This window comes from Prionailurus viverrinus, chromosome F2, assembly GCF_022837055.1.
Source record: "Prionailurus viverrinus isolate Anna chromosome F2, UM_Priviv_1.0, whole genome shotgun sequence".
NCBI lineage: Eukaryota > Metazoa > Chordata > Mammalia > Carnivora > Felidae > Prionailurus > Prionailurus viverrinus.
In genome coordinates, this window is record NC_062578.1 from 64,158,827 (window position 1) to 64,412,933 (window position 254,107).

Below are 254,107 nucleotides of genomic sequence, written 5' to 3' on the forward strand. Positions count from 1 at the left end.
TATACACACGTGTTTCTGTTTGTTTTCCCCCTCTCTGGGAAAAATCCCTTGAGTGTAGGTTTCTATCTTCTGGAGAGCTATTTAGTATCTAGGAATGAAAGGCTTTCCCCCAAATGAGGATGTCAGTACAAAGGGAGGAGATGAGGGTGATTTGCCTTCACTAAAGTCTTAGCAAAAGTATGAGGGTAGTTTGAGGAGTTGAAATGACTTAGATGATTTCTTCCCTGAAAGCAGAAAATGGAGGAGATAATCCCACAAATCCTTCCAGCGGATGATTCTTTTTTTCTGTATGAGTGTTCCCCGGCTGGAATGATTTCTCACCCCCCCCCACCCCACACTACCTCATTTAACTAACTCCAGATGAAGACTCTTACAGCTTTCAACTCTTTAAGAGTCTATACTTTTAATGGGTCTTTCTAGAATTGATTAGAAAGTCTATAGACAGAAACTTATTATGGAAATCAGTAGATCATGAACTCCAAGGACACTGTAACAGACTTTTTTCTGGGCAAATACACAAGAAAATGCCACTCCAACGAGATCAACTGTGCATAAAAGCAGCTGCTGTAATACAGTGAAAAAATTTGGGAAAAACAAAAAGAATACACTTGAGACTCCAGGAAAATTCCACTTGCATGCATCACACAATTAGATTAAAAAAAAAAAAAAAAAGGAAGACTGTGTGAGGCCATCCAAGTCAATTCTTGTGTTTCAGTTTAGGCCCACAGACTTGGTGATGACTGACAGTCATTTGAATTGTGAAGTTCAAACATAAAAACTATATTCACAAGTTTTAAAGGGAACTGCTTTTTGAGACATGCTTCACGTTTACCAGAATTTCACACCTTCACCAACAGAATTTTTGCTTCTTCTAGACGTGGCTGGGTTTCAGTATCAAATAAAATTCCTGAAGCTCTTACAATGTTATAAATGAATATAAATGGTATCCCAGGAGCAAACCAACCATGCTGCATCTAGTTATTTCAAAGGTTCGATGGATATGTTCATTCTGATCATTGATTTGAAACCTCTTAGATGAGAATGCATTTTTGTCCTATGTAGTTAAGAACATATTTTGAAATCTTGATCAGTGCTATCATCACAGGCAGTCAAAAATTACTCCATTATCACAAGTGCTGACAGATCAGACTTGGCAAGTTCCCTTCGCAAGAGGTTCAGAATGAACTGAAGGTTTGTGAGCATTTCTTCCCCAGTTTAAGGTTGGGTCTCTGTGCCAGACCCCTCCTCTAGGCAAGGAATATATGTAACCCTTTATGGTCTTGAAGCCTCCTTTGGGTCTCTAAACAGAAGCGTTTTTGTGGTGTTTGAGAATTTGAATGAATTATGCAGTGAGTTGAACCCCATCCTAAAGTGGTAGTTCTTCCTGGAAATCTGCCATGGCCTACAAGAAACATTTTTCTGGGGCATCTGGGTGGCTCAGTTAGTTAAGTGTCTGACTTCGGTTCAGGTCATGATCTCATGATCTCATGGTTTGTGAGTTCGAACCCCACATTGGGCTTTGTGCTGCTGATAGCTCAGAGCCTGGAGCCTGCTTTAGATTCTGTGTGTGTGTGTGTGTGTGTGTGTGTGTGTGTGTATCTGCCCCTCCCTGGCTTGTGCTCTGTCTCTCTCTCAAAAATAAATAGATGATACTATGTGCTCTTTCTATAACAAAAGCTTTGTGGTGAGGATCATACATAATTGTTTATTTCAAGAAATTTTGAAAGCAAAATGGCTATCCTATAAAATTCTTCTTGTCATCATTCTCAAAAACAAGATTTTCAGGGGTGCCAGGTGGCTCAGTTGATTAAGTGTCAGACTCTTGATTTTGGCTCAGGTCATGATCTCATGGTTCGTGAGTTTGAGCCCCACATCTGGCTCTGTACTGAGACAGCAGAACCTGGTTGGGATTCTCTCTCTCCCTCTCTCTTTGTCCTTCTCTTGCTCTCTCTCTTTCTCTCTCTCTCAGAATAAATAAACAAACTTTAAAAAATGGATACCTTATTTTAAAAAAAGCAAGATTTTCAGATAAGGGAAGCAAATGAGAAAGACACATCTGGATGCTGAATGGTCTTGGTAGTTAAATCCAACCATATCACTCATATGTTTAAGACTCCCCTTCTCACGCAGAGTAAAAACCCAAAGCCTTTGCCTGTGGGCTTTATGCTATGTGGACCCAGCAGCCTCTCTGATCTCATCCCTCAACCATGTCTATCTTTCTTACTCCTCTTCTCTCTCAGAGGCATCCTGCCAGTCCCTCCAACCTCACAGGCTTTGCACTTTTGCTTTTCTCTGCCCTCCAGCTAGTTCCACAGTGGGCTCCCTGCCTCCATTCAGTCTCTGCTCAAATGCTCTGTGCTGGGGCTCATCCCTGAGCCTCCATCTAAAAGGGCAGCTTTTGTCCATTTCCATCCCCATCTTTTTAATTAAAAAAAATATATATATATATCAATTTGTTTGAGAGAGAGGAGGGGCAGAGAGAGAGTGAGAGAGAGAATCCCAAGCAGGTTCCATGCTATCAGCACACAGCCAGATGCCGGGCTTGATCTCATGAACTGTGAGACCATGACCTGAGCCAAAATCAAGAGCTGGATGCTTAACTGACTGGGCCACCCAGACACCTCTCCATCCCTGTCCTATTCTTCTTCCTAGCACTTACCAATGACAATATGTTATATATTTATTGGTTTATGTGTTTTCTGTCTCTCCCCATCAAGGGTAAGTTCTAAGAAGCAGGCACTTCTTTTCTTTACTCTGTATCCCCAATACCTTGAATATTGCCTGGAAGGTCACAGGTGATGAATAAGTATTTACTGATTAAATGAATATATAAATAAGTGGATGGCTCCTGAAGTTTCTGTCACCTACCCTCTTAGTCAGACAGTCACCATGTGCTATGCATATGGATTTAGGTGGATGACTTAAAACTGATGATAGCCATATGGGAAGAAGTGAGGAGGCATAATTGATTAATTTCATTCAATGCAATGTAGCAACCCTTATAAAGCCCCTATTAAGACTAAGGCCCTATGTTGTTGTTGATATTAGCACATCTGCTTCTCCACAGAGGCCTTGTAATTGATAGTTTTTACACAGGAAGAATCAAAGCAAAAAGACTTCCTCAACCAGTTGGAACCCTGCTTCTGATTCCTGTTGAAATAACTTACACTGACAAGTCTTTGTTGAATCCCTACTATAAGCAAAGCGAGAGGCTATGGGTTATCCCACTGATGCACTTCACAGTGGTGTCAGTCTTTAAGGTTTAAACCATAGCAAACCTAGTACTCAGGAAAAAGAATTTGGTCCAGCAATACAGCACATGATTCTAGACTTTTGCAGGGCTGCATTACCCTGAATGCTCCTAGCAGTGCAAATATTAAAGCAATTACAATTCTATTAGGGTCTTGCTCTCACACTGCTCACTGAAGTGAATTTTTGACCAAGACAAAAGTACGTATTACAAATTGCAAAAAGTATATATTACAAATTAGTAAAAAATATATATTTTTTCTAATTATTGTCTGAACATTTAGGACTAATTTTTTGTGAAAATAGGTATAGAGTTTATTTCTGGCATATTTTATCTATATAATTTTCTAATAGTAAATTTTAAATGCACACATATATATTAAGACCTCATTGTACAAAAAGATGGAATAAAAAGAGTGGATGATACAAAGAGGTATCTGGTGCAGTTAATATCAGCTAGCAGTGAGGAACTTAATAGGTGCCTGACACACTTCTTAGGTTTTTCATGGATTAATTAAGTTGGATAGATTAATTCATTTAATAGTTACAATATATCCATGAGGTACTTACCCTTACTGTTCCTGTTTTAGAAATTAGGAAATGGGAACAAAGAGTTTCAGTAACTTATCCAAGGTTACTAGTGGTGCCAGAACTCTGCTAGAATCCATGCTTTTTTATATTGCCCTATTTTATTGTCTCCCAGAAAGCAGACATTCTACCTGGGCAGGTAAGAAAGAAATATATTAAATATCAACCAGAGTTGACAGCAATAGAAGAGCTCTCTTAAAGTAAGTTTTTTTTTTTGCAAAAATATACAATAATTACAATAATAGTTTAAAGGAGGGAAAGGTTAGTTCTGCTTGGAATGGAGTTGATTAAAAGTCAGAAATGGCTTCTTCATTACACCAGCAATGCTAGAAGCAAGAAATAAGGGAGAAACGTCTTCAAAATTTTGAAGGGAAATTACTTCTAAGCTAAAATTCTATGCATAGCCAAACTAGTAATGAAATTTAAAAGTAAATACAAACAAAATCTCAAAAGTCTCTCTTCCCTCCTCATGTACCCATGTTATTATACCACTAGAGGATGTCCTTCTTCAAAACGACAGAGTAAAATTAGCTCTAGGAAGATGTGCAACATGGAAAACAGTATATTCAGCATAGGAGAGAAATAAAGAGAACGCCCAGGATAATACTTGGGCTTCATGTGCATAGGGCAGCCATTCAGATCGAAATAGCATGATTCAAGAGACAAGCTATCATCACCATGCCTGCTGCTGCTGAACCATCTTTTCACCTGAAGAAAACTCCTGGAGGATGTAATCAACCAAAACAAGAAAATATACTTGAAGAAGACATGATTTCCAGAAAATCAGGAAGCCAATCTTGGAGAAAGACCAAGGGAATTCCAAGTAGTTAAGCAAAGGCCAGGATAAAGAGAAATCTGCCTGGAGAAGGAGGGATGTTTAAATTTTTTTCTTACCTAATATATGTGGCTTTATGAAACTGTACTAAGATGTTATTGGAAATAGTTGGAAAGATCAGCAAAAAAGCAAAAAGAAAATGTAGCAGATGAAAATCAAGGCAATAATTAACTCCTGGAAAAACTAAAAGTAAAAAGGGAAAATAATCATAATCCATTATGATGATTTTATATGAATAATATTTGCAAAGCATATGAATGGAAACACTGAATACGGATTTAATAAAAAAATGTAATCTACTCATATTGGAAAGATAGAGGAAAAGAGAGGATGGAAGCCTAGAAGACTACACCCTCTTCTACCATAATAGGAAACATAAGAATGATGCTTAAAATTGATTAATAAACATATAGCAGTACATGTGTTTTATCTAGAAATATGGAGATTTGAAAATGTCAGAAAAAAACTGCTAAGAGTTAAAAGTGACTACTTCTGGAAAGCAAGACAATATTTTAAAATAAGCTATTAGTATTATTTGAGTTTTTAAATTACATGTATGAATTACTTTACCAAAATAATAATTTAAATAATTAAAATTGTCCCTTTGAGTCTTCTCAAATATTTGGTATCCAAAAGACTCTCAGTAAAGTCTTTTCTTATTATTATGGTGTTACTATTATTGGAAAGAGTCGTGGCTTATTGTCAGATGATACTAAATCTAGTAATATCTGCCACTGACTCTTTCTGGGGATTTGGACAGTGGATTTGATTCACTGGACCTCAGTTTCTTCATTCGTAAAGGGGAGGGGTTAGCACACATATATAATCCCTTAGGCTTGCTCCAACCATATTATGCCATGAATAGAACCTTTTATGCAGCGCGCATACATTGACAGGGTGCTGTCACCCATGAAAAACTTGGCTGCTTTTAAAGTCCTGACTTTGATCTTGGCCATGGAGATGAGAAGAGGAGGAATGTCTTAATCACTGGTTCAGGAATATGAAAGGTGATTGTGTGGAGCTGGGGGGACTCCAGCCCCACAAAGGACAGAATAAGACAGTATGATTTTAACCTTTGGAATGATTCTTGCCTTGCAGATCTGATGTATTAAAATAGGATGAGATACTTGAATGTACTTTATAAAGCAAAAAGCCTATATATGCATAGGAGGTATCACCAGTATTTCTTGGAAAAGGGTCAGTGCACTCTGGTGGGGAAAAGCTCTGGTCTAGGAGTTAAGACATTTAGGAATTCTAGTGTTGACTTTGCTATTAGTCCTCTAGGGAAGGTTGGATGTGCTCTCTTCTTTGTCTCAGCTTCAGGGTTGGTAAAATGAAGATTGACTCCATTGGAGTTCTTTAGTTAGCAGAAAAAAAAGAGCAGATTTAGAAAAAATGGGGTAGCTCACAGAACTGAACAAGAACTTCAGGAAGTACCGAAACCAAAGATATTCTGGAGTTCTGTGCTTATATTTAAAAAATTGAACAACAATATGGTGCAGGCGCAGCCCAGTCTGAAGGGGTGCCAGTGGCCACACTTGAGCAGAGACCCAGGGGCCCTTACCTGATGTAGGGTGTTTTATCCCTTCCTTTTGGGCTGCTATAACAATATGCCATGGACTGCACAGCCAATAAACAATGGAAATTTATTTCTTACAGTTCTGGACACCGGAAGTCTGAGCTCAGGGTGCCCCTACGGTGGGATGAGGGTCCCCTTCTGGGTTGCAGACTTCTCCTTATAACCTCACATGGTGGAAAAGGCTAGGGATTCCCCTAGAGCATTTTTTAGAAGAGTGCAAATCCCATTCATGAGGGTTCCAGACTCATGATTTAAGCAACTTTCAAAGGCTCCATCTCTTAATACCACTACATTTGGGGGTTAGGATTTCAACATGTGAATTTTGAGGAGACACAAGCATTCAGACAATAGTATAAGGGTTAATTCTACTGTTGTTGGATCAAAGGGAGACCTGGGATAATGGTCCCGGGAAAGGGATGGTGAAGAAGACATTCAGGGGTGAGGGAAGGCAGTTATCTACTAATTGCTATGGAAGTATTTCAATATTTTGGCAACAGGTACAGCTGTATCGGTGAGTTTCTACTGGATGTTAGAACTGTGTCTAGGTGTATTTATTAGTACCTCAGGCCTCACTGCTAGGATTATTTGAGATAAAAATTTAGTAAACACTTTTTTTCTGCCCTGTGTCCCACCACTTTCTACTCACATTTTAGGGACAGAGCATCTGGTTGGCCTAGTTTAGAGTTTATGCCCACACTTGGCTAGGGGAGACTAGAGAACTCTGCATGACAGCCCATCACAACTACATCCAATGGAGTAGAAGCAATTTCCTGAAAAGAACTTAGAGCTCTGTTACTCTAGGGTGAGATGCAATATTGATGGCAGGGACATCCAACAATTAGAAGGTACATCACCCCTTGACTATGGGGCAGGGTCGGGAAGGTTCCCTGCTGTGCAGGAGGTTAATTCTCTCTTACTAGCTGTGCTGATGCAAGATCATGACAAACACTGGGAGTCTCAAGAGCAGGGATGGGATAGTCAGCATGGAAAGGGGGAATATGGGAGCAGGGGCGTGGGCCATGGGTATGGCTTGAAGGCATGGTGTATTGTCAGCTGGTGCCTGCCTACTGGCTGAGGGTGAACCCTCTGTTAACAAAAGAAGGGTAAATGGATGCTAGGCTGAGGAAAAAAAATCATAGCTGCCTGTTACCGGGGGGTTGGAGAAGAATTGCAAATAACTCATGAAGCTGGAAACTGTGGTTTGCTACAGAGTGTATGAGAAAATGCATGGTGGTATTTTGGGTTTTCATAGTGACTAGGTGAAGAGGAGAGTGCTACTGGAAATTGGTGATGGAGTCAGAAATAATTAATATCCTGCCATGATGGGGGAAGTCATGCTGTCCTACCAAAATGCCAATAGCACTTCTGTTGAGAAACATCGCAAGGAGAATTTTCTGGAAGGGGCTGCTGAAGAGGGTATAGCCATATGCAATGGGCAGAAGAGGGACAGTCCTGGTTTGGGTGATACAGCTACCATTTATCATTATCATGGATAGGTCCATAAACCCATGTGTCCTTTAATCCACATGGCCATGCCCTGAGATGCAATTCATGACTCCCTTCTTATACACAAGGAGTTAGGCTCAGAGAGGCAAAATAACTTCACCAAAGTGACACAAGCAAGAGACAGAGGCCCTTCAATTCAAGTTTGGATGCACAGTCTTCTTGTAAGTTTTCAGGTGATTGGCGGGAGAAGAGAAACAGTGTGTGTGGGGTCCTTAGTGAGAAACAACGTCACAGTCATGTCAAGCTCAGGATGAGAGTCTAAGAAGAGTTGCTGAGTCCTGAAATCAATTACTGTGGGAAGCTGACGTTTTTTGGATATCATTGGGAAGGCCCAGATGTTCACATGTTCATTCAGATATAGTTTTTTCTAGATTGAGGGAGGAGACCATCTAGTCTTGTTTCTATGATTCTGTTCTCAGTACTCTACCAGGTTCTGAGGGCTGACCTTAAGATAAATGTTGAATAAACACCCGCTTTGAAGGGGCTGGAAATTTACACACAACTGCAACCTAATGGACAGCTGATTAAAACCAGTCATTCTGATTCAACATTAACTGAAATTTGTTTACATTCAAAGCGAAATGCCACAAGTCAAAAGTTAAAGAGATGAAGGTAGGATGAGTTAAACTTTTAAAAAATAACCTTTTGTACCATTACAAAATCAATATTCATTATTGTATAGGATTTTTACCAAATAGTATGCTCCTCTATTTGCTGCATATGGATTCTTGTGCACATATTTCACATTTAAAAACCATTTCTACTTTTCATAGTTTTATCCTAAATACTTTTTCTCCCTCTGCCTAAAACTTTGTGCTAATATGCCACTACCTCTCCCAGTGGAATTGCAGAAGCTGATTTTACACTAGTCGTCTACATCTTGGTAAAAATGAAAGACATGAGTAGATTTTTTAATGTTCATTTATTTTTGAGAGAGAGAGAGAGAGAGAGTGTGTGTGTGTGTGTGTGTGTGTTTGTGTATGTGTGTGTGCGTGAATGGGGGAGGGGCAGAGAGAGGTAGGGGACAAAGGATGCTAAGTAGGCTCTGCACTGACAGCAGCGAGCCCAATGTGGGGCTCCAACTCAGGAGTAGTGAGATCATGACCTGAGCCGAAGTTGGACGCTCAACCAACTGAGCCCCCCAGGCACCCCAACATGAATATATTTTATTTAAAAACAGAAATATCATACAATCATGATCCCAAGGTTCTTGAGTTTGAACCAAGCGTCAGGCTTTGTGCTGACAGCTCAGAGCCTGGAGCCTGCTTCAGATTCTGGATGTCCCTCTCTCTCTGCACCTCCCCTGCTCACGCTCCGTCTCTGTCTCTCTCAAAAATAAACAAACATAAAAAAAATATACAATCCAGTAATTCCACCATTGGGTATTTACCCAAAGAAAATAAAAACACGAATTCAAAAAGATATGTGTACCCCTACGTTTACTGCAGCATTACTTACAAAAGCCAAGTTATAGAAGCAAATTAAGTGTCCGCTGATAGAAGAATGGATGAAGAAAGTGTCACACACACACACACACACACACACACACACACACACACACTGGAATATTACTCAGCCGTAAACAAGAATGAGATCTTACCATTGTGACAATATGGATGGACTGAGAGGGTATTATGCTAAGTGAAATAAGTCGGAGAAAGACAAATGCCATATGATTTCACTTATGTGTGGAATTTGAAAAACAAAATGAAGCAGAAACAGGCCCATAAACGCAGAGAACAAATTGTTGGTTGCCAGAGTGGAGGGGGTAGAGGGATGGGCAAAATGGGCGAAGGGGAGTGGGAAATAGCGGTTTCCAGGTATGGAATGAATAAGTCCCAGGGATGAAAGGCACGGCATAGGGAATATAGTCAATGATACTGTAATCGCATTGCATGGTGACAGATGGTAGCGACACCTGGGGTGAGCTTAGCATAAGCTAAATCACTGTGTTGTACACCTGAAACTAATGTAATATTGTGAGTCGGCTATACTTAAATTTTACAAAAGAGATTTTATTAGTGAAAAGAGGGGACCGGCACTTGCAGGGGGAGGTGGGGCAGAGGAGCAACCAAAGTGGTAGCTGTCTCCAGGAGTAAATTTTGCATTTCCCGCCCTCTCCCAAACCCCCAGGCGGAACCAGCAGGTGGCGCTCGCACCCTTGCAGTCTATCTGGAGCGCTCGGACGCGGTCGGCCTCCTTCAAAGTTGCACCCGCTGCCTGACCCCCGAGAAGTGAAGCCCAGTTTGCAAAACCGCGCCTAGCTTGGGCCCCGCCCTGTGGCAGAGCCAAGGCCAATTTGAAAAGGGACCAATGGAGGCAGAGCGTCGGTGCGCAGGACCAGCGAGGAAGTTCAGAGCACTGACAAGGAGATAAAACAGCACGCAAAATCGGGGAAAGGGGAGTTGGTGGCTGACAGCGGTTGGGCCGGTTAGAATGTCCAAGGGACCTCCCTCTAAAGGTTTCAAACGCCCCTCTTTCTGTATTCTCAGCTGAGCTTGTGGGAAGCAGGTTAAGAAGACCGCTTGCCCTTTCTCTTCTATCATGAGCCGTTAGCTGTTTTCCAACGTGAGAGAGCGTTTTCCTGCACAAATGAGTTCTTGCTAAATTGTTTCTGTAACTCCCTCCCCAACGTTTGTGTGCACACAAGCTGTAATGTAAAGAACGCCGAAGGGGACTTGTGCACGGTTCAAAAATGGGTAACGATGATGACTTTTTTAGGGGGCCCAGAGGGTGACTGCGCAGCCCCAGTCCCTTGACACTGGACACGGGGTCTTCATATCTCAGGGTAGAGACCCTCACAGGGTGGCCTGCATGCATCAGAACCACCAGGGCGTTTGAGAAATGCAGAGTCCCGGCCTCAGCCCAGACCTGTTGAAACAGGATCTTTGCGAGTGGGAATCTGCAGTTCGGGGAGTTGCAGCTGTGGACACTGCCGACATTCGTCCTCATAAGCCTACAAAAACATCCATTTCAACCCCCTCAGATGATTCTGCACGTCACAATTTGAACGTCGCTGCGTTGGCAGCCCCCGGTTCGGACAAGGAAGCGAGAAGAGGGGAGGAAGGGTACCTTCCGCGCTCAGTGGGTGCGCGCTCCCAAGCTCAAAGTCCTTGACGCGGGAAGACAAGCCGGGTTTGGGGGACGGGTAGTGGGCGCACAGTAGCTGAGTCCTGGAGGGGGTGCCACACCTCGCAAAGCGGCCGCAGGGCCTGGCTCGGCAGCCCCACACTAGCCACGGTCCGAGGGGGCTCACGACACCCGGCTGCGGCGCGCACCTGGGGCCGCAGCCAGGTCAGGGGCGGCGCAGGGGAGGCGCGCGGGCGGGCTCCTCTAGTGGGGAGGGGGTGGGGAGAGGAGGAGGAGATAAGGTAGGGGGCGTTTGAGACTTAGGCCTGCCTCCCACCCCCCCAACCTCCGCCCCCGCGGCCACCTTCCGCTCTATAATTGGCCGCCCGTTGGCCTTCCTTTCCTCTTATCTGATCCTGGGCGCCTGGCAGGAGGGAAGCGCCGGAGAGGAGGTAGCTCCGGGTTGCCGAGTGGGAGCTGGAGTGGGAGAGGGAGAGGGGGAGAGGGAATAGGGAAGAGGGAAAGGGAGAGCGAGAGGCTAATTAAAAGGGGCACAAGGCGGGAAGCGAGTGAGAGCAGTGCGCCGCCAAGAACCAACTCTCGGCGGAACTTGGATCCTACCTAGGCATCGAGAGGTCCCCAACCTGGGCTAGAACATTCCCCTGCACAGGTCAGTTCTAATGTTTCTCTGCCCTACTTCGGGCCGGCCTTGAAAAATCTATTTGTGAGGAAGGAAAAGTGGAGAGAGAGGGTGAGCCACCTGCAGACGCAGCGCAATTCCATGGACCTTATCAGAGCGGGCTCCCCGGATGGCCGGGGACCTCTGGGGTGGGATGGGCTGGTGCACCCAGATGCCTCCTAGCGGGGTTCGCTGGGCAGGGAGTTTGGAGGTGCTACGTGCTGCGAATGCAAAGCCAGTGTGATGCCTTGTGTTGCTCCCGGGAACTTTGCCCTGTACGTGGGTGCCTTGAGCGCGCGGCGGCAAGAAGAGGTTTTGGCTTGGAGACACGGGCAATTCCAGCATTTCCAAGTGGAAGCGGCTTTGTCAAGGCGACAGTCTGGTGAGAAAGGGGTTTAGGAATTTGTCTTGGAGGGCTGTATATAAATAGACAGCACGCTCTTTTTATTTAGATTGTATTTGGGGGCTCTTGGAAGAGCAGTTGATAGAGGTCATGGGAGACCAAATTTACCCAGCCACAGATCAGCGCTGGGGCCAGGCGCTAGACGCAAAGAGGAGCAAAAAGAGCGCATAGATGGAGGACGTTGGCGGTAGCTGCTCTTCTGTGTCTGCGCCAGGAAACCCGGATGCTGCGGGCTTTTTTCTCGCCGGAGGTTGCGGCTTTGACGCGCACCGCCAGGCAGTGGTGTCGGAGGGTCTTCTCTGCCCTGGCTTTTCCGCACCTCATCTCCTCTGCAGGTTTATCCCTCTGCACCCCTTCCCTGCTTGAAGCCTCCGGGTACGCACGCTGCCCCCGGGCAGGGATGCATCCAGGAGAGCTGGGCTTTGGCGTGCAGCGCGCACCGGCAGGGCAGGGTTAGGGAAGGGCCAGGAGGAACCGGCGTGGGGCCACAGGAGTGCCTTCTGTCCTAGGCGAGTCTGGACGCCGCCCGCAAGTCCAGGACTAGAGGCACTCGGACTGTAGTAGTGGGTTCTTGGGTCCTCTGTGTGAAGCACGCCCTGTGGCACACGAGCTCAGGGTTGACTGGGGGTCTCCCTTCCTACGTAGGCCCAGGCTTTGGACTTGTCTTTAGGGAAGATGCCCAAATGGAGCCCGTGTGCAGCTCTCACCGGGGGCCAGGATTTCCCCCCTGAAAATTGCTTCTGGAGCTGCTACTGAAAGCCTCATTCCCTCTGGAAGTTTTGGACTCCCTTTTGGAAGTTTTAGAGAGTCTGCTGGGCAGAGGCTGAAGGGGGAGGAACAGGGAGAGGGAGGAGCAGAGAAAGATAATGGGATAAGACTTGGTGGCAAAAATGCGAACAGATGTTCCTGAAACTCCCCTTTAAAGACTTTGGGGCCCCTCACCTAGGAAGGGCTTAGGAGGGCGCTTCCTAGTTTCAGCCTGTGACAAAGGGGTTGTATTCAAATCCAGCAAGCAGACTCGTGCTGGGTGCCATTAGGAAAATTGGTGTTCTGTTTCTGATAAGGTGGTCCAGTTGTGCACACAGAGAACTCACTGGTAAATTTAGAATGAGTGAATGAAGGAGTGACTGAATGAAGGGATAACGTTTGGACTTTTGCTTATTCCAAAACAGCAGCTTGGATGGATTTGCTCTGAATCTGGCCCTAATGGCTTGCTTACTGTCATAGGCTTCAGGATGTTTTTTTTCAACAGCTTTATTGAGATATTAATTCTTATACTATACAAGTATACAATTCCATGGTTTTTATATTCAGAGAGTATATTCACAGAGTGGTGCAGCCATCCCCACAATCAATTTTAGAACATTTTTATCATACTTATCATATTCCATACTTCTTGGCAGGAACTTCCCATTTCTTCTCAATCTGACCATCCCCCACCCCTCAGCCCCTGGCAACCACTGACCTATACTTTCTGTTGACATTTCATGTAAATGGAGGCATACGATATGCACGTGGTCCTTGTGACTGGCTTCTTTCACCTGGCAAAATGTTTTCAAGGTTTATCCATGTACAGTATACACACTCACTAAACACTGGGCATCTCTGCTTCTGCCTGGAGAGCCCTGTGCCAGGATGGACCTGAGCCTCCACTGCAGCCCTGGCCTCCTGGGGGTCCCTTTGGAAGGACTGGAGCCACACTGGTGAGGCCTCTCAGTAAATCCCCGAGAAGGCTTTCTTGGAACCCATCAGAATTCCTGGAACAATTTTGGGCAGGTCCCAGGCTTCAGGATTGATGGGAGGAGCCCTTTGGCCCTTTTCCTGCTGCTAACGGTCCAGCTGAGGATTTCGGAGAACTCTTGGGGCCTTCCACGTGCGCGTCTTGGTTTTCCGGATCAGCCAGGGCTGCCTGAAGAATGGGCTGAGCAAAGTGGTATGACTTAAGGGGCACTAGGTCAAGCCCCAGCCCACACACCAAAAAAAAAAAAAAAGAAAAATTCCTTGGGGTGTGTGCCCTTTGGCTCCTAAATACTTCCTAATGTCACCTAGTAAAGCACAAAAATCTTTTGCCTGTTTTAAGCTGGCAGACAATTTTAGCAGTTATGTGACTCCAGAGCCACATTTGCCGTCATTTTTATCCAAACTCAGCCAAATGACTGCTGTTTTCCTGGCCTGTTGTGTGTAACCCAAGATTCCTTTAAAGGACAAAGGCCTTCCTGAATTGCCGCAGGCTGAGGTGGTATTATTTGAGTACCGCTGAGCTAACAAATTATCTGAGATGAGGACAGTTTATATAGAACAAGGTTGTTGTTAAATGAGACACTAGATGGTGCCCCCAAGGTACAGAGGCGACAGCTGGAGTCCGGGGTGGGGAGTGGAGAGCTTAAAGGAAAATGACAAAAACAAACTTCCTCCTTGGCAGTTTTGCCCTTGATAGTGCTGGGTGTCGGGAAAACAATCTCTTCTTGCTTCTTCTATAACTAAATACAAAGTGGCAGGGATCCAGTTACTCTTCTGTATACAATAAGCCTTGAGTGAAGACCAACCTGTTCCAGCGGAGGTGGTGAGTGTGTGTGTGTGTGTGTGTGTGTGTGTGTGTGTGTGTGTGTGAAAGAGAGAGAGAGAGAGAGTACTGGCATTTTTTTTTGAATACCTATTGAATACCTGCCTTTTTGTCTTTCAGAAACACATTTAAGTCTCTCAAATACTTGCAGAAGTAAATATTCTTCTTCTTTTAGAGTTCACATCACTGAGCTCCCAGGATAGAACTACCTTGCCTGGGGTCACAAAACAGACACACGGTTAAGGAAAGTCTGTATAAGATTTGAATGGGAATGCCTGGGTGGCTCAGCTGGTTGAGTGTCAGGCTCTTGATTTTGGCTAGGGTCATATTCCTCAGGTTGTGGGATTGAGCCCTGCATGGGGCTTCATGCTGGGCATGGGTCCTGTTTGAGATATTCTCTCTCTCTCTCTCTCTCTCTCTCTCTCTCTCTCCCTTTCCCTCTCCCCTGTCCCTGGCTTGCTCTCTGTCTCTGTCTCTCTCTCAATCTCTAAAAATTAAAAAAAAAAAAAAAAGATTTGAACCCAGATCTCACTGGATATATTCTCCATCAGCTTCTTTGATGGGGTTGGGGAGGGGTGTGTGAATGACATGGACGATGTCAACTGAGGCCATACAGTCTAGTAGCTGAAACAGGGGATGGAACTTGCTCCTCTGTGCCCCTGTCCATGTTTCTTAACCTCTCTGAGCTTTATTTTCGTCATCTAGAAAACAGGGATAACAATAGCCACACTGGAGGGTCAAGATCTATGATCCAGTACAGAGCCTGAAAAACAAAAATGACTGCTCTCATCCCTTATTCTCCCTCCCCCCTCTCTTTCTCTTCTCCATTTTTGAGAGGGTGGTGACTAGAAAGGCCATGGGAATTTCTGAGAGTTGAGGGTCTAAGTCAGGACTTGGAGACTAGACTCCCCATTTCTTCAAGGTGATTTTTTTAATCTATGCTCTTGGCAAACTTAGCCGTCAGTGGGCCTTTGTTGGATCTATCCAGGCAGGTGTCTCTAACTTTCAATTTTTGGGAGCAGCGCTTGGTCTCTTTCTTCCCAGAAATTACCTGGATTGTTTAAGAAAATTGATCTAGAGGGAGGCTGGGCTTTGCTGAGTCCATCGATTGTCTTAGGATGTGTCTATAACTAGGGTCACTAAGGGGACACTATTAGACAACTGTCTGTTCCTTCCTGGGTGGCTCTCTGTTTTTATAGACAGATTGATAATCTACATTGAAATGAATTGATACCTAAAAAGAGTTTACTGCAGGTTTTTGGCTTCCATTCTTCCTCGACTTCCCTGAGCTGCCTCCTGCCATGTACCAAAATTGTGCCAACCATTCAAAATACAATACGCGTTGGTAGGTAGAAATACAAATAGCCAATTACAGTACAGTGTTAGGTGCTTCAGAGTGCAATATAAAGATTACTACCATAGGCACCATGGTGGAGCATGTAACCCACACCTGGGAGATCAGGGAAGCCTTCCTAAAGGATGAGATACCTACACTGAGATGTGCAGCTACCCTTTATACTGCTTATAGTATAGAGTTTAGTTAAAGACAACCCTCCAGGGGTGCCTGGGTGGCACAGTCGGTTAAGCGTCTGACTTCAGCCAGGTCACGATCTTGCAGTCCGTGAGTTCGAGCCCCGCGTCAGGCTGGGCTGATGGCTCAGAGCCTGGAGCCTGTTTCCGATTCTGTGTCTCCCTCTCTCTCTGCCCTTCCCCCGTTCATGCTCTGTCTCTCTCTGTCCCAACAATAAATAAACGTGGAAAAAAAAAATTTAAAGACAACCCTCCATTTCTTTGACCAAGGAGTTATGTCAGTCCTTAAAAAAAGAAGGAGGTAAAAAGAAAGAGCCAGCTCATGGATCATTCCTGAATCAAGGAGTTGTCACTCTAATTTGTCATGCTTTGGGGATGGCTGTGCCTTCTATCCTGTAGAACTTACAGTACCTAGTTTAAGATTGAGCGGTCTTCTGAGGTCAATTTGCAGTCAAGTCCCTTGCATTTGAGTCATTCACAGGACTGCTGTTAATCTACATAGGGTCTTTCTATGAATTAGAAAAAGGTGGTCTCTCTGGGCAAACCCATGCCATTGGAAGAAGAAAATAGTACCCTTTCCTCTGAATAACACAGCTTTGCATTCAACTCGGAAAGCAGAGTGCCAGTTTCAAGCATCGCTCACTCTCGGCCAAGTGCAAATTGTACAGTGCATCAACTGTAACCTATACACATCAGCCCTGATCATTCAGTCATCTATTATTCAATCAATCAACACTTATTCATGACCTATTATGCACTTTGAACCTTTCTTATTATGGGCTAAGCTGCCATCTAGATGTCTTATAGTATCCAAAACCCAGAAGGTAAAAATAGTTACCAAGGCTCTGTGGTTTGCTGGAGAGTTACGGTGGACAGAGGGGTAGATGCAATCCGTTGGGAGGTCTGCAGTGAGGGATCTAAGCCAGTGCTAGGCAAATTATAGTCTGCTGATTGCTGTCTATCCACAAACTGTTACTTCTGCCTGCTGAGATAAAACTGTACCAGGATGTAAATCAAATATGTCAGTAAGCAAACTGTTAGTTCAGCAGAGATATTTTTTTTTTTCATAGCAAAGCTTTCTTGAAGAAGAAAGCAAACCAATGCATTGATTTACATTTTGGCATAATTTCCTTATCTCATCGTTCATAGACTGAACTATTTTGAGGACTACCAATCTAGGCAACACTGGCCCATATTTGGCCAGGAAGGTGATCTTGGATCCTTTCTGTCTCTCTCTCTTTTTTTTAATGTTTATTTACTTTTGAGAGAGAGAGGGAGAGAGAGCGAGCAGGGGAGGGGCAGAAAGAGAGGGAGACACAGAATCTGATATAAGTCTGTATAAGATTTGAACATGGGGCAGTATGTACTGTCTTCCTCTTTCCCTTGTTTTTTTCTGTATTTTTACTACTTTCTCATCTTGTCTTTATAATTTTTCCTCTCCTCCCTGTTTCCTAGCTTACTGCTTCTTTTCTTTCTACTTTGATGTTGTGAATTTGATAGTTTTAAAATTTTTTTTTTGTAATTTAAGAAGCAAAGTGAGAGGAGCCCAAATGTTTAAGTAATGAAAATAGAAAACAATCACAAAATTACAGGAATTTATAAGAATTGAATACTAATTACAATTATTGTATGTCGATAAATTAGAAAACAAGGATGAAATGGATTACTTTTAAGCAAAGTACAAATTAGTAAAACATCCTAAGTTTATAGAAATTATAAATAAGACAACAGGCATAAAAAATTTGAAAAAGTTGTTAAAAAGTAGCCTCCCCCTTGGGGCACCCAGGTGGCTCAGTCTGTTGAGCATCTGACTTCGGCCCAGGTCATGATCTCACAGTTCGTGAGTTCGAGCCCCGCGTCGGGCTCTGTGCTGACAGCTCAGAGCCTGGAGCCTGCTTCAGATTCTGTGTCTCCCTCTCTCTCTGCCCCATCCCCACTCATGCTCTGTCTCTCTCTCTCTGTCTTAAAAGTATAAAACATTAAAAACAATTAAAAGAAAAAAGTAGCCTCCCCCAAATCCCAAACTTCCATGATTTTGTAATTAAATGGTTAACAAAAATGTACAAGAAATCAATAATACCAATACTGTTATAACTGTTCCAAAGGACCATTTACAGAAAGAAAGGAAAAATCAAAATTAAATTTATGAAATCAGAAAAATAATGCTGATATACACACTTGACACAGCATAAAAAGAAAGCTACAAACTAATCTCACTTATTAATATTAGTGCATTTATTCATATGAAAATTTTATTAGCAAGTTTTATCAAAGAATAATCTGCCTCTCTATTGTCATTGCAGTTGCTTTTATACTAAGGCTTGTTATCAGGAATTATGAGTCATCTGACTTTGTTCTCCTTTTCAAAGATTGTTTTGATTGTTCTAAGTTCTTTGCATTTCCCTGCAAATTTTTTGAACCAATTAGTTAATTTCTATAAAAAATGACCTGAAATTTTGATTAAACTTGCTTTGAACATATAGATTAATTTGAAGACATTTTAACAATTGGGTTTTCAATCCATGAACATAGTATACTGGGTTTTTCAATCCATGAACATAGTATACTACTCGATGTATTTAAGCCTTTTTAAATTTCTCTCAGGAATTCAGTTTTGTATTTTTATAGTTTTTACATCAAAGAGTGTAGAGCATACCATGTCTTAATTGATTTTTAAGTATTTTGTGTTTTTTGATGTTATCATATATGGAATTTTAAAAACTATTTTCTTTTCCATTTGTTTGTTGCTATAAGAATATGAATAATTTTCACCTATTGATCTGTGTTCTGCAGACTTCCTAAATTTACTTATTAGTTCAAGTAGGTCTTTTTTTTCTTTGATATGTTCTTTTTTTTTTTTTTTATGAAATTTATTGACAAATTGGTTTGCGTACAACACCCAGTGCTCATCCCAAAAGGTGCCCTCCTCAATACCCATCACCCACCCTCTCCTCCCTCCCACCCCCATTTGATATGTTCTTTAGGGTTTTCTGTGCAAAAAATCATGTTGGTTTTATTTATTTATTTATTTTTTAATTTTTTTTTCAACGTTTATTTATTTATTTTTGGGGGGGGACAGAGAGAGACAGAGCATGAACGGGGGAAGGGCAGAGAGAGAGGGAGACACAGAATCGGAAACAGGCTCCAGGCTCTGAGCCATCAGCCCAGAGCCTGACGCGGGGCTCGAACTCACGGACCGCGAGATCGTGACCTGGCTAAAGTCGGACGCTTAACCAGCTGCGCCACCCAGGAGCCCCCATGTTGGTTTTAAATAAAGATACTTTTACTTTTGCCTTCCCATTATTTCTGCCTTTTCTTTTCTTTTCTTTCTTTTTTTTTTTTCCATCTTATTGCCCTGGTTAAGACCTCTAGTACAATGTTGAATGAAATGGTAAACATGTTACAATGCTGACATCCATTTCCTTTTTTTTTTGTTTCATTCAGAAAGAAATTTTTTTAATTTCTTTTTTCAATTAATTTCTTTTTTATTTTACATCCAAGTTAGTATATAATGCAACAATGATTTCAGGAGTAGATTCCTTAATGCCCCTTACCCATTTAGCCCATCCCCCCTCCCACAACCCCTCAAGCAACCCTGTTTGTTCTCTATATTTAAGAGTCTCTTATGTTGTCCCCCTCCCTGTTTTTATATTATTTTTGCTTGCCTTCCCTTATGTTCATCTGTTTTGTATCTTAAAGTCCTCATATGAGTGAAGTCATATGATATTTGTCTTTCTCTGACTAATTTCGATTAGCATAATACCCTCTAGTTCCATCCACGTAGCTGCAAATGGCAAGATTTCATTCTTTTTGATTGCTGAGTAATACTCCAATATATATATATATACCACATCTTCTCTTTCCATTCATCCATCGATGGATTTTTGGGCTCTTTCCATACTTTGGCTATTGTTGATAGTGCTGCTATAAACATTGGGGTGCATGTGACCCTTCGAAACAACACACCTGTATACCTTGGATAAATACCTAGTAGTGCAATTGCTGGGTCATAGGGTAGTTCTAGTTTTACTTTTTTGAGGAAACTCCCTACTGTTTTCCAGAGTGGCTTCACCAGTTTGCATTCCCATCCATTTCCTATTCTTGATCTTAGGAGAAAAGCATTCAATATTTCTCCATTATATATGATTTTTTTTCATAGATGCCCTTTGTCAGATTAATAAAGTTCCCCTCTATTATTCGTTTGCTAGGTTTCTTTTAAATCATGAATGGGTAGTGAATTTTCTCAAGTGTTTTCTCTGTTTCTATTGAGAGGATATGTATATTTATTTATATATTGTCTAACATGCTGAGTGATATTGATTTTAAAATATTAAACTAGTCATAACATTTCTAGAATATACCCCATTTGGTAATGATTTTTATATATATTGGTGAATGGATTTTTTATCTATGTTCATGAAGGACATCCTGTAATTTAAATTTTTTGTAATGACATTGGTTTTTGATAAAAAGATGCTAGTTCACCTCTGTTTTCTGAAAAGGTTTGTGTGGAATTGATATTATATCTCCCTTAAATATTTGATAGAATTCACTAGTGAAACCATCTCTAACTTTGCTTAACATATGTATACATATATATACATATATATTCATAAAAAGAAAAAATATATATATATTTGAGTATAATTGGCACACAAATGTTACATTAGTCTCAGATTTACAACAGGTGTGATTCAACAAGTTTATACATTATACATTATATTATGTTATGTTATGTTCACCACAAGTGTAGCCACCATCTGTCCTGATACATTACCATTATAATGTCACTGACATATTCTTTATGCTGTGTCTTTTATTCTCATGACCTATTCATTCCATAACCACAAGCCTGTATATCTCACTCCCCTTCACCCATTTTGCCCAATTCCCATTCCCCTCCCCTCTGGCAACCATTAGGTTGTGAATATTTTTAATAACAAATTTAATCTCTATAATACATATAGGGCTGTTTGGATTTTCTGTTTCTTCATATGTCTGTTTTAGCAAGTTCAGTGTTTCAAAGATTTTTTCCAATTAAACTAAATTCTTGGACTTACTGGCATAAAGTTATTAATGTTTTTCCTTTTTATCATTTGTTGGTTTGTGAAATATGTAGTGATATAATTTCTTTTATTCCTGGTATTGTTAGTTGTGTTCCCTATCTTTGTTTCTTGATCACTCTTTCTTAAGATCTTTCAAGTTTATTACTATTTCAGAGAAGCAAATTTTGGCTTTGTTAATTTTCACTAATATGAGTTTATGTAGTTCCTTGGTTTGTACTCTTTATTAATCCCTTTCTTCAATTTAATTTGGATTTAATTTGCTCTTCTTTTCCTGGCTTTTTTAGGTAGAACATTAGATCAGTGATTTTAAATGTTTTTTCTTTTTTATGTAAATATTTTAACTTAGAGATTTCTCTCTAATCCCTCAACTGCATTCCACAGATGTTCATGTGTTGTCTTTTTATTTTTATTGACTTCCAAATATTTTTAATTTCCATTGTGATTTCTTCTTTGACCTATGGATTAATTAGAAACATGTTCAATCTCTAGATACTTTGAATTTTTAAAGATATTGTAATATTTTTGATTAAACAAATTTTTTAAAAATGTTTATTTACTTTTGAGAGAAAGAGGCAGAGACAGAATGTGAGCGGGGGTGGGCAGAGAGCCAGGGAGACACAGAATCCGAAGCAGGCTCCAGGCTCTGAGCTGTCAGCACAAAGCCCTATGCAGGGCTCGAACTTGTGAACCATGAAATCATGACCTGAGCTGAAGTTAGACACTTAACCAGCTGAGCCACCCAGGTGCCCCTGATATTGTTGGCTTGTAATTTAATTCTGTTACTGTCAGAAACCATACTCTGTAAACTTTCAAGCTTTTGAAATTTTTTGAATCCCATTTTATTGTCCAGTATATGGCCCGTTTTATAAAACTTTCTGTGTACACTTAAAAAAAAAGAAGTACATTCTGCAGTTGTTGGATGTAATGATCATTACAGATTCATTTGGTGGTAGAGTTATTCACATCTGCTGTGTTGTTATTGATATTTTGTCTAGTTTTTCAGTCAGTTTCTGAGAGAAGTGTTAACATCTGTAATTTTGCTTATTATTCCTTTCTTTAGTTTATCATATTTTGCTTCATGTATTTTGAAGCTCTACTATTAAATGCACACACATTTATGATGGCTAAGTTTTCTTGATTATTTGACTCTTTATCATTCTGAAGTATCCAGGATTTGAGGAGAGTTTTTATGCTGATTTTATTTCTCCTCATTGTGGCACACTCGTCTCTGACATGTCCCTTCTCAATTTGCAGTTTCTAGAGTTCCTGAACTCTTTTTGCCCTTTGATACTTTATGCTAATAAGACTATGGCTTTCCACTTAATTTCTGGTCACAATGCCATGCGCAATGGGGAGTTCACTGGGGGCAGGGGTGAGGGGTGGGAAAGGCTAATCACCAAACTAATAGCATCAAAGCTAGGTCTTCTTTATTCCTAACGTAGAGTTGTTTTCTACTATGTCATGGTGCTCACAGATAAGAGTAATAATCACTAACTTCCTCTGGGGCTTAAGTCAACCTCATTAGCCAATCCTGGAAACTTCTTTGGTTATTCTGGATGTGAGGAGGGTGGTATTTTCACTGCAGAGAAGAAATAAAGAATGCTAAACGATGTTAACACACTGGACCAAAGCAATAGATCTAAAAACTATAGACCTGTTTTTAGTCTTTGCTTTTTTATCTGCAAATCTGTATGACCTAGATAATCAGTTGACTATAAAATTCTCCTTTTATAAAGTGAACATTAAAGTATAAACAGTAGAGGGTTGGAGAAAGCATCTTAGAGGTCATTTTGTCCAGTTCCCTTTCCCTTCTATAGTATCTCTTATAGGCTACTGCCTCAGAACTTCTAGTAAAAGAGAAGACCCAGTTCTAAGTTAGAGAGTTTTTACATCTAAATCCACATCTCTTTGGGTTGGTTCTTTGATTCAACTTCGATTTGCAGAAGTTGCACAAAATAGCTTGTTTTATTTTCTATGTGAAATCTCTTCAAGTATTTGAAGACATTCATCATATGCCTCTGATTCTTATTTTTCCTAGGCTTAAAACATGCTTCAACATTCCCATTTTTTTCACATCCTCATTTCTTTTAAATCTTTGCATGAACTTGTCAACTAGAACTGCTAAGTCTTTTTTTTTAAAGTCTATGAGTTGCTCTTAAGTCAAATTTTTCACATGCTCGTATGGTTGATGATTTTCAATCTATATAGAGCTGTCATGTAGGAAATGATAAAACATGGATAGGAGCATATTTTGAAAAGTTTAAAGCAGTTCACTCATGCGAATAATTGTGTCTCTGTCATTATCTGGGTCTTCGGTTTTTACCTAAGCCTTTTGCCAAGTTAGTCCTACAACCGTAACATGATGGGATAGATAAAGACATCCTGCATTTCCTTCCTCCTTTAGTGTCTACTCCAGTAGCAAAATTTATTGATTCTATCATTCCCTTGTCCTTCATGTTCTTAGAATGTGTTGCTAACTTGGAACTAGTTAGAACTTTCTGAGAGCTACCTTTGTTCTAAATACATTATCTGCATTATCTCAATCACTGTATCAGATAGATGCTAATTTGCACATTTTGTATGAAGAAACCAAGTCAGAGTGGTTACACCAGTTAGCCAAGGACCCCTAACAAATTATTGGCAGAATTGTCTTCCTAACTCCCAGTTTTCTATTTATATTACCACTTTGTGCTAAGTCTTTCTTCTATTTCATACTTACTTTTATTAAGCTTTGCAATGTATTTGCTCGTGATCTTTCTTTTCAATAAAATTGTGAGATCGCTGAGGGCAGGGATTGTATAGTATAAAGTTTTGTATTTTCCTTAGTAGCAAGTAGAGAGCTTTGGTTATATAGTGGGACTCTCAACAAGAGATTGTTGGAATGGAAATCTCAATACGACAAATAACAAACTCTCTCAAGACCAAATGCCAGATAGCTAGCAAAGATTTTGTTGAAGTTCATGGTTTGTTTGGTTGGGTTTTTTTCGTAAGTCAGCACTGATTGAAGAGAACATTATGCAAGATTGGAATGTACATGTGTGTGTAAGTCTGTACAAGTGTTTGTGTGTATGTACGTTTGTGTGTGTATCAGTGGTTTACAAAAACTTTAGAATAAATATTTTAAGGAATTTTGATAAAACTGGCTATACTCAGGGCCTTTGCTCCTTATTAATCTCAACTATACAAATGAGATTAAATAAAACAGAACACATGAAGTAGAAAGGCAAATTAGCCCTAATTGGGATAGTTTTAAATTATGGACCACAAAATTGTGACAGTGTTTTGAGAAAACTTATACTAAACATTATCAACTTTCCCAGAATTGGGTGTATACCTTCTGAACTTAGAACTAAGTACCCATTTTTAATAGGATGTTTTTAAACCAACAAAACAAAATGAACGAACAAACAAACAAAAAAAAAAAACCAAGGCAGAGTTATTTGTGTTGGGCAGGATTTTGGGCAAAGTTTCAACAAATTAGGCTTTGACATTTTGGTAAATGTTAAAGTGTCTCATGGCACTTTAATAGGAATTGGGATTCTTCTTGCCCCTATTTTACTGTCCAAAAATTTGGAGACTTGGCAGAAAACCTTGGGAAAACTAAAATTCCACTTCTCTCAATATGGTATTACTCATCCTAATTTAAAGTAAACAACAAAAAGGAAGATTTAAAGATAAGCTATGGCACAATTTTTTCCATCTAAATAATACTGTTTGTTTTCAAATTACCAAGAGTAGGGTAGAATAGTTGATTAGTTAATTAATTAGTTAAAATTAAATTTTGTGAAATGCAAATTAGCTTCCATTGTGTTGCGTTAATTATTGCTTCAAAACACCTGGACACAGGACTTGTGTTTTGAAGAGAACAGAGAAAGTCTTTTGGCTTATGGTTTGTAAAAGGATCGTTTTCTCCTATGTTAAAATCCTATCGTGTGGTATCTAACCAAAAGTCCCCTGATCTTAAAATGTATGCCAGAAACACAAATGTGGCCTATTTCCTTACCTTTCTTCCCCTTGCCTGGTTCTGGTTGAAACCTACAGTTATAATGTTGGGGTACAAAATCTTAGAATATTTTGTTTGAGTTGAGAGGGTGATTCTGCTGGTATGGTTTTTTGGGGGCTGTACAGGACAGCTGTCTGGGTGACTGGCAGATTTATTGATTTCTTGGTTGTGTTAGGGCTGAAGCCCACTCCCATATCTTTTGAAATCCTCTGTATTCATGCCTTCTGTCTACATAAGTGCCACTCATATCTCTTTGGATAATCCATCTAATCTTATTCTTGCCTTTGTAGAGTGAGGGTTCTATATATACCCCAAGGTCTTTGCTCCTTTAATTTATCAAAATTTGCTCACTGTTTATTCAATTTCCTTTGTGTTCTGACAAATGGTTGGTTTACTAATCTGTGATGAATCAACCCATGCTAAAATGCTAAATATATATATAGTAAATACATATATTAGTCACTTAATGTGTTGCTTATTCTTTTAGAATAGGCACTTAATGTATTGCCTTTCCATTTGGAATTTTAAGGAGCTTCCAGTATGTGAATATTTCAGTCCAAGGAAATATTCAACGTTTATTTATTTTTGGGACAGAGAGACAGAGCATGAACGGGGGAGGGACAGAGAGAGAGGGAGACACAGAATCGGAAACAGGCTCCAGGCTCTGAGCCATCAGCCCAGAGCCCGACGCGGGGCTCTAACTCCCGGACCGCGAGATCGTGACCTGGCTGAAGTCGGACGCTTAACCGACTGCGCCACCCAGGCGCCCCTGAAAAAATTTTTTTTAATGTTTATTTTTGAGAGAGAGAGAGAGAGAGAGTGTGTGTGAGCAGGGTGGAGCAGAGAGAGAGGGAGACACAGAATCCGAAGCAGGCTCCAGGCTCTGAGCTGTCAGCACAGAGCTCAATGCAGGGCTCGAACCCACGAACCGCGAGATCTTGACCTGAACCGAAGTCAGATGCTTAACCGACTGAGCCACCCAGGTGCCCCAAAGAAATATTCTTTTGTAATTAGTATTTTGGAACTATGGTAGGATGATAGGAGAAGATATTTTTTGGGTTTCTAGGCACAATTGAGTACATTTTTAAATTTTTATTATAGGATCTTAGCTTGTTTATTTACATGAATATCAAAGCTTACAGATTTCCCTTTTATTGGCAACACAAAAGAGTTGTACACAAGACTATTGGGTATTATACAAAAAGTACTTGTCCCCCAATTTGTTTTTGAATGATTGCCTGAGGGAAATACAATTTATTCCTCTGGATATACACTGTATTACTCTGGAATTACACCAGAATCTCAGAGGTTTAAATGCATTAGTCCTATTGCTTTCTCTGTTCATAGACTTTTAGGCTTTGCTGCATTCACTGAAATAACTCTTCAGTTAAAAAGGAAGTTGAAGCTTATATGATGTGGCCAAAGCATATTCAGAGGAAAATTAATGGCCTCAAAAAAAGAATAATATCACATTAAGATTTGGCAAAAAACAAAATCACAAAGAAAAACAAAAAGCAAATAAAACAATAAGAAGAGAAAAGCAAAAAGAAGCAATTCCTGATGATACGCGCAGAAATAAATCAGAAAACAAAACATAGCATTGATGAGTAAAAAAAAAAAAAACGCAAAAAAAAACTTGTTCTCAAAAAAACCCTCGCAAAGTGGATAAATATATAGATTCTCTATTCTGGAGGGAGAAGAGAAGTCAGAAACACACCCCTTGAATACTGATAAGGGAGCAAGAACCAAGAAAGATAAGGTTTAAGCTGAGAGATCACACAATTTTGCTAATAAATTGTGTAATTAAATATGTTCTAAATATCACAGTGGACATACTAAAAACATTATTTGCTATTTATCTGAAATTTGCCTCAGATCTTTTGTGAAACAATATTGGAGAATGAATGAAAGAATACATGAATGAAAAAATGCCCTCGGTAGAAGAAAACTTTTCAGATGTCTTTTTATCCTTTGAGGAAATTTCTTGGAATTTCTCCTTTGTAGTGGCTTATAAAATAATTATGGTCAACAATTTGTAGACTGCGCTCGTAAATTGACCAGTCACTCTTGCTTCTTCTCTCTTCACACTTCCTCTTTCCCTCCCTCCCTCTTTTCTTCCTTACCTACCTTCTTTTGCCCCTTTTCATTTCTCTTTTCCTTGTAGTTTTTCTTTCGTTGATTTCCTCGTGAAAAAGAAAACCTCGGAAGAGTTTTTAGATTTACACGCAGGACAAAAAAATTTATAAGAAAAGGTGAAACGCTTATAGATTTTTCAGCCCAGTGAAATAGAGGCAGAACAGTGATTTAGTATTAGCACAAAGTGGTTTTTCAAATTCTCTTTAATTACCAGAAGAAAGGTCCTATATATCTTCACTTTGTAGGCAGATAGAAGGACTTTTGACTTTATGTGAAAAATCCTGGAGGAACACATTCCTGTCAAGTAAATTGTGATTGTCTCATTTATAATGCTCATTTCACAGAAACTTTTGGAATGTAACCATTTGGAAAATTCACTGTGCAATTTATGCCTTACAAGGAGTCACAAAGTACTTTCTGAACTTCTTTCCCAAATCTTTCAGATCATTCTCTCCATTTGCAGCATCTTCTCAAAAGGTTTTCTTTTATCAGTTCATATTTCAGAGTGAAGTATACGGTGCCTGGGAGAATGAATTACTTCCTGACGTTACTAATCCATGTTGGGTGGTTGGCCTGTCTTAGAGGACGCATATACATTATTTTCAGGCTTCTCAAAACATTCCTGTGCTCTCTATTTCCAGGATTGCTGCATCTCATGTGAAAAGCAGAGGATAAAATGAAGATTTTTCAGTGCGACATGCAATACTGGTTGTTTCCAGCTTTTCTGGCAATTGCTTATTTTTGCACCATTGTCCAGGGTCAAGGTAACGCAAAACTTTAAGATAATCATTAGGGCTGGGACTCTAGCTGCACTGGTTCCGATTATTATTTTTTATTTTACCTGCCCTAATAGTGTTTCACTGGTTCTACTGTGTTTCTAGGCAGGGTCATATGTTGGCTTTTACTCAGTTTTACCAACTGTTTGCCTTGTAGAAATGTGCCACGCAACTTTGATGACGGTTGAGACCTCACCAGTGACTGAGCATAGTCATTTTGTGGTGGTTTGTTAAACAGCTCATTCTTCACGTGCTTCTGAAAAGGCTGTGCAGATTTAATCGGCAGAAGCCAAATTTGCATGCTACCAAATCAGTTCCATTAATGAGGAGCTATAATGTGTGTATGTAGGTACCTGAGTCATGCCTTGTCTCTTAAATAGAAGGTCTACAAAATATTTCTACCACTTGATACCTGGTCCTTATTTTGTTCCTTTCTTTAAAAATTGAGCACACAATGTAGAGTTTCCTAAGAGTCTGACAGAAACTGCTGATACACCATTTTAAGCATTTCCGGCTATCTCTAGCTTCGTTTTCATTGAACTTCATTTTTGAAATCTACTGTTTGTATTACTGGGATCTGCACCTTTATTTTTGGTTTTGACTCATTTTTCTAAAGTATGTTAAGAGTGGGTAAACTACCACTCGTGGGCCAAATAACAGAAGACTGCTTGCTTTTGTCATTAACGTTTTATTGGAATGCAGCTATCTGTTTACATATGTCTGTGGCTGCTTCACATTGAGAATTTGAGTAGTTGTGACAGAAACTGTATAGCCCCCAAGGCCTAAAATATTTATTATCTGGCCTTTTGCAGAAGAAGTGTGCTAACCTCCGGAGTAAGTGCACAACGCGTATAAATGAGCAAAACTACCTTACTGGGTAAACACGATAATCTTGCAGAAACAGAAATGTTGGTACAGAGATCGTCATTCATCAGCTTAGCAAGGAAATGTAAATGAGATAAAGAAAGTTGTTTTAGGAGTGTTTATGTCTAATGCTTGGAATTTACAGTCGTAGAAAAGTCAAATGCTAAGAACCACCACACCCTGCTTCCTTAAAGTGAGGCGTGCTTGTTTGCAAAGGCATGGAACGTGACTCTTGGCAGGCTCGAACAGTGTTCAAACACTGAGCAAAAGACCATATTTCTGACTACTTCATGCAACACACAGGGAACAGTTAGACAAATTCCACTTACCCTGTTTACATTAATGTAAGAACACTTTCCGCAGTGGTACTAGAAATCTCAGCTAACTCACCATCGAAACTGTGGGATACAAGCACGGGTCCTTAGGAACAAAGAGCAGGCAAATCACAAAGCCCTTCAGAGCCACTATCTTAGTCTCACTTAATTCAGAAATGGTCATTGGTGGAGTAACTGATCGCACAGAGACCCTTCTGGGGTGCTTTCAGGGATGCCGTCAGTTAGGCAGATAACTCACAGTATAAGCTCTGTGTGTGGGGTGGGGTTGTAGCAAAAGACAAAGCTGGAAAGGTAGATTGGAGCCAAATTGTGGAGGATTTTAAACAGCTCTGTTTTTAGAGACACTGATAGCAATATCGCTGCTACTCATATTTGTGACCCATAGTGGCTTGGGGAATAAGAATTAAGTAGGAGAGACCATTGGAAGATTATACTAACATGTCTGGGAAGTAGAGGTTGAGGGTCTGAGCCAGGTGGGGGAACAGAGAGAAGAGAGTGAATCCAAGAACCATTTCAGAGGTAGAAGAGAGAAGACTTCCTTCCTGATTAGATATGGAGGGAGGTGTAAAAGGGAAATATCAAAGAGGACTGTAAGGCTTTTTGCTCGGTAGACGGGACCTTTAATTTCAACTCACGTGTTATTATTGCTTCTGTACCTTTGCGTCATAATTGCTTGTTTACCTATACTTCAGTACTTCTCTTATTGGTGTCTGTATCTCTGATGCAGACCAATGCCTCAGTCATAGTAGACATTTGTTGAAGAGATTAATAAAAGAATAGGGGTGACTGGGTAGCTCATTCGGTTAAGCGTCCCACTCTTGATTTCAGCTCAGGTCATGATCTCACGGTTCATGGATTGGCCCCGCGTCAGGTTCTGTGCTGACAGGGCAGAACCTGCTTGGGATTCTCTCTTTCCCTCTCTCTCTACCTCTCTCTGTCTCTCTCTCTCTCAATATTAAAAGAAAAAAAAACTTGAAAAAGAATAAATGATGAAGCAAGTTTAATCTGCAGATGATGTCAGTCTCAGACACATATGTGGAGCTTCCACTGTTTGTGGAACATCCAGGACAAGATGTCTGGTGGGTAGTGGGTGGTCTGGAGCTTAGGTGAAAGGGATGAGACAGGGGATATATCTGAACTGTTTTGTGCTTGGAGGTTATCTGATGGGGACCTTTGAGGTCTCAGAGGTGAATTGAAAAGGCATGGTCCAGTGGAGAAACTTTCTAGAAGGAAGATGGTGGGCACCTGCTGGAGGAAATCCCAGTAAGAAAAGACTTCAGATGTCATTGGCTTCTTTGGCTTTTAGGAAAGTACGTGAGATGTTTGAGAAACTGAATCTTATTTCTATCTACCATGACACCATTTATTTATGTGATTGATTTTGAGCAGAGAATAGATCATTGGAGTTGCTTAAAAAATTTACTTTAAGTTTTATCTATTTGAAAGGGAGAGAGAGTGTAATTATCACTGGAAGTTAAGTGTACGTATAGAAGGACCTCCTTGGGGCTGCAGAAAGAAAAAGCACGGGTCTGGCATTAAAGATCCACAACTTTTTGTTCCATGAGACATTTATTTGTGCACTGGATTTAAAATGTTTCTGTCGGTCTTGCTACCCTTGCTCTGGCACAAGTCCCAGTGTCTTCCATACAGAGAAAAAGGAGCTAATTTTGAAGTTTGATACTATGACCTCATGCCTTCTTCTTTCTTAATTAGCATTTTTTCTGTTCACTGTTTTTCCCCGATAGGCAAAAACCTAAAGGAAATGTGAACTCTGTGTCTACCCAAGATTTTCTTTTAATGATTGAGAGAGTATTTTTGCGTATATAGGCAATAGGTGTGGTCTGTTGATGAAAGAAAATGGTGGTATTGCTTTTTGCTAGCAGTTGTAATGGGACTGTAGTCATCCGCGTCCTTTATAAATTGTTTAAAAAGTTGAACGTGGATGGATATTGTTGTTACAGTTGTTTCACATTGTATTTCTTTGAGCAGTTCAAAGGAAGCCAGTGCCCTCTGGGTCTGGAGCACCCTCTGTATTTTCTGGGCATGGAATCAGAGCATGACCATTGTTATCCCAATCACTTTCTCCTGGAGGTTCAGAAGGCTGTGGCTGTTGACTAAAAAAATGTGTCAGGCTATAAACTCAGACCACATTTGAAGAACAGTAGCCTGGCCAGAGAATGCTGTAAAGATTTCTAATCTTTAACCTAGGAATCCTGGGTTGACTTATTTGCCCTCCTTGAGAAGTCCGCACACCTGGGGTACCAACAGAATGGGTTGATCCTCTTGCAACTGCCTAGACCTGAGGCCCTCATCCTATTTACTGTACTTTTCCACTTGACGATTCCCAGGCGTGTCAGCTGTCTTTCACCAGGGCATTCAGGCAGAAGTCTTTCATGAGCTTGGCCCGTGATGTCTAGCAGCCCACTGGCAAGATTTGGTGGAGACACTTGATATATTGTTTAAAATGGTTTAATTCTTACTTTAAATTCTCTTCCATAAGTAATAAGAGCCTACCTATGAATACATTATTCTCCCCAAGTTCCAGACTGAGCAAAATAGTAATAGTTTTTCTGTTCATCCAAATGTTAGGTTCAGCTATCTTCCTCTTGAATTGCAGTGTAGTTGTTCTTATGATAAATCCATATTATCCCATAAACCAGAAATGTAAACTCTTCCATTCATGTCAAATTGAGAATGGTAAGCTAATGTTTTTGTTTTGTATGGCTAGCATTCTCTGCTAAGAGGCAGTAAAGGACAACAGGAAGAGAATAATTATTCTTTTTAAAAAAATTTTAATGGTTTTATTTATTTTCAAGAGAGAGACAGAGCATGAACAGGGGAGGGGAGGGAGAGAGAGGGAGACACAGAATCTGAAACAGGCTCCAGGCTCTGAGCTGTCAGCACAGAGCCCGATGTGGGGCTTGAACTTGTGAACCGTGAGATCATGATCTGAGCTGAAGTTGGACACTTAACCAACTGAGCCACCCAGGCACCCAGAGAATAACTATTCTTGATTATGTCCTTCACTGCTCATTGATTTTGAATGAGTGGATAGTTTGTAGAGAAGTAAATCACTCATTCACCTAGCTCATAAAGGGTGCCTTCTTAATATGGCTCTTCTGCCAAAGAAACAGAGCATTTTGCTTGGGGTCAGAGCTTGTCATTCACCAGTATGTAAACTTGGACACATCTCTAGCTTCTCTTTGGTTCCTTTATATGTAAAGTTGGGATAGCTGTGTATTTTTTGTGAGAATCCAGTGAGCTTTTGAGATCACCCATTAGTTGAAGTGAGGGCAAGAGGAGCAAACATTTACTGACCACCTGTTATAATACATTGTATCCATTATCCTATTGTCTATTGCCATCTATGTTGTGCAGAAAGTATTGCTGTCACCTTTTCTAAAAATAAGGCTTTGGAAGAAACAATCACTTGCTCAAGGTTCTTTATCTAATAAGTGACAGAACTAGAATCGAATTTGTGTCCAAACTCCATGTCATGCTACATCCCTGTGAAAGAGAATGTTTATTTCCTCCCCCTCCCTGTGTTTTCTCAAGCGAGAAAGAAAAGCAGGGCATAAAAATGGGTAGTAAGTGCTAACTTTTCTGTTACACATTAACTTTTCTTTTTTGACAAACTAATTTCGATATTATATCATTAAAATCTTCTTCTTAAAGGATTTCTTTTGAAATTCTGGGACACGGATAGTAGGGTTCCAAAAACATGTTTTGAAGTTTGAATGACATATGTAAAAAGTAATATAGACGTACCCATTGTGTGAACTATCAGAAAAGATTAAATATACTGGGATGATTCATGACCATGTGCTATGGATCTTGCCAAAAGATACAAATCAGCCAAATTTCAAGAATGGATCAAAGTTTATAAAACATAATTATCTTTTATTGGTCTTTTTTATTTTGGTCCCTTTTAATCTCTTTCTCAGATGTTTTTAAATGAAGATCTTATTACTCTAATATGTCCATGATAGCCTTCTTAAATGACCTTATCATAAAATATATTGGATTACTAAAGTAAAAAACCTGAAGGCATAAAACAGGCCCCAGGAGAGTAGATTATAAAAGCTCACATGTTCCAAGTAGGGACACACACACACACACACACACACACACACAATGTTTGTAACATAATGAACACATTTTGCAAGATTGCCTTCAGTTTAAAGTCGACCAGATTATTAAATTTTAACCCTAAGTCACAGTTTTTTGTCATAAGGTCAATACTATTTGACAAATGCTTATCTCTTAAGAAACAGATACTCTTGGGTTTGTATCATTGTGCAAACTGATCAATTCATTAATGGGGTTATAGAAAGAGCATATTTTGAGGTTGGTGAAGTCATATATTTTGATTTCATTACTTTGACTCTTCAGTTTAACTAATGGAAACTTAAATGTTTCAATACTTAAGCAATTTTTTGTTTTTCTTTTTCAGTGGCTCCACCCACAAGGTTACGATATAATGTATTATCTCAGGACAGTATACAGATTTCATGGAAGGCTCCAAGGGGAAAATTTGGTGGATACAAACTTCTTGTGACTCCAGCTTCAGGTAAAATAGAGCTGTTTGTATTTTGTGGAGTATTAGCAACTTTTTACACATAGATAACTAAAAATGTGAAATACTGAGTGTTGCTTTAAAGTCATTTGTAAGAGGATTTTTTGAAAGTTTTCTTTTTAATTTAATATTTGAACTTGAAATCTCACCCTCTAACCAAGGAAATAATGTTCCTAATAATGTTCCTAAAGTCTAAAGAGTCACTATTGAGCTCACCATAATTCTCCGCAGGAGAAGTTTCCAGATTAAAATCTTCACTTCTGTTTTGACATAGGATGAATATTTTTGGTGTGTTGACACTTAAAAAAAAATCCAATACATCTGGAAGGCCGATGGTTGTGACCAGCTGAGTAAATTATGATTAATTAACTTGATAGTATATTATTCAGCAATTACACATTAAAATTATAAAAACTAAGTATACATTATAAAAATAAGTGATAAGTTAAAACAGGAAAGACAAAAGTTAAATTTATTGATCATGAAGATAAAGTAGTTATGTACATTTTTATACATTAAATTTTGGTTGACTTTTTTCTTCTATTTTATGTTTTTACTGTACACATCTGATCAACTAAAATAATACAGAGTATGTGGAGGAATCTCCACTGCCGCATGGTGGTCATGGAGACAAAGAAGGGATCAAGAAAACAGACTGCTTGCTTTTAGAACTTGGTTCTGTGGGGCGTAAGATGTCATGTGGGCAAGTTATTCAGTCTCTCAGTTCCTCAGTTTCTTCTTACACAAGATGCACAAACAGCACTAGTACCCACCTCGTGGAGTTGTTGTAAGGCTTGGAACTCAAAATGTGCTCTGGGAATCAGCAGCAGAAGCATCAGTTGAGAGCAAATGCAGACTATTGGTCCCCACCCCCCACTTACTGAACTGGCATCTAATTTTTACCAAGACTCACAGAAGATTCCTATGCGTATTAAATTTGGGAAACACTTGTTGTAAGGACTAAATTAATTTATAAATGCCAAGCACTTAAGAGAGTCACTGCCAAATAGTAGGAGCTCAGTCATATTCACCCATGATTGATTTAAAGATGATCTTGAGTACATCTCTCAGGCCTCAGTTCCTTTCCTAGGATACATTTTCACATAGTACATAACAAATATTTCACATCTGTATAATATATATTTATATAAGTATAATTTTTTCCTCTTTACTGGTGATAAAGAGATTTATAAGAACCTGGACTCCTTGCTGTTAGACACCTTTCTGCAACTCATTTAATGAGGTCAACAGATGCTCTGTTGTTCATAGTTGTGGACATTTTACCCAATGGTGGATTTAAATTTTTTTTTTCCAACGTTTATTTATTTTTGGGACAGAGAGAGACAGAGCATGAATGGGGGAGGGGCAGAGAGAGAGGGAGACACAGAATCGGAAACAGCCAACAGCCATCAGCCCAGAGCCTGATGCGGGGCTCGAACTCACGGACCACGAGATCGTGACCTGGCTGAAGTCGGACACTTAACCGACTGCGCCACCCAGGCGCCCACCCAGTGGTGGATTTAAAACAAGCAGATGAAACACCTGGTTTCTTGCTCGGCCACTACTAAAAAGGAACCTTCTTCTATTAACAAATTTTACCCATAGGCTCCTTAGAATGATTCTTGGTTCAGTGTTACCGATGCCAACTTTTCCCATGGTGGCCCACAGAAGTGACTCACTTGCAGAAAACGGTATTTCATTCTCAAGCCTGGTTCAGAATTTTCATTTTGAAGCATGGCCCACTTTTGAAATAACTTTGACTTCTGAAAATGCAGTTTACATTCTAAAATAAGTCATCATGGGAAATTCAAGTTAAAGAGATTCTTAAACATCATGACTTTAAAGGTCAAAATACAAGTTTTCAATTTGCAGTACCTCTGAGAATTCCCCATATTGGATCTTGAAAGGTTATTCTTTTTTTTTGTTCCTTCAGGTTATCAGTGTTTTAACTACCTGATTAATTGATGATAATACTAAACTATTGAGTACCTCATGTAGGTGTCATAAAGGAATCAGGGAGTCTTGGAAGTGACTCGTGTAGCTTTGGAACCAAAGCTCAGCCAGATCTTTCAATCCCCTCCACCACAACATACCCACAAAGCAGACCTCCAGCTCTTGCTTAAACACCTCCAGAGACAAACTAAAAATTGAGAATGAAAGCAAATGATTTCTTAATGAATACTCGTTACATTTTTTCCAGTGACCCCATGTCCTTGCTGCCGTGACCCAAGCCAATAACACAGTATCGACACTCTGGTATCTCCTTGATAAAACATAAACAGCGTAAATAAAGAGAGTAATAAACGCGTCTAGACACAAAATGTAGACATTTGAACACTGCAAGAGATGTTCCAAGTATTGTTTATATCAGTCTTTCCCAAAGCATGGTCCATGGTAATCTGAAAGATGCTACAGCTCTTTTTTTTTTAATTTTTTTTTTTCAACGTTTATTTATTTTTGGGACAGAGAGAGACAGAGCATGAACGGGGGAGGGGCAGAGAGAGAGGGAGACACAGAATCGGAAACAGGCTCCAGGCTCTGAGCCATCAGCCCAGAGCCTGACGTGGGGCTCGAACTCACGGGCCGCGAGATCGTGACCTGTCTGAAGTCGGACGCTTAACCGACTGCGCCACCCAGGCGCCCCAACGCTACAGCTCTTAATACAACCTAATGGTTTAATGGTCAAATAAAGTTAAGAACTCCTGTCTTAAAGAGTTTAAAGCTTTTTTATTGCAAGATTCTCAAGGCTTTTAGTAAAATAATACACCCTATGCCTCTCAGAGTGGGGCTCTAATACAAAGTATCCTAAGACACTTTTTTTTTTTTTAGTGATGCACACATTAAGAAAGATTTATTTGTAAGTATTTGTAGGAGGTGAGTTTTAAGCAATAGAACTTTGTGAAACCAGGTTTAACATCTCGGACATAAATGCATTTAAAGAAATGGGTTTTGGCAAGAGAAAGGTTTCAGATTTCAGACATAACATCATTAGTTTTATTAGAATATGATTAAAATTTATTATAAAGTGTGTTATGTTTAATTCATTCAGCAAATTTCAGATGCTTTTTGCTATTAGTGTTAGTGAGGCAGAGGTTTTAAATTTCTCCTTTCTCAGACTTAGTAAGTGCTATTAGAAATCAGAAAAGAAATCTATCTTTGGAATTTTGCATAAAAGTTGAATATTAATCAACAGTATTTCCAAGAAAGCCTTAGATGTTAGTCTAATTTGATGGAGAGATCATGGAGGTTTGAAATCTTTTCATGAACCAAGCTAACTTTTAAGTAGCCAGGCAATGATTTGTTCCATCAACATCCTGAGCCAGTTATGCTCAGATTTGAGATAATTAAATTGCTAGTGCTTCAGGGATGCTCTGGCTCAGTTTAGAGAGACTATAGCAAAAATTCCACTGTAGACAATGACATTCAGTCTGCCCATACCTTTCCCTGCACTTTTAAGTGGAATTCTTTCCTTGAAGAATATATCTGATGGGAAGGGCTTACTGTCTTCTGATCCTGTACTATGACTTTCCCTAGCATATAAAAGCAATAATGCATTGTGATGAATGATTTTTCTGAATGTGTTTTGTCCTATTTAGACAACTGTTTAAGTTATACAAAGAGTAGAGCTAAGAATGAGAAGGAACAATATATTAAAGTTAAGTGCAACGTACATATGCACCATTGTATATATTTTTAAATGTCTTGATTGCTTGACTAATAAATTTTAATGTATACAGTTAACCTGTTTCTTAGTACTGATTTATCTTTCTGTTTTATTATAGGTGGAAAAACCAATCAATTGAATCTCCAGAACACTGCAACTAAAGCAATTATTCAAGGTCTTATGCCAGACCAGAATTATACAGTTCAAATTATTGCATACAATAAAGACAAAGAAAGCAAGCCAGCCCAAGGCCAATTCAGAAGTACGTTTTACAGTTCTGAAAGTGTCAGCATGGGACTCTGTTCCAGCTCTGAGTTTGCCTATAGTAAACATTGTAACAGGTTAAAATTGGATTGTTTCGATTTGAGGAGATCTTGAAAAGCATTTTAGTACAATCTTCCATGAGTTCCTGTCACTGATGCACCTCTGCTTCTCCCTTTACCCATTTCACTGCACGCCTACTTAAATCCGTTAATTTTTACTTTTTTTAAAGTTACATCACACTTTTTTTTTAATGTTTGTTTATTTTTGAGAGAGAGAGAGAGAGAGAGAGAGAGAGAGAGAGAGAGAGAGAGCACGAGCAGGAGAGGGGCAGAGAGAGAGGGAGACACAGAATCCAAAGCAGGCTCCAGGCTCTGAGCTGTCAGCACAGAGCCCGAGGTGGGGCTCGAACCCACGAACCACGAGATCATGACCTGAGCCAAAGTCAGACGCTTAAGCAACTGAGCCACCCAGGTGCCCCTAATTTTTACTTTTCGAATGCTTTTCCTAATACTGTTCCCTGAACCTTACCCAGACAACTCATCTACCTAGCACATAGCAGGTGCTCAATAAATACTTAGTGACTCAATAGATGATGCCTGTACCTTCTTTATAGTATCCCTAGCAAATGCCAGTCCAGCCTCTATGTAAACAGTCTATACAATAAGAAATTTAACTTTTTCTCATAATTAATCAGCTGATTTTTATCATTGGCCTGTTATGTGCCAAGTCCTATGACAAACAGATTTGTGAATATGGTAAGTATTGGCTAGAGACATACATTCAGGGCTCTGTGAAGGGAGGTGATCTCTCTGCCCCAATAATGGGCTAGGATGAGAATGGACGGGGGATGGCTTCGTATTTGAGACAGTTCTCAAATAGTAAGTTGGGCAGACAGGGAAAGGCAGGGCCTGCAGAGATATTCTAAGCAGGAGAGAAAACTCCGAGGTAGCCCAATCCGTGTCTGCATTAGAAAGCCTTTCCTTATACCGAGTTTAAAAGTTGTTCATACAGACAGTGATTCTTCTTTCAGGAAGATACTCATTCATTCATTCATTCATTCACTGTTTTTTTTTTTTTATTTACCAAATATATACTGCATGACTACTAAGTGTCAGGCTGTATTTTAGGCACTGGGAACATGGCAGATCCCTTCCCCTGTGACCTTATATTCTCATGATCAGAGACCACAGCAACTCCCTCTTCCTGGGAGGGGCCATTTAAATGTGGACGGGAAAGTTTTGTGTATCGTGAATGCAAACAGAAGAGGCCTGTCCTAGTTAACTTTCTGTGTTACTTCATTGTTAATATAGACTCTTTAAAAAATCCAACTTATTAAAGGATAATTTTAAACATTTTAAAAATCAGGATAGTATAATAAATCCCTAAGTATCCATCCATCAGTCACTTCAGCAGTGAGCCATTCATGGCCAGTCTTGTTTCATGTATTATCCCCCTACCCCACACTCTGCCCTAATTTTGAAGCAAATCTAGACATTTCAAATAACAATAGCTTTTAAAATCATGCCATTAGATTAATCCACAAATCTGGGAGGCTGTGGTTTCTAGAACTCTGTGTGTAGCAGTGTTCTATCTGGATTTTCTGCCCCTCTTTCCTTTTTTTTTTCTTCCTCTTCTAAGTAATGTTTTAGGACATGTATTTTGTGATTTTTTTTTAATTAAAAAAAAACCTTTTTAAACCAGCTACCTCTTAAAACTTCTGAATAAAGACATTTGGTAAATCCACCTGTCAATAGGACAGGGAGATGTTTCAACATGCCATTCTTTTGAGATTCACATTGTCTGGAGCCTCTGGAAAAGGTTTTTATGTTATTTTCCATATAAATCAGCCTCTGTCTCCCTTTATGGCACCGTATTTCAGTTTCTGGCCTTGGACATTCCGAGTAAGCAAAATAACACTTCTTAAAATTTGTGAGAAGCAGTAAAAAGACAAGGAGACATTTAGCTTAGGCTGAAGTTATTACAATTGATTATTTCAGGTAGTTCACTGATTGAGCAGCGTAAGAAACAGGTGACCTTAAAAAGCTTTCCCAATAGCTATTTACTCAAAACACAAAAGGAAATGCAGTTAGGGGTCCCTGGATGACTCAGTCAGTTGAGTGTCTGACTCCTGATTTTGGCTCAGATCATGATCTCAAGATTCTGGGATCGAGCCCCACATCAGGCTCAGCACTGACAGCACAGAACCTGCTTGAGATTCTCTCTCTCCCTCTCTTTCTGCTCCTTGCCTGCTCATGCACTCAATCTCTCTCTCTCTCTCTCTCTCTCTCAAAATAAATAAACATTTTAAAAGAAGGAAATGTAGTTTTCAGCTTGCTTAAACTGAAATAATCTTAGTGAGACAGTCTAACTAAGACTAGTGGGATAACTTATATGTAAGCATATATATTTCTTAGCTGCATTGTTTTTATTGTCAAGCTGGAGGGATTAGTTCTTCCCAAATAAAAGTGTGTAACAAGGAAATTAAAATAACTTTGGTTGGTTTTCTTTTTTGTTTTGCTCCTTGTGAAATGGAGCTATCAGTCTGGTCTCCCCTCCCTGGAAGACTTTCATGGTTGGGTCCATAAAAATGATGATCCAGACAAATGCTGTGCATATGGGTTCATAATTAGTGTAGAGACTTGAGTTCCTCATGAGTCCATCTTCTGAACACAGGGAAGCACGAGAAACAATATTTGGAGTTTGAAGATAGAAAAGCATGTTGATTTGGTGTGTATATTTGGCCAAGCAAATCAAGCATGGCCTCAGTTTTCAGCAAATAGGAGTAATGATATATGCCTATTACTGTGTGGATTAACTTACTTCAGCACATACTAGGGGCAAGGTTGCTGTTGTTACGATTAATGCCACTTTGCTTATGACAGTCTGTTTTCCAATTTAGTCTGCCTCCTGCATGAGGAAGACAGCAGCTTGGTATGACATATGTATTACATCTTTTATGTAACCTAAGGGCAAAATTGAAAGATGACTGCTGTAGATAGAAGATAGATAGATAGATAGATAGATAGATAGATATAGATGATATAGATATAGATATAGATATAGATATAGATATAGATATAGATATAGATATAGATCAGAATGGTTTATGGCTCTATTTGGCAAACTTTCTTTTTGGCTACCATTTTCCTGTCATTTTGGAATGACATTTTGTTAATCTCTGCCTACAAAATTGTGTTCATCTTTTCATCTTTCCAAGTCTGGCTTAAATGTCACCTTCTCTGTGAAGTTTCCATGAGTCTCCACCTCTGGAATTATTCTTTGCCAGATCTATTTCTGCTTCTATCACTACTCGGCACAATTGTTCTCACATTAAAGTTGCAGCCTTCTTTTACAGAATGTAAGCAATTTGAGGCCATGGCCTATGGGTGGGTGGGGTTGAAGATGTAGATTTGGAAAATTTCCACAGGAGGGTGAGCATTACACTTGTGGGATGATAAGAGTGTAGGCGGGCTGTACGGAGATGCAAGGCAACTTTAGTATATGATCATGTTTCAGGAATGGAAAACAGAAAAAGGAGCCAAAAAATGAGAATGTAAAGGAGGGGTCTGAGGCGTACAAGAAAATCCAGGATAGTGCCTTGGTAAAAACTCACAAGGAGAAGAATTTACAGAAGGTGGCGTTCCAAAGTGGCCAAGACTCATAAAAAAGCCAGAGAGTGAGGTCTAAAAAAAAAAAAAAAAAGGATTTAGAAAATTAAAGGTTCAGTGGGAATAGCAGGATCAAGGCATCTTGTACTGTTATTTTTATTTTTATTTTTATTTTTATTTTTATTTTTAATCTTGGAATTTAACCTCTAGGGTACCAGAAAGCCAAGGAAGGTTTCTAAGGAAACAAATAACAGAACTAGAGCAACATGACTTTGGTAGTTGGCAAGTCTCAAACTCTTTCAGCAAAGGGATCGAAGCCAGTAGAAAGAAGAGGAGGAGAGGAGGGAATGATAGAGATAGCATTAATGGAATAACACCTTAGAGAAAGCAGGAATAATGGTTCGGAGAAAATCATTCCTTCCCCTCCATAGTCCACGGTGCAATAAATTTGCTGATTTCTTTGAAGTGAATGCAACAATTAAATGAAGTATCTCATCATAAGATAGCTTCTGCCTTTTCGTGGGGGTTTTGTTTGTGCAGAAACCATCGCCATTGGTGGTGGTCTTGACTGACTCAAGCAAGCGAACGTGCCAAGCAATAGCAGGAAATGGCTGTGGAGTTTCAAGCAGTGGAAAGTGAAGCTATGAGGGAGTAGATTGGTACAGATGTATTAATTAATTCAGTATTAATTTTATACCGAAATTGACAAAGAAATACTACTATTTATTAGTAGGGACGCTTTTTTTTTAAGTTTGAAAGGAAATTATTTTGGATTCTCCACCTTCTATCGCAGATAGCCCAACTCCAAATGAAGATATTTCTGGACATGATCTTCCTAGAACAAAGGCCAACTCACTGACCTTGTTCAGAGACCAGAAGACTTGGCTTGAATCCTGAGCCAACACTTTCTGGTTTTATGAAATATGTTTTAATTACTTAGTCCTTTGTTCCCTCATGTACAAAATGGGAATAATCATGCTGATTTCATAGCAGTTGATGAAAGGTTGAATTTATTAGATACAGCTGCCCATAATGAGTCCTTGACCAAAGTAATTCCTTAGGTGTTTTCTACACCTTCCCATGACAAGGTTAAAATAGCAGTTCTAATCTTTGGGAGTGGAATTCTACCATGGAGCTAATTTCTACTTAATACTCTCAATACTTGCAAAGATTTTAGTAAAACTCACTGAATATTTTCTTTCAGACATTAACATAACATGTTGCTGTGTTTCTACTTTCCTTCCAGTTAAAGATTTGGAAAAAAGAAAGGATCCAAAACCCAGAGTCAAGATTGTGGATAAAGGAAATGGGAACAAACCATCTCCACCAGAAGAAGGTCAGATTATTTTTTTTATTTGCTTATTTTGGCAGTTGAGTTTTAATAACACAAGCAATACACACATACCTGGCCGTCGCCCCATCAGAAGAGTGCAGATCTGATATGGAACTCTCCTTCATCCCCATGTCACTCCTGCCTTCCTCACTTGTAGAAACTGTCAGCACTTTTCTCTCACTTCCTCTCCATCTTTTAGTACATCACCAGGTTCTTGTGAATTTTTTTTTTTATTGAAATACTGACAGAATCTGTTCATTTCTTTCCATGTCAATTGCCATTTCTTTTCTGGTGTACAGGATTATTTAGCAAAATCTCTATTTGTTTTCTACTCAGAAGTTTGAGCAATCTTTTCAAAAACAAATCTGAACTTATGCTCTCCCCACACACATCTTAAAACCCACTCAGTGGCTTCCAACTGCTCTTAGGATACAGGCCAGAATTTTTAACTAGACCTCCAAGCCCTGCCTACCCTTGGAACCTACCTGTATCTTCCTCTCCTTCCTCATCTAACAGCTCACTGCTTTCTAGCCCTGCTGGCTCTCTTTCAGATCCTTTAAAGATCTGGTCTCTCTCTGCTGCACTGTCTGCATGAGATACTCTCCCCATCACTATGCTGCTTAAATACGTCCTCTTCTTCCTGCAAAGCTCAGTTCGATCTCCTCCTTCACATGCCCTCATGCAACAACTAGCTTTCCTTCATAGCATTTTATATTTACTTATAATTTGTTTTTTTTAATATTTACTTATAATTTGAATGTCTTTTCCACTAGACTGTAAGATCTGAGAGAACAACGATTTGTCTATTTTTGCTCCTCACTCACTCCTCAGTATCTAGAACTGAGTAGTAATTTCTGATACATAACAGGCATCTAAGTAAAGATTCACTGAATGCAAAGATACGTAAATGGTCTCCTAAAAATGTAGAATACTAATGGATAAAAAATATTGTCACCCAGCAATAAACACTCAGTGTTTATTTTCATGCTTTGGCATATGACTTTTCAGTCACTTTTCTGTGAATATACAGACACATATGCAGAGCCTGCCATATTGTATTTCTTATTCTGTGCATTGACAAAACTTTCCATGTGACTGCGTATAGGAGGTATGACAGCCTAGTGGCAAATTGCATCAACATGCCATTTACCTGCCTGAATTCAAAGCCTGCCTTTGCCTTAAGTTTGAGTGATTCATACTGGTTATACTAAATTCTTTCCTTTTTTTTTTTTAATGTTTATTGATTTTTGAGAGAGAGAGAGAGAGCAAGCAGGAGAGGGGCAGAGAGAGAGGGAGACACAGAATCTGAAGCAGGCTCCAGGCTCTGAGCCGTCAGCACAGAGCTCAACATGGGGCTCGAACTCACAAACTGTGAGATTATGACCAGAACCGAAATCAAGAGTCGGACACTCAGTTGACAGAGCCACCTGAGTGCCCCCAATTTTTTTCTTGTTTTTTTTTTAAATACATTTTTCCCCTCTGCTGGACTTAAAGTCCTTTTGTATTTTTTGTATGGTTATAATTAAATTTTAACATACATATAAAATCAAAAGCTACAACTAATCCATATCTTTACTCTTTCCTAACCAATACAAAATTCTGTAATACTTTAACTTCAACTATCCATCTCCTGTATTTTACACCACTCAAGGCAGATACATTAAATTTAGCTTCTTTTTTTGCCTCATGAAGTGTGCAGTTTAAAATAATTATTTTAACAGTCAGGGTTTGTCCAGATATCAAGATTTCCCATGTTTATGAATTTATTTGCTCATCATTCCATCTTGTATCTCTGATACAGAGAGAGGATCTCTGTTGGTAAACTCAATTTTATTCATACAAAAATATGTTCATCTCCCACTTGGTGTTGAAAGATTAGCTGTCGTCTCCGGTTATTTAGAAGATGTGTCACTATCTTCTGGCTCCTGTTTTTGACAAGCCTGTTGTTAGTCTAAATATTATTCCTTTTCAGGTAGTTTCTCTTTTCTCTCCAGATGCCTTTCAGACATTCTGCCCTTTTTCTTTGGTGTTCTCTTGTTTCACTATAATAACCTAGTTACAGATTTCTTTGTGCTCCCAGAACTAAGAGCTCTATCTTTCACCAGCTTTGAAAACTACTTAACGTTTAGCGCTTCAAATATTTTTTTCTCAGTTATCTATTCCTTTTTCTCTCCTCTCTTTCTCTGTATTTAAATTAGATTTATCATAGATAGTCTCCTCCAATGATCTATATCTCTTCATTTTCATATTTTCTACCTCTGTGACTTTATCAGTGACATTTTGGATAACTTCCTTTGCCTTTCTATTAGTGCACTAATTATCTCTTTTCCTTTTTCAGATCTGCTTTTTAATGTGTACTTTCCAATGAATAAATCTTTCATTTCTAGAAATTGTATTTAGTTCTTTAATAAATTTGCTAATAATTTTTATGGTAGTTTGTTCTATTTTAGTGCTTTAAAAATTATTACAATATTTCTTTAAAAAAATTTTTGTAAGTTTATTTTGAAACAGAGAGAGAGCATGAGCAGGGGAGGGGCAGAGACAGAGGGAAAGAGAGAATCCCAAGCAGGCTCTGCACCACCAGCCCAGAGCCCAGTGCAGGGCTTGAACCCATGAATCATGAGATCATGACCTGAGCTGAAACCAACTGTCAGGCTCTTAACTGACTGAACCACCCAGGCACCCCAAATTATTACAATATTTCAAAAATATTTCTTTTATATTCTGAGCCCAATAATTATATTATCTAAAGTATTTTGGAGCTAAATTCTTCTTTTCTTTTTTTATGCTGGTTTTCATTCATGGTGCTTGTTTTCTTGTTTGATGTGTCACATTGGTTTGTGAGCTCATTTGTGGGAATTCTTCACAGTATGGTTTAGGGGTGTGCCTTTCCAGAGAGGTACCCTTAGGTAGTAACTATTTATGTTAATTTCTTGTCTTAGAACACTCAGAATTTGTCCATGGTTACAAATTCATAGGAGAGACACTTTTCTTCCACATAGAGCTTAGGCCAATACAAACTCTTTGTTATTGCCCTTGCTGGAAAGTAGATATTTTTCTAGTCCATCATTTCACTAAGGGTATAGCCTTTTGAGGGTGCTTCCTTTACTTGGGAAGTATCAATTTCAACCGCCCACATAGAATGCATGCAAGGTCTTGTTCTTATATGAGTATTAAAGCTGAACTTCTTGACTTGCAAATTCCTGGTTGATATGAAATCTATCAGATATATATTTCTCATTACAATAAATAATTTGTGAGAAGAGATTTTTGGGACTATGCATATGTTGCTTTTCTCATTAAATTTTTACCCACTTGTTTTAACATTCATTGATGATTCTTGCCTCAATCAGTGGCTACTAGAGTGTTTATAAAAATGGTAATTTTCTTCACTCCATTGTTTACATGTATTAACTGGCTTTCTACTGTAAGGGCTATCTTTCCCTTTGCCCACATATATTTGTCTATTTGTATCAAAATGGACTCATGGATTCTTATTTTATGGGATGGATTAAAATCCATTACTATCATTATTTATTTTGATGCTCAAATTCTTCCAGATTTGTTCAGTGGGAGCTATTTCAAGCCGTGCTCTATGCCTATCATTCTTTAAGCTTTTCTTACTTTATGGCACCAACCTTACATTGCAGAGTCTTTTTGTATTTTTTCTGTCCTGCTCTGAAATCAATCAGTAATTCAAGAAATTCTGGTTTCTTTTCATAGAATGGTATTTAGATACCAAGATGTGGGCACTAGATGTGCTCATTGCTTCTAGGCTGTTATTGTTTCTAGGTCCTCTTAGCTGAGAGTACACATGCACTGCACACACACAGTCCTCTGTTTATCTATCATCTGTCTTAAAGCTACAACTTGTATCTACTTTAGACTGATATCACGGGGTTCATTTTAGCCCCTCCCCTTTCCATATTTATAATCCCTTTGCAAGGGATTTGGGAAACGTGGCTCCCAAAATCTTAAATATATCTGCTTATATGCTCAGTCATAAAAGTCATTTTAGGATTTCTAATCTATACACACTGTAAAAAATATCTGTTAATTAGAGTTCAATATTTGCCTTTAGTGTGGGTCTACAATAAAACAAACATCTGTGTTCAAAAGGATCTTGGGTTAGCTCTTTTCTTCCCTATTCACTGTGGTTTTGTTATTCATTTTTAATACAGCTAGGTTAATTTATGAGTATGTAAAACACTAATGTAGTTCCAAGAGCAAAAAAAAAAAATTATACAAAAGGTAACACTCAAAAGAAGTATCAGTCCCCTTTTCATCTACCTAGCTTTACTCACCCATTCTAAGTAACCAAACTCATTAGTTTTGGATTTGTCTTTCCTATTCATTTTTGAAAAGAGAGATTTGTAAATATTTTTATGGAGGATTCTACATGTAAGCTCTTAGCTGAGTTTTAGCTTAGCATTCTTCACCATGCAGTGTTTAAAGAATGGCACTCAAGGTGAGATCTATCTTCCATCCATGGATTAGAGTTGGTCCCAGAATTTAGGTATAACTAGATATTACTAAATATCCTAAGTTCTTCATTTTTCCCCCTGATTCCCCTTCCTCCTGCCCTTCTAAAATCAAGGATTAAATGAAGTGAATTAAATACAGGAAAATGGACAATGAAACAGTAAGAGTAATGTGGACACATGTTTTGATAACTGTAAATGAACATCTGGAGGACTGGTCCTTCAGCAAAGCATTTGCTTTACTCACTAAACATGATTATGGAAGGACCTTCCCTTAACCCACTGTCAGGCAGAAGCTGTTTCAAGGTCTTTATTGCAGTGATCAGGACGTGGGCTAAGGCAAACACTCTCAGCAGTTTTGTGGAAACAAAGATGGCTTCCACTTTTAGGCAGGGGCTCCTGTGAGGTGTGTGCAGAGACAGTGTGGTTCTGAGGGCACTGGCTGTGGAGAATTGTCTTAAGACATAAATTGTAAACAGTGGTGACAGTCCAGGCCAGAGTTAGGGCTCCCAGGAGATTGAGGAGGAGCGTTCATGGGGCCCACTGGCAACCAGAAGGCCTTCCCCACCCAAGTGTTAATGTACCACTTGCCATAGCCCCTCTTCTGAATGTGCTAGCCCCAGAATTCACGTTGAACCGTGTTGCTGTTTGTTCTATTTATGGTCTACAATTTTTGGTACAAGAGTTGACATTGATAGTGGCTGAGATACAATCAGACATATTTCACATAATTTAGAATTTTAGTTTCAAAGGTTAAGAGCCTTAACAGAAGTTGCTGTGCAGTGAAATAGTTACGTGTTTTCAATCTACTGTACGTTTCTTCAATAATCCAAAGCAAACTCCCAAACAAAAGTGGTATTTGCCTTTAAGCATAATATTGGCATTTTTGCCTCAACAGCTATTTCTCCATTGTCCAAACAGCTTTCTTCAGTTATTTTTGGTGTTTTGAACAAGAATGCAGAGCCCAACTGAAAAAGATTATGAAACAGATAGGAAAAGTCACATAAAGTTTTTCCCCCCCTCTTAATGGTTTTTAAAGGATCTGACCCTCTTTGTTTTCTTTTAATAAAAAAAAATTATTTTAAGTTTTTTACAATGAGAAGATAAAGTCTTTTTTTTCTTAGGAAAAAATATGAGCTGAGCACAAGTTACTCTTCCAACGATTGGCAAACTGTGGCTCGCAGTCCAAGTGCATCCTCTGTTTTCTTACACCGTATAAGGGTTTATTGGCATACAGCTATGCTCAGTCTTTTACATACGGTCTATAGCTGCTTTCCCGCAAAACCAGAGTTGAGCAGATAGAACAAGTATCATAGGACCTGCAAAGACTAAAAGATTTTCTACCCTGCCCTTTTCATAAAAATGATCGCTGTTCCTTGCTTTTGAATGTGCTGGAACAGAATCACTTGATGAACTGAGTAATTTATCGCTTTTCTGAGGAGTGCTGGTCTGTGTTGGTATTTTCAATAAGAATTGCATAGGATGGGGTACCTGGGTGGCTCAGCTGGTTAAGCGTCTGACTCTTGATCTTGGCTCAGGTCATGTTTGTGAGATAGAGCCACACATCGAGCTCTGTACTGACAGGGCAGATCTGCTTGGGATTCTCTCTCTCCCTTTCTCTCTGCCCTTTTCCCACTCTTTCTCTCATGCATGCTCTCTTTCTCTCTCTCAAAATAAATAAATAAACTTAAAAAAAAAGAATTGCATAGGATGTGCTCTTATATATAAACCTTCAATGGATCCTACTTCTCCTACAATCACATTTGACCTCTTAAAATCTGAAACATGACAACTCCCAAAATTTAGTTGTGAGGACTAAATTTGTTAGCATGTGTGAAGTGCCTAGAACATAGTAAGTGCTACATAAGTATTTGCTACTGATATTGCAATGTATAATTTGCATGAATCAATATAATCACAGACCAAACTTTTATGTTATTGATTTAACAATAAATGCATAGAGGAGGTTTGGTGATTACCCCTTAGTGCTGAGTGCTGAGTTAGGCACTGAGACTTAACTAGTGATCACAGTTGAAAGGATTCTACCCTCAGTCCACTCATGTAGTCTGGCAGGGACTCAGCACTCTTGGAGAAGAGTCAGTTTTGCCTTGGGTATCATCATTATGGTTGAACAATAACCAGGGCTCACGAGCCAGGGCTGAAGGTATGTTATTACTAGGACCACCTATTTCCCATTAATAGTTTCATGATTTCTGGGCTCACTGTTAAGAGATAAATTTGAAATGTTAACACCTTTTCCACCAGTTATTCTGGGTCTTAGATATGCCAAACCCAGGATTCTGAGTTCAGTTCAACAGGAGTGGGGATGTGAATTTTGGTAAGGCAGGAGTGAGAAGATCAGCCACAGTATGGGAGAATGGGTGGGGTGTGTAGGTTAATGCTGGCTACATCTTTACTCTTAGAGATTAGAGGGAATGGATTGGGTCCATTCATAAACTGGACACTGGAGTTAGGTTGTGGGCTGGAATTCATGTGTTAAAGTACTTAGGAGGGTGCCTGACCCCCAGAGCATGCTCTGTAGATCTTCCTCTTCCTCCTCCTTTTCCTTCTTGTGCTTCACTATCCTCTGACTCCTTTTCATTTTTCTCATTATTGTTATAATTACTATTATCTAGACAGTGGATATAGTGTATCAGCAACAGCACTAGGGTGGACTAGAATATCTCTGCTCATAAGCATAGAGAGAATTTGAGGAAGCACCTCTGTCTATTTGTGCCTGTGCCGAGTGGGGGGAAATGTCTTGAGAATTCATAACGATGGGCCCATACCGTGTTCAAATTAAGCATTCAAATTTACCTTCCTCACATGCTCTGGGAACCTTCCATTCAAGAGATTAATGTGAAAAATTGCTCAGCGTTAGTAAAAGTAGGGTACCTGGCAGCAGTAGACACAAAATCACATTTGAGGCACATATGTATGACTCAAATTCCAAAGATTGCCACAGATACAGCAATGCCAAGAAAGAGCTCAGAATCCAAACTTGTGAAGCATAGAAGTAAACCATGTGCTATGAATAACAATCAGAAGACACAGAAAGGGTGGTCTCAGAATCCCGGGGGTTTCAATTGTGGAATGATTACATACAGACTATAAAATAAACAACATTATTAAAGTCATAGAAATATTAAAAATGAGAGAAGAAGAGATTGAGAGACTATGAAAAAGAGAATATCTGGATTTGAGAAGTGATCAAATAGAAGATAAAGAACTGTGAAGAGCATAAATGGATAGCCACACCCTGAATCGTGTTGGGGAATCTTTGACCAGAGTCAAAGATAAGACTTTGAGAGACAAAATCGGAATGAGGAGGGGTGAAGGGACTGGTTGAAGCCATTTCTTAAAAAAAATTTTTTTTTCAACGTTTATTTATTTTTGGGACAGAGAGAGACAGAGCATGAACGGGGGAGGGGCAGAGAGAGAGGGAGACACAGAATCGGAAACAGGCTCCAGGCTCCGAGCCATCAGCCCAGAGCCTGACGCAGGGCTCGAACTCACGGACCACGAGATCGTGACCTGGCTGAAGTCGGACGCTTAACCGACTGCGCCACCCAGGCGCCCCATGGTTGAAGCCATTTCTAAATGACAGAGAACTAGCTGCGTGCTGTGGTATGTTCTTCAGGGGTTTTTGTATATTAGATACACCACTCTTTTTAAAAAATGATGTTAAGTAATTGTATTTATTAATTCATTCAGAAAAAGGTTGAGAAGTTTAGCAAGTTCAGCTTGCTCAATAAACTGGTGACCTGTGTTTGAGGAAGAAAAGAATTATTGTGTTAATTTTAAAATAAATCCTGATCTGTTACAACTGTGTAATAGAAAAGCTGTGATATAATTATGGCCCTGTTTATCCTCACTTCGCTCTAAGCATTTCGTAGCATTTCATGGAAGCACAGAACAAGCAAAGATAGTCTATGAAGCACGAGGCATTAGACACATCATAGGTTTCTGGAGTCTGTGTAACATGCTCAGAGGAGACGTCAGAAGGTGATATGAATTGCTTCCCAGCCTGAGGTTTAAGAGAAGAAATAAAAAACATTTTCATCAGAATACTTTTTTCTTCCCATACTGAACCTTCCTTTTTCCATCTTGTTTTCCCTTTTACTTACTGAGATCACTATGACTTAGAATACAGCACACAAGCTTTGTGGTCAAACATCTCTTGATGTAAAATCTTCCCTGGCTTGTTACCTAGGTCTGCAACCTTAGGCACACAGCAGTGCGCCCTTATCTGCAGGAGACGCGTTACAATACCCCCAGTGGGTGCCTGAAAGCACAGACAGTACCGAACTCTCTACATCTGATGCTTTTTCCTATATATGCACACCTATGATAAAGTTTAATTTGTAAATTAGGCACAGTAAGAGATCAACAACTACTAATCAATAACTACTAATAAAAGAGAACAATTATAACAACATATGGTCATAAAAGTGCTGTGAATGTGGTCTCTCTTTCTCTCTCCAAATTACCCTGGTGTCCTGTTCTCATTTTCTTCCTGGGACAATGTGTGATGATAGCATGGCCACCCACGTGGTGAGATGAAGGGAAGGGGATGACGTGTAATGAAGTGATAGGCCGTTGTTGACCTTCTGATGATACCTCAGAGAGATGATTGTCTTCTCCTAGACCGAGTTGACCTCAGGGATAAAGGAGGACCATGGATAAGGGAGGACTACTCCATTAACCTCCCTAAGCCCTAGTTTCTTCACTGGAAAAAGCAGCATAGTAGTCAAAATAAGCATATGCCTAGTTGTGAGAATGAAATGCTAGCACATATATGACATGCCTGGGCACTTAAGGAATGTCAGGTTCTACCCCATTTTCCATTTCCTTTTTTAAAAAGTGTATTTATTTATTTGGAGAGGAGAGAGAGAGAGAGAGAGAGAGAGAGAGAGAGAGAGAGAGAGAATGAGAAGGGGTAGGGAAGAGAGAGAGGGAGAGAGAGAGAGAATCCTTAACAGGCTCCACTCTGTCAGCACAGAGCCCGACTCAGGACTCAATCCCACAAACCATGAGATCATGGCCTGAGCCAAAATCAAGAGTCGGACGCTTAGCCAACTGAGCCACCCAGGTACCCTTCCATTTATTATTATTATTATTATTATTATTATTATTATTATTATTATTATTTTAATGGCTTGATTTCAAGGAGAAAATAGCATACAGAATGCAACAGAGTATCTTACATGATCAACAACTATTTGTTGAATATTTGGATGTGGCTTCTTTGAGACTCAAGGAGAGAGTGACAATTCTGTGGAGAAGATTAAGAAAAACTGCGTTAATGAAAAGAATGTTTTTATCACAAAAAAGGCAGAAAGTTGATTTCTGTTTTTCTCCTTGATGTGAAGCATTACAATTCATGTTTTCAGGAATTCAGAGAGACATGAGGCAGAATCAGTCACTCAGAAAATAATCATTGAACACCTGCAAAGTACGTTATACCTGTACGTGAAATGGCAGGATTTCCTGAGGGCAAGGGGATGAGCTTCACCTCTCAATATACTTCAAGTTTTCTTAGTCTTCCCCTCCCCAGTACTTAATAAGCCATTTTAGAAGGATTTTGACACCTTGTCTGTGGGCTGTTGGCCTCCAGCAACTTTTACCATTCTTAGCCTGTGAATTCTCCAGTGGTAAGAAATCATAGTTTTTCCTTAAATAAGTTTTCAAATGTCCTCATTTTTAAGAGCTAGTAATGTGTGTGTGTGTATGTGTGTGTATACACACACATACACACACATATATAAATATATATACACACAATTTACACACACACACACACACACACACACACAATTTTTCCATCGGGCACCACTATGGGCACTGCTATAGATTTTGGCAGTCTGTCCCCCTTAGGAATGCTTGGACTCATGTGATCGATACCTTCCTTCTTGTCTAAGGATTTTGTGTTAAACATCTTATTTCTATACCTGCAGTCCTGTTGAGCAGGTGTTTTGACCTTAGAAATTGCAAGATGTCAGGATCTGTTCTTTATGGATGAATCGGAATTACAGGGATGATTGAGTCATTGCAATTTTTCAGAAAAGCAACAACCAAAGTAAACACATACCCAAATCATGTCGTACTATCTACAGAGGTGAAAATAAAAGAGAAGGTAATACACTGGCTTCTGAGGTTGAGCAAGTTTTATTTTTAAACCAAGATAGTAAGGTGAAATAGCTTCTCTTGGGTCAGTATTATCTTGGAAAAATCAGGAAATAACCAGGTAATTGTACAAATAAGTTTTAGAATAAACTCTATATAAAAGTATTTTAAAAGGACCATATATTTTCACTGGAAGTAAAACCTATTTTAAGTATTTTGCATTGGGGTAAGTAAAGCTTGGAGAAGGTAGTGGGAAGAAATGGTGGGGGGCAAGTGGAGAGATAAAAATTGAGGCAAAAGTCTCAGAGATGGAACTGTTTTGCGGGGAAAGAAGGGTAATTTTATTGGGATGAAGAGTGAGATAAATATGGATAGGTCAAGTGGATTTGAATTAGGGAAGGTTTTGAAGAGTACAATGAATAGTTTAGGTTTAATTTGGTAGGTGAGGGAGGGAAGAAATAATCTTAAAATTTAGAATTGGGAGGTACTTTGAGAGCCATTTAGGTCAATCAGTTGAGAGGTTGGTTGAGACTCCTCGGTCATGCCTTTGAAGGTTGACCTGCACCTGCTTTTATTGACAGAGATCTGTGGAGGATCTCTGTCTTTCCCAAGGCAGTATCTATGGAAATCTTGACCGTTAGAAAGTGTTTTCTTTCTTTTTTTTTAAGTTTATTTATTTATTTATTTATTTATTTATTTATTTATTTTTAAACTTTTTTTTTTTTTCAACGTTTATTTATTTTTGGGACAGAGAGAGACAGAGCATGAACGGGCGAAGGGCAGAGAGAGAGGGAGACACAGATTCGGAAACAGGCTCCAGGCTCTGAGCCATCTGCCCAGAGCCCGACGCGGGGCTCGAGCTCACGAACCGTGAGATCGTGACCTGGCTGAAGTCGGACGCTTAACCGACTGCGCCACCCAGGCGCCCCCATTTATTTATTTTTGAGGTGTGTGCGTGGGGGGTGGGGGGAGGATGAACAGTCGGAGGAGGGACAGAGAGAGAGAGGGAGACACAGAATCCGAAGCAGGTTCCAGGCTCTGAGCTGTCAGCACAGAGCCTGATGCGGGGCTTGAACTCACGAACCGCGAGATCATGACCTGAGCCGAAGTTGGACGCTCAACCGACTGAGCCACCCAGGCGCCCCTATTTAAAATTTTTTTTAACGTTTATTTATTTATTTATTTATTTATTTTTATTTTTTTTTTTTTTTTAAATTTTTTTCAACGTTTATTTATTTTTGGGACAGAGAGAGACAGAGCATGAACGGGGGAGGGGCAGAGAGAGAGGGAGACACAGAATCGGAAACAGGCTCCAGGCTCTGAGCCATCAGCCCAGAGCCCGACGCGGGGCTCGAACTCACAGACCGCGAGATCGTGACCTGGCTGAAGTCGGACGCTTAACCGACTGCGCCACCCAGGCGCCCCACGTTTATTTATTTTTGAATGACAGAGACAGAGCACGAATGCAAGAGAGGCAGAGAGAGAGGGAGATACAGAATCCGAAGCAGGCTCCAGGCCCTCAGCCGTCAGCACAGAGCCTGACACAGGGCTCAAACCCATGGACCGTGAGATCATGATCTGGGCTGAAGCCAGACCCTTAACCGACTGAGCCACCCAGGCACCCCAAAAGTTCTTTCTTGAATTGAGTTGAATCTGTCTCCTGTGGGCATACAGAGCACTCCTAATCCCCCTTTTGTATGTCAGTCATTTAAATAGTTGAAGACAGCTGTAGTGTCTTCTGGTATCTTACAGCTTTTGAGCAGAGAAGAAATGTAATGAATGTGATGTTTATGGGATTGTCAGTAACTGTTAAGATGCAGGGCTCTGAATGACAGCTGAAATGCTCTTTTGGCTCTGGTTCAGGGATTGGGCTTTCCATACCTGCAAATTGTCATGGTATCATTCATCCCAGGTTGGATATAGGACAAGTCAGTATGACTTTGATGTCATGTTCTTTTTAGTGGCAAGGCTTGACATTCTTTCCTGCCCTCCCTCCCTCCCTTCCTTCCTTTGTCCTCCCTTCCTTTCCCCCTTCCTTCCTTGCAAATACTTCTCTTCTGTGAAAGGAGTTGCATAGCACAATGGCTAAGTGGTTCAGCCCTTGGAGTTGGTCCTGGATTTTAATTTCAGCTTTCCCAGCTGCTCAATGTGTGATGATGGGCAAATTGTTTAACTTTTCTAAGTTTCTAACCTTTCTTTCTCAATGGAGTGAGAACACCTACCTTGTAGTATGAATATCAGGCTTAAATGGAAAAGACACAAAGAAAGCATCTGATGAAAGTGGTCACTAAATGGCAAGTCTTTTTATTATTGTAAAAAAAGGAAACCATGACAACTGTTTGCCTCAGTCAATAAATAAATAACTATATATATTTAAGTTTAATAACTAAATAACTATATATCTATATCAATGCCTATTGAGATCTATATCTCTCTCTCCCTATCTCTATAGATAGATAGATAGATAGATATAAAGATATATTTATATCTATATATCTCCTTATATTTATTATAAGGAGTTGGTTCACATGATCAGGGAGGCTAAGAAGTCCCTAGGTCTGCAGTCAGCAAGCTGGAGACACAGGAGAGCTGATAATGTAGGTTTTAGTAGGGAAACTGTTAGGTTCCAGGTCCCAAAAGAGCCAGTGTTGCAGTTTGAGTCCACCCCGTTGTTCCCTTTCACTTAGTCTTCTGTTCTGTTCAGGTCTTCAGTGCATTGGATGAGGACCACCCACATTGGGGAGGGCAAGGTACTTACGCAGGCTGTAGATTCAAATGGTAATCTCATCCTGAAACACGCTTACAGACATACTCGGAATGACATTCGGTTCCATTCAACCAAATGTCTGGGCACCCTGCGGACCCATCAGGCTGACCCATAAAATTAACCATTCCACTAAATAACAAACTTCTAGGAAGTAAGAAGTTCCGCAAACAAATAATAAAAACAGAATAAAGGAAGAGAATGATGGAGGGGTGCTGTCGTAGATAGGGCAGACATCTGTCAGGGATGCTCTGAAAGGTAAGCCTCTGCCAAGACTGGATTAAATGAGTGCTAAACTCATTCTGATTAATGTGAGCAAACACAGCTGACGGGAGGATTCTGTTGCTCACCTGCTAGAGGGACAACTTGTAACATTAATGTGACAGGTAACCAGTGGCCATCCATGTTGCCTTAGGTGAGCACATTTTCTATGGCAGTGGTAGCATGGACCAAACCTTTGGAAGACCTGGAAGCCAGCCCTGGCTGTGCAGAAACCACTGATTCATTCGCTTGTCTCTCTGAACCTCAATTTCTCTTCTGAAAAATGAGGATGACAATGGCACCCCCAAGAGTATTGCCAGAATCAGAATGTGCCTATGTACTGAAAAGCCCTTTTTAGAACCATTGGTAAAATAATGTTAACTCTTAAAAAAAAAAATCTTCAGTGATGCAGCTGAAGCCAGTCTTGGAAATGAGCTCTTGGTTTGGAAATCTGAACTTAACCTCATGAGAGACTTAAGTGAAAAATTGTTCTGTGACCACAGTTTTCCTTCAGATGTCTTGGTTAATGAATGGCCTCGCTACGTATTTTGCTAGTGGCAGAGAGAAAATAATTTGAAGCCACTAAATGAATCTGAATCTGACCAGTTGTAGCGAAAATCATCATGAGAGCTTTTTGAGTGCATACTCAAATAATATGAGTAAAAATAGTACACGCTCTCCTTTCATTCGGCCTCCAGCATTGGAAAAATAGCAAGTCAGACAAACCTGATACAATATCCCTGATCCCTAAGTAACTTTCCCAGCGTGATAGAGCATCAGGGTGGGAGGAGAGACCACGTTTGGGCTGTCGTCGTTCATTTTTTTCTAGTGCTTTGCCAGAGGTATAAATTATGTGAGAAGAGGTATTCCTTTTTAACAACACAATTCAATGTAGTTCCCATTCACTGATGTACTTCATGCCAAAAGCGGAGCCAGACAAAGGAGATGGAAAGATAAGATGCAAATTTCTCATCTCTCAATGAGTTCAGTCACATCGGAGAGGCAGAAATGGAAACAAATCGTATTAGTCCAGCACTGTGAATACAGCAAAGCATGTGCAAATGCAGAGACAGTGAAGAGGGGCAGATAATGAGTCCTATCTGAGGACTGTTGGAAAAGCTGCATGAAGTGGTGAAGTGTGACCTGGGTTTTGAAGGATGAATAGGAGTTTATCTGGCAGAAAAAGGCAGTTTCTGTCAATTCTCTCTTTTTTATTTTCATTAACTATGTTGGTGAATACTTTTATCCGTAAATACATTGTACCTATTTCTATATAAGCCATACTTAGGTCACTAATTTGAATGCTATTAGAACAAAAAGAATAATATGATATAAAAGGAAGAGTTTTAACTTGTAATTTCCTGTCATTTTAACCAGAGTAGTACCTCCCCCCCCCACATACACAACTCTCTTTATATCATTCTGTTTATTTTGTTGTAGTTTTATTTTGTTTTTATAAGTAGGTGCCACACCCAGTGCAGAGCCTGGTGTGGGACTTGAACTCATAACCCTGAAATCAAGACCTGAGCTGAGATCAAGAGTCAGATGCTTAACTGACTGAGCCACTCAGGTGCCCCCTGATTCTGTTTATTTTTATAAAGCACTTTTAAAAAAATCTGAATTCGGGGTGCCTGGGTGGCTCAGTTGGTTAGGTGTCTGACTTTGGCTCATGTTGTGATCTCATGGTCCATGAGTTCAAGCCCCGCATCGGGCTCTATGCTGACAGCTGAGAACCTGGGGCCTGCTTTGGATTCTGTGTCTCCCTCTCTCTCTGCCCCTCCCCTGCTCATGCTCTGTTTGTCTCTCTCTCTCTCTCAAAAATAAAGATTTTAAAAAATCTGAATTTATGTTATCTTGTTAGATTTTTTTTCCCCTCACTGAGAAATTAAGCAGCTGGAAGGCAAGAACGTTGTATGTTCCTAGTTGCCCAGAACAGCGCCTGATATGTAGTAAATGTTAAATACATTTTTTAATAAGTAAATACATTTTATCCAGAGAATTAGTCTCATAATACCAAATTAATAAACAAGTTTAGACTAGACTGATTTATACTAATTCAGGGTTGTTGGGTTTTTTTTTTTTGTGATCCACTGAAAAGCTTTTATTAAGCACTCTGGGGCAGTGGTGGAGGGGGAAGGTTCAGTTCTGCACCTTGTCTGGAGCAGCTGGCCTGGAGCACAGCCCCTGCGGACAGGTAGGGGTGCTTGAATTAACTTTGATTTTCAACACAGAGTTCTACCATGATGTCAGTAGCACAGTAAAATTGGGATAAAATTATTGTTAAAGAGACACTTTTCAAAAGGGGTGTTTAGGTCCTAAGTGCATTTACAGTTGGAAGGGAAAAAGTTTTAGAGGGACAATTGGAAATGTTTGCAAATGGCACATACTAGCTGTGGATGTCACAGCAGGGGGAAGTTCTGTGGGGACACTGCTCCATTTTGGAGACTTTTTCCCCTATTTTCTAAATTTATATAATGTTGAGTACCTCACAGACGTCTGTATAGCCCTGTGGCTAAAGCTTAGATTTTATAATTTTTTTAATGTTTGTTCATTTATTTTCAGAGAGACAGAATGCGAGTGGGGGGAGGAGCAGAGAGAGAGAGAGAGGGAGAGAGAGAATCCTAAGCAGGCTCCACACTGTCAGCGGAGAGCCTGATGTGGGGTTTGGACCCACGAACTGTGAGATCATGACCTGAGCTGAAATCGAGAGTTGGATGCTTAACTGACTGAGCCACCTGGGTGCCCCTAAGAGCTTAGATTTTAAAGACATGTTACTAGGCTTTGCCACTCCTTCACTGTGTGGCCTCCCCTGAGAAAATCACTCAGCCGCATGTATCGTACTTTTTGTCCTGGAGTGGGACTGAGAATAATTGTATGCGTCTCATAGAGCTGTTATGACGTACATCACTAGACGAGAATAGAGGGCTTAACGTTTAGTATCGTGATGTACCTAACTGTCAGATAGGGAGTTGTCATTTTCTCCTGGGGCCCCTTGTCATGCACATCCAGAAGCTGTAGGACCTAAAGGGAATTGCTCCTTTGGATGCTGTGACCTCAGTGTTATGTTTGTGACCTAGCCCATATATTGGGTGCTTTCCTTTTTTTTTTTTTTCTATGTTTATTTATTTACCGAGAGGGAGAGAGAGAGGGAGAGAGAGAGAGGGAGGGAAGAAGTAGGGGAGGGGCAGAAAGAGGGAGAGAGAGAATCCCGAGCAGGCTTTGGGCTCTCAGCACAAAGCTTGATGCAGGGCTCCAACTTTGAAATGTGAGACCATGACCTGAGCAGAAACCAAGAGTTGGTGGCTTAACCCACTGAGCCACCCAGGCACCCCTGGGTGCTTTCCTTTGATTGCAGTTAGCTGCTTGTTTGTTTGTTTTTCTTTTTTCTTTTTACACTCCCTGCATTTTCAGAATTGCATTTAGACAAAGACCATGTTAAGCCAAGAGCGGAATTAAAATACATTCAAGAAACCATTTTCCCTGCCCCTTTTCTTTAACTTTAAATACAGTGTGAAGAGCAAAAAAAGATTTATTTTATTAAAATAATTAATTACAGAATAATGTTTTAACAATAAAATGATATGTACTTACCTCTTTTAAATGCTGTTTTAAATTACATTTGACTGCAGAGTTTTACACAATATTTACCTGGGCTCCCAGGTGTGTCTGGTTTCCACCACTTGATTCCTTAACACATTTTAAGATGCTTAATTTTTGTGTTTTTTTTCTGATTGGTCTCTCTCCATTTGAGAATGCTGACATCGGTCACATATTTTCCAGTGGAAGGAGATATCATTTGTCATCAGTGCTGAATCTGGGCTGTTATTTTTTATTTTTTATTAAAAAAAATTTTTTTTAACGTTTATTTATTTTTGAGATAGAGAGAGACAGAGCTGAACGGGAGAGGGTCAGAGAGAGAGGGAGACACAGAATCTGAAGCAGGCTCCAGGCTCCGAGCCGTCAGCACAGAGCCCGACGCGGGGCTCGAACTCACGGACTGCGAGATCATGACCTGAGCCAAAGTCGGCTGCTTAACCAACTGAGCCACCCAGGAGCCCCTGGGCTGTTATTTTTAATAAGATTTGAACATATTCAAAATTTAATAAAATTTGAATATAGTTTTTAAAAGATTCACTGCAGCAGCTGGAGTTATGTTTGAGATGTGTGACTATTTTTAAAAACATTTTTTCAGTTATTAATTTATTTATTTATTGTGAGAGAGACAGAGACAGTGTGAGTGGGGAAGAGGCAGAGAGAGGGAGACAGAGAATCCCAAGCAGCCTCTGCACTGTTAGCACAGAGCCGGATGTGGGGCTAGAACCCATGAAACCACGAGATTGTGACCCGAGTGAAAAATCAAGAGTCGGATGCTTAACTGACTGAGCCACCCAGGCACCCCAAGATGTGTGATTGTTGAATTTGAGCATGGCAGTTTTAAAACTACCTCCTGTCCCAAGTATTTGATCATTTATCTGCTTCTGGCAGAGACACGCTTATTGGCAAGGTTAAGCATGGCACACACTATATAGCTAGTTCTACCTACGCTAAATTTTTTTTTTTTTTGAGAGAGAGAGACAGAGAGTGAGTATGCACACCCCCATATGTGATTGGGGGAGGGCAGAGAGTGAGGAAGAGAGAATCTTAAGCAGGCTCCGCCCAGTTCGGAGCCCCACCTGGGGCTGTGAGATCATGATCTGAGCCAAAATCAAGAGTCGATCGCTTAACAAACTCAACCACCCAGGCGCCCCCCTGGCATCCATATATACTTCTAAAAAGAGAGTATTTTTTATTTTAGTTATTTTTACCTTTGTAAAAAAGATGTCATACTAATAGCAATCTTTTGGGACTTATTTTTCCCCCACCAAATGTTGCTACCTACCAAAATAGAAGTATGTTGCTAAGATTCATCCAGATTGTTGCATTTCAATATAGCTCATTTATGTTTGCTTTTATATAATATTTCATTATGCCACAGTTATTGGTACACTCTTCTGTTGATGGGCATTTGCATTGTTTTTAGGATTTTGCTATTGCTAACAGTGCTGTTGCCAAACATCTTGCTTCCTGTCGTACACGTGCAAGCATTTCCTTCAGGTATAGACTTAAGAAGAGAACTACTGGGTGGAAACATAGGCGAATATTCAGCTTTAGAAGGAAACGCCCAGGCGAGTTCAGGTGGCTCAGTTGATTAAGTGTCTGACTCTTGATTTTTGTCTCAGGTCAAGATCTCACAGTCCCGAGATGAAGTCCTGTGTCGAGGTCTGTGCTGAGTATGGAGCCTGCTTAAGATTTTCTCTCTCTGCCCTCCCCACCCAGCCCCACCCCCCCGCCCCAACATGTGCACACACACACACTCTCTCTCTCAAAGAAAAAAAAATGTCAAAAAATGTGTTCTGAGGAGCTTCCAACAATTTACATTTCTACCAGCAAAGTACATATCTTTTCTTATACATATTATTATTATACATTATTTTTGTCATGTATGCCTTTCTTAAAACTTTTTTTTAGTGTTTAATATTTTTGAGAGAGAGAGAAGGAGAGGGGCAGAGAGAGAGAGAGAGAGAGAGAGAGAGAGAATCCTAAGCAGGCTCTGCACTGTCAGCACAGGGCCCGATGTGGGGCTAGAACTCACAACCTATGAGATCATGACCTGAGCTGAAACCAAGAGTCGGATGCTTACCCAACTAAGCTTCCCAGGCACCCCTGTTATGTATGCTTTTTAAGTTGATTTTTTATTAAGATAATTGTAGATTCACAAGAATAATAAGGAATAGTAAAAATCTGTGTACCCTTTACTTAATTTCCCTTAGTAGTAACATTTTGCAAAATTACAATACAGTATCACAACCAGCATATTGACATTGATACAATATAGCTGCTCAGATCTCCCCAATTTTACTTATTCATGTGTGTGTGTGTGTGTGTGTGTGTGTGTGTGTGTTTAGTTCTATGCAGTTTCATCACCTGTATGTTTGTGTATCCATAACTATAGTCAAGATGCTAAACAATTGTATCATCATAAAGATTCCCATGTTGTCGTTTTAGAACCACATCTACCTCCTTCTCACTCCCACCCTTGACCTTTAACAACCACAAATCAGTCCTCAATTTCTAATTTTTTTTAAATTTAAAAAGTGTTATATAAGTGGAATTGTGAAATAACTAGCCTTTTGGAAGGGGGCTTTTTTCATTCAGGATAATTCCTTGAAGATTAACTTAAGTTGTGTATCAATAGTTCTTTCCTTTTTTTAACTTTTAAAACAATATTTATTTTTGAGAGAGAGAGAGAGAGAGAGAGAGAGAGAGAGAGAGAGCGCGCGCTAATGGGAGAGGGGCAAAGAGAACAGGGGATAGAGAATCTGAAGTGGGCTCTGTGCTGAGAGAACCCAATGCGTGTCCTGAACCAAGAACTGTGAGATCATGACCTAAACGGAAGTTGGATGCTTAACTGACTGAGCCACCCAGGTGCCCAAGTTCTTTCCTTTTTATTACTGAGTAGTATTACATAGTATGGACCTACCACAGTTTAACCATTAACCTATTGATGGACATCTGGACTAATTTCAGTTTTGGACTATTATTGAATAAAACTGCTATGAACATTTTAATTTAGTTTTTTCTTGTGTGGGTGTCATTTTTGAGTTCTCTGGAATAAATGTCCAAGAGTGCAATTGCTGGGTTGCAGAGTAATTTTATATATATGCGTAAAAGAAACTGCCAAACTGTGGGGCGCCTGGATGGCTCAGTCGGTTGAGCTTCCAACTCTTGATTTCAGCTCAGGTCATGATCTCACAGTTCGTGAGTTTGAGCCCCACATTGAGCTCTGTGCTAAGAACACAGAGCTTGCTTCAGATTCTCTCTCTCCCTCTCTTCATCCCTTCCCTGTTTGCATGTTCTCTGTCTCTCAAAATAAGCAAACTGAAAAAAAAACTAAGAAAAAATAAAAGAAACTGCCAACCTGTTTTCAGAATCGTTATAACATTTTATATTCCCATGACACAATGTATGTGATCAGTTTCTACACATCCTTGTAAGCATTTATTATTATCACTGTGTTATATTTTAGCCATTTGATAGGTATGCATAGTGAAATCTCCTTGTGGTTTTAATTTGCATTGCCCTGATGGCTGATGATGTTGAATATCTTTTCATGTCCTTACTTGCCATCAGTATATTCTCTTTGGTGAAATATCTGTTCAAGTATTTTACCAATATTTTAATTGGATTGCTTGGTTGTATTTACTAGTGAGTTTTGAGAGTTCTTTATGTATTCTAGAAACTAATCCTTTGTCAGGTGTGGTTTGCAAATATTTTCTCTGTCCGTAGTTTCTCTTTTACTCTTATTTCCATGGGCTTTCACAGAGTACAAATATTTTATTTTGATGAAGTCAAATTTATTGACTTTTCTTTTTATGGATTTGCACTTTTGGTATCAACTCTAAACATTCTTTTTTTTGTTTGTTTTTAATGTATTTATTGTCAAGTTGGCTTCCATACAACACCCAGTGCTCATCCCAACAAGTGCCCTCCTCAATGCCCATCACCCACTTTCCCTCTCCCCCGCCCCCCATCAACCCTCAGTTTGTTCTTTGTATTTAAGAGTCTCTTAACTCTAAGAATTCTTTATCTTGCTCTACATTCTATTTTGTTCCCAAGTTCTGTAATTTTTACTTTTTACATTTAAGTTGATAATCTACTTTGAATTTTGATGTAAGTTATGAAGTTTAGGTTAAGTTTTATCTCTCTCTCTATCTATCTATCTATCTATCTATCTGTCTATCTACCTACCTATCCATCCATCCATCCATCTATCATTTATCTATCATTTGTCTATCATCATCATCTATCTGTTGCATGGATGTCCAATCGCTTGAGCACCATCTGTTGAAGTAGTTTTGCACATTTGTATAAAATCATATTTAGATTTAAAATCATAGAGTTGAGCATATGTGTATGAGTCTATTTGTGGCTTTTCTGTCCATTTCATTGACATATGTCTATCCCTCTCAAATATCACATGTACTGATTACTATAGCTGTATAGACAATAGGCTCAATATCTGGTAAAATGGTTTCTTCCACTCTCTTCTTTTCTTCATGATTGTTTCAGCTATTCTAGGGTCTATGACTTCCCATATAAATTTTAGAATAAGCTTGTCTATTTCTAAAACAAACAAACAAACCTTTTCTGGGATTTTGGTAGGAATCATATTAAGCCTGTAGATCAATTTGAGGATAATTGACATCTCTACTATGTTCAGTTTTTCAGTCCATGAACATGGTAAACCTCTTCATTTATTTATATCTTCTTTTATTTCTCCTATCAATAGTATAATTTTCAGCACACATATTTTGCAAATGCTTTATGTGCAAATATTTCATTATCTTTGGGGAAATTCTAAATGGTATTTATTTTATTATTTTTTCCCACTGAATGAGCACAAATTATATCCCATTGTGATCTTGATTTTTTAATTACTGTGATCACTAATGTAGTTAAATATTTTCTTCATTCATTTATTGTTCATATATATTTCTTATTCTCTATTCTTATTGTCTATTCATGATTTATTTGTTCTCAGTACTGATTCTTTTCCAGTTTCCTATACTGTACTTGTCTACTCCCAGTTGTAACTTGTCTTTTTATTTTCTTTAAGGTGTTTTTGATGAACCACTTTAAAAATTTTAATATCATTAAATTTATCAATCTTCTAACGTATAGTCAATTAATTTTTTTGCTTGCTTTGGATCCATATAGAATTTATATCTCCAGGTCAAAATGACTTGAATGAGCTAAATAAATAGAAAATTTTTATTGGAAATAATTGTAAAATAGAAAATGATGAAAATTTCATCATCCTCTTCTAAATGAGCAGGGGGAAATTGTTCCTTTTTAAGAAAGACCCTATATACAATGTACACAAACAATTAATTAAAAGTAAAACAGTATCCACCAATAGTTTTGGAAATTAAAGAAAAAGACTCTCCATTTGAAGTTCCCCCATAAAAACTGAGAGAAAGAGATTCTTAAAGCTTCAAAAGATTTTAATTTTCCTTGATTATTTCCAAAAACTAAATTAATTTTTATTCCATGACTTCTGGCAATACTACTATAATATTTCAGTGTAGTAGCGTTGTATTTGGTTATTAAGGAAGGGAGATTTGGTGCCCCAAAATGTAATATATAAACTTTGGATTGAGCTGTTCTGTTGAGCTTTCATAATGAGTATCTGATTATTTCATTGGCAAATACATTTTTTTTCCCCTTCAGGTAAAAGGATCTAGGTATTCCATGCATATTTATGTCTGGGGGGAAAAGAAAAACAAGATTTTTTTTTTTTATAGCATAATGTAGCCTGATAGGCCTAGGGACATATACTGAATTGCCTACTCCAACCATATAGGTTGATTATGTTTCCTCTGGGGGAAAATATATTCAATTTATTCATAATCACTTCTGTGTTTTGGTTTTCATTATATGAATGTATTTCAAATATTGTTTTATTGTCATTTTAATGTTAGATTACAAACAAAATAGGGATTTACTGGACAATTTCAAGAAGTTGACATGGTCACAAAGAAACATGCACCCACTATTCGTGATTGCCAGTCTTAATATGAACATTGAGCAAAGTTATGCAGCCCACTTGAAAGCACAAACTAGGGTATGAATCAATGCCGCTGAAGGTACTACCAATACTGAAGAACTCTAAGGGTTCTGAAATACACTAAAGATATGTTAGTATCTTGGCTCTGTGTGACGGTTAAGTGGTGGTTTTCACCTAGTCAAGCACAGACCACCCTCCATCAGACAGCTCTTGCTTTGTCGCAAAGATCACTGCCAGCTGAGAGTTTCCCTGGGTGTAAAGCTCAGAGTGTAGCACTGTGGCCGCAGGGCATCCTTTCCTGGCTCCTTATTCTAAAGCCTGATTGAGCCATTTAAAAAGATAAATTACGAAGTGATTTTTAGGGACAAAATCTTACCATTACATAGAGACAATATACGAAAGAATTTGAATTTGGGTAAACTCCTGGGCCCTTTCCCAATTTTCTTCTTCCACAAACCTTCCCTGTGTACCTTTCTTAGATTAAATGCATGGCTGCGACTTTTCCGTGGACTCAGGAAGCCCGTGTTTCTCTTCTATCACTTCCGCCAGCACACTTATCAGCCCAGGAGAGTCGCCTCTCTGCTTTCTGGCCGTCTTCCCATCTGTGCTGACTCTCCCACACTGGTTGCTAAGACCTTTCCTGGAAAGAATCTAGAGGCTAAAACCCAAATCTGGATGATTTTTCACAGACAGTACTTTCTAAAATACACAGAAGTCTTGAGTTGCCAGGACGGTGTGAACCTGCCAGTGTTTTGCTAACTATTTCCAGAACATTGGCCCTGCTGCCAGCTGTAACCACAAGTTTTCCTAGTAAGAATGCATTTAAGGGAAGAGTTGTAAAAACATGGTTGCTTTCATAGGAACTTTATTGTGTTCTTAGCACTAAGTTATCTGAAAGGTGTAAAATAGAATCACTCTTTTCAAAGTTCCAGCAGTGATATACTTCTCTGGTTTGTGCTGTGCAGAAGTGAAGTTTTTCTGTGAAACGCCAGCTATCGCTGACATCGTAATCCTGGTTGATGGTTCCTGGAGCATTGGAAGATTCAACTTCAGACTGGTTCGGCTTTTCTTGGAGAACCTGGTTACAGCATTCAATGTGGGCTCAGAGAAGACACGGATTGGTATATGTTCCATTATTAGCAGAATAATGTGTAAATCTGCTAGGAAGCATCATAAGAGATTTCAAAAATTTTTTACAGAGCAGCTTCCAGAATTCCAGGATCAACTATCATGATATTCCCAAGAGCGCAAGTTTGGATCAATAAATATTTATTCCCACTAATTTATGCTGAATGACATTCAGTTAATCATTAAGCACATTTTAATTTCCTAAAAAGTCAAAATCTTCTCTGCCTAATAATAATAACTTTTAAAGTTGCAGCTGGTTTAAGAATTTATCAGGTATAAGCTTTCTTTTTATTTAAAAGAATCAGCTGAATCCAGTGGAATTTTGAACTAAGAAAATTGGAAATTGGAAATAGTCTTATAGTACAAACTAATCTTTGCCAAGTTAATTCCAGCCAAGATAAAAAAAAAACCCACAAAAAATGTTACGAATCTTTGAGCAATATGTCTACTTTATCATATACAGTCTTATAGTTCCACTTTTAAATAGCCATTAAGGAAAGCCATTCCTTTGAGAATAAAAATGAACCAATAAATCTAGACCGTTTATCTACAAATACTATCAGATTTGTTTCTTAAATACCAAGTGCCTAATTAGGTGCTCACTTCTAAATGGCTAAAAAATATGTACATTCCTCCTGCCCCAAGATATGTCCAAACTAATACCTTAAATTGATGCCAAGAATTCTCTTTGAAAATACATAGTGAGGCAGAGCAAAAAATTGTTACAAAGATCAGGCCCTTTATTATGCTAGTTTCACGAACAGTCCACTAGATCTTTGAATAACTCATCATTTCTGGGTGGGCTTTCTCGTCTTTTTTACCAGGTCTTGCACAGTATAGTGGTGACCCCAGAATAGAATGGCACCTGAATGCCTTTAACACAAAAGATGAGGTCATCGAAGCTGTCCGGAATCTACCATACAAGGGAGGAAATACATTAACAGGTATGTTCTGTTCAGTTCATGTTTTAGCAACATACCTTGCCAAAGATTAGTTTCATTATTTCTTTCTGCCACTTTGTAAGGTTTGGCATAGTGCTTCTAAATCAAACTAAAATCTAAACTTCTTAAATGGCTCGTTTCTCAAACTTAGCATTAAGAATTAAAACCCAGACACCCCATTTTTTATGCTGTATGAATGTAATATCCCCAGAATGGTTTGGCTGGGCCAGAAGGAGACAGAATGATCCTGAAGGCTGACAGTCTTTGCCAGCTGTTCTAGCTTTTGCCATTCATTCGCTTCTTTTCACCTGTTTTCTCCTCCAGCCACCCCTTCATTTAAACAAAAACAAATTTCTACCTTATTTTCAAGGAAGGTATTTTCTTTGGCCTTGTTTTGCCATAAGTAGTTATCATAAAAATATTTGTGAATCTTTGGCTCACTGGTATTTTTGATAAAAAAGGAGTGTAAGAATATTGAGATTATAATTATTCCAGCCACAGAGGTTGTCACAGGTTTTAACCTTGGTACACGCTATTTTCTTCTATAGACACACAACGTACATGATTGTTTTAAACAGTATTGATGCTGTCAGTGGCTTTTAAGTAAACTGTTGAAATCTTGATAATTTCTTTGCCAATCTGAGGCATAATCTTTTTGTTAATACAACAAAAAACTTTATTAAACATAAATCTTATAACAATATTGCAGTATTTCTTTTTTTTTTTTTCTGGATGAAAAGTGTCCCACTCAAAAGTCAGGAATTCAATGATCATTTTGGATGTGTCCCCACTATCCCTAAAAAAAGAGAGAAAGAATATTTGGTTCTTCAGCCCAACGTGTATTGGCCATGAATTTAATATTCTTTTAAATTTTTTTTTCAACGTTTATTTATTTTTGGGACAGAGAGAGACAGAGCATGAACGGGGGAGGGGCAGAGAGAGAGGGAGACACAGAATCGGAAACAGGCTCCAGGCTCTGAGCCATCAGCCCAGAGCCTGACGCGGGGCTCGAACTCACGGACCACGAGATCGTGACCTGGCTGAAGTCGGACGCTTAACCGACTGCACCACCCAGGCGACCCTTTAATATTCTTTATAAATGCTAGTTACTGAAATGATGGAGTATTCAGTTATTTGTCTTACCTCTATTCTGGTGTTATATTTTTCATCAGATCTGTTGAGTAAAGAGTCATTGTAAACAGGAAGATGAAAGTTCGTATCTAGTAAAATATTCTTGTAGCTCAATAAGTTATTCATCTTATTGTTATATTTTGCAGAATTGGAAGGCTTTTTATTAGAGATGGTTGGTGTGTGTTTATTTTTTCCCCCAGGTCTTGCTTTGAACTACATTTTTGAGAACAGCTTTAAACCAGAAGCAGGAGCAAGGACTGGAGTGTCCAAAATTGGCATTTTAATCACAGATGGCAAATCCCAAGATGACATTATCCCACCATCCAGAAACCTTCGTGAATCCGGTGTAGAACTGTTTGCCATAGGTATGTGCTATTCATGGTCCTGTTTCCACCATGGCCACAGACACACAACCACTTAAAACAATATATAATGCAAAGTGCACTTCACTGAAAGCCAGAAGACCTGGCTAGTTTCTACTCCTGGCTCTAGGGGGAGCCAGTCTTGTGATCTGAGCCCAGTTTGATTCCATGTAAGATGGAAGTGGTGGGAACTTCCATGCACCCTACAGTGCAAGGCTCTCTGGGTGAGATACCATCGATACAGTGTTGTGAAAAGCAGCAAGTGGAATGCAAAAGTTAGGCACATGTTTGTTAGCTTTTAGTTAGTGACGGCTTTATCTTTAATACCGCTTGATGCAGGTCTTTTCTCTGGTAGTATAGGGAGAAAACAGTTCACTGTTTTCGAGGAATTAAAGTCCCACAGCTCTTTAGAAAGCAGGAAGTTCTAGCTATGCAGTATTATTTCTTTATAAGGTATCATTCTCATGGAAAAGGAGACGTATGGCACACATTCAGAATAACCGCAAAACATTTAGATGATGTCACTGCTCTTGATTAAAATGTTTACGTTCTCTTTGGCAGCAGCAAGGTCTTTTACTAAGTAGAGACCAAGCAAAACAAAGCAAAATAAAATACAGTAAAACGAGGCAAAACAAAATCCCCAAACAAGCAACAATTCCTCTGACCCATTCCTAGATTTTCTACTGGAAATGTGGTTTAAAGAGTGTTCCATTCAAGAAGTTTGTGTATCAGCCATTGTGGTGGGTGCTGGGGCGCAGAGATGAGCCGCGCAAAATCCTTACAAGACAAATTCCTTCCAAGTCATCATGACCTTTTCTTCTCTTTTCCAAGCTGTTTGCAACAAACTATTTAGTTTGGAAAGGTGAGAGAGAGAAGAGATTTGGGGCTATCTTCCCCAGAATATACATGTTGTTGTTGTCAGGGTTTTCTTTTTTCCTAGAATATTCTTTTTCTTTCCTTTTTTTTTTTTTCTTTTGAGAGAGAGGGAGAGAGAGAATGTGCACACATGCATGAGCGAGCAAGGACCAGAGACAGGGAGAGAGAGAATCCGAAGCAGACTCCATGCTGTCAGCACAGAGCCCTACATGGGGTTCAAGCTCATGAAGGAACTGTGAGATTGTGACCTGAGCCTGACACCAAGAGTCAGATACTTAACCACTGAGCCACCCAGGCGCCCCTCCCTAAAATATTCTTATATAAATACAAACTTGTTGGTTTTACCTAAATGCCATCAAAAGCATTATTGACATGAAGCTCATTGTCTCTTCATGCACTCAGTGTTATTTTGTTCCTGTGGACACAGATCCAACTGTACATTTTTTAAACATTTTTGTTAATTTTTTTTAATACTTATTTTTGAGAGAGAGGGGCGGGGAGGGGCAGAGAGAGGGGGAAAGAGAGAATCCCAAGCAGGCCCCACACTGTCAGTGCAGAGCCTGACATGGGGCTCGAACCCACAAACCATGAGATCATGACCTGAGCTGAAACCAAGAATCAGACGCTTAATACGCTGAGCCACCCAGGTACCCCAGCTATACATTTTAGAAGCTTTTGTTGAAGTCCTTCAGGCAAGAAACATCAGAGAAATTTACTTAATTTTTATTTTCTATTTTATCCTTTTGTCCAACAGAGGAAATCCTTTTGGATGACCAACTAATGGGGTTAATTTATGTGTTTAGTCTCCATCCTGTTGTCTTATTGGTAATGAATGCATGAGTTTTTATTTATTTATTTATTTATTATTTTTTTTAAATTTTTTTTTTTTTTTTGGGACAGAGAGAGACAGAGCATGAACGGGGGAGGGGCAGAGAGAGAGGGAGACACAGAATCGGAAACAGGCTCCAGGCTCCGAGCCATCAGCCCAGAGCCTGATGCGGGGCTCGAACTCACGGACTGCGAGATCGTGACCTGGCTGAAGTCGGACGCTTAACCGACTGCGCCACCCAGGCGCCCCAAGAATGCATGAGTTTTTAAACAAAACTTTCAGTGACCTCCTACAGATGTGATTTGGGCTTTTTCTCTGGAAATTACCTGGAAATCATTAGTATTTATTATCTTATAACCCCCTGAAGCAAATAGCTTGGAGACAGCCAGCACTTTGTCACTTAATATGCCGAGGTTGGAGAATAAATTACATGGTACAGCCAGGCATCTAAGAAGTAATTCATGCTGCCCTAGGTAATCTCTCTTCCTTGCTTCCACAGTACGTTTTTTTTTAAAGAAAGTATACTTAGATGATTACAGTGACAGGGATTTATAAAGAAAGGCTCCTTGTTTGCTGAAGACTGGGGAAGAGAAACCTTCCTCCGCACCCATAAAACCCAACCCTATGCCCACCTTTTCTATTTATGCTTCCACTTACTCATTTTAATGTGTCGTCTTCTGAGAAGCAGCATGAGAAAGTGGTTACGGGCACATGACTTTGGATCTAGACTACCTGGGAATCCCAACTGTCCACTGACTGGTGTGTTTCCTTAAGCAAGCTAATTAACCCCTCTGGGTGTCAGTTTACTGATTCATACAATGGGAGAAACAATAGTGCCAGACTCCTAGGGTTGGTTGTGGGGATTAAATATGTTCATGTAAATGAAACACTGCAGTTCCCAGGATAGAGCAGGTACACTCGAAGTGTTAGCATCCGCTGCTAAGAAAGACTGGAAAAGTTGCATGGGGGCTGAGGATTTTCTGTCCCCCTCTGTTCCCTGCTGCATTCTAAACACCCAGCACTGGGCTTGACTTGTAGCAATGGAATTTCACAAACACTGTGGGAGAACCAGAGCTTCCCTATTTGCATTAGCAAAATTGCAGTGGTTTCTACTCAGCCAGTTGTACTTAAATATGTTAAAAAATTGTTTTGCCCCCAAGCTTTCCCTTAATGCTATATAATAATACTATAAATAATCAGAACGGTTCCTTTATGTATATAATTTTTATTCCAATAGTAGCTCTCAATTTAAGTAAACTTATTTTATAGAAATTTAAACCTAAGGTTTTGATAGTTCAGAAAGCTGGCTTAATTACTGTTGCTTTGGCAATATTCATGCAAGACAAATGTTAATTTCACTAATACATCTTCTTGCTAAGATATACCGAACAAAATTAGGATATAATCATTTAAAAGAGATTCTGAAAGTGACTTTTACAAAACACTCTAACATAAGATGCACCTCTTTAAAGTAGCAGATGCTTTGATTGCAGGTGGGGGGCACTGATGGCTGGTGTTTCAAATGGGGCATGAATGTCACGACCCTCCCTGTTGTCCTCCACACAAGGGGTGAAAAACGCAGATGAGAATGAACTGCGGGAGATTGCCTCTGAACCAGACAGCACTCATGTGTACAATGTCGCTGAATTTGACCTGATGCACACAGTTGTGGAGAGCCTGACGAGGACAGTCTGCTCCCGGGTAGAAGAACAGGACAGGGAGATCAAAGGTAAACAAGGAACAGAGGGCGGTCATTCTATGCATGTGGATATTACCCTGTGCAAAAGTCTATCATGGATTATGAAAATTCTTACCATTTTTTTATGTTGACTTTCTAAAAGAGTCCTTTATTCCCCTAAGACGTGAATCATCAGAGTAGAAAAGGGAATATACTGACATCCCACTGAGAGAGGAATAGTTTAACCACTAGATAATTTTCTCCATGGTGTTGCATTTAGACCATCATGTTTGTTTGCTTTTTTAAACTAAGCTTTGGGTTTTGAGATAATTGTACATTTATATAAAGTTTTAAGAAAGAATGTAGAGAGAGATCACGTATACTTTACCATTTCCCCTTATGGTAACGTAACAAAAGTACAATACAATATCCCAGTCAGGATACTAGCATTGATAGCCACAACACAGAACATTTCCATCACCATGGAGATCATTCCTGTTGTCCTTTTATGGCCACATTCAGTTATTCCTCCCCACAACCTCTCCCTCACCCCTGACGACCACTAATGGGTTCTCCATCTCTAAATGTTTTCCATTTTGAAATTACATAAATGGAGTTATGCGGTATATAATCTTTGGGGACTGGCTTTTTTCCTTCAGGATAATTCCTGGCCATTCATCTTGCTTGTTGCATGTATCAGTAGCTCTTTCCTTTTTACTGTTGTGTCATATTCCAGGGTACAGATGGACCACAGTCTGTTTAACCATGAACACATTGAAAGACATCTGAGTGGTCTCTATTTTTGGCTGTTAGAAACAGAGCTGCTATGAACATTCATGTATAGGTTCTTGTATGAACATAAGTTTTCTTTTCTGTGGGATAGTGCCCAGGACTGCATTTGCTGCACCATATTGTAGAACCATGTTTAGTTTAGCTTAGTTTTAGTTAAGAAACTGCCAAACTATTTTCCAGAGTGGCCGTAGCATTCTACATTCCCACCAGCAATATATGAGTGATTATGTTTCTGTGCATTGTCACCAATATTTGCTGTTGTTACTATATTTTATTTTGGGCATTCTGATAGGTGTGTAGTGATATTTCACTGTGGTTTTCACTTGCATTCCCCCGATGACTAATGAAGTTGGACATCTTTCCACATGCTTATTTTGCATCTGTATTTGCTCTTTGCTTGTTCATGTCTTTTGCCCATTTTCTAGTTAGACGTGTGAGTGTGTGTGCATGTGTATGTCTAGTTTTTAACTGTTGAGTTTTGAGAATTCATTTATATTTTAGGTACTTATCCTTTGTTAGATATGTGGTTTGTTAACTATTTTCTCCCAATCTGTAGCTTGTCCTTTCATCCTTTTAACAAGGTCTTTTGCAGAGCAAAAGTTTTAAATTTTAATGACGTCCAGTTTATCAATATTTCATTTTATGGTTATTGCTTTTGGTATCAAACCTAAGGATTCTTGGCCATAAATTGTAAAAATCCCCCTTTGTATTTTTATTCTAAAAGTTTAATGTTTTACATTTAAGTCCATGATCTGAGTTAAATTTTGTAAAAGATTTGAAGTTTAGTTCAAGGCTTTTTTTTTTTTTTTTGCCTGTCAACGTGCAATTACTCCAGCACTACTTACTGAAAATGCTCCATTTCTGCTGCTGAATTGCTTTATACCTTTGTCAAGTATCAGTTAGGCAGATCTGTGTGGGTTATATCTGGGTTCTCTAATCTGCTCGTTTGAATCTATGAGTCTAAACCTTTTCTAATATCATACAATCTTGATGTACTGGAGCTCCAGAAGTCTTGAGATTGAACAGACTGTGTTCTCCCTCTTGATTCTTCTGTTTCAAAATTGTTTTCACTGTTTTACTTTCTTTACCTTTCTATATAAGTGTGAGAAGAATCTTTTTTTTAATTAAAAACATTTTTTTCCTGCTTATTTATTTTTGAGAGACAGAGACACGGGGTGAGCGGGGGAGGGGTAGAGAGAGAGAGAGAGGGAAACACAGAATCTGCAGCATGCTTCAGGCCCTGAGCTGTCAGCACAGAGCCCGAGGCAGGGCTTGAACCCACCAATGGCGAGATCATGACCTGAGCCAAAGTCAGAGATTTAACCAACTGAGCCACCCAGGTGCCCCAAATGTGAGAAAAACCTTTATCCTACAAAAAATCTTGTTGGGATTTTGTTTGGAATTGCATTAAATCAATTCTCAATTATCAAATATTAATATGAGAAGAATTGACATCCTTCCTGTGTTGATTCTTCCAGTCCTCAAAATTGGTAAGTCCTTCCATTTGTTTAGATGTTCTCTGATTTCTTCATCAGCATTTTGTAATTCTCAGAATACAGGTTCTATACAGATTTTGGTCTATGTACATCTAAGTGTTTCAGTTTATTTTGAGTGATTTTTATTGTATTTTATTTTTTAATTTGGTATCCACATGTTTATTGCCAGTATATACAGATCCAATTATATTTTTGTATGTTTATTTTGTATCCTATGACCTTGTTATTTGAACGTGCTAATTAATCCTAGGTTTTTTTTTCCTCTAGATTTTCAGGAATTGTCTATTTAGGAAATAAATCATACCCTTCACAAATAGGGATAGTTTTATTTCTGTGGTTTTTATCTCTGTGCTTTTTATTTTCTTGCCTTATTTCACTGGCTAAAATTTCCAGCACCATGATGACTAGGAGTGATGAGATGAACATCCTTGCCTTATTCCTCATCCTGGGAGGAGAATTTCTGCTTTTCAAGGAATTAGTTTATTCCATAGAATTTGTAGAATATAGGTGTGGAGAGTTATTCATAGTATTCCCTTATTATTTATGTCTGCAGGGTCTATAGTTTTTCCCCCGATATAGGTAGTTTTTGTGTTCTCTCTCTCACTCATTTTTTCCTTTTTCAGGCTTGCTAGAGGTTTGTTCTTAAATAAAAAAACAAAAACTTTTCAGAGAACTGGCTCTTGGTTTCATTGATTTTCTCTGTTTTTCTTCTGTTTTTAATTTCATTGATCTCTTCTCTTATTTTTCTTATTTTCTTTCTTTTACTGGTTTTGAGTTCATCTTGCTCATACTCTTCTAGATCGTTGAGGTGAGAACTTAAATTACTGATTTGAGATGTTTCCTCTTTTCTAATGTAATTACTTACATGTGATAATTTTCCTTCTCAGCACTGCTTTAGAAGAGCTCTACAAATTTCAATATTTTGTATTTTCATTTTTTTTTAAATTTTTTTTTTTTCAACGTTTTTATTTATTTTTTGGGACAGAGAGAGACAGAGCATGAACGGGAGAGGGGCAGAGAGAGAGGGAGTCACAGAATCGGAAACAGGCTCCAGGCTCTGAGCCATCAGCCCAGAGCCCGACGCGGGGCTCGAACTCACGGACCGCGAGATCGTGACCTGGCTGAAGTCGGACGCCTAACCGACTGCGCCACCCAGGCGCCCCTGTATTTTCATTTTCATTCATTTCAAAATATTTTTTGATCTTCTTTGACATGTCCTCTCTGACTCATTGATTATTTAGAAGTGGTTGTTTATAGTTTCACAGTGCTTGCATGTTTTTCTATTACCTGTCTGTGATTAGTTTCTAGTTTGATTTCATTGTCATTAGAGAACATTCTCTGTGTGATTTTTACTGTTTTAAATTTTCCGATGTGTGTTTTATGGCCTAGAATGTGGTTTATCTTGGTACATGCTCTGTGGGTGCGTGAAAAGGGTGTGTATTCTGCTGTTGTCATGTACAGTGTTCTGTGAGTTTTGACTGGATCCCGTTGGTTGATGGTCTTTTTGAGTTCTATATCCTTGTTAATTTTTCTGTCTAGTCATCTTATCAATGGTTGAGGGAGAGATGTTGAAGTCTCCATCTATAATTATGGATTTGTCTATTTCTTCTTTCAGTTCCATGGGTTTTACTTTATATATATTGCAGCTTGTTGTTTGGTGCACACATATTTAGGATGCTATGTTTTCCTGGTGGATTAGCCATTTATCATTATGTAATGTCCCTCTTGCCTTTACTAATTTTCTTTGTTATGAGGTCTGATATTAATATATTTGTCTGATATTAATATAGCCATGCCTATTTCCTTTTGATTAATGTTTACATGATACAACTTTTAAAATCCATTTATGTTCAACCTACCTATATCATATTTGAAGTGAATTTCATGTAGACATATGGTCATATGTTTTAATCCACTCTGATAACCTCTTCCTTTTAATTGGTATGTTTAGGCAGTTTCCATTAATGTAGTTACTGATATATTTGGGTTTAGGCCTGATATTTATTTGTTGGTTTTTTTTTTCTTATTTTTTCTCTCTGGTTTTCATTTCTCTGTGCTCCTTATCTTTTTTTCCCTGTGGGTTTCTTATAGTTCTTAGAACTCTGTTTTTGTGTATTCATAGTGTTTTTTTTTTTTCTGGAATTTCTTCGTATGGCTTTTTTAGTGGTTGTTCTAGGTATGATGTTATATATACATATAAATTATTCCAGTCTGCCTGTGTTGACATTTGGCATTTTGAGTGAGGTGTAGTTATTTATTACCTCTTTTCAAGTTCCTTTATCACAACTGTGTATAATATAATTGGCTTAAATGTTTCCTCTCTATATCTTCAGAACCATATCAGAAAATATTGTAATTCTTTAACTATAAAACATAACTTAGGAAACTCAAAAAGAGAAGTAAAGTATATTTATCCATATTTTTATGCCCTCATTCTTTCTTCTTTTCTGTGGCCGCAGGATTCTTTCTTTTCATTATTGGGTTTTTTTTTTTTTCTATTTAAAGAACTTCCTTTAACTCATTCTTTTAGGATAGGTCTGTTGGTGGAAAACCCTCTGATTATTAATTTTATTTCATCTGAGAATGCGTTGATTTTCTCTTCATCCTTGAAAGCCATGTGTGCTAGATATAAAGTTTGGGATGGACAGCTCTTTTGTTTTAATACTTGAACAATATGCCACTTCCTTCTGGCCTGCATGGTTTCTGATGAGGAATCTGCTGTGACTAGAATTTCCCACCACCATAGATAAGGTGTCATTTTGCCCCTGTGGCTCCTAAGATTTTTCTTTTGAGTTTAGTTTTCAGAAGTTTTGTTGTGGTATGCCTTGGTGTCAGTTTCAATGGTCCTTTTTTGGGGTACCCTTATTTCCTTGAATCTGTAGTTTGTTTATTTGTTTATTTATTTATTTATTTATTTTGCCAAATTTGGGAAATTTTCAGGCATTATTTCTTCAAGTACTGATTCACTGCTAGATGTCCTCTGACACCATCCCAGAGGGGACAGGGAGTGGTGTTTCAATACTAGTAGGTGGGGTTGGAAGTCCAGGCTCTTCATATGGTCTCCACTGATACCACAGATGGGGGTGTGGTGGAAAGATTTGTTACCACCTGTCAGGGGTGATTATCTCTCTTCCCTACTTGACCTTTTCTCACACGGCTCTGGATGTGGGCTGGGAGGGGGAGAATGTTGGAGCATGCCATTACAGCCAAGAAAGTTGGAAGTGTTAGCTACCCACTTAGTAGCCTTTGCTGACATGAATAGGGGTGGGGCCACAGGTTTTTTGTGTTGTATTTGTCGAGAATAGAACAGTTATTGCCTGAAATTTTTCTGTCTTGGCAGGCTGACCCTTTTCTTGTCCTTTGGCTGGAGAGAGCAGGCTTTGTTGGGGCTTTTTTTTTTGTATGTATCTGTTGGTGTTTCTAGGTTGCTGGATTCTTTAGTTCCATGTGTAGGACATATGAGGTGAAAGGAAAACTCAGGAACTCATCACTGTAGTATTCCTTGGGTCCTGCCATCCCTTATTTGCCATCCCACATACAAGGTTGTGATCTGAGAAGAGGGTGATATCCATATCCTCCTTTGAGAATTTGGTTTTATATCCTGCTTTCATTGTATCCAGGGTGTGGAATGATTCTATTTGTCTACATGTCTTCCATCATTCCTCTTTCCCTGGACCAGATCTCTTGGGACTAGGTTGGACAGCCAAGCGGTAGTTTCTTGAACACATTTTTCTGAGTATCTTAATGAGACTACTTTAGAGACCGACTTTTCCCACAAAAAAAACTCTGCATGTGGTTCTTGATAGAGCATATAATATAGTTCCCAACCACAGTTAAGTGTTCAATAACTATGGTTTCCTCCCCCCATCATTATTCTGGTTACTAAAGTCCCTAGATGGTAAGAAATCCTAAAGGTCAAGGACTTTTAAATTTACATGTCCCAATCTTTTATAGAATCATTTGTTTTAACATGTATATAATACACACAGAATGCTAATATAGTGTCTAGCTATATTAGCTAGACTGAGCTATTCAGTATATGTTAGTTGCCTTTTCTTCTCTTTTTACTTTCAGATACTGATCATTTGTTGAATTGAAGTCTTCAGAAAAGACTGTACCCCTTGATGCTTAAAAATATAGACACTTAGGTCAAAAACTCAAGTACCAATCTCAGCTCTGATATTTACTAATTGTGAGAGTTGGTCATTATTTAACTTCATTGTACCTTGGTTTTCTCTCGTACCAAATGGAAACAGTAATAGTAACTATTAGAGTTAAATAAAATAATACTTCTAAAGAACTCAAGAGAGTACCTTTAGATACACACATGCTCAATCAATGTTGTGTTTTTTTTTTTAATTGTTATATAGCAATGTCTTTAAGAAAGTATTTTGGAGTCAAGGCCTGGCTTATTTAAGTCCATATTCTCAGAACCTAGCATAGTGATTAGTACATATCAGGCACTTAAATGTTTCAGTGTTTCATACGTCAGAATGAATAATTGAATCAACTTGGCTAGAAATGAAATATTAGAGGTAGCATGAAACCAATAGGCATTTCTAACTAATGGGGTTTCCTGGGTACATAAGAAGTAAGTTTGGGAAAAAGGTTCACTTTATGTGTTTTTCTACTCTAGCGTCAGCCCTTGCCACCATTGGGCCGCCTACACAGCTGATTACTTCTGAAGTCACTGCCAGGAGCTTTATGGTTAACTGGACTCACGCCCCAGGAAAAGTGGAAAAATACAGAGTCGTGTATTATCCTGCCAGGGGCGGAAAACCAGACGAGGTAATAAGGAGACGATATTTTCAAACCATTATTTTCATTCCCTCTAGTCTTCCACTGTAGTGAGCACAAGACAGAAATGCATATATGAGGAGATGATTCTGTAACAAACATTTAAAATTCTTTGGACTGAAGTACATTTGCATGTGTCCACTTTGTTCTCCCATCTCTCTGGTTGTGGCATTTATACCTTCTCCTCCCACCTCTGTCCAATAACCCTCGGGGCTGGTCATGTGTTCATTTCTAACATGACTTATTTTGACTTTTCTTCTTTGTAAAATCAATATGTTCTAAAGCAGAAGGAATCAGTAGTTAATTACGTGGCCAGAGCCCCTTTTTGCTATTCATGTATTCTTTCTACTTTGGGAGTGGTCTGAACTTTCTGCCTTAATGAAGTATGTACGTTCCAAATTATGTGGTCATATCGTCCTCCAGGGTTTGGGATTTCCTAGACATTTGTGGAGAGATTAGTGCCATAGAGAAGCCACAGTAAAGTATCTGTAGCCAGATTTTTTCATGGTTTGGCCATCACAGGAGAGAATACCTATTGCCAGATGATTGGGTCTTTCCCATTTCCTACCTTTGACACAGTAGTCACAGGGAATATGTTAAAATGTGATGAAATTTCCCTTTCTTGCTTTCTTTTTGAAGTGCTGACCTTAACCTTTTGTTGTTCCAACCTCTGATTGACCTCAACGTGTCTCACAATTTTTTATGTATTATGGCAGGATTTTTAATTTTTTTCTTGAATGTTAGAGAAGTAGATCTGGGAGATTTAAATCATCTGGACCCCCCCCCCCAAAAAAAAAAGTGCTTCCAGTGATTCTTTTTCATGACTACTAAGTCACTTAAATGCTTCCCAAAACTCCATGGAAAATATCACACGTCAACTGTTTTAAATAGAGGTGGTTAGGATAACAGTTAGCCAGGGAAAGATATTCTCCGTCGGGTATGGATTACTAAGGGACTTTTGGATATATTCCATGAAAGGTGCCTCGCTTCACATAGGAATTCAAGGAGAATTAACTGCCACAGTGGAAAAGAGGATGTGGCACAAGTAAGAAAATATTTAATGAGGGGCGCCTGGGTGGCTTAGTCAGTTAAGGGTCCAACTTTGGCTCAGGCCACGATATCACAATTTGTGAGTTCGAGCCCCGCGTCAGGCTCTGTGCTGACAGCTCAGAATTTGGAGCCTGCCTCGGATTCTGTGTCTCCCTCTCTCTCTGCCCCTCGCCTGCTTGCACTCTGTCTCTCTCTGTCTCCAAAATAAATAAACCTTTAAAAAAATTAAAAAAAAAATTAATGAAACATTCTTGCTAGAGATATTTTGCTGTTTGGTTTCAATTCTGCATGTCAATTCAATTCAATTTCATATTCTCGTTCCTTGAACTGTTCTTTGATCAGGTGGTGGTGGATGGAAGCGTATCTTCTACGGTGTTGAAAAATTTAATGTCTTTAACTGAATATCAGATAGCAGTCTTCGCAATATATGCTCACACGGCTAGTGAAGGCCTGCGGGGAACTGAAACCACACGTATGTATTGAACGTCTGACTTTGTATGGCGTTGCTTCAGTGGTCTTTCCTAAACTGGAATTCCTCTCAGGTTGTCCTGATGGCCATCCTGAATCAAAGTCATAGAAAATAATAGCGGTGCCATACGTGGTATTGGCCCATCCTGTAATTGCACTTGGCAGATGCTGCCTATTGAGAGGGATATCATAAAACTTGGGTATGTTTAGGTGGTTAAGGGTGCAATACATGTATTAACTCAACAAATGTTTGGTGAATGTGTATTATGAACTAATTTAACTGCTGACTCATTCACGTCTCTTCACTGTCTGATTGAATGTGTTGTTGACGGGTATCTATTCACTCATATATTTGTTCATTCAACCACCCATTCTGTCATTTACTAAGTGACATGACTGTTTTTAATTGCTGCTTCATGTCAGACTCTATGCTTGGTGATGGGTATAAAATAATGGTCAGAAGAGTCTCCTTGCTCTTGACTGGCTCCCAGAGAAATGTGCCCATCACTGTAGTGGGTTATAAGAAACTAGAAGATGTTGTTTCTGCTTTTAAACATTCACTGTGTTTTCCCTCTCAGAAGGGGTTTGCATGGCTGTACGAACATATTTAAGGATGAGTATCATCTGAAAAATAAGCAAGCACGCTGATAAATGGCAGAGGATTAAAAAAAATTATCTTGCAGTTGCTTTACCCATGGCTTCTGACCTTGAACTGTACGATGTGACTGAGAATAGTCTGAGGGTAAAATGGAATGCAGTGCCCGGAGCCTCAGGATACCTGATCCTCTATGCTCCTCTCACAGAAGGTCTGGCTGGGGATGAAAAAGAGGTAAACACCTGCTGTCTACTAGAGTCCCAGAATCTTTGACTTCCTGAAAATGAATTTTTTAATTATAAAAATTTAATGTATAATACTTAGAAAATTCACATTAGTAAAAAGGGGAAAAAATCACCTGTAATCCTGCCACCTAGAAATCGCTATTGTTAACATTTACTTAAGTCCTTTTCAATGCATTTTTAAACACAGCAAATGGGAATGGTTTTGTAGTCTTCTGTTTTCATTTTGTTTATTGTGAATACATTTTCTTACCATTAGAGAATATTTTATATGTTCCTTTTAAACAGTTGGTTCGTTGGTTTGTACCAGGTCATGTTTAATTAATTGCATGTTATTGGACATTTAGATAATGTGTTGTATAAATATGCTTTTGTGATCATTCTTAACACGTAACTTCGCAAGGTTGTCAGATTGTTTCCTTAGGATACATTTGTAGAAACGGAGTTTCTTTTTTCAAATGGCATGCAAATTATTAAGGCTTATGCTAAGCATTAGCAAATGATTCTAGAGAAATTTGTTATAATTTATATTGCTATATGCAATTCACAAATGGCTATTTCCCTCTATGTTCACTGACTTAGAAACTTTTTCTTACAAATTTGAGAAGTAGAAAATGTATTGCATTGGTATGGATTATTTTTTTTTGCATGTATTCCATTTTAAATGTTGAATCTTTGACTTTCAAATGATTTAGTCTTTGTTTTTAATTTATAGGGAATGATGAGTATAATAGAGATATTCAAGGAATAAAGAGGAAATGTCTGTAACACTTGGGAGTGTGAGACCAGGCAGATAGAGTGATTAATAGGGGGGGTTCAGAACTCAAGTCTTTGATATTGTCTAACCATTGTCTTTAACATTGCCTCTGGCGACAGAAATGTTTAGGACAAAAAATGTGGTGAATCTGAGTATCAGGAACAGAGCATTGGTGACATGTGGGTTTTTTTCTTATTTCCAGGGCTTAGACAGCTTTACTTCATTTGGATTTAATGTTGATCTGAATTATTTTGGCAGAAGGGAGACTTCAAAAATGATGCTAGAAAGATGATCAGCTTCACCAAGAAGGAAAAAATAAGAAAGAAAGGAAATACCAGTTCACACCCAGTAGATTAGCAAACAGTTTTTAAAGTCTAATAATAACTGCATATTAGTGAGTGTACAGGAAACAAAATCATTCATGTAAATTGGTATGCAAATTGGTACAGCTGCTTGGAGAATAATTTGAAATAATATCATCAAGTTGAAGATGTGTACCATTTTTTTTAGGAATATATCTTAAGGAAACCTCCTGCAAGGCTTTTTTTGGATGCAAGCACTTGGTCAGAACAGAATGTTGCAAACGACCAACATGTTCATCAATAGAGGAATGGAAAATAGCAACATATTTATACAAACAAATACCATAAAAAATATAAATATAATCTCTGTCCCCTTATATCAATGTGGATAAACATAGCATTGACAGAGAAAAAAATTGCAAAAAATTATGTTCACATGGTTCCATTTATGTACATAGTTAAACATACAGAACTATATATTATTTACAGATATAAACACAGTAGAAGTAAAAAACTGGATCAGTAAGATGCATCTCATCCCTAGGGTGGAGGTAGTGAACAGAAAGAATGAGACAGAACTTTGGTTTTATCTGAATATATTAGCTCTTTTTAAAATAAGATCGGAAGTCAATATGACAAAATGTTCCTATCTGTTAAATTTGAGTGGTGGGTGGAGGGTGAATTATATTCTTTTCTCCACATTTATTTTCTATATGTTGAAATACTTCGACATTAAAATTTCTAATTTGACAATAACATTGGCAGTTGTGTGGCTGGAGACTGACTATGGAGATATTTTTCTTTCTTCCAAAACAAAAATAAAACCATGCTGTGATGCACTTGTCACACTGCTGAGAATGTTGGCTAGTTTCTTTGACTTCAAGGGTCAGAAAAATCATTCTGGAATCAAAAAGCAAATTGCAACATTGGAGGTCAAGGTGGGTTGATTGGATCTCTTCTGAATCCTGGGAGAAAACTGCGATCCCAAGTGCACGGGCCCCTTTGTTGAATGGAGCGACAAAACTGGTCCAGTTCAATCAGGCTTGAGGCAAACACTGGGCACCCAGCCTAGGGAGTGGTTAGAATTAGCCAGTGGTGAGAGGTGCCCACTTGGCTGTGTCCCCAGTTTGCTTAGAGCTTATACTCTTTCTAGACAACATTTGTGACTCAGTTCCACCCACACTCCTTTGAGGACTAAATTTTTGACACTGTTATCCTCTCTGAGATTACTACTTGTCCAGATGTAAAGAGTTATCCTAAAACAGCATGCGTGGTACATTCATTTTTGTATGGTCCCGTGGCATCTGTTCCTAATATAAAGTGACACAAGACAGTGAAAAATTATGACTGAAGCCTGTCTGAATAAGGGGTTGCAAGGAGACGAAATTCTCACCTGAACTCAGTTGCACTCTGATCACCAGGAGTGGTGCACACTGGCAAATGATCTGATAACGTGTGTTCTTTTCAGATGAAAATTGGAGAGACCCACACAGATATTGAATTGAGTGGGTTGTTGCCCAATACGGAATACACAGTTACAGTTTATGCTATGTTTGGAGAAGAGGCCAGCGATCCTGTTACGGGCCAAGAAACGACATGTGAGCAATTCAATTGTTCAGAAGAAATGCTGTAATAAAAACCCAAATAAATGTTGGGATTCTAAATTGGAAATACTGGTTTAAGTTGAAACTTCTTAAGAGCTAATTGTAACTTTAGAAAATGTAAATTTTATTTAGGGGAAGGAAATGTACTAATTGATTAAAAGAAAGGAGGGGGCAGTCCTAAAAAGTGATGTCCCTGGGTACCTGTTCCTAGGACGGGCATTGTTTTTTTGGTTGTTATCAAAAAAAATTTTTTTAACATTTATTTATTTTTGAAAGACAGAGAGACAGAGTATGAGTAGGGGAGGGCCAGAAAGAGAGGGAAACAAAGAATCTGAAGCAGGCTCCAGGCTCTGAGCTGTCAGCACAGAGCCTGTTGCAGGTCTCAAACTCACAAACCGTGAGATCATGACCTGAGCAGAAGTTGGATGTTCAACCAACTGAGCCACCCAAGGCACCCTGAGGACTGGCATTTTTTTTTTAATTTTTTTTTCAACATTTATTTATTTTTGGGACAGAGAGAGACAGAGCATGAACAGGGGAGGGGCAGAGAGAGAGGGAGACACAGAATCGGAAACAGGCTCCAGGCTCCGAGCCATCAGCCCAAAGCCTGACGCGGGGCTCGAACTCCCGGACCGCGAGATCGTGACCTGGCTGAAGTCGGAGGCTTAACCGACTGCGCCACCTAGGCGCCCCGAGGACTGGCATTTTTAATGCAGTAAGGAAACTAGACATTGTTCCACCATGCTGCTATATTTAACTGGACTCCAGAAAATTTTAGAGCAAAGTGTGCACAATTCTTGAAATCATTCTATTGCTTTTCTCTCTCCTATACTTTCTTTCCAGCCCTTTAAGTATTAAGAGAGTCACTAAGTTCTATAGGCTCTTTAATGACAAATAATCAATGTGTATTGAATTAATGAAAATAATCAGCCTTTGGGGTGAGGAAGCATTATACTTTGTGGCTATGGCTGACAACCATGGTTATTTGTCTTCTAGGTTTTTTTTTTCTGCTGGCCCTTTCAGCAGTATGTCACAGGCTCTCACATCAATGATCGATTGCCTGGGTTAAACTCTAATGCTCTTCTGCTCCAACTGCGACTTTGGCCAAGTTACCTCAATCTTATGACCTATATAATGGGGATGTTGTAATCTCTTTGCAGTCTATTGTCAGGGTTTAATGAGATACATGAGTTATTATAATGATCAGCTCCAGATCTTCTCCGATTCATACAGAGCACGTGATAGACCTTCACAATGGTTTTTACTGTAAACCTGTAAAAGCTCACGAAACTGTCAAAGATTATTGATAAATTTTAATCTGTTGAATTGGAAGGGGGGCCTTGAAGAAGTACAAAAAGCTGTGGAATTGATGGTCAAGAATCTGCAGAAATACCATTACCTCTTTTTTTTTTATAACTTTTTTTTTTTTAAGTATTTAACGTTTATTTATTTTTGAGACAGAGAGAGACACAGCATGAACGGGGGAGGGGCAGAGAGAGAGGGAGACACAGAATCGGAAGCAGGCTCCAGTCTCTGAGCCATCAGCCCAGAGCCCGACGTGGGGCTCGAACTCACAGACCGCGAGATCGTGACCTGAGCTGAAGTTGGCCGCTTAACTGACTGAGCCACCCAGGCGCCCCTACCATTACCTCTTTAAATAGTTTTAAAACAACAGCAAAGTGTTTGTTTTTATTTAGTTTCACAAAGCCACTGGGATTTATCCAGGGCAGGACTCCTACTCATTGAGTCAACAAATAATATATATATTGAGAACCTGCTATATTGGGGATAAAGCCAAGAACAAAATTAATCCCTAATCCTCTAAAATTACAGTATATTGAGTGAGAGATATAGTAGACCAATAAAAGTACAATATAAAAAATAAACCAGGGGTAAAAGGTAGCATTGGAGTGGAAGGATTACTTTACATACAGTGATCATGGAATACTTCAGTGAGAAGGTGACGTGTTCAGAAAACTGAATCTTCGATGACTCAAAGGTTTCTGGCCTAAGCAGTGGGAAGAATGGAATTTCTATTTGCTCAGAGGGAGAGATTGAGAGAAGATTGGAAGAGATGGCTGAGTCAGTGGTTCAGTTTTGGACAAGTTAAGTTGGAAGTGCCTAATGGATACCTAGATGGAAAGGACAGAGGCCATCAACCTCATTTTCCACATGGGAAATTGCAGAGAGGAGGAGTAGAGTGGCTTGGCCAGAATCATACGACAGTTGAATGAAATAGCTAAGACTTAATTTCAGGTGCTCTGGTTTTTGATCCATTAGGTTTCTTATTTACAGCAGGTCTTAATAATAGCCTTGATTGGAGAAGAAGGGCACAAAGAATTTATCTAAATCTTACTTATTTCTTAGCATGTATAATTTATCAATACTATTCATTCTTTTCAAGGAAATTTTTTTTTGTTAATTTGTTAATTTTCTTTGTTATAAGTTATTATCTGGGTGAAATTTTTCATATGTAAGTAGTTGAGAAGTCAAAGATACTGGGGGTTTTGTGGCTTTTTAACATATGTGTTATTTAACATTTTAATTATGTTCTATTCCTCTTACTCCAAAGTGCCTTTAAGTCCACCAAGAAACCTGAGAATCTCCAATGTTGGCTCTAACAGTGCTCGGTTAGCCTGGGACCCAGCTTCAAGAAAGGTCACTGGTTATCGAATTGTGTATAACAACGCAGATGGGACTGAAATTAATGAGGTAAACTGTGGATCACAATGTCTTTTTTTTAAATTTTTTGAAATGTTTATTTATTTTTGAGAGAGAGAGAGAAAGAGAGAGTGGCAGAGTGCAAGCGGGGGAGGGGCAGAGAGCGAGGGAGACACAGAATCTAAAGCAGCGTCCAGGCTCCGAGCTGTCAGCACAGAGCCCAACATGGGGCCCGAACCCATGAACTATGAGATCATGACCTGAACCAAAGTTGGAGGCTTAACCGACTGAGCTGTCCAGGCACCCCACAATGTCTTTTCTTTTGGTGGTTGTATATTAGTTTTTAATGGCTGCAGAACCGAATCATCCCAAACTATAATGGCTTAAAACAATACTAATTGTTTATATTATCTCATGGTTTCTGTGTGTCAGGAATTAATGTGTCAACTACTTGGACATGTAGTTCTGGCTTGGGGTCACTCATGAGATGGTAGCCAGAGAGTGGCTGGAGCTGGTGTCATCATAATGGCTCCTTCATTCATATGTCTGGTGCCTGGTCTGGGAAGACTGAATCAGCCGGGAGCCAGCGCAGCTCTCTGTATCTCTAAGTAGCCTCTTCACGTGATCCCTCCAGCATGGCAGCTGTAGGGGAATTAGACTTTTTGCATGTTTGCTCAGGAGTCCCTAGACATGTGTCCAGAGAGACAGGGAGAGAGACAGAGAGAGAGAGAGAGAGAGAGAGAGAGTGCAAACATGTGCTAGGTGGAAGCTGTGTCACCTTCTGCCACACTCCACTGGTAGGAGATATCACAAGTCTCTACATGGATTCAACATGGGGAGGAACACAGGTCCCTCCTATGGTGGGAGGCAGGAGGGATGGGAGACATATGTTGATGTGGCCATCTTTGAAGTATATAGTCTGCCCCTGTGGAAGGAGGTGGAGAAGTAGGTGTCTTCCTAGATGTTGTAAACGAGAAATAATGACTGTTATCCAGGGTATCCTTCTGCTGTTGAGTAAACTAACATCTGAAAGATGCAAGTCAGATGAGTTAAATACAAAACTGAAGAATTCAAGTTTTGTGTAGGAAGATGCTTTGAAATAACAGAACTTATTAAAACTCATGATGATGCAGTATCTTATACTCAGTGACTAATACTTTTAATTAATTCTTTCCTTGGGAATATATTTTAACAGGATTGATAGCAGAGTTATTATTATTTTTCCTCAGCTTGGTCCAAGAAATTAAGACCAAGAGGGAAGTATGTTGGATTACATCACTTCTAGTTTCTGACCAAGTAAAGAAACTATTTTCATTTGCAGAGACAAACTGTTTCCTACAATTAAATCCAAACAGTAGTTTGCAGAATGGCCCCTCATACAGGACATTGGGTAATGAATGGACAATACTGCACATTTGCTGTTATTTGATATTTGTATATATTGTAAAATGATCAGCACAAGAAATCTACTTAACATCCACTTAAAAAATATATAGCTGTTGTGGCCTCTTATGATATTTTATTTATTTGCCTTAATGAAGAATGACCCCAGGCTATTTATTTGTTGAGAGCTACATATGCTTTTTTTGTAGGGTTTTCAATCTTGGAGATGCCTTTGGCACTTACTATTTCTACTTTGTGTTGTGCTGGAAAACTAGAAAACTGTATTTAGTAAAACTGAATTTAAAGCATGAGAAAATGGACTACAAATGAAAATCTGAGAAAACATTGTTTGAGTAAAATACATAAACAATGTGTGGTTTTGTAACATTTCCATCTTAACTGGTGTGTGTGTGTGTGTGTGTGTGTGTGTGTGTGTGTGTGTGTGGGTGTGTGTGTTCTTATTTCTTAATTCTTAACCATGCAATTGAGATTAGATGTGGCTAGACAAATATCTTTTGTTTACATGTAATATTACTTTGCCTAATTTGTAATATTACTGATTTGCCTAATATATGATTTTAAGGGTGAGTATTCCTACCATATTTTAATAACTTTAACTTTAACTTCTATTAATTAAGCTTTTACTTATAGGTAATACTACAATTGGGCTTTTAGGAAATTTCCAATACATTCTGAAAGGAACTTTAAAATGTCCCAAATAAAATCTACTTCTATGTAACATGCAATTGATTGTAAGCTTTTGTTTACATGTTATATATCTGTGCTTTACCTCCTGTTCCTCCCAACTTCCTTCCTTCACTTCCTCTTCCTTGTATCCTTTCTGCATTACCTGTCTCCCCAACTGCTTGGAGACCAAGGAAGAAAAATAAAACAGAGCACCCAAATGTCAGTGATGATGATGATGATGATGATGATGATGATGGTGGTGGTGGCTCACACGTGTTGAGCACTTACCTTGAGCCAGCCACTGTTTCGAGAGCCCCCTCATGCAATCCTTAGAGAAACATGCTGAAAACATGTTGTCAAATGGAAGACAGAGCCGTCTTAGATAGCATGTGCTAGGAGGGGATTTGGGGAAACGTACAAGCATGATGGAAAACTAAAGTGCTGCCATTTGAGTTTTATACACGAAAGGCCAGTTTTCAGACTCCAAGGCAAGTCCAGTTCCCGACAGCTATGACTCAACAACAGAGCCCAAAGTGGAGCCCAGTCCCTCTTTCCTCATCAAGGGCTCTATCTTCATCCCTCCCAGAATTAGGCTGAAATTAAGCTTTTAGGCCAGACTGTTTGAAAATTTTTCAAAAATGGTTGCATAACCGTGAGATCATGGTCATTTGTTACCATTTTCCCAAATTCTTCTACATCTTGAAAGTCCTACCAACAGAATCAGTTCCAGAACTTAGTCTAAAACATAATATAACTAACAAAAATACATGACACCTTAAAGGTTTCATTTGGTCAAATAAAATAATCAATAGTTAATGCATAAAATATGGTCTGTTCAGAGTCAAATAAAATGCTTTAATAAATAAAATAGATCTTTTCAACAGATACAAGGATATATGTAGAAACATATATTGAAAAGGTATACACTTACACATATATGCTTTTATATATATAAATACGTATATAAAGGGGCAAAACTGTGTGTGTATATACACACTATTCCCCTTTTCATCTCTTGGTGTACCTGAGAAACTTTAATTTTTAACTGCTTTTGTGGATGTTTGATATCCTCACTAAATTGCTATTGGTCACAGATTTGAGACTTAGAAGTCAAGGCATAAGTATCCATTCCAGTTAGTAGTTTTGTATCTGGAAAGCTAGTTAAAGATCTTTGGGCCTCCTATTCCTTCTTTGTGAAATAGCTATTATAAATACCCAGGGTTTGGTGGGGGGAGGAGGAGGCTTAATAAGACAATGAATGTAAAGTTCTTGACACATCGTGAGTGCTCAGTAGATAGACTCAGCTATTATTTTTTTAAGTTTTTTTTTTAATATTTATTTTTCAGAGAGAGAGAGAGAGTGAGAGCAGGGGAGGGGCAAAGAAAGAGGGAGACACAGAATCTGAAACAGGCTCCAGGCTCTGAGCTGTCAGCACAGAGCCCCACGCGGGGCTGGAACCCACGAACCACGAGATCATGACCTAAGCCGAAGTCGGACGCTTAACCGACTGAGCCACTCAGGTGCCCCTAAACTCAGCTATTATAATCCAAAACAACAGAAGCAATATGCAAATATAACTTAGAAGAACATGTCTTGAACTCATATTTTAAATAAGCATTTGTCTTTTTCTGTGAGTTGAAGTAATGAAGCCATACTGTAAATTGTGTTTACAAGCGTAGGATTTAGAATCTGAAACATTTGTGTGGAGGTACTAGGTACTAGCTGGTTTTCCACTGGGCAAGTTCCTTAACTTTTCAGAGTCTCAAGTTTACCGTCTTCAAATTAAGCATAAAGATTAGCTAGACTACAAGACTGTGGGCTAACGATTAAGTGAACTAATACACGTGAACCATACAGACAATACCCGAACCAAAGTAAACATTAAATGCTAAGGATGACCTATAATATTATCAGGCCCATACTCAGAAGAAGATAACCCCATATTTTCAGTTAACTCCTGCTGTGTAACTAACACCCCAGCTGAAAATGACAATCCATGATTATGTAACCTGGGCAGAGCTCAGCAAGGACAGCTTGGCTCTGCTGCTCCTTGTAGTGTCAGCCGAGGTGACTCTTGCATTCGTGTGGGAGCTTGACTGGGCCAGACCTTCCAAGATGACTTCACTTCTGTGTCTGGTGTCTCAGCTGGGGTAGCTGAGAAGGCTGGGGACGGTTGGCCCTCTCTGGCGGAGTGGCTCAGGGCTCCGATTGTGTGAAAATGGAAGCTCCTCCTCTAGGGCTGACCCTCTCCTTTTTGACCTGTGGTTGATTTCTTAGTGATGCATATGGTTTCTGGATTCGTTCTTAGTTCAGATGAGTCCTTTATTATCTCTCTTATAAAGGAGATTTGGTGTCTCCTCTATGTACTCAAAAGCAAATATAATTCAACACGCAGTACTGAAGGAGCAAAGCAAGGTCCTGCCCTGAGGGGGCTTACACTCAATGCATAGGATATAAAATAATTTCAGGCTGTGTTTAGTACTGGGGAGGGAACAAAAAAGGACGATGTTAGGGGGTAACACTATGAGATAGGTGGAAAGAGAAACCCCCTGTGAGGAGGTAAAAGTTAAGCACAGTCCTGAGAGATGACATAAGTCTAGTTTTGAAAAGAGCTAGGGAGAGAGGGTCCCAGACAGAATGAATTGTGCATGCAAAGGCCCTGAGGTGGGAAAGACATGGACCTGACAGGTCAGTGTGACTGGGGCTCAGCAGGTGATTAGAACTTCGGCAAGAAGGGTGCCTGGGTGGCTCAGTTGGTTAAGCGTCCAACTCTTGATTTCCGCTCAGGTCATGATCTCATGGTTTATGTGATTGATCCCTACATCGGGCTTTGTGCTGACAGCAGAAGAGCCTGCTTGGGATTCTCTCTGTCTCTCTCTCTGTCTCTCTCTCTCTCTCTCTGCCCCTCCCCCTACTCACGTGTGCTCTCTCTCTCTCTCTCTCTCTCAAAAATAAAGAAATGATTTTTTTTTTAAAAAAAGAACTATGGCAAGAAAAAGGATCACTGCTCCAGATAATGCAAAGCCAAGGCTGCGGGATGCTCTGTTTTGGTTTGGAAGGCAATTGATAGCCAAGGAAGGTTTTAAGTAGGAAAATGGCTCATTTTAGATTTTGATAAAGGTCACATTGACTGCTATGAGCAAATCCCTACAGGAAGCTTAGTCACTTTCCCCTTAACTTCAGGTACTCTCAAGGTTAGTCATCATTAGTATCATAAATAACAGATCTCACTGACATTGCTCTGAATGTCTCTTGAAAATATTTTAAGTGGGATCTTTTTTTTTGGGGGGGGGTGTCAGAGTCTGCTTTCAGGTAAATAGATTCATTTCTTCAATTCCCCAGAGTCTCTTTATAGCTAGAGTGAGTGTCTTATTGTTAGTACTTCTCTTATAGGGGTTTTGTGAGGGTTAAATGAGAGAATGTATAGAAAGTGCTTAAGCGGGACACCACTTACTCGGTCTATAATATGCCCTCATTGCAACATACGTCAGAGGCCCAAGATCCAACCTTTCAGTGATAAAGCTGCATCTATTTTTTCTCTTAGTTGAGGATGGTTTTGCTCAGGGTTCTGTATTCTAGATCCTGCTTCCATTTCTTCTTACTTTATGGTTTCTTTCTTCATTTTTTGCTGTTCCTATTTCTAATTCTTCCCTTTCCTATACCCTAGGTCCTTATCGTTGGGCTTCATCCCTTATGCCCTCTAAAGAAATCGGTACATATCTTTCCCAAATATGTCTTTCTGTGACATAAAGATAAAGGAATATTTCACATATTTACTATTATCTTTGTATGGATATCCCCTGCATGGCTGCTCATCTGTGCAGCTTGTATAGAAGTTATTGTGTGTTACTTAATCACAAGTTAGTGGAGACCAGGCCGTGAAGCCAAAAACTGGCCACCCCTAGCTGAGCAGGCTGGACACATTAGATTTATTTCTAGTAGCACTGTAAATTGTGTGCACCTTCCTTTCTATGTCTTTAACGGGTTGGGAATAATATTGGTTGCAAAGACATCCTGAGAATTAACTGATAGATAACCTATTTAAAGTTGAAGATTAGAAATGTGTAATATAGAAGTTGTTTGTATAATTCAGTAATTTTTGAAGTATTTAGAGCTCAGCTGCCAGGCCAAATAAACTACAGACAATAATAAAATGCCTATATTTCTTGTGTCTAGAGAGTATCCTGTATAGCTATTATGACTTCTCTCTTTTGCAGGTTGAAGTCGACCCTGTTACCACCTTCCCTCTGAAGGGCCTAACGCCACTCACCGAGTACACGGTCGCCATTTTCTCTATCTATGATGAAGGGCAGTCAGAGCCCCTGACTGGAATTTTTACCACAGGTAAGTCTTATTACGGTTTGAAATTTTATAAGAGAAACTATATAGAAACCAGAAGCTGGAGCATCTTCTTCAATTGTGATTTTGAAGAGACTGCATTTTAATCTTTGTTTACATTGTATTATTGTTAACAAATGAACAATTGGGCGACTAGAATGTGTACTGGCTAATTATTTTCTGTCAAAGCAAGGGAAAAAGAGGAAAGATTATCTGAATTCCAAAGGTCCCAGTTAAGTAAATGCATGTTCTTTTGTTTCATGGATCTAAAAATTTCACAGCTTGTATTTTCATGTGTGTGTATTAAGTTGAACTTCTAAAATTGCTGATACCCAATAATGTTTTGACCTGCAGAAATGTTAGTTTCATACTATTTAATGTTTTATTTATTTTTAAGACAGAGAGAGACAGAGCATGAGTGGGGATGGGGCAGAGAAAGAGGGAGACACAGAATCCAAAGCAGGCTCCAGGCTCTGAGCTGTCAGCACAGAGCCCGACGTGGGGCTTGAACTCATGAACTGTGAGATCATGACCTGAGCCGAAGTCAGACGCTTAACCAACTGAGCCACCCCAGCGCCTTTTTTTTTTAATTAAATTTTTAAAAAATATTTATTTATTTTTGAGACACAGAGAGACAGAGCATGAATGGAGGAGGGTCAGAGAGAGAGGGAGACACAGAATCCGAAGCAGGGTCCAGGCTCTGAGCTGTCAGCACAGAGCCCGAAGCGGGGCTCGAACCCACGGACCGTGATATCATGACCTGGGACGAAGTCGGACACTTCACTGACTGAGCCACCCAGGCGCCCCAGTTTCATACTATTTAACCAGAAACATCAATCTATAGCCAATAATGTATTTTCATGCAGACTGAAATACTAATGCAACAATATGGGGTCTTTTAAATACTAAAATAAAAAAAATAAGGCATGACTGCATGAGTTTCCTTTTTGATATATACCCTGGAGTCAATAAATATAAAGCTTTTTTGCCTCTTGGTGGCAACAATTCTGTTGTTTGCTTTCTGAGCTTAACATTGATTGCACTTGGAAAACAGGTGAGTGCTATACTGAGGAGATGAGAAGCTATTTTGGGGACATAAGAAATATGCCCCACTGAGAAATAATGTTCACAGAAAAAAGTTCAGTAAGTTCACAAAATCTCCTGAGGGCTAATTCCAGTTGGGATTTTCCTGGTATCCTGTGAAAGAGTTTTAAAATCTCTGATTTCAGAGGTGCCTGGGTGGCTCGGTTGAGCATCTGACTCTTGATTTCAGCTCCAGTCACAGTCACCCAGTTTTATGAGTTCAAGCCCTGCATCGGGGAGAGCCTGCTTGGGCTTCTGTCTCCCCACCCCTCTCTCTCTCTGCCCCTCCCCCGCTTGTTCTCTGTTTCTCTCTAATAAATAAACTTAAAAAATTTTTTTAAATAAATAAAATCTCTGATTTCATGTCATAAAAATCAACATGACTGACAATGACTGATAATGGTTGGATGCTGTGCTCTAGCCGTACATCCCAGAAGTGTGAAACTGTGGAAGGTCTGATAAATCCTTTTTCACTTCCGATGACACCCATATATACAAGATTAAAAGGATGAAGGTTCTTCTTTAATTTATCACTAGTGCATGAGTTAGGCACAAAAGCAAATAAAACTAAAAGGGGCATATCTCAGGCCTCAGGGGCACCCATTTGTTAACTTCGTCAACATATTAAGAAAATAATGCTTTTGTAAAATAATGAATACAGCACTCTTACTGTTTTTTTTACAGTTAGTGAAAAGAACCAATAGAGAATCTAAGAGTTCTGGAAATTAGTGGAAGACTTAAAAAATGTGCTGTGTCCATGGTCTTCCTAATTATACTGTGGGTAAATGCTGGCAAAAGAAACTTAAGGCCACACCGGACTGATGGGCGATGCTTTCTCGGCTCCCATGTGCTTTCCTAATGCTAGAGTTCTTCAGAGACTCTTTTCTTCTTGCGGTCCCGGGAGCTGCTTGAGTTTGGCTTTCCTGCCTTCTCTATTCCCTGACAAAGTGTCCTTCCTTGGCTCACAGAGGAAGTTCCAGCCCAGCAATACTTGGAAATTGATGAGGTGACGACAGATAGTTTCAGAGTGACCTGGCATCCCCTCTCAGCTGATGAAGGGCAACACAAGTTGATGTGGATTCCAGTCTATGGAGGGAACACCGAAGAAGTGAGTTGTCTGAAACAGACTGAAAAGTAATCCGGAGCATTTTCTCTGGAAGTGAATACCACTGCTGCATTTGAGGTGGTCTCCACTTTAAAAGACATTGTGAATCCCAGAAGTAATTAACATTTTGCCTGGCATCGAGTTTTAGAAATGTCAAATTATATGATTTTTGTAAGATTAAAATGGCATTTCTAAGATTAAAATGGCTTAAGTCTGTATTTTATATATTTTTCACATTCTTTGACTTTCATAAATGTGAATAAAACTTCAAAATGGCACTTTTACCATACTAATACCTTATTTGTTGAGGGAATTGAAAGGAATGAAGTCTCTGGTTTGACTTTAAAATTGAATTCAATGACCCTGGAGTTCTTTATGCTCAGTTGAATCTTGCTTATGTTTAGGATGCCATTTTTCCTTTTTATTATTTTTTCTTAAATTTCACCTCTGTTTTTCAAGTAAATCCAGTTACTGAGCACCAAATGCTTTCTAGGTCATCCTAAAAGAAGACCAAGACTCACATGTTATTGAAGGCCTGGAGCCCGGCACTGAATATGAAGTCTCGTTGTTGGCTGTACTGGATGATGGAAGCGAGAGTGAGGTGGTGACTGCTGTAGGGACCACGCGTAAGTCTCGGTCTGGCTGAGATGGACTTCATCAATTCTCATACCCTCCCTCCTCTGAGGTTCCCTTCCCATCCACCTCATCCGGGGCTACAGAGGCTTCCATTTCTCTGTGTCCCCCAGAATTCTTCCTGTGTCTCCACTTTTCGTGAAACTGATACGTGAAGCATAGTAGAATCTTGGCTATTATCACCATAAAAGCAGAGGTCATATCTGTCTTGTTCACCATTATGTCCCCAGTACTGAGCACAGTACTTGTGATATTTTGACTGTGTAATAAACACTTATTGAATGGATGGAGGGATGGATAAAATAATTTATAAGTGAATAAATGAGTGAACGAATAAACCTAGGGCAAGCATGTCCAAGAGCTTTTGGAATTTCCTGCGTCAATCTTGGTTCCAAGAATCTTGTATGAAATGCACTTACTGATTCATTCATCCCTTCATTTTTTAAATATGAGGTATTAACCACATATTAAATTTTCTTTGTTGGGTTCCCTGGAATCAGATTCTGAAACAGCAAATTGCATCCAGAAGGTTAATTGGAGAGTGTAATTGGGAGGTACATCTGTAAGGAAGTAAGGATGGCAGGATGAGGCACAGGGAGAAGCTAAAACTGAGCGTTTGGCTAATTCTATTAGGACTTCTGGACCTGGGATGACCCTCCCGAGTTGTCCAAACTGAGTCAAAGGCAGTAAGCCTTTGTGCCCCTGCATCCCCAGTCACTGGAGATAGGCCATCCCCTGACAGAGCCTGTGACCTCAGACGAGGCAGTTCCCAGAGCTCTGAGCCATTGGCAGCCAGTATTTCAGAAGCTGGTGATGAGTGTGTTGACCCCAAAGAGGGACTCTGGGCGGAGAACCACACAACTGCTCCATTCCACTGGTTGTCCAGGGTGAATACAAGGAATAGAAAACGTGCTTATTTTCCTCCTTGGTGGTCTTGTTTGAAAGCCCTTCCCCAAGGTGATCTTCAGCACTATTTATCTCCCCTTAATTACCATGGTTATGCCCCATTTCACAGTAACTGGGAGGTTTCACAGTTTTATATGTGTAATTCAGATGTTTATATGAAGGCTGGTGTCTGTGATTAGAAATGTTATTTCTTTGGGTTTTAGTTTCCTTAGCAGAATAGGTATCATGTCTGCCTTATTTACAGCTCATGTCTTCATGTTTGCAACCATCGTCAAGGTGGAGGGAAGAAGCAAGTGAGATAATATAGGTGAAATTTTCCTCAAAAATTATAAAATGCTATAAAAAATATGTAGTTGCTATTATTACAGAATTGTAAAGTAATGAGTATTTTTTTAGTTGACAGTATTTGGACAGAACCAGCTACGACCATCGTCCCCACCAGACCCGTGACAACAGGTAAGGAGAAATAGAAGTCCATTTCCCCATGAGAAAAGTTTGATTAGAAGTCATGTTATCCCAGTTTTATTGATATGATATGATATAATATGTTTATATTATTATCATTTTTTTGGTATTCCAGTTCAAATTTTACCCCCTCAGAACCTCTCAACATCTTCTTAGCTCTAAATGCCAATGAGTCTTCTCACCTCATTGTTACATCTCTCTACATTTTCCATCTTTGTTTTGGGTTCCTATTTAGTCTTTCAGAGGATGTTAGCACAACAAGCCCCAAGAGTTTCTCCCTTCTCTTGATCTCAGTGACTTGTATTGCTGTCTGTTGAGAATCACTCACATCATGGCCTCCTTGCATTTCTGTGGGTAACAGAGACTTGGCTGGTCTAATGGGCTTCCTACCTCTGCTGTTTTCTCCCTCAGCTTAACTTTCCCCCTGCCTTTATAATACACCTTTCAACTAGCTGTCAAAGTCAACTAAGTAAAACACAAGTTCAGTTATACCATTTATTTCCCTACCTAAAACCCTTCAGTGGCTCTCCATTGCCCATTCATTCATTCACGGGTTCATTCATGTTCCAGTTAATCTTTATTGAGCCCTTCTTTATCACAGTGCCCTACAATCTCTTTCCATGACATCCAAGATCCTTCTGCTTTTCTTCTTGGACTCTACCATATTTTTCAAGCTCTCCCATTTCCTGCTGCCATCCAGAACTTCTAGCCCTCTGAAGGTGAGACCTTGTCTCCCATTCCCACTGCCTGAAACCTCCCCCAATTCTTCCTGCTACATGTCCTGCCTCTTCTGTGACATTTTTAATATTTTTATCAAGTGTTAATCACTGTGTATCCTAAGGCCTAACATGATCTGACATACAAGAAAAGCTCAATGAATGTTTACGGGAACAGCTCAATGAATGTTTGCTGGATGAATAAATGAATGAATGAAGAGAAGAAAGAGTCGCTGGAGCTGGATAGAATGACAGGAAGTCAGATGGGATAAATGAGGGAGCTGGCATCTTGGGAGATGAGGAAGAATGTGTCAGAGAGCACAGGTGAAGGAGTTTGGTCAGATATCAGAGAATGGATAATGTCCACGTGGGCTGAGTGGATAGAGGCAGCCATGGTGAGAGATGCGTGGTTTGAGTGATGAGCGTTGAAATAGAAATGGGGGAACAGGGGAATAGGATGTATGTTGGATGGCGAATCGTACACTGAGGCTGACCACATCTGCCCCCCCCATTTCTGCTTCTCCAGTGGAATGGTGAGAGGGCATGCTGCCCTGTAGGCTTCCCTAGTCTAAGGGTTTCTCCCCTGTTCCCTTTACTGGCTATATACAGAGCTGATAGTTTTGAGGGGTCCATAGTCTCACCTTGTAAGCATCATTCAAACTAATTTCTTTTTAACATTTATTTATTTTTGAGAGAGAGAGAGAGACAGAGCATGAGCAGGGGAGGGGCAGAGAGAGAAAGAGAGATAGAATCTGAGGCAGGGTCCAGGCTCTGAGCTATCAGCCCAGAGCCCAACATGGGGCTCAAACTCATGAACTGCGATCATGACCTGAGCCAAAGTCAGATACTTAACTGAGCCACCCGGGTGCTCCCAAACTCATCTCTATTTGCTAACAGGAAGTATGATGGCCCCCCCATTAACCACTAAAGCTGAGTTGTTCTTCATATGGCTCTACATTCGAGAAATACGTTCAGTGATATTTGTTGCCATGCCCACCAATGGTGTCTGGAGCTCATTTTTGAATATGATGAGTTAAAAGTTCTTTAATCCTTGGTTGTGCTTATTCCAGTTTTCCGGACAGGAATCAGAAACCTGGTTGTAGATGATGAAACCACTTCTAGCCTGCGGGTAAAATGGGACATTTCAGACAGCAGTGTGCAGCAGTTCAGGGTGACCTACCTGACTGCTCAAGGGGACCACGCGGAAGAAGTGGTAGGAACGGTCTGTATTCAAACAGCTGGCTGGAAACCACACAATTTCCCGATTAACAGACCTAACAAGGCTATCTCCAGAGATCAGTGCAAGCTTTTCTGCTCATTTATTTCTTGGTGACTCTACCGTCTCCAGAAACTAATGTTTTCTGTTAATCCAAACTTTACTGGTTTCTTGATGACCTTTCCATCTCTGAAACGTGATCCACATGCAACTTACTTCAAACAGATAAAGCTTCTGAACCTCGTTTCCTGTGCTGCTTCTGTGGCCTTGATGGCTCGTTAGAGCACCGAAGCTGAGTCCATTGCACACTTGTCTCTATGTATAAATATGGTTCACCCTTGAACAACACGGGCTTGAACTGCACAGACCCACTTACATGTGGATTTTTTTGGTAAATACAGTACTGTGTATGTATTTTCTCTTCTTTCTGATTTTCTTAAAAAAAATTTTTTTTCAGTGTATTTATTTTCAGAGAGAGTGCGTGCGTGCATGTGCAGGTGTGCACGAGTGAGCTGGCGGGGGGTGGGGGGGGTGGTGGTGCAGAGACAGGGGGAGAGAGAATCCCAAGCAGGCTCTAAAGTGTCAGTGCTAGCCGATGCGGGGATTGAATTCCTTGTCATTTTCTTAATAACATTTTATTTTCTCTAGCGTACTTTATAGCAAGAATACAGTATGTATGCATATGTAATATATATATATAACATACGTATATATATATATGTATATATATAACATACGTACATATATAACATATGTATGTGTTAATTGACTGTTTATGTTATTGATAAGGCTTCTGGTTAAAAGAAGGCTATTGGTAGTTATGTTTTGGGGGAATCAAAGGTTATACATGGATTTTGGACTGTGCAGAAGGGTCTCCAGCTATAACGCCCATGTTGTTCAAGATCAACCATATATAATAAATAAATAAATAAATAAATAAGCCTTATATATACATTAAATATATATATTTAATTAAATATATATGTATATTTTTAAACTCCTGCTCTTGGGAATATGATTACAAGTTTCTAAGCAAAACATGCATGAAAGGTCATCTTTATGTAGTTGAAATGTTCCTAATAAAATAGCTTCCATTAACACATATTTACATTTTTCACTGACATCAACTCATTTTGAGCAGCTTTATAGTAATTTCTAACTTATTCTTAAATATGAATATGTCCCTTAGGGGATTTGGATTTTTATATGCTGAGTTTTCTTTGTTTTATCTAATTTGTTTTTCTGCATTAGAAATCTGGGTACACTTTTAGTCATGGCCTTCCTGTATTTTCTTTATTTATATATATTTTATTTATTTTTGAGAGAGAGAGAGAGAGAGAGAGAGAGCAAGCGAGCATGAGTGGGGGAGGGGCAGAGAGAGAGGGAACAGAATTCAAAGCAGGCTCCAGACTCTGACCTGTCAGCACAGAGCCCTACCTGGCGCTTGAACTCATGAACCATGAGATCGTGACCTGAGCTGAAGTCAGAGTCTTAACCGAATTAGCCACCCATGCGACCCCTGTATTTTCTTAATTTATACCATATCATTCCTTTTACTCAAGAACCTGAAAATTGTTTCCTAGACATGCTTCCTATCAGACCAGATAACTCCAGTTTTCATTGAAATGAATTTTTTCTTTTTCATCATGGAATATGCTTTAGTTAGCTTCATTACTTGCATTTCTTGCCCTCTGGTGCATTATTTGAGACACTCTAGGAAAGGTGTCTCCAAATTCATTATTGCTCAAGAATAACATTATTGTCCTTTCTTCCTCCTCCTTACTTATAAAGCCTTTGATGGAAAATTATTTATGTGCTTACATAAACAATTATTTGAGCCCAAATTCTCTCAGCAAAGTACTTAATTTCAGGCTGATAGAGGAATTACTGCAGAACACAGTGATAACCCTGAGAATAGACACATCCAGTGTGAATAGCCAGAAGGTCCATGAAATTGGTCTGGGAGGACTTTTAGAAAGTTAATGGACACTTAAAATAAATTGTGTTATAAATTCACTCAGATCATACATTTCAAATGACCCATGATTGAAAAATTCAAAATAAAATTGTACCTAACAATGGGAACTAGGGACATAATTTAGATGTTTTATTTTCCCTGTCACTGTCCCATATTTCAATTTAGTTCCTAAAAATGAGATCCTTAAAAACTTCCCAGAATAAAAGTTTTATTTTTTATTTTTTGTTTCTACTCTTTCCAAGAAACACATTAAACATCTTGCTAAATTATTCTTGCTAATTTGGAAAGAGTAACAATTTAATCTCATGCATGCACTTGTAAGCTATGCAAGGTAAAATAATAATAATATTTAGTTTGGGTTGTCTCTAGATAATTTTCCCTTTGCTAGTTTCTTTCATTTCACACTGTTTATTTTGAAACACTTGGACACCTACATGCAGGGAAAAAAAAGATCAAAAGTCTGAAACACCCATGTGCCCCAGTTAAGCAAACCCTTCATAAAAATGAAAAATATTGATAAATTTGGTGGTGATTATTTACTGCATAGAAATGTTTTTGCTAAACAGAAGAAAGTACTGTAGAATTCTTTAAATATCATGCCCCCTTCCAGTCAAATTGGATTTGTGCACACTTAATTTACAGGCATATTTTCAGGGACCCAATTGAGGGTTAATTGGGAATTTATATCTCAGTGTTTTAGGAACTGTTACTTCTACATAAGTGTATTATTATTGGAGACAGAAAGTGGGTGCATCTAGATTTAGTTTATAAAACAAAAGTAAGGCAGACAGCTACAGATCTCTATCAAAATCCAAGGGCCTTGAACTCTACCAAATGAATATCTTGAAATAATAATGCATGTCAGGGAAAAGAAGGTAGCCAAAGCCCATTATAAAAGTGAGAAAGGAGATATGTCCAGATGAGAGAAATGCCTCTTATCATCTTTCCAAATTTTCCTTAACTATAAAAGCTAATTAGATTTGTTTCAGGAAATGATGGATCAAATGAGAGAATGGTTGGTGTATATAACATTTGTAAACCAAAGTAAAGCTTCAGTACATGTAAAACAAGAAGAATTCAACTTATTTTTCCAGTTGAGTAAGTGAAGTATTAATATATTTTCTCCGCACAATCCAATCTACCAAGTCTTTCCAATGAAAAGATTTTGAACTATTAGAAAGTAAAGCTACCCGTCCAGTATTTCGTAAGGATTGACTTCTAACTCTGCTCTGAAATACAGAGGAGTGGCAATGACTTTGCCCTGAGTTTGTTGTCAGGGTCTGGAAGTCTCACATTTCTTTATTTGTGAAAGGCTGATCAGGATTTCAGACTTTTCTAGAGCCCACATGTCAGCGTCCATAACCATGACCTGAGTTCTGAGTTGCAAGAAATGTTCCAGAACACGTATGCTCAGAGTGTGGCTCTGTCTCCTATAAGACAAGTTTAGTTCTTAAAATTAAGCTTTTAGAAACATTTACAGCAACTTGGCATTGTGCAGCATCCAATAACATAATCATTTTTTTCTAGCAATTTTGTTTTATTGTATTTTATAAAAATATTAGTCTTCAATACTTTGGAATTAAAACAGCAACACCAACACTACCTAGTTCTCTACTGCAGATAGAATGAGAATCACTATTTAGACACAGAACTTTATAACATGGGACCACAATGAGATGCAGGGAACCCTATTTCTACTGATGGGATCCAGGCTGCTCTGACAGCTTTGGGCAATATGGAGCCAGACATGAAGTTCCATTTCTAAAATAAAAAACTTAAAACGTGAAAGTTCACGGGTTAGATTTGCATCTCATTTAACCATAAGCATCTTTTACAGAATTGTTTTATAAACAAAACCACCATCTGCAATGATCTATGGCATCTGTTTTTAGTAAGAGCCCATCTTTACCCTGCTTTGTGCAAACAAGCAGAAGCCAAGTAGAAGGAACTTTGCATTCCCAAGAGGAGATTTACATTTTATTCTTGGAACTGAGTATCATTAGTGTAAAAAGGTTCAAGCGGTGTAGCCACACTGAACAGAGTGCAGCCTTTAAAGCAAGGCTCAGACCAGATATCCAGGATTTCCATATGGCTTCTTTACTCACAAGCTGTGGGCCTCAGTTTCCCCATATGTAAAATTAATGTAATGTTCCTCCTTACCTGAAAGAGTTGTGGTGAAGAGTAAGTGACTTACTGTATTAAAATTCTTAGGGTAGCACCTGGTGCATAATAATTGCTAGGTAAATGATGACTGTTACTATAAACCATAGCAACTATTTCCTGGCGAGCTGAGGGATTCCTCCAAAATGGCCCTACCACTTTTCAGAATTCCACAGTCTAGATGTGATAGGTTCCAAGCCCATGTATTTCTCAGCTTGAGTGATGATGACCTTATTGAAGGAGTATCAACAGGGGTGGTTTGCTAAACAGACAGCCTGGACCGAATGCCCGGCTCTGTACTCCGAAGGAGTTACATTTACAAGCAGTGCCCTGAAAGAAGCTACATTGACAGGGCAATGCAAGTCAGGGCAACTACTGTTCTTCCTTTACCTGTCTTTAATGCCCTGGTTATCGAATTTATTATAAAGCAGAGCTCTTTTTAAAAAACCTCCCTCCCAGGTCCACATCAACACGCCCCCTAGTGTATTTCAATGTCCCTTTCATATAAGGAGTAAAATCATACTCATTCAATGTAAATCACCTGATTCAGACTTCCTTTTTAACAATATCGTTTAGAAAATTGCTTCTAGAGCTTAGCAGTATCTTAGCAACAGCTGCTTCTGGGTTCAACTCGAGGCTTCCGAGGGCTTATTCCATGATTTATAGGTCTCTTCCCTGATCCAGAAGTAGACAGCACAGCCCTTTGCCTGCTGGCATTTTATCCAGCCCTTGAATCAAAAAGCATCTCCAGCTGTCCCAGTCTTGTGACTCCTTTAAACGCGTTTGAGTCAGTGCTTAGATCTTACATAGCATTTTTCCAGCCATGATTAAATTCCTTAAATGGCCCAGAGGTGTGCCAGCATCTGACTGCTGAAGCAGAGGCAGAAAGTTTTGTGGTTTTAACATTGAGAACATGTGGCTTCCCTAGTCCATATGTTCTTTGAGGGATGACAGAATTTGCACCGTGGAGCCACATGGCACATTATTGCCATGGTGTGGACCTCACCACTGCATTTCAGTTTGTGCAGCCTTGAGAGGTAGAGTGATGATGATTTTAGACTGAGGAAGACCTCTCCTTTCAAAAAAAAAAAAACTAAGCTGCCACATTTTTTAGTGGTAGTGGTAAATCTGTTTCTCTCTGGAAAACTTGGATTTAATCTGTGGTTAATCTGTCGTTCTTGGCTGGCTTTCAGTCTTTTCTAAGATGCTGGGAGTAGATTATCTCTGAAAGGATAAAGAACGGAAGGCTGAATTTTCAAGAGGATACTTAAGTAGAAGAAAAAATCATAAGCAGGCTGTGTTAGAGAATGGACACTCCTAAGCTATAAACACCCACTTTCCAAAGCAATGATTATTCTCACTCCTGAATACTTTGCAAAAGCTGAAAAGCTGTGAGCAGACTATTCCTCAGAACCTACACGCTTCAAAGTTAAACCTGCATTAGAGGTTCAAAGCTGAGGGCTGCTGTAAGGGGAATTTCAGGGAGAGATGATTTTGCATGGATGCCTATTTTTCTGTCCTATTTCACTGTCCAAGCGCATCGCCTTGCTTCTGATGATTTCAAAGTCCCCCGTAGTAGTCCTGCTCCATTGGTTGACCAACAGGAACAAAGGTCTTAATTAAGACCATCCTCCTTTGCTTTTCCGTTCAGGTGATGGTGGCTGGAAGCCAGAACAATCTCCTTCTGAAGCCTCTGCTTCCCAATACCGAGTACAAAGTCACGGTGACTCCCATCTATGATGATGGAGAAGGCGTCAGCGTCTCTGCCCCTGGAAAAACCTGTGAGTGAAGCTTTCTCCCTGTGCATACTAGCTGGCCAATTAATTGAAAATGCTCACCCCCTGCAATGTGCCCTGAATGCCACTGTGTAGTTTAGTGAGAAGAGCAAAAGATATCGGGAGACGGGAAATCTGTGTCTGAATCCAGGGAAGCTGTGTGGCTTTGAGCAAGGTGAACTAGGTGCTCTGGGCTTATGTTTTCTTTTGCATTAAAAGCTAAGACTTAAGAAACAACTATGTCTTCCTCAGCAGCACCTGATTCATCACAAGTCCTGCTGACTACCCAAAATGTGTTCTGCAGACCAGCCCTCTTTGTCTTCGTCTGTCTGCTCCGCCCTGATCTACGCCTCACTCTCCGTCACTAAAATGAGTGCACCAGCCTCCTCGGGAGGCTTCCTGCTGACACTCTTGAATCCTCTATTCTCCTTCCTGCAGCCCAAGAAGCTTCTGAAAATATAAATGATCTCATTTCAGGCCTGTTTCAAGTCTCCCAGTGGCTTCCCACTGTGCTCAGGATAAAACCCAACATCCCTCCCATAGCCCTACAAGGCCCTCTAAGACCTGGACCCTGCCGATTTCCTTAATCTCACCCGCTAACAGGTGCCCCAGCCATCCTTCCTTTCCTGCTCTTCACATTTAAGCTTGTCCCTGCCTTAGGACTGATGTACTCGCTGTTCCTTCCATATGGAATATCCTTCCCAGATATTTGCCTTTCTGGCTTTTTCTTGTCATTTTGGCTGCAGCTCAAAGCCGCCTCCTCAGACTTTGCCAACCACTCCATGCAAAATAGCTCCCAATCTCTGTGCTATCAACCTGTTTTTTGGTTGTTGTGTTGTTGTTGTTGTTGTTTTATCATGTTACGGCACTAATTACCATCTGATATTTTCTTATGTACTCATGTATTTGTTCATCGTCTGTCTCCCTTCCTTGGAGAGCAGCATCACGAGAGCCCAGGACCTCATCCGTACTGTTTGCCTCTCCATGCAAAGCTCCTCTGGTACTGTGTGGCACAGAGGGGGCACCACTCAATGTTTGTTTGGGGCGAACTGGCCCTGATGATCAAGCGAGGAGCACGCACCAAGGAGCAAACGCTTGGTCAAAGCACCACAGAGTCCTTACTGTGCGGTTATCTGTACTTGCATGAACTACCTCAGAACCTAGTGGTTTAAAGTAGGAGCTATTTTATTATATTGCATGATTTTAAAGGTCAGGAAATTAGTCAGGGCTTGTTGGGAGATTCTTCTGCCCCACAGGGTATGGATTAAGGTCACCTGGCAAGTGGGTTGGTCTAGGGCGTCCAAGACAACTTTACCCACATGTCTGGCATGTTGGTGGGGACGCCTGGAAGGCTGGACTCAGCTGATCCTGTCTCTCTCCATGTCGGGTCAGAGCCTCTCCATGTGCTCTTTCCAGCGGGATAGTCATACTTCGGACATGAATACTTGTTTCGAAGACAAGAGTTCCAGGAGGTGGAAAGCAGAAACTGTCAGGACACTTACGGGCTGTGCTTGGAACTGGAATGGTGTCATTTCTGTTATAGTCTGTTGGGTGAGGGGGTCATAGAACCCACCCAGATTTAAAGGGAGGGCCATAGCCTCCACCGCTCAATGTGAGGAGGGTGAAAAACCTGCACCCATCTTTCATCTACCACAATTACCGAACAGTCATGTGCGATTAGGAACAGAATGGTGGCAAGGGCTGAATGAATTCTGTACCTGGGCACTTAAGTGTGGAATTTTCAAGTAAGTGTACACGTCATTAAATTTCCGTAGCTGCAGCCCCAAGTCCTGACTCTGCCCTGCTGAGAAAGTGGATATTTGTTCCTTAGTTAACAGTGCTGGCACCTCTCCCTCTTCCTGGTGCCCATGCTGTGAGTGCCTCCACCCAGACTCCCACCAAACTTGCACATTTTGTTACAGATCATCCAGAGTATTAGGAGCCTCAGGAGCTACTACAGTTATTTCCTCTGGGGTCATGTGGAAGGAGGGAGGAAAAGGGGGGGAAGAGCAGAGCAGTGGGAGAACACTGAGCCTTTCTTCCACTCTTACCAGGACGCCGGCAACTTGATCTTGACTTGATCTGCACGTTCAAACTTTGAGCATACTTTGGTATTTTGCTGCTACACAAATATTTGGGAACCAAAGACTTAAACAACAATTAAAGAAGAAAGTCAAGTAGTAGATAGTATGGAGCACCTATACCGTATGCTTTTGTTTGTCTCAAATCCAGGTTATTAGGAGAAAAAGAAAAAGCAAGCAAGAATGGTTTATTTTTATTTAGTTTTTTAAACACTTCTTTTTAAAGTTCCTTTATTTATTTTGAGAGAGAGAGAGAGAGAGAGAGAGAGAGAGAGAGAGCAAGAGCGGGGAAGGGGCAGGGAGGGAGAATCCCAAGCAGGCTCTCCACCACCAAACACAGAGCCTGATGTGGGGTCACAGGAACCGCAAGATCATGACCTGAGCTGAAATCAAAAGTCAGACGCTTAACTGGCTGAGCCACCCAGGTGCCCCAAGAATGGGTTCAAACAAGCATAGTGAATTCTGCTCTGCTGAGTTGGTTTGGGGTTGTTTTTAACTGTCTAATGTTCCATAAAGTTACCATAAACCCTGCCGCTGTGGGGAGAGGTAGGAAAGGGAGGAAAGGGGGTGATGGGGAGGCCGAGGGGCTCCATCTAACTACTGCTGACCTGGGCTTAAAGATCTCCTTTTAACTTTCACATGTTAGAAATTAGCATAATATGTAAAAGGCTTCCATGATAAACAAATATATATACACTTACACAAAACCCATTTAAAGACTTTTACTCTAGAAATATGACTTAAATCTCATTGCAGAGATACCACCACATGTAACAAAATCTATGTAGTAACATTACTTTGAAGTGTTAGTGGATGGTCTCTTTATTTTATTAAAAAAAAATTTTTTTTTAACGTTTATTTATTTTTGGGACAGAGAGAAACAGAGCATGAACAGGGGAGGGGCAGAGAGAGAGGGAGACACAGAATCGGAAGCAGGCTCCAGGCTCTGAGCCATTAGCCCAGAGCCCGACGTGGGGCTCGAACTCACGAACCGCGAGATCGTAACCTGAGCTGAAGTCGGACGCTTAACCGACTGAGCCACCCAGGCGCCCTGAGGTCTCTTTATTTTAAACAGTGGTCAGCACAACTACATTCTATCAACAATAACAAAAGTGGTAACGATAATATATATCAGTATGCACAATGGTTTACAAAGGTTCTCTATATAAATGGCTTAATGTTGTGATAGAAAATAGGTGAACAATAACATAAAATTTCAAACAATATAGGTAATATGAACATGAAAGAAAAAAAAATTACCAGAATCTAACCTCCTAGAATTACCATCGGTACCCTGGTGTGAGCCCCCTCGATATTGCTGTACAAATATACTTTGATAGTGGAACATGGTGTGTAGACAGAAATTTTTGATCAACACGATTCAATCCAACTTTACTCAAAATAAGTTAAAGAAAAAGGAACCGGAACAACCGTGAATGAACAACTGATCTTCAGGTGAATGTGTTTCACCAGAAGAGCAGTAATTTCCTGTACATTCCATTTTTAAAACAACCATAGACTCTCCAAAGATTTTCACTGTGTGTTATAATGCATTTTTTCTTGTAAATACTATAACGTTATGGGAAGATAGCTTAGATTTTGTTAACAGCGTAGTTTGTAAAACTAGAAACCACACCAAATCACTGTTTTTCCTTTTCTCTGCTCAGTGCCACCCTCTGGTCCCCAAAACTTCCGGGTCTCAGAAGAATGGTATAACAGGTTGCGCATTACATGGGATCCCCCGTCTTCCCCCGCAAAGGGCTATAGGATTGTCTACAAACCTGTTAGTGGTAAGTAATGCTTTCAAAAAAAATATTGTTACCATGATTAGACATCTAAAATGGTTTCTTTTTAAAAAAATTTTTTTAACGTTTATTTAAACAGAGAGAGAGAGACAGAGCATGAGTGGGGGAGGGGCAGAGAGAGAGAGAGAATCGCAGAATCCGAAGCAGGCTCCAATCTCTGAGCTGTCAGCACAGAGCCCAATGCGGGGCTCGAACTCAGGAGCAGTGAGGTCATGACCTGAGCGGAAGTCAGACGCTTAACTGACCGAGCCACCCAGGCGCCCCTAAAATGGTTTCTTTGTTTTAAAGTTTATTATTTATTTTGAGAGAAAAGAAAGTGAGAGCACTTGTATGAAGAGGGAAGGGGCAGAGAGAAAGAAAGAATTCCAAGCAGTCTCTGTGCTGTCAGTGCAGAGCCCTACATGGGGCTTGACCTCACAGATTGCAAGATCCTGACCTGAGCCTAAATCAAAAGTCAGATGCTTACCTGACTGAGCCCCTCAGGTGCACCTAAAATTGATTTTAAGATGTTATTTTTGTTTTGTTTTTCCATCTATCTTTGATTTCATCTTTAGTTTTGAGAAGTGGGAAGAGTCCCACCTTTTATGAAAAAAACTTTTTTTCCTTGTATGATCATTGTTAGGATAGATATTATCAGAACGTTAAAGTTATGACCCCACCTAAAAAATGACTGGGACCCGAAAAACAAATAATCCAGTGAAGAAATGGGCAGAAGACATGAATAGACACTTCTCTAAGGAAGACATCCAGATGGCCAACAGGCACATGAAAAGATGCTCAACGTCACTCCACATCAGGGAAATACAAATCAAAACCACACTCAGATATCATCTCATACCAGTCAGAGTGGCTAAAATGAACAAATCAGTAGACTATAGATGCTGGAGAGGATGTGGAGAAATGGGAACCCTCTTGCACTGTTGGTGGGAATGCAAACTGGTGCAGCCGCTCTGGAAAACAGTGTGGAGTTTCCTCAAAAAATTAAAAATAGACCTACCCTATGACCCAGCAGTAGCACTGCTAGGAATTTACCAAAGGGATACAGGAGTGCTGACTCATAGGGGCACTTGTACCCCAATGTTTATAGCAGCACTCTCAACAATAGCCAAATTATGGAAAGAGCCTAAATGTCCATCAACTGATGAAAGGATAAAGAAATTGTGCTTTATGTACCCAATGGAGTACTACATGGCAATGAGAAAGAATGAAATCTGGCCTTTTGTAGCAACGTGGATGGAACTGGAGAGTGTGATGCTAAGTGAAATAAGTCATACAGAGAAAGACAGATACCATATGTTTTCACTTTTATGTGGATCCTGAGAAACTTAACAGAAGTCCATGGGGGAGGGGAAGAAAAAAAGAAAGGAAAAAAAAAAAAGAGGTTAGAGAGGGAGAGAGCCAAAGCATAAGAAACTCTTAAAAACTGAGAACAAACTGAGGGTACATGGGGGGTGGGAGGGAGGGGAGGGTGGGTGATGGGTATTGGGGAGGGCACCTTTTGGGATGAGCACTGGGTGTTGTATGGAAACCAATTTGTCAATAAATTTCATGTTAAAAAAAACAAAACAAAACAAAACAAAAATGACTGGGCATGTTTATGAGCAGAATACATACTTGTTATGCACCTAACCTAGGCACATCCCAGACAAGGAACCAGCTGAAGGAAACCTTGACTTGGTAGGAGTAGGAAGCTTCCGTGGCTCAGTGGATATATAAACCCTAAACACTTAGAATCTCTAATTTCTAATTCCTCCTCTACCTTTTACTTCTTGGATTAGTAGGAAAAGTTTGACTTACCAACTTCTTAGTCTCTTCATTTTGGAAGCTGTGTTGGGGTATAAAATTCCTCAAAGCCCTGAGGTCCTGGTAGTAAAAGGCTTTTCCATTAGCCCCTTAGCCGCCTTGATGAGGAGATCCCTCCCTCCTTACCTGCCCCATCTTTACATCCTGAAAACAGGAGAATGGTGCAAATGGGGGCGGTTGTACCCTGGATCCACACGTCTGTGGAGATGAGGCCATGAATGACTTCACCTGTTACAGTATCAGCGCCCGACACTTAGCACTTGTGTGAAGTTTAAACAGGAGACTAAATATAGATACTAGAGGGATTTTGTCCATTTTCTGGACCTGGGCCTTCATACTCTGATTATTTATAAGAAAGATCTTCTCTCCTTATGTTTACTTATTTGGCAAGAAAACGTAAAGAGTATTCTTCGGCCATTAAAAAACTCTTTCTGCCCTCAAAGAGCACATTAGGCTCGATGTGTCCTCTGAGCTGTTGCTCTTGCCTCTGTAACACTTTTCAGCTTTTTCTCTTGTGTCCTATTATCCAGGTCCATACAAGTAAAATACCCACCCCCTCCAATTTCTCCGGACAAACATCTCTATGAACCATGAAGGTGAAATAGCAAGAATATACCATGGGTGAATTAGCCTGCTTAAGACTGGTTCTTTAGGATCCATCATGGTTTTTTGGTTTCTTTTCTTTAGGCTCGAGGCATGTGTTAATTTGTAAAACAGCGTTGCTGGATTTGTTCTTGGACCATTTTGTAGATGTCTATCAGATTTTCTGAGGGAAAGTAGCTTTGTGTTGAGCCAGTGGTTCTCAATTGATGGAGTTTTGCTGCCCAACAGAGATGTTTTGGGTTGCTACAACTTGGGGGGGTAGGGGGTTGCTATTGGCATCTGGTGGGTACTGTTAAGCATCCTACGAGTCACAGTACCTGCCCCCCGCTGCCCCAGAGTTAAGAATTATCCAGCCCAAAATGTCAGTAGCACTGAGGCTGAGACATCTTGCTCTAAATCAAGTGGAATGTGGTATGTGGTCATTTGAATGGAGAGTTTGGTTCCTGAGAAAATCTCTATGGAGATAACATGTACGTACAGAAATATATAAATGCATTGTTGGAAGGGGGTTCTGAAGTAAAGTCAGAAGTATTTTAGGAACTTGTTACTAACTCAAAACTCTTAAAGAATGAGTACAGATTGGAAAAGGCAGGAGGTAAATAAGTTTGTAGAGGGCTTATCCAGGAATGTTTTTAATGCTAAAGACTCCACTGGGCTGAAAAAGAGGTGAAAAATGTAAAGGCTCAACAAAGCTAACTGGTCAAGGGCCTTGGAACAGTAGTAGTGTCATCTGTCTATTTTTAAAAATGCTAGGAGAGGGACTCCTGGGTGGCTCAGTAGGTTGAGCCTCCAACTCTTGAATTCAGCTCAGGGTGTGAGCTCATGGTTTGTGGGATCGAGCCCCACATCGGTCTGTACACCGACAGCACAGAGCCTGCTTGGGATTCTCTTTCTCCCTCTTTCTCTGCCCTTCTTCCACAAATACTCTTGCGCTCTTTCTTTCTCTCTCTCTCTCTCTCTCTCAAAGTAAATAAATAAACTTAAAAAAAATGTTAAGGGGAGGGGATAGAACTAATAGTGGCAACATATAGGCTGAACCCCCATGTGGCAAGGTATAGCATAGCGTCTGTGACAAATTTGCTGCTACTGCCACTTGCATGCCTCCTGGAGACAAGGGGTGTCTCAAAGGGGCAATTGAGAACGGCTTCTTTAGTTTGGCAAGTGCCCCAAAGCCTATGACTAGACAGTAGCTCCACTGTGAAGGCCGCACAGTATGGCGGAAGGTGGATTGTGAGGTGGACCCGCTTCTCTGAGTAAGCACTGGGGAAAGAACTATATTTGAGAAGAAGGAGTAGATTCCTAAAAAGAGCCCTAGCATGGTAGTCAGGTATGTAAGTTCCAGAGCCACATGGGGCTAGGTTCAAACCCCAGCTCTGCTGTTTATCTTCTATGTAATTCCGAGCAACTGTAACACAGTCGAATAAGTACAATTCCCGTCAAGAGTGTTTCCATTTTTCCATCTTCTGGTGTAACAGAAATATACTCTTTCTCCCCTAGTTGCTGGCCCAACACTGGAGACGTTTGTGGGATCTGGCACTAACACCATTCTTATCACAAACCTCCTCAGCGGAATGGACTACAATGTGAAAATATTTGCCTCCCAGGCCTCAGGCTTCAGCGACGCTCTGACAGGCGTGGTGAAAACACGTAAGACCGATGTCCCATTGCCTCAGCCCCTGAATGTGGTTTTGCTGCTTTGTTTTCACTGTAACTCAACCCCTGCTTTAACTTGGTGGTTGTTTTTTTATTTTCCTCAGCATTGCCCTTTCTGGATGGTGTTTCATGGAAAGAAAGGTGTGCTCCTTACTCAGGGCTGTAGTTCAGAGTCCTGTTGGCAGGCGGAATGTCAGAACCTGGCATGCAAATATACTTGATGGTGGCGGATAGGATTTCCTTCTGGAAAGTCTTTGTTGGCATTTTTCACGTTAGGTGAAATTTTCCAACCAGTCTGTAGCGACATGGCCAACGCCAGTCAAAGTTGGACCAAAGTTTAGCTTTTCTCAAAGTCTTTGCCCCTCCCCACTTATGTGAACACACACACACACACACACACACACACACACACACACACACACCATCCATAAAAGATACAAAAAGGACTTCCTTCTGTACCTTTTAAGGGTTTTCACGCAGTCTGCATACCATCTGGGACTTCTCGTTGGCCACGCCATCTGTTTAATATATTTCTTTAAATTGACTTACATTTTTTTACTTAAATACTTTTCAAAACCCACATAATTACTCTAAACAAAAGACCAGGATTTTCAATACACACGAAAGATGATACATAAATGACAAAAATAAAAATGGTGTGGCTGTGTGCTAGTTGACATCATCCTTAGTGCTATCAGCTCCACCTGCCCCACACTGGAGAATGATACTTACGGTATAATCAAAAGTAGAAACCTTAAATTTGCTACTTAATAACAGTGACCTTGAGCAGATTACTAAACTTCTCTGAGCTCAAGTTCTCTCAACTCTAAAATGAAGACAATATCCTGATTGTGAGGCCTCCAGAAATAATGTGTAAAAATGATCTGCCATATGGCAAGCACTAGTGAATAACCATTATTATTATTGTAATAATTGTGCTTTACACCTTTGGCCCATATGTCATTGTCATCCCTAACCAAATAATTAATCAATGAATGGAACAATCAAGAATGAGGCATATATTAAACCAGACCCCAAGCCACCTCTATTTGGCCACCTAAATTTTAGATAGGTCCAGGCTTTTCATTAGAGGAGGCTTCCTGAACCTTTTTTAATGGAATATCTTAAGACCTTAAAGGCTAGATTACAGAATCAATTTAATCTCAAAAGAAATAGTCTATCTTCAACAGATCTAGGAAGGCCTTGGTCTATGGTTCTGATGTTGTACTTGGCTGGTAAAGTAATGCCATTCTGGGCAATACAGTAACCTCCAAGTGATTTCCCTCTGTTGTTCTATTACAGCAATCCCATTCCTTAGGAGCACCCTAGAATCCCCTGTGCACTTTCCCACTCAGCCTCTCCCCTTCGCTAGCTGATTTTAATTTCCTCCTCTAGACTAATTACCCTTTCTGTCTGGGCCACTTTTTCTGTCTCTGTGATTTTTTTTATTGACCTCTCTTCTCCCTGCTCTGTCTTGTTTCCATTTATCTTCCTTTCTTTGCATCTTTCTTTCTTCTGTTCCATCCCTCTTCTCTTCTTCAAGAAGTATGTTGGGTAGGGGCGCCTGGGTGGCGCAGTCGGTTAAGCGTCCGACTTCAGCCAGGTCACGATCTCGCGGTCCGGGAGTTCGAGCCCCGCGTCAGGCTCTGGGCTGATGGCTCAGAGCCTGGAGCCTGTTTCCGATTCTGTGTCTCCCTCTCTCTGCCCCTCCCCCATTCATGCTCTGTCTCTCTCTGTCACAAAAATAAACGTTGAAAAAAAAAAAAAAAAGAATCTCTTAAAAAAATAAAAAAAGAAGTATGTTGGGTATTCCAAATATATTTTAAAACATTAAGAGCATTGAATTGTTTTATATTCTGTCTTTAAAGGAAAAGTTAGATGGGCTTATTATTTGTTTTCTCTCTTTCTCCCAAGCAAAATAAAAGCCCATACAATGGCAAATAAGTTAATTTAAGGTTTCTTTAAAATTTGGTGTGGTTACATAAATCATTAACAATTTCCTTTTTTTTATGGAACAACAGGGCTCATTTATTTGGCCTTTGGAAAAGAGGTCTTCTCTCTCTGGTCTAACAGAAAAGAACAATGTGAAAATGTAAATTTTGATTAGATAAGATTTTTTTTTTTACCATTTTTAAAAATAATTTTAAACTATTTTTATTGTAAAGGTAGCTAAGAGAGAGCGAAAAGTAAGAAAATGATGTGGATGAAAGTCAGAGGGCATTGGAGAATATACATATTAATTTTTAATTGTGTTCTTTTTGAGTCTAAATGATAAATGCCAGATACTTACTCCTTTGTTGTATTGGAGAAATACTATTTTTATTGCTTCCCAAAATAACCTTTCTGTGAATCATTTTTGTATATCACAGTATTCTAAAATTAATAGGAATCTTTGTGTTTGATTTTTATAATTTTTTATCTGTGTTAAATCTTGCATTTTTTTACATTTTCAAAAATATGTTCATTTCCCTTCAATCATGTTTTGAAGGCCGGTCCTTATGAAACGCCTGTTTGAGTAAGACTTCCCTTTGTCTATTTTGCTTTCCTTTTTATTTAAGCCAAGGCTATCCTTCAATGGTTGATAAGTGCATATTGTATTTGATTTTTTGTTATAAAAGTATTATATATTAATTGTGGAATATTTAGAAAGCATAAATAAATAAAGAGAGATTAAAAATCAGATAAAAAAACAGAATTTCACCATCCATTACATCTGGTCTTTTTTCTGTGACTATTTCCCTTTTTGTTTACAAGTGTAAAACAGAACATATTTATACATGTTTTGCAACTTCTCTCTCAAGTAATAAAATAGTTATCTTTTGTGCACTAATTTATTGTGAGTTCATGGATTTCCCACCACTGGCTATGGGAACTTTGAATTAGAATGTTATTGGGTTAAAGTTAATTTCAGACTTGGGGACATTTGTGCCGTTGTCTGTAGTGTGACATAGGTGTGTTTCTTTTGATTATAGTGTTTTTGGGTGTGACCAATCTTCAAGCAGAGCAGGTTCAAATGACCAGCTTGTGTGCCCGGTGGCAGGTGCATCGCCATGCCACTGCCTACAGAGTGGTCATCGAATCGCTCCAGGGTAAGTGCCACCTATCACGGATGATTTTGTCAAGCGCTCACGTACTTAGTTCTGTGCAAATCTCTGTGGACAACATGCAAGTAACAGACTAGAGCTCTCTTCTTGAGGAGCCAATGTTATATGATGGATCATGCGGGGTATGGAGTCAGAATGGCTAGGTAAGCCGATTATTTAACCTCTCCAAATGATTGTTTTCTCATCTGTTAATGGGTATAACCACAGTGCTGATCTTGTGGCATTCTGGAGGATTACGTGGTGATAACTCTGTGTGAAACATTTGCAACACTGCTTTGCCCACGTTAACCTCCAGAGAATGGAAGCTGCTATTGGCAATAGGAGACAAATAGCCATGAGTAACGTACGTTAAAATGATATGGTGTTATTATTTTAGTGTTACTCCATGGGGATCTCATTTTGATTTTAATGGTTTTCTTACTGACTGACTCTCTTTATTTTGGAGGATAAATGGTGAACAATAAACTCTCATTCAAGAGATGGTTTAAGATCTATGCCATCATAGGCAGGTTTTTCAGCATTACTGTTCTCAAGAACATCTAAATTTGGAACTTTGTTTCAAAGTTGAAAAACTAGAAATATCTGCCTATTTTCATTAAAAGTTTGAAGAACAACAACAAAAGGCTGATTCCCAAAAAGTAAGTTTGTAGAGACTATTATCAGCTTGCATAATATTCAGAAGATGAGATCAAATAATGAAAATTACTTTAATCTGATTTATCAGATTAAATACTGTATTATCGGTGCAAAAGATATATCTTGTTATTTGGGGGAGACTCTAGAAGACGCTGGAGAATTCCAAGTGATTCTTTTAATCTTTCAAAATTGGTAATAAAATTGTTAAAAAATTTTCTTTCTGGACAAATAATCATGGTTTCCTCATGATTATTTCTTATTCATTCTTGTTTAATTGAAAAAAGCAGGCTTTTTTTTTTTTTTTTTTTTTTTTTTTTGGCTCAGTCCATTGAGCATCTGACTCTTGATTTCAGCTCAGGTCATGATCCCAGGGTTGTGGGATCAAGCCCCACATTGGGCTCCACTCTGAGCGTGGAACCTGCTTGGGATTCTCTTTCTCCTTCTGTCCCTCGCTTGTTTTCATTCTCTCTCTTAAAAAATGCAGGAAAGTGGAAAGCACAGGTTAGTAGAGAGGTGAGAGCATTTGGAAATATGTTGAGAATATGAGAATAGAATACAAGTGACACAAAAAGAGACTTCTGCCAACCCCAGCCAAGGCATTGTCTCAATCGACATGCTAAACCACTAATTCCTTGATTCCCTGTGTGTGATACTTCAAGGATCCCTTTAGCCTGGCATGACTAAACATATAGGAGTGGCTTTATGCTGAAATAAACACTGAGTGAGGAAATGTCAGGACAAGTCATATGGATTCTGTGGTTGTATTTAATATGATTTATGAGATGTTTAAGCAGAAGTACATGAAAGGTATGCTACTGTTTGAGAAATGACTACAAAATCTTGAGGAGTCATGTTTCACATATCTTTATAAGACAGGCTAAATCACATTTTCATAGAGAAGGGTTGACATTTAGTGGTATTTGTTAAGCTTTAAAAAATTACTAATGATAAAAATCACATTCCTAAACTGCCCCACAATACTTTTATCCTTTTGCGTCATTTAAGAAGTCGACATGAAGGTACATAGGCTCCTATGGATATTCACTGGCTTTCATAAAAATTTCAGTTATATAGACTGACATAAACATACATTGAAACTGACTTTGTTAATGGAATTAGTAAGCTCTATAAGTATATTTTTTATTTAAATGTTTTCTTTTTTTTTTTTTTAAGCTGACTTTATTTTTTTTTTTATTTTTTTTTTTATGAAATTTATTGACAAATTGGTTTCCATACAACACCCAGTGCTCATCCCAAAAGGTGCCCTCCTCAATACCCATCACCCACCCTCTCCTCCCTCCCACCCCCCATCAACCCTCAGTTTGTTCTCAGTTTTTAAGTCTCTTATGCTTTGGCTCTCTCCCATTCTAACCTCTTTTTTTTTTTTTTCCTTCCCCTCCCCCATGGGTTCCTGTGAAGTTTCTCAGGATCCACATAAGAGTGAAACCATATGGTATCTGTCTTTCTCTGTATGGCTTATTTCACTTAGCATCACACTCTCCAGTTCCATCCACGTTGCTACGAAAGGCCATATTTCATTTTTTCTCATTGCCACGTAATATTCCATTGTGTATATAAACCACAATTTCTTTATCCATTCATCAGTTGATGGACATTTAGGCTCTTTCCATAATTTGGCTATTGTTGAGAGTGCTGCTATGAACATTGGGGTACACGTGGCCCTATGCATCAGCGCTCCTGTATCCCTTGGATAAATTCCTAGCAGTGCTATTGCTGGGTCATAGGGTAGGTCTATTTTTAATTTTCTGAGGAACCTCCACACTGCTTTCCAGAGCGGCTGCACCAATTTGCATTCCCACCAACAGTGCAAGAGGGTTCCCATTTCTCCACATCCTCTCCAGCATCTATAGTCTCCGGATTTGTTCATTTTGGCCACTCTGACTGGCGTGAGGTGATACCTGAGTGTGGTTTTGATTTGTATTTCCCTGATAAGGAGCGACGCTGAACATCTTTTCATGTGCCTGTTGGCCATCCGGATGTCTTCTTTAGAGAAGTGTCTATTCATGTTTTCTGCCCATTTCTTCACTGGGTTATTTGTTTTTCGGGTGTGGAGTTTGATGAGCTCTTTATAGATTTTGGATACTAGCCCTTTGTCCGATATGTCATTTGCGAATATCTTTTCCCATTCCGTTGGTTGCCTTTTAGTTTTGTTGGTTGTTTCCTTGGCTGTGCAGAAGCTTTTTATCTTCATAAGGTCCCAGTAATTCACTTTTGCTTTTAATTCCCTTGCCTTTGGGGATGTGTCCAGTAAGAGATTGCTACGGCTGAGGTCAGAGAGGTCTTTTCCTGCTTTCTCCTCTAAGGTTTTGATGGTTTCCTGTCTCACATTTAGGTCCTTTATCCATTTTGAGTTTATTTTTGTGAATGGTGTGAGAAAGTGGTCTAGTTTCAACCTTCTGCATGTTGCTGTCCAGTTCTCCCAGCACCATTTGTTAAAGAGGCTGTCTTTTTTCCATTGGATGTTCTTTCCTGCTTTGTCAAAGATGAGTTGGCCATACGTTTGTGGGTCTAGTTCTGGGGTTTCTATTCTATTCCATTGGTCTATGTGTCTGTTTTGGTGCCAATACCATGCTGTCTTGATGATGACAGCTTTGTAGTAGAGGCTAAAGTCTGGGATTGTGATGCCTCCTGCTTTGGTCTTCTTCTTCAAAATTCCTTTGGCTATTCGGGGCCTTTTGTGGTTCCATATGAATTTTAGGATTGCTTGTTCTAGTTTCGAGAAGAATGCTGGTGCAATTTTGATTGGGATTGCATTGAATGTGTAGATAGCTTTGGGTAGTATTGACATTTTGACAATATTTATTTTTCCAATCCATGAGCAGGGAATGTCTTTCCATTTCTTTAAATCTTCTTCAATTTCCTTCATAAGCTTTCTATAATTTTCAGCATACAGATCCTTTACATCTTTGGTTAGATTTATTCCTAGGTATTTTATGCTTCTTGGTGCAATTGTGAATGGGATCAGTTTCTTTATTTGTCTTTCTGTTGCTTCATTGTTAGTGTATAAGAATGCAACTGATTTCTGTACATTGATTTTGTATCCTGCAACTTTGCTGAATTCCTGTATCAGTTCTAGCAGACTTTTGGTGGAGTCTATCGGATTTTCCATGTATAATATCATGTCATCTGCAAAAAGCGAAAGCTTGACTTCATCTTTGCCAATTTTGATGCCTTTGATTTCCTTTTGTTGTCTGATTGCTGATGCTAGAACTTCCAGCACTATGTTAAACAGCAGCGGTGAGAGTGGGCATCCTTGTCGTGTTCCTGATCTCAGGGAAAAAGCTTTCAGTTTTTCCCCGTTGAGGATGATGTTAGCTGTGGGCTTTTCATAAATGGCTTTTATGATCTTTAAGTATGTTCCTTCTATCCCGACTTTCTCAAGGGTTTTTATTAAGAAAGGGTGCTGGATTTTGTCGAAGGCCTTTTCTGCATCGATTGACAGGATCATATGGTTCTTCTCTTTTTTTTTTGTTAATGTGATGTATCACGTTGATTGATTTGCGAATGTTGAACCAGCCCTGCATCCCAGGAATGAATCCCACTTGATCATGGTGAATAATTCTTTTTATATGCCGTTGAATTCGATTTGCTAGTACCTTATTGAGAATTTTTGCATCCATATTCATCAGGGATATTGGCCTGTAGTTCTCTTTTTTTACTGGGTCTCTGTCTGGTTTAGGAATCAAAGTAATACTGGCTTCATAGAATGAGTCTGGAAGTTTTCCTTCCCTTTCTATTTTTTGGAATAGCTTGAGAAGGATAGGTATTATCTCTGCTTTAAACGTCTGGTAGAACTCCCCTGTGAAGCCATCTGGTCCTGGACTCTTATTTGTTGGGAGATTTTTGATAACTGATTCAATTTCTTCGCTGGTTATGGGTCTGTTCAAGCTTTCTATTTCCTCCTGATTGAGTTTTGGAAGAGTGTGGTTGTTCAGGAATTTGTCCATTTCTTCCAGGTTGTCCAGTTTGTTGGCATATAATTTTTCATAGTATTCCCTGATAATTGTTTGTATCTCTGAGGGATTGGTTGTAATAATTCCATTTTCATTCATGATTTTATCTATTTGGGTCATCTCCCTTTTCTTTTTGAGAAGCCTGGCTAGAGGTTTGTCAATTTTGTTTATTTTTTCAAAAAACCAACTCTTGGTTTCGTTGATCTGCTCTACAGTTTTTTTAGTTTCTATATTGTTTATTTCTGCCCTGATCTTTATTATTTCTCTTCTTCTGCTGGGCTTAGGCTGCCTTTGCTGTTCTGCTTCTAGTTCCTTTAGGTGTGCTGTTAGATTTTGTATTTGGGATTTTTCTTGTTTCTTGAGATAGGCCTGGATTGCAATGTATTTTCCTCTCAGGACTGCCTTTGCTGCGTCCCAAAGCGTTTGGATTGTTGTATTTTCATTTTCATTTGTTTCCATATATTTTTTAATTTCTTCTCTAATTGCCTGGTTGACCCACTCATTCGTTAGTAGGGTGTTCTTTAACCTCCATGCTTTTGGAGGTTTTCCAGACTTTTTTCTGTGGTTGATTTCAAGCTTCATAGCATTGTGGTCTGAAAGTAAGCATGGTATAATTTCAATTCTTGTAAACTTATGAAGGGCTGTTTTGTGACCCAGTATATGATCTATCTTGGAGAATGTTCCATGTGCACTCGAGAAGAAAGTATATTCTGTTGCTTTGGGATGCAGAGTTCTAAATATATCTGTCAAGTCCATCTGATCCAATGTCTCATTCAGGGCCCTTGTTTCTTTATTGACCGTGTGTCTAGATGATCTATCCATTTCTGTAAGTGGTGTATTAAAGTCCCCTGCAATTACCACATTCTTATCAATAAGGTTGCTTATGTTTATGAGTAATTGTTTTATATATTTGGGGGCTCCGGTATTCGGTGCATAGACATTTATAATTGTTAGCTCTTCCTGATGGATAGACCCTGTAACTATTATATAATGTCCTTCTTCATCTCTTGTTACAGCCTTTAATTTAAAGTCTAGTTTGTCTGATATAAGTATGGCTACTCCAGCTTTCTTTTGGCTTCCAGTCGCATGATAAATAGTTCTCCATCCCCTCACTCTCAATCTAAAGGTGTCCTCAGGTCTAAAATGAGTCTCTTGTAGACAGCAAATAGATGGGTCTTGTTTTTTTATCCATTCTGATACCCTATGTCTTTTGGTTGGCGCATTTAATCCATTTACATTCAGTGTTATTATAGAAAGATACGGGTTTAGAGTCATTGTGATGTCTGTATGTTTTATGCTTGTAGTGATGTCTCTGGGACTTTGTCTCACAGGGTCCCCCTTAGGATCTCTTGTAGGGCTGGTTTAGTGGTGACAAATTCCTTCAGTTTTTGTTTGTTTGGGAAGACCTTTATCTCTCCTTCTATTCTAAATGACAGACTTGCTGGATAAAGGATTCTTGGCTGCATATTTTTTCTGTCTAGCACCCTGAAAATCTCGTGCCAATTCTTTCTGGCCTGCCAAGTTTCAAAAGAGAGATCAGTCACGAGTCTTATAGGTCTCCCTTTATATGTGAGGGCACGTTTACCCCTTGCTGCTTTCAGAATTTTCTCTTTATCCTTGTATTTTGCCAGTTTCACTATGATATGTCGTGCAGAAGATCGATTCAAGTTACGTCTGAAGGGAGTTCTCTGTGCCTCTTGGATTTCAATGCCTTTTTCCTTCCCCAATTCAGGGAAGTTCTCAGCTATTATTTCTTCAAGTACCCCTTCAGCACCTTTCCCTCTCTCTTCCTCCTCTGGGATACCAATTATGCGTATATTATTTCTTTTTAGTGTATCACTTAATTCTCTAATTTTCCCCTCATACTCCTGGATTTTTTTATCTCTCTTTTTCTCAGCTTCCTCTTTTTCCATAACTTTATCTTCTAGTTCACCTATTCTCTCCTCTGCCTCTTCAAGCCGAGCTGTGGTGGTTTCCATTTTGTTATGCATTTCGTTTAAAGCGTTTTTCAGCTCTTCGTGACTGTTCCTTAGTCCCTTGATCTCTGTAGCAAGAGATTCTCTGCTGTCCTGTATACTGTTTTCAAGCCCAGCGATTAATTTTATGACTATTATTCTAAATTCACTTTCTGTTATATTATTTAAATCCTTTTTGATCAGCTCATTAGCTGTTGTTATTTCCTGGAGATTCTTCTGAGGGGAGTTCTTCCGCTTGGTCATTTTGGATAGTCCCTGGAGTGGTGCGGACCTGCAGGGCACTTCCCCTGTGCTGTAGTGTATAACTGGAGTTGGTGGGCGGGGCCGCAGTCAGACCTGATGTCTGTCCCCAGCCCACCGCTGGGGCCACGGTCAGACTGGTGCGTGCCTTCTCTTCCCCTCTCCTAGGGGCGGGATTCACTGTGGGGTGGTGTGGCTCGTCTGGGCTACTTGCACCGTGCCAGGCTTGTGATGCTGGGGATCTAGCGTATTAGCTGGGGTGGGTAGGCAAGGTGCTCGGGGGCAGGAGGGGCAGGCTTAGATCGCTTCTCCTTAGGTGATCCACTTCAGGAGGGGCCCTGTGGCAGCGGGAGGGAGTCAGATCCGCTGCCGGAGGTTTGGCTCCGCCGAAGCGCAGAGTTGGGTGTTTGCGCGGAGCGAGCAAGTTCCCCGGCAGGAACAGGTTCTCTTTGGGATTTCGGCTGGGGGATGGGCGGGGGAGATGGCGCTGGCGAGCGCCTTTGTTCCCCACCAAACTGAGCTCTGTTGTCAGGGGGCTCAGCAGCTCTCCCTCCCTTTGTCCTCCAGCCTTCCCGCTTTCCGAGCAGAGCTGTTAATTTGTGACCTCCCAGACGCTAAGTCGCGCTTGTTGTGGGAACACAGTCCGTCAGGCCCCTCCGCTTTTGCAAGCCAGACTCGGTGGCTGTGCTTGGCCGGCGAGCCGCCCCTCCGCCCCGGCTCCCTCCCGCCAGTCCGTGGAGCGCGCACCGCCTCGCCGCCCTTCCTACCCTCTTCCGTGGGCCTCTCGTCTGCGTTTGGCTCCGGCGACTCCATTCTGCTAATCCTCTGGCGGTTTTCTGGGTTATTTAGGCAGATGTAGATGGAATCTAAGTGATCAGCAGGACGTGCGGTGAGCCCAGCGTCCTCCTAAGCCGCCATCTTGCCGCCGACCTCTTAAATGTTTTCATCGTAGCATATTTGCAAAATAGCACTGGGATTGTCATCAGAGGACATGATAGATGTGTGTGATAGCATTGATCTGGTAGGCTAAAACCTCGCAAAGCTCTTTTTTGAAGCCAAGATCTTTGTTAACAAACAAACAAACAAACAAATGAGTCCACATTTCCTTCTGTCTTCAAGTGAAGTTAACTTGTCCTCCCTTGGTATTATCTCCAGGCTGCCAAAAACCTCTTCAACTGAGCCTTACATTCAAGGCTCAATTAAACAAGAATGAGCAAAGTGTTGCTCAATTGGTTTTTCATCAACATTTATAGCTGGGAGATTTATGAGCCCAATTAGCTTACATCTCATTCATCCAGTTGTCTAACTGAAGAATATTAATTAATGGGCAGCAACAGTTTCTAACTGACAGTCTACCTCAAAGAGGACTGTTGGGAGTGGGGAGGGAGTATGGGGATAGCAGTAGGGAATATGTTTAAATGGTTTAACATATAGTTTATTTAGATCAAGGGATAGTCTTCCTACTTTAGAGTAGGGAAAAATTCAGTTGCGTTTCTTTTTTCTTTCTTTCTTTCTTTCTTTCTTTCTTTCTTTCTTTCTTTCTCTTTCTCTCTCTCTCTAACATTTTTTAACTTCCTTCACCCATTTCTCCTACCCCCCCCCCCCAACACCTGCCTCTGGCCACCATGAGTCTGTTCTCTGTATCTAGGAGCTTGATTTGAGGTGGAGTTTGTTTATTTTACAGAGAAATAAAATCATTATCCTGATTGGTGCCTTTGAAGGACTTGTGGTCAGATGCAGATTCTTCCATGGGGAGATGAGTTTCAGGGCCCCCTCTGTTTTAACTTTGTAGTGTCTCCCATTGGCTACATATGCTACCTGTGCAGAATGTTTAGTCCTTCTATCCCAGAGGAGATACTAGAGAGAAATGGGATCTGATTCCTCCATGTGATGGAGAAAAGCTTTATCCCAGAGTGACGTATTTTTTAATGTTTCTGATAAATTCTTACTGTTTGACAGGTAATTTTTTTCCAGTTTTTTAAAAAATATAATCCCCATCGTCTGGTCACATGCACTTGTATTCTGAGATGAAGTCAGTGGAGAGGCCCTCGGCTTTGACCATAATTGCTGGTCAACTCTCTGGGCTTCAGTTTCTCTAAAATTGAGGCTTTTTTTTGAGGCTTTTATCTAAGGTAATACCTACAAATTTCCAAGATTTTTGTGAATAAAGTGGCCAGGCTGTATCATTCAGGTTTGTTTGTAAATGGTAGGGATGCAGATAAAAGGAGCTTAAACAAAAGGGTCAATTTATTGACTACTGAGAAGTTTAGAAGTGTCCGGCACCAGGCACATCTGGATCTAAGTGTTCAAACAATGCCATCAAGATGAAGTCTTGCTCCCTTCTCTTGCTCTGTACTCATCCTCGGCCAGATTCTCTGAGTTGGCCCCAGTCGGATCCAGAATGACACCTCCCAGTTTACAGCTTAACCAGCCTGAGTAAAAAAAGAGCTTTTCTTTCATAATAATTCCAACAAAAGTCCAGGAACTGAGTCATACTGGCTTGGCTTGGGTCACATGCCCCTAAATCTGTCATTGAGTTCAAGGGCATGAAATAAACTGACTGGCCGGACCTGGTTGCCTCCCACCTCTGTATCTGGAGGGGAGAAGGGTTGTTACTCAGTTTTTTCCCAAATCATAAAGACCAAGAGTGGGGAAAAATAGATTCAAAGAAAGGGAGAATGGTTGCAAGACAGGCAAAAACAACAGATGTCCTCTACCCATTTAATATTATGACATTTTTTTATAGCCAAGAAGGAAAAAAAAAAAAGAAAGATTACCAGAAGGATGAGGTCCTCTCAGGAGAGACTGAAATAAATCTGTGTTTGAGTCACTCATCCATTTGCCAAATTAAATTGTAGGCTTTTGGTTAATGATAGGACAGACCAAGTCAGAGACTTTTGGTTGGTCTTAGGTAGCTCAGAACTCCAAGAGAGTTTCCGTTAGTTCTGTGGATGCTCTGGAATTCTGTCTCGTTCTCCAAGCTATTTTTGAGTTGACTTGGCATCCAAGGTTGGGTATATCATTTCCCTTTAAGTTCATGTATTTAGATGCCACATGATCCCAAATACTTTATTCCCTTTGTAGTCCCCATAACTTGGTGAATTTCTTGTTAGACTGCTTAAGGAAGATTTCAAAGAATGCTCAACTTGTCTTCTGTCACTGAATGTTGAAATGCCAATTTTGCAGTATCATCAACAGAATTGCAGTATAGTGGAGAGCCTGCCTTACCAGACACCAGATCCAAAACAAAAGGTCGCATGAAACAAAACATAGTCTCAAGATTAAGCTTTTTGAGGCAGTGACATTATGACCATTTTATTTATTTTTCAATGTTTATTTATTTTTGAGAGAGAGAGAGCGAGTGAGCATGCAAGTCGGGGAGGGGCAGCGACAGGAGGACAGAGGATCTCAAGTGGGCCTTTCTCTGGCAGCAGCCAGCCTGAGATGGGGCTCAGACTCAGAAACCACGAGATCATAACCTAAGACAAAGTCAGACGCTTAACCGACTGAGCTACCCAGGTGCCCCGGCAGTGACATTATGATTGTGTGTCAGGATATTTGAGAGACCTAGGGATTGGAAGCATTTATGTCATAAAATACCAGCAGAGTATCCTGGATCCTGGATATTCTTTGCTTGTGCATCTCGGTAACTACTCATAGGACATTTTGGTGAGTCAAGCTGGTGGCATCGTTTTCAGCACAATAACCCAGAGAATGTATTTAGCCATGGTTCATAAGAATGAATGCACAAAGACAGAATTTCTTCTCCTGTTCCAAAAAAATAAATTAACTCCTTGCTTTTGGCACAAAGAGTTGAGGAAATCAGTCATCATTTGATCAGTTTAAATGTTTTCTTTTAAGGCTAAGCCATTAGACCTAAATCACACATGCCAAAAGCAACATGGGTACATCCCCATTCATGTAACCCCTCTTTGTTATTATTGGGAATTAAAGTAATATCATTTCCCAAAATTTTACAGTGCCTGTTCCAGTTTTCCCGTGGCTTTGAGATTTTTATGTTGTTGCTTAACAGTAAAATCAATTTATATTCTATTGTTGAGGGTTGATAAAGTGCATGAACATCCATGAGAAATAGAGATGACAGAAAAGCACTTTTCTAGAATTGATTCCTGTAGAGTTCCTGGAAGCTTTTATGAAAATGGATAAATATCCATGCCATAAGGGTTTAGAAAATTTTTGTTTTATAGGTGACTCACAAAAGCTTGCAAGAGGCTCCAAAGTTGTGGGTAAGGGTTAGAAAGAAACAGCTCATGTGGGGTCTTGAACCTGGGAACCACAGACTGAACTGGGACACCAACAAAACAGAGTGCAGGGTTTATGAACATTTCCTTACTATCAAATTCCTATCACAGCAAGATGTAATCTGACAAACACCTGGGAAAAATTTTAAGTCATTTTTAAAATTTTATTTTGAGAGAGACAGAAAAAGAGAGAGAGAGAGAGAGAGAACCAGCGGGGGAGAAGCAGAGACGAGGGGGCTTACAGAGGATCTGAAGTGGTCTCTGTGCTGACAACAGAGAGCCTGATGCAGGGCTCAAACTCATGAACTGTAGATCATGACCTGAGCCAAAGTCAGATGCTTATCCAACTGAGCCAACCAGGTGCCCCAACAATTTTTTATTTCATCATTTTGTCACATAGATAAGAAAATTTTTGAAGTAGACCTTAAGTCACTCTGAACAAATATATTACTAAAGATTATATGAAGTTCACTTTTGAAACTCCTTTATATTATCAATCATAAAAATAAAAAAATAAATTTCATGTTCCATTTAATAAGTGGCTTTAATTTACTTACAGTTTTAAAAATCTTATTTGTATTTTTCAAAGAAGGATTTTGTCCATGGACAAGTTTTAAATGATATATATCATGTCTGTTCTAATAAATGTATGTTATAACACATGTATGTTTTGTTCCATTATATATTAAATTACAGATTGAAATTTAATAGGTGTTATTCTTTCAAAATAGAAAAATTAACATTTTTATATTTTATACTATTCTGTTTTTGTTTTCTATATTTTATATTTAATAAACTTCAATTAACAGTTTGAAGGAGTTCTTTTTTAACCAGCAAATAATATGTGTAATGTGTTTAATCAATGCAGTTTTTTAACACTGGATTTTTAAATTCCTAGAAATAAAGTTATATAAGGCATTAAGTAGATGGATACAACTTATGGGTAAAACTAAGATCAATCTAGATCTTTTTAAATAATTGTTCTTTTCATGGTAGCATCAATTCTTCCTTTTAACCAATTAACTATGTAGTATAAAATAATAAATGCTCTATGCCAATGAAGAAAACCCATTTGAGACTCTTCAGTAATTAAAGCCACCAAGGTAGGCAGCTTTGTCCAATGGAGTGATAAAGCCCCGACTCGTAAGGGGTCCTCATCTGATCTCTGCAAGCTATCGTGTTTGCTCATTTCATATGCACTCAGCCTCTCTGAAACTTTTATTTAGAAAAACCATTTAACTTACATTATTTTATGATATATTAATGGAAATTAAAGCAGTGTCCTCTGAGACTGTGATTTAGAGTTCTGAATTTAATTTCAGTTCTGCTACTTAGCCATATGGACTTGATTAAGTTACTAACTTTTCTGGCCTTCGGTTTCTTGTCTTTAGATTGGAGCAATTATAACTATTATAAAGATCAAATGAGCCGATACATGTAAAATCTTTAGGATAGTGCCTGGCACATGGTCAGTGCTCATTAAATGCTGGCTAATATTATCTTTCTGGTTATTGTATCACTAAATACAAAGCACAGAACCTGGCACATAGTAAGCCCTCAGAAAATGATGAGTATAATAAATCCAACTACCCTAGACTCCAGACCCAAGGGCCAGCACTAATTTCTCCAGAAATTTCTCCAGAAATTTCTCCAGCTCCTTGCTGTGAGTATGGGAATAAAGAAAGTAGCCAACAGTTAATCAGGTCTGCTAGGTTCTTTGTGCTTCTGCCATGGTGGAGACAAGAAAGAGAAGGTTCTTTGTGGAGATGGCTGTATACTGCTGTCTTCTTCGTAGAACAAAAAGAACTTTGGAACTAGGGCCTTGAGCCACTGAAGCACCATGGTTTACTTACTCAGTTGTGATTTTGAAAGAATAGAAAATGATTTTCAGAGTAGAGGCAGCTTTCTCCAAGCTTCCTAGGAGTCTTTATTGCAGTTGAAAGAAATCATGAGTGTTGGTTAAAAATTAAGGCTGAGAGGTAGGAAATCGGACATTCTGAGGACTTCCTGGCTGTCTCAGTGACGCTCTAAGCTCTTGCCTGCATTTGTAGCAGTTCTGAAAATAATCTGGACCTGTGGATGAAGTTCCGGAAACCCTGGAGGAGCACCTCTTCATCCACAGGCATAAGGATTGCCTAGCATCCTATAATTTCTAACTCCATACCTATATTTTTAGGCCACTGCCAAGAAGGGCATCTTTTTGCATGGTAGTAAGTTGTATGGGGCCAAAAGGATATATCTTTTTGTCGATTTGTAACTGCTTGACTATATTCTGGAGAATCATGTTTGTAAAAGAATATTCTAATTTCTAAAAAATATACTCACCTCCACACCAAGAGATCCAAGAGATCAATTATGATGTGCACACACAATTATATGCATTAATAATTTTCCATTAAAGGGTTGATCTCTGGAGTCTTTTATTCTCATTTTTTTTAACATAGAAAATGTGATTTTCAATTACAAAAAAAATCAGTGGATGTATTAACTCTTTAGGAAAAGATACAGCACCTAAACAAGTGTAATTCGTTCTGAAGTTATCTGATTAGGCCATGCATAGTAAGTGTTTCAGAAGCAAGTTATCTACTGGTAGCTGTTTTTAAAAATTTCATGCATGTACATTTTGTTCTACTTTTATTTTAGATACAAAAAAGCAAGAATCCACTGTGGGCGGAGGGACAACCAGGCATTGCTTCTACGGACTTCAGCCTGATTCAGAATATAAAATCAGTGTTTACACAAAACTTCAGGAGATTGAGGGACCCAGTGTCAGCATAATGGAAAAAACACGTAAGTTAAGTGTGTCCTCTCCTGATCCCTGTCTCTGTGAACAAACAGTATTTTAGGCATCCTGTTTTGATTCAAAAACCTTATTCCATTTAGAAAAATGTTAGCTATTGCTGCCCAGGAATATCTGTAATACAAGTTTTTGGTCCTCTTCTCCAGTCCCATAATTCACCGCATGTGGCCCACTGATGTCATCTGTATGGGTTTTTTCCATCCTCCATATGCTTCACAAGGGACTATAAGGCCATATGATAGCAAAGTGCCTGAAACAATGACCTATATTGTGATCTATATCCATAAGAAACTTTTGTGGTATGTGGAGTGTGAAATGAAGTTTAAGGACCGGGTCCTGACATTCAAACAATGGCATATTACCACAGCTATGAGGTGGGAATGGAGCCAAGATGTTCCAAATGGCTGACCCTCGAGTTATTGCCTACTTAAGAGGCTCTTGCACTTTTTCCAAGTTGGCTGCAGATCTGATGTACTGAAGGGAAAGGCAAAGTATAAAATTAAAACAAAGCACTTTTTACATGTTCTAAAGACCAAGGAGAGTGTCAACTTCTTGGAATGGCTTTTAATAAAGGATTCCTGACGTAAAGGCCACAAACATGAGAATGGTTTTAATTGTAGTGAATTCTGGGAAAACGTTTGTGGGCTAACTCAGTATCTTGAACTTAGGCTCGAAGTCTCTGACGATTTAGATCTGAATAGGTGGAAGGCGATGGGTTTTCTTGGTAGCCCCTCTATCATGTATCTGACATTTGGAAAGTTCTATTGTCTATGTGGTCTGGCATAAGCAGGAAGAAATCATCAACAATGAGTGACCTTCAAATGAAACCGTAATAAATGGAATCATCCATTTTTTTTTTCAAATATAAAGACTTCATTTCATAACTCTAAAATAGAGTTTGCATGTGCACTATATATGCATTTTATATTGCGTATGTAGTTTTGAGGTGTAATCTATATATCATAAAGGTCACCCATTTTAAGTGTACAATTCAGTGATTTTTAGTACATCCCAAGAATTGTATAGTCAATACTACAATCCAGTTTTAGAACATTTCTATCCACCCAAAGAAATCTTTCATACCCATTCACAGACAATCCTCTATGTTTAACCTCAGGCAACTTGCTTTCTTTTCTTACACATTTGCGTTTTCTGGACATTTTATTTAAATAGAAATAAGGAATATGTGGTCTTTTGCATCTGACATCTTTCACTTAGTGTGTGTTTTTGAGGTTTATTCATGTTGTAGGATGTATCAGTAGTATGTTTCTCTTCATTGCTGATTAGAGTTCTGTTTTTTGGATAGAGAGGATCATATAATTTTAAAGTTATTAGGGTCCTGGTAGTGCACAAGATTTAGAGTCAAACAGGCTTGGTTGGGACTCTTTCTCACATTTACAGCCTTGGGCATTTGTACATCACTGAGCTTCTCTTTGCTCGGCAGTAAAATTTAATACCTACTATCTCATGTCATATGGTGGTGAAGATCCAAGAGAACCTGTTGAGGAAATTTTCTACCTGTATCTTATTGAACATGTATTTGTTATCACCATGACTTTCTTCTTAGAAGTCACAAACTGATACTCATGGGTTAGATATCACCATCAGATATGTTTTCTCTGAGCCATACTTCCCTGCCCCCCGCCTCCCCCCCCCCCCAAGCTTTAAAGTATTTGTTGAAGGTTCAAAAGATTTGACAACACAGGACAGGCATATATCCTCATGGTGCTAATCTGCTGAGACCAACTGCTGTCTCTTTTTACACACTAAATGTGCTCTCAAGTTTGCCACTCAATGTTTAGGCTAGTTCTTTGCTCATATTCATTACTTGCATGACCTCTAAAAATTTTTGAGTTTGCGATCCCTGGTCTATTTCAACTCCCCCTAACCCTAACTCCACAACTGTTAACTACCAACCCAGGGTTAATTTGGATAGCTCTGTGTGATGTAAATGTTTTCCTTATATTGGGGATGTCTATCTTCTTGTAGCTTCTACCCACTGGTTCTAGTTCAACCTTTGGAAGCAATGCAGATCAAGACTGCTCTGTCTTCTATGTGACAACCGCTCACGTATTGAAGTCAAGGGCCATCTGTATGCCACATAGAGAATATAAATATGTGTTAATAGTTCGTTGTGGTTCTTCCCACCCAAAGGATTCTTTGGCCAGATGTTCTGACCCAAACATATTGATCTGTCTGCCATTGCTTCTCATTGATTTGGTTCTTAGGATTTAGAACTTAGGATATGCCTCAATTTTCCACATTAAAGAAGATGGACAATTATAAAGATGACCCATTACTTCCACAGATTTTAAGATAAATAAATCTGGCTATGGAAGCATTTTACGGTGTCTTCAAGAGAGCTTTACAATCCTAGTTTTGGTATTAAGATATCTCAATTTGTATTTTATTTTTGAAATGTTTTAGCTTCAAAAATTGTCTCTAAAAGATAAAAATGATGTGTGTGTGTGTATATATATATATCCATAATAATGCAACAAAGGTATAAACCACTTTGTTGACCTCCCTCTTTCCCCATTTTTCTTCCCAGCTTGGTCTCCTTCAAGAAATTCTACCTGATAGATTCTATCCAATCTACATCTATATAGACATATACAGATATATTGATATATATATATATATATCAGATTTTTTTATGTTTCACAAATGGGATCATACCATGGTATTATATGTCTTGCTTCATTTCACATACTAATTAATCTCAGTTTCCATGTCAGTAATATGCAGTTATCTCATTTTTTAATGTTGATTTTACTTAAATAATTTCATTTGATTGTCTCTTAGAATTGGAAAAGACCTTAAAATTAAAATTCATCTCTTCCAACCTTCCTGCCAGTGAAGGAATTCTGTTTACAACCATCCTGAAAAATAATCAGTCTGCCTGAACTCAAATCTTTCCCGCTGTTTGGTGCTTACTATCTCCAGAGTGAATGGCTATGCTTAGTTGAGAGATTTCCCTCAAATTAAACTAAGATAATAAAAAGACATTTCTCAGTTTTCCTTAAACTTTTAGTGTCAGATGAGAATAAGAAAAGAATATAGTAACATTTGGGATGTTTACCTAATGATGCCATAATTTTCTTGCCCTTTGCCACGTGAACGGCTATGATAGGCACCGCTCTCACTGAACTTTCCTCTGTTCCTTTCGCTAACCACACTTTGCATATTACATGAACTTCTCATCCCTCCTCATCCAGGTTAAACTGATGTGGATACACAGTAGTCTCCCAATGTCCTGCCATTTGGTCCTCAGAACTGAAAGTTTTCCAGATTCAGTCTGAGCAGAACAGAGAGCAAATTAGATTCCACTGGGGACCATATCTGGGGGATGCAGGGTGAGAAAGGAGAGAGGGCTATTGAGCGAGGATTGATGGTCAGTCCTTAGTTAGGCAGAATGGAAATGACGTTTATTATATGTGTGAAAGCAGCCAGAGACTAATCTGAAATAGGTTGGCAAGATTCTTGCCTTAAATCAGCATTAGAACCACTTTGTAGTTGACAGTTTGATTGCATTGACTCCTGCTGGGTAAACTGAATTGTGGCAAAATGGTATTTCAAGCTTTCAGTCTGAGTTTTAGGGGATGCAGGGAGCCAGTTTTCACAGGCTGAGGCTGATTTATAGTAGTCGCTAAATTCTCCAAGAAGACAATAGTCAAAATCATTGACTTTCCTGAAGAACTATGACTCCATGACCTCCCTCTCTTCGCCACAGATGTGATGGCTAATTGATGTTCTCTTGCCCTCTCCTTTACAGAATCACTTCCTACTCAACCACCTACTTTTCCTCCGACCATTCCACCAGCAAAAGAAGGTAAAAGAATAACATGATAATGCTGTGATTTTAGGTTTAGGGTTTCTGTTGGGTTTGTTTATTAAACAAACATTAAAAAGTAGAAAAGAGTACAAAGAAGAAAATTAAAAACACAATTTCATATCCCAGAGGTAATTCCTTCGTGCATTTTGGTGTATTTGTGCCCTCTGATTAAGTAAAATTTTCATTTTGAGTATATTTTCAAATAGATTTTGCTCTCATTTCAAAGTTGGAATCTAATCTTGATTTAATTTTTCCTTGGAAACAGAGGACGGGGTTTTCTTTAATAAGCTTATAATTAGCATATCTTGTGATCCTTTTTAGCTTTAAATTCAAACCATAAATTTATAAAATTTTATTAATCTCAGAATTTAAGAGAACAACCACACCAGATCCTGGAGTATTACCTCACCTGGAGATGGTTTATTCTATATTATAAATAGCTTTAAGGGAATAAAGTTGCACTTAATAAAATAAAAACCCAGTATGTTTTTTTTTCCCTAAAGAAAGGAGAAAGGCACATTATCTCATAGAATATTTGTGTGCAGCTGGCCTAAGATTAAAAGATTCAGATTATTGAAGATTAAATTGTTTGTTTCATCATAAAACAGAGTTAGCCACAATGATCCATACTAATAAGGGGAAGAGAGGCATAGATAATCTGAAACAACACAGGATACCAACAAAGGACTACTAAAAAATGCTTTCAGTAGAGTAGGTTTTTCTTGGTGTGTTTTTTGCTTGTTATGTTGAAATCAGTAATACCCACTGATAATAGTTTCCCTGGGCTAGCGTTAGGGTACATTTCTTGACATGTACCTATGGGTGGCAGGAAAGTATAGAGAGAATTGTAGAGCAAGGCTGAAATCTTGCTTATGGCCTCAGCCCAAATGCATACCACGTTGTAGATTAATCTGCTTCCATTGTGTCCCACGGTTTTCTTCTGAATTTGAATCTCTCTGAAGTTACTGACTCAATAAGCAGAGGACAGGGTGCTCAGAGTAATAGTTTGGGCTTTCTTTTAATAAGTGAGCACTATAGAGCATTTGTTGATACTTCTGTCTCTAAATTGCTTTAGTCCCTCATTTTTCTATTCTTTCATTTTCTGTTTTTGGGGACTGAGATTGGTGGATTTTTTTTTTCCTCTTCTGATTCCACCTGTTTGATAAAAGCTTCTCAGTCATGAATAGGAAGTTGACCATAGGAAAGAAATGATTGTCAGGAAGTGTAATGATTAAAAGCTTAGAATATTATTTATACCTTTTCTATGGGAATGGGCTCTAGTTACCAGAAGGAAAAGATCATCTACTTTGTTGATTTGGCAACTACTATGTTTTCTCCTTATCTCTGATTCAAAATTCATTCTTGGTCTTTAGTATGTAGAGCTGCCAAGGCAGACCTGGTGTTTATGGTGGATGGATCCTGGAGTATTGGAGATGAAAATTTCAATAAGATCATTAACTTTCTGTATAGCACTGTTGGAGCCCTGAACAAGATCGGTGCAGATGGAACTCAAGTAAGGCTAATAGAACAATCTTTTTTTTTAATAAATTTTTTATTAAGCTTATTTATTTATTTTGAGAGAGAGAGAGAGAAAGAGCAAGTGAGCATGAGTGGGGGAGGGGCAGAGAGAGAAGGAGAGAGAGAGAATTCCAAGCAGGCTCCGCACTGTCAGTGAAGAGCCCAACGTGGGGCTTGAACTCACAAACTGTGAGATCATGACCTGACCCAAAATCAAGAGCCAGATACTCAACCAACTGAGCCACCGAGGCACCCCCATAGAACAATCTTTAACTCATTCTATGTATTAAAAAAAAGTATCCCAAGCTATTGTTAGGGCTAGTTGATATGGGTAATATAATGATCGGATTTGCCCTTGAATGAGAGAATAGACAAGTCTGAGTTTGGAAGCAGCTTACTCATGCCTGACAGAGCTTGGGAAGATGCTAGTCCTTAAAAGCTATTGAATTCAGCAAACTAAGACAGGTTGGAATGTTAACATCAGTAGATGTTTATGTACACAACAAAGTAGCTCCTCTAAGGATATACCCAATATTTTCCCTGCCCTCTTAAATTACATTAAAATCTTGAGAGAGGGTTATGGCCACAAATTACTGTAGATCAAGTAACACATAAAGCAAATCAAATTTATTCATTCAATCAAATAAATATTTATTGAGGATTTATTCTGGTCAGGTATACTGTCACAATGGTCATGACAACATCCCCAGTTTCAGAGTGCTCATCTTCTTAAAGGCAGGAAGAGGATGAGGATGAGAGGCAGATGTAAAACAGGAAACAAATAAATTCATAAAGTAGGGATGCAAGCGGGGTGCCTAGGTGGCTCAGTCAGTTGAGCGTCCGACTTCAGCTCAGGTCATGATCTCACAGTCCGAGAGTTCGAGCCCCACGTCGGGCTCTGTGCTGACAGCTCAGAGCCTGGAGCCTGCTTCGGATTCTGTGTTTCCCTCTCTCTCTGCCCCTCCCCCACTCACACTCTGACTCTCCTTCAAAAATAAATAAACATGAAAAAAAATTTAAAAAGTAGGGATGCAAGCTATGAAAACAGTTATATGATTTAAGTTCACTGAAGATTCTCTTAAACTGTGTGGTCAGCAAAGACCTCTTTGAAAGGTGGCCTCCAAACTGAGATGAGGATGATGTGAGGAGGAGCCCGAAAGTAGAATTTCCAGAAAGGGAAGGTAGGAAGTACAAAGGGCCCAAGATGAAAATGAGTTTTGGGGCTTCAGATGCTAAAACTTGTGGCTAGAACATAGTGGGTAGGCATGTAGGGGGTAGGAAACAAGGTGGAAGAAAAAGAGAAAGCCAGATCATCTTAATTCTTGTGAAACATTGAAGGAATTGATGTCATCACAAATGCGGTGGGAAGCCACTGGAAAGCTTTAAGGAGAGATCCGATGTGCTTTTTTTTTGTTGTTTTTTTAATGTTTACTTTCGAGAGATAGGGAAGAGCACGAGCAGGGGAGGGGCAGAGAGAGAGACACAGAATCCACAGCAGGCTCCAGGCTCTGAGCTGTCAGCACAGGGCCCGACACAGGGCTCGAACTCACCGACCGTGAGATCATGACCTGAGCCGAAGCCAGATGCTCAACTGACTGAGCCACCCAGGCGCCCCCCGGTGTGGTTTTTCAAAAAAGGTCATTTTTGGCTTTTGTGGAGGGAATAGTCACACGGGTAAGAGTAAGAGTGGAAGCGGCAAGACCGTTTGGGATGCTGCTCTCATGGTCCGACGCAGAGATGAGGGAGGCCTGGGGGTGGGTGGTAGCAAGGAGATGCATGGATGGGAACAGATTTGGAATAGATTCTGAAGGAATGGCTGAGGAACGTGGGATGTAAGGGGAACATAAGAGAGAAATAGATAAAGTGCTGAGGCATTTCGGGGAAGAAGAAACTTGTTGGGAAAAGCAGAGACAGGGTCAGTTCTCTAGAGATTGTGGCCTCCTCGGCTGTGGACCTTGATAAGCTGGTGGCAACTGAAGTCTCACACGATCAAAGAAAGCACTTTGAAGATGCTCCATCATCATTCTGAAAAACAAACAAAACCCCAATAAATTAAAAATGGCTCCAGAGTTCCACTGGAATAAAAGCAAACTGTAAGAAATGAAGCCAGGGAGGTTTTTATTGCAGTGTTTAAGAACACAGATTTTGAAGTAGGATTTATCTGGCTTTGACTGTGGGTTCTGCCAGTGGCCGCTTTTGGGATTTGGGGTAAGGTAAGGGGCTTTGAGTGCCTCCATCTCCTCGTGTGTAAAACAGTGGAAGAGTAGTAATTACTTTACAGGTTTGCTTCATGAGGAAAGCCTTGTAAATAATCCACCTCCAATTATCTGACATTTGTCCAATTACAGGGGTGCTTTTTTCCCATCTGTCAAATGACATAGCAAAAGGCCTACATACTATAGAGAGAGTTTTGTGAGCCCAAGGGAGATTTTAAAAGATTAACTGCTTCCACAGGGCGCCTGGTTGGCTCAGTCAGTTAAGCATCTGACTTTGGCTCAGGTAATGCTCTCACGGCTCTGGAGTTCAAACCCCATGTCAGGATCTGTGCTGACAGCTCAGAGCCTGGAGCCTGCATCAGATTCTGTATCTCCCTCTCTCTCTGCCCCTCCCCTGCTGACAGTCTGTCTCCCTCTGAAAAATAAATAAACATTTAAAAATTTAAAAATAAAATAAATTGCTTCCATGGAATATTACTTGGTGATCAAAAAAGAATGAAATCTTGCCATTTGCAACAACATGGATTGAACTAGATTAGAGTGTATTATACTAAGTGAAATAAGTCAGTCAGAGAAAGACAAATATAAGATTTCATGCATGTGTGGAATTTAAGAAACAAAACATATGAACATAGGGGAAGGGAAGGAAAAATAAGATAAAGACAGAGAGGGAAACAAACCATAAAAGACTCTTAAATACAGAGAACAAACTGAGGGTTGATGGAGGGGAGGTGGGTGGGGGGATGAGCTAATGGGTGATGGGCATTAAGAAGGGCACTTCTTGGGATGAGCACTGGGTATTACATGTAAGTGATGAATCACTAAATTCTATTCCTGAAATCATTATTACACTATATGTTAACTAACTTGGATTTAAATTTAAAAAAAAATAATAAAATAAAACAAAATAGACTGTTTCCTGGGGCGTCTGGGTGGCTCAGTTGTAAAGTGTCTGATTATTGATTTCAGCTCAGGTCATGATCTCACAATTCGTGGGCTTGAACCCTGTGTAGGGCTCAGCGCTGACAGTGTGGAGCCTGCTTGGGATTCTCTCTCTCCTTCTCTATGCCCTTCCCCCACTCTTTCTCTCTTTCTCTCTCTCAAAATAAATAAATAAACTTAAAAAAACTGCTTCTTGAAAAATACTTAGAGAACAAACATGCTCTTTAATGTGTTGTCAGATTTGGTATGTAACCTGTGTAAAATTTTAAGCCAAGGAAATTGTGTTTGGGAAAAAGGAAATTAAAATTATAGGTGAATCATGCCATTGTGTGTGCTCTTTGGCCCAGGGAAAGTTCTTTATATATGTGAAAACAAATACATCTTCTCTCTCCAGGTTGCAATCGTTCAGTTCACTGATGACCCCAGAACAGAATTTAAACTAAACGCCTACCAAACCAAAGAGACCCTTCTTGATGCAATTAAACATATTTCATACAAAGGAGGAAATACCAAAACAGGTAAGAACAACAACAACAACAACAACAAAAACTCAGCAAAGACCCAAAGTAATTAATTACTAGTAATTACTGATATGACAATTTTGGAGGCATAGTAATATAGATTTTTTTGAAAAAGACTTTTCACTCATCTAAGAATTTCCTTCCCACCCTTCCCTCCCCAGTAAAACAAAAGTGGGAAGGAATAAAATTGAACTGTTGTCTTCCTTTGTTTCAGGAAAAGCGATCAAGCATGTCCGAGATAGTCTGTTTACTGCAGAGTCAGGTACCAGGAGAGGCATCCCAAAGGTCATCGTGGTCATAACTGATGGCAGGTCACAAGATGATGTGAACAAAATCTCTGGGGAGATGCAATCAAATGGTAAGTTTTACACAGATAAATAGTAGTGACCACCAGTCATGTTGCCATTGATTTGTGAGTACAAATTTATAGGCTACATCAGAATGACTTTAATGTTTCTAAATCTTTCTTAATATTTAATCTAAACCTTTCTTAATATTAACTGGACAATGTACTTTCTAAGAACTTTCCAGGTCATAAATCTATTATTTTGCTGTATTTTCCCTAATACTTTATTTACATACAGGGCACCCTATATAAGAAATTATAGCACTTAAGTGCAATACTGTGAAAAGGCCCATTATAAAGGGCCAGGGAGGGACCCTGATCACAGGAACTCCTCAAGCCTCCTCATCTGTAAAATGGAAATTCTCCTTGGATTATCATGAAGATTACATTATTTTTTTGAATTTCTTTTTTAATGTTTATTTTTGAGAGAGAGAAAGAGAGACAGAGACAGAGACAGAGACAGAGTCAGAGACAGAGCGTGAGCCGGGGAGGGGCAGAGAGAGAGGGAGACACAGAACCCGAAGCAGGCTCCAGGCTCTGAGCTGTCAGCACAGAGCCCAATGTGGGGCTCAAACTAACAAACCATGAGATCATGACTTGAGCTGAAGTAGGACGCTTAACCGACTGAGCCACCCAGGCGCCCTGAAGATTACATTATTTAAGACATGCCTGGCAAATAATAGGTTAATATTTATTTGCATTGAAGCATGACCCATTTCAGGCTGCTAAACCTATTAATATCTGGGCTTTTACATGGAAAAAAGAAAACTAAGATAAAGTTTCTCTGTTTCAACTCCATTTCATCCCATAAATCTTAAAATAATTATTATATATATGTAGAATAAAGATGTTCCTCCAGTGGCAACGATATCGTCTCAAGCACTCATTGGGGCATTGATCACCCTGGGTTTCTTTAAAATGGAAAACTGCCTCAGGGATGATGGAGTCATTATCATGTAGTGAAATATGTGCATGCAGAAATCTGGTGGACTGTGGAAAATGACTTTTCCACCCCCCACCTAGCCTCCTTCATAAACACATTTTAAATATTGGAACGTGTCTTATATTGCATTATTTGTATCTTGTACAGTTTGAAGTAATCGAAATCCCTTCCCCTTCCCCAGGCTACAGCATCTTTGCTGTTGGTGTGGCCGATGCGGATTACTCAGAGCTGGTTAGCATTGGCAGCAAGCCCAGCTCACGGCATGTCTTCTTCGTGGATGACTTTGACGCCTTTAAGAAAATTGAAGATGAGTTGATTACTTTTGTCTGTGAAACCGCATCAGCAAGTTAGTTCTTTGGAATTTGTACTTCACTCATGTTGCTTAATGGTTGAAATATTTAATACCGGTTAAATCATGAGTCCTGTCTTGATCCAAGGAAAGGGTATTGACTCGCAAGCTGTTTATTATGCGGACATGAAGTTTTGTGGTTTTGAGCATTGGGAAGTAAACCTCCCCTCTCCCTGTTTTCGGGTTTTAGGTAAAGACTTTTCCTAATGAGGGGAGAGTCTGTGCCTAAAAACAGCCCTGCTTAAAAGCTGCAGCAAATGGTTTCAAATGTATTAAGACTGCTCATCAGGGTAGCACATTAAAAGTGAGACTTCTCCCAACACGTGCTCTCAAGAGACCACCATAGATTTTAATAGACGCGTGAGAGGAGAAGGAAGCCTTGTCCTTTTGGTTGTAATGGGCCAAGCGAGAGCATTTCAGTCTTTAGGAATCCACAGAAAACCATAGGCACATCTGGTTTGGATTCCCTTCACAGTTGACTTCCGCAAAGATTATGTTAGCTTCCTGTTCTCAGGATGGGGAAAGAATATGTTTGGAAAATATCTAAATTAGTGTTTTATATTGTTTGTTTCGTTTCCTAGCCTGCCCACTGGTGTTCAAGGATGGCATTGATCTTGCAGGTATGCATTATCACAATTTTTCCAAAAGCAAATACATTAGCTCTCATTTGGGGTCCAGAATTTTTTCATAGACTAATTTTGAAATTTAAAATCCTTAAATGCCTGTGTTTTTCTTTCTTTCTCTCTCTTTTTAGGATTTAAGATGATGGAAATGTTTGGTTTGGTTGAAAAGGATTTTTCATCTGTGGAAGGGGTTTCTATGGAGCCTGGTACCTTCAATGTGTATCCCTGTTACCGAATTCATAAAGATGCTTTGGTTTCCCAGCCAACCAAGTACGTTTCCATTGCAAGATGTTAAAGCCAATCATTTGTTACTATAGCTCAATGTGAAAATTGTGTCAACTTGAAATACGCTATAATAGTTCCCAGTAGGATTTTCCATGATGATAAAAACAGGTGATGTTCAGATTGCTTTGTTTAGAAACCTCAGACTCATGCATAATGCTGGTTGAATTTTAATATCTGTTAGTCTGAGGAAATGTATATAGATAGTTTACACTTACCTAGTGCTGCTGTATACTAGTTTCTCTGTTTCAAGTGATTATGTATATTAACTCACTCAAAGCTCCAAACATTTCTATGGATTAGATTCAGTTATTGTCTCAATTCTGCAAATAATAAAACTGAAGCACAAAGAAGCTAAAAGACTTGAATGAGATCACATGGTTTGTTTACTGAAAATACTGGGATTTGCACTTGGCAATCAGGCTCCAGGGCCCACACCCTGAACCATTTCATGCCAGTGCCGTGAATTCAGCTGATTTTTAATCTTTGAGAGATCACAACAGCAACTCCATATATTTGAAAAGTAGTGTCGGGATTATGTAAAAGTCACATTAGCTACTCGCTTTACAGTTTGTGATGCACCTATGGATTCTTGCCCATTTATATCAATTCTGCAAACTCTGGGGGTACTTGAGATTGCAGGTTGGGAATTCCTGGTTCAAGGAATCATCTCTCAAGATGTTGGATATTTTACATTCCAAATCAACATTTGTTTTTGTCTCCAAATGCCTTCGGTATTGTAATGTGAAACATTTTCAAAGTCCAGATTTTGATGTAGTGCACGCGTGTGCATGAAAAAATGGGAGAGAACGTATTAGAGTATTAAACTCATCTATCCAATTTATCCACAAGTTGCTTTTCCATATTCTTCAAAATATTATTTATTAAATTCTAGCCTATTACAGTAGTATCCAAATTATTGTGTTGTGCTTCATTTGGGGGAATAATATTTGAAATGAGATCTCTATTAGTAATTTAAACTATTTACTGTTAAAAGTATAGCTTCATTTTCTAGAAAAGTGTTATAAATGCCTTTGACCTGTATAGAATATATGTGGTTTTCGTTTTTTGTTTTCTTTTTTTTACGTAGTCTAGGAATGAATATTAAATTTGTTTTTACATTTATTTATTTTTGAGAGACAGAGAGAAACAGAGCACAAGTGGGGGAGGGGCAGAGAGAGAGGGAGACCCAGAATCTGAAGCAGGCTCCAGGCTCTGAGCCGTCAGCCCAGGGCCCAATGAGGGGCTTGAACTCACGAACCGTGAGATCATGACCTGAGCCGAAGTCAGACGCTCAACCGACTGAGCCACCCAGGAGCCCCTAGGAATGAATATTAAAATGGATATTTGAAAAGTTCTTCCTGGAAGCCTAGCCAAAAATGAGAATTGTCAAAGGGAAGATCCTCTGCCCCACTGAAATGGCTCATCCAGTGGGCAATGCTGTCCAGTTGCTAAATCCATTCAATGGCTCCCAGCCCTGATCTCACTCCACCTGTCACCAGCATTTGACAATTTCTCACTTCCTCCTCCAGGTTTCACTCTCCTCATTGGACTTCTGGGACACACCCTCTTGAGCTTCTGTCTACATTACTGGCTGTTCCATTTCAGTGCTGCCTCTTGCCTCCACTTCTTCATGTTGGAGGGATTAGGCCTGGACCCTTGTTTTCCCTGTCTATACCCTGATGATCTTTTGAATAGTATTCAGCATTGTTTATATGCCAATGACTCCTAAGTTTGTATTTCCAGTCTAGACCTATTTCCCTAATTTAGACCTGTGTGTGTAATGGTGTACTAGACATCTTGCTTGGATATCTAAATGGACATTTCAAACTTTGCATGTTCAAGACCACATCCCTGACCCTTACTCCAGAACCAGCTTCACTTATTACCTTTTTCATCTTAATGACAGATACATCTAATTAGTTTCTCATGCAAAATATTTGACACTTGCTCTCATGCTCTATATCCATTCTACCGAGGAATCCTATTGTCTGTGCCTTCTTATCACCTCCATTGCCTTCACCCCATATGAGGCACTGTCATCTCTTCCCTAGATCACTGCAGCAGGCTTTTAATGCTTCCTGCTCCTACCTTTGCTTTCCCAGAGTCTATTCCCCAAGAAGCAGTCAGAGTGATTCTTTTAAAATGTAAATCATGCCATTCCAAAATCTGAAATTGATTCTCCATTCCCCTTGAATTAAAAGTCAAAGCTCTTGGGGCGCCTGGGTGGCTCAGTCAGTTAAGCGTCCGACTTCAGCCAGGTCACAATCTCGCGGTCCGTGAGTTCGAGCCCCGCGTCGGGCTCTGTGCTGACAGCTCAGAGCCTGGAGCCTGTTTCCGATTCTGTGTCTCCCTCTCTCTCTGTCCCTCCCCCATTCATGCTCTGTCTCTCTCTGTTTCAAAAATAAATAAACGTTAAAAAAAAATTAAAAAAAAAAGTCAAAGCTCTTGAATGGCCCATCTGGCTCAACCTTATTTGGGTACCTATCACCTCTTTGACTTTACTTCCTTCTTAGCTGTCTCCTTCAGTCCATTCTCCAGACACATAAGGCACACTCCGTTTTGGTGTCTTTGTACTAGGTGGATGCCTTTGTCTTTGAGTTTTTCTTCAGATATAACCTTTTCAATGAACCTTTGCTCAAATGTAACCTTCTCAATGAGGCTTTGAAGTGAAACTGGCAGTGAGGACTTCAATTAACATTGCAAAATAGTACATTCCAGCATTCCCAATCCCTATTAAACGGCTCTATTGTTCTTGTTTTGTTTTTTGTATGGCATGTTTGCCTTCTAATATACTGTTTAATCCATGCTGCTGGAATTTAATGTTTCTACAAAGAGAGGAACATTGTTGGTTTTATTCATTGACATAGCTTAAGTGCCTATTACAATGTCTGGCACATAGTAGGCACACAATAAATGTTAGATGAATGAATGAACTAATATATAAACAAAATGAATGAAATGAAACATTTTTATTTATTCAAATCAAACTTTCATTTTCAAATTCATGCTAAATTCCCATATTCTCAAATTTATCCACTGTTATGGGGCTCCTACATGTGGAAAGGGCTATATTTGTTGCTTCAAGGAAAAAGTTTAAAATATATAAGAGATCCACTTAATTGTTAGAGAGAGATAAGCTGGTGTTGCAGGTGTGGTTTCCTGGAGGCAGATCCAGAGGTGGAGACAAGTATGCAAGGAAGTTGATGTGGGTATACTCTCCTGCAAGGGAACAGAAAGAGGTGAGATGAGACAAAAGAGAGAAATGAAGCTATGAAGCAACATCAGTGAGACTCTAAGTTGCTCCATATACAGGAGTTCTGAAAATGGAGCTACCTCGATTGGAATGAGAGGCTCTGGTCTTCATATGCCCTCAAACACCAGCTATTGAAACAGCTGCCAAAAAAAAAGTTGGCATAACTTTGGGGGAGGCTTTTCTTCTGCTGAGGCAATTTTAGAAGCAAGTTGGTATTTGAGAGTTGTCTACACACATCACTCCCAGAAGCAGGAGTTACATATTCTCAATTCTTGAAGGTAGATCTGGAATGGTACATCCCAGCACGAAGCATGCACAAGAATGCAACTAACTACAACTTACAGTAGAAAGTGCAAATGTCTTTATAAAATGACTGTTGTTGAGATGAGCACTAGGTGTTATATGTAAGTGATGAATCACCGAATTCTACTCCTGAAACCATTATTACATGATATGATAACTAACTTGGACTTAAATAAAATGAAAAATAAATAAATAAAAAGTCTGTACATAAACATTATTTCTAATACCAAAACTTTTGAAATGACTTAAATGTTTGATAAGAAGTGACCAGTTAGATAAATTACAGAACAGCCAGACAAGAAAAGATTGTACAGACGTTAAACATCATACTTTAAAAAAAAAAAAATTGAAGGAAATACGAACGGTGTAGTAATTGCTGCTAAGAAGAAAGAAGGGGTAGCATTATATAGATTGGGGAAATACTTACAGACATTCTTTAAAAACTGGAGGGAAATGTACCACATCAAAACAGTGGTCACCTCCATGGGATTAATGGTGATGTGTTTTTTTTTTCTGTTTTTCCTAAATGTTTTAAGTGTATTTGCTTTTATAATCAGATAAATAACTTTTTTTAAAGGAATGCAATAAATGTTTTTTTTCCCATTTTTCAGGTATTTGCATCCAGAAGGATTGCCCTCTGACTACACAATGAGTTTTCTATTCCGGATTCTTCCTGACACTCCAGAAGAGCCATTTGCTCTTTGGGAGATTTTAAATAAAAATTCTGACCCATTGGTTGGAGTCATTTTGGATAGTAAGTGTATCTATTTACATATTTGCACCCACATGTGTGAGTACTGTGTATAACATACCATGCTGCCTTGCCTGTTTTGTGTACCATTGGCCTTGAAGAGCATGGGTTTGAACTGCCTGAGTCCACTTCCACAAGGATATTTTTTGGTAAATGTAGCACAATATTGTAAGTGCATTTTCTCTTCCTTATAATTTTCTTCATAACATTTTATTTTCTCTAGCTTCCTTTATTGTAGGAATACAATATATAATACCTAGAACATACAGAATATGTGTTGATGGACTGTTTGTGTTAGAAGTAAGGCTTCTGGCCAACAGTAGGCCATGTGTAGTGAAGTTCGGGGGAGTCAAAAGTTACATGTAGATTTTCTGCTACTTGGGGTGTTGGTGGCCCTAACCCTCACATTATTCAAGGGTCAATTATATATTGTAGAGTAACTCATTTATCTTAAACCCTGAGTAAATACTGACAACAAATTATGTGCCAGTTGATTCATTCACTGATCCACTCATTCTTTCAACAAACATTCATTGAATTTCTACTATGTGCCAGTGCTAGGCTCTGGGATTCGGTAGTGGGCAAGGTAGAGAGAGAGAGACAGTTACTGAGATAGTAAAGATTTTAGGAAGAGCAAAGTTGATGGTGGGGGAATGGGGAAGGCCAGTGGGAGGGGAGAAACCAGAATCATTTTTTGTACATGGATATGATAAGTGGAAGATTCTTTTGGGGTTTCTTGACCCAGTTCCAGTGTGTGTGTGGGAGGGGTGTCGGGAGGGTGGAGAGTTTTGCACACAACATCAAGCAGTTCTCAGATACCAGCAGGATGTCTGAGAATTCAGCTCAATTCTAATACTGTCAACCCAGACATAGCATCAGATTCCGTAGGTTAACGGTTCAGTCCCATAAGACTGTATCCTGCCACCCCTGTTTCAGACGCCAGTTGCAAGCCAGGCTGTTACCTGTGTTTCTGGTTGGCTACAAATCAGAAGTTTTCCCACAACACGCCCCCCGCCCCCTGCCCAAAGAAAATCAGTTAATCAATCCCACGAGCTTGTCCTTGGATTTGATTAATTTGCTAGAGTGGCTCATGGAACTCAGAGAAACATTTTGCCTGCTAGATTACTGCTTTATTATGAAATGATATAGCTCAGAGACAGCCAGGTGAAACAGATGCATATGGCCAGGTATGTGGGAAGAGGCACAGAGGGTCTCTGCCCTCTCCAGGCATGGCACTTTCCCTGGTCTCCATGTAGTCAGCAACCTAAAAGGTCTCTGAACCCTGTTGTTTGGGTTTTTATGAGGTTTCATTAAACAGGCGTGATTTATTAAATCATTGGCCATTGGCAATTGAACTCAATTTCTAGCAACTCTCCACTCCCAAGAGGTGGGGGAAGAAGTGGGATTGAAGGTTCCAACTGTAATCACAGGATTGGTTCTCTTGGCAATCAGCCCTCCATCCTTAGGTTGCCTAAGGGCTTTCCAAAAGTTACCTCATTAATGTAACAAAAGACATCTTTGTAGCTCTTATCACAGAAAATTCCAAGCGCTTTAGGAGCTGTGAGCCAGGCACCATGGACCAAGACCAAATACATATGAGAAATACTTATTTGTTCATCTGAATGACCAAATATATATCACAGTGCCTATTTCATATCCCAGAAAAAATGCCAGATTTGCAGTAACATATTTGGGGAAGAATTCTGGGATGGGGATATAAATTTGCAAGTTGTATATGTGTGGCATATAAGCCATGATACTGTGTGAGATCATCTAGAGAGTGAGTGGGAAGAGAAGAGGTCTGAAGACAGGGGCATCCCATTGTTTGGAGGTTAGAAAGTTGAGGGGAGCCAGTGAAAGAAGCTTCTCAGTCACATGCTCTTGGATGTCACCCATGATGATCATTTAAGAGGATCATCAGGTTTTCGGTTAATGTCATTAAGTTTTCTAAAGACGTTTTTAGTTTAGGATTCCAATCAAGCTAGGAACCAAAATTTGGTGGCTATTGTTAGGTGCTAACTCACAGCCAAATATGATATTGTGAAAGCATTTTGCATGCATAAACTAAGGGAAAGCCGTAGATTAAAGGGGTATAAATAATTAGCTCCCTATGCACATGAAACTTAAAAATCAAGAAATCTCTCAAAATGATTAAGACTAGCTCGTTCCCTTTGATATCACAATGAATAATTACCATGTAACCTAGGAATTAATTAGTGAAAAAAAATGCCTTTTTAAATTTTTTGTAATATAGTATTCCTTGTAACATGAAATCCTGAAGATTAGGAAGATTTCATTTGTTTGTGGATTTAGTTTGTTCATAATAAAAGGCATACTGGAATATCACTCTTCTGAAACAGTATAAATTACATGTCCTAGAAAAGCTGGTTGCTCCAGTGGGTCAATAAAGCAAAGGGTCTGGTTTCTAGGTCTTAAGATATGATTAGCTTTATTCTCCCTTTTTGTCCGCCTCTAGTCCCAGCTTCAGACAACCATCTCTGAGCAAGGTGTTGGGGATGAAAGTACAGGGAAGAAAGTACAGAGGAAGAGTATATGTAGGGGCCCAGCCTCACCATCATCACCACATGGTTAACTGGCCAGCTGAAAGCCTGGGGCAACCCAAGGACTATAGATCATTTCCGTACTTACTCATCACTCTGTTCTAAACACAGCCTTAAGGGACGCCTGGGTGCCTCTGTTTGGGCTCAGGTTGTGATCTCACAGTTTATGTGTTCAAGTCCTGCGTCGGGCTCTGTGCTGACCGCTCAGAGCCTGGAGCCTGCTTCAGATTCTGTATCTCCCTCTCTCTCTCCTCCTTCTCCTCTCCTGCTCATGCTCTGTTTGTCTGTCTGTCTCTCTCTCAAAAATAAATAAGCATTAAAAAAATTTTTTTAAATATAGCCTCAAAACAAAGGATGCATTATTTTCAGTCTTGAATTTTTTGTAAAAAGTTTAAAAAAAATTTTTTATGTGTTTATTTTATTACTTATTTTTGAGAGAGAGACAGAGTGTGAGTGGGGGAGTAGCAGAGAGGGAGACACACAATCTGAGGCAGGCTCCAGGCTCTGAGCTGTTAGCACAGAGCCCGACGTGGGGCTTGAACCCACCAACCACAAGATCATGACCTGAGCCAAAGTAGGATGCTTAACTGACTGAGCCACCCAGGCAACTTGAATTTTAGAAAAATTGTTTACCCATTATAATACATTGTAAACTTTATTTTTCTTTGATTAGATGGTGGTAAAACCTTAACATATTTCAACTATGACTACAGTGGGGATTTTCAAACAGTTACTTTTGAAGGACCTGAAATTAGGAAAATTTTCCATGGCAGCTTTCACAAGGTGAGTAATGCTTTGTACACATATTTTCTTTGTTTGCTGTGTGCAAAGCAACACACACGTATATTCTTTATTCTATTTGTTGTGGACCAAGCAGCAGAGAAGTGTAAAAAAAAAAAAAATCCCACGGAGCTTTAGATCTCATATTTTCATTGGAGTAAGAATTATCTGTGGGCTTATTCTGGTTTGGTAGTTCTAAGATGCGACCCCAAGCTGTGCATTTTTATCAGGTACCCAAAAAGTGGTCCAGGCTCACACTTGGAGGAACAATTACAGGGTACTGTATTACTAGGAGGACAGTTGTTAATTTGCTACATGATGTGTGATGTGGAGAGGATTGCTGGTCTACCCAGCCACCAGTGTAGATGAAAGCCCAGTCAGCTAAATCATGTTAAAACATGAAGATAGTTTGTACTGATATTTTTACACATACACAGATAACCCCTCACTACCATTATAAAAGTTATTGTGAGGAAGAATTTTGTAAAACCTGACTGACTGTAGTTCTCATTTCTACCTGGTATTTGTGATAGAACTCTGCCCCTTACCACTTCGTATCTGAAACACTTAGTTTTGGGGTTGCAAGAGTAGATCCCACATTTACTGTTTCCTTTGTGCTTAGCAAATGACCCCACTGATCTCTGGGCTGTGAAGGAATGCAGTCTGCCAAGACCACAGGGAGAGCAGCATTTAGAGGTGGTGCTGCAAAAAGCCTTGCCTCTTGACCCTCCTTCTTGTGTGTTCAGTGAAGGAAGGGATGTTGCAAGCAGTCTTCCTCTTGGCTTCTGTCTCCTGACCTAGATCACGGTCAAGTCCTAACTGACACAACTTTGCTACTTTTTGGAGTTTCAGCTACCATAGCTGCATAAGAACAACTGCATACCAACGTTCTTAATCGTCTTGGCACAAAAACAGTTGCATACAAAAAACTGTTTATGTTTAAAAGAACTGTACAACCAGAAGTAAAGTATCTTAAAAACATGAGATGCAGGTAGAGATTTATTAGTTCATGATTGAAAATAGTTCCATTAGCATCTCTTTGGATTTATTGTCATTTACTCACCACATTCCTCTTGGTATGATTCGTTCTTGGTTAAGCAGAGTCCATTGCAAAGCGGTCAAGAAAAATTATAAGGGAGATGAAAGCATGTGAGATCCGTGAGTATTAAAAACCACATGGCCGGGGGTTCCTGAGACTGCTGCTTTGGATTCTGTGTTTCCCCCTCTCTCTGTTCCTCCCCTGCTTGCTCTCTCTCTCTCTCTCAAAAATAAAAAAGATAACACACATTTTTACAAATCCTTACAAAGAATGTATACACTCCTGAATATATTACTATAGACCTGAAAATTCTAGAAATTTCACTTTGAGAAAATTGTGCCACACATTAAGCCAAAAGGCTTTATTATTTCTTTTGGTCCTGGAGTCGCCAGAAAGAATTCCTCCTTCCTCTTTAGATTCTAGATCTCCTCTCTTCATCTTAAATTAAATAAGTATTATGAAAATGAGGTTTGCGAACAACTGGAAGGTACCATAGATAACTTTTGCTGGTAAATCAGTTAGCATTTTTTATTTTAATATTTTCATGTTCATTTCCACGTGCATTCAGAAAAGGTATTACTAGTGCACCCATCCTGTCATTTCAGGATATTGCTGCTTTAAACAATGTTTTTAAATTTTTTTAATGTTTATTTTAGTTCTGAGGGAGAGAGAGACAGAGAGAGAGAGAGAGAGAGAGAGAGAGAGAAACAGAGCATGAGTGGGGAAAGGCAGAGAGAGAGGGAGGCACAGAATCTGAAGCAGGTTCCCAGGCACCCCAGGATATTGCTGCTTTAAAGAAACACTAGATTGGGAACGCTTTTGAAGTCACTTTGAAAGAAAATGTTAATTAAATAAAGATAGAAGTGCTACCTGAATGTGGGACAGTCATGGTGGTAGTAAAAGTAGAACCTTTCTCTTGTAGCAAAATGCATAGTGCCAGAATTCCTTCCCTTCCCTTTCCTACTTTTTAGTGATGAATCATGCAGTTATGTAAGTTTGGTTGATATTTCTTCCTGCCTCTTACCTCCTGAAACATCTTTACTTTTACCCAGATACACATTGTTGTCAGCAAGACTTTGGTCCAAGTGGTTATTGACTGCAAGCACGTGGCTGAGAAGGCAATAAATGCCTCAGCTAATATCACGTTGGATGGTGTTGAAGTCCTGGGAAGAATGGTCAGATCAAGGGGACCAAATGGAAATTCTGCACCAGTAAGTGGATAAACAAGTGAAGCTGTGCTGTTATAGGGGGAAAACAAGGGTTTTCCAGGGGGGAAATTTGGTAAGAGAATGGATGGATGGATGGATGGATGGATGGATGGATGGTTGGGTAAATAGATAACAGCCTCTTTAAATGAATGAAAATATGCATTCAAAGTTCTTGGCAGTAAACCTCTGCTATATTGTAATAAGGATAATGTTCCAGGAATTAGACTAGTGTGTTTTATAAAGGCATTTTAAAATGCGTATGATAAAATATTCATCAAATGGTTTATGGCATAAATGGTTTGTTAATGAGAATCGAAACTGTAAATCAGACCTCTAAATAAGCAAATATAAATTCGTACAAAATATATGACTATAATACACAGGAGATTTTTGTAAATTTCTCATTTGGGTTAGATTTGGACATTTTTAAATGAGATTTTTATTATTGGTAATGTGAAGTTTACCCTTTAATCATTAAGTTATTTAAGTAACAAAGCATTTTAAGACAATATATTTTCATCATATAGCATAGAATTTAAGACTAGGAGACTTCCAATTGGCAAAGAAATCACATTCCTTTCTTTCACTACCCACAAAAAAAGAATAGTGTACATAAGCTTTTGTTTTTACACCTTGTGTTCACAGCCAATTAGCGACATTCTCTCATTTGAGTCATTCTGTAATTAGAACCAATTAGCCTAGAAGGCATTTTATTCTTGGAAGCAATTCCAACTATTTTAATGAACATTTCTATGTAACAGAATAATCAAGTTAATTATGAGTCACTATTATTGTCTTCCGCTTTCTAGATTTGTAGAACTAGCCAGCAATATGGAACTGGAGAATGCCTTGATGGTTTTCAAAGTCTTTCTAAGCTGAAGATCACTTTATACAAATGAAATCTTCTAGTATGTCAAATAAATAAATAAGATTAAAACAGTCTCATGCTAATTGAAGGGGAGAGAGGACATGGAGGAGCAGGTGTCCCCACCCTTCAAAGCAGTTCTGTTCAAAACAGTTTCAGAGTGGTCAAGTGATTTCCTCCCGGACACTTTGCTATATAGTGGCATTTCTCTTTGTAACAATACAAGGGAAATCTTTGTGTATATAGGGAAACCTTAATGCTTTCAGACCTTGAGAGATGTGTGCTGATTAGCTTAACAATTAGTGTTGATGTATCTTTAAAAATACTTTTGTTTCTACTTTCCTTTGGAGAAGCATGGATTAGATGTTCAGAAAGAGAGACTATGAAAGCTATGGAAGGCTCTCTTATTTTCGGTTATGGTAAGGGACTTTTAAGAATGCTTACATTAGTGCAATTGTTGGGTCATAGGGTAATTCTATTTTTAATTTTTTGAGGAACCTCCGTATTGATGGGCAGTAAGGAGGGCACTTGTTGGGATGAGCACTGGGTGTCATATGTAAGTGATGAATCACTGGGTTCTACTCTTGAAACCATTACTACACTGTATGTTAACTAACTTGAATTTAAGTAAATAAATTTTTAAAAAGTATATACATTATAACCTTTTGCAAGGATAGTGCCTAAAGTGAAGAAGGAAGCCCCGTGCTCCTCCCAAAGCCGAAGTCAAAACAAAGGCTTTGAGGGGCAAGAAAGCAGTGCTGAAAGGCATCCACAAACACATCCACACACATACACACACACTTCCTAAACTTCTGAGGGTCCAAGACATTGTGTCTCCAAAGGCAGCCCAAATATCCTCAAAAGAGTGCCCCCAGGAGAAACAGGCTTGACCAATATGCCATCCTCAAGTTCCCCCTGACCACCAAGTCAGCTATCAAGAAAATAAAAGTCAACAACACACTTGTGTTCATTGTGGACATCAAGACCAACAAGCACCAGATCAAACAGACTGAAGAAGCTATATGGCATTGTCTTGGCCAAAGTCGACACCCTGATCAGGTCCAATGGAGAGAAGAAAGCATAGGTTTGAATGACTCCTGATTATAATGCTTTCAATGTTGCCAACAAAATTGGGAACATCTAAACTGAGTCCAGCTGGCTAAATCTAAATACAGGTGTTTTTTTACCATAAAAACAAGAACGTTTACATTATATTGAGGAATTATCAACTCTTAATGTTTTGTATTTCATACTGATTAAGAAACACACCATCTTCTGCTTCATAGAAGATACCTTTTGATAGCACACTCCAGAATTTATAAGACTCCATAATTAGCAAACTAAGGATATCTTGTGGGGATAAATGGATGTCTATAGATAGATGCTTGGATGGGTGAACGAATAGACTGCAATTTAAGAAAGAGAAACAATGCTAGCTGTTTGAGATTCTGGACCCAAGTCACTTAGTACTATTATTTTTTTTTTCATTTTAGAAATAATGCATATAAAATCTCTGACACATAGTGCCATTCAATGAAGAACGGTAGTTATTATTAATGTCAATATTACCTCCTCTACCTTACCTTTTCTAAACCTCTAGTGCTTGTTTAACACTCAATTATTTGTAGCCATCTATTATGTTCTTGCACTTCTATTTATCTACATTTAGCCCCTCTAGCCAGAGTATAAATCCCTTAAAAGAGATACCATGCCATGGTCTTCATTTACAACTACCACCTTCTACCCCACATCACAGTATCTAATAAATTCGGATCAAAGGAGTAAGCTCTCAAGACATACTTGATAGACATTAAGTAGAATGTCATCTATTTGAATTGTATCGTGTCTTTTCTTAAAATGTTGTTTCGTATATATTGTATTCCATATGTGGCATTGACGGTAGTCCAGTTATATATATATCCTACCTTCTTCTAATTTGTATTTTACAATTACAGTTTTATAATTATAATTACAATAATTACATTTCAAATTAAGCTCTCTGTAATAATTGTACTCCAAGTATATGACCAATTATATATCAAAGAATTTATTTCTGAAAGCAAACGTGCCTGTAGGTTTTAAATCTACGGGCAATAAATCTTTACTTTTGGGCACGAAAGAAAAGCAATTAAACAGAGCACCCTCTGTGGTAACTTCCAGCCAGTAGCAGACAAAGGGGAATTTATAGAAGTCAATAATTAAAGAGTTCTTTGTAAGGCTCCCAAGGAAAAAGTTGTGGCTTTTGTTAGAATCTGGAAGTCTACAAAGGATCACTAAATAGATTTTCAGTGTGCCCACTTATTAAAGAATTTGATTACGTTGAAATGGATAATATTAGATTAGATCTCAAGAATGTGATCGGAAACTCACTTGTTCTTTTGGGTGATTATTTCATTGTTTCAGTGCAAAGCAAAAAGAGGTTTCAGTCTGCAGCTTTCAACTTAGAAGTCACAAATTAGTAACATAATTTTGATAGATATCTGTACCCCAGTACTCAGCAAAAGGGAACATGTAATGTGCAAGTACTGGATTATTCCAGGTGGAGTAATTGTCATATAAGAGAGATGAGTAGTTTATAGGCCAGCATTCGCTAGCAAATTCCGCAGTGATTCAAAAAATGCCAGATGATGGGAAAACTATAATATTCAGTCTTTAAAGAAAATAGATTCTTCTTAAACCAAAGTTGAGTGGAAGAGAGATGAGTGGATTTAGGGATACAGTAACTACTGTATTAAAATTGCTCACATTCGTAATAAAAACAGCTTGTGTTCAGTAATGTGAGATTTTATAGTTCCTAGTGGGACTAAGCTAAGAAGCTGGCTTAACTAAGCTGTCAAAACACATGTGGGAAGAAACCTAACAACTGTGCTTCTCCTTTCTGTTCTCTCTCCTAAGAAGTTTCTTCTTTTTTGATACCTGATAAAATTATAATGCTGCCAGATGATCCTAGAAATATTTTCAGCTTCCTGGCATGTGATCATGTTCTTTGTGCCTTTCTTGCCCCCTTTCCAAATCTAACACATATAACTATCCAATTGACATTTCTTTAGTCCTCTGCTATATAAATAAACACGAGTACAAGTTATGTTATGGAGTTTTTTTATAACATAATTTACTGAGTTAAAGCTTTTATGTGGGAATCAACAGTAGACTAGTCTATGATGGTATAGAAACAAGTGTTTTAATTTTTTTAATGTGTATTTATTTTTGAAAGAGAGAGAGAGAGAGAGACCGAGTGTGAGTGGGGGAGGGGCAGACAGAGAGGGAGACACAGAATCCGAAGCACGCTCCAGGCTCTGAGCTGTCAGCACAGAGCCTGATGCAGGACTTGAACTCACCGTGAGATCATGACCTGAGCCAAAGATGGACGCTTAACTAACTGAGCCACCCAGGCACCCCGAAACAAGTGTTTTTAAATTACAAGAAAATGATCATGTTTTTATATGAATTATGTATTTTAATCCTTAAAATAACAGTAGCTCATATTTATGCCTACTATGGACCAGGCAGTGTGTGCTTTTCTGAGATTATCTTGTTTAATCCTCCAATAACTGTAGGAAGAGATCCTTATATTATCCCCACTTTATAGATTCAGAAACTGAGACTTCAAGAAGTTAGAGAGGGATCCCCTTTGAAAAAGTGAGGAAAGCAAGATATGAGACTGTATGTGACTTGCCCAAGATTACCTGCCTGACTTGGTAAGCTCTCTACCACTGGGTCAGACTGATTCTTATAGAATTTAAAGCATAGGAGGGAGTCTGGTCTGTGCCTATGCCCTGTCTGTTCACCAACATATTCAAAGACTCATCATTTTTTAAATTCTGACCCTGAAAGTAAATGCAGTCAAGATGTCCTCCCGAAGGGATGCCTACACCTAAACATTTTAATTACAACCAATAGGTACAACAGCTGTTAATTTTCATCTCCTCATTTAATTAGTGCCATTATGGTTTCCCTTAAATTCAATAAATTGACTGAGACCAAGTAAGACAACCATGCTCAATAGCTGAGAAGGGGTCAGTGCTTAATAAATCTTAGCTTTGAGATGGAGTCTGTAAAAGTTAAACACCAGCTTAAAGCAGAAGATGACTGAGGTCCTCAGTTGTTCTTTCCCTAGTATTCCTGTGCAGTGTAAATCTAAGTATTTGTATAATTTCAGGTACAGCTTGACTTCAAGTTATAAGCTTAGTTATGCAATGCTGGAGAAAAATCAGAGGATAAAATCTGGTTATCAGTGGAAAGTTGAGCCAGGCTACATTTTCATTCCCATTCACATCACAATGACTCAACCGATGAGAAATATTTTATTCTCATTTTCGTGTTAACTTTTGACCCCAAATGACTTGCCTTTTTGTTACACCCAGACCAAAATGTCCAATAATGAAAAAAGAGCATTTGTAATTGACTAAGCGTTCCCCTGGAAGGTATTATAACAAATGAAAGTAGGAGCTTATGCACCCCTGTCTCTTTTCTCTCTTTTTTCACACATATATTTTTTATAATGTTCAGTTAGTTACAAAAGCAAAAAGAGGCTGACTCTTGCGTTAGTTGCTTAAAGTATGATTGATTTTGAACCACATTGTCTTGTATTTTCAGGCACTCAAATATAAGATCTTTTGACATACTATGTCTGTACTGTTTCCTACACAATTTCTACAAATATGTATGTCATTGCTTTTGGAATAAAATTCAGAGGTTTTTTTTTAATCAATCTTCAGAAATGTGCCTTGGAAAAGAAGTCCCTAAATAAAGGCTGAAGAATCCAAGCAATTACAAATACAAAACAATTATGAATAAATTTGTTGTACTCACAAAAAAAAGGCTGCTGACTTCATCAAACTTGAAAAAGAAAAGACAGCCCACAGCATTCCACAAATGATAGTATTGGCTTCATTCAGCACTTAGTAGGCATTCAACCCCTTGAATAAATAAAATGAACTCCTAAGGATCCCAATAGCTCAATGAGACAGAATGTTAGCCAAAGCTTTGTTTGTAGACATCATCCTGTTAAAGGTGATTAGGTAGTGAATGTTTATTTGAAAAACATCAAGAAAGCCTGGTCCTTACTGGGGTTCGTGACCCTTCTTTCTTTTACTTACATCTTTCCATTCACTAAAAAGCTTTTACACTGTGGGCTCTATTCAGAAATGGGGAATTTCTTAATGGATGAATGACTAACAGACTGAACTGAATCTAATACTGTCATAATGGGGTCCATTTAATAAATGCCCCAGACAAATAGCATTGTAAAGTTAGGCTGGGGTGTCTGCATTTTAAACATGAGACCAAAGATCCTTTCACTGAAAAATGAAGCACAAGAAAATGAAATGTGCTGTTCAAATCCCAACCAGAACTCTGCTTTCAGCTCGTGCTTACGTTTCTTAGGCTCTTTCTTCCCAGGTCCTGATCAGCAGAATGGGGTTGGCATTGCTATTATACCTCACAGTGGTGAGCTGAGGATTAAAAGATACATCCAGGGGCGCCTGGGTGGCTCAGTCGGTTAGACGTCCGACTTCAGCCCAGGTCACGATCTTGCGGTCCGTGAGTTCGAGCCCCGCGTCGGGCCTGGGCTGATGGCTCAGAGCCTGGAGCCTGCTTCTGATTCTGTGTCTCCCTCTCTCTCTGCCCCTCCTCTGTTCATGCTCTGTCTCTCTGTGTCTCAAAAATAAATAAACGTTAAAAAAATTTTTAAATAAAAAAAAAGATACATGCAAATTCCTTAGGATAGTGCCTGGCACATAGTAGGTTTTCAGCAAATGTCCACTGCTATTGTCATTATTTGCTTAGATTTTTCTCAAAGTGTTAAACAGATATGGTTAATGTGGAAACAGACTACTGTTATGTTTCTGTCCTTGATAATACCACTTTCATTTTGATTCCATTCTTTTGGCCATTGTATGATAGACTCCTAAACCTTAAATAATTCAGTTATGAAAGGGCTGTACATGCTTCATTAAAATAATATGTATTATTTATAATGACTGTATTCTAGGCACTGTTATAAATATTTCACTACATTAACTCATGTTATTGTTTTTTTTTCAATTTTATTTAAATCTAAGTTAGTGAACATACAGTGTAATGATGATTTCAAGAATAGAATTAAGTAATTCATCACTTACATATAACACCCAGTGCTCATCCCAACAAGTGCCCTCTTCAATACCCATCATCCATTTAGCCAATCCTCCCACCCACCACCCCTCCAGCAACCCCAGTTTGTTCTCTGTCTTTAAGAGTCTCTTATGGTTTATCTCCCTCTCTGTTTTATATTATTTTTGCTTCCCTTCCCTTATGTTCATCTGTTTTGTGTCTTAAATTTCACTTATGAGTGAAATGCTAGGATATTTGTCTTTCTCTGACTGACTTATTTTGCTTAGCATAATACACTCTAGATCCATCCACGTTGTTGCAAATGGCAAGATTTCATTCTTTTTGATCGCCGAGTAATATTCCATTGTTTATTATACACCACATCTTCTTTATCCATTCATTAGTCAATGGAAATTTGGGCTCTTTCCATAATTTGGCTATTGTTGATAGTACTGCTATAAACAATGGGGTGCATGTGCCCCTTCAAATGAGAATTTTTGTATTCTTTGAATAAATACCTAGCAGTGCAATTGCTGAGTCATAAGGTAGCTAGCTCTATTTTTAATTTTTGAGGAACCTCCATATCATTTTCCAAAGTGGCTGCATTGCTGGTGGGAACTCGCTTTATTGTTATAGCTATTATTATTATTACACTAATGTCTAGCTATAATTAAAGAGCTACTATTATTACATTAACTTTACAGATGAGGGAACTTGAGACTTGAACACATTACATCATCATTCAAAATGACTTTGTGAGTGATTCAAGGACTACACCCAGGCAGTTTAGCTCCATAGCCTCCTAACGTCTATGGTCCTTGAAATCTCTTTGTTGCTATTAATCATAAAAATCAGCATCCGTGTTCCTTAAAAATGTTTTAGTTTTAAAAACCTATTTTTTCTTGGTTTGAAAATCTTAAAAGCCTAATTTTTTTTAAACGTGAAATTTATTGTCAAATTGGTTTCCATACAACACCCAGTGCTCATCCCAACAGGTGCCCTCCTCAATGTCCATCACCCACCATCCCTTCCCTCCCAACCCCCATCAACCCTCAGTTTATTCTCAGTTTTTAAGAGTCTCTTATGGTTTGGCTTAACTGTTTTTTTTCCGTCCCTTCCCCCATGGTCTTCTGTTAAGTTTCTCAGGAACCACATAAGAGTGAAAACATATGGCATCTGTCTTTCTCTGTATGACTTATTTCACTTAGCATAACACTCTCCAGTTCCATCCGCATTGCTACAAAAGGCCATATTTCATTCTTTCTCATTGCCAAGTAGTATTCCATTGTGTATATGAACCACAATTTCTTTATCCATTCATCAATTGATGGACATTTAAGCTCTTTCCATAATTTGAAAAGCCTAATTTTTAAATGATCATTATTTTGCTGTATGGTTGCCCTCCACAGACTCAGATATCATACCCATTGGGAATTTTTTTTAATATGGAGAAAAATGAGCAGTGAGCCATGCACATATTTCTTCAAACAACTCAACAGTTGTATATAGAAATAAACAAACAAAAACCCTGTGGTGCTTTGATTCATGAATGTGCTTTCAATATTTAAGCTTTATTTTATTAATCTTGCAAAACTCTTGGGAAAGGATATTTACAGCAAAGCACAATTCTTTCATATTACAAAAGAAAGCCTGATTTTATTTTCTGTACTGTCAGAGCAGGCTCTTCTGCGATGCTGTATGCATTGTTAACAACCTATTTCAGGAGTACTGTCTTCTCGGGCATTCTCATTCTCATCCAGAGGACCCCTGACAGAGACAAGTAGTATTCCTTGGGAGAAAATAAGGCACCAAAAGAGTTTCTAGAACTTGCTGAAAACACCACTCCCTCAAGGAAGGTTGTAGATGTAAAATGAAAAGATTTCACCCTTCTCCCAGCTCTGTAATTGGTGACATTTCTAATACTTGAAAATAATATGGGAAGAGATATATTAGAAATGATTAGGTCATGAAGCTAATGTTAGCCCTCAATAACGTTATAGTGATATTTCTGTATATTTCAAAATGAACACTGAGTTTCACCAACATACATGAATAGAACGAGACTAAATATTTATGGCATGATCAATGGCTTACATAAAAATAGACTTAGCACAGATTCTCACAATTCCATTTGTGAATTTGTCATGACATTTACAATGTTGTATACAGTATTCCTGTGCCTACCTGTCACTCCCAGTAAGATCTTTCAGGGCAAGATTTTGATTTTGTTCATTTTCATATTCTAAAGGTTGATGTAGTATCTGGTTTGCATTATACACTAAAGAAAAATCTGTTGAATGTATGCGTAAGTGATTGAAGTCAGAATTCATTTGACAAGGCTTTGTGAATACCTACTACATATCACATATTATGATGGGGACACAAAGATGAATTAGTGGTTCTCTGTTCCTTGAAGAGCTCACAGTCTAAGGAGGAGCTAATATAAATAATCATACTGTATGATGGGTGATATGCTGTGAAAGAAACATGTGGAATGTTGTAGGATTACAGAGACACTGGTTGTAACCATGAAGACAGTACTGGCCGACTTTTAACTGAGGTACTAAGCTTCTTTGGGCAGAAATGAGAGGTGAAGTTGTGATAAATAAGGGAATTTTTGATGGATTAATTATACATGAAATCTTAAGTCACTGTGTGCTTGAGGAACAAAATTAGTTTTATATTTTGGAATGAATTTCTTATTTATTTACTGTAATGTTACGTTACAAACATATCAGTGTTCTATTATGTGATGCAGAATATGAAATCATAATTCTAGACACAGTGTGTCTATTTTTAATTAAATGACAATTTCATTTTAAATTGCAGTTCCAGTTACAGATGTTTGATATTATTTGTTCCACATCATGGGCCAATAAAGACAAATGCTGTGAACTTCCAGGCCTGGTAAGAATTCTTCTTTTATTAGTAGGTCTGTTCTTTATTGAAAAGTTCTAAAATTATATTTAATTTTCTCTGAAAGTTAAATGTGATTTCATAACATTCATAACAAGATAATTCATTGTAATGATCACAATGAAAAGCCGAAGAGATTGAGAAGGAGGCGTGTCTGACATCAGCAGGATATACTGACTTACATGATGGGGACTGCCCAGATCCAGGCGTGCAATTTACACATAGTCCAGAGGTTCTCAAATTTCCTGGTTCACGAAACCTTTAGTGTTGCAATCATTTTGTTCATAGCGCCCCTAAACCAAAGGAAATGCCTAACAAATCTCTATATGAAGGAATTAGGTCCAAAAATCTTAAACATTGATGCTCTAAACTCAGTAGCTGCATAAAAAAAAAAACTCATGAATTGAAAGCAAAAAATGGTATTTTCATTTTATTCTTAAAAAACCACATTACTTACTAATGGGATGCACATGCCTATCGAGAGTGCATGATTTTTCATATGTTAGAATCTGATTGGATGTCGCCACCCTCACCTCTTTTTTTACATTGATGTTTCCCATGGTACTTGCTTTCCATCATAGCAACTGCCAAAACCCCAGATTTGCAAGTATCTGACGTCATCAAAAAGAGTATTTCAGTATCTAATGTTAAGACTGTGAACTACCTTGAGCTAGTTGTTCATATGAAGTCCTATGGGTGCCGAATATTGCTATTTCTCTTGAGTTTTTAAAAACATTCACCGTGCCCCTGTGAGTTTGCTAAGGTGCCTCAGAGAATCTTGACACACAGTTCTGAAATCGTAGTCATAATCTGTTCGACATACGCGATGCTACTAGAAAATCAAATGTTTTTCACATTATTAATAGCAAGTGTGGTTCATGGGGTTATACCTGTATGTATAAAACCAGATTCATATTTTAGGATCCTTGAAGACAGCAAGCCGAAAGGGATGACCCTGTAGTGGTTGGGTAATAGTCATGTCTTAATAATTAAACTTGGAGGGGTGCCTGGGTGGCGCAGTCGGTTGAGCGTCCGACTTCAACCAGGTCACGATCTCGCGGTCCGTGAGTTCGAGCCCCGCGTCAGGCTCTGGGCTGATGGCTCAGAGCCTGGAGCCTGTTTCCGATTCTGTGTCTCCCTCTCTCTCTGACCCTCCCCCATTCATGCTCTGTCTCTCTCTGTCCCAAAAATAAATAAACGTTGAAAAAAAAAATTTAAAAAAAAAATAATAATTAAACTTGGAGAATGTGCATGGAGTAACCTTCATGAAGTCTAGAGATTTGCCTTTTTAACTACTTTCTCCAGATCACATCCTCTGTTGCAAGCATTACATTCAAGGTGACTATGTTTGAGAAGGAAATACAGTTGGCCTTGAACAGTGTGGGGGTTGGAGTCATCAGCTCTCCTCCCCACTCAGGAAAACGTCTGCATATGACCTTGGACTTACCCAAAACTTAACTACTACTAGTCTTACTGATAACAGAAACAGTTGATTAACACATATTTTGTATGTTATATGCATTATATACTATATTCTTACAGTAAAGTAAGCTAGAGAAAAGATGTTATTAAGACAATCACAAGGAAGAGAAAATATATTTACAGCATTGCATTGTATTTATTGAAAAACCAATCCAAGTGGTTTGGTAAGTGGACCAGTGCAGTTCAAACACATGTTGTTCAAGAGTTAACTGATGGGGCGCCTATGTGGCTCAGTTGGTTGAGCATCGGACTTTGGCTCAGGTCATGATCTCGCAGTTCATGGGTTTGAGCCTCGTGTCTGGCTCTGGGCTGACAGCTCAGAGCCTGGAACCTGCTTTGGATTGTGTCTCCCTCTCTATCTGCCCCTCTCCTCCTTGCACTCTGTCTCTCTCTTCAAAAATAAATAAACATTTAAAAAATTAAAGGGTTAACTCTAACTTGCTCGTTATTCATCAAAATTAATTTCCAAGTAAACTCTGGTGAAGAATTAAATCAGAGACACCGTGATATCACGCTTAAGCACAGATGGATTGGAAATTAGAAGCAGAAACACTCAGAATCCTATGCTGTCTCTAGCCAAATGCTATCACCACTTTTCCTAGGAAGGACTCAGGCCTGATGAGAGCTTTTCTTTTCATTTCTATCACTGAAGATAGGCCAATTCCATAGTAGGAAGGCATGTATAGTCAGCAACAGTGGCAAAACCATTATGGCCTCTGGTCACAAGAGGCCTTGTATCAGCCTTGTTAGGGGGCTCTTTCTGGATACTTAAGTTTGTATTTCACTCTAGCTGCCCACATGTCAGGCCAGATGTGGTAGCAGGGGGCTTTCCTGTAATGAGCTGAAAGCTTTGACTATTGTCCAACATTTAGAGAAAAGTATATACAGTATATATAGATCCCCTGCTCAACCTTTTTGGGGTTTCTGTTGTGAACATTTTAGATACTGAGATTATTTTCAACTTGATCACTTAATTATCATCTGTGTTCTATTCAGTTTCAGCTTTATTTTTCCCCAGTCTTAAATAATGATGTTTATTTTCTCTCTATCCAATGGGACTGGTGAACCCTATGAAGTTCTGTAGTGTCTTATCCCAGTGCAGACTTCATTTTTGGCTGGTGCTTCAAATGAGATAGTCATAAATTTTTCGATAGCTGTTAGCAGGTACTCTGTCTTCATACCCCGGTAACTCATCCAGAGATGTTCAACCAGACGTTCATAATCTATCTTTAATGTCATGTGGCAACAAAACCATGCTAGAGAAGCAAAATGAGCCCCTGTCCCAAAGCTTTAGATTGATGCTATGATGTTTCCTAATTTCAACCACAGAATGTGAGTCGTAATTAAAGTTGCTGTGGGGAATTGACAATACATTTAAGCACTGTTTTTACTGTTTTGTGTGTTTTAGTGTAGATGCAGTTCCGAGTGACTATTCCAACACATTTTTTTTATCCTTTTGAAAGGAAAAAATATCCTTTGAAATAGAAAAAAGAAAATTTTCAAGACCTGTAGTTAATAGAGTACTCCTACTCAAACTGAAGGAAATAGTAACCAGGAATTTTTTCTGCACCCACTTCTGCCTTTCTTTCTTCACCTGCATTTCATTTTTCTTCACCTCCAAGCTCATTTTATCAACATCCTTTGGTAAGGGTGATGATCAGTGACTCACTAGACACTCATTCATTTTTCTTTAAGGAAAATATTTTGTGAGCAGGAGAGAATATTCTTTGCCTTTCCACACCAATGTTCACTTAAAAGTTTTTTTTAAGTGTCTTAAATCAAAGTGTTTTCCTTGATCCATAAAGCCATTTGTATTGTCTTGTTAACAGTTATGGCTTGTTTGTTGTTGTTTTTTTTTTCCTCTCAGAGGGATGAGGAGACCTGCCCGGAGCTACCACATTCCTGCTCCTGTTCTGAAGTCAATACAGGGACTCTGGGACCAGCAGGCCCACCAGTAAGTCTTGCCTAATTTAGACTTAAATGTTCTTTAGCAATATTTATAGCTATTATCTATTGTGTGTCTAATATGTGTTTGCCACTGTGCTAATAAACATATACTTAATTCTGTGAGCAAACTGAAGCACAGAGATGTTAAGTAACTTGCCTAAAGAACACATCTTTTCTTCAAATCCAGGTCTCCATGACTCCTACAGATGACCCTCTTTAACCTCTATAGCATGCTTATCTCTCAAATGGTTATGTATTTCAAAATCTCCCCTTTAAACTCCTGTGGTTCATTTTCAGTGTGAATGTTTCAAAGATTGGCCCTCTACTTGTAACTTTAAGATTTGCATACCCTCCCTTGCCCATTCTGTATTACAATTGATCCATGAGGAAAATTCAGCAGGAAAATTACCCTATCTGAACATGAAGTTCCCCGCCACTGATGGGAACTTCCTGCAAAAAAGGAGAGAGAGAGGGGCACGTGGGTGGCTTAGTGGGTTAAATGTCTGACTTCGGCTCAAGTCACGATCTCAGTTTGTGAGTTTGAGCCCCACGTCGGGCTCTGTGCTGACAGTTCAGATGGCCTGGAGCCTGCTTCAGATTCTGTGTCTCCCTCTCTCTCTACTCCTCCCCCACTTGCACTCTGTCTCTCTCTCAAATATAAAAAAAATTTTTAAAGAAGAAAAACAAAAGGAGAGAGAAGGAGATTAGCCAGGGTGAGGGTGAGGGGGGAGGAGGAGGAAGGAAGGAGGGAGACACAGAAAACATCTCTGTAAAACATAAAATGTATTTAATTGCACTATGTGGGTCTTCAGATTTGCCATGATGAATTTTTCCATATAATGTGTTTAAGTGCTGATTTTATGTCTAATCGCCTAAACTGGGGTTATCGGTGTTTCCTTGAGGTGAGTATGATATAGTTGGTCTGTGGCTAGGAAGTAGCTAATGGATCAAGGCAGAAAGACAAAGGAAGCAGGGAGAAGAATCCCAAGCAAATAAAGAAATCCAGACCTTGCAGGAGGAATGTTCTGATGCCTGAGCAGCCCCTGCACGCTGGCCTGCCAGAGGACGCGGCCCCACCCAGATGCGTGCAGGAGATCACGCAGACCGACCACTGGCTCACAGCGTGAAGATTCACTCCAGTGTGGCCCCACCACCATGGTTTTCCTTCATCTGTGCGCCACATTTCCTGAACTGAACAAAAAGGAAGAGAACCTACTGAATGTATCTGAAATATATCCCAGCAGTTTCTCCTTTACCTTTGGCACAGAGAACATTCTTTCAAGTGCAGATGTGGAACCCAAGTCCCCCCCCCCTTTTTTTGGAGCAGGAGACTCTTTATCCCAAAGAAGCAAATGTGGAGTGATGGTAAAAGCATTAAGTTTAAATCATAAAACTGGGCAAATCTTGGGGCACCTGGGGGACTCAGTCGGTTAAGTGTCTGACTCTTGGTTTCAACTCAGAACTCAGGTCATGATCTCACGGTTGTGTGTTCAAGCCTGGTGTCTGGATTCTCTCTCTCCCTCTCTCTCTCTCTCTCTGTCCTCCCCCCCCCCCACCTCAAAGTAAATAAATAAACTTTTAAGAAAAGGCTAGGCAAATCTTTGAACCACAGTGAAACTCCATGTCCTCATATGTCAAATAGCACCCTTCTGTGATGTTATGAGGAATACGTGAGAAAAAGTGTATGTAAGTATTCTGTGCATTACAAAATTTAAATCAAATGAGGGGCCTGGGTGGCTCAGTTGGATAAGCATCTGTCTTCAGCTCAGGTCATGATCTCAAGGTTCAGAGCCCGCATTGGGCTCTGTGCTGTCAGATCCTCTTCCCCTGTCTCTCTCTGCCTCTCCCCCGCTCATTCTCTCTCTCTCTCTCTCTCTCTCTCTCTCTCTCTCTCTCTCAAAATAAACACATAAACTTAAAATAAAACTTAAATGTAAGGAGTGATCTTTAGTTTAATCTTGGAATTAGAAACACAGATTTATTTTCAACTGTGTAGCTTGCTTTTTTTTTTTAACCCAAAAGCATGTCTTTGAACTTTATCAAGGGTAATGCACATTGTTCCATTATATAAACTACAGTTTATTGACCCACTACTGTGGAGTACTTGCCGACTGAACATCCTTTGTGTGTCTCTGCAAACGTAAGTCGAGTGCTATTACAATAACACTTAGAATCAGATTTGTTGGAGAATAGGGATGGTGTACCTTCAGCTTCATGAAGAAGCCACTAATTGCCTTTCAGGGTGGTTGTCCCAATATCTTTTCCCACAAAATCTAGAAGAGTTCTGGCTTTTAAGCATCTCACCAGCACTGTCTGTTGTTGCCAAACACGAGAACTTTTGCTTATCTGATGACTGTAAAACCCTCTGTGGCTGTTATTTGAAATAAGACTTTCCCTCTCTGCTAGTGACATGGGGCAGTTGTTCATTTGTGTCTGAGCCATTTGGATTCCTTTTTTTTTTTTTAATGTTTGTTTGTTTATTTATTTGTGTGTGTGTGTGTGTGTGTGTGTGAGAGAGAGAGAGAGAGAGAGAGAGAGAGAGAGCCAGCAGGGGAGGGGCCGAGAGAAAGGGAGAGTCCCAAGGAGGCTCCATACTCAGTGCAGAGCCAGACGTGGGGCTCAATCCCACGAACTGTGAGATCATGACATGAGTCGAAATCAAGAGTTAGATGCTCAACTGACTGAACCACCCAGGTGCGTCAGATTTCTTTCTATATAAATACCTGTTTATAAACTTTTTTCTTGGTTTTGTCATGCAGGTTTTTTGCTCATTAGTATCTAAGAGATTTTATGTATTCTGGACACTAATCTTTATTAATGAAACGGTTTGCAAATATCATTTCATGGTCTATGGCTTTCTTGTTGTTTATGGGACTTTTTATTGTCTGTACATTTTAATTACAGTGTAGTGAAACTTAAGATTTCTGTGAGCTATCATCCTTTATGTCTTTTTTTTATTCCTCTTTTAGCCATGATTTACTTAAAAGTGCCTTTTTAAATTTCCAATTGTATGTGCAGTTTTTACTGTTTTCTTGGTGGATTAATTTTATTGTACCTTATCATGGGAGATAGTCTATATAGTACCAATTTTTTGACATTTGTTGATTCTTTGACATTGCCTTGTGGCCTTGGTCAGGTTTTACAGATGTTCCATGCATGCTCTAGAAGAATGTGCATGTTCTAATTGTGGAGTTCAGAATTCTAAATATAAATACCCAGTAAATCAAATTGTAAATTGTGTTGTTAGACTCTCCTTTGTCTGCATTAATTTTTTATCTTTCAATTAGTGACATAAGTGTTTAAAGTCTTCTACTTCAGTGTCCTTCTGTTAAATTTTGTTTGTAATTCTGCATTGTATATCTTGAGTTTGTGTTACAGTGTGCAAAAAACTGAGAACAACTTGCTATATCAACATTTCTTGCTTGACTTATTTTCCTGGTAGGTATTTTCTCCAGCCTCTTAGTTTCAGCCTTTCCATGTCTTTATGTTTGAGATGTGTTCTCTTTAAATAGCATATGGTTAGATTTTGTTTTCAATCTGGTTTTGCAATCTTTCTTTTTAGAGTTTAGTCCATTCTATTGTTTTTGATCATTAACCTCTTGGGGCAAATATTCCTATATCCATCCATCACTGAAATTTTTGCTATTTGTCCCACATGATATATGTGTGGATTTCTTGGTTTGTTGAAGTTTTATCTACTTTTTGACTTTTTGTTATTATTCTCATTCTTTTCTCCCCTCCACTAATTCAGAAATTATTCTTCTATAGCTGTTTCTTCAGTAGTTAACCAAGAGATTTTAACAAACATATTTAATGTGACAAAGTCCAAAATGAACCATAATTTCTACCTTATTTCAACCAACACAATATTCTTGGAATTTTTTTCTCTTGGATCATCCTTTTTATAATTTATGTGCTGTTGCTATCTGGTATTTTAGTACTTTTTTTAACATCACAAATTAGACATTTTATTATTATTTGTTATAAATTAACATGTGGTAAGACTTGCTCCATATTTGATATTTCTTGGCTTACAATATCTTCTGGTATCATTTTTATTTCTCCTGGAAGACACCCCTTGGGTATTCCTTTAATGAGAGACTATTGGTAGTAAATTTTCATTTTTTGTTCATCTTAAAATGTTTTTATTCCCCATATTATCAAAAGATAGTTTTGCTGGTTGTTACAGAGATTGTTAATTGCACCCCCCCCCACCCCGTATTCATTGCCATGGCTTCTTTTTCATAGTAGAATTCCCTGAGTTTTAGCTAAGTACATGGCCATTCAGCTAGTGACTTGATTTCCTAGCATCTATTCAAGTAGGTATGACCTTATGACTAAGTGCTGGTAGCGAGAGGAAAGGTGTATGTAATCACCCTAGACATTGTTCTTAAATGAAAATGAAGGGCCCTCCTTATCCATGCTTACCTTTCTCAACAGACTACTGTGGGAACTTGTGGTAGGGAGTTCACATTGGTAAGCAGTGTCCTGGAACATAGCAGAGCAATAAAAGGAAAGCAACAAAGCTTCCACATTGTCTTACACGGTAAGGCTTCTCTACTATACTGAACCATTATCAGCTCAGATGTTAATATAAGAGAATAATAAGCCTCCTGTCTTGCTTAGAATTTTAAATATTGACCTCAATTAAAGCAGTCAGACAACTTTCCAAACTAACAAACAGGAAGATCTTGGTTTCAAGATCCCTTTGTCTTTAGTGATCTGAAGTTTCACCACAGTTATGTTTGGTGTGGGGTTTTCATGTTATTATTCTGCCATTTTGGAAAATTTATGACTTCATGGCTTGAATACCAGTGTTCTCATTAAATTTGGAGTTTTCTTAGTCGTTATCTCTTTGAAGATTGCCTCTCTCCTGTCATCTCTATTATGTTTTTCTGAAACTCAATTAGAAGTACATTGTAACTTCTCATTTTACTGTCATGTCTCTTAACCTTTTTTACTTATTTCTCCTTGTGTTTCCAGGATTCATTCTGTGTAGTTTCTTCAAATCTACCTTCTGGTGTACTCTGTGTTTAGCTATGTGTAATATGCTATTTAACCTATCCATTGTATTTCTGATCTTGATGGTCATATTTAGCATATCTAGAAGTTCTGTTTGGTTCCTTTTCTAAACTTCTGGGCATTTCTTTTTGGTTGTTGTTTGTTTGTTTCAGGAGTATAATTTAGTGATTCATTACTTACATATAACACCCAGTGCTCATCACAACAAGTGCCTTCCTTACCACTCATCACCGATTTAGCCCATCCCCCACCCACCTCCCTCCATCAATTCCCAGTTTGTTCTTTATTGTTAAGAGTCTCTTATGGTTTGCTTCCCTCTTTTTCCCCTCGTCCCATATGTTCATCTGTTTTGTTTCCTAAATTCCACATTTGAGTGAAATCATACAGTATTTGTTCTTTTCTGGCTCACTTATTTCACTTAGCATAATATACTCTAACTCTATCAGCATTGTTGCAAATGGCAAGATTTCATTTTTTCATGACTGAGCAATATTCCATTGTGTGTGTGTGTGTGTGTGTGTGTGTGTGTGTGTGTGTGTTTATTATCTTTATTCATCAGTTGATGGACACTTGGGCTCTTTCTATAGTTTGGCTATTTTTATAATGCTGCTATAAACATTGTGGTTCATGTACTCCTTTGAATCTGTATTTTTGTATCCTTTGGGTAAATATCTAGTAGTGCAATTGCTGGGTTGTAGAGTAGTTCTATTTTTAACTTTTTGAGGAACCTCCATACTGTTTTCCAGAATGGCTGCACCAGTTTGTGTTCCCACTAACAATGTAAGAGGGTTCCCCTTTCTCTGCCTCCCTGCCAACATCTGTTGTTTTCTGAGTTGTTAATTTTAGCCATTCTGACAGGTGTGAGGTGGTATCTTATTGTGGTTTTGATTTGTATTTCCATGATGATGAGTGATGTTGAGCATCTTTTCATGTGTCTTTCAGCCATCTGTATGTCTTCTTTGGAAAAATGTCTATTCATGTTTTATTCAAACCTTGTGGGCATTTCTGTAGTATTTCTTCTTTTGTAACATATCAAAACTATTTTTTTCTTTCAGTATTTTAAATACAGTTTATTTTTTTAATCTGATCATTTCAATATCTGCATTGTATGTGGTTCTGATTCTGCCATTTTTTTTTCTGCTGATGTTATTCATGTTATCTTGTTTTCACATGTATTTTGTGAATTTTTTGGGGGGTGGGGGGTGTATATTGGAGTTTTGTTAGATCCTGACAGGCAATATGAATTCTGTCTCTAGATTGTATGAGAATCAGCTTCTGTGTAATATTCTTTAGTAGAAATGTTTCTTATTCCTCCCATAGCTAAATTGGAAACAACACCTTTGTCATCCACCTGCTAGTTTTTTGGTTTTTTTTTCCTAGCTGATTCACAGTGCAGCCTTACAAGTTCCTCAGCTTTAAAGAACATTTAATTTTCCACCCTGCCCCCACTTATCTTTGCCCTAGTTCACATTTCTGTGCTTTGTGTGAGCTTTAAAATACAAACTTTGCAGCAAACCTGAACCATTTTCCCCATGCTCCCCCAGGGCGATCTCCGTGCACATGTCTGCTTCTCTGTTTTTGTTTGTTTGTTTGTTTCTTCTTCATTCCTAGTGCTTATGCATTCAGTTCTTAATTATAATAATGTTTATTTTATTTTAAGCAGCATTAATAAGCTTTTTTAGCTGGAGGGTTTTCACATTTTTTTCATCTGTGATACTGCTGGAACAAGTTATAAAATATTTACATATGACTTAGAGTCAAACTTTGTAATGAGAAAAAAGCAGCAGAGAAGCAAAAGGGAAGAGTTGAGTTCTGACTTGGAGAGAAAGATGTAAATTAGGAGAAAAACTATTGAAATATTTGAATGTTTAAAGTATAATAAACTATACTTTTATAGTTTATAATATAACTTATAAACTATTCAAGAGATAGTATCCCAAACAATGTGCAATAAGCCCATCTAATGATTTAACATAGTTGTGATTATTTTCTCATTCAAGAATTTCCACAATGGTGTTTTGTGCCAGGAAAGCTATAAGAGAGCTAGCTACAAGAAGGCATGGGTGAAAGAACCACATTTCCTTGGCCTAGACTAATAACCCTTTTTTATTAAAAGGATAGAAGTTAACATCCAAAAAAATATGTTGAATTCTTATGTGCTCAGTGATGAAGGTTAGGGATAAGGTACAAAGTAAGTTCGAAATATAAAAAGGTTTGGGGCACCAGGGTGGCTCAGTTGATTAAGCGCCAGACTTCAGCTCAGGTCATGATCTTATGGTTTGTGGGTCCGACCCCCACGTCAGGCTCTGTGCTGACAGGTCAGAGCCTGGAGCCTGCTTCGGATTCTGTGTCTCCCTCTCTCTCTGCCCCTCCCCTGCTTGTGCTCTATCTCTCTCTCTCTCTCTCTCAAAAAATAAATAAACATTAAAAAATTTTTTAAAAAAGAAAAGAAATATAAAAAGGTTCTAGGCTTTTAGATGTGGTGCCTTTGGTGTGAATATCCATGAGTCACTGGAACAAAACCTGTAGTTAAAAACCAATCATTGAAAATGCGCAGACAAGAAGAGTGGTGCCAGAATGGTATATTAATTGGGGTGCATTGGGCTTGCTGCAAGGAACATATGATATGACTGACACAGTGGTGTAAACCATTGGGACATTGAGACATTTATCGTTCTCACAGCAACAGCTGTAGAGGTGGATGATCCCAAAGCAAATGTGGCTGCTCAACAAATTCATCAAGGACCCAAGCTTGTCCCAGCTCCCCAGTTTCCTTTCGATAGGCCTGTGGCCTCTTCATCAAATTGGCCCAAAGTGTTTAATGTGCCCATTCTTGGGTGCAGAAAGGGGGCTGGGCAAGCAAATCTATCTTCTTTAGCCCTTACGGTAGGAGAAATAAAATGGAGAAGGGAGTCAGGAAAGATTCTTTGGTAGCCAATCAACAGTCTGCCACTCTGGGGAAAAAGATTTGCATCTCATAACAGTGAAAGGTGTGGTATCCAAATATATGACAAATTTCTGCACAATAAAAAGAAGAAGACACTCAGCCCATTAGAGTATATATAACAGGTAAAGAATATAAATAGGGAGTCACACTGAGATAAAATGCAAATGGACAAATGTTATGAAAAGATGTTCTGTGACAGTAGTTTCAAGGGAAGTGAAAATTCAAATAAGAGTAAAATATTATTTTTACCTTAGTTTGGTCAAAATGTAAAGTTTGACAATATTATAGGCGAGGAAAAATAATTTTCCCTCTACCCTTCTGGGTTCTTGGCTAAGATACCCCTGTTATAAAAAGACAGATGAACAGGAGAAAAACAGTCAAGAGTTCAATAAGACATATATCTCTTGAATACATGGGAGATACCCAGGAAAGCTGAGAAGCCCCCCAGCGTGGCTGAAGCCATCACTTTCAATGTCCTCTTCAGCTAAACACACAAAAAGGTGTTGGGGGTGGGGATTATTACCAGGAATGGCATAGCAAATGAGGGTGAGGCTGATGTGCAGACCCAAGTCTCTGCTTTCTTCATAAGTAAGTTTCTAGAGATTTAGAGGCATCCCTTCCTTCCTGGTAAAAAAAAGAGAAATGGAAATTTCCCTTACAAATGTAAATGCATAAATATAAATGTCTCTTATCAAACTTTTACTAGGTTTTTGGTTTTCAGGGTTTCTCCTGAGTTTCTTAAGTAATCAGACTAAAATAATCCTTATGCCAGAGAGGCATACTGTGAAGTACCAAATCCCACTCCCCTTCAGTATCAAGTGGTGACTAAGGTTTAGAGAAGCAGGAACTGTCTTAAACTCTTGGTCGATGAATCAAGTAGCACAGCTCTTTTGGAGCACAGCTGGACAATATATCTGCTGATCTGCACATTTCATTTATAATCCTACTTGTTGATATACTAAATATTAACATTTGTTCTTAAATATTGAGGTTTATATTTAAGGGATGTATAGGGATGTTAATTATAGAACTGTTTAAACAGCAAAAAAAAAAAATGTGCAAAAAACCCCTACATTTCCCATAAAGAAGAATGGTTAGACAAACAATTATATAATCCAAGGTTTGGAAAACTATGCAACTCATTCAGAATGAGCTAAATCATATGTTATGTCATGGGAAAAATCTCCAAAATACATGAAGTTAAAATATGTAAGTAAAAGTAAAATATGAGAAATATGTAAAAAGTGTGATATCATGTATGTAAATTCTAATACATCATGTAATAGCACAAAAATACTATAGGCAATATTCTCTATAGATACATGTACACATAAAATGCAATTTTATAATTGTATTTTAAAAGTCTGGAAAATAAGCAACCTGATGTTATTGGGGAGGGGAGTGAATTTAAGTGGTGAAAACAAGTTGGAAGAAACCTTGAAAGGTCTCCTGATCATTCTTTCCCCACGTGCTGTAAGCGTTCCACTGATGGTAACAAAACGCTTTCTGGTAGTCGCATACGTAGCAGGAAATGAATTAGAATCACACACTGAGAAAGTTATTCCATTTTTAATGAGCTTTTAACCCTTCTGCTCAGGTGAAAGAGATATTCTGTATTCTTACTCACCTCCCTTTTTAACAGAGCAAGTCCATGGCTCGCAGACTTCAATAGGAACAAAATCTAGCTAAATTTAATAGCATTATTTATAGTATATTTTTAAGGTTACCTTCTATTCTTAATAAGTAATACGTTTTCCCCTTAACTTTAGAACTATAATGTTTGCTTTTTTTTAAAAAAATTTTTTTTTCAACGTTTATTTTATTTTTGGGACAGAGAGAGACAGAGCATGAACGGGGGAGGGGCAGAGAGAGAGAGGGAGACACAGAATCGGAAACAGGCTCCAGTCTCCGAGCCATCAGCCCAGAGCCTGACGCGGGGCTCGAACTCACGGACCATGAGATCGTGACCTGGCTGAAGTCAGACGCTTAACCGACTGCACCACCCAGGCGCCCCTAATGTTTGCTTTTAAGATCAGATTTAAGTGAAATAGTGAGTCAGTTGAAAAATAGAGTATAAATGCCCATATGTATTTATGCACATATATACAAAGACTGTGTTCACAAGGAATACATATACACATACTTACATATGTATATATTATGTATGTACATATATATCTAGATAAAGAAAATGCTATTAAGTAATTGTGCAGATGATACATTAATAGGGCAAAAATATTAGGGAAATTCAAATAACTGAAGTTTCAGTAACACTAATTAGCCTTTTACGGTGTAAATAAAATTAAATTGTTACTATTTTTATAGTATATAATAATGTATGGTATATATATCTTTTATAATTTAATTGAAGAATCTCAAAGTTGTGGTATAAGACACACGCAATTTTAGATTAGCAGTGTACTTTATTATTTGCATCCATTAATAGCAATAGTCTTACACACTAAAGTTCCAAATACTGTAAGTTTTTTTAATGTGAAAGGATTTGGCATTGAAAGCTTTCTCAAAGTATGAGATCATCAGCAGGAAGAGGGGAGTCTGGCAGGTTTTCAGTAAAAGATCATAATGAACATATACCATTACACAATGAGCTGGCCTTTATTCAAAATAAGAATTACATAATCCATATTATTGAGGAAAATGGATGAAATATGCTGCTTTAAGACTTGTCTTTGTGCTAATAGTTAACATCTGTTTGCCAGGGTGGTCCAGGACTCCGAGGACCAAAGGGCCAACGAGGTGACCAGGGTCCAAAGGTAATGTTCTTTCTGTCTCTCTGCATCTCTGTCTCTCATAACTGGCAATAATGTAATTTTGGAGCCTAGTACCATCTACCCTTTGTGATCCAAAACTCATTATATTTTTATGAAAGTTGTATCTAAGTCTTTTCCCTTATTCTTAAAGACTTCATTTTTTTCATAAAAATATTTAATAACTTAGTAAAAGAAAGGTTTGTTTCTGGGTCAAAAATCGGATGTCGATGTTCTGAGTGGTTTAGTTTCCAAGGTAGTATACCCTCGTGTGTGTTCTGCTCTTCCTCGACCTGCAACAAAGTAAGGAGAAAACTGAATCACAACTAGGGAGCACTGCATCCCAGGTGATTTCTCAAGTTTTAGAGTCCTCCTTCCTCCCCACTATGTATAATCAAACACACAACTCTATTTTCCTTTCTCGCTGCCCAGGGCCACCAACTGTGCTGGTTTAGGCCATGCACTGCACAAAGGCACCAGCTAAGAAGGCCAAACCATGCCAAGCCATGTCCAGGGACACGTTTTACTACTTTGCACAAAGGTGCCCTAAGGGATAGGCAGGAGCCCAGTCAGTAATTGAATTCAGGCCTCACCATCTTCTACCTGGCTTTTGGCAAATCTTAAAACTGGTCTCCTGGCTCCAGTAATTTTGATTTTCTGACTGATTCTTCACATCTGCCCCCAGGTTTATTTCTTTAAATTTCTGATAGGTCATATCATACTTTTAAACTTGCAGTCATATGTTAGTGCCTTGAGAATACAATTCACCTTCCTTGGCACAGCATTCAAGGCCCTCTATTATTTGACTCCTTGTTTCATTTTCACCCTGTCGCCCCACATGATCTCCCCTCCACCACCTTGCTTGACTCACTGACTTGTTTGGTCACTTACTAAATTTGCATGGTATTTATTCATGGTGAAGAGAACATTGCAAAAATGTTTACTATAAAATTGGAAACAAATGAAGCAAGGTGAGAGATAATATTGGGTGGGGGGGAAGAAGTAAATGAAAGTAGACTGAGAATAATCAAGCACTAGTCAACTCAAAACTCAGACCATGAGATATCTCCTTTTTTGTTTGTTGAAATTTCTGAGATTGTGACACATATCTTAGGCATAGACTTGATGTTTCTTATGGGGCTACTAGGAAGGCCAGTGATTTGAGGGCCTCTTCTCAGACAGCAAAACAGTGGGTCTTCCTCGGTTCCACTCTAGGGCAGTGCCCAAGAGCCCATGTACATTCTGGCTTCCTGTTCCCATTGGGATCCCAGCACAATCCCATTGTCTTTCCAGTGTTCCCTCTGGATGGTGTTTCTGATCATGAAGACACATTAAGAGTTCAAAGATGTTTGATGATCCCAACATTTACCCCTTACCTCTAATAATCCATTTATTAGACCACTGGACCACTACTGATGTGGCTATTTTTATATAATGATATTGATGAATCACAGATACAAATATGAAGTGGTTTTAGGAAAAGGTCTTGTTGGACAAAGGATGCTCACATGTCCACCAATGTGGTAGTGGAGGAACAGATAAAGTATACCCTACACATGGAAAGCCCCACTCTGTATTATTTTCCATTTTGTGGCTCCATATTTCAGTTGTAGCAAGCAGATAAAAAGAATTTAGAACCACAAAGCAGCCATGCTGTTGATCTCTCTGAGTTGTCTTTGTCTCCTACCATCCAGAATGAAATGAGACCCTTATTTGCTGCCTTTCTGCTCCATTCTCCATTCCTCAATATATTTAAGTGACATATGATTAAATGATTGCAAGTATTAACTAATATTTGTCAATTACCAGCTTGTCTCTTCCATATTTTTAAATCTAGCTACCTTGGTCTCCCCTCCTGTTATATACTGTGTTTCTTTTAAGAATAGTTTTCATTCAGTTTCTGCATTCTACTTATAAAATAGTTCTTTTTTTTTTTTTGGTGCATAAATGTTCATAGCGCCTTTATTCACAATAGCAAAAAACTGAAAACAATTCAAGTATTCACCTGCAGGTGAATGAACAATTTTCTATATTCATGCAGTGGATACTACTCACAAATCAAAAGGAACAGACTATGGAAACATGCAATGAAATGTATGAACCTCAACAACACTCTGCCACACAAAAGAGGCAAGAACCAATGAAGTGTATGGTGTATAATTCCATTTCTGTACAACCAGCATCATACTTAACCTGCAGATGATTTCTGTTCCTATAAGAATTCTGTAAAATTGTCATGAAGGCCACCAATTACCTCCTTGTAATCCAATCCGCAGGCTATGGTTTAATTCCTGTCTTACTTGAGATCTCTACAGCATCCGGCATGGTTGAACACCTCTCTCTTTGAAATGTTCTCCCCCTTTGGCCTTTCCTACACTGCTCTTTCTTCTTCTCCCTCCTACCCAGTTTTCATCTCATAACCTCACCCACAAACACACCTTGAACTACTCCAAAATCCAATCCGGCTCAGATCTCTCTTGATCCCCAGACTACTGGACATGTCCCCATGGCTATTCCCATGCACCTAGAACTTAGACTGTGCTCGTTATTTATCCCCACTTCTGTATTGCTTGTCTCAAGTGATGGAATCGTCAGTCCCCCTTTTAATACGATACCCAGGTGTTGGAAGTCTTAACTTATACTAGTTTTCCCTGGAGTCACAGAACCAGAGAGGGGAAGGAAGAGGTTGAGGTAGTTTTTCTGGATTGGAGATTACAGAGGTGGTATAGCTTTAGCTAAACCACAAGGTCCAAACTACAGAAATAAGAGTTGCTGATGTGAAGGAGTGCCTGATCCCGAGAAGAAAGAAAATCAAGTAATATTGCGCTGAGGACAGGTCATTAAGCAGACAGTCAAGAGGCACAGAGCGGTGGTGGGATCAAGGTGAGGAAGAAAGGAACTGGGTGCAAAGTCTTCAGTAGTGCAGGCGTGCCCCTGAGATGAGTGGCTGACAGCTGTGGAGGTGGAGAGAATGTAGGTCAGCTAGATGGTATGAACCTGCACAGACCAGGAGGGTGGTCTTGAAACACTTTTGTCTTTTGGATTTGTTATGGAGTATGGGGGGTCTAGTTACTCACATAGTTGGCACAGCTTTCTTATTTATGGAAGCAAACAATTAAAGTTGCAGCAACCCCTGTGTGTTTACTCTTTTGGTTTCCTGATGACATCTTACCTGGGAGGTGCACCCTTTGAAGCATGTTGTCTTGCCATCCTATCAGTGTTCTGTGTCTTAGGGAAATTTATTTAAGGAAATAAATCATAAGGGCTCTAAGCAGAAATATCTTTTGAGTACTGAGAATCTAACTTACCTCTGGAATGACTTTTTTCTCTTGTGTTCCAGGGACCAGAGGGCCCTCGGGGTGAAATAGGCCTTCCGGGACCTCAGGGTCCCCCTGGACCCCAAGGACCAAGTGGTCTGTCCATTCAGGGAATGCCTGTGAGTTGTGTGTAGACATTTGGGTGGATTGTATTGTGATCACTTTTTCATGAGTCACAGATGAACTTTTGTCTTCTATACCCTTTATAATGAGCCTCAGTTCCTTCCTACTCCTAAAAATAAAAATTCAGAAATGGAAGTAGTTACTGAGAGTTCATTCATCAGCCAGTTTTGTTGTTATTGTTGTTAAATGATGAGTGTCTTTTACAAATAGATGCCTCCACTCAGAGTAAGCATATCCATAAGCAATTTGTCTATAGAAGAGAATCAGGGCTGTGATATGTATTGACCTTTTTCTTGTTGGATCAAGTCCTTAACAGATGTAATAAAATCTAGAAAGTAACAAATGCTACACAAATTTAGATTGTTCATTATGTCTTTGTAGTAATCATGGATACAGATTCATCATTTATTTATGATTTTTATCTCAGTGGGCATCAAAGTACAATGCACTTAGTCGAAGTTTTAGATTATAGACAGTGTACTTTATATAGGCACTTTGTAAAAGCTGTTCGTATCACTGAAAGCAAATTTAATGCAACTTGCTGGTTTTCATTAATCTTGCTAGGATCTAGGTTTAAAGAATAAAACCAACTTCTATTAATTAAAATTAATATTTGAAGCCAACAAGCCTTTTAAGCACACGTTTCACAATCTTTCTGGGCATACGATTGTATCTCCCTAGCTGAGAAGTTTTCTGCTCCAGGGTTATTTTCACATGTTAGAAAGCATTAGCATGCCAGATACGTAATTACTACTACTACTAAGCCTTTGGTAAGGTCTTGCTATGTGACAGAGTCTATGTTTGCTTCTCCATTTTTATAAATTTCTAGCCAAAACGAAGCCAAAACTCTATAGATACGAACTTTAAAAATCTAAACCAGAAATGGTATTGAACTGTCCAATCTCTCCTCCACCTATCTCCAGGATGGGCTTAGCCGTAGCAGACTGTATGTTCTGTGTTTGAACTGCTCTGCTGTATAAACGTTCAACTCCATAGGAATGCTTACATACATGGGGTAGTGGATGTGAGAAGTGAAACATGCTGTATTGGATGCTAACATCAAAGCAAGTTAGTGGTAAAAACGTTAGAACAGTCTGTGGAGAAGATGAAGAGACTAAGAACTTACCCTATGTGAACTTAACCCTGTGTAATTTTGGATATTCAGGGAATGCCCGGTGCCAAAGGAGAAAAAGGAGAAACTGGCCTTCCTGGTCCACAGGTATTATTACTGTTATTATTATTATTATTATCGTCATCTGCTAAAAAATGCTCTTAGGTCTAGAGCATTGCAAAGGGGCAAAATAAAGGCTGTCGCTTCTGAAGTCAGCTTTGATTTTAGCAATAGGTGGTTTCTATATTAAAGACTGTTAGCCTTTATGTTTAAAGGCTATTTAGCCCCCACTGAGCATCATACTGTTGCTCTTGAGGGCAAGGCCGGGGCGGGGGGGGGGGCATTTCTTTCCCATAAATAACTTCAGGGTTCTTCATTTGCCTTTATGCTATTAGGTGTGTTTGGAGACCTTACTCTATTTCAGGGAAGCTGGGTGAAAAGGGACTTGATTGCCAATTTCCGTGGCTCTGACTTTTTTTGGTCCTTGCTCTACCTAGGGTATTCCAGGAGGCATTGGTTCACCAGGACGTGATGGCTCTCCGGGCCAGAGGGTAAGGACCTGCCCGAGGTTGTTAGCACAGTAGATTCCTTACCAAGGCATTCTTTTCTATGCAACAAAATCAAACAAGGTTGTTTTTTTTTCCCCTTATTATCTCTTCTGTCTATCTATATCCTACTATCCTGTGTCTATTTCCCTATCTTCTATGTCCGTTAGTTTCATCAAAACCTGAGAACTTTTATCAAACCTTTCCAAATGAGCAACACCTTTTTCTGAATGTTCCCATAACCTGAATATAATTTGCACTGAATTGTGTGCATTGGCTTAGCAGATTTTCCCGTTCTTTTCAAATTCTCAAGGCATAAACATAAAAGAAGGATCATATAGGTTCATATGGATCATACAGGTTGAAATTTAAGTACTATGCTATCTACAGTATTTTTTATTTATTTAATAGTTGTCACTTATCTCTTCTTTTAACCTGTTCACATGGACAGCAGTGAAAGAAATTATAAGGATGGTCAGGAGAGGAATGAGTTAACACCCAGTGTTTGTTTAGCCAGCACATTTTCACTGAGCCAGGTTTAAGGTTCTTATCCTCAAAGAGTTTATAGTTCAGTGGAAGAAAATATCACCAAATAAGAAACTGTAATACATGCAATAATGGGGGTATTTGCATAGCCTGATGAGAGTATTTACAAAGAATAGATAACTAAGCCAGACTTGGAGGGTTGGGGAAAGCTTCCTGGGGGAGGCACCATCAGGGCTGAGCCTCAAATGAGAGATAGAAATTAACCAGGTCACGAGGATAGGAAAGCTACCGCAAGCAGAGAACAGCATGCACAAAGGTGTGGTGATGAAGAGAAGGCGGGGCATTTCCAATATTGCACAGAGCTCAGTGTGGCTGGAGAGTACAGTGTGTGTATGTGTGCGTGTGTATCATGTACGTACACACTCAGATCTGGGCAGATTGTCAAGAAATGAAGCTGTAGGAGTAAACACAAATTCAAGTAAATATTTTATTTTTAGGCTAAGAATTTTGTGCTTTATCAGGAAGGCAATAGGAAGTCATTAAATTTTCAGCAATGGCTAGTCTTTCTTAAATGCTCTCTGATTTAGGATTTGGGTAGCTCCACAAATTCTGTCAAGACTGAATTATATGGAGTGGCAACTACTTAGATCCGATCCAATGAAGGACAACACATTTGGCATGCCCTGGTTATTGTTGGTACAACTTACCCACTGGGTTGGCAAATGACCGGCTGAAAGGCTCACTTCTCTACTCAAACAAGATCCGCCTTTAGCTCAGGATAGTTATACGGCTCAAGAATAAGGAAATTGTTTTTTCTATAGACATGTAGGTGTGGGGCCTTAAATTCCTTCCATGTTCTTTTTTTTTATTACGTCAAACTTTCATTTGCTTAAAATCTGTTTAGTCTCTGCCCATTAAATGGAACTACTCAGTCTGTAAATCATATCCAAGTAACCGTATCTAAAGGAGGCATTCTCTAAAAGTTAGATTTATATAGGTTTCTTGTGAATGTACAAAGAGGTCTAGAAGTATTTATATGTTTTGGCAAAGGGCTTAGGCTAAGATCCTGCTCCGTTGCACATCTAGGTTCTTTCGTGATTCCTGAAACTCTGAAAATGGCAATTCTAAAGATTTGGTGCAGGGAATTTACTTGGTTTATCTATGCAGGGAGACGAGTCTTGGCAAAGAACTCCCAAATCAAACATATCGTATTGGTGTTTGGATCATTTGGTTTGGAAATACTTTCTTTTTTTTTTTTCTTTTTTTTTTTTTCTTTTTTTTTTCAACGTTTATTTTATTTTTTGGGACAGAGAGAGACAGAGCATGAACGGGGGAGGGGCAGAGAGAGAGGGAGACACAGAATCGGAAACAGGCTCCAGGCTCCGAGCCATCAGCCCAGAGCCTGACGCGGGGCTCAAACTCATGGACCGCGAGATCGTGACCTGGCTGAAGTCGGACGCTTAACCGACTGCGCCACCCAGGCGCCCCTGGGAATACTTTCTTTTAAAAATTCACTTTTTTTTTCTTTTAAAGCTACTTTTTTTTTTCTTTTCATACCAACACAGGCTTTTAATAAAAATTTTGCTATTCCTTCAAACATGTTTTCTTTTAGAGAATGAACAGCCTTAGAGCTGTAATAAAGTGATAAAATATCTACATGTGGATTTTATTGTCCTCCCTCCTTCAATCTGGAGGCAAAACTTTCAGAATGCATCCCATTCCTATTTTGAAAAATTCTTGGATAGAAATGGACTTATTTCTAAGTAATCCGCTTTTCGGGAGGTACTCATTCTTATAGGGTCATGTTTTAAAAATATTACACAAATTCTGTGACAATTGTTTTAGAAAAGGACAATGCTATTTCAGCGTATAATTTGAGGGGGTGCCGTTCACACAGAATAGAATATACTGGTGCCTCCTGGAATTGTGTAACATGGTTGCCCTGCTTGCAGGGGTGGAGGGACTGCCTACATCTTATTTAATAAGATATTACTTGAGCACACATCTTACCTGAGGACATGCTATGTGCCACGTGCTGTGCTCAGCCTAGAGAGGGTTGTCCATTACTGCGACCAAAGGGGAAGGATCCAGAAGAGGAGAGACTTTTAATAGCTAAAGGAGGCAATTCCTAGACCATCCACCTAGAGGTCAGGGAAGGATATGGTGGCGTCAGGGGCATGACACTTACCCTGGGCCGGGAAAACAAATGGGTGTTCCTCAGAGACAGTTGGAGAAGGAAGGACAAGTGGGTGAAAACAGTTACTTAGGTGGCTCTGATGTGTTTAGTCAAATATCTGGGAGCTTAAGGAAAGTGAAACGTCCAAAACGATGAGATAGTTACTTAGCAGCACTGTAAAGGAGGAGGTCCGGAACCAGTGTTCATGGCCATCGTGGCAGATCCGGACACAGAGCACCTTCATGAAGTGCCAAGTCTCTGTGGAGCAGCAGCAGTATCTAGGTCTCTGTGGCTCAGCAGTGAGAGAGGGGTGTTGCTGAGAGTACTAAGGACAAAACTTGAGGATTATTCCTGCTCTGCTGTTGGCCATCTTCAAAGGCAAAGCTGCAATCAGAAAAAAATAAAATAAACAGTAACAACCATGGTGTAGAACAGACTGAAAGCAAATGCCAGATGATGAAACTTCCCATTAAAATGCCTGGAAAGCCACTTGCAGAAAACTGCCCAGTTAGAACTCAGGGAGGCAGAGTTATTTTGTCTTTTCTTGTCACTACCCCCTTAAGTCGCTTCCTATTACTGTACCTTCATTGCCGATCCTGAGTGAGGAAAGCACATTCGAGACAGAGGAGGAAGCTGCTGGGATAAATCTGTGTGATGATGTCCAGTTTGTGCTTCTACGTCCTTGGAGAGCCTCGGCAGGAAGGGGAGTGAGTGGGATTTGCTCTAAGAGTGGTAGGCTACTCATTACTGCCCATTCGTCTTCCTTTTCAATCTTTGTCTTCTCTTATTGACAGATAAGAACTCCCAGCCCAAAGCTAGCACCAGCACCTTGACTATCGGTTTACAGGCCAGTTAGCACCTCTTCCCTGGGGCCAGTGTCAATGTTGCCTCTTAGTTTAGCTGGAAAGAGGGAAAGGTGAGCAAAAATAAAAAGGAGAAGATTAAACCTCTCCTCTTTAAGCACGGAACATGTTTTCTAATGTTTCTAGCTTATTCTGGCTTTCCCCGTGAGGAATCTTTGACTCTTAGAGGCAACTCACATTCAGCTCTGGGCCTGGGGCCATAAGCAAGTCCAGCAAAAGTTGGACTTCCTCACTGAACAAGTCTCAGCCTCCTGCTGGCAAGTGATGGAGCGCAGTGCAGAACCACAGTTGATTTGATTTTACTTTTTTATTTTATTATTTTTAAATACCTGAATTGTTTTTATGAAGTGTAATGGATGCATCTGGAATTAGGAGCATACTTAGCTCCTAAAGAATAACAAGAAACAACTTGTTTATACAACATGTGGCAAAAATGCAGCTCCATTAGGAATAACACCTTTAAAAACACAGCATAAAGGTGATACATTATTTTAGCATCTAGCAGTCACTCTAATTGTGTTTTCCAATTCTATCACTGAGGTTGGAAACATATTTTCATAGAATGTTTCCCATATGTACATTTAATCTTTCCATAAAACACTTAGTTGCATAATAAGAATATAGCTTATTTTTTCTTTATTTTTAATTTACTTTTTTAAAAATTTACATCCAAATTAGCATATAGTGCAACAATGTTTTCAGGAGTAGATTCCTTAGTGCCCCTTACCCATTTAGCCCATCCCCCCTCCCACACCCCCTCCAGTAACCCTCTGTTTGTTCTCCATATTTATGAGTCTCTTCTCTTTTGTCCCCCTCCCTGTTTTTATATTATTTTTGTTTCCCTTCCCTTATGTTCATATGTTTTGTCTCTTGAAGTCCTCATATGAGTGAAGTCAGATGATATTTGTCTTTCTCTGACTAATTTTGCTTAGCAGAATGCCTTCCAGTTCCATCCACGTAGTTGCAAATGGCAAGATTTCATTCTTTTTGATTGCCAAGTAATACTCCATTGTGTGTGTGTGTGTGTGTGTGTGTGTGTGTGTGTGTGTGTGTGTGTATATATATATATATATATATATATATATATATACACCACATCTTTATCCATTCATCCATCGATGGACATTTGGGCTCTTTCCATACTTTGGCTATTGTTGATAGTGCTGCTATAAACATTGGAGTGCATGTGTCCTTTCAAAACAGCCTACCTGTATCCCTTGGATAAATACCTAGTAGTGCAATTGCTGGGTCGTAGGGTACTTCTATTTTTAGTTTTTTGAGGAACCTCCATACTGTTTTCCAGAGTGGCTGCACCAGCTTGCATTCCCACCAGCAGTGCAAAAGAGATCCTCTTTCTCCGCATCCTCACCAACATCGGTTGTTGCCTGAGTTGTTAATGTTAGCCATTCTGACAGGTGCGAGGCAGTATCTCATTGTGGTTTTGATTTGTATTTCCCTGATGATGAGTGAAGTTGAGCATTTTTTCTTGTGTCGGTTGGCCATCTGGATGTCTTCTTTGGAGAAGTGTCTATTCATGCCTTTTGCCCATTTCTTCACTGGATTATTTGTTTTTTGGATGTTGAGTTTGATAAGTTCTTTATAGATTTTGGATACTAACCCTTTATCTGATATGTCGTTTGCAAATATCTTCTCCCATTCCATTGGTTGCCTTTTAGTTTTGCTGATTGTTTCCTTCGCTATGCAGAAGCTTTTTATTTTGATGAGGTCCAGGACCACATTTTAAAAGGCAGCTTTGGGGGCGCCTGGGTGGCGCAGTCGGTTAAGCGTCCGACTTCAGCCAGGCCACGATCTCACGGTCCGTGAGTTCGAGCCCTGCGTCAGGTTCTGGGCTGATGGCTCGGAGCCTGGAGACTGTTTCCGATTCTGTGTCTCCCTCTCTCTCTGCCCCTCCCCCATTCATGCTCTGTCTCTCTCTGTCCCAAAAATAAATAAACGTTGAAAAAAAAAAATTAAAAATAAATAAATAAATAAATAAATAAATAAATAAATAAAAGGCAGCTTTGGCTAAGGGAGTAGGTCCCAAATGTTCATACCACAAAAAATAAGTGGTCATTGTGTGATGGGATGGAGGCGGTAGCTGAAGCTATGGAGGCAATCACTGTGCACTATATAAATGCATCAAATCAACAAGTTGACACCTTAGACTTACACAGTGTTATATGTCAATTATATTTCAGTATGGCTGAGAAAAAATTGTGTCTTCAAAAAATTAGAATTTAAGAAAGTAAAAATCAAAGCAACAGTGCACATCCACAGTGGAATGCGTTCAGCTTCATTCTGAGCCATTCCCACCAATAGCATTCAGGTCTCATCTTCCTTTCTCACTGTGTATCCTGCCACTTCCCTCTGGCTCCTTCCTCTTCTTTCCTTGGTGTCTGTGACCTGAGGGCCTTCCTGTGATCTTTGAGCTCCTCTGATGTAGAGTGGGTCTCTCAGCCCCCACCCTGGGCGTCAGGTGATCCTTAGCGAAACTAGAAAGAACAGGCAAGATGTGGTTGATAAATATAAGAAGTGAGAGAAAGAATTTGAAAAGGGAAGAAAGAAAAGAAAACAACCTCTTTTCCAGTTTGGGGCTCACTTACTTCCAAGAGCATGATCTTTCTGTCAAACACTCCAAATAGAAATAGTAAAAATTATTTTTATTTTCCAGTTCTTAATATGGTTATATAAAAAGTCGGAGAGACAAGAAACAAAAATGACAAGGAGATAGATACTTTATGGCACCTGGTGGATAGTAATTCCTCCATAGTACGGAGGGTATTCATCTTTAAATTCCAAGTGAACTTCATTTGGAATGCGTCCTTTGCCTCAGGTTACTGGTCCTCCCATATCCATGCCATAACCACAGCTTCCCTTTCTCAGCTGGAAAAGATCGAATAGTAGAAAAAAAATCTTCTACACATGAATTCTGCTGAACTTGCGAGGTTATGAGAAGCAGGGCCAGTGGTGAATATTGTAGATTTGGTCTGTTCGCCAGACCTGAGTTTGAACCCCTGCTGTAATGACATTGGGCCAGTTACTTGCTATCTCCAAGCCTCACTTTACTCATCTGTGAAGTGGAAAAAATATTTGACTCCATAGAGTTACTGTGGGAATTGATTCATATAAAGAATTTCTATATGAAAATTTAATTTTAGCTAATATTAGTATTAACTATTTTCAATGTAACCTAATAAGTCAGGACAGTATATTTTATAATGCCTGTGCTTGCCATATCAAGATGCCTTGGAGGATTTTAAAGAACTCTAAAAAGGAGTCTAAAGAAAAAGCAAGTGGTTTGTTGCTGTTGTTTAACTTTCTTGGGTTCCACATTGAAAGTACACTGGGAACGTGCTTCCTTTTGATGTGGCTTTGATGTATATAAAGGCCATTTTTGTGATGAATGTTCCATTTCATCGAAGTGAATTGGATTTAAAATATTATTGACAAATGGAACTTGAGTCAATTATCTGGATTTAATTCCTATCATAAATGCTAAGCAGTGATAAGAGATTTATCCAAGGAACATTTTCTTAAATACAAAGATTCATGACACTATCCCCCTTGAGTATTTTCCTCCTTCAGAAGAAGAAATGTAAAAAGCCATCACAAAGCCAGTGGAGAGGATGATTTGGTTTTCTTTTTTTGTGGGTCTAGATGGGTTTTTATAAAACCCAGGGAAACATTCTCACAGTCAGCCACAGTGATGATAGTACTTGCTGTTAGGACTTGGCAGCTTATCTGAATAAAAATAACGGGAATCACTATTACTAATTATTGACTAAGTGCAGGTGCTTTATGATGTGAGTTCTATAATCCTCAGAAAGCCCACAAATGCTAAGCACTTTTACCCCCATTTTACAGAGGAAGACTCGAGCTTAGAAAATGGAAGTCTTTCAACAATGCCATACAGCTAGTAAGTGTTGGAACCAGGATTATAATCCATCCCTGTGGCTCCAACACTGAGCTCTTTCTTTCTAAACGTTATGTTTAATAAAGGTCATTATGGGATCATGTTCATGTAGGAAAGTCTTGCATTAAGGATATTTAATAAACAGGACTGAAGATACCTCGCCTAGAATTTTGGGGCTGTAAGGACCCAGTTTGGGTTACTTTCTTGGTGAAGTAGAAGTTGATAGTTCACACATAGGAATATGTTTCAATTAGTTTTCACCTTCATTTGGATAGTGGCACATCTGGGACACATTTGAGAACAGTTAGGGGATTTGTTGTATGTTATTACTGGCTTTACAGATCCTTCTGTTGGAGCACGGGGTGCAGATCATATCTGCCTTGCACTCTGGTTCCAAGGCCATCCTTCGGGGCCAGGCCAGACATTTCATATTCATAGACCAGCAGTTCTACAGCTTAAGGGATCAGGTTGTTGTTTCAAGTTTTGCTTTCTTTTTAAATACACTGATTCCTGGGCTTAGACTTCAAGATTCCAATACACAAGGTCTTGTGTGTGACTTTGGAATCGATAGTTTTAAAAAGCTTAATGATTCTGATAATCAGCTAGGTTTTTAGAAACACTGGATAGTATAGTGGGTTGCTATACTATTACGCCTACTGTATGTCTAAGTAATTTCTTTCATAGAATTTTACTGCTGTTTCAATTCACTGAATTTTTAGGTTACTGAAAATATGTTTATATATGTGTATATATATGTTTATATATGTGTGTATATGTATGTGGAAATTTACATACATTTAAATTTATGTAAATGTAGGGGCACCTGGGTGGCTCAGTTAGTTAAGTGTTCAATTCTTGATTTCGGCTCGGGTCATCATCTCACATCTCATGGGATTGAGCCCCACATTGGGCTCTGTGCTGACAACGTGGAGCCTGCTTGGGATACTTTCACTCCCTCTATCTCTGCCCCTCTCCCCTGCTCACTCGCTCTCTCTTTCAAAATAAATAAACATTAAACAATTCTTAAATTACATATGTAATATATACATATATGACTATAGTAAAAGGTATAGTGTGTATATATATGTAAATATATGCACATGTTTATATATACATTTATACACACATAGATTGTGTGTGTGTGTGTGTGTGTGTGTGTGTGTGTGTGTCTGAAAATTCCCCAGTGTGACTCAACGTGGTACCAACACTTAATGACTGATCTAACCTGGGCCAGTATTTACAGAGTCTGTGGCTTTTTGGTGCTTGGCCTCTTAATCTGGTGGTTGGTCTTAATCCTTTGCTGCAAGTAGCAACCTTATTTCCCATGGCTGACTGCCACGCTGGTACATTGGCTGGTGCTCACAGCAGTCCAGAGCCATGCCACAGGGTTGAAATTGTGCAGCAAGAATGTCTTCAAGTTTTTCTCTAGGCCTCACTAGAGAGGTTTGGTTCCTCTAAACAAACCCATCAGATGCCTGTTGCTTAAAGATCCCCACTGTACCTGAGGGTGTAGTGTAAGAGGACCTTAACAATTGGCATGTTCCAGAATCTTAAGGTTAATATTTGTGACTCACCATTTAAGTCTTCAAAAAAGGCATGGGTGGTTTGTATCAGGATTGAGTCACCGGTTCTGAACACTGATAGCTACCTAAACATAAATATTCTAGCTTCTGACTTTAATTTTAGTTACAACACTCTTTGTGGGCACATTGGTTTCATCCTTTAAATTTCATAGACACAGAACTTAGAAACTACAGACTTTTTAAGACTCCGTAGGAAATTCTTGCCACCTCAATGTGTGTATATATGCTCCAGAACATGGAAAAGAAAACAGCAAAATGGAAATGAATGAATGGCTAATTAAATGTCTATAAAACAGTACACTTTGCCAATTTCAGCCATAAGTAAATTTAGTATTCATTCAAGCATCAGTGATTTTGAAAGCAAATGTTGGGGGAGATTTCCTTTTGCTGACAAATTATAGCCAACCATAACTTAACAGCTTGCTCATAGCCGACTGTTTTCAAAAACAAATTATAAAAATCCTTTCAAGCTTTTATAGCAAAACTTACTTTTAATGTGGGTTGTGGGTGCATATTAATATTTTAAGATGGGAATCTCAGGAAAAGAAAAATGCCTGGATCTAGTCATGTCATAAAACATCCCTGTTTGTGGGTGGCTGATTTCATGCACTTGAAAAAATATATTTGTCGGCTTCAGTGAATGTCTATATTATGCTTATCACTTAATCTTCTATTCCCTACTCTTCATTCTTCATTGCTTAATTAGGGGCTTCTGCTTTTTCTGGGAGTGCTTAATTCACAAACATACGTCTTCTCAGATTGGCTACCTAACATGAAATGGAAAACGTATAGACATAGAAATGTTCTGGGAAATGCAAACACATTTTTAGTTGATAAGGGTTGATGGCCATTCATTCGATGAGCTTTGATTTAGGTTAAGCTGAATCCCAAGACTAGGATTTGCCAATTATTTTGCCTTGTAACATGCGGACATTTTACAGAGTTTTTCTCTTCACCAGGTTTATTGCTCTTATATAGAAAAGGTCCTGCCCTTGCTCCTCACCCTGAGGTGAAGGGATGAGAGGCAGGATCTGAGCCCTGGCTGAATGTTGCCTGGTTTGCAAAGATGAGCCGTAATGTGTTGTCATGGAGGCCCATAAGCAGGGAAACTAATGCAGTGACCCAGTCATCCTGGGTCCCTTGATTCACACATCTCTCCAGTCAAGCCCTCTCTCCATTCGCTTGCCAGGATTCTGTGTTCTTCCTACATGTTTCCATGGAACTCTTCTCATCCATCATCATAGCACATTGTCATTTTCTTTCAATCATTGACTTTGCTCAAAACTGGAAACTTCTTGGAAAGACTGTGTTGTTCCTCATTAGCTATCCAAATCCTACCAGAAAGCACAGCACAGAGTAGCTCTGCAAATAATTTTCTAATGTGACAAATGTGAGGCTTCCAAGTAAAAAAACATGTTTACTCATGTGATTAAAAAATTAAACTGCAAATCATATGTACATGATGAAAAATGTGAACCTTTTATTTTCTAGGGTTAGGAAGAAAATTTGGGGAAAAATGGGTTGGATGATTCTAAAATGGTATTAATTTTAATATCATCTTAGTTATAACAATATGGAACCAGTGCGTTTTATTTTGGAATCAGAGAAGCCGGTAACCCACGGTAACCTTAAGAATGCTTTTATTCTTGAACCGTCATAACCAAACATGCTCAATTGTTCATGACAATCCTTGAAAGAAGGTGCTAGCGTAAAATGCACTGGAGTGGCCACTGTTAGTGTCCTGATCAGATCCCCCTTTCCTGGCAGGTGTCCTGCATCCTGTAGCTACATCCTGTAGCTGTGGATGTTGACTGCTAATGGTTCAGAATTGTCCCTTCCACAGAGAATTGCCCTTGGAAATGCCACCTTGGTCCCGGTTAATGACTAACTAATAGGAATGAATAAAACCTTACAATAGGTTATATCTGGGCTATAACTCCCACTCCAGCTCTCCTCATGGGATAAGCTGAGGCCAGACTTCAGCGATAGCCAATTCTCATGCCTCTTCCCAGGCCCTCTCCTGCCTCCTTTCCTCCCTAGCAGGTGCCTCCCAAGTACAGTCCCTCTAGATATCGAAGGCATAATATCCAGGTCTGCTTCTAGAAAATTACCCCTAAGATATTCACTGAAATGAAATTTCAGCTTCTGAAAGTCCCTGACTCCTGATGCCTTTCTCCTGCGTTGTGGACAGCTCAGCAGCAAGGGCGATGACACTGGCATTTCCCCCCCCACTACACACATTTCCAGACTAATTATGCTTGAGATTAATACTTATTGGGGCGCCTGGGTGGCACAGTCGGTTAAGCGTCCAACTTCAGCCAGGTCACGATCTCGCGGTCCGAGAGTTCGAGCCCCGCGTCGGGCTCTGGGCTGATGGCTCAGAGCCTGGAGCCTGTTTCCGATTCTGTGTCTCCCTCTGTCTCTGCCCCTCCCCCGTTCATGCTCTGTCTCTCTCTGTCCCAAAAATAAATAAACGTTGAAAAAAAAAATTTAAAAAAAATACTTATTTAGTCCACACTGTAATCAGAATACTTCTTCCAGCATCCTCAATTCTATTCGAATTCTAACTAACATTTTGTTAGTGCCTAGTTTTGTGCCAGCAATGTGCTAGGAAAATATTAGGAATGGAACAATGAGTAAAACTTAATGTCTATGACACAGAGTAAGCAAACATCTTGTCTAGCATCCTTTTTTTTTAATATGAAATTTATTGTCAAATTAGTTCCTATACAACACCTAGTGCTCATCCCGACAGGTGCCCTCCTCAGTACCCCTCACCCACCCTCCCCTCCCTCCCACCCCCCATCAACCCTCAGTTTGTTCTCAGTTTTTAGGAGTCTCTTATGTTTTGGCTCTCTCTAGCATCCTCTTTTGATCACACTCAACCATGAGCCCCTCCGCCAAATTTAGCTCCTATGATGTAGGAACATTGCTCTGTCTTCCCTTCCAGATGAGTCACATGTGGGGTCCAGAAATCAGGAGAATTCAGAACTGTTCACAAGAACATCCTTCAGTGCCGCTGTGGAGGACAGAACTGATGTGTCTCTTTTTCAGCTCCTTCCTCATGATTGGGAGGGGGGCGTAAATGTGTTATTTCCTGCAGATCTTCCTTGGAATCATGCAGTTTTCTTATTTTTTTTTTTAGGGTTTATTTATTTTTGAGAGAGAGACAGAGTGTGAGCAGGGGAGGGGCAGGAGAGGGAGTTACAGAATCCAAAGCAGGCTCCAGGCTCTGAGCTGTCAGCACAGAGCCCAACACGGGGCTCGAACTCACCAGCTGTGAGATGATGAGCCGAGGTCGGAGGCTTAACCAACTGATCCACCCAGGTGCCCCTGATGCACTTTTCTTTTAAGAAAATATGCCATGGCTTGCCTCCCTCTGTGAATAAACTTGCCCCTGCTTGTTTTGGAGAAGGCCTCCTGCAGCAACGCTACGGTGTTAATTGCTGGGCGTTGTGTTGACGGTGTGTCATGTGTGGGTTACACACGGGTCCGTGTTTGCTTCCCGTCCACTGCTGGAAGAGTTTTAAGGCAGGAAGCAAAAAATTTTCTTTTTAAAATGTCATCTTAAATTATCGAATACGTGCCCAGAGGCCATTTTTTTCTTATGTGAACTTCATTGAGAAAATAATACATTTTTTTTAAATTCCTTTTTATTTTTAATTATAAGGTCTCCTAACTTCTCTTGGTCCCACGTTTTCTCACTTACACCATGAGAGGATTGAACTGAAGGAGCTCTTAGGTCCTGTTCATCTCTCACATATTCTGATCTTTTATGCTATATTTAAACAACATGCAAAATAATTTCTTTCAGACTATGTCAGCATTAATTTTTGCTATTTAGTTAACAAATCCCCAAAAGGGTGTGTGTGTGCGTGTGTGTGTGTGTGTGTGTGCGTGTGTAACTTAATCTGTATCGGGGTCTATTACTGCAGCTTTTTGAATTAATTTTTTTAAGTAAGTTCTAAACCCAACATGGGGCTTGAACTCATGACCCTGAGATCAAGAGCCATGCTTTAGTGACTGAGCCAGCCAGGTGCCCCCTGACTTAATATTTTTGACTGAATGTCTTAAGTGAAAAAACAGAAATAGTAGTAAAAAAACCCACAACTAGTGGCAGGTATGTTAGTGTAGGATAACTGATATCACAAACAACCCTAAAATCTCAGTGGTTTAATGCAATAAAATAAAATAAAATAAAATAAAATAAAATAAAATAAAGTCTATTGTTGGCTCACAACCCAATGCTATCAACAAGATAGACAGAGGAGTGGGGAGGTCTAGTCTCTGCTCCATATGGTCATTTAGAAACTCGGGGTCTTTCCATCCTGGGACACTTTAATCTTTAACATGTGCGCTCTGAAGTTACTACAAAAGGGGAAAAGAGAGTGGAGGATTACCCACAGGAAATTTTCATAAGCCAGAACTGGAACTGGCCCCTTTCCATTGGCCAGAATTCAGCACTGTGGCTCCAACATGATTCCTGGAACCGGAGCCTGGGAATTTAGCCTCACAATGTGCCTGGGCAGAAAAGGAAAATCACAAATATCGGTGAGCTCTAGACTCATCAACCTTATCTAGTTTTCAGAGTTGCCAGTATTTGAGCTTGAGAGCCTGACAGGGCCTTGCTGGCCCTCCACTGCTGTTCCTACATACTTATCTTACCCCCTCATCATGCCCCCTTTGGTTCCTTTCTTCCCAGTCACACCCCGTATCCTTTTGTCCAGTCTCATCTTTACTCTTCTATTTGATACCTTGAAGTAGGGAGAGAGAATGGGAATGTGGACAGGAACCCCTAAGATGATTTTCATGGACAAGACAAAGAGGGAAAAAACAGCTCACTGGAAAAGTGGCACAGATTTCAGAAAAGGAATTGGGAGAGGCAACAAGTGAGCCAAGAGAGGTTGATTTGACTTGGGTTGAGTTGGTTTGAGATGGAAATGGATTTTATTCCGAAGAGAGACAAATCTCCAGACAAAAAGTTCACTTCTCCATGTAGAAGAACACGATGTTTTGATTAATATTTTATTAACCTGTTATAAAATTCAGACTGAAGATCCTTTTTCCTGTCTTTAACTGGATTGGAAGGACCGGCATCCACAGTTTAGAACCATAACCATTCAAGAATCACTCATGCCGACGGTTATATTTTTCACATAAAACCAACACACACTTACCCACATTAAATCATTTAGGAAGATACTTTCAGAAAGAATATCATTTGCCTTCTGCCTTAAGCCCTTCCAACATGGAATGGGAAGCCAGCATGCACTCATTTGTAAGCTCGTGATGACACATTGAACAAGTTGGCCCAGCAGTCAAAACCATATCATTGCAACAGGAAACCCACCCCACTGTTCTCCAGGCTGCTCCTGAAGAGTTGCAGTTTCAGATATTATAGTAATTTTGTAATGTTGATTTCTTTGATAGTCCTTGCCCCAAATGCTCTCTGACTTCAGATCATGAAGGATACTGACTCGTCTTTTTGTCTTTTTGTCTGATTGATTACCAAAACTTCATCTCCCTTTTCATTTGTTATGCTTGGTTTAAGAAAAACACTTTCTGGAAACAAGTTCCTGTTTAAGTTTGTAAGTGGCATGTCTTACTTAGACCTAAAATTCTTGTGCTAGACAATTTCACAGAGCCAACAGACACAAAAGTCTTGCCAAGAACAATTCTTATGAAGGGTTTAGAAGCGGTGAATCCTTAGAAGTCCAGAGTAAGCAACGGCACTTGCCCCCTCCAAATATTAAATGGGATTAAGTACATCTATCTGAAAACCATATAAAGCAATTGCATAGTTAACACACTGTTTCTTTTCCCCAGGGCTTTCCTGGAAAAGATGGGTCCTCTGGCCCTCCAGGACCACCTGGGCCAATTGTAAGTATTTCCGGAAACTACTAGGATATGTTCTGCTTTAGAGCATTTCACTTCTTTTGAGAAATTTTCTTTTGCTCAACCTTCACCTTGGCAGCCATCTTTGCTCTGGGTTAACAACTCGCTCCTTGGTACAGAGCTCTACCTAATATATCCATGTTGCTTGATAATTCTATCAGAGCCCCTTTGCCTATACAATCCCCTGCATTGATTTAGTTTTCCTTAAACATAGCTAAGGCTCAAATTTGAACAAACTATGCCTAATAGTGTGGCTTCTGAAAAATATCTCCCTTACTTTTATGGTAGTTGGGAACAGGAATGAGCAATGGATATTGCTCCAAGTCTTGGTATTGAGGGAGAAGGAAGCTATCGCTGTGTGTGTTTGTTACTCCTTCTTGAGAACTGGCTGTCTTCGATGAGAATGTATGAGTACTCACCTTTGTTCCATTCTCCTCTCTCTCTATTCAGGGCATTCCCGGCGCCCCTGGAGTCCCAGGGATCACAGGAAGCATGGGGCCTCAAGGTGCCCTTGGGCCACCTGTGAGTATGCAGCAGTAGCAGTTGCTCAGTCATCCCTTGGTTTATGTATGTGTTTAAATTTACCAGCATCTGTGTTGGCCAAAAATGTTTCTTCAGTATTGGACTCTGTGGGAATGTATGAAGGAAACCAGAGAAGCTTCTGGGGGAAAGAGTAAGATCAGACTGTGCATATATCATGGCTAGAGACAGATGGTCCCCATAGGGAATAATCAGCTATGCTTCTGCTTATGTATATTTCCATTGTTTGCAATTCTCTGTTTGTCTAGGTGAGTTCAGTGTCATCTTTACAGGGATTGGGTGTAATAGCTATGTGTTAATTAGGCCTGTCTCCTGGGGAAAAAATGCAAAGTTGAGAAATTCAAGCATTAATAAGAATGGGAATAGATTTTTCTTTCGAAATCCTGCAAGAAAGACAAGATTTCTCGTCGAAACACACACTCACACGTAAGCAAATAAGTGAAAGCCAGTAAGTGGAACTAATTACCTCCCATTTTTGTGCTTCTAGTTTCTGAGGGTTTTTAAGTGTGATCAACGGGAGGGATAGAGATAGACTCAAGGAGAGAGAGAGATAGGAGAGAAAGAAATGAGCACATCCGGGTCGGTTTCCTCATCTGTAGGCTGAGGTGGTTACATTTAATGGCCTCCAAAACCACATATGGCATCTTCTGTGACTTTCAAGTTGTTCCTTCTATGTGTCGGTATTAGTCAGCATTCTGACATTATCTGTGACACACTAAATCTGTATCCGTAAACTGAAGTAATTGGAGATGCGTAAAGGTATGCAGTACCGCAAACAGGTGAAGAAGTTGTGGAAGAGTGAAATCTGAAGGGTGAGGGCGGAGATGTTAACGAGCTAAGATTCTATGGCTGCCATAACAGATTACTGCAATCTTGGTGGCTTAAAACTACACAAATTTATTAATTTATAGTTCTTTAGGTCAGAAGTCTGACATGGTCTCATTGGGTTAAAATCAAGGTGTTGGCATTTCCTTTCTGGAGCTTCTAGGGGAGAATCTATTTCTTTGTCTTTTCTAGTGTCCAAAGACCCCCACATTCCTTGGCTTATGGCCTACTTCCATCTCCAAAGTTGGCAGTGTTTCAGCTCTCTGGCCATTCTTCCCTAATCACATCTCCCTCTGAGCACAGTCTAGAAAGGTTTTTTGCCTTGAGGACCTACATGATTATATCTGGGCCACCGGATAATCCTAGAGAGTGTCCCTAGATAACCTCAAAATGCTTGACTAAGTCACATTTGCAGAGTCTCTCTAATATATTTACAGGCCTGGGGATTAGGACATGGACACTCTGGGGGATGCTTTTTCTGCCTACCACAGTCAACAAAACATTACAGAAACATTGGTTCTCATTTGGAAAGACACCACTCTCCCTCTGGCTACCCAGACTGCCATACTACTTTTTGTTCTCTAAACTTATTTCAGTATAATTATTTCATCCTCAGAGTTCTTTCCCAAGCTAAGATTTACATGACACATATGCAGGTGTATACACACACACACACACACACACACACACACACACACACACAAGATATGAACATAAAAAATGCCTCCAGATTTTAGCAAGCACATCCTCATTTGCACACCCAAATGAATGCTCTTCTCAGCAGTTACTTTACAAAGCCCTATACTCATTCCAAATACAATGTCATTGTTCAAACACTTTTATATCTCCTCTTTTCAAATCCAGCTGTAATGGGTCACAGAAGAAAATTTGATTGCTTTCTCTTCACACATATAGTTTTAATCCAAAATGGTACTACTAATTATGGTCATGCATGTGGAAACATACTCTAACACTCACCTTCATGGTCATGCAGAAGCACACATGCAGGCACATGTGCATAGACACACACACACACACATGCACACACACACACACTCCTGTCTCTACCATCCTTTCACTGTAAACTTTTCCGTTCATTTGGTCCTAGTCTATTCCTCACCAGAAAAGAGATTTGAAAACATGATCTCTCCTACCAGGCTTTAGTCTGCTTCCCAAACTGTTCTTGGGAACAAGAGTTCTGGAATATGTCAGTGGGGCTCAGAGAGTATGGGGTGCTGGTTAAAGCAGTGTCAGAGACTGTGCATACTAAATCTGTTTCTCAGAAAGTCATGAGGGATTTCAGGACATCAAAGACTTTGAGGCATCCTGAAATGAAATGAGAAAAAGCAAGAGCCGGTTAATTTGGTTAATAAAATCACGTGTGCACAAGCTGATCTTTTTGTTCCTTGAACTTTTGCTGACACCTCCTAGAACTAGTTTCCCTTAACCTGAGCTGGGTTCATATGATCTATGAGAGACGGGATAGGAGAGAAGAACCAGCTCCAGGATCCTACGGAGAAGAAAATGGGGTGTACGAAGGGTGGAGAATGTGTTAGGTAAGCAGAACCCCACTCTGCTTATCCACCTGGCCTGTTGTAGCTCTTGAATATGGCCATACAGAAATGCCAACAAACTATTTCCTGGAAAGAAAGCACTCGTTAATAATATTGTCTTCGATCATTGTAAATCAACAGAAAAGGGCCCCCGTGGCCCTGGAATTTTTATCCAAGACAGAAACCATTTAGTGTATAGGCACTGGGTGGGGACGCCACAGTGGTAGGCTGTGGGTATTCTGTCAAAAGCCAGTTGTTCTCTGAACTGTCCCGCCCAGACTTTTCCTCGTGCTCCGTGCTCCGGGAGGTGAGCAGCCAGATGCCTGCTGGCTGCCAGACTGGCGTGACTAGTAAAGCAGGCTCGGTGTCGTGGTGTTAAGGCCTTGATTGATTTCCCATGGATGTCTGTCTAGGAAGGCAGGAGGGAAAGAGACCAAGAAAGACAGACTGCCCTACTGAAAATAGCAACGTGTTTCCTAGGCCGGTGCCAGGAACGTGTGCTTTCATGCACTCTGCCTGCAGCCACCGACTTCCCCGGGTGGACCGTGCTTTGCTGCGGCTGCCGGCGTAGCTCCTACCTGAGGTTTAAGACTCGGCTAAAATACAGTGCCTCCCCTGCAGGGGAGCACACAGAGATGAAGCTCATGTAAGAAGGGGCTATGAGTTTAGCTTGAGATCAATATAGGGAGACAGGTCCACTACATCATTTAAAGAGCACTGCATTAGAAGTCAGGATTCCTGGGTTCTAGATGTGGCCCTGACATGACCTTAACTAGCTGTGTGAGCCACATCACTGAAGCCATTTATCTAGACTCTCAGGACGTCAATTTCCTAAGTCAATCATGTAAAAATATTTGCTGGGTAGTCACAATATATGCAAGAGACATGGGGAAGAGGGGTTCCAAGGGGTACAAAAGATGACCAAGGAATTTTCCCACTTCATGGAAAATCTAGAGAGTGATTTTGTTTTAAGATTTTTTTTTAAGGGACACCTGGGTGGCTCTGTCAGTTAAGTGTCTGACTTCAGCTCAGGTCATGATCTCCCAGTCCGGGAGTTCAAGCCCTGCGTTGGCCCCTGTGCTGACAACTCAGAGCCTGGAGCCTGCTTCAGATTCTGTGTCTCCCTCTCTCTCTGCCCCTTCCCTGCTTGTGCTCTGTTCTCTCTCTCTCTCTCTCTCTCTCTCTCTCTCTCTCTCAAAAATAAATAAACATTAAAATAAATTTTAAAAAATACATAAATAAATGATTTTTTAAAGTGTATTTATTTATTCTAAGAGGGAGAGAAAGCACAAGTGGGAGGAGGGGCAGAAAGAGAAAGAGGGAGACAGAGGATCCCAAGCAGGCTCCACACTGTGCGCACAGAGCCCAACTCAAGGCTCGAACTCACAAAACTGTACGATCATGACCTGAGCCCAAACCAAGAGTTGGATGCTCAACCGACTAAGCCACCTGGGTACCCCAAGAGTGATTTTTTTTTAATGTAAGTAGGTATAATAAAAGGCAAAAAGTGAGAAATGGTTTAAGGGAAAGACAACAAAATTGCTATGAAAGTCCCATTGAGAGACAGAGACCTACAGAAAGACAGAGAGGAAGAGGCAGAGAGGGAGCTATCCCCTGAGCTGATGCGATGGGGAGAATAGCTCCTGAAGGAGGCAGCATTTCCTTTGGATCTTGAAAGGAGGGTGTGCTTTGCTTCCACAAAGGCAGGGAGTTGGCATTGTTTCAATGGGGATTGCGGTAAAACATAAAGCCAACACAAAGCACTGCATCTTTTGTACCTTTTATCTTTTTCGACTCTTTCTCTTGCTTCGTGGCACCTGCCACAATTATATTTTGCACCCTTGTTGTTTCTCACCGAGTTTATCACAGGAAGCTCTAACCTGCTCCCTGGCCTCTGCTCTAGCCCTGGTCTCATCCATTCCCCAGTTGCTGGACGATTCTTCTAGTATATCTTTGATGTGTCTTTCCCTGGCTTGAATCTCCTCACCAGATCCTGTTACCAGAGGATGGGTCCCACATATTCAGCCAGGTATATGTGGCCCTTCATGATGAGCCCTTCCTTTCCCTTCCAACTGACCTCCCACTATCCCTTCATCTGCAGTTGAGTCGTTCCAAGTTATGTAAAGCTCTCCCAACACGTGCTATACTGTTTCATACTTGTTTGGTCTCTGGGACATTTTTCCATTTGTCTGGGCTGCTTTCTCCTCCTTGCCCCACCTGGTGAGCTCCTGGCTAGTCTCTCTTTAAAACTGTGCATTTTCTGTGTGAGGACCTTCCCTCCCCCACCTCCTTAGGCTGAGACATTTCATATAAATCTCCATGCCAAGTCCTCCACTGAAATGACCATTCCTCAAGGGCAGAAAGGTCATCATACCCATGTACTCATATTTTTATTCCTAGATTCCAGCTCAGTTTCATAGAAGTTTCTTAATCAGTCTTTGTTAAAAGGAAGAAAGAATAAGGATCAGTGTTTATTCTAGTTAGGCTGATGTGCAGGGGAGTCTAGGAGATTATTCTTAAACACGGAGGGTCAGACCATGGAAGACCTTTAGAGCTGAGCGAGGATGTTTTGATTCGTGTTAACAGACATCTTTAATGTGTGGGACTTGGACCATGATGAGATCATTCCTCTTCCCTCAGCACTAAACTTCTGTGAACCTATGAATGTAACTACTGTAGTTTCTTTTCTTTACATTTCAGCGATTCCTAAAATTATAGGAAAATGTGCCACTTTTTCTTGCCTACGTTTACAGGGAATATGTGTTTTCCCTCAAAGCATACTTTGGTGGAGTTATGGACCTTCCCTTGCTCAGGAATTTTTATTTTGTTTTTGTTTTACTTTGCAAAAATCAAAGGAAAAGATGTCAGAGACGTTGGAATAACAAATAACTTCTTGCCATACAGATATTCTACTAAATGGATCTTTCACTGAAATTGCCTAGCTGTGCCCTGTAGCTACTTAATAACCTGCATCGTGAGGCTGAGTTTGAGGGATTTCAGGCCGGATTAAACATATCCATCCCTATGTACCAGAAGGGGCTGACCTGTCAGGTTTTGTTATCAGTCAGGTTGGCCCTCTAATTCCTAAGTTTTAAACATTTGGAGGAAGCCAATTTAATAAAGAATAGCTAGCAATGGAGATGTCAAATAGTGTATTGGTTCAAAAATAAATATATTCTAGATCAACTGGTTTTTAAGAAATGACTCAAGTTAGGGTTGCCTGGGTAGCTCAGCCAGTTAAGTGTCCAACTTCAGCTCTGGTCATGATCTTGGGGTCTGTGGGTTCGAGCCCCACGTTGGGCTCTGTGCTGACAGCTCAGAGCCTGGAGCCTGCTGCGGATTCTGTGTCTCCCTCTCTCCCTGCCCCTCCCCCACTCACAATCTCTCTCTCTCTCTCTCTCTCTCTCTCTCTCTCTCTTTCTCTCTCTCTCTCTCTCTCTCTCTCAAAAATAAACATTAAAAAAAATTTTTTTTAAAGAAAGAAATGACCCAAGTTAACACTGAATTCTGAATTGTGAGGGTTAAGTTGGAGGGATGCATGATTGCTTTTTTATTATTGTGTAATTAGGAAATGGAATGGAAGACACTGGCTGGCAAATTGTCGAATAGTGTTCTCATTCACTTTGCTGAAAGCACACTTTGCTGGGGAGGCAACAGACTCCGGAGGCTGGCTGATGGGGTTCTGGTCCCAGCTTTTCCATTTTCTCACTGTGTGACCATGGGCGAGTTGAGTTGTTCAACCTCTTCCTGCATTACTTTTCTTATATGCAAAATGGAAATAATCTCTCCTAGGGCTGCGACAAAGAATAAATTAGTCTACTTTCTAGGAGTCTTACAAGGATTAAATAAATGAGTTAATCTTACAAGCCTGTTATAGGGTTAAATAGGTTAACACGCCGAGAACAATCTGGTATTTGCAGATGGTGTCTGAATATATTTAAAAAGTGGAATATTTACTTTTTTTTTTGCTAATTTTTGGCTTTTGTTGTACATTTAATGCTTGAAAAGCTGGTTCCATTAAAGATTTATTTCATGGTAACATAAGTAGCTCTTTTCTCCAGTTAGACCTATAAGGGGACATTGCTGCATCTTTGGGGACTTGGCCATTTGTGGAGTCTAAGAAATGAAGAGGACAACACCAGTACATCTATAAGAATCTGAAAAGAATTGTGAGGGAAGGATGCCTTGTAAATCTTTCTTTAGCCAAAAAAAAAAAAGTTTTATAAAGGAAATTGGATACTTCTAACAGAATCAACTCTTTTTCTAATGGTCTAGGAGCTCAATGCCTGAGAATGTCTTAAGTATCTTTTTTTTTTCAATCAAGGAAGTTAAAATGAAGCTGCCATCCAGATTTGAAGTAAAATTCAGCCATTCGTTCATTCAGTTAACATATTTTTGAGTACCTGCTATGTCCCAAGCATAGTCCCAAGAAACGGGGAGACGGGAGTTTGGGAACTAGACACAGACTGAGTATGGAACCTACATGTGGAGAGAGGTTATAGTGAGGATATGCTTTCTTTGTAGAGTCTGAGATTCTGCCCTGGCAAACCCAGCTTGTATTTTTCATAAATCCTGTTCCTTGAGCTACCTCATTCCAAAAAATGACGACATTGTGAGATGCTAGCACGTTAGCCTTGTAAGGAACCCCAGAGACCATTTAATTTACTGGCCTGATACTACAAAGAAAGAAGCTCAGAGAGTTTAAGTGGCTTACAGATCCCATGTCTCATCTATTTTTTTCCAAAAATACTAGTATGAAAAATTTCAAACAATCACAAAGTGGTAAGAATTTAGAGTGAGCACCCATGTACCCAGAACTAATGTTCATTATGTGTATGAGTGTGTGTATGTTTTTAAATAAAGTTCTCTTGGGCTTTGTTTTTTTTTTAATATTTTTTAAATGTTTATTTTTGAGAGAGAGAGACAGACAGAATGTGAGCAGGGGAGGGACAGAGAGGGAGGCACAGAATCCAAAGCAGGCTTCAGGCTCTGAGCTGTCGCACAGAACTCAACGCAGGGCTCAAACTCAAGCTATGAGATGATGACCTCAACCGAAGTCGGCCGCTCAACCGACAGAGCCACCCGGGTGCCCCATCTTGGGCTTTGTTGATTGTAATCTTGAAAAATTATCATATGGTACACTAAAGGGTAGGTTTATTTTTATGGTTGAAGTCACTTTATATTTTTCTTCTCACTTTATTAACATAACAAAAGGAAACTCAAGGTCAGAAGAAGCAGACAAAAGTCCTAGATTTATAATAAATGTTTCAGTTTAATATTGGACTTAGTTGAATGTTTGAGCAACTCTTTTATGCGGAAACAGGCTAGGCGGTTTTAGAAATATAAATAGGGGCGCCTGGGTGGCTCAATTGGTTGAGCATCTGACTCTTGATTTCAGCTCAGGTCATGGTCTCGCGGTTTGTGGGATCAAACCCGCTGTCGGGCTCCACACTGATGGTGCACAGAGCCTGCTTCTGATTCTCTCTTTTCCTCTCTGTCTGCTCCTCCCCAGCTCATGCTCTCTCTCTCAAAATAAAAACTTTAGTGCTCGCTTCGGCAGCACATATACAAAATAAAAACTTTAAAAAAAGAAATATAAAGTAATGTAAGTTATGGTTTCCAGTTTGGGAGATCCTACCATCTACAGAGAGACAAGAAATCCATAAGCTGATTTGCAGTTAAGTAAATAGGACAAGAAAACATGCAGTGTCAAATAACTGATATTAGAATATTCCTACCGTTGATACTTCACTCATAAGATTTATGTTTCTAAATACTTTAATATTTTTCTTACATTTCAAATGTTTTCATGCACTGGGTAGGTCAGGTCTGTGAGAATGAGAAAGTGTAATTTTGAGGAGTAGCAGATAGGGAGGCTGGAGGTAGATAACAAAAGACTGAACTGAAGAACCAACTTTGTCTCATGGGTGTCTAAGAACCAATGAGTGATTCTGAATAGAGGAGGAGCTGCCATCATTCAGTGGTCTCTGAGCTTTGTGAGTTGTATGCTGGTGGTATCTGAGGAAGGACTAGTGGTTATGTGGGGGAGGGTTTGGAAGGGGGGGTCTTTAGTTAGGGAAGTCAGAAGGAAGTTGCAAATGGCCTGGTGTGAGATTGTGACATGGTAAGGGTAGCACTTGGGTCGTGGAATAGAAGGAATGGCTATGAGAAATTGCAGTGCAAAAGTGTGTGTGTGTGTGTGTGTGTGTGTGTGTGTGTGTGTGTGCTGAATAGACATGCGAGATGCAAGGGGAGAGAGGAGAAAAGACAACCAGTGGTGGGCTCCAACTGCTTGCAGCTGCTCAGGAGAGTAGGTTACGTGCTTCTCTTCCCATCTCATTTCCGTCTTGAGTGACAGCACATTTGTAGCTTGAAATCAACCACAGTAGATGGATTTACACCTCCAAAAACGGCTAACACTACAATTCAGAGCATCTTATTTTTCCAGAAAGTCAATATCCCTGCACACCATGGGGTGAACCACAATTTTGAAGGTGACTGTTGATCCAGTAGAGATTCTGGAGACGATACTTGGGTAGGACCTGTTGAGATTATTGTAACAACTCCAACAGTCTGACCATGTGGGTACATTCCATCTGTAAATGCCATTTACTATCCTTTTGGTAGAGACTATAAAAATGTTGTTCAGTGAATTCTACTATGTTGTTTTAGAGTCGAAACGATAGGTGGAATGCTCTGAAGACATATGTTTTGCTTTTTAGTGTCACTTCATTACAGATACCTTGAAAACTCCCTTATCTTTTCAGTAAAAATGTGTGCAATAATAATAGTTTCTTATGGGTCAAAGAGTAGCTAAGCCACGAAACAAAATAATAATTTAACTGAGAATTCATGTTAATATGAGTTCCCGTTATCAGGGAGAACTGTGGGGAAGGAATTGTGTGCTGTGACGCCAGATGGAAAGCGGAGTCGGGTTATGGGGTTTCACAAATGTCATCTCTTACCCTGAACTCTTACGGTGGAAGATCTTTTACTTCCTTCTTTTAAAAATGGAAACAATTTAGCTATTCAGCAGAGGTTTGTGAGATAAATCAGGAAGCATCAGTAGAGTACAAGGTAGAGTACAATCCGAGGGCGGGAGGTGTTTAGTGTGAAAAGATGTGAGCGATCTATTCAGTGAAACTACATGGCAAAACAGCATTGCCCCATGATCCCAATTTTGTGTTAAAAAAAATGCTCTCTCTACCTATTCAAAGGCTGGGGGAGCAAAATGTTTCAAAGAGCGACTTCTGTTTGGTGGGTTTACAGGTCACTATTTGTTTATTCCTGTTGTGTACCTGTTTGTGCTGCACAATCACTAGAGCTAAGAAAAACAGCTTAACAAAATAAGAAAAGATGCATCCTCATTATGCCCAGCTGAATGCAGTGTGCTAAGTAACTTGACGATTTACGTTTTTTACAGGGTATCCCTGGAGCAAAGGGGGAACGAGGAGAAAGAGTAAGTACCCTCCGGCTCTGTTTATCACACACAGCTGGCTGCACATCTTTCATCACCAAAGCCTGATAAAGGATGACCATTTATACTGTCATGATTATTCATTGCTCTTATTTCATTCCCTCCCTCCTCGCTCTCCTCAACTCATTGGACTGTGAGCACATTGTCAGGTGGAAAAACACCCTGTGGGCTAGAAGTCAGGAGAGCAGGTTTCTAGTTGTATATCTGCTGCCATTCAGCTAAATGACCTCAGGCCCATTTCTTTAAGGATCAGAGGGAGAGAATCAAACTCCTCTGAACTCCAGAGTGAATTTGAGGACAGACGTATACAATGGATGTAAAAAGGCATCAGAGAAACAAAAGCCCTGTACGTTTGCCAAGTAGTAGAAATGGGGCTTGTGTCTTGCCTGATGGGCCAATATTAACAGCCAATGGCAGACATACATCAATGAACTGGCTGTGTCATGTAAGTCAGTTTGTTTTAGGGACCTTCTCTCCCTTTTGAGAAACTGTGCAGCTGCTGGTAGAATTGTGCTGTTGCCTGATAGAACTGGGCTGGGTAGTAGAAACAGCAGCGGCTTTGGGCTCAGCCAGTCAGTTACCTTTGTGAAACTTTGGGCAACGTGTTTAACTCTGTTCATCTATAAAATGGGTTTAATGTCTTTCCTTTGAGTTGTAATTGATAGTAAATAAGCCACAGCCTGAAAAAGTGCTATATTTTATAAGCTCTAAATAACTATAAAGGAGGCATTAAATACATATGGGTTTGTTTCAAAACTTAAATTTTTTAGAATCTGGGAACAGAAATACGTACTTGAGCCTTTACATTTAATATAGACTCCCAGGAAACTGACACCATGAGTGTCAAATTCCATGACCTTCTCTGCACATGGTGGTCAGTCCTATCTGTCGCGGGAGCCACAGGGACCAGGCGGGAACAGCTAATGAAGCCAGGTCTGCATCCTGGAAGTATTGCCATGCAGCTGGGCTTGGGCCTGAGAGTCAGGAAGATGCTTCTTTTTCATCCAGGGCGATCTGCAGTCTCAGGCCATGGTCCGAGCAGTGGCGCGTCAGGTGTGCGAGCAGCTGATCCAAAGTAAGTGCGTGACACGGGGCGCCTGGGTGGCTCAGTCGGTTAAGTGGCCGACTTCAGCTCGGGTCATGATCTCACGGTCCGTGAGTTCGAGCCCCGCGTCAGGCTCTGTGCTGACCGCTCAGAGCCTGGAGCCTGTTTCAGATTCTGTGTCTCCCTCTCTCTGACCCTCCCCTGTTCATGCTCTGTCTCTGTCTCTCTCTCTCAAAAATAAATAAACGTTAAAAAAAATTAAAAAAAAAAAAACAAAACAAAGTAAGTGCATGACAGTTTCGGATATTGTTCTCTGTGGTTCATCCAGATGGGAATCTGCCCCTCCCAAGAGTTAGTGACTCAAGAGAACACCTCCAAAGCTTTGTCTTGGTGCAGATGGGTAAGCTTTACAGATGGCCATAACTAACCCATTACAGAGGTCATTACAGATCACCCTTGAGTTCTGTGTCGATGTCACAGATACCTAATTCCTCTGTGGCATCTGTCCAAGAGCTCTCCTTTTGCCCATATAGATCTAACTTGACTGCCCCGATCAGATCTTTTGTTCTTTCTTCATCTTCAAGTGGATAGATTTTTTTTCCTCAAGTACTCAGCACTTGAAATCTGCCAGACGAAGGAATCCGAAGCTGCTTTCAAAGAGATGATTCATGGTGTTGATTTCTATCAACTCGCTAGATTTAAATCAATACCTCCTTTTTGTCCTTTTCTTTGGACTGGCCTAAGGCCCTTCACTTTATTCTGTAACATTTATGTAAATACAACATAATAATGCCCCTACACGCACACAGGGGTGGCCTTCACGTGACATTTTTGACATGACACTGGTGCTCATGCCAAAAATTACACTGGAACATGCTTTATATGACACCCAACTTTCCCACAGAACAGTATTCCAATTACTGATTCGTGTTCATTCACTTGTATATCTACCCGTTTTGTGTTTCTCCCAGGCCCTCTGACGTTTTGTCTCAATAATCTAACCAGAGGGTTACTAGTGTGGGCCCTTCCTTCTGCCAATGATTTGTTCGATTCCAGGAAGATCTAAGGCCTTGTAGAGACAAAATATTCAAACCCAGACATCTATGGCTTAGCTCTAGCTGTCAAGCCCACTACTCTGGTAGCACACGCCCCTCCCATGAGCTGAGTGGCTGCCTCAGCTCTGAAAGGTTCCATTTTTTTTGACCCAAGGACGTCTAGGAGTCTCATAAGCATCCAGGTAGGCCTTTTGGCTGGTAGCAGATATCCCAAATTCCATCTGTAGTAGAGAAACCCAGACCTCATCTTTGGGAAGGCATGGAGTTACTGTCCACACCATCTTGGGAGCATTTTCATTAAGACATAAATCATGCAGACCATGTACAAAGCTACAGTCTTCAGGCATAAGAGTAATGCTTCCTATATTTTAACTTTATTTCATTTTATACGTTGCCCAAACTAAATGTGTGTGTGAGTTTACCAGTTTTATTTTTTTTATTTAAATTTATTTATTCTGAGAGAGAGAGGGAGAGGGAGAGACAGAGAGTGTGTGTGTGGAAGGGGCAGAGAGGGAGGGAGAGAAAGGGAATCCCAAGCAGGCTCTGCACTGTCAGCACAGAGCCCGATGTGGGACTCGAATGCACAAACCGTGAGATCATGACCTGAGTGGAGATCAAGAGTCAGATGCTTAACCGACTGAGCCACCCAGACGCCCTGAGAATTTACTAGTTTTAAACGAAACTATTAAAGTTTAATGCCACAATAAGATCATTAAAAACATAGTAAATTGTAAAAGCTAAATGGAACATTAAGTGGAATATGTCCAAAGCTAACCTGTACCTTGGATTATCTTGTAGGTTTCTCATTTCAAGTAAATGAAAGTAAATGAGCAGGTAATTATTTTAAGGAAGCCTAAGGGTTAAATCCAAATAGGACTCACTGACCACAAAGTGTGGAAGATTTCACAATAGTTGTTGTCATATTCCACGGTAGAATAAAAATCTTTTGAAAGTATATGATTATTTAAGACGTGCCCTACAAACTCAGAGTTCAAAATGGAGTTTTTTCCCTCAGGAAATCTCAGATTCTTGTGAATGACTTGGAGGAAATGAAAGCCAGCAGGGAGTTTTACAAGAAAGCTGAAATGAGCCCGTAGAATAGGGAGGCCCTGCCTGTGAGTGCCGTTGTGAGAGAAGAAATAGAAAAGATTGCGTGCAACTTTATGAGCAAGCCCCGACCTGCCCAGAGGCTGTTTCTGGCACCTCAGCCATCTTCCCACCCCGCCTCAGGTCCTTCCCACGTGCCGCCTCAGGTTCCTCTGGGCTCCTTACTTCGTGGCTTAGGTTTCTGCTCAGAACTTCATTCATCAGTTAGCTTCTAAGTATAATAAAACCATGAGTTATCTGGGTTTTGGTCCAGAGCTGATCAGAAGAATGACTCGAGGAAAGGTTATGTGGGGAACTGTGTGAGGTCAAAGTGATGACAGGTAGAGAAAGTGATGAAGGACGGCCCCTTGTCAAAAGAGAAAGGTGGAAAAGCACACGCCTACAGGTGGCGCCTGAGTCACCAGGAAGCCAATCCCAGTTGCGGTCATGGTCCTATGCTTAGGAATGCATTGAATGTATTCTAGAAATAATCCCTCTAAAAATGGTTACTATTCTTTATTTAGATTTGAATGTTTGAAAAGGGTGAGATTTTCATCTAGGAAATTCACTTATGTGGGAAATCTTACCTTCTGATGTTACCGGAAAACTGAATGAAGCATTATGGTAGCAAGCTCTTTATCAATCTATACTTCTGATTATTAAGATACATTCTTCCAGGGGCGCCCAACTCTTGATTTTGGCTCAGGTCATGATCTCGTGGTTCATGGGTTCGAGCCCCACATGGGCCTCTGCGCTGACAGGACAGAGCCCGCTTAGGAATCTCTCTCTCTCTCTCTCTCCCTGCCTCTCCCTCATTCACGCTCACTCACTTGCTCTCAAAATAAATAAATAAACTTAAAAATAAATAAAATAAAGTACATTCTTCCAGCCATAACTGAGTTAAGGGATTATAGGAGAGAGCACCAGATTTTCTTTCTTTTTTTTTTTTTTTTTAATAAAGCTCGTGGGAGTTTCTGCAGCTGGGACCCAAGTAAAGGTTCCTGCAAAAAGGCTTGGCGACGAAGAGACGAATTGAAACAGAACACTTGTCTGGGGATTTGTGAGCAAGAGGGTGGAGCAGTCTTTGTGGGTTTGGAAAAAAGGCAAATAAACTGGTGGGGTTGTTGCTAGAGAAAAGGGGCAGCTGGGTGAGGGTTTGGGGGTCAGATAAATGTAGGGGGCGAAGATCAAATTTATGACTTCTGCCCATTGATGTTTACTGGGATGCTGATGTGAGCTGTAGGATTCCAAACTATTGAGATGTGTCTTGAATACAGTCCAGCTGTTCATATCATCCAGAGTAAAATGTAATAATTTTTAACTTGGAAAGCAACATATTTCAGAGGGGTGTGCTTTTCCTCTTGTGGTTATCTGACAGAATTGTTTGGAACCTTGACAAATAAAACCGCTTGTCTCCCCTTTCTGTGTGTGACAGTTCATTGAATGTTGTCTTTGCCCTTTGTGTCTCAGGTCACATGGCCAGGTACACAGCCATCCTCAACCAGATTCCCAGCCACTCCTCATCAGTGCGGACCATCCAGGGGCCTCCCGGGGAGCCTGGCAGACCAGGCTCACCTGGAGCCCCTGGTGAACAAGGGCCCCCCGGGACCCCAGGTTTCCCAGGAAATGCAGGTGTGCCGGGGACCCCAGGAGAACGAGGTAAGCTGGGGCGCCTCTCTCGTTGGAACACCACTGAGGTGTGTACAGGGAAGCAGAGTGGAATAGTGGTGCTCATGCAATGACGAAGTCCAAAATAATGAATGTAAATTCGTTTCACCCCATCTATTCTCTAGCTTCTTATTTATCCATCTCCAAGATTGAGAAATTGAGTAATCTACAAAGCATTTCATCAAAAGCCATGTCTGCTTGTATGAAAAAGGAGGATCAGGACCCTCAACTCACCTCTAAGAAGCTTTTGAGCTAATGAGAGGAAGGTATCCCCTCTTAGATGGAGGAATTAAGAACAGGTGCCCCTTCCAGGTAGAAGAATTAGAAAATGGTGCCCTCCTCTGATGTGGCAACACACATATGTCATGCTAAGCCAAGAGTTCACTTCGTAGGTCTGGTGCCTTTTTTGTGCAGTGCCCATACTGGGCAACAGTTGGTGGCATCCCTCAAGTGAGTCATGAGTCGTATCGACCTATGGTTTACGTATGTCTATGTAGACCATGCCAACTATAAACTTCGGATGAAAATACTGTTTGTGGTTCCTCTTTCTATAATATAAGGCAGCATTTTATTTAATAGTTTCACGGGCCAATGTTTTGTCTTTCCTACTAAAGTTTCTTGAAAATAGAAATACTACTTAGCCTTTGCTGTTATCCTCTACAGGTTTTAGCAGTGTCGTGTAATACAATAATAAGACTGGCTGAATGTCACCCAACTCTATAATTGGCCAAGGCCTCCCACTCCAGAAGCAGATTAAAGAGATGTGGGAAATTGGGGTTCCATATTAACCACAAAGAAAGCAATGGGGAGAAAGACAACCGATACAAGTATTTTCTAAGACACAATTTTATAGAATGTGGGTCTGGGGAAGAGCTAAGTATTACCTGTTTGCCCTGTGAATCCTACTACTTTTGTGAGATGGATAGGATATATTCCTTTTGTAACATCGGAGATGTAAAATGCGGATGACAAAGGTGATACTTTATGTTCATTCTTGATCCGTGCCAACAGGCCACGTGCGTTCTGCCTCTGCGCTTTCGTACGCATTGCCCCCCGCTTTGGAAATGTCCTTTTCTCTGCCTGTCTTGTGCGTGTCTTACTCTTAGCTCAGGGCCCAACTTCCCTTCTGTTTCAGGAATGAGGTTGTTGTCGATCGCCCCAGACCACAAACGGCTTCACCCCCTGAGCACCTGCCACACCAACTGTCTCTCCCACCCATTTGAGCACTCATCAGGGGTGGGGGAACAGCTAGACTGCCAAGACAGGGTCAGGTCTGAATTGTATTGCACACCCAGTAGCTGTTGCTCTAATGGGAACCCAGCTCTGGTTTTCCTTTCTGAAGGTTTTTCCTGGGCCAGGGCACTAAATCAGCACATGTAGAGAGGGGCATAATTCCCTCACAGCACATGGAAGATCTGGCAGCTAGGAAGGTGGCCACCTCTGTCAGCTGGGCACCCTCTAACGGTGTCGGTGATGGATCACCTGTGACTCAGGGGGCACAGGGCCAGCGCCTGAGTCACTCTCAGCAAGTCACAAGTTGTGTTTGTTCTTTTTGGAAGTCCTGTTCTTGTTCTTGCCAGACCGAGTCTCTCCTGCCCTGCAAGAGGACGCGAATGCTTAGACTGGAGGAAAATCATCCAGGAATTCTCAGTGACCCAGACAAACTTCGAAATAAGAATTTCCGTGATGTAATTTTCCTACCTACCTATAGCTGTACAGGTATTCCTAAAGAGTGTAGAAGACAAAGCAAAATCCTGTCCTGCAATTCACAAATACGTGGAGGATGACAGTAGGACAAGAAAGTGAGAAATGCCCTTTGCACATGAGGGGGAAAGTGATTTTGGCTTATTACCAATTGAGGGGAATGGTTTGGGGCTTAGGGTTAGGGTTTATTGACCAACGCCTAAGGACTTTTTATTCCTAGCAGAGTATTTCAGTCCTGTTGCGCTTGGGATTTGTTGCTGCAAGGAAGAGAGTGATTTTTTTTTTATCTTGTGGTCCAAATGCCCAGAAAGTATTGAGAGAGACCAGTATCTACTTTCCACTAAGACAAAACAATAGAAGAGTCTTGAAATCAGCCAACATCAGGACTAGAGAGAAAACCCAGACATCATGGAATTTCTTCGTTGTTGTTATTGTTCCTTGCTATATAAAATATGATTATCATGGTACTCCCTATAATGTAATTTTAAAAGAACACTATGTTATAGTAAGTAAAAATAAGTATTGTTACTCAGGAGTGTATTTAGCCAAATACTGAGCTACAAAAACAAGGCAAAAAGCATGATGCAGTATGTACGTGCATGTGTATGCATGCACACATGTGTAACTGAGGCAAAAAGAAATACTACTGACCCTTACTATCGTTTCTGTCCTCTTCTAGTGTTAAAAGGCCAAGGGGCAACCTTGGATTTTATGTCCTCTTCGAAATACACTGTTCTAGTACAAATGTGTACTTTGATTAATCCAATCATTATCATTGAACTAGCCAAAGAGTATGCATTTTGGAAAACAGAAAAGAAGTGACACTCTCCCCATATTTGCAGTGTAGACATTGTTCATGACTTTCCTGATCACCTAACAGAAGCCTATGTTTTGCCTCCATTTGAATAGCTACCTCCCTCTCATTAACCCTTTGTCTCCTTTAGCTTAAAGTATTTTTCATGAGTTTGTGTGGAACAGTCTTTTTAGCTACATTCTCACATGGATCGCAATATATACGGAATCCTTAGAATTTAAGGATTCATTCAAAGGATTCCTGCAGCTCCCATTGTTCATCTAAAGCTTGACTCCAACTCAGGCTTGTCTAATTATTAGCACCCAGAAGTGAAGAGGTCCCATTTGCATAGCATAAGCAAAATGTCGTGTAGCTCAATTTCTCACCCACTTTTCTCTTCTTGTCACTGACACTACATGGCTCATTGGCAGCAAAGAAAAGCTATCCCTCCATGGGCTACGGTTTTGTGGCTTCTCCCCATTAAACGCTGTGCTGTCTTCAGGTAAATGGCTCTGTACCCTGGCTTCCAAAGTTCACCAGAGCTCTACAGTTCCCCGTTAGTCCCCAGAACTGAAACAACAGCGTCCTGACTTTTCTGATGTGAACTCACTCTCCAGTCACAGCCTTGCTTCTAACTAGACCCCTAGATCATCTCTCCAGTGCTAGTTCTGATCTTCGTGTACCATTCCCAGAGGATGCACCTGTTACTTCCTCATTCCATTTAGTTAAATAATGTTCATATTCCACGTTGGTGTCTCGAACCATATATTAACCCAAGTCAAAAATAAGTTCGTTGGTCTGTAGTTGGCAAAATTAAATTTCTTTATTTGAAAAGAACTGGGAGCGTTTTCTGATTTCAGTCTTTAGGCTTCAGTTTGTGTTGCTACCCAGAAAGTATTGGATCACAGGAATCATCCAACTGAAGATTTTCATGTTGAGATTGTACACCCGTAAAGCCGGAATTTAATCTGGTTTATTTTGTATAATAAACCAGTAAACATTTGTTGAATGCAGGGTTCACATAAGGCTTTTGGCTTGACAGTGTGTGAGATAATACTATTATTTACGGCTTTCACTTATTAGGCACTAAACGTTATCTGCCAATGTTGTGCTTATACTATATACACAGTATCTCATTTGGACAAAATAGAAGACATGGTTTGGGTAAGGAAGGAACACGGAACATTAGTGGATGCTCCAGTTAGGAGAGTAGATAGATGCTAAGTGAGTTATGTAGAGAGTACATGCTGTCAGAGCTTAGAGGAAGACATCACGCAGCCTTTGAAAAGAAAAGGTGCCAGCACTGATTAAGCAACTACTGTTGTGGAGCGACTGTTAGCTGCTTCGCACCTTACTAGTGCTCATAGAAGTCTTACGAGGTCAGTATTAGCTCCATTTTTAAGTGGGGAAACGGAGGCTTAGCTAGTTTGTCAGTTGTCTGAGGTTACACCGCTGGACAGGGGGGACTAGAATTCAAGTGCACATCTGCATGGTTCCAGATTATCTGTGCTTGCACCTTTCCACCCTCTTGCCACCTTTGAGTTCATTGTGTAGCGGGGATTTCACGTGGGAGAGGCCAGAACCGTGCAGCGTCTGGTGGACCCCTGTTTCCTGATGGCTTCTAATCACCACAGTTCACAGCTCAGTTCACAAAAACCAGTCAACTGCCAGACTGACCAGAAGGCAGAAGCGGGTCATGGTTGTACTATTTGCAAGCTCTTTGCACACTCCGTTCTGTATTTGGAGAGCCTTGGAACACCCGTGACCCAGCAAGTGACCAGCTTGGAGGTGAAGCCAGGTGATTTGTAGGATAAATATGAATGTGAATAAATTATTTTCCATGATTATACATTTTGACACTTGAGGAGTTTTTCTAGGATTTTAACATGTTCCCAGGCTATATAAGAATCCAAATAGGGAAACTGCCTGAAGGAAAACTGGCCATGGGTCTGGCAATAGAATTATACTTCTATTATAACTTCTCACCCTAGGGGACATAGAGGAGAAACCTGGAGCAAGGCAATTCAGTCTTGTTTCACTTGTGATATTTTAGGTGAGACACCGGTTTCACTTCACTATTTGTGATGCTGCTTTAGCCAGAAACAGGTGATGAGATGTGGTTTGGGGCATCAATCATATATATGTCAGGATCTGAGCTTTGCTACCCGAGTAAGCTTGGCTGCTTAGTCGTACAACTTGATTGTTTTGGGATCTTTATTCATTCATCTAACCAGCATTTACTGAGCATCTACACCACATCAGGCATGGTGCTGGGTGTTAATGACATAGTGGTTAACCGGGCTTATATTTCCTACCTTTCATGTACCTAGCATGGAGACAGATATTAAAGAGACTAATAAAAAAATACATGAATGGTTTCATTGTGTTACCATCATTGTAAGTGCCATGAAAAAATACATGATGCTATGCAACCTAGAAGAGGGGACTCTGACTTACTTTGTCAAGTCAGGGATGTTTTAGCTGAGACCTGAAAGTTTAGCAGTTTGGCATATCGAGAAGAGAGTCAGAGGAGAGCATTCTAGGCAGAGACAGCAATAATGTGTATAAAGGTCCTGAGGTGGAAAAAGGCTTGAAACCTTTAAAGCCATGATTCTCAACACCAGTAAACATATCATCTCTTTTTCTTTTTTTAAATTTTTTTAATGTTTTATTTATTTTTGACACAGAGAGAGACAGAGCATGAGCAGGGGAGGGGCAGAGAGAGAGCAAGACAGAATCTGAAGCAGGCTCCAGGCTCTGAGCTGTCAGCACAGAGCCCGACATGGGGCTTGAACTCATGAACCATGAGATCATGACCTGAGCCGAAGTTGGACTTCAGACATATTTTTTTTTAAAAAAACGAGAGTGCCATCTAGTGTAATAGAAAGAAGTAAAAAGAAAATAATGTATAGTTAAATCATTTATTCTAATGGGCAAATTCTCAGCATGACTACACAGGAAACATAATGAAGAAGTCAAAATGTATTTATATTAAAGAACTACTGGGAATACAATAGCTGTAAATTCAGGCTGATGTAGCTGACCTTTATCAATAACATGTCTTTCTGGGGCGCCTGGATGGCTCAGTTAGTTAAGCATCTGGCTTTGGCTCAGGTCATGATCTCATAGTTTGTGACCTCAAGCCCCACTTCAGGTAAAAACACTAGCCCTGCCATCTCTCAATCTCTCTCTCTCTCTCTCTCTCTCTCTCTCTCTCTCTCTCTCTTTCTGTCTCTGTCTCTCTCTGTCTCTCTCTGTCTCTCTCTCTCTCTCTTTCTTCCTCTTTCTCTCTCCCCCCCCAACCCCTGCCCTCGTGGGAGTCTCTCTCTCTCTCTCCCCCTCTCTCTCTGCCCCTCGCTCACTTGCGTGCCCCTCCTCAAAAACATTGCCTTTCTGTATTGGTCTCTGTTGTGTTCACAGTGAAGATCGTTTGATAGTAAATACATCATTGGCACTGTGCAAATAAATGTAAATTCTATTCTATTTTTTTTAACTTTTCCATTATATTTTGTTTTCCAATGTGGGCAGAGAAGCCTTATACTACCCACTACCTCCTCCTACCCATTGACAGTGTCAATGTCTTTATCCATGTTAGTACCTGGCAAAAGCTGAGTGGAAATGAATGGGAGGTATCATACCAAAGATTTTCCCCACTGGAACTCGTTAGTTTCTTTAAGTGTCATTAGCACTTGTACCCACTCTGTGGGATCAAATATTTTGGGTGCAATCTTACTATTGAGGCTCAAAAAAATAACAGTGTTGGGATGTCATCTTTAATCACAACAAAATTGCATGTCTTTGTGTAGAGCTTGATGCCAGGGCAATTCTCCCCTCTGTTTGTTACCCAGGTTAATTTTTTATAGTCCTTTGAGGATAAAATCCCTGAATGACTTTTGAAGTTGGAAAATTATCCCCCTCGAACATTCCCTGCCACAGGAGACTGAATTTCTAAGGATTGAATGTAAAGAAAGACAAGATTTAAGGATCAGTTTTGATGCGTCCTGAGGTTCTGTGGTTAATTTGAAAAAGATGGACTTTGTTCCAGAAAATGAGAAAGGGGGAATGTGAAAAGAAGATGCAACCCAGCCGAGTTCCCCTGAGCAAACACAGGTAGGAAAGGAGTCCGCCACTCTCCAGTTGCTGAAAGTCCATGATAGCACCGCTCAGGGACATAGAAATGGCAGTCAGAGCAGAGAAATGTTTGCGGACACACAAAAGCTAAATCCGAGTCCCTAATGCTCATGCCCATTTCCTGTGAATCAACAAGCCTGAGAAACCTGGAGAGAAAACTGGGTCCCAGGTTGGTTCAAAGCTGGGAGAGAGAAGTAGGGTCCTTGTGTTCAATATTTCTGTGGTTGAGAAGAGCTGTTGGCACTGAAGATACATCTGACTGAAAACTTTGGCCACAAATTCAGAATAAAAGTGTAGCAGTTGTGAGACAGGAGTGCCTCAGTGGTAAGTGTCCGTAGAACTTCCTAATGTCCCTTTTCTCCTGGTTTATTCCTGGAAAAATGATCTTTATGGGACAGGTCAACTTGATTAAAGATAGAGGGTTGGCAGGGCTCTGGTAATAATTTTCTGGCTGATACTTAAATATTTACAGGTCTTCTCTGTGATGTTGTATTATATAGGATATTCAGTTGCGTGAGGCATAGCCTTTTCATTGCTGTTCAAAATCTGCTGAAATGCATGTTTCTTTTCTCATCTCCTGCCTCCCCATTCCCTGCCTCTCATCTCCTGAGAGGTAAACTCTGGATAAATAAAGGTAGTTTTCTCTTTCCTCACCCCATAATTATCTGATAAAGTCCAATGCGACTGTCCTTTGGAACAAGACTCTGTTCTCTGAAGGGTTGGCGGATTGTTTTCTCCTAACGTATAGTAACCTTAGTGCATTGGAAAGGAATGCTCTTTTTTTTTTCTTGTATCATCTTTTATTTTGTAAGGGTTTTTTTCCCCTATTACAAAGTGACTCTGTACATTCAACATGACTGCAAAGAGGAGCTCTATGTGTTAGTCATTTATTACTATATAATAAGCTACTGTAGAATTTAGCAGCTTAAAACAATGAAACATATATGCTCATGGTTTTTATGGGTGAGGGATTCGAGAAGGGTCTAGCTGTGTGCTTCTGACTCAGGGTCTTTCACGAGCTTGAGTCAAGATGTCAGCAAGGCTGTGGTCTGTTTTGTCTTTTTTTTTTTTTTTTTTTTTGCCGTGAAAGCTATTATAATTGTTTCTGTGGCTTAAAATATTTTGAAACCCTTAATTGGAGGGTCTGTATAGTAGATCTTATCAGATTCTTGCATTGGATTTCAGTCTCTGTCTGGGGTAATGGGTATCATGTTAGAAATATCACTCTGATATTGGAAGGTTAATGCCATCTCAGTTAAGATGTCTTTATATGGTCCTGGTTTATATTTTCTGCTTCACTTCAAGTATGTACTTTTCCCTTTGGCCAAACTGAACTGCTCAGTGCTCTCAGTATTGGTCAGCTCTTGCTGCATAACAAACCACAAAAATCTCAGTAGGATACAACAATAAATATTTTTTTCACCACATATCTGTGGGAAACAGGGGCAGTTCTGCTCGGCTGGGGCCATGGCTGGAGGAGCTAATAGTTTCCTAGAGGATGTAATCCTTATGGCAGTGGCAGAAACAAAACAGGGCAACCCATCCACCTAATCATATTTCAAGCCTCTGTTCCTGACATCGCCACCAACGCCCCTTGGTCAAAGCAGGTCACGTGACCGAGCCCAACTCCAAGAAGTCAGGAAATACATGGACCTGAAGTAAGAGAATGCAGGGGCGTATAAGTCTTTTGCAGAGTAATGAGGAGTCGAGACCGCTAATTCGGCTTACCGCATTCTTCATACGTGTCTTTTCCCTTCCTACAGCCCTCAGTGCTAATCCCTGTTGTGCCCTGTTCTTGTACCATTTCATGGATTTTTTCACCTGCTCTTCTCACTCCCCAGAACCCTCTTTTTTCCTCTGGCTCATTCATACTCAAACTTCAAAACTCATCCTAAGACTCACGTCTGCCAGACCACTCATTCCTCCCCATGGTTTATTTGTTTGGCCAGTGTATTGGTTGTTGCTACCCTGCTCGATTCCAGCTGAGCCCAACTGAGTAAGATCTCCCTGGTTTGTGCTCCCCAAACACATGTCTCCACCACAGAAGTTTCTCATTAAACCGTAATCGGCGATGTAGTTGTTTGTCTTCCCACTGGACTGCGAGTTCCTTGAATGGGGCTGTGCCTTTCATCTTTACATGCCACCCTGCAAGAAGCCTGAGCAAATATTTGATAAATGAATAGACACCTAGCTCATTAGACTATGAAACGTATCATTTAGCACCCAGGTAGAATATACTTTCTTGAATTGTCTTTTAATGATATCACTTCTGTTAATCCTGTCTCACCAGTAAGGCCACATGCTCCCCAAAGACCAAACTTGATGTCTATTTTCCTTTTGTTTTTCATCGTACCTGAAGTACAATAGTCATTTCATGAATCATAAGTGATTTATGGTGTTGATTACTACTTGGCTAGCTTTTTTGGCTGCCATTTGTCCTTCACCCTAAAGTCATGATAAAAACAGAAGTCCATGTGGCTATAGTACATCAATCCTAAGACATCCTGTTAATAGCCAGTTACTGCCAACTTGACAATGTCAGCATTTTCTTCAAGTCATTATCGTGTAAATTCAGCCAGAAAAACAGGGTGAGATTTTTAAATAGGTTTGGTTTTACTGGATAGGAAATACATATAAAATAGAAAATACATTGGACATTTCAGTGCCCAAATTTTGGTGTGTCTAATTTAGATGTCTGTAGTCAAAAGATCAAGGGACCTCCTGCTTATAATGCCTGTGTGTGTGTGTGTGTGTGTGTGTGTGTGTGTGTGTACTTTATGTGTATCTATCCTTTGAGAAACAGAGACACAGAGACAGAGGCAGAGATATTTCTTTTATTTTTTTATTTTTTGTAATTTTTATTTATTTTTGAGAGGGAGATAGACTATGAGTAGGGGAGGAAGAGAGGGAGAGGGAGACACAGAATCCAAAGCAGGCTCCAGGCCTTGAGCTGTCAGACAGAGCCCAATATGAAGGCTCAAACTCATGAACAGTGAGATCATGACCTGAGCTGAAGTCGGATGCTTAACTGCCTGAGCCACCTAGGGGCCCCAGAGGTATTTTCTTTTAAATGTAGGAATGTACTTTGCCATTTTCTAAATTTCTGGCCTTGTACACAAACAAGTAAAATGGAAATAAAACATATGCTTACTTAGATGATAAAATTAAAGCTGTTTATATTAGCTATGATAAACCATTTTCTGTGGATTTTTTAACATGGCTTTTAAAACAATAAATACATTACAACCAATAAATATACCAAAACATATTTGTATAGCTGGGCAAAACATATATAGAAATGACATATTCATTAATTCTTTTCATTTTGATTGGTTCTAGATTTAATTAGATAGGAGATGTATTTATCTTAATAGTGGACTCTTCATGCTTATTATGAAGGGCTGTTGGTCATAACACATTTTGTTTTACACTCTGCAGACTCTGGCCTTATCCCAATGCCTGACAGAGCTTTCTTCTTTTCCAAGAGCAGAGAGCATCATAGCACTTTTCATTTCTGCAAGGAATAAAAACTAGACCAGGCACTAATTTAAATATCATCAACTGGTTGAACCCAGAAAGTTCATTTTTGAACCCATAGAAATTGGCTCATTTTTCTTAGAATTATTTATCATTTTCCAAACAGTCCATGCTAGAAATAACATAATAGCATTTATGGGGGATCAGTCAAAACTTTGGAGCTGAAACTGATAGATGGGTATTTGGCCTGACAGTCTTATTATAGATCATCGTATCGGTTTGCAAAACTATGGGGACAAAAATCCAGGATTTCTGGTGCCCGATTTAATCCCTGTTCCTTTTTACCATGCACCTGCAGGTGTGAACAGTTAACCTGCACATGACAACATGGGGTTGGTATGCACTGATGAGGGGTGCTCCTCATCTTCTTTCCTGTCTTTTCCCTTTTCCCTTTACAACCTCCATCCTACCCCTTTCCCCTCCCCCCTCCCTGCTGCACTCCCTTCCCCTCTCTCACTGGCCAGATGTCAGTGTGTCTAATTTAGACATGTGTGATCAGAAGACCAAAGGACCTCCTGACAATGTTACCATGCCTCTAACTGATAGGAAAGCCTAAAGTGCAAATATCTTATTGTCTTGATCTTGATCTGGTAGTGGTTCCTTTGGCCACTGGGTAGCCCTACTTAATGATTCAACATGTTTTCCTCTGGCTTTTCTTTGGGATTAGCTCAGTGTAGAGTTGGGCTCTGCAGGATTTTCCAGTCCACCTGAACGAATTTCATTGCTTTGTAGCGCCCCACGGGGGCGGACCCAGGTTTTATGAGGCCTGGGATTTAAATGATAGGGGGCTCCTCTTTCAGAAAAAGAGTATGAAGTTACAAAAAATTAGGTAGATGGTATTGAAGGATTTTTTTTCTTTTTGCAGTGGAATAGCTATCCATTGGGCCATATCCAAACTCCTTAGCATGTCATGGCCTGGCCTAGACTGCCTGCTTACTCTACCAGTCCCCAACCTGCAGCTGTAAAAGTCATAGGAAACCACTTGGAGTTGCCCTTGCACACCTGCCTTTGAAGACTTAACTTCAAGGGTCAGCTCTATCGGAAAGCTTCCTGTGATTTCCCACAGATGCCTCAGTTCTGTACTTTCATATCTTGTCGTAGCTATTCTCACACCATGGGTTATAGTTGTCCGTTTGTCTGTTTCCCTGCTACGTGGTGACCTGCTACAGACAGAAAGGTGCCTTCTACTCTGAATACTCAGAGCCTGATATTGGGATAGACCAGGTGGTTTGCTTTCAGTCTGCTCTTCCCCTTCCATTAGCTATGCCTCACTGTCTTTCCAGGCTCCCTTGGCCTCTGCTCCTGAGAAGGTTCAGCCAATAGGAAGCATTGAGGAGGATTAGAGAATTTGAAGAGGGGAGAAGCCAGGATATTTCTCCCCTCACCCCAATCCCTGCTTCCCCTGGAATTCCTGTTGTGGTGATGACTTTTACGTGGCTCTTGTTTCCACTGGAAGTCTTTCCCTCTGGTTCTAGATCCTATCAGAAAGCTCTAGGCTCTGGGCTCCAGTCACACCATTTCTTCCCATTGTCCCTGTGCTCCTAAAGGTGAGAGTGACTTCCTGTTGTTACTACTTTATCAATTGCCTCATCATCTTTCATTGGCTGCTCAGCCCTTCCATCACCCATGTAAACAAGTCCCTGCATTAAATTCTCTCTGCCTGAACCATCTGGAGGGCTTTATCTTTCCCTAAGTCCTGAATTATATAGTTATAGTAGATGGGCAGTTGTTGTATATAAAAAAAAAAGTACAATAAGGAGCAACTCTTAGCAATGATTTGCGAAGTTTGTTTACATTTGAAAACAATCATGTATTTTCCAATCTTGGCCCCTTTAGCCGAGACCTTAGCCAAAACATGGAGTCCCACATGCTGGTACTAATCCCACAGGCCAAAAATGTAGCAATAGCAGACTCTGGAAAAGTGCACAAAACACTTAGTGAATTAAATCCAATTATTCTGCCATCTTGTAGCTAGGTGCCTCTCCAGTGCCTTGCACTTGCGTCTAGGAGGCATTCAAACATATTTTGAATGGAAAACAGACTGTGCTTGCCATTCATTGTCAGCATTTCCTAGGCAACAGACAATATAATAACATAACTGAAGCTTTGTCTCCCAGTTTCTGTGACTTTTTGGTACAGTTACAATGAAAGCATTGCCCAGGCTTTGCATATGTGCCCGGGCATAAATCCTGGGAGTTGCTCAAAATGTCTGGGATCAAGAGAATAAATGTGCTCCCTGGAAATAGCATGAGACTCTAGCGTGGAGTGCTTGGTATGGTTGGGGGGGGGTGCAGAGAAATGAGTAAAATCTCTCTATTCAGAGACCAACGGGCCAAAGAAAATAGGAAGTAGACAACCAAGGGCCCAATCCTGGACATGCAGTCAGTGTGAGCAGGATAAATCCTCCAAATAGCAGAGGACAAGTATGCAAACTAAGGGAAATAAGCAGAGGAAATGTGATAACCAGAGGGTTGATTTCTGAACATGGGACCAGAGAAACCGTGCACACTGACTCAGCAGGCAGTTCTGGAGCCTCACCTGCAGTGAACAGGGCAAAAATGCAGCCTGCCTTTTGGGATGAAAAGGCAGGGAGGGCAGTGGTTCAGTGTATAGGCTTCAGTGCCAACCTGCTTGGCTTGAAATCTTGGCTCAGGGACTTATTAGGGCAGGTATCACAGCCTTCTCTTGCATTAATAGTAGTGCCCGCCCTCTTGGTTCTTGTAAAGACTGAATGAGTTTATACATGTCAAGCATCTAGCATTCAAAAGTCTACCAAAGTAATTTATAGGCCAAGTTGATAAACTGACTAGCCACATTTTTTGGTTTGTCAAAGTCTGCCCTTGAACCTAGGATTTCATCCATTCATCCATTTGTTTGACACATATTTCTTGAGTGCCTTAATATGTGACTGGAACTAGGAATATAATGAAAAACTAAAACAAACGGGTCTCTGTCTTAGTAGACCTGTAAAAAAAAAAAATATATATATATATATAATAAACATAAAATATAAAAAATAGTAAATATAATATATAAAATATAAATAAATATAAAATATTAAAAAAAGTATAATAAATACATGTATATTGCAGGGTCAGTGTTAGGTTAGTGGTAAAAGAGAATCAGGTAACCCTGAAATGGTTTCTAATGAGACTCTTAAAAAAGAATGAATATGACAAAGGTACCTCTCTACTGGGGGATGTTGCTAATGCATGTGTAGGGGCAGTAGATACATGGGAAATCTCTGTACTTTGTACTCAATATTGCTGTGAACCTAAAACCAACCTAAAAAAATAAATGTTTTAAAATATTTTTAAAAGAAAGAACAAATGAATGAATGAATGAATAATAATCATCTCTCTGATTCTCCTAAATATTTTTGGTAACTCAAAAGAAAACTAAAGATATTTTAATCTTACCGAAATCATATTTTTGGTAAGCTGTGCTCAGTTTTTAGAAATGGCAGAAACTTAAACTTATTGTAATCTATTATATTCATCTCTTAAGAAGCACCGGCAGTTGATATTGTCAAACAAAGAACTTGTTACAAAAAGCTGTGTTCCCGGAAGCCAGGCATGTGAAAGTAAAAAGCAAAGCTCCAGCGTAAAGCATTTTGTTTGTTGATCCTTCAGAGGTCATGCTTGCTTATAAGAGTCAGCTACATGTTGGTGTAGACATTATCATTCAGTTAGTCTTCTAGTATTTACTGGGCCACCTACTCTGTGTGAGGTTCTGCTTGGATCTGACACTAACAATAAATACGACACGATCCCTACTGCAGTCAGTAGGCTCCTGGGCTCAGGCTAGATGAACAGGAGAACAAGCAATGCAATGAGGTAGGTGCCAGAGGAGGCGTGGACAATACAGAAGCAGAGAATTTATTCGTTCATGAATTCGTTCACTCAGTCAGTATGTAAGTTCCATACAATGTGGAAGGTGCTCTAGCGGTGTCAGGGATATAGCCATGAATCAGATAGACAATCCTTGGCGTCTGGAATCCATTGTGCATCTGCTCATTATGGTTGCAGAGAAGCCTTGAGTTGGGTCTTGAAGAATGAGAAGTATTTATGAAGACGGCCAGTGTGAAAAGGGTATTCCAGAAGGAGGGGCTATACTGTGCACTCAGGAGTCCCAGTGCCCTTTGAGGAAAGGATAATGGCACATGACTCTGGTGACTACATCTCAACACCAAGTGGCTTCACATTCAGTCCTCATAAAGAAGGACAGGCTGACATTTGATTTCTTTCCTTTTAATCATGCATGGCTTATAAGGCTTATCAAAAGTATATGTGGATCTATTTTTTAGAGATCTGAGGTCTCTAAGCTTAGTCTTTAATTTCAATCCTCATCTTAGGTACTTAATTATTGATTTTTAACATGAGTTTTTCATCCCAAGAAAAAGATTTACAACCAAATTCAGTTGTCATGGACATGAATATTCCTTCAGTCTCAGAACCATAAGTGAATACATGGACGAATATTAATATATTAGCCTACATGTAGTTGGAACATATCTTTACTTCAAGGATAATAAAATCTAAAATTCTCTGTTCATATCATTATATCCTTAGAATTTTTTCAAGGCATTTTGAGGGGCTGGAATATTTTTGTGAGACTCTTCCTCTCTTACCTTGATTTGTAGTACAGATAATATCAAATGCCATTTGTTTTTCCTTACATAACTAGAAAATTAAAACAACTAGGCTTTCTACTGCCCAATCTTTCCCACCTTTCACTTTTCTTAATGAAGAAGCAAAGGACAAATCAAGAAACTCTTATCAGAGAGTTACTCCTGAGAATACTTTCCTGGATGTGCTGTTCAGCCTCAACTGCATTTCCCACTTTGGAGAATCATTGAGAAGCCATGTTGTTAATGTTGATCCTTGAGTACCGTAAGGTCATGGGAGGCCTCTGAGTCACCACACACTTAATCATGAGCAGCCTGCCATTAGTCATCTGTATATGTGTTCTAATTCTTGAAAAATTAGTGGTTCCCTGTGGGGAAAGTGACTCTCATTCAAACAGAAGAAGAGGCAGTTTCTGCTCAATTCCCAGATGCACGTTACGACACATTTGCATCTGAGAGAACACCTACCAGCTAAAAAGTACTTCTTTCAATTAGCTACTAAACTAAGAGCTAAACTGGGAGCTAATTGGGTGATATCTAGTAGATGCACCCAGTGTGGTTTTCTGTCTAAACAACTTGATAGCAACTGAGTATTACATGTTGGTTAGTCTGAGTACATTGTGTGCTTTTTGAACTCAGATGCAACTGTATTTTTACTTTTTAGAAATTACCATCTTCCTTATGGGCTCCTAAGAGAAGAGTCAGACCCAAAACAAGAGGTCATAACAGGCTCAGTGGTCAGTGTCCTGCTCTCTCCCTGCTGTGCTGGTCTCTCCTGAGCTCAGAAAATACCACTAAGGCCACGTGCGATAGGCCTGGGTGTTGGGGAGGCATAGCAGTGGGTGAAGGAGCCCTGATGACCACTAACAAGGAAGGAGCACTTAAATGCCAGGTATACCTTGACCCCAAAAGGTGGTCCCAAGGAACACAGCAGACACCGAAGCTTCAAATCAAGGGACAGTCATTATGTGTGCAGTATAAAAAAAGCTGTTAGTTGCTCACTGATCTTTCTCTCCCTCTCTCTCTCTCTCTGCCAACTATTCCCAGAGCAAATACTACATGAATGCCTTTATTTCTGGAAGTTATAAACCAAGATGTTAAAAGTGATTATTTTCAAGGGCTGAAGTCCTTGCTGGTGGTGTCTTTTAATTTGTCTACAGTGAATACGCGTTGCCTTTAGTAAAAGGGAAAAGTTATTTGTAATTTTAAACATTCTAAATCACTTGCATGCCTGCCCCCTATCAAATTGGTTATTGTCATTTGTTTATGTTTCCTTCTTGGCTTTGCCAATTCATACATAATTTCTCTGTAAGTGTAATTACATACAGATGCAATTCTGCATTCTGCTACTTCAAAGCATTGTTGTACATGAAAAACAGACACCAGAGACCTTCTGTGATGTGAGCCTGGGTAACCCGGCCCTCATCTGATGCAACTCTGTCTCTCGGACTGGTGGTCCTCAATATGGCATGTTCTCACCTGTCCAGCAACCTTGTGATAGAAGCTGTTGGGATGAAGAGGTGTCAGAGTATATGTTTCTTTGTTTTTCCCCTGTGAAAATGTATAGTTTTGTTAATAGCACTGTAAATTATTTGGAATAAGGAGTCAGCTCAGTGGAAAAGAGACATGAATAGGTTTAGACTTTTATGGGGCTGAATCAGCCAAATCAAACACAGGCTTTCCTGAAGCTTCCAAGTTTTTAATGGAAACTCACGCTCTTCAGAACTTTGCTGCCTAATTATAATTCATGCCTTTTGCAGATACATTACAGAGTGGACCAAAAGGAAAATGTTAGACATGTCCACTTGTGATTTCTATTGTGTTACTCTGGAGTGCCAACTGCATACGTCGAATGGCCTGGTGCGTGCAAAGACACGGGCCGGTTCCTGGCAGGCTGACCCACTTCAGTAGGAAGGAGGAAAATAAACTTGCAGTACCACGAATACGGACAGCATGCTCAGCCACAGAACCGGGCTCCCCTCTATGACTGTACATGATTCACAGTGTCAGAATTTAATCTCAAAGACCCCTGGTAACCATCACCCCCAACCAACCCACACCATTCTTACCAGAGAGGTAATTTTGAAGCCTGGAAACATGGAACTACCTAGATTTTTGTCTTAAGGACTTTTCCCTCTTTTCTTTTTTCCTTCTCAACAGGTCTAACTGGCATCAAAGGAGAAAAAGGAAACCCAGGCATTGGAACCCAAGGTCCAAGAGGCCCCCCTGGACCAGCAGGTAAATCTTTCTACCTAACAGGAAGCTGCACAATGGGTGTCCTAAATCTTTATATTTCCCTTGACATCACTGGTGAAGAAAATGGCCGTGTTACGTCCTTGCATCTAACTGGAATGGCTGTATTTCTCATTTGCTTTATTAGAAGGCCAGTTTGTTAAGTGATGATTCTCCCAGAAGCTTATAGCATATTCTGGGATCCAGTTGGCTTCATGAGTTAGGCTATGCTAGGCTATCCTGAGGTAACAAATCAATCCCAAATGCTTAGTAGATATAGCTAAAGTTTGAGGTGAGTAAGGTGGCTTTCCCCCATTTTGGAACAAAAGGCTTTTAGGAGAAAGATAAGGAGGCACATCAGTCTTCACCTTCCTACATGGAGAAGGCCATATGTCACAGCCATGCATATTTGACTGGCTGGTACTAGCCACACTCTCAGTTGAACTGCACGGCAGGCTCCAAATATAGAGGAACACATGGGTATTTGATAAACACTCAGAGTCTCTGCCACCATGGCATTCTTACTGAACGACTTTTGTGTAAGTTTTGTGCACATTACTATGTGCTTTGACAATGGTCTCTAGATTATCATCCTCGTTATTAGAATTATAAGTTTGCAGTTCTATTGGACGTTTATAATCCAGTTTTAGCCACATTGAATCAAATGCTTTACAGATTTTTCTTTCCAGTCTAATGATGATTTTGGAAAGTGCTTTTTCTAGGAGGGATTCCTAATGGAATAAATCGACTGAGCATAAATGCTCCTAGCATTAGAGCCTGCGTGAGAGGCTGATCTAGGATCATGTGTTCCACAAAAACAGTGATTGGTGAATGTTGACTGGATGGAATTGAATGTATCTAAGAGCCGCAGCACTTTTCAAATATAAGGGGATACTTGTTCCTAATTTCCATTTAGGTTTTAGTTGAAAGAATGTCATTCTTGGTTGAGGAATGCCTTTGAAGCACTATTGGAATCCGGGCCTGAAAGCAAACATAAAAACAAACAAAAACACTCAGCTCAATACACTTCCTAATATCAGAAAACTTTTAGTCTCTCTCCCATTTTCACTCAATCTAAGTTCTCAATTGATATGAGGTAGCCTTAAAGAAATTTTGGATTAGTATTTTAGGCCCGGTTTCAGACTTTTCCTTCTTCTCCTGCAGGATAATTTCTTTCACACTCAGGCTAATTTATTTCGATGATCTGAGGCCATAAAGCAGTATAGATTACGAGGCTGAGATTGAGTGTGTTTGTGTGTGTACATGTGTGCACGTGTTCATGTATGCACGTATGCTGGATTCCCACTGAACTGCACTGGGAAACAGGAATTCTGTAATGAAAACCAGGTCGAGAGTGGTATGTTCCTTTCCCTTTAATATCCAAGAGGTGATAGAAAAGAATACATCCATTTTGCTTTCCAGTTTCCTGAGCTGATTGAAAGCACTGACCTCCAGGAGAATGTATGATTACAGTATGATCCAGTTTAGGAATAAAAACTCAATGAGCAGGGAGAGGCAGACTATCCTAATTGTTAAAATGTGTGAGGTGGCTTTTTTTAAGAGTTAGTTTACTTCTTGGGAGTCTCAAAACTCACTCTGTGATGGTGAAGACCAACTGTTTTCATTTGTTGGTGCTTCTTAGGACCATCGGGGGAGAGTCGGCCAGGCAGCCCTGGGCCCCCTGGCTCTCCTGGGCCCAGGGGTCCACCTGGTCACCTGGGGGTTCCTGGACCACAAGGTCCTTCTGGCCAGCCTGGATACTGCGACCCCTCTTCGTGTTCTGCCTACGGGGTAGGAGGTAAGTGCCGGCCTCTCGTGGGCTTTGAGCAGTGTTTTGCTACGGTTAGAACTATATGATGGGGGTACAATGAAAAGTAGACCAATTAGGGGAGGGAGGCAGAAGTTGAGCACCTCACTACCTTAAATTATTCAGAGATATCTTCTATGAAGTGCTAATGACTCTAGAGGCTACCCCTTTAAAAACCTTAAGAGGAAAATGAAAATAGCATCATATGTAAATCTTTCTTGTTTACAAATGGCAGTCCACACCTTCTTGGCCTCCGACCTCACGTTTGGTCATTGCGGGGCATGTCTGAACTTTCTTCGGGTGCCCTAATTCTGTGTTACTGCTGTGGTGTGGTCGTGATGCCCTGTAATTTTTTACTCTTGTTTTGGATAAACCTCAAACTTAGAGCTTTCCCTAGCGAGGAGGGCCCCCTAGATTCTTTTGGGTGACCTTCTGCGCACCACATGCATGTTACGTGACCAAAGATAGTTTTAAGAAGAAACAAGAGTGGCCATGCTGTCCTTGCCTCGTTACTAACGACTGGACCGAGACTCTGAAAGATAATGCTTCCTAAAAACATCTGCAGCCTGCATGTCGGCGAGTTGTGCAATGGGACATTTTCTGACATAGTCACTCTTGGAAGCATCAAGAGACATGTTCACAGACTGCTTTGGGGCAATAAACTTATTAGGCAAAGAATTTTAAGTTTTCTGCTTTAGGAGAAATTTAACCTTATTTGCCAGAGGAACTGGTCAGAGTTTTGCTGATGTGTTTTTCTCTGTTCATCTCTTCCCTCCTTGTTCTCTCAAATCTCCCTGTCCCTTGTTAAGATCTGATCCCTTACAATGATTACCAGCACTGAGGTGCATCTCCTCCACTCTGATTACATTGGCCTGGGCAATTGGCTACGGATACAGAACTGTCCTGTTGACTACCACCACCCAGCCCCTGCCCCTAACAATGGGCACCCTGCTTTCCTGCCTCACCTGCTTCCCTCCCTGCCCACTGTCACATCTCTTGCCCTCCCTACTCGAAACACGTACACTGAGAATACTGAAACTTCACCAAATCCCATGGGTCAATTGTATTAGCAACCGACCGCTCTGTATCAGCCTGGCTAAGGGTGTATGATTGTGTACCAAGGATTTATCCCTAACTTTTCTATGTGAAGGCTCAGTAGTAGTTGTTGAATGAAGCGTGCCTTCTCCTCTTTCCTGTCCCCGCACAAGACTGATGGGCATCTTCCTCCCTGACCACCCTACTCTCCATTCTCCTCTGACCCCCTCCCTTCCTGACTGTCCCCTGGTGATGGGTTTCTAACCTGAGATGGGTTTTGGTAAGATTTATTGTTCTGTTACAATTCTGCTGAGATTCAGGGTTCCTTTTGTAAATAAAACACATAATATTTAAGCAGCTGGCTGTGATCTGGTTTTCTAACAATTTCTGCCATGTATCCGTCCCTTCCTTCACTAACCATCTGAAACCTCCTGGGGAAGGCGCAAGCGGCGTGGTGGGTCAAGGTGGCTACTGCTTTCTACCCAAGCAGGATATCTCTGTAGTTTAGTGACCAAATCTGCCTCTTACGGACCCACACGAGGAGAGAATATCAGTTTATGGTTCCTGGGTCCTATCAAGTCCCACCCCACTCTTCCTCTCTAGCTCCTCATCCTGATCAACCAGAATTCACTCCTGTCCAAGACGAGCTGGAAGCCATGGAACTGTGGGGCTCGGGGATCTGATAGCCTCCGGACAAATATGAAGACCAGCTACAAGAACTCTTAGAGAAACTTATTCAAGAAGAATGTTGCGATGTGGTTTGTATGCTACCTTTTGGGGGCTCGTTTCATCACCCTAAGTCTCCTTGGGTATTGTTAATATTGCTATCATTAACAAAAAATTGTATTTAAAAAACTCCCTTCATCTATGACACCACAGGATTTACTTCTCTCTGCTATTTTAATGGCATGCCAGATTATTTGTTTGTCCAAAGAAGAGTGCTCAAAGAAAAATTGGCAAGAAAAAAAAAATTGAACACTGGACTCTTTTCTGTGTTAGATGATCTCAAGTTCTAAAATGTATCAAGACAGCTATGATTGTATTCAAAGGAAACAGAGTAAAAATTTAAAGAGATTCAAAGATTATGCCATTTATCTCTATCTCCTATAGCCTTGCTAAAAAGAAAAAGGGACATTATTAGAGAAACTACCTCTTGATTAACTGATCTGCCCGCCTCTGAGATCACTTGGTAACTCGTTTCACTGGTATCTAAGAATATGTTTTAGACTATAACCTTTCTGAAGTTGGTGACTTTAAAAATAGATTCAGTGTTTCAGTGGTTTTGACATGTAAATTAATGACTTGCCACCAGTTCTGATGCCAGGAGGTCCAATTTTGATGAACAGTTTATCCAGCAGTATTCCAAGGCTTGCCCTCTTTATCTACATGGATTACTTTGTACATGCAGATAAGTTCTTGCAAACCCATTTCCATTCTCTTTTATAAGCAAATAAAATTTTAAAATAACATCTGTGGGTTCTTTTTATTGCATTTCTAAATGCCACCTTAAACTTTTAGTAGTCTTAGCTGAGTTTTAACCAGAAAAACAACAGTTGGCTTCCTTTAGACAGGCATTCAAATTTTCATTTATTCATCCATTCATTCATTCATTCGTTCATTCTCCACGCATCCATTCTGACTGTAGTTAGAAGCTAAACAGAAGAAGCAGTTGACGTGGGCCTAAGGTAGAATTTTATCATTCATTTATAATCCATCAGAAAATTCAAGACTGGTGCTAAATAATTGTTTACCAATAGTTGACTGAAGAGTTGTCTTTTTTCTGATATTAAGAAGAGTCTGAAAAACTCCAGAAAGGAAGAAAGGAAATGAGGGTGAATCTAACCGACTTAACACCTAAACCATAATATGTCTTTTGCTCACAAAGGAAAAATCTAGATACTTGAGAGATATTTAGGTTATATTATCTGCTTGTTGAAAATAAAATGAAAGAGAATTATAAACTTAGCGTATGCTCCTTTTCCAGTGGCATCTCTCTAGTAGCAGCTAATTTAAAAGGTAGAGGTGGGGTCATTTATAACCAGAAGTTGGATTCTTCCAAGATCAATGAGGTCTTCTGACCTTCTTCGGTTTCCCTCACCAAACGGATCTGATCCAAGACCTTTCCAGCCAAAGGATTCAAAGATCTACTTATGTGCCTTTGGAGATCCAGGCAAAGACATTTTTGGTGCCTTTTCGGGAAATGAAAGAAGAGAGTGAGAAGATGCCCAACAGCACTTGCCTTCTAGTTATGGCAAATCATTCCACATGTAAGAAGCAGGACTGATGAGGAGGAGAGGTTGCACAAGGGTGAGCAGGATGACTTCACCCAGAATCACGTAAGAGACTAGGGCGTGTCGTTAGTTACATCCGACCTAAGAGAGCCCTCCTTAAATGACTGGGGTATGTTCGTAGTTACATCAGACCTTTGTATCAGATTTCTTAATCTTTTAACGAGCGAGTAGAGAGAAGAATATTCTGTGTGTTTGGCTCTTGGAAATGCATAGTCTAGTGTCATGTCATTAAGAAGACTCTCAAAGTCGGTTATAAACAGTGAAGTATAAGCCACTGGGGGTTCTACTCCATTCATACCATTCTTGAGTTGTTCAGTTACACTTGGATTTGATTTTACTTGATGGTCTAAATTTGTTTATTTATGCTACAGAAAAGTTTCATTAGTTTGGAAGGTGTCATCACCTAGACCCAGTATATCAGATTTCTGTTGAGTGAAATGTTCAAAATAAAAGGTATAATTCAGATGTAGGACTTTTGTGTTTATAATACATTGCCTTGTTAAAAGCTGGTTTAGAATTGCATTTAAAAAAATTTCTTTTAATGTTTATTTTTGAGAGAGAGAGCGAGAGCAAGCACAAGTCGGGGAGGGACACAGAGAAATGGAGACACAGAATCCAAAGCAGGCTCCAGGCTCTGAGCTGTCAGCACAGAGCCCTATATGGGGCTTGAATTCATGAACCATGAGAACATGACCTGAGCCGAAGTCAGATACTTAACCATCCGAGCCATCCAGGTGCCCCTAGATTTAAAGTTTTATTTATTTATTTTTGAGAGAGAGTGAGAGCAAGCAAGGGAAGGACAGAGAGAAAGGGAGAGAAAGAAAATCCCAAGCAGACTCCACACTGCCAGCACAGAGCCTGATGTGGGGCTCGAACTCATGAAACCGAGATCATGACCTGAGCAGAAACCAAGAGTTGGACACTCAACCGATTGAGCCACCCAGGCCTGCTTGAATTAGATTTTTATTGACTTGCCTATTTTGGCAGGAATATATTTATATCTTAATTTATAGTTTATACCATTTGTGAAAGTGTATCTTCTCATATACAGAAAAACATTAGTTTTCAGAATTTTCATCACTTTTGTTAGAAACTCTCAATTTCTTTTGGGAATAATCATTTAAAGGTAGTATTTCGTATTCAGTAAATACTCGATTTAACTCCAGGACAACTCTCCCTCTTTCATTTCAACCTCCTCTGCCCCACTCCGTCCTCCCATAACCAGTCCTGCTGTGTACCAGGAACTGTTCTAGTTTTTAGGATAAATATATGAATGAGAGAGATGTGGCCTTGTCCTCATGGAGCTTCCTGTCTAGTGCTAGAAAAAGATGGGAAATGAATGAATAAACGAGCAAAATTTATCTCAAATTGTGATGAATAGTTTAAAAGACACAGGAAAAATGCTGAGAAAGGACTAAAACGAGAATGTAAAAGAGCATTTGCTCCCACCTGGGTGAACAGAGGTGACCTCCCTGAGGAGCTGAGATTTAAGTTGACACATGAAGATAAAAAAAGACGAGGAAGGAGGATTCAGGCTCAGATCTTGTCAAATATAAAGTCCCTTTGTCAGGAAGGTGCTTGTTCATGTTCAAGGAGCTAAAAGGCCAGTATGGCAGGAGAGTGAACAAGATATGGCTGGTGACCAAAGCAATTTAGGCAGTGTGCCAGTTAGTGATTTTGGTTTTATTTTAAATTCCATGAGAAATGATTGATGGTTTCAACAGAGGAGCGACATGAGCAGTTAGTGAAAGGAAAATTGCTTTTCCATTGAACTATATTGCTGAGCTTGTCTAAAGCTGTCATTGGGGCACCTGGGTGGCTTGGTCAGTTAAGCATCCGACTTCGGCTCAGGTCATGATCTCATAGTCTGTGAGTTCGAGCCCCGCGTCGGGCTCTGTGCTGACAGCTCAGAGCCTGGAGCCTGTTTCAGATTCTGTGTCTCCCTCTCTCTCTGCCCCTCCCCTGTTCATGCTCTGTCTCCCTCTGTCTCAAAAATAAATAAACGTGAAAAAAAAAATTTAAAGCTGTCATTGAGCAGTTACTCTAGGCCGGGCCTACTCCAAGGGCTTTAAAGTTGAACCAGTGAGGTTGGGTGTTGGGTGATACTACGCTGTGGTAACAACAGTTCCTAATGTCTCAAGAGCTTAGCACAATATGCATCTATTTCTTGGTTACACAAGAGAGCAGGGAAATGGTCCTTCATGTCTTGGCTCTTTGTTCCACACTGCTTCTGTCTTAGACATTTCCGTATCAACATGTACCTCCATGATTGCCATGAGAAGGAAGAGAAGAGAAGAGAAGAGAAGCCCTGGAGAATCATCTATCTCAGCTTTCTCCAGAAGTGACGCATGTTACTTCCACTCACATTTTGTTGGTCTATGTAAATCACATGAACCTATTTAACTTCATAGGGGTGGGGAAGTACAATCTCCCCACCTGCTAGGAAGCAGAAGAGAGCCAGAAATATTGCTGAGAAGTAATAAAAGCTATCACTTAGGTTTTAATTCATTTGATCATCACAGAAACTCAAGAGCTAGTTCACTGTTATCTTAATTGTCCTGGTGAAGAGACAGAAGCACAGAAAAGTTAAGTTACCTGCCCGAGAACACACAGCTAGAAATCAAATGTAGGCATTCTGACTCAAGGTATCCACTCTTTTTTTTTTAATTTTATTTTTTTAATTTGTATCCAAATTAGTTAGCATATAGTGCAACAGTGATTTCAGGAGTAGATTCCTTAATGCCCCTTACCCATTTAGCCCATCCCCCCTCCCACAACCCCTCCAGTAACCCTCTGTTTGTTCTCCATTTTTAAGAGTCTCTTATGTTTTTGTCCCCCTCCCTGTTATTATATTATTTTTGCTTCCCTTCCCTTATGTTATCTGTTCTGTGTCTTAAAGTCCTCATATGAGTGAAGTCATATAATACTTGTCTTTCTCTGACTGACTAATTTCACTTAGCATAATACCCTCCAGTTCCATCCACGTAGCTGCAAATGGCAAGATTTCATTCTTTTTGATTGCCGAGTAATACTCCAGTGTGTGTGTGTGTGTGTGTGTGTGTGTGTGTGTGTGTGTTTGTGTGTATACCACATCTTCTTTATCCATTCATCCATTGATGGACATTTGGGCTCTTTCCACACTTTGGCTATTGAGTGCTGCCATAAGCATTGGGGTGTATGTGTCCCTTTGAAACAACACACCTGTATCCTGTGGATAAATGCCTAATAGTGCAATTGCTGGGTCATAGGGTAGTTCTATTTTTAATTTTTTGAGGAACCTCCATACTGTTTTCCAGAGTGGCTGCACCAGCTTGCATTCCCACCAACAATGCAAAAGAGATCCTCTTTCTCCGCATCCTGGCCAACACCTGTTGTTGCCTGAGTTAATGTTAGCCATTCTGACAGGTGTGAGGTGGCATCTCATTGTGGTTTTGATTTGTATTTCCCTGATGATGAGTGACGTTGAGCATTTTTTCATGTGTCGGTTGGCGATCTGGATGTCTTCTTTGGAGAAGTGTCTATTCATGTCTTTTGCCCATTACTTCACTGGATTATTTGTTCTTTGGGTGTTGAGTTTGATCAGTTCTTTATAGATTTTGGATACTAACCCTTTATCTGATATGTCGTTTGCAAATATCTTCTCCCATTCTGTCAGCGGCCTTTTAGTTTTGCTGCTTGTTTCCTTCTCTGTGCAGAAGATTTTTATTTTGATGAGGTCCCAATAGTTCATTTTTGCTTTTGTTTCCCTTGCCTCTGGAGACGTTGAGTAAGAAGTTGCTGTGGCCCAGATCAAAGAGATTTTTGCCTGCTTTCTCCTCAAGGATTTTGATGGCTTCCTGTCTTACATTTAGATCTGTCATCCATTTTGAGTTTGTTTTTGTGTGTGGTGTAAGAGAGTGGTCTAGGCTCATTCTTCTGCATGTCACTGTCCAGTTTTCCCAGCACCACTTGCTGAAGAGACTGTCTTTATTCCATTGGATATTCTTTCCTGCTTTGTCAAAATTAGTTGGCCATATATTTGTGGGTCTCTTTCTGGGTTCTCTATTATGTTCCACTGATCTGAGTGTCTGTTCTTGTGCCATCAAGGTATCTACTCTTAACCTCTAGATTACTCTGCCTCACGTATTGGTAATTCTTACATTTTAATGGCAAAAAGAGGTGGAGATCGGGCTTATCCAAGTATAGATGCCTGAACCTTGAGGAATCCCCAAAGATTCTGCTTCCATTGTCTGGGTTGGAAATTCTGCTTTTTTTTTTTTTTTTTTAGATGAGCACTTCAGGTGATCAGTGGACTACAGTTTGAGAAACACTATTTTCAGATCATCTGGTTGCACAGTTGAGAATGGGTTGGAGGGGATTATAGTAGATGAGGGAACATTAATAACACCATTGTCGGGGTCTAATGAAAGCTTATGGAAGACTGAACCAAGAAGCTGGAATTGACAGGACTCATTAGAAATGGAGACGAGGAGAGGAACATAAGTAGGATAACCCAGGTGTCTGGCATAAGCAACTGGGTGATGGAGACACATAGATCCCTTTGGGAATCACAGAGTTGGGGCAGGGAGGTAGAAGAGTTCAGTTTAGGAGAGTGTGAGTTGCTAAGTAGGTGATTTGGAGATTCAGAGAATAATCAGGATTAGAGACATAAATTTAAGGGTCCTATGCATTAGGTAACACTTAAAGGCCACAGGAATGAACGAGATCACCCGGAGAGTTTCCAGCTTCCTACTTTCTCATTTTTTGTTTCCATAGATTCTTTAACCTGTTTTTTTCTATTCTATTTTGAATTGTTATCTTTCAGCCAAGTAGTCTCCAAACTGTAGCCACAAATAACTAATTGCAAAATTCTTGATGCATGCTCTGTCTTGTTTCTCTATCTTTGACATGCTTTTTTTTCCTACTTGGAAAGCTCTTCTTTTCTCCCCCACCTCAGTTTAAATGACCTACTTATATTTATACTCAACCTTCAGAACTCAGCCAGGCTCCTCTTCCTGTTTGAAGCCTTCCCTGAAACCCACCATGACCACCCGGACAGCCTTGACAACCATGGTATCACAGTCCCCTTTCCTAGGTAGTTCTTTAACCCTTATGTCATACTTTAGGAGGTCTCCAGGTGCCCACGGTGTGCTCAGCACTTGACAGCTGCTCAGTAGATGTTTGTAGAATAATTTCATCCTAGCACAGTTTCATTTATAACCTGTCTTCAGTAGGAAGAATTTTCTCTAGATATAAGCCATGATGTTTGGGAGACAGAAATAATACCTAGGAACAAATGATCAGCTTCTATAGCGACTTGCAAATTGAAATCTATTAAGTATTTCAGGATTTGAGGAAGAAATATTTAAGTCACATCTTCCTATAAATTTAGTCATTTATGGGTTCAGGTACTCATCCATCTCTGTGCATGCATCCATCCATCTATCAGATTTTTGACCCATATCTGCCATGGGTTTAGCCATGGATTAGGGTGATGGAGAAGAAAAGATGAACACGGAGTCATAGGAGCTTCCTCACGTCCTGCTGTAATCTGAATCAGGTAAGGTAATTTGTACCAGATTAGTGGATAGATTAGCCTATCCCAGGCTAAAATGTTCAGATTTCTGCCTGAAGACACTAGGAAATTAGTGGGTGTCTAAGCAAATGAGCAACCTGATTGGGCTTATCATTTGAAGGCACAATTTTGATACAATGTATATGATAGATGGGTGTTGGACAAGATCAAGGAAGGAAAAAAAGACATTTAATGAAGCCTTCCCATTTGCTAGCTTCTGTTCTGGATACCTTAGATTCAGTTGACTCTCACAAGTTAAGGTATTTCCTTTTTACAAAGGATCAAACACATAAGGTAAGTAACACGTCCAATGTTTACACACCTACAAGAAAGGGTTCTAATTCTGGTTGCTCCCATAGCTCATGGCCCCTTCCCTGGGTATACCGTGCTGCCTGTTGCAGTAGATCAGATGGCAAGGGCGTGCACCACAGCAGTGCAGTGGGGAATAGGAGGAGGGGTTGGCTTTGAGAACACAGGAAGTACAATGAGCAGAAGTTGATGACTGATGGGATAAGGGGGGAGGGGTCACGGGCAGAAGGTAAGAATGGCTTCAAGATTTCAAGTTTGGGAGGGAAAGCAAATGACAGTTTCGCTAAGGGAGATAGAAAGTTGAGGAGGAAGAGAGAAGGGCTTCAGGATAGCATATTGGTTTTGAGGTTTTCCTGCCTTTTTTCCAAAGTACAATATTAGTAGATAAATAGGGACTTAGAAGGATGTTACAGGGTGGGGTGGCTTGGGATGACACATTTAAACTATAACAGCCTGGCAGGACTTAATCTCTTTAGGCTGTCCCCAACAGAAGTGCGGTTCAGGTGCAGAGTGGAGGTTTCCAAGGTGTGAACCAAAATACTTAGTTAAAAAGAAATCATAACTTTTTATTCTGATTTGATGTGGCGTTGGAAACACTGACATTAAAGGTTCATTTGTGCTAGACAAGCTCAGAGTTCAGAGAACTCCTTTGCTACAAAATCTTGGTTCTTCTAGACTCTTTAGAATAACTCCGTCACCATGAAAAATGAACTGCATGAATAAATTTGCAGTAATTTTATATTATTTGTCAGATTAAATAATTTTATTATCCATGTGGCTGATACAAGATATTCAGCTGTATTGTTAAATGAAGGAAAGCCAATTGCTGAACGGTACGCATGATATTTATCTATTATTCTGTTCGTCTGTCCATAACGAGAGATTGGGGTGAATAAACTCCAGACACTTAACTATGGTCATCCCCTGTATACGAGATTGTAGGGAACTTTCCATTTTTTAAGTGTTGATTTCACTGAAATGCTGATGTTTTAACATTCTGTGTTGTGTGAAAAATATTGTGCAATAAGCATGTGCTCTCAGAAGCTTGATACTTTACAGGAAACTCACAAACAATTTTAGAATAAAATTCTGTTTGACAAAAGATTACCTTTTTAATATCATCATCATTACTAATGACTTGGCATAAGTGAAGAAAAATGAGAGAAATATGGTAGGCAGTGGTTTTTATTTTATTTTATTTTATTTTATATTTTATTTATTTTTTATTCTCAAGTTAGTTAACTTACAGTGTAGTCTTGGCCTCAGGAGTAGAACCCAGTGATTCATCACTTACATATAACCTCCAGTGCTCATCCCAACAAGTGCCCTCTTTAATGCCCGTCACCCACTTACCCCCCACCCCCATCAACCCCTAGTTTGTTCTCTGTATTTAAGAGTGTCTTATGGTTTGCCTCCCTCCCTGTTTTTATCTTATTTTTCCTTCCCTTTCCCTGTGGTCATTGGTTAAGTTTCTAGAAGCAGAATAAAAGGGGCAGGAGGCTGAATGCATTATCAAGAGGGGTGGAATGATCTGCTTGTTTTGGTAGCATTTGTAGATGCATAAACGTTAGTCGTGACTTATTTTTTCTCTGTATGTTGCTAAGTAATAAAAAGCATACCCTGGCACAAGTAACCGTATTTTGTTATTTGTTTGTTTCTTGGTTTACTTGCATTTTATCTTACTGATTAGAAAATGTCCCACGTGGTGAAATTCAGCTTCATTAAGTTAAAAGAAGTTTCATGATGAATTCCAGAGAGATAAAAATGTCTTTTTTCTGGGTCTAAAATGAATGTTATATGGTAACAAAGAAACTAATGGAGCAGGACAGAAAAGAGGAGTGTAATTACTGAAGACATCTATCTCCATTTTTCACCCTTCTGTCATCTGGCCCCAATTCAGTGAATCCTGATGAAACGGTACCCCTGGTATGCTCTAAAAACCACGTCACAAAATCATTGACCCGCTCAGCTTTCACTATGAGAAATCCTCTTCCTTTGAATGTTCCTGAATAGATCCGTTGAAGAGAATTCGGTGATTAGGACATCCGTGTGTTTCCACTTTACCTGTCCTTTCTCATGTACTGCTCACATTATGCCTGTGAACTGGCAAGTGGAGAGGCCAAAAGGATTAGACTTCACAAATGGAGTTCTTTCTACACGTTCCATCTATCAGATTTGGACACCCTGAGAAGCCCTGCTGACTAGATCTCCATTGTCAACTGGCTGCCTGCTCGTGTCCTTGGAGTGCTGCCAGCAGGTTCTATCTCGGATTCAACTCTCAAGTGTAAGCATGTTTTATCAAACCAGGAGAGAGCCATGGTTCTCCTGACTGAGAGCAACAGAAAAGCTAGGGGGAAAAATGGATACAGTTCAAAAGCTGACTGTGCAGGGAGCAGGAGCAGTCTGTCCACATTCTGCAGCTTTGGGGATGTTTACTTTTCTTCTCCTGAAAGGTCTACCATTCTGTGTCTGGTGTGTTTTCTAATGGAATTGGAAACATACCTGCATGGCTAAAGGTAGCGTTCGAGGATGGGGAGTGATCAAAGTGGCCATGAACCTGGAAGTGGCCATGAACCATGACATAAAATGATGGCTTCTATCGTCATTTTTCTAGATAGCTGAACAGTGATATTTATGATTATCAGAAGGTTGTGGTTTGGACACCCGTTTTGAATCTTGACACTTACTTGGTTTTTGAATTTTTATTCCTATCAAAGCAAGCACTTGACGACAGCAAAAGCAAGTGTGTTTGAAAACAATCGCCTGCTTTGTTACTTGTTAGGGACTGTATTATCTTGGACGTCTTGTCCATACATTCTTTCCTTAACTGATTAAAGTCTTGATTTCTTTTATTTTTATTTTTTATTTTTGAGAGAAAGAGAGCAGGGGAGGGACAGAACAGGGGATAGAGAATCCGAAGCAGGCTCTGCGCTGACAGTGGTGAGCCCGACGTGGGGCTCAAACTCACGGACCATGAGGTCATGACCTGAGCTGAGGTCGGACGCTCAACTGACTGAGCCACCCAGGGGCCATAAAATCTAGATTTAATACCTTCCTAACTCTGGTATCACCAACGAGACACTTAACATCTAATGTACAGATAATTTCCTCTTGGCTTCTGTGTTAGAGACTGGCTTGCTTCAGCCAAAATTGTATTCTCTTCTTTAAAAAAAAAAAAAAAATTTTTAACGTTTATTCATTTTTGAGAGACAGAGCATAAACGGGGAAGAGGCAGAGAGAGGGAGACACAGAATCTGAAACAGGCTCCAGGCTCTGAACTGTCAGCACAGAGCCCCACGCGGGGCTCAAACTCACAAACTGAGAGATCCTGACCTGAGCCACAGTCCGACGCTGAACCGACTGAGCCACCCAGGCGCCCCATATTCTCTTATTCTTGAATACAAATTAGATTTTTATTGCTTAGTATGGCCATATGGCATGTCATCAACCAATGAAATACATATGTGACTTCTGAGTTAAGGGAGTTAAGATGTGTGTGAGTGCGTGTCTTGTCTATCTGCTTCTTTACCGTTTGCTACCTGAATGCAGAGGACTCCAAGGTCTTTTAGGAGGCTGGAGTCATAAGATGGAAGGGGTTTGGGTTCCAGAATGACTTTGTGGAAGGCCAGTGACTGATTTGGAACATCTGTGTTACATTACCAAAAAATAAACTTTTATAGAGTAACAACAGCCCAGAAATATGTGTGTGTGTGTTATATTAGCTAGTATTACCATAGCTAATATAGCTGCTGTTACTCATGCAACAAATATTTATTAGACTATGAGTCTATGTTCCAGACACTCTTTCAGTGGTTTCCGTGAGCCACACACTGTGTGAGGTGCTGGGGACACACAAAAGAAAAGATGCATTCTCTGCCTTCAATAAGCTCAACTTGTCAGTGGAGACGTAAGCAATTATAACACAATAAAATATTGGTTAAGTTGGATGCCTTATAGGGGACAGAGACAGCAAGGGAGAAGAAATACTTCAGAATGCTTGGAAAGAACAGATGTATGAGCATTGGTGGAAATAGGATTGGTAGAGGATAACTGAACAGGGTTTGTTCCATGGCATAGAGGCATGAGGACATGCTTGTTTGTCAATTACCAATATTGAAGAAGGACTGAAATGTAAAGTCCAACAATAGAAGTGGATGGAGGTGAGAATGGAGTGGTGGGCTTACAAAAATCTGACGGGAGTGGCACCTGCGTGGCTCAGTTGGTTAACCATCATCTGACTCTTGATTTCGGCTCTGATTATAATCTCATGGTCGTGAGATCGGGCCCCACATAGGGCTCTGAACTGGGCGTGGAACCTGACTAAGATGCTAACTGCTGTGCCCCTCCCCCTCACACCTCTCTTTAAAAAAAAAAAAAAAAAATTCTGAGGTTTTATAGGCCTTACTAAGATGTGTGGATTTTAAGCCAGGTGACAGGGAATCACCAAAGTATTTTGGTTTGGGGGGTGAGTGAAACGAAGAAACCTCTATGTTACAAGTGTCTCCTTGGCTTCCATGCCAGGATGGATTTCAGTATGTGTTGGCTTGAGTTCTTTTGGACAAAACACAGATTTCAGGGCAGGTAGTTTATGTGGGAGGCGCTGTAAAGAAACAGCAGTGAAGAGCAGGGCAAATGAGACAGGAACAAGGGAGGGCCAATGTGAAGAGATATAATCAGGGCTGTCGGCACCTGTAGGCCATGGGGATTCGGTTCCTTCATGCCCTCTGAGGAATGAGAGATTGCTTCTTACAATTGTCTCCAGAGGGTGGGAGGCTGACGCTTTCCTTCTCTGACCTTTGTCTCCCACTGGTTGAGCCTTGCTTTCAGGCGTATTAACTGCTAACCTCGGGGACTGCCTGCATGAGTGTAGTATGAGGCAGAAAGTAGAAGTTCCTAGCATATGCGTGAGACATGACACTGCCGGCAGGGTTGAGTCTGAGCTGGCAGAACTATCCACCGTAACTCCGGAGAAGCCGTAGGTGAGCCGAAGGGATGTGCAGCATAAGGGTAGGAATGTGAATCCAGGAGACTAGTTAGGAACCATTGGAATTTGCCCAAGTTATCACGTACATTTGAAATACTGGAATGTGCTTATGGAGCAACAACTATATATCCCTGGCGTGTTTCAGACCTTTGGAATATATCAGCAAGCACGGCACCCACAAATCTCTATCTCATTGAGCTTATATTCTAGTGGGAATGACAGAAAATAAATAATCAACCTAATAAGTACGTAAATGACACACACACATAGGAAGAACGTGTTATGGAAAAATAAAGGTAAGAGGATTAAAGAAGCTGAAGATGAGAAGGGAGAGGGCTACAGCTTTTTTTTTTAATTGTTTTATTTCATTTTATTTTTTTAACGTTTATTTATTTTTGAGAGACAGAGTGTGAGCAGAGAGGGGAGGGGCAGAGAGAGAGGGAGATATAGAATCCCAAGCAGGCTCCAGGCTCTGAGCTGTCTGCACAGAGCCTGAGATGGGGCTCGAACCCACCAATGGTGAGATCGAGACCTGAGCAGAAGTCAGACGCTAAGCCAACTGAGCCACCCAGGTGCCTCCTTTTTTTTTTTTTCTTAATGTTAATTTATTTTGAGAAAGAGAGCATGCCCACAAGCAGGGGAGGGGCAGAGAGAGGGAGAAAGAGAATCCCAAGCAGGCTCCACACTGTTAGCACAGAGCCTGCATGGGACTCAGTCTCGTGAACCAGGAGATCTGAGATCTGAGATCATGATCTCAGATGACCTGAGCCGAAATCAAGAGTCAACACTTAACTGACTGAACCACCCAGGCACGCTGAAGGCTGTAATTATATATATAATATATATATATATATATGTTGGTTTCCATACAACACCCAGTACTTATCCCAACAGGTGCCCTCCTTAATGCCCATCACCCACTTTCCTCTCTCCCCCACCCCCCATCAAGCGTCAGTTTGTTCTCAGTATTTAAGAGTCTCTTATGGTTTACCTCCTTCCCTCTCTGTAACTTTTTCCCCCCTTCTGTTAAGTTTCTCAGGATCCACATATGAGTGAAAACATATGGTATCTGTCTTTCTCTGTATGGCTTATTTCACTTAGTATCACACTCTCCAGTTCCATCCATGTTGCTACAAATGACCAGATTTCATTCTTTTTCTCATTGCCAAGTAGTATTCCATTGTGTATATAAACCACAATTTCTTTATCCATTCATCAGTTGATGGACATTTAGGTTCTTTCCGTAATTTGGCTATTGTTGAGAGTGCTGCTATAAACATTGGGGTACAAGTACCCCTATGCATCAGTACTCCTGTATCCCTTGGGTAAATTCCTAGCAGTGCTATTGCTGGGTCATAGGGTAGGTCTATTTTTAATTTTTTGAGGAACCTCCACACTGTTTTCCAGAGTGGCTGCACCAGTTTGCATTTCCACCAACAGTGCAAGAGGGTTCCCGTTTCTCCACATCCTCTCCAGCATCTATAGTCTCCTGATTTGTTCATTTTAGCCACTCTGGCGTGAGGTGGTATCTGAGTGTGGTTTTGATTTGTATTTCCCTGATGAGGAGTGACACTGAGCACCTTTTCATGTGCCTCTTGGCCATCTGGATGTCTTCTTTAGAAAAGTGTCTATTCATGTCTTCTCCCCATTTCTTCACTGGATTATTTGTTTTTTGGGTGTGGAGTTTGGTGAGTTCTTTATAGATTTTGGATACTAGCCCTTTATCCAATATGTCATTTGCAAATATCTTTTCCCATTCCTTCGTTGCCTTTTAGTTTTGTTGATTGTTTCCTTTGCAGTGCAGAAGCTTTTTATCTTGATGAGGTCCCAGTAGTTCATTTTTGCTTTTAATTCCCTTGCCTTTGGAGGTGTGTTGAGTGAGAAATTGCTGCAGCTGAGGTCAGAGAGGTTTTGTTTCCTGCTTTCTCCTCTGGGTTTTGATGGTTTCCTGTCTCACATTCAGGTCCTTCATCCATTTTGAGTTTATTTTTGTGAATGGTGTAAGAAAGTGGTCTGGTTTCATTCTTCTGCATGTTGCTGTCGAGTTCTTTCAGCACCATTTGTTAAAGAGACTGCTTTTTTTCCATTGGATATTCTTTCCTGCTTTGTCAAAGATTAGTTAGCCATACTTTTGTGGGTCCAATTCTGGAGTCTGTATTCTATTCCATTGGTCTATGTGTCTGTTTTTGTGCCTATACCATACTGTGTTGATGATTACAGCTTTGTAGTAGAGGCTAAAGTCTGGGATTGTGATGCCTCCTGCTTTGCTTTTCTTCTTCAGTATTACTTTGGCTATTCGGGGTCTTTTGTGGTTCCATACAAATTTTAGGATTGCTTGTTCTAGCTTCAAGAAGAATGCTGGTACCATTTTGATTGGGATTGCATTGAATGTGTAGATTGGTTTGGGTAATATTGACATTTTAACAATATTTATTCTTCCAATCCATGAGCATGGAATATTTTTCCATTTCTTTGTATCTTCTTCAATTTCCTTCATAAGTTTTCCATAGTTTTCAGCATACAGATCTTTTACATCTTTGGTTAGGTTTATTCCTAGGTGTTTTATGATTCTTGGTGCAATTGTGAATGGGATCAGTTTCTTTATTTGTCTTTGTTGCTTCATTATTGGTGTATAAAAATGCAACTGATTTCTGTACACTGATTTTGTATCCTGCAACTTTGCTGAATTCATGTATCAGTTCTAGCAGACTTTTGGTGGAGTCTGTTGGGTTTTCCATGTAGAATATCATGTCATCTGTGAAAAGTGAAAGTTTGACTTCTTCTTTGCCACTTTTGATGCCTTTTATTTCATTTTGTTGTCTGCTGATGCTAAGACTTCCAACACTGTGTTAAACAACAGAGGTGAAAGTGGACATCCCTGTCGTGTTCCTGATCTCAGGGGGAAAGCTCTCAGTTTTTCTCCATTGAGGATGATATTAGCTGTGGGCTTTTCATAAATGGCTTTTATGATGTTTAAGTATGTTCCTTCTATGCTGACTTTCTCGAGGGTCTTTATTAAGAAAGTATGCTGTATTTTTGTCAAATGCTTTTTCTGCATCGATTGATAGGATCATATGGTGCTTATCTTTTCTTTTATTAATATGATGTATCACACTGATTGATTTGCGAATATTGAACCAGCCCTGCAGCCCAGGAATGAATCCCACTTGATCATGGTAAATAATTCTTTTTATATGCTGTTGAATTCGATTTGCTAGTATCTTGTTGAGAATTTTTGCATCCATATTCATCAGGGATATTGGCCTGTAGTTCTCTTTTTTTGCCAAAGGCTATAATTTTAAATAAGATCGTCAGAATAGGCTTTTTGAATAGTGATATTTGGGAGCAAAGACTTGAAGGAGGGGAAAGAATTAGCCATGGGGATAGCATTCCTGGTAGGGGGAATGGTGAGAGCATAGGCCCTTGATGAGAAGGTGCCTGGTATTCCAGAAGCAACAAGGAGTTAGCATGGCCAAGCAGGAGGAGTAGAAGAAGGTTGTAGGAGATGAGATTAGAGTGGTCACTGAGGGCCAGATTATATATTGGCCTATGAGCCATGGTATAAAATGTTGGCTTTTATTCTGAGGTAAGTGGAAAGTGTGGAGGTCATTTGAGACCTTCAAGAAGCAGTTTTGGTAGAATGGAGAGGGCGAAGGTTTGAGAGAATTGAGGAGAAGAAGAGGGGCTAAAAAATGGAGATAGCAAATAATATTCCGGTCTTTGGCTGACAAAAGGGGCAAAGAAATAGGAGTGTATGGTGTGAAAAGCAGGGTCAAGAAAAACTTTTTTTTTTTAACTCCCCTAAGAGGATTCAAATTTGTTTCCTTTTCCTCTTTATTTCACCCGTTGGCACACTTGGGAGAGGGAAGCTCCAGGTGAGTGCCCAGAGGGTTGGCTAAAGGATGAAGGTGGATCACCTCTTTATTTCCCATGCTATTCAGTCAAAAATCCTACTGGCTCTGACTTAAAAACAGAATCCAACCTCTTCTTCCCATTGCACTTTGGGTAAGTTATATGTCGAACATAAATATAAAAAATATCCACTTCCCTGCCCTTTACCTCTAAGGGAGCAAAGTACCCCCAAGCCCTTGACTTTGTCTCGGAAGACATCAGCCAGCAGGGCACACAAGCATGACGTGCACTGGCCTATGGGATGTCCCTGCACATAACACAACCAGAGGTTTGACATTTGCTTGCATGCTTAGGCTTGGTTTCTTGTGTTTCTGCCTTTCACCATGAGAACGTGCCTCAGGTAGTCACTGGCCCAAAGATAGCCACAGACATGTGGAACAGACCTGGGCCCAAACTGTGGCTTGAAGGCAAGCCCAGTCCAAGTTGGCTGAACCCCAGGCATCTTGCACACACATGAGAGAGAGATAGAGACAGAGAGAGAGAGAGAGAGAGAGAGAGAGGGAGAGAGAGAGAGAGAGAAAAGATGATTGCTTTGGAGTGGTGCTATCCAAGATGGTTGTGGCAGCAGATGAGAGATCGCATACTTAACACCAACGCTTATAACTTGTAAATAACCTATATGTATGTAACACATTATGTTTGCTTTCTGCATCCCTTTCTAGAATGTAGACTCCGATATGAAGCTGACACCAGTTCCAACATGTGTTTTTTTCTTTAACACCTCAAGTAATTCACTCAATTCTCTGTGGACACTGATCAATGTCCCACAGATTCAATGGGGTTCTGACACTTTCCTGGAGATAGTCAGATCCTACAGGCTAAGGGTTCAGTCCCACAAAACTGCCCCCACTTCAATGCCAGTCATAAATCCAGGTTGTCACCTGTGCTTTCTGACTGGTTATAAATCAGAGGTTCCCATGACCCCCTCCTTGGATTGGAATAATTTGCTAAAGCGGCTCACAAAACTCAGGAAGCCCATTTACTTGCTAGATTACCAGTTTATTACAAAGGGTATTAAAGGATATGAATCAACAGCTAGTGAAGTGACACATAGGGGTAGGTCCCAAACACAAGAGCTTCTGTCCCCATGGAGTTTGGGGCCCAGCAGGTGCGCATGTAGATGTGTTTTGGTTCACCAATCTGGAAGCTCTCAGAACCCTGACCTTTGGGGTATTTTACAGAGGTTTTATTACAGAGGCATGATTGGTTAACTCATTGGTCATTGGTGATTTATTCAACTTCCAGTCCCTCTCTCCTCCCTGGAAGTCCGAGGGTGGGGCTGAAAGGTCCAATCTGATCATGTGGTTGGTTCTCCCGGCAACCAATCCCCATCCTTAGGTGTGGTCCCAAAGTCATCTCATTAACATAACAAAATACATCATTACCACTCTCAGCACTGAGGAAATTCCAAGTTTTCACTCTGTGCCAAGAACAGGACGAAGACCAAATATATACATTTCTTATTGTAAATCACAGCAGCACACCATGATAGCAGGAAACTTATTCACATCTCTATTTCAAGAACCTAGAATAGTTTCTGGAACATAAATATTGGTTGAATGAATGAAATATAGCAGCTGATCCTTTGTTAATACAGACTGGAGAGTTGGCTGATTAATCACCGCCTCCAAGGTTTAGACTTCTGGGTCCAATTTTCTGAAGGATACACACATTCACATTTCTCCATGACTTACTGGCTCTACATATACACGGTGCTGGTAACGGCACATAGTAATGAAATAACTGGTAATATTTTTCTCACAAGTTATAAAAATATTTTATTTGGATTTTGTGAATTTGCCAAAAAGTCAAAGGTAGTTGCTTTTACTCAGAATTCTCTCTAAATATCAAGGCCCTCTTTAGTTCTGTGATTGCTAAAGAAGATGTCAGATGACATTATAAGTTCAGAGTGTTAATTGAATATAGGTTGATGAGCTGGAGCCCCACAACAGCAACCTATAAAGCACAGGTGTTACCCGTGAAACACTAGTCTTCTAGCAGCCACCGTTTGCAAGGCTTTAATAAGTATTAACTTTGGAATTGAAAAGTGAGCGCAGTAAAAGCAAAGTTAAGCCTTGAAGCAAAAATCTGTTTGAAATCAAAGGGTCTCTCGTGGACCAAATGGCACTGATACAAATGTGTGTCTCCTTCTGAGGTCCTGTTTACACTGTCTTCGTGTGGAAAACGAATCCTAAACTTCTTGGCAGCCGCCTGATAGAAGTTTGGGCTCAGGTGGAGCAACCATCTGTTTTACCAGTAGCTGATCCCAGCTTTACATCCTCGTAAGGCGAGGCCCCGAGCAGTCGCGAGGCTGCAAAACTACTCAACTCTCTTATTTCAGCGTTTGGGGCAGAAAGGGAAATACCATTTCTCTGTAAGAGCCTGTATTTAAGTTGAAATGTAGCCTTAATGTCTGTCTTGGAAAGATCAGACCTTCTTACATAGGGTTTTATCCAATTCAAACTCAGCCTTGTAGAGCCTGGCAGCAGAACCCCTCTTGGGGCTCTAAGGCTTTGCAGACTCAGAATTTGCTACCTGTTCCATGGGGGAGTTTTCAGCCAGGAGAGACATGGACTTTTCATGTTGTTCTTGGCTGCATGTTGTACTAACCCCCTTCTGCAGGGGAAGGTCAGAAAACAAATCATGCAGCGTAGAAAAAACATGGGGCACAAGCATAGCGCCGGTGTCTGGATCCAGGAGGGAATTCGTCGTAAAGGAATAAAGGAACCATCGTGGGGATCTGATAACGGCAATTTGCGTGTGTGCGTGTGTGTTTTTTAAGTCTTCTTCATCTAAGTTAAACCTTACAAGTAAAACAAAATTCTGCTCTTCACTTTTAAAGATGGCGGCATAGCTTCATTACCACAACCCTTGCCTCTGGGTCAGTGCATGGCCCAGTCTGTCCAAATCAAGAGACATTATCAGTCTCACCGAGCACAGTTCTTTGTATTCAATTAGTACATGTAGAATGGTAATTCGGACAGGAACGGAAAGGATTGCCTTCTGGGCAATGACGGCTTAAAAGACCTGCTTTAGAACTAGTTTATCTTGACCCACCTACGAGATGCAGATTGAATCCCGGAGAGAGCCCATGCCTGGAGATGAGGGCAGGCTGTGGCAACAGCACCACTGTGCCCCAGTGAGGAGGCCTTCCAGCGAGGTGCTCTCTATGTCAGCTCAGACATGACAAGGGGATGGCACTGGACTTTTGTACAGTATTTCCCATGTGGTCACTTCTGCTGGAGCTGGGGGAGACTGTGACTTCTTAGCACCCTGCAAGGGTCAGTCCGACAGGAGGATGTGCCAAACCAGCACAGTGAGTACAGCCATCGGCCTTACGGCATGGCATATGCATTCCTAAACAAATAATCCCTGCCTGGTGGAATTCTGCACTCCCCAAAATAACGGGGCTTTTGGGAAAAAGGGGAGTTGGGGCAGAAAGCTCACACCTTGCACTGTCTTGTGATGTAAGAAACCAACCACAATTTTAAACATAAGCTCCTGGGGCGCCTAGGTGGCTGAGTCAGTTACGCACCCGACTTCGGCTCAGGTCACAATCTCACAGTTCCTGAGTTCAAGCCCTGCGTAGGGATCTGTGCTGACAGCTCAGAGCCTGGAGGCTGCTTCGGATTGTGTGTCTCCCTCTCTGCTCCTCCCACACTTGTGGTTTTTTTTTTTCTCCTTTCTTAAAAATAATCATTAAAAAAAAAAAACAAACAAGTTCCTAATAAACATTATAGTAAATATAGAATGTTATTTTGGCAACACATGAAGTTTGTTTAGTGGAGGTGTTTATAGTGAGGAGTGGTAGCTTTTGAAATATAGAAAATAGGGAAGAGGAAGAATACAGTTTTTCAAATGAAATGGGGTACCAGAGGTACACGGCTACGGCTTGTTGTGTTTTTCGTTCCTCTGTATTAGCTTAAGACAGAAACCCAAGTTTTATTCTTTTGTTAGTCTTGCCTTCTCGCGAAGAAGCGGTTCGTGTGGCTCCAAATGAGACGAGGTGACAAGGTGCTCTCCTGCTCCATCAGATTTGGGGTGATCTTCAACATACAGCACGTGAGTGCTTTTCAGCTTTCAGTTCCCCCGAAAGCAGGGGATTCGTGGGAAGATTAAGCTCCTGCTTCTTTTGTTCTCAGCGTTGGCACCTGTGTTCGTCAGTGTGCTTAAGGCCACCTGGCTCCTGCAGTATCACACTTTCTCTCGTTTCAGGGCTTTGCCACACTTAGGCTTTTCCTTGTTCCTTTGCTACTTATAATCCAGACACTTGTATTTTACAGAGAAAATATGTTAGGCAACGCACTTGGGTAAAACCGAGAGAGGAGGTGTTTTGTGTTATTCGACCGCAGGCCATTCTGCTCAGCTGGATGGTGTTTCTCATGTTTGCCTGGTATTAGCCGTTGGTGCGAAACTGCATATGAACAAATATAATTTTGGTTTTAGTGATTTGATTCCTTATTTATGTGCACTGATTTGCACATTACAGATGCACATAGCTATTATATATGTATCAGCTTCCTTGTCCTTCCCAGAAGATTCTTGAAAGCATTATGGTTTCCTTCTTGTTTTGTAAGAACTCTTCTTTTTTAAAGTTCTCTTTTGTTTCCTCCATTCATCTCACTCATGACTTCAATAGCACCCACGATTCCAGGGGTCCGGCTTGTCTTTCTCCCTAGTAACCTAGGTTACTGGGTCGCTTACAGCGAGGTGTGACTTTTGTTGGACTACTTGTGGTCATGCTCTCGTAGGATATGAACAAGTCAGGCTGTCAAACTCTCGAGCGACAGCAAACGGGCAGGCAGTGCAAAGTCTGACAGATTCTGCTTTGGAAGGCCATTTCCTCAGTGCAAAATCCTCTGCCCTGGTTCTCTGCATGCAAAATGGAGTCAGTGTCCAACAGCAAGGAGGAGCAACCCAGTCCACCAGCTAGCCTTTGTTTACATCTGCATGGTCCTGCAGGGTGAGGCAGCCCCTCCCCCACCAAAGGGGCTCTCCCACAGCAAGTGAGGGTGAGGTTTGCGGGGATTGGTGTCCATATTCTCTTTTTTTTGATGGTTAGCATTTATTTATTTTTTACTATTTTTTTAAATATATGAAATTTATTGTCAAATTGGTTTCCATACAATACCCAGTGCTCATCTCAAAAGATGCCCTCTTCAATACCCATCACCCACCCTCCCCTCCCTCCCACCCCCCATCAGCCCTCAGTTTGTTCTCAGTTTTTAAGAGTCTCTTATGCTTTGGCTCTCTCCCATGGTGTCCATATTCTCACTGGGTACTTAATATGATGCTGACTGGGCTCAATGTTATTGTAGAGCATGTTGCTAAGACCTCACCTCTTGAAATTTGCAGTTTTGTTAGAAACAAGGGCTTTCTTCAGTGAGCCCTCTCAACCACGAAATAGGTACCAGGCATTGTTTTAGGTGTTCGGGGTACACCAGAAATTTCCTATTAAAGC

The 254,107-nt window shown here is 39.9% G+C and overlaps 1 protein-coding gene across 5 annotated transcripts; it reads left to right on the plus strand.

Annotated features, from left to right (window-relative positions):
* Positions 1 to 11,157: 11,157 nt before the first annotated feature.
* COL14A1 (collagen type XIV alpha 1 chain) lies at positions 11,158 to 233,065 on the plus strand. 5 transcript variants are annotated; one of them, XM_047842795.1, is made up of 48 exons: positions 11,158 to 11,278; positions 27,848 to 27,970; positions 33,635 to 33,751; positions 37,540 to 37,683; positions 42,540 to 42,629; positions 66,831 to 66,986; positions 67,818 to 67,937; positions 69,266 to 69,430; positions 72,700 to 72,861; positions 79,735 to 79,886; positions 81,288 to 81,417; positions 82,097 to 82,242; positions 84,778 to 84,907; positions 87,486 to 87,625; positions 93,862 to 93,988; positions 96,034 to 96,173; positions 96,664 to 96,796; positions 98,106 to 98,165; positions 99,961 to 100,112; positions 105,896 to 106,025; positions 109,768 to 109,890; positions 113,809 to 113,958; positions 116,937 to 117,053; positions 130,800 to 130,946; positions 134,732 to 134,788; positions 136,165 to 136,304; positions 139,862 to 139,985; positions 140,203 to 140,346; positions 141,459 to 141,623; positions 142,208 to 142,246; positions 142,381 to 142,519; positions 146,702 to 146,844; positions 150,076 to 150,185; positions 152,274 to 152,432; positions 162,217 to 162,294; positions 165,653 to 165,739; positions 176,422 to 176,475; positions 179,810 to 179,905; positions 181,075 to 181,128; positions 181,518 to 181,571; positions 196,413 to 196,466; positions 196,932 to 197,003; positions 206,823 to 206,858; positions 207,885 to 207,951; positions 211,533 to 211,721; positions 228,683 to 228,760; positions 230,397 to 230,552; positions 232,200 to 233,065. In XM_047842795.1, the coding sequence occupies exons 2-48, from the start codon at positions 27,883 to 27,885 to the stop codon at positions 232,277 to 232,279; spliced, it is 5,394 nt and encodes a 1,797-aa protein (XP_047698751.1). In that variant the 5' UTR covers positions 11,158 to 11,278; positions 27,848 to 27,882; the 3' UTR covers positions 232,280 to 233,065. The 5 variants fall into 5 exon arrangements, with proteins under 5 accessions (XP_047698751.1, XP_047698755.1, XP_047698750.1 ...); XM_047842799.1 differs by lacking the exon at positions 11,158 to 11,278 and adding an exon at positions 11,332 to 11,496 and having other exon boundaries at positions 231,371 to 233,065; XM_047842794.1 differs by lacking the exon at positions 11,158 to 11,278 and adding an exon at positions 11,332 to 11,496.
* Positions 233,066 to 254,107: the final 21,042 nt, after the last annotated feature.

Excerpts from the sequence above, each read along its gene's own strand:
- COL14A1 (XM_047842795.1), top strand. The coding sequence starts at position 27,883 with ATGAAGATTTTTCAGTGCGACATGCAATACTGGTTGTTTCCAGCTTTT. Across the intron at positions 69,431-72,699 it reads TGTAGAACTGTTTGCCATAG|GGGTGAAAAACGCAGATGAG; the intron begins GTATGTGCTATT and ends CCTCCACACAAG. Across the intron at positions 179,906-181,074 it reads TGTCCATTCAGGGAATGCCT|GGAATGCCCGGTGCCAAAGG; the intron begins GTGAGTTGTGTG and ends TTGGATATTCAG.